Below are 288,358 nucleotides of genomic sequence, written 5' to 3'. Positions count from 1 at the left end.
GGAGGAAGTTGTCTTTCAGACCATGTTGGACTTTAATTTTGGGACTGTGTCCTTTGTATCAGAACTTGCCATTTGCCATTCTAGATGGATTGCTATTTGGTTTTTGGTGCCATTCCTCTTTCTCCCTACATCCAAACTTCCTAGATGTGTTCCTGAAATCATTAAAGTTTATCTTCATTTTTTATGCTTAAATAATCAGTCACTCGATCATTAAGTAGCCACTTGGCACCTGGAGTTTACCTCACCCTTTTGCTGTAAATTCTCTTATGACATCAAGAATAATTTAATAAACAGATTCAGTAGCTTTTCTTCGTGTTGTAATTCAAACCTTCTCTGAGGTGTTCTGTCTTCCTTTTTTGAACATAGATTCTCCTGGTTTTCATTCTCCATCTCTGAACACTCACTTATTTTCTCTTTTTTTCTTGCTCCTATTGCATCTCCCATCAGTGTCTCCTTTACACTGAATAGTTCTATCTCTCTCTCTCTCTCTCTCATATATGCAAAAGCAATGGAGTGCAGTTAGTTACAAATGTTAAACATAAGCCAGTTATTTAATCTCCTAATTCTACCTGGTATGCTTGTTATTAAATCCAACTCGTTCCATATACCTTTTATTTGTTACATGAACCATCAGAGACATAAGAGCAATGAAGGCAATCTAAAAACCACAGAACCTGAGTTTCTCTTACCAAGACATACAGGTGGCCCTGGGTTTGGGGCATCAGTTTCCTAGTCTCTAGAGTTTAAGCTCTGGGGCACCAATAGCACAAGTCCCCTGGGGAGAGCCTGCATTTCTGTTCCCTACATTGTGTTGAAAAATACACATTGCACCTTTGCCTTTGGTTTGCTGGAGTGCATTAAATGTCAACCAGCAATAAGGCACAGGAATTCTGCAGGAGAGGCTGCGCTCTCTCTTACACTGCTTTCAAATAAAATGGCACTGATTAAAATCCATATGGCCAACTTGCCAGAGCTAGAATTTGACCAGAAGCCTAGGGTTAATAGCTTTGCTCTTTGAGAGAGCTGGGAGCTATGTTCATTCCAGGCCACTCATACATTTGCATAGTACCTATCACTGAAGCCCTCTGGTACTTTGAGGACAAGAAGCAGATATTTACTTACTAAAGTTAATGTATCTCCCCATTGCTTTCCAGCCTTTGGGCACATTTTCAGGTGAGGAGAAAAAATTTATATATATACATATATGTATATATATAAATTTTTTCTCCTCACCTGAAAATGTATATGTGTGTATATATATATATATATATATATATATATATATATAGCCATTTTAGTTTCTAAAATAGAAAGAAAGAGAATATATAAACCAAAGTCTAAAATACTTTATAAAATTAATTACGGTGGTGGTTTCACTTAAAATTTCATGATAATCCTTCCACATTTATTATTCCACTATTTTAATCTACTCTTATTCGACTTAGAAAAAAAAAACACATTAAGATCAGGAGAAATCAGCTAGTGGACAAGAGTAAATGTGTGCTAGGTTCAGCAACCCACTTAGGGACCACATGCACGTGGTAAATTATGTGAGGCCAACACAGCTGAGCACCTAACATGTTAAGTACAAGTTGTGATCAATAGCAATTATGGAGTGTATCCATGACCAGGAGTCAGTTAGGATGCTTTTTCTTACAAGTAAGAGAGAAAACTCAATTCAACCTTGCTTACGCAAAATACTTTATTGACTTGTATGACTAACAGTTCAGGAGTCGATTTTTAAGTGGGGCTAATTCAAGGGCACAGAGGTCATCACTGTATACAGTTGCTCTCATTCTGCATTTATTTGTCAAGTTTCACCTGCATGAGCGATATTTTTAGACCCCAGCACCTGTCTTTGGAAGGAGAGGAGCACTTCCTTGTATCCCTAACTAAAATCCCAGAATGGAGTCTTAGAGGCTCCCATCAACCTAATTTGTATATGTGTCCAGCTCGGAACCAGTCATGAAACAGTCATGGGAAGTGCTGATTCCCAGCCCAGAGCATATCTCCAAGTCTATGGGAACAACGTCCTCTGCAGCGCTGCACATTGTAGCCTTCTTCCATCCCCTGGGGCGGGGGTATGTTCTGCTTGACCTGAGCAGAGTTGTTGGTAACCCCAAACCATATGCAGGTTTTCTGTTGCCATCGGAAGGTTACTGATGGGGCCAGCCAAACATTAAAGTCCATTATTGACAATAATTAATGAAATTATTAACATTTTTAGCTCTTTGGGTCTCAACTGGTTGTCATTGCTGCCTCATAAAAACTGAAAAAGCCACATGTTGTTTTGAGCACTTATTGTAAACTGAATCTTACGTTAAGTAATTTAGTGATATTTTCTAATTTTTTTCTCAGAGCAATCCATTGATGTTATTATTATTCCTTTTTAGAGCTGAGGAAACAGAAACACACAAAAAAAACTTGAGTAATGTGCACAAGGTCACATAGATAATGAGAGGAAAAATGAGTTTGGACAGGAGTCTGACTCCAGAAACTGGATCCATGCTTATGAAGAGAAAATAAAGGATGTTGAAAATATAGGTTCAAATCTAGTTTCCACTGCATAATAGATACACTTCTTTAAATCGTCCACCTGGGTTTTGGATGTTTCCTCCCATACCTAATGTCTAAATACTTAAAATCATTGTTCCTGGCATGGCAGGCACCTTCAGAGCTTTGTGATTCAACTTCCTTTGTAGTGCTTCTATTTTCTTCCCTGGCTTTGCAGGGAGGATGTGTCGGTGACTCCAGGGAGTTTTGGTTAAACCAGTCAACTTCTGCTTCCAGTGCCCTTTCCTGGAATCCTTTATCATCTTTCTCCGGTTCAGCCAGCCTCAGGGTCCATGCAATGTCTAATGAGGGGGCTTTTTTGATGCTGAATCTTCAGTAGATTATATATCACCTATTATTCAACAAAAATTTGTGCTGACCCTCTATTTCACCTCTTCCCTTGGTCAGGCCCAGCTGTCCCAGCTATAGTTGTGGGGCCAAAGGAGAGAGACCCCAACACATTGTTTCTCTAGACCCAGTCCCCTTGAAGGCAACATGAGAATGAGAGTCTGCCTTTTCCTAATACCTGGTTCTCTCCAGGGAGTGATTTCAATATGTGGAACATGAGAGACAATCTAAATATGTAGTCACATGATTAAATATTGCCTACACGGACTCGATTCGATTCGGAGGGAGAACAGAAGCCTAGCACTATCCAAATGCATTGGCTCATGCCATTGTCCACGGCACCAGCTTCTCCCCAATTTCTTTGCTGACCCTGCCTGAAGGTGGAAAGAGCTATCTCCTCTAGATCTGTCCCAAATGTCTACTCACTTTATTTGCATGTACTTATGATAGCATTAAGATGGCAAAAGGCCCAAATTTACATCAGCTGAATAATCTTACCAGGTCAAGATTTAACTGGATTCTTGGTTCACCTAACTTTTTGTGGCTTAAGATGTTCTGTTTGTACTAATTACCTTTAATGATGTATACTCTTCTGAGCTGCCTGGTTGGCTCAGTCAGTTGAGCACCTAACTCTTGATTTCAGCTCAGGTCTTGATCTCAGGGTCATGAGCTCAAGCCCTGTGTTGGGCTCCACTGAGCATGAAGCCTACATTAAAACATAATACTGATCATGTACACTCCTCCATTATAATAAATATCCTGTCTGATGAATGATGGCCACTCAACATTATATGTTTGTTGACAGAATACCAAGGTAAAAGATGGATAGGTATATGCAAAATGCAACATAAAAATAAATAGTATCAGCATAAGGAGTTGGGATTGCATTTACAAATCAAGTGATGATGAAGCATTTTGCACGTGACATTTGCTACTTATAGACCCTCAAAATGTGCCAGTGGACAAGACAGAAATTGCTCTTTCATCTATGTTCTTGGTTCAAGCATATGATATTGCCGATCTTTTGTAGTTTTTGACATTTTCATTTGTTTCGACTAATGGCAGGAGAAGTTGATTATCTAAATAGCAGAGTGAAAAATGCAGTGACACTGGAAGAGTAAAGCACTTAGAGTACACTGTGAAGAATATTCTAGGGTTTCCCAGTGGCTTCTTAACTTCAAGTGATTTAATTAAATTGGGCTCCGTTTCATAAGGAACTAGGGACTAAGGCAAGATCCATAGCAGGAAGTGCTATGCGTTTTTGAGTATATTGTTAAACTCAAGAATTTGAAGTGGAACTTAGTGAAAATGTAACCCCCCTCCATGTCAGGTTTAAGAAAATAAAGAACTCATTTGTTAAATTTAAGGCAAGGGGTTCCTAAGCTATTTAGCACATAAATAATTGAAAATAAATGTATTACCTATTAGTATTTCCCACATTTGACTTTTTGTTCAATCTAAATTTGCCAATGCAATGCTGATACGTATCACAATAAAGCAGAGTTGCTTTTTTCATTTTGTTTTAATTTGTTTTCACAGACAAGTTTCTGCTTGGGCCCAAATCTTTATATTGTGAAGGCTATTCTGTAGCAGGTAGGAAAAATGTTTGAACTGAATCAAAACAAGTTTTCAAAATATACCTTTTGGATAATCTCCTAACTGTTTGGTAAAACAACTTTGCCTAGTGGAGCTTTATTTTCTCTTCTAGAAGTTGAGGATATTATTTTGGAATTCCTTCAGAGGAATAAGTTGGAGAAATGCAAATAAGGAAGTTATCCATCTAGACTAAAAAGGGAAGACAATATGTTACCAACTTTGGGTTTTCTTCTAAATAAAAAATATATTTCCTGTTTCATTTGCTAATTATAACTGGTCCTCTAATAAGTCAATCCTCCATCTTTTCTTGCCATCCTTTCAAATGATGGTAATTCCAGAACGATTGCCACTTCGTTGTTCAGTGAAAGCAAATTCATGACGACAACAATTATTCGGAGATAAGTTTTCTTCGTAACTCTCACATTTATTCATAGCCTTTGTTCCTAATTTGTATTTGCATCTGAAAATTGATAAAGTTACCATTTTGGAAATAATTAACTGTGACTTTTTGTTTTAGGAAGCACAAATGAGGAGGCACTTCTCCACAGAGCCTTTTCTACATTCTTTTAACAACCAAATAATTCCCAATTTTCTGGTGTGTAAATTCAGTGTGATCAGTACAAATAAACAAACTGACAAGATTTGGGCAGTTGAAACCCATTGTTTTACAATGTCTTTGTTTAAAATCTTTTCTAATTCATTCTCAGAAATGGCCTTCCTAGTAATTAGTTACCTTTAATGTCTTCATTTTCATTTAAATGTTCAATGATCAGGATAATTAGAATTAATTTGGCATTGTCATTTTATGGAAATGGAGCTTCTGCCACTTACCATGAGCATCCTGCAGGCAGTGTTACTAGAGAAATCCATGACTCTGCCTCACACACTGGGTTATCCTCTTTGGTTAAAGTGGTACCAGTAGGACCTGGCCTGAGTCCAATTTAAATGTATGCCATTTTTCGATAAAGGATTGCAGGCAATTAAGGGGGAGACTTGCCTGTTGTGGATGGCATTCTGTGTGTGTAACTTAGTTCTCCATAAACAACACAAGAAATTTCTGTCTCCATTTGTCTGGGAGTTTTATAGGCTAAGATTGATCCTACAGTTAGAAGGAAAGGAAATCTCTCTTTGAATTAAAATGAAAAAAAAAAAAAGGCTAACCTTGACCTTTTAAAAGACCTTCCACAGAATACAGGAAAACCACGTTCAAAAAGCTTTGTACCCCAAAACCTGTGAAGAGTGTGCCAGTGAATTTTAGAACTTGGAGAGACCGTTGGCATTACCTGTGTGGCAATGTCTTCTCCCACCACAAAAACAAAACAAAACAAAACATTTTTGTCATCCACATTCATTGGCTGCTATACCTCTGCCTCAACAACGGCATTAGAGTTTCCGTGAGCCCTTCATCCTCTTCCTCACTCCTGGAAATTATAAGGTAATTGACTTACTGATAACAAATCTGGGGTGATAAATAATGAGCACATTTAAATGTTCAAATGCTTTATTATTTAAGGCTGGAAGGAGTGGCCAGGGGAATTCAAGGCAGAGACTAATGGCCTATTTTTTTTTAACTAGTTTCGAGAGTTACAATTATTTTTGCTGCATTCTTTGAGCTCTAAGAGTAATGAAGGTTGGTCCACTTCTACGGGGAGTGGATATAAACCTCATGGCGTGTGCATTGAAGGATTTATGGACGTGTTTTAAAACTGATAAAGTGTGGAAAAGCTTTGAGGCTCTGTATTCAGAGAAAGAGTAGACTTTCAAATTCCCAAGGGATGTGTCTGGTAGTGAAGCCTCAGTACAGTCCAAGTGAAGTGAGAGAGGTTGGACCTGCGTTGGAGAAGCCCGTTGAGAAAAACCTTTGGTAATGATCTGTGCTGTGCAGGGGCTGCCGGTAATGGCTTATGAGAGACAATTATGCACAGGTTTTCTCAGTTCTGACTCACTGGATGTCACATTGATAGCTTGAAGATGGCCATAGTGGGGTATTTACATGACAGAAAGTGATAGACACTACAAATAAGGGTTTTCCCCCAACCAGAGACCCTGTTGCTGGGCATTGACCAGACACCAGTATCAGTGGGCCAACTTGGAAGCTACTTTTGGGAGAACAGCACTGTTTCAAAAACGGTTCTGTGTTGTGAGATGTATGGCACAACACGCCTTCTCTTCTGAAAAATTTTTAGTAAAGCTTACAGGATTCACTATTGATTTTGGACGAGTGCCTTTATAGGGGGTGACCCAAAGGAATCCTGAATCTGAGTTAACACTGCCTACTGTGGGATTAGCACACATTGAAGAGGAACCCAATGAAGAAGAAATCATAAGAGAGGAAATCTTCATAATTAGAAATTATAGGGAGACTCTGGACATAAAATAGAGTTTGAGGAAGTTTATTTAAGTCTTCAGAGGAGGGAGGTCCTACTTGACATCTTGGTTACACAACCACGTGTTAATTTATTGTTCACTATAATTTACATACATTATCATATGTTAAGTGGGTTATTAATAGATGAAAATATTGAAGTATTTTGTACAGAATGGGAAAAGGCACTTAAGTTTTCTGATTTTTAGATTCTTCCTCTCTGGAAATTAGCTTAAAGTATTTTACCATGATGTTGATTAAAGATTAAAGATTAAGATTGAAAAAGAGAAAAAAGGGAACAGCATTAGCCATGACTTTGTGAATGTTGTTCAGTGGTGGAGGGTTAATTCCGGGTTTACAAAAGCTGGTGTTGCCACATGCAGATGCTGTGGGGGATGAGAGAGGACCTGTGCTCCAAGAAGTCTAGGCTCAGTATGTGGGGAAAAAAGGCAAAAAGGCAAAAGCCATAGTCTTTGGGTTTCAGAGGGAGGAATGGGACTGGCTTTCCTTAAAGCCCTGTGTCTGCCTCAGGTATGTTCTTGCCTGCAAGGTGACCTATGAGATGGGGTAAGAAACTATTTTTGCACTTGTACGATAATATTAAGATTTTCACCTGAGTGAGGATATGAGTAGAAAGGGGAAATTTTGATATGTCACAGCGTAGTCCATTTTGGAACTTTTAAGAATATGAAGGAAATTCTTTTGGAACTACATGGGTTACATTTTATGTCATGTGTGGACTGGAATAAAAGTGTGAATGGGTTTAAAATTGACATTTTAAGTGAAGAATGTGTTAATTCCTAGTCTTTTTGAGTGTAGGTCTTCCTTAAGTGAGGGTCAGGTTTTGTTGGAGTTTGTTGATATTTTTCATTGGTATTTATTTTTAATATTTGTGTAAGTATTCCAGTGTTTGACATACTTTTTTTGAAACAAGGACAACCTGTGTGTTTTCGTCAACATTCTTTAAGTCAGAAGCAAAGAAGCTTTATAATTATTTTAGCTTGTTTATCATTGGCAGAAGTTTGTCAGTTTATTTTTTTTACTCATAAAATAGTGCATACAGTTTTTGAAAACACAGACATATGTGAAGAAGAAAGAAAAAATCACACACCTGCCGCCATCACACAATGGCAGCTGATATTTTGGCATATTGCTTGTATTTCTCATCCATCTTTAGTGTAGGCAGACAGGTGAGTGAATGAATGGATGGCAAAAGGGTAGAGTGATAGACAGCACCTGATTTATAATGGTCCCACTTTGAATTTTTCAACTTTACTACAGTGCAAAAGAGATAGGCATTCCATAGAAACTCTGCTTCAGAGTATGAATTTGGATCTTCTCCTGGGCTAGTGATATGTGGTCCGATCCTCTCTGGTGATGTGGACCAGGGACAGTGGCAATGCAGTCAGGAGTGTCAGAAGGTCAAGAACACTTCTGTCCCCATACAGCCATTCTGTCTGTTACTTTCAGTGCAACATTCAGTGCACTACATGAGATAGTCAACACTTTATTATTATATAGGTTCTGTGCAAGATGACTTTGCCCAACCGCAGGGTAATGTAAGTGTTCTGAGCACATAGGCTAAGCTATGATGTTCGGTGGGTTAGGTGTATTAAGTACATTTTCAATTTATATTTTCAACTTACAACAGATTTATTAGGATGTAACCCCATCATAAGTCGAGGGAGATCTGTATATAGAACATATGTATATACATAGAGACGATGGACTAAGACTGCTGATAACTCTGTATATTTGTTTTTTTTTTTTTAAGATTTTATTTATTTATTTGACAGAGAGAAATCACAAGTAAGCAGAGAGGCAGGCAGAGAGAGAGGAGGAAGCAGGCTTCCTGCTGAGCAGAAAGCCCGATGCGGGGCTCGAACCCAGGACCTGGGATCATGACCTGAGCCGAAGGCAGTGGCTTAACCCACTAAGCCACCCAGGCGCCCCAGTATATTTGATTTTTTATCCTACTCAACTCAAAATTAGACCGGTCTTCCCTTATTTACATTTAATTTGATTTCAATCATTTATCTGACATAATCATGTCACAATAAAAATTTAGGAGCTTTTAGGATTATTTTATAAGATTGGTTACCAATTGCAGAATTTCTCAGTGAAAAGATACTTACAAACTTTAAAGGAATTTAATATAGTACTGTTCTACTCTTAAATATGCATTCATGGGGCGCCTGGGTGGCTCAGTGGGTTAAGCCTCTGCCTTCAGCTCGGGTCATGATCCCAGGGTCCTGGGATTGAGCCCCACATCGGGCTCTCTGCTCAGCAGGGAACCTGCTTCCCTTCCTCTCTCTGCCTGTCTCTCTGCCTACTTGTGTTCTCTATCTGTCAAATAAATAATAAAATCTTTAAAATAAATAAATAAATAAATATGCATTCATCGGTTCATTATTTTATTATTAGAAACGAACTTATCATGTCAAGTCTTTTTTAAAGATTTCTTTCTTTATTTATTTGAGAGAGAAAGAGAGTGCATGTGAGTGGGGAGAGGGGCAAAGGGAGAGGGAGAGAATCTTGAGCAGACACCCCAGTGAGCATGGAGCCCAATGTGGGCTCTCAGGAAACTGAGATCCTGACCTGAGCTGAAATCAAGAGTCAGATGCTAAACTGACTGAGCTAACCAGGCATCCCTTCACAATAAAGTTTAAAAGAATCATAGTGGGGTGCCTGGGTGGCTCAGTTTGGTTAAGCATCTGCCTTTGGCTCAGGTCATGATCCTAGGGTCCTAGGGTCAAGTCCCATGTTAGGCTCTGCACTCAGGGGGTAGTCTGTTTCTTCTCTTTCTCTTTCCCTCTGCCTTTCACTCTGCTCATGTGCACTCTCTCCCTTCTCTCTCTCTCAAATAAATAAATAAAATATTAAAAAAAATAAAAATAATCATAGTGTCTGCCTTGACTATTGATTGAAATAATATATCAATTAATATAATCAATATAACAATACAAAATAATTGAGTACAGTTATTGTCTTTATTAATATTACCATATTAATATTACCATTATTATCATGGATCTCAAAACATCACTGAAGTGTTTGAAAAATAGTTGTATAAAATTATATTCATGGTAGTAATGTATGAAGATGCCTTCTCAAGCACTGCCAGGACACTGCTTTTTTTTTTTAATTTTATTTATTTATTTGACAGAGATCACAAGTAGGCAGAGAGGCAGGCAGAGAGAGAGAGGAGGAAGCAGGCTCCCTGCTGAGCAGAGAGCCCGATGTGGGGCTTGATCTCAGGACTCTGGGATCATGACCTGAGCCGAAGGCAGAGGCTTTAACCCACTGAGCCACCCAGGCGCCCCAGAGGACACTGCCTTTTATTTTTTTATTTATTTTTTTTAAAGATTTTATTTATTTGAGGGAGAGAGAATGAGAGAGGGAGAGAGAGCATGGGGGGTGGGGCAGTCAGAGGGAGAAGCAGACTCCCTGCTGTGGAGGAAGCCTGATTTGGACTCCATTCTGGGACTCCAGGATCATGAACTGAGCCAAGGGCAATCACTTAACTGAGCCACTGAGGCACCCTGCTTTTTTTTTTTTTTTTAATCGTTTAAATTTTTTTTCATTATAAGCAATGTTCTCTTTATTCCCCATTCCCTACTTCCTTCATCCTCCCACCCACCTCCCCTGAGATTGCTTTCCAGATCACAACTGGAAAGCACTAGGTATATTTCCTTTTCAGGAATCTCGCTCTTAGTTTTACTTTATGGTAGAGTTACTGATGAGATTTTAATTTTTAAGTATTCCTGAAATTTATGACTATCAAAAATCAAGAAGACAGTTAGCATGTACCTTGCTGTCAGTAGCAAAAATGTAGAGCCAAACTACTTTATTTATTTTATTTTTTTTTATTTTATTTTAATTAATTAGTTAATAAATTAGTTTTTTGAGACAGAGAGAGCACATGTGCATGAGTGTGGGAAGGGCCTGAAGGATAGGGAGGATCTGAAGTAGACTCCATGGTCAGCTCAGACCCCCATGCAGGGCTCAATCTGACAACCTTGAGATCATGACTCAGCCAAAATCAAGAGTTGGACCCTTAACCAACTGAGCCACACAGTTGCCCCAGAAACAAAGTACTTTAAGATCTGAGAACTAATTTTCACATACCTGGCCATCATAGGTGAGTTGATTTGCCAGTTTAATACTATTTACAAGAGCCTGCCATTTTAGTCTTCCTTCTCAGTGTTGACTGCACCTTCAGGCGGGTAGGACGATGAGTGAGGCAATGTAGAACGTCACATCTAGTAATGGTACCCACAGGACGCAGCCCACGTGACAGATGAGACATGACGGCAAATTGAGACTCCGGACAGGGATGTGGGTGGCTCAGCTGGTTGGGCAGTTGACTCTTGATTTCAGCTCAGGTCATGATCTCAGGGTGGGTCAGGAAATCGAGACCTGAGTCTGGCTCTGTGCTCGACAGGGAATCAGCTTGAGATTCTCTCTCTCTCCCTCTCTCTCTCAAATAAATAAATAAAACTTAAACAAACAAAAAAATAAACAAAACCCAAGACTCTCCAGATCATCTCATATGGTCTTCCGTTACTCCACCAACACATACTTTACAACAGACGACTTTCCTGTTAGGAATCACTGATTTGGGCATATTTTTTTTTCCTTACCTAATAAATTGAATGCATAAGTGAAGAAATACAAAAATGATTCAATGAATTGTATGAATTCAATTATATTTTCTATGGACAGTGATCTATTATTAATAGTGGTCTTACAGCATATTAACACATAAAAAAATAAAAGCCTATTCATTAGTACCAACAGCAAGCACAAAGTCATTGTGTTTGCATACTCAATGAATGTGTATGAATTTGTTTTTTAAAAAAAGTTTTTTTTCTTTATTTTGAAAATATGAAAGCCCCAGTTTGTTCTTAAAAGGAATGAATAAATAACCTTTGTTCTACTCTTGACAGTAGTAGGGGAGGAGTATTAAAAGTAGTAAGTTGTTTTTAGGCTGGTATTAGAGAAGAACCTACTGGACATAATATCTTTCAGGTATCTATAGATACCATGTACTGTGAGATAGGCATATTAGGTCTAAGATGAATTACCTCAAGTTCTGTTTCAGAAACCGCCATTGTGTAAAGTATGCAAAACCAGATGTTTTCCACAAATAAAATATTTGAATGATTCTTCTGCTGGGGAAATGATTACCTTATAGTAACGGATTAAAATAAGTTATTTTACATCCATAAAATATTTTCACATTTCTAAAATTTCCACAGTATAAAATGAAAGTTGGGCTAAATAAGCACTAAGGTTATTTTCAAATTATAAATGTCTATGAATTTCAGAATGTTTATCAAGTACTTATTCACAATGGTGAAAGCATCTGTCTTTCAGTATAATGTGCTGTTTATGACTTCTGGCATTCCGATCAAAATTCCTGAGATATTTGCACTGTTGTTAACAAAGATGTTAATGAAACTTATCATATACAGTATCACCCAATATTTTCACATTAGCTAGGGTTTCTTAATATCAGTTATGCAGCCTTTACCAGATATAAGTTTGTCACTTTATAACAGAGTTCTATTTTAAAATTATGATTGAAGTATATCTATCAGCTTTTAAAAATTATGTTAAATATTCTATGCATACTATGTTTAACACATAAAGTTGCTCAGTAGATGTTGATATCAGATGAATAATGAGTGGATGTAATATGAAAATATATATAAATACACATACATATACAACCATATTTTTTTCCTTCTTACCTAGCCAAGCTTAATTGGCTTGTGAATTTGTGAATTTTTGTTTTTGAGTACCAGCTTTTGCTCTTTTTAGTACCAAGTTTACTTACCTGACCAATATAAATTTTGTATATATTCGTAGAAAATTTTATTAAGAGAATGCTTCATCTTAAAAATCATCTATGTAGACTGCAGAAAATACAAATCTTTATGACTATCTTTCTAACAAAAGAGTCAAGAATAAATAGGACAGATTCTTTCTCTGATCACAAAGTACAGACAAACTGATTTCCATGAAGGGCAGAAGAGATTCAAAGGCAGCAAGGACATCTGGCCCATCCTGTTTCAGGTATCAGTGAGATAGTTGACAGAGATGTGGAGCCTAAGGTCTGGTAAAAATAGAAACATTTAAAGCCATACTTTAGTCATTTCCTCTCCCTGATTTATGTTTTCTTGGTTGTTTGAAGGCACAGCCAACAGGCAAAGTGGAAGAGATAGCACGTGTGTGGCTGAGGCTGATTGTATACAATCAGAGTGATTATGTGGAAATCAATCAGAATTTTCTTCTTAGAATATGCTTGTTCTGACATAATGAGTGACATTCAAGCTAATTTTTATTCATTGCCTTCTCCTTTCACAGAAATTTTTATTTCCCTTGGTATCATTCTGTGTCCTTCTTGTTTTCTGGCATTTCCTGAGAAAGGGAAACAGTTCCGTACATTTTAGTTTTAATCTTAAAGTTATTTATGAATGTATTCAGAAACAATGCAGCTTCCTATATTAATTTTTTTCATCAACTGGGTACCACCAATTCTATAGACAGGTATGAAGTTGGTAAAATGTGGGGATATAAGAGAGGCAAGGCTAGCATCCACATGTGAAAGATGGTGAATCAACTCTAGTTATCTTAAACTTATATTATGGTTTGCGAGACATTTTATTTAGTTTCAAATGTTATGACTTGAAGTGGGAAGAATTCAGAGGTGATACCAGTGACCCAGACCTCATCATTCATACCTTCCTCCTAAGTGAGGGTGGGACTTGTAGTTTACTTCTAGTAAGTAGAATATGCCAAAAGTGATGGACTATGTCGATGTTATATTCTATCAACATTCTATGTCGATGTTATATTATAAGGTCAAGAAATTCTGCAGAAGTAATTAAACTCCCTAATCAGTTGACGTTAATTTGAACAAGAGGGAGACTTTCCTGGGTGAATCTAATCTAATCAGGAGTACCTTTAAAAGAAGTCAGAGGCCAATTAAGTGTAACAGATAGGAAGCAACAGGGACTGTCTCTTCTGCTAGCCCTGGAGAGTCAGGCCATTGTGCATTCTAAAGCTGAAAGGAATGGATTGTGCCATGAACAGGGTGAGTCCATCATTATCCCAGCCTTGGTCAGTGACTTGATTTTGGTCCATGAAGTGAGATCTGAGTTGAAGATCCATTCAACTTGTACATGGACTTGTGACTCATATATCTTGTTTGAAACTTCTAAGATTGTAACAATTGGTTAAGGAAATAGAGAATTAATATATACTTTAAAAATTTTCTTATTCCTGGGCATGGATTACTTCACTCATTCATTCATTCATTGACATATTCATATAGAAATTGACGTTACTGACTGGATATTAGACAAAGCATAACCCCTCCTTAAGGAGCTCTGTGTATGCATGCAAGAAGGAGAGAGAGAGAGAGAAAGAGAGCACGTATAGGAGAGAAAGGAGGAGAGTAGAGAGAGGAGAAGAGGACAGAAAGAGAATTACAGTACAAAGAAATACTCATCAGTGCAAGATTACCATAAATGAGATAGATGACTGTATTTGACTATTTATTTCTTTATTGAAAGGTATTTGTATTTCAAGTTCTATTTAATAATTGCCAACACCATGCAAGGTCTATTTCTAGGAATGAATATGTGGGAAGGATTGGGAAGAGTGAAGATTTGAAAAGGAGAAGTCAAGATTGATGGTGGCTTGCTTTAGCCAAAGGTTGCTGCCATAATGTCTTCTGTACCACATGCTCTCTTGGAACTTTGTTTCCCATCAAGAGGTAGAGCTCAATTGCCATCATCTTAAGTATGGGCAAGTTTGTGGCTTTCTTGCAAACAGTTGACTATGAGTTTAGATCATGAAAGGTGATGGATTGTCTGCTGTGGTCACTAGAATACTTGCTCTTGGAGGCCTTTGCTCATCATATAAGCACTCTGACTATCTTGAGGCTATTGTTTCGAAGAAGTACAAACTAGTACAGGTGGACAGGCCCTGAGATTATATCATGACATAGAGGTTCTTCATCAGCCCTTTCCTGCTCCCTTCTGCCTACCCTACCTGATTCCAGCCACCACTGAAATGTGTCACATAAAAGACTTTGAGCTGTAACCACCAAGCCAAGATCCTTTCTAGTTAGGGACCCACAAAGGCCCCTGAGATATAATAAAATTATTTTTTGTTTTAAATCATTAAGTTTTAGGGTTATTTGGTTATGTAACAATAGATAACCCAAAAAGGGCTGTTCCTGTTCACACTAAAAATTATGAAGGATAATGAATTATATAAGCATATAACTTGCTCTTCCTATAGTGAGGTCTGACTGTGTCACAGTTGCTGTGATTATATAAAAGAGCCATTGCTGATTGCAGTCTATTGCTTTTTTTAATACCTAGCTGAACTAACGTCCTAGTTTTGATATAGTGCTATGGACAAGGAAGATAGCTGATAAATATGAGTTCCTTTCTGTCCTTAGCTTTTCTTTTCTTTCTTTTATTTTTTTTTAAGATTTTATTTATTTATTTGACAAACAGAGGTCACAAACAGGCAGGGAAGGTAGGCAGAGAGGAGGAAGAGAAGGAGGAAGCAGGCTCCCTGCTGAGCAGAGAGCCCAATGCGGGGCTCAATCCCAGGACCCTGGGACCATGACCCGAGTGAAAGGCAGAGGTCCAACCTACTGAGTCACCCAGGTGCCCCTGTCCTTAGCTTTTCTTAAAGCACAAACCATTTTATTCTCTTCATGATTAACTTTGTACATAAACAGAGAAAAGCAAAAAATCAGAGTGTATTTGAAGGCATGAAAATCCTTAGACGCAGAGGTCAAGTGACTATTCTGGATGTTATCTCCTCCACATGACACTAATTGCATTTTATTATCTCAGAAATGTAAGCTTTTAACAAAGAGGGACTTTTCATTGGAATATGTCAATTTATAGGAAGAGGAAATTATCATTTGTTGTTTTTGAAGGCTATAATATCTTCAGATATCATTTTATATTCATTGGTCCATAATAAAAGTAATAGAAAATATAGTGCTTCATATTTATTGTTTATATAATTTTAACTTCCACAATCAAAGAGAGTGGGCAATATTACAAATGTCAATATATTATCTAACTTTATATTTATCTTCTATTTTTAAGATTTTATATATTTATTTGACAGAGAGAGACACAACAAGAGAGGGAACACAAGCAGGGGGAGTGGAAGGGGGAGAAGCAGGCTTCCCACTGAGCAGGGAGCCTGATGTGGGGCTGGATCCCAGGACCCTGGGATCATGATCTGAGCTGAAGGCAGAGGTTTAATGAGTGAGCCACCCAGGCATCCCTAACTTTATATTTAGAAGGAATTTATATTTTATATACTCTTAATTCATTGTTTTATCTGCCAATAAGGAAATTGAAGTTCAAGATAAAAACCAGATAGAAGTCTCAAGTAACCTAAAATTTCCATGGCACATTTCTCTTTCCACATTATGGTTATTTGTCTATTTTGATTTTCTTTTCTTTCTTTTTTTTTCCCTTTAAACATTTATTTATTGATTGATTGATTGCTTGAGAGAGAGTGTGTGTGAGTGGGAGGGATAGCCAGAGGGAGAGAGAAAATCTCAAGCAGACTTCCCACTGAATGTGCAGGGACAACTTGGGGTTCAGTCTCACTACCCAGAGGTCATGACCTGTGCTGGACAGAGAGTTGGACACTCAACTGACTGAGACACCCAGGGAACCCTCTAGTTTGATTTTCTGTTTAGATATCTTGACATTACCCCTGACCCTTTTCACTAATGTGTTTTTGAATTCTTTCTACCAAACTGCTCTTGATTTTTGTTGCATAATTTGTAACCTGAGTGTATGAGTCCTAAATTCACATCTTTTTAAGACCCAGGTAACTTATTTTATATTTGTCTTACAGATTTCTCAGAGGCAATAACTAGAAGTTAAGAAAGAGAAGGAAGAAGTTTATCTTTAATCAGTTAGAATTCCACTGACCATAGGAAATCCTTACAGTCAAAACCCACTGGCTAAGAGACAAGTCAGCTTAGGCAGTTGATTATATCTAAGATGTTGTCACAAGAAGTATAAAGGAAAAATAATAGAAGGAGGGTACATGGAAAGTATAACTTACAGTAAATATTTGAAGACATAGTAAATATTTGAAGACATAATATAAGGAAATTCAAGTTTGAAAACATGTTATACAATTCTAATGTTACGCATATGAATATTTCACCACTATTCAAATATATTTGATTATACACACATACACACACACACACACACACACGCACATACATTCAATTCTCTTTATCTATCTTTCCCACCCCTCCACCCATCTCCCGTTTTCTCTGTTTTTAAGATTCTGGTTTTTTTGTTTTTTGTTTTTTTTTTTAGATTCCACATATAAGAGAAATCATATGGTATTTACCCTTTTCTGATTTATTTCGCTTAGCATAATACCCTCTAGGTCCATTCATGTTGTTGAAAATGCAAGATCTCATTCTTTTTTTTAGGGCTGAGTACTATTCCAGTGTCTATCTATTCCACCACTGTTCACCTGTTGTTGGACACATGGATTTCTTCCATATCTTGGCTATTGTAAATAATGCTGCAATAAACAGAGTTGCATATATATCCTTTCAAATTAATGTTTTTTATTTTCCTCAGGTAAATACCCAGTAGTAGAATTACCAGGTCATATGTTTTTTCTTTTTTCTTTTCTTTTCTTTTTTTTTTTCGAGGAACTGCCATAGTTTTTACAGAAGCTACCCTGTTTACGTTTCCACCAACAGTGATGAGAGTTCCCTCTTTCCACATTCTTGCCTATACTTATCATCTTCAACATTAGGCGTTCTGACTGGTATGAGGTGATATCTCATTGTGGTATTGATCTGCATTTCCCTAATAGTAGTGATGTTGACCATCTTTTCATGCGTCTTGTGGATATCTGTATGACTTCTTTGGAAAAATATCTATTTGGGTTATTTGCCCATTTCTTAAATCAGATTGGTTTTTTGGTGTTGAGTTTTATGAGTTCTTTATACATTTTGGATATTAACCCCTTATTGGATATATCATTTGCAAATGTCTTCTTCCATTCACTGGGTTTTGTTTTTGTTTTTGTTTTTGGTTGATGGTTTCCTTTGCTGTGCAAAAGCTTTATTTTGATGTATTATTTTCATAAAAATGGACCAATAGTTTATTTTTGCTTTTGTTTCCTTTGTCTGAGGAGACATATCCATAAATATGTTGCTAAGGGCAAAGTCTAAGAGATTACTGCCTGTGTTTTCTTTTAGGAGTTTTATGATTTCAGGTCTCACACTTAAGTCTTTAATTAATATGGTAATCTTACATTTAAATTCAGCAAGTTGCCCATTTTTGCCTAGCATTCTGACTGTGTAATATAGTCAAACACTGTGAGGAATACTGGAGATGGGAATGCAGAGAATACATGTTTAGCCTGAAAGAGGAATTCTGTTTAACCTCAAAATACAGAAGCATCTCGTTTCCAGATTACTGTCTTCTCAAATATCCATACTCCACTTTCCACCAATATCCCCTAACATCCTTGTCCTAGATCTGGTGCATTATTTCTGATTCTTTCTTCAGATACTTACCAAGACTATTTTAGATAGTCAGAATTGTCTGAAATGTAATCTAAGAAAAAGAGTATTGGAGACATAACCTCTACCCCCAACTCTGTTTGATATTAGTTTTGACCATCTTTGAAATTCTTGGAGATTTTGAGTATTATAAACATTAAAAGACACTAATTGTGAAAATTATTTTGTAAACTGGTAAGTGCTACTGTGATATTTGTTATTTTTTTATGAATTCGTTCTTTCCTCTAAATTTACTTTGAATGTTACAAAGAGAATTTTAAGCTAAATTTTTTGAACTAATATAAAAACAAAATTATGCTTCAAAATTTTTTTAAAAACCTCAAAATAATTTAGTTTTTCTGTCTTTCATTAGAGTCACGTGATAGACATTTAATGATCCTTATGCAGAGTACATTTTAGAAATTAAATTTTGCTTTCCCCTTCAATATGGTGGGGTGAATTCTCTAAGTAAAAATGAATAGTGAAATGTTTTCATCAAGCTTTAAAGTAAATAGACACCATTCTAGAATCTGCAGTGGCATAGTGACCATTAGGTAGAGATTTTGGTAACCACCCAATAATATTTTTAAATCAATAGTTAATGTAAGTATGTGTAACTTTTTGTTTCCTCCAAAAGAAAAACTTTACACTTCTTCATCTATTTTTAAAAATAATTTTTGCAAACTAAACTATACTAAAATGCAAAACACTTCACAACCCATTTGTGTACCCTTAGGGTTGTTACCATGTGGATTCCTCTTCTAGCATGACGGGGTCTTTTGGTCTTGTTACTTTCCATTTCGATCCCACTGAGGTTAGCCAAAGTTCACTCGCCTTGTCAGTTAAGTTTCTAAACCAGATGAATTATATTTTCTATAATTGAGCTAACCACAGTTAATTGCCTAATAGACTATGCCTACACTAACTGAAAAAAGAATTAATTGCTTGGAAAAGAATGCATTACATATTTTAGTCACATCTACGCAGTCATGGTAGAACACGGTGACAAATAAAGGCATTTCAATGATGACCAAAGCCAATGGTGACAGTAGAGGCAATTCTCACGTTAGGTGTGTGCTAAAATCTTTTACCTTTCTGTGGGAGTTTTCTGGATATAGATGTAAGGTAAAAGGTTACAAATTGAACTTGCTGAAAGTGAATGTATTATGTACTATTGTTTTTTCCTTCCATTACATAAGAAAATAATTTTAGGTGACATTTGGCAAAGGTTTAGGTACAATTTAAGAAAATATCATTTGTAAAAGGTTAGATATTTTTTAATTGGAAGTTTTTGCTATTAAGAATTTAGTTTGATTTTCAAAAATATATGTCCTTGTAAAGGTATAAAACTGGGTCTCATATTTTTCTAAATTTTCTTTGAAAGCTTACATGTAGCATAAAAATAATTTGGCTTTTACTAAATTTTTACTAGATGTCTATGTACATGAAGGGATGCCAATACCACATTATATTATGCCCATATAATACCAATGAATCCCAAATTTCATTACCTGAGTATAAGTTGGATATTTAAAGAGAAGGACCTGTGGCACTGAGTGTATCATCCCTCCCTGTTACACTTTAACAAATTTGCAACAATAAATGGAAAGTTAAAAATATAGTAAGAATTTAGGTAACGTATTAAAGTTTAATTGATAATCAGGTCACTCTCGGAAAATCTCGAGTTGACTGCACTCTAGAATAAATATGAGCTTTCTGATGCCCAGAAGCTGTTTCAACCATTAAATCATTTGGTCAAATGTTTTTTAAAGTCTACAACCTTAAATGAAGAATTCAAAGTCCAATGCTTTAGGAAAGGCCAGAGAAAATCAAATCTGTTTGCTATTCTAAAGAATTTTGGAGATATTTGATAAACAAGGGAAGCACAATAAGCATGTTTATGAATAGGTTTCTATTTATAATTTGAATGTGAAAGAGTCTGCTTATCAGGCACAACACTGCTAAGAAAGAAAACTCAAGAAGACAAACCTCATTGGTCACCTCCAGGGTTTCTTCTTTTTCTCACTTTCTTACTCATCGACCTTCCTCTTCCTCACCAATCATAAATCAACTTGCATTGATAATGACTATGTAAATATATCTTATGTGTATTAAAACTAATCAAGATGGCACCTGGGTGGCTCAGTGGGTTAAGCATCATTCGGCTCAGGTCATGATCTCAGGGTGCTAGGGTCGAGGCCCGCATCGGGCTCTCTGCTCAGCGGGGAGGCTGCTTCCTCCTCCCTCTCTCTCTGCCTACTTGTGATCTCTCTGTCAAATAAATAAATAAAATCTTTAAAATAAAAAAAAACTAAACAAGAAAAAAATTGATATTGTTGGTTAAAAGGAGCAAAAGGGGACTTAAAATTTATGTACACACTCTAATTATCCATAGTCCTCACTCTGTTCCTTTTGGAACTTGGAAGTTGGAATGCTTCTGAAATGTTGTTTTCTCTGAACTCACCAAGCCTGTAGACACGGTTACGGCCAAGTGAGTGCAACGACTAAATCTCTGAAGGGATAGTCAAGAGAGAAGCTAGAAAGACAGACTTGCCTTCGTTCCTGTCCACTCTGATCACTTTCCCCTCCACAGCCCTTTGTCTTGTCCATAACCCTCTAGCTGTGCCTTGAGAGCTGGGGCCTTGGCACTGTGCTCATCCCATGCTGCTGTCTACAGATCCTCATGAGTTTCTCTCGTCTTCTTTAGGTCTTTATTCAAATGTTGTCTTCTCAGTAAAACCTGCCCTGCCACCTATTTTGTTGTTGTTGTTGTTGTTGTTGTTGTTGTTGTTAAAGTAATCTCAATGCCCAGTGTGTGCCTCAGACTCACTACCCAGAGATGAGGAGTCACTCACTCTACTGACTGAGCCAGTCAGGTGCCCCTTGCCACCTATCTTCAATTGCACTTCCACAAACACACATTCTGTCTACTGTCCCTGATCTGTTTATCTCTCAGCATGTATCCCAATCTCACTTACACGTTTTGCTCGATTATTTTGCTTCTTGCCTGTGCTCCCACGTACAGTGGCTACTCCATGACAATAGGGATGTCTGCTTATTTTGTCCACTGCTCTACTGGCAGAGCCTAAAAAGGGACCTGACATACAGTAGATGTTCCATAAATACTGGTTAGATGCACGACTTCATGCAGGGAATCAGCCAAGCTGTTTACTTTACTCTGGTCTCTGAGAAGATTCGCAGGTGCAAGGAAATACTCCATTCTGGAAAATGTAATGAGACAAAGCACTAAGATCTATCATAGTAGAGATGAACAGTTGTGTATCATAAGTTGGGTCATGATAAAGGCTTAATCATACGGAACATGAAAACAAAATCCCTAGTACCAGATCTCTGGTGAAAGAACTCATAATTTTCCTACCTTGGTTGTCCCCAACTCCTGCTGAGCCTGCCCAGTAGGGGTACGCTTCCATGGCAGAGCTTAGAGGGATGGATGTAAGAGAGGGCAGCATCTCTCTGGTCCTCTCTCCTACTGAGACTTCTTCCCCATCCTTCATTCTCTTGCCGTAGTGCCCTCTGGTGTGGCCCACCGCTCACCAGATCATGGGCAACCACACAGAGTGGTTAGGATCTGCTTCCAGCTCATGGTGTCTGTCCTCATGCTCTCCAAAATCCCTGGTGAGTCTGAGCTGCTGCAGTGCTCCAAGCCAAGTGTGCTTGTCCCAACCCCACAACTAAATGCTGCTGTCTTTTTTTTTTCTGCCCAGAAAAGCCTTCTCCTGCCTCATTTCCTTCTGAATTCTGATTTTACATATAAAGTTCAAGTATTTTTTCTTTTGTGAAATCCCCAATATATCCCGCACTCTCTCAAGATGCATTGCTCTCTCATTGGTTCCCTATTGATTTTTTAAATGATTTTATTTATTTATTTGAGAGAGAGTGTGAGTGAGGGGAGAAGCAGAGTGGAGAGGTGAGGGACAAACACACTCAACACTGAGCAGTGAGCCCAGTGCAGGGCTCGGTCTCAGGACCCTGAGATCATGACCTGAGCCCAAACCAAGAGTCAGTTGCCCAACTAACTGTGCCCCTCCCTATTGATTCTTACATTTTTAAGATATTTTCATTTCAATTACTGGTTCACAGGTCTGGTTCTCACTTTAGGCTGTGATGAACATGAAGGCAGGAAGCATGTTTTGTTTTCTTTGTTTAGCTGAACCTAGTAACAGCCCATATATTTAATAAATGATTAGTACTAGTAAGTCCAAATGGTCAGAACTGATAAAGCTTCTCTTGAAGAATTGGAATTAAGACATCAGGCATCAAATGGTAAAATTTCTGGAAAACTTCTGTTGCTTAAAATCACATAAAGAGTCATCTCTTTTTCTACTTGTGTTTGCCAGGAGAAAGGCTAACTAGGGAGATTTTCCAGAGGAAAGAAGAGAGCCGGTGTTTTGGAGAAGGGGGAATAAAAAGTATTTTAGTAGAACAAGTAGAAGTAGCATACAGGTACAAAAAGAAAAAAATGTGGTGCCTGTGACAAAATGGGTAGAATGTTGCTGAAAGATCTGAGAGAGTGATATGCTTCAAGAGCCTGGCATGGACTGGAGGGAGAGACCAGTTGTTGAAGTCTTTAAAACTCACAATCAAACCTCTCTAGTGTGATGCAATGCCCGTGATTGCTAATTGAGGCTACATTTGCTCAAGGTGATTGTATAATTACACCCAAGTTCAGGTTCCTGATTCAGTGTAGTCGTCACGCACTCACTGACAGCCTGGAAGGGTAGAGGAGGCGGATGGTTCCAGAGAACATCTCACAGATGAAAGTTGCTGCGAGCGTAGCTTTTCACTTGATTCAGGCTTTAAGCGTTCGCCTGAATACTCAAAACACCATCCCTTTTTGGAAAGGGATTAATGAAGACATTTATTTCAAAAAATATTTTTTTTTGTTCCCTCTCATCTGAGACCGAGTTTTCCATGTCCCCTGACAGCTTGTCAATGGGGAGGCGTTCATCCCTGCTTTATCTATCGCCTATCTGTCTGCTTAATATGAATGCAGTGTGGAGAAGGAGGAAACACATTTAGGGCTGATTAGTGTAAAAATACCCTTTGATGAGCAGTTTAATGCAAGATAACTCTGAATTTTCAAATTCAATATATTGGATTTTCCGAATACCACGTTTTTCTTATTTGTGGAAGGACTTTTCTCCTACAGGTCTGCTTTGGAACATCCAGCTCCGTTGGAAGATATGTGTTTATCTGAATAAGCTGGCTCTAATCCCAAACGAATATTTGTACAAATCTGCTCTCAGCATTGATATTAATTTATTAGATAATTAGAATATGGCAAGTGTAGTGAAGGTTGTAACTTGCCTCACATATTTTTTTAATTGTTTCCATTCACACCTCTTCTCTTCATATACAAAATTCCTAAAGTCTATAGGGATATCTTAGTACATATTTATGCAGATCACTTTTTTATTTATGGAAAGGGATCGTTCGTTCCCCCAGGTGGTTGTAAAACTGCAATTTCACTTTGACATGATACAAATTGGTTTAGAGAAAACAAATTATTCTAAAGTCTTTAGAAACTGAAATGATGCTGTTGGAGCATAGTAACAAGATAAATAAATCTAGAAGATGGTGATTTTTATCTTTCCAGCACTCGATGGGCTTGTCCTGGATCATGCCTCTGAATTTAGGTCACTGATTTTTGTTTAGAGATGATTTTTGACTTGTATAAAGAAATGGAAACAGAGAGCTACCATAAAACAAGAATCAGTTTACAATCTTATCAAATGTGTATTTACACAGACCATGAAATAAAAGAAATACTTTGTTCAAGAAAAGTTGTCTTTTTGATGCTTCTTTGAATGGCAGACCAAAAATAAAATTTTTAGGAGTGAATAAATATTTTTTGTGACTTAGCCTTCTTCCTAGCCTGTTGTATAAACAGGGAATATAGGAGCATAGGAAAACACCCTGAGCTTAGGAACTTTCTTCATTTTTTAAAGTAAAACTTTATTGAAAGCTAACATATACACAGAAAACAGCATTATTCATAAACCATCAAATATCTATGGACTGTAAGTGAACATAGCCATGTAACTAGGATGCCAATAAAAGTAAGATATTAAAAGAATATTACCATATCCCTCTCATGCCCCATCCCAAAGATGATTATTATTCTGCCTTCTAATACAATGGATTAGTTTAACCTCTTCTTTGGAAGTCAACTCTTTCATGCAAATATTAGCATTTCCATTTTGCAAGGTCTTATATGTGCATTTTATTCTCCTAGTTCTCAGTCATTGGCCAAGATGTTTAGCATGGAATCAAAGAAAATCGAATGTTTCCAATTGTTTGTTTTTTTTTTTAAAGATTTTATTTATTTATTTGACAGAGAGAGATCACAAGTAGACGGAGAGGAAGGCAGAGAGAGAGAGAGAGAGGGAAGCAGGCTTTTCGCTGAGCAGAGAGCCCGATGTGGGACTCGATCCCAGGACCCTGAGATCATGACCTGAGCCGAAGGCAGCGGCTTAACCCACTGAGCCACCCAGGCGCCCCTCCAATTGGTTTTAACATGACAGTGTTCTTCACCATTATCAAAAGTGCCCTGGAAATGGACAATGTCACCCAGGTTGTGCTTGGATGGCAGCCAAATCATTGACTCCACATTTTTTTTTTCCTCACACTATTTTGGTCCAACATTAAATTTAGTGAAGAAGAAGCTTACAACATGGCCCCCTAACTTGTAACAAAGAAAATAGAATATAGAGATGGGTAACAGGTTTTGGAGATCAGAAGAAGAGGAAAACTATTTAAATTTACATGTGGTTAGAGAATGTTATGTAACAATGTATGATAAATTCAGTGAGTTGAGACATGACATTTATCTTTAACAATGAGTATCCTATTCTTTTTTTTTTAATTTTATTTATTTATTTGACAGACTGAGATGACAAGTAGGCAGAGAGGCAGGCAGAGAGAGAGGAAGGGAAGCAGGCTCCCTGCTGAGCAGAAAGCCCGATGTGGGGCTCAATCCCAGGACCCTGAGATCATGACCTGAGCTGAAGGCAGAGGCTTAACCCACTGAGCCACCCAGGCACCCTGAGTATCCTATTTTTATAAGCATGTCCCATAGTTTAAAGTGCTTACTGAGTTCCTATTGGTAGGCAACTATTTCAGGAGAATATAATGGTCCTTTATCACTTCACAAAAGCTCTTAGTAAAACAAAACAAAACAAAACAAAAACAAAACAAAAAACTAGGCAGGAAATTTTTTATTTTTGTTACAAAATCAATTTAATTTCCAATTGAATCAAACAAGAGGTTTGTCAATGTGTGTGTGTGTGTGAATATATATATATATATATATATATATATATTCCAATCCTCCAATCCCTCTTCTTGATGCTGTTTCTCCTTGTTCTTCATAGTGTATTATTGATGAATTTAAATAATTTCTGATTTTTTATTGAGTTAGAATAACCAGAGAAGGGAAATGGCTTCTAACTTACAACTACCAAGTTCTTATGGTAGATGCTGTACACATATTTTCTCAGTCCACGTAGAAACTCAGCAAGGCCAATGTTATATCTCTGTTACAGTTGGGGAAATTGGAGTTTAATGAAGATACATATTTGTTCACTGCTATAGTACCATGACTGTCAAAGAATTGAAATGCAAAGCCATTTGACTCTAATCTCTATTGAAAGATGCTTTCACATAAGGCTAAATATTAGTATTACATATGAAATGTTGGTTGATGAAGCTTTATCTCTTCTTAAACAAAATATAGTTTTAGTATTTGTGGGTTCGTGTCTTGGTATCTTTGGTTATCCTCCTAAGAGAGTCTGCATCAAGTAGTTCATAGGTCTCAGAGTGTGGTGCTGGGTCAGTAGCATCGGTATCAGCTATGAACTTGTTGGAAACACAAATTTTTGAGTCCCACCTTGAACCTCTGAATTTCTGAGGATGGGACTCAGAGAAGATATTCTAAGTTTTAAAAAGTGCTTGAGATGATTCTTGTGGTTTGAGAACCACAAACCAATTTCTTAAAAACATGAAGTATAGAGAAAAACTGTGTACATTTCTATCCTGGGTCTGTAAAAAATACTAGTGATTACATTGAGCAACTTAGCTCCACTTTCTGGGTCTCAGTTTCTTCATTTATGAAATGCAAATAATAATAGTCCCTGTATCATAGGGTTTCTTTGAGCTACTGTAAAATACATGAAAAAATGCTGGGCTCATAGCAAGGACAATGTAAATTGTTAGAAAGAAATATATACTTTTTTTTATAATGTAAGCTAAACAATTAGTATCAAGAACATCCACTAAATAGCTCAATATTTTTAATAATTTATTTTAATAATGAAGTCCAATAAATGTTGAGTTATTGGATAGAAATAAACATTCTTTTTATAATTTGTTTAACCATTTTAAAAATATATGAAACAGAAAAGGAAATGCAATGGAAATCTCATATAAATATGATACAGTAAATTGCACAATGTTTTATGAAGATGATTTCATACAGAATTCAAAGTAGATGCAATTAGTACTACAAATTAGAAATAGCAAATGATGATTTAACAAACACATGATTTAACAAACAAATCAAAGAAGAGAAAGAATTTCAGATGAATTTAAATCTCTCCATACAGATTTAATCTGGTGAGAAGGAATTCTCAAGAGAAATCACGGAGTGTTAGTCTTCGTTCCAGAAAGTAGGGCAGCATAGACGTTGAGAACATTTACCCGAGAAGCTGGAATTATCAGGGAAGACAATAGAACCCACACGCATGCGTTTCAATGTATGAGGCACGCGTTTAATGTTGTTTCTCTTTCATATACAATGCCGGTTTCAATGAGAGTCGTGCTGTATGGCTGCACCTGTGGGTGGGTAATCATAATATCTGTGATGGCAAGTTGGCAGGGAGGCCAAGGACAGGATCTGAGTGAAGAGCAGCCAATGGTGTATAAATGCCAAAGCCATCACCATACACTTTTTTGGGGTGTATTTAAGTATTTTCATGTTCACAGCATGAAGTGAGGGCATCAGCTGAAAAAATCTTTCCATTCTTCTCGTCCATATGCACCAATTAAACACACATCATTAGATGGAAGTGTGTATGTCAAAGCATGGTATGTGGAGAAAGGAAGGGAAAAACCCCACAGACACAAATTTGTATTTTCTTCATCAGTCCCAAAGGAAATATCAAAATAAAATGGCAGTCCAATTTTGAACGGTGTTCCATAGGAGGAAAAGTGCTTTCCCATGCACTCTCTGAAACAGTTCTCAACATATTGATGTTTTCCCCCAATTCCCGCTACGGAAGCAAAGTCTTAGAGAATTTCAGTGACATGATGGGGTCACGCAGGTAATAAATGACCTCAGTGGGGATGAGACACCTCCTCCGGTTTTGTTCCAGTATCTTTGTTCTTCTGCTGTGCCCCAGCCCTTTTAAGCACTTCATTTACTTCCCATTGGCATTTATATCCTAATAAAGAAAACCCAAAGGGTGATTGCAGTTCAGAAATACCTATTTTGTGATTATATCACTAAACAAAGAGGGTAAAAATCCACACCATAGATAGAAGTGATCTTATCCTCATACTTTCTTTCTGGTCAGGAACCCACATACCTATGTCCAGGCAGGTTCATGTTTGAAAAGATCTAAGGGTCCTCTGCTGGACAGAAAGAGCTCACTCACGGGCTCAGCAGGGGCGGTTGCCCCTCAGGGCTTGTTGCACAACATGTCTCCAGGTGAAGCCAACCACACAGGACCTCAACTCTCAGCCCATATGAGGTGGGTGAAACCTGATGTTAGAAAACCCTTACCTAGATCTTTTATGAACACGAAAGCTGACGCCCCTCCTCTTGCTCTCTGTCCTTTGTATGGCCATATGGCTTGATGCTGCTTGAGACCTCTGGCAGTTTGGTGCTTAGTTACATTCCCTTGGAGAGACTACGCGTGATGGCCAGTGCTATGGACCAAATGTTTGTGTCTCTTCACAGTTCATATGCTCAAGTCCTAATCTTCAGCACAACAGTAATAGGAGGAGGGACCTTGGGGAGATGATGAGGTTTAGAGTAGGTTATGAAGCTGGAGCCCCCTTGACGGGACTTGTACTCTCATAAGAAGGAACATGAGAGAGATTCTCTCTCTCTTTCAGCCTTGTGAGGACACAGCAGAAAGGCTTCCATCTGCATGCAGGAGGGGGGCTCCCCTCATGAATGCAGAAAACCATCACCTTGATCTTGGACTTCCCAGCTTACAGGGATATGAAAAATAATGCTTTGTTGTTTAAACTATGCCATCTGTGACCTTTTTGGACAGGGGGCCCAGCTGACTAAGACAGGGAGATAAGACATTCCCACGTCCAGGACATTCTTCAGGGACTCCAATGCCAGCTCAGCTTCTTTCATAGCATTAGAAGGGTCTGTAAATGCAGTTGAATGTACGGAGAGAGGCTGTTGCAGATAATGAGAAAAAGGGAGCACAGATAAGGTGTGAAAAAAACTACATCTTTTAATTAAAAAAGGTAATATCCATTCATATAGTGTACTATTGTTCCACTCTACTCAAGCTGAATTATTTTGTTTCTGTAAATAACTGCATCCTTATAGAATCCTTATGCCTTCAAGACAAACCCCTGCATGGGGATAGGAGGAGGGCTGTTCCTAATTGAAGCGCATGGGGGTTCTGGGGAGGAGGACTGCCACCACTCACTCACTGTGCTGTCATACCTGACATGTCAGTAGTCCTAGCTGTCCCATAACATTTCCAATCAGAGAACTCAGACATTTTATTCTAGCAGTTTCTTTCTAGCCATGTTTTGCTTTTGAAATTTATAGAAATTTTCTTCGTTAACTTTAGCTACATGTGGTCTCCATTTTTATAGTAACAGCTTTGCACTAAAACCGTTATCGCCAAAGCACAAAGTCACCTGGTTTGATCAGAAAGTTTAGTCTTCATTCTGATGCTAATGGAACCCAGTTCTTTTCTCTTATTAGTAATCACTTAATCCTTCTGATGGTGAGGGGTTGGTCTAGAAGAACGTTAAAGAAAGTCCAATCAGATTTTGCTTTACCTGAAACAGGTTTGGCAGCATAATAGGTGTACACTAAATTCCAGGTGCATCCTGGAGTTTTACAATATTCACAGCACAATATTAAAGAACAGCAGATGACCTCCAAAAACTTTCATTGTCCGGTATGTACAGATCAAGATGTTACAATCACAGTAACCCAGGTATCTCTTTTTTAGTGCACTAGTAGGAATTTTTAGTTTGATACAGATTTCATATAGATTCCGTCAAATAAATATTATAGAACTAAATACAATACTATGCCTAATGTATTAGCCGTTACGAACAGCTGATCTTGATTTAGCTCTGTGCTAAGAAATTTGCAGGCATGATCTCATTTGTCACACAGATAAATGAGGTCAGCATTTTTATTTTCCTTAGTTTGCATAAGGCTCAGATAAGTTTAGTGATTTTACTGGAATTACACAGCCAAGGCATGCCAGAGTTTAACGTTAGACTCAGATTCTGTGCAACTTACCTAAAACCCACGTTCTTAGCTACTGCCTTCCTCACTTACTTGCTAATCTGAACTTTGGGGATCCTATAAAGAGTTACAGTTTGTTAAATCAGTTTGAAGCATTCACATTATGAGTTTCTGGGATTGTGTGTTCTTGGGTATGACAGATAGATTGAATCATGGAGCTTAAAATCAAATTTACAGGTGACCCTTGAATGATAGAGGTTTGAACTGTGTAGGTCCACTTATATGTGGATTTTTTTTCAATAAATACAGCAGAATACCATAAACGTATTTCCCTTATGGTTTTCTTTTTCTTTTTTTTTTTTTTTTTAAGATTTCATTTATTTATTTGACAGACAGAGATCACAAGTAGGCAGAGAAGCAGGCAGAGAGAGAGGAGGAAGCAGGCTCCCTGCTGAGCAGAGAGCCCGATGCAGGGCTCAATCCCAGGACCTTGGGATCATGACCTGAGCCAAAGGCAGAGGCTTTAACCCACTGAGCCACCCAGGTGCCCCCTTTTATGGTTTCCTTAATGGTATTTTCTTTTCTCTAGCTTCCTTTATTGTGAGAATATAGTATAAAATACATATAACAAACAAAGTGTGTGTTAATTGAAAATTTGTATTATCAGTAAGGTTTCAGGTCAACCACAGGCTGTGAGTAGCTCAATTTTGGGGGAATCAAAAGTTACTTGTGAATTTTCAAATATGCAGGGGGCTCGTGCTCCCTAACCCCTGAGTCGTTCCACAACGTGGGTGAACCTGGAGTATGTAATTCCGCAATCCCAACTCTTCACGGTGAGTAAACAATCTGTTTGCGTAGAGATGTTAGAAATTAAATGACGGGAAGTACCTACAAGTATTAGTCCAATGCCTGCACAAAGCCTTGACAAAAAACTGTGATTTTCATTGTTTTCTTTTATGCTTATATCTTACAGGGAAATGTAAAGACTGGCTACTAGTCATTTCAGCTGAAAACTAAACAAAAGATAAACAGTGCACACATGTGGCTCTTGCTTACTTTCATCCAATTCAAGTCATAGTGATGTGATCCATTTGTGTGTAACCACAAACATAACTGGTCTAAACGGAGTTCCCAATGTTCCCTGGACTCCAGACTCCCTTCTCCACTGTCTGATCTCCTTAGTAATTCTTCCAGTGGGCTGCGATGGGAACTTTGAAATGATATTTCCCTGTTTTTTTTTTTTTTCTTTTCTTCTGCATCATTGTTTTTCATTTTGTTGCCAAATCTTTATTTTCTCCAGAACGTCTCATCATCCCACCCATCCAGAATCTGCTCACTGACCTCCCTGCCTCTTCGTCTTCCGTAGGCAGCTCGAAGGATGCTACCTCCACTGTGCTTTCATTTCAGGGTGAATTTCTTACCATCAGCGCGTGGTCAGTCTCTGCTGGCGGCCGCAGTCCGCAGACCCCCGCCGGATCCCCCCCACCTCATGCACCTCTTCTTCCCTCCTCACCCCAGACCTCGCCTGTTCTCCCAGCTCCTCCCTGTCGGTAACCCGCACTCTGGGCCATCAGCCACCCACGCTCCGGGGCACACCTAGGACCTCGTTAACACCCGGAAATTCTGCAGCACAACTAGGAAAGATCAGTACCTGCAACCAGTGAACCTCATCCTCTCTCTCGTCCTTCTAGTCCCCAGTGCCTTCCGTGCAGCTTCAAACTTTGTTTTTGTTTTTTAATTCCTGCTGCTGCTTCCTTCCTTGGGAGCCAGGCCCTTAATTTGTTCCATTTCTTCTCCGTGTTCTTCCGAACGTTTCTCCCACACCCCCTATGCCGCCCCTTTCTTTTTCAGCCACTCTGTCAATCGCTTGATAATTGCACAACCCAGCATCAGCGCTCCTGGGTTCAGGGTGTTAGAGCAAGCCGCGTGATGGAAGGGGCTGAGCCCATGTGGGGGGCACCAGGCGCTTGGTGTCCCGCGTCAGCTGGCCTCCTCGTGGTTCTGCCTTAGCTGTGGGATCAAACCCAGCATCCTCGGCTTGTTCTAATTGATGCGCATTTCTCTAGTCTCTTCTGCTGCAGTTTTTGTGCACACATCTTGTTTTCTAGCCACATGAAAAGGCTTTCATTTCCCAGACAAACCATTTCGTCTCCGCATTCTCGCCTGCAACTCCCTTCTTCACTTTGTTCACCTGCCAGGACTTCTCTCGCCCTTCAGCACTCCATCCAGCATCCTCCTCAGTGCCGTCTTAACCACTCCTGGACGGACAGAGAGTCTGTCTCAGAGCACTGGTAATTTCAGATGCATATTAACTTGTAGATTGTGGCTACCTCGCGTGAGAATATCTAAATTTCAGAGGACTAAGCATTATGCGGATGGTGCACAGAAGGCAGACAGTAGAGCACTTAGGGCGTCGTGCGTATTCAGTAAATGAACAGATATTTGGGGGACGTTGTAATAGAGACTGAGTATCTGCGGTGTTTTGAAATGCACTAAGTCTTATGGAAATGACGCAAACTTGCTAAATGCAAATTTGAATTCATGATGGCGGACTGACATTACATATTTGTTGACTTACCTTCTCAAATCTTTTTTCATTGTACATAAATACATAAAAAAACAACAAGCATATGGAAGTTAGGGTGTAAGTAGCAAGACACATCCAAAGTACGGGTGGGAGCTGGAGGCAGAGGGACTTCATAGTGACTTTCCTGTGGGGACTCAGAGAGATTTGGGGCTCCTAGACACAGAGGGGCGTAGAGACCATGAGGACTGTGTGTGTAGCTGAAGGTGAATGGTTGGACAGTGTGCTGGTCAGGCTGGCTCCATGTGTCCCTGCCCAAAGCAGAGAGCAAGCTGGTCAATGCCAACAGCAGAGTGTTTTCTGGTAGTAACTGAATGAACAGTCTGAATAGAGCCCAGGCTGCTGGTGCTATATATGGGGGCCCCCCAAGTAATATTCTCACAGCCTCCTGGAAGGAAAAGGCAGAGGAAAGGGGCAGCTTGTCAGCCTACTCTGTATGTGACCTGACTTAAGTTCATTATATTCTTTGTAATGATTAGGTCATTTTCATGATCCCGTTAGCCTTCTGTATGTAGTGGTAGATGGGAATTAGAGGCCCCGTTCCTTACAGCCTCAGTGCACGCAAACATGTACGACCAAGCAGGGACATGACTGCACATAGCATAAAATGTTTATTCAAGCTAGAAGACAAAGCATTCGAAAGACAGAATTCAGTCACACTTACGGTCAGATAACTGTACAAGAACCATTGAATTAGGATTTAGAAATGAAGCCATTTCGAACTAAGTCTTGAGGCACTGTCACCAGGTCTAGGCTTCAGAACTTGCTAGAAGCTTAAAACTGTTCTCAGAATGGGAGGATATACGTGCATTACCTCCAGGGATTCCACAGTTTTGAAAATCAGTATTTTGTTTGATCTATTGTTATTTAACCTCATCTGATGTAAAAGTAGGTGGCATGTTTTTGCCACTTCTGGTTAGAATTCCCACTAATTAACCACCCCTGGGCTATTGCTCCTCATCGAATCAGCTGTTATCCCAGAATATCTCAAAATTCATATTTGGTTAAAACTTATGAAATTTATATTTTTAGGTTAAAGAATGTCACATAGTGGCAGGTCACACAGCTCATAACTCATAGATATCATTCTGTGTCATGTGATTTTTTTAAAAAATTTATTTATTTATTTGACAGAGAGCTCAAGTGGGCAGAGATGCAGGCAGAGAGAGAAAGAGAGAGGGGGAAGCAGGCTCCCCACTGAGCAAAGAGCCCAATGCGGGGCTAAATCCCAGGACCCTGAGATCATGACCTGAGCCAAAGGCAGAGGCTTAACCCCCTGAGCCACCCAGCCACCCCTGTGTCATGTGATTTTTGAAGAAAATTTGAAACAACATGGGAGACTCCCAGTCAGCCTTACTATCCCCTTATGTAATGCTCCACAACAAGCTTTCAACTTGCCACTGTCATCGTTTAACCATAGCTCACGATTTTGTGGTTCAGCATTTTGGGACATCCTCCACTGGATTTCCTCTCTTTCTGTGATAACTGAGGTCACAGTGTGGTCATCAGCTGTCACATGGAGTCTTGTGAAGTTCCACTTGGCTGCTTGCCCACACCTGGCCCCTGATAAAGATGGCTGAACGGCTGTGCTTCGTGGTGTGTGGACAGCGTTACATGTGGCTTGTCCTGTGCGGAGATCTGAGGGGAAGTCAGATTTGACCACTGGTATGACAGCCTGGGATTCTGAGAAGAAGTAGAAGTTGCCAGTTTCTTGAGGCCTAGGAACAAAAACCGGCACAGTTTTACTTCAAACGTTTTCTCTCTGTGGAGCCCTGTCACAGAACATTCTCATATTCATTGGAAGGGGTCAATGATGGTCTTGTCTTGCTGCCATCCCCTACTGCAAATGAGGTAACCTTCATGTTCAGCTCTCATCTGAGGGCCTGTCCTCCCTTGGGTTTTAGGCTGCTTGGTTTCCCTGAATTCTTAGTTCTCAGTTGGATCCAAGAATAAATGTGATTTTTTTTAGCTTGTTTAATTTTTTCCTTATTATTGGGATAAAGCAAAATGCTTTTAAAAAAATTGTGAACGAAAATCCTAGGATTTCTTTATTTAGCCAAATTATCATTTTAATGTGTAAGAACAAGAAATGATAATGGAGACTTAAAAACACTAAGTAAATTGACTATATAATTTTTGAGAAAATAATTTGAGAATGTATTTCAGCAGAATGAAGGGGAAAACAAAGCGTGAATATATAAAGAACAAAGACGTGGTGGCTTTAATCTGGGAGATAAGTGATAGGAAGTATCAGAATAATTTCCAGCAGAACTAGAAGTCAGTTGGTTCAGATTAAAACAGTAAGTTGACTATTAAGAAGAAAGTGTGAAATACAGAAAATAAAATATAGCATGATTTCCAGGGTGATCAGTGTCATTTTGATTTTTGATTTGAGTTTGTAATTATTTATTTGTTTATTTATTTATTTGATCTGTGTCTTTAATGATAAGAATAATTTGGCTAAATAATGGCATATTACTTGCACCTCTTTTACTATATCACTTATTATTCTGCCCTGTTCTATATGTACCTGTTTTATCTTCCCGACCAGACAATAAGCCACGTTTAATCTCCTTATTGTTGATAACTTAGTAGAAAGCGTCTTTTGATAGTAAAAAAAATATACAGGCAGTCTTTTGATAAGTGTGTAATTTAATTCACATGGCCTTTCAGGACATAAGATACACATATTAAACTGACACAGGTTGTAGGCAGAAGATCCAAATGTTCAACTTACCTGCCTGAAAACCATAGGATTTCAAGAATACATTTTAATTTTATAACCATTAAAAGTGTTGGAAATGTTTAGCTCGATGGGAATTAAAGCTTTGGTATTAGGATGGTGTGGGTTTGCCAATAGAAGTGTAAAGCCGTGGAAATATATCCAGTTTGATCAACATGGGAGATCTGTAGCATGACTCATCTGAATATGTAATCTGTTGTTTAAAGTAATTCTGATCATTAGCTAAAATAAATCAAGCTTTAAAATGATCTCATAGATCTAAACAGTGAATACACTAGACAAAATTAATGTAATCACAATTTGCATTATTGATGAGGACATGTGCATTCCATGAGAGACAAAAAAAGGCTGAGGACACATTCCACTTTAAAGGAGACTCCAGGAGACATTACAACCAAATGCAATATCTGGTATAAAAGACATCATTGGCTCAATTTGCAAAACTGGACCAGGGATAGTAGATCAAAGTATTCTACCAATGTGTGTTTCCCGAAATGGTAACTGTACTGCCACTAAAAAAGAATGTCCTTATTCTTGAGGCATGTACACCCAAGCATTAAGAGGTGTAGAGGCATTATATCAGCAACTTACTCTCAAATGCTGGGTGAGAGCATGTCCACATGTGTGCACACCTACGCAGCTCATGAAGGTGATATAATAATAAGTGCATCTAGTTGAAGGGTGTATGACAACTCTTTGTACTATTCTTGAAATTCTTCCATAAGCTTGAAATTATCTCTAAATAAAAGCTTAAAAATATTATCTCAGGAAAGACTGGCATAAAATTATTTTAGGTTAATGCTTACTTCCAAACTTCTTTTTAGTCATTGAAACCTGCCCAGAACACTCTGGTTTCACTCTTGGTGCTTAACCCCCCTGCCATAATTATATGTTCAGTAGGGCTTGGGTGTGGGCTCCCAGTTGAAGTGATCTTGAAAAATGCAAAACTCTAGGTACTACACAGATACCTTATAAAATGTTACATTTCATCTAGTCACACCCATGTGTGACAGCTTTGTACCATTTGTAATCTATTAGAAAACTTAAAATTGTCTTTTGAGTTCATACCTAGTAAAACTAAGGAAACTATGAAGATTTATTTCTTACACAGAAGCCATTAGATTTGAGAAAATAATGGTAAGATTAACAGAAATTATCATGATAAATTACATATTTATGGTGAGTTTTTAGACACAATGTCTATACAAAGGATTGAAAACAATAAAATAGTATTGGCTTGGACTTTGTGTAAAATTTTCCCCAAAATGCAGATTGTCTCCCAAATACCTGAACAGAAGGCATTCAGATGAACAAAATGGTGCTTTCTTGGCTAGCCTAGAAATTTTTCTCTCTTGCTTCCCCCTCCTCCTTTTCCCCATACTCCCGAGGCCCTAATGCCAACAGAAGACAAAAATTCATCTGCACTCCACTTAATATGTGTAACCAGCTGTGATTTTATTTTTTGATGGTGCCACATGAAGAAACTTCTTTTTCTTTCCTGAGCTATAGGTGTTAATTGGTATCTTTGTATCTTGCTAATTAAGTTCTAGCAACACCTTTTCCCTCTTCCTCGTTTGCATTTAATGAGCTCCCTTGTTGTATTAATTTATTAGATAATTAGATAAAACAAAAAAAGTTCTTTTTTTTTTTAAGGAATGGTTTTGGAAGTACACCTTAAATAGTCAAAGACAGATAAAAATGTGTACATTTCAAGAAAAAAAATCCACTCAGGAGGAGATATACTTAATGTTAGTCTGTATACTCATTGACATTTTTTAATGTGATCATCAGGGCATATATAAAAAAAGGAGAAGATTGATTCTAAAGCTCAGACAACAACAATTACTTTGTTGTGAGCAAAACAAAATCACATGTGGTACAACAGGATGTGCATACCAGAAACCTTTGCAATATTTAAGCACAACAAACAAATTATCAGTTAAGAAATGTGCCCTCTGGACTCTAATTATCATTTTTATTTGCATGTTCATTTTCTTTCTAAAATCTTTTAAGCCATTGGCCAGGTTTTATTAATTTTTTTGCTTTTTATTATGATGCCAGAGTTTATTTGACAAATGAGGAATGGAAAAATTATTAGTGTACATTGAAACTAGTCACTGTTTAATAATATCATACTTTTAGTTTGTCAGCAGTTAGAAGATTTTAGAAATCATTTTGAGTGAGAACATCCAGATGTCAGTGATTCCATTTCCCTCCTCCTACTCAAACTGGTTCAGTCTGATAGCTTTCTAGCTTGTTCAGTTTCTTTGGAAAAGTCAATGAAGCCTCTCATTGCTCACTTTGATCTTTAGTTGAGCCACAGATTCCATTGGGCTGGCATATTCTAGCTGATCTTTTGGAAATCTAGACATTCAGTATTAAAAATTCACACCTCTTCAATATCTGTCGATTTTTAAGGTGAAGCAAACTTCTAAAAAATCAACATGTCAAGCTATAAGTATTAGTACTAAATAGATAGCATAAATCCAATGAATGGTAAAATTGCATTTACTGAATGACAAAGGTACTTTAAAGCTGAAAGTCGTAATAAGATGCAGTCCTTCAGGTATTCTTTGATAGATACAATGACAGAAACAACTACCTTTTCTGCCTAGTTTTGGTAACATTGAGCTTCCCAGCTGGGATTAGCACATTTTAATAAGAAGTCTTAAAAACTGTAATAGCTAATTCCCCCAGGATATGATGCTGTCATTGCCTACTAAAGGAATAATACTAATATTTTCAGGCTTGTCCACATTACATCGATACTTTGCTTGAGGGTAGAAACAAGTTTGTAGAGAGGTTGTGAGCTTGGAAGCAAGATCAGTTTGTCTCTACTTGATCTCTCCGTGAAAAACACTGGAGTAAAAACTGTTCAGTGTCATTTGGAGCTCAAGAATTAGGAAAGAAAGTTTTTCTCCCTCCCCTGTACTAAGGAAGAATCAAAATCAAGTAATGGACATAACGATCTAAACCTGCCGTTACTAATGGTCTTGCTCTGGCCCCAATGTTAACTTAAATCCCCCATGACTGTCACAAGCATGAAAGGGACCAGAAGACCCAGAGAGGCAATTGAAGACGTAGATAGCAGAGTTGTGAGAAGACTGCAGAAAATATTCTTCCCATGTGTGGAGTTGGCCTTTGAAGCAAAGAATTACAACAGGAAATTAGGAATAGGCTGGCGTAGCCTCATAAACAAGTACAAAATTGTGTCAGCACACCAGAATATTTCACTAGACTGCCCTTCCCCCAGGAGGTTCACAGGTGGTATAATAAATGAAATCAGCAATCCTTCCTACATGTCTAGCATAGATGATTATTTTGGCTCAGCCGACCATTAGTTATTTGTAAGTTGGGGCATAAATACAGACACTAGTTGAATATTTATGTACAGCTCCAGAATATACCTTCATTAATTTGTCTACATATGGGGAATATGGCTGTAGGGAGAACGGAAAATATTTACTCTGGGAGCCCTTAATGTAGTACGTTAAATATGAATGTGCTCCTGGTGCGGGGGGTCTTGGAACCCTTGGTAGGTGTTGGGTCCCTATTGACTCTTTATCATTTTCTCTCTTCCTGCAACTGAATATAAACTGAAAAGCTGCCTTTCGCATTTCACAAATTATGATACTGCCAGCCTCATCCTATAAGAATTCTCTAAGTTTTTATCCAGACATAATATTTTTTATTGGCTAACTTGAAGCAAGTCTCCCCTTAGAGCTCAACTAAACATGACACTAAATGTTCTTCTGACTCCATAGCAGGATAACAGTCTGAGACGGCTTTCTTTTTCACTGAACAATAAAATTATTGAATTTATTTTGTCATTTGAGAGTCTTTGTTACTGTTGTTTTAACAAAAGAAAATATTCGATGAATAAATAAATATAAATATGAACACAGAAAATTATTTCTCTTAATGTGCAGGTTTTCTGGATATTAGATTTGGAATGCCTCATGAAAAGTTGTCTCAATGTCAAAGATTCAATGCTGTAAGAAAAGCTATTCCCCGAAGAACTCTAATTTTAAACTCTCTTCTCATTTATTAGATTAATTCTACAGACCTCATTCTCCTTTTGTATAAAGAATAATTATAGTGATCTGCCAGAGGATAGTACTTGAGTGTATTTTCTAAAATCTGGTAGAGAATCTTCTTAAAATTTTATTCCACTCTGAATTTTTCTGGGTATCTGTCAGTCCTGAGGTGTTTTTCCCAAGCTTAGATTAGTTTTCTAAATTACTCAGCTTTCTTTGATCCAAAGTAATGAAGCCACTCAACTGTGTAAAGACTTTTGCCTTGACTCTCTTGTGTCCCTTAGAAAGGGACACTAAAATTTTGTAATAATTAAGGGTGGAGAAATGAAGTAGCATGTCAAACTGTCCGCCTTATTCATAGGTAAGCTTGGAATCATAAACTAATGTATCTGACCAAGACCTCAGAAGTGACTAAATCCAACAGATTTGCCAACAGAAGTGTATTTTAGAATTATCTGGGGAGTTATGTAGAAGGTTTCTGGGCTCCACCTTTGACCTAGGTAGGAAAATACCAGTGATTTTGAAAGTAATTCCCTGTAATTTTACTGAATCTCTACCAATCTTGTATGAGTCCTTAATTTAAAAAAGAAAACCGTTTTTTTGTTTTTATTTTATTTTGGTTTTTCTTTTTTTTTTATGTCATTTATCCAAAGGTAAATGTATGTTAGTGGCAAAGAAGAATATGTTTTGTGAACTCCTAATTCAGTGCTATACAAAATGTGTTAAGAACTGATAGGAAGTACGGGACACTTGAGTGGCTCAGTGGGTTAAGCCTCTGTCTTCAGCTCAGGTTGTGATCTCAGGGTCCTGGGATCGAGTCCCGCATCGGGCTCTCTGCTCAGCGGGGAGCCTGCTTCCTCCTCTCTCTCTGCCTGCCTCTCTGCCTACTTGTGATCTCTGTCAAATACATAAATACAATATTAGAAAAAAAAAAAAAAGAACTAGTAGGAAGTATGTTACTTATTGTTTCCCTGCTTGAGTTTAGTCAAATAGGATATTTTGGGTATTTGGTCAATAAGATGTTTTCGAAACTTAGGGATATGTTGTAGACTATCATCTAAATACCTCTATGATGTTCACAAAATTGTTTACTGCATTTCTATCTTGTTTAGACATATTGTTAACATAATATGAGGTCATAGGTCAGGCATTTGCTATAATGACCTATGAATTCTGGGCTTTTAGGATTTCCATCTCGTATTCATTAGAAGAAGTAATAATATTTAGTACATCTAATTTTCATCTATGAGATCAAAGTTGGCTCAACTAATCTCATTAGGCTAAGATGAACAGTTTGAAAACATTTATTTGGAATATATTAATGAACCCTTAAAAAAACAAAACAAAGCAAAACTTTAAGCTCTGTGTGTGTGAGACAGAAAGACAGACTGTTGAAATGCAAAATGGTCTTGGAAAGTTTAATGGAATAGAAACAAAGTGGCAGTGTGTCATTTTTCCAGATGGGGTAGCATTGCCTTGGCTCAGATCATGAGAGTCCACAGTGAACTCTTCTGAAGAAGAAAGATATTGACACTCTAGTCCCAATTTCACTCCAGAATGGAGGATCAGCATTATGTATTGTGGTTAATATCTTGTAAGAAAGAGATATTGGGGATTATAGTAAGAATCCATTTTGCTTGCATTATTCCGGGTATGAGGCTGCTCTGAAAACAGTATGAAGGTTATAAGGGCTGTGGCGACCATGTGGCGTGCTAGAGGCCCATTTCGGTTAGGAATATTCTTGGCTACATGTAGCACATATATCAACAGGTATATGGCTTAAAGAAGTTATGTGTTTCTTCTTATGGAAAAAAGCATCTGAAGTGAAACAATCCAGGCCTGGATTTCTCAATCCCCTTTCTTATACTTTTTGATGTTCCTCCATTATAGGACCTTGATGTTAAAACAATTAAACGCACTATCCCTAACCCCCAGAACTAAGGGCATCATCACATAATTATAGCTCTAGGATGATAGGATGCATAATAATATGTAATAGGGCTTGTAGGAAAAAGAAAAGTATGTGGAGGAAGGGAGATGGCCTTCATAAATGCTGAAATTGTAGTTTAAGGTATTAAGAGACAAAACCAGATGATGGCAGACAGAATGAGGAAGGCCCCTTAAGCCAGACAATTTGAAAAATCTAAATACTTCTCTTGTTTGAAAAAAAAAAAAATATATATATATATATATATATATATTTTTTTTTTAGTTAGTTGATTCAGGTAATAAAAAGTCAGTTTAAGAATGTAACTGAGAGGGCGCCTGGGTGGCTCAGTGGGTTAAGCCACTGCCTTCGGCTCAGGTCATGATCCCAGGGTCCTGGGATTGAGTCCCGCATCGGGCTCTCTGCTCAGCAGGGAGCCTGCTTCCCTTCCTCTCTCTCTGCCTGCCTCTCTGCCTACTTGTGATCTCTCTCTGTCAAGTAAATAAATAAAATCTTAAAAAAAAAAAAAAGAATGTAACTGAGAGCTTATAGCTTTACATCTTTCTTTATCAAATATTGCCATGAACATGCTGCATAATCGTCTGTCCAAAGACTTCATGACTTAAAACAACAAATATTTACTCTTAAGCTCTCCATTCTGTGGTTGGCTGAGCTCTGGCTACTGTTGACTTGGCTCTGCTCGGTGGGTGGATATGCTTCAGGCTGCAAGTTGGCTGAGTTTGGCGCATCGTGTTTGAGACAGTCTGAAATCATGTGAGCAGCCCAGCCAGTATGTTCTTATGCAGTGACAGAAGCTTGGGACAAATGGACTCTGTGAGCCCAGTTGACTAAGTCAAGAGAAGCCAGGACAAGGCTGTCTATGTATACTTCTATGACAGTGGAAGGGAATATTGAAAACTTCATGTCATTTATATAAAATCATAAATATAAAGGTCTACTTAATACTTAAGCTGTCTATCTCAAATGTATTTTTTTGAACCATGAGGGTTGTCACTGTAGAATGTATGCAGTAGTTGAAAGAAAATTGCTTTGGTGATGAGGGAGTGTCTTCCAGGTAGAGGAGAAAACCAGAACAGGCATTCCAAGCTGGACCCAGGTCTCCCTGGAGAGGCTGTGAGAGAGGATAGCAGAAATTCTGCTAGAGATACTAGCAGAAATTAAAGAACACTGGGAATTGAGATGGGGACACTGGCCTAGATCCTCCTGGGTGAGAACTTTTCCAATCTCCAGTGGAAATATAATCATTAGTCATCACAAAGGCCACAGACTCTGAATTAATTATGATTTGTTATATAATTCACTCTTAACTCTTCTGTGTTTATCTAGCACTTTGCTTAGATCTTAGCACTTAACTACATGTATCCTAGTAGGCCTTTTCAAGTGATGATTTTACTTACTGAGAGAGAGTAAGATTTGTTGCTGTTTTCATGCAGAGTCAATACTTAGTATTTATTTGGTGATGAAATCATGTTTAGTTTACGGTTAGTACCTTTGGAGGTACTAAGCTAAAAGATTCCCTTTATGTTTTGCCATGAGGTCTGAACTGACATAATTGTATCTAGTGTCTTTTTCTTGTCCTCTAAGCGGCTGACAAAGGGCTCCACTCACTGATGTCGCAGGGCTGCAAGTAATTTAGAAAATCATTTGCTTTTAGAAAGATGAGACAAAACTTATAAGAAATTTAGATAACTATTCACTTTGATACAGATGGCATGAATCATTAGCTATATTTTCCTATATTGTAAACTATAGTATTTAAATTGTATTAAATTGTATTTTTCTCAATATTATTATTTTTTTGCAACATTAAGATATCTTCCCCATTTTTTAGACTCTTGAGTTCCACTGTGAGTATCTTTATTTTCAACTCATGAAATACCTTTTATAAATATTAGATTTTTATATCCATTTCCTTGTCTGGGAAACTGAGCCTTTATTTATGCAATGTGGGTGTTCCAATAGCTGGTTCAAAAGAATGATTCAGTAATAATAATCACATCTGTTACATGATTAACATGTGAGCCTGAATCACTGAAGAGTTAGGTCACTTAATTTGTCCACTCCAGTTTATAAAGTTATTATCAAAGTGTGCTAGCTTTAGAAGGGACATCAAAGGGAATCTGCTGTAACCTAGCATTAAAATCAGGACCATCATCACCAGCATTATAAAGCCCTGGTCACATTCTCATTAGGTATGTAGACTAAAAAGAAGTTTTTTTTTTTTTTTTTTTTTATTTATTTGAGAGAGAGACAGAGAGAGCATGAGCGAGGAGAAGGTCAGAGAGAGAAGCAGACTCCCCATGGAGCTGGGAGCCCGATGCGGGACTCGATCCCGGGACTCCCAGGATCATGACCTGAGTGGAAGGCAGTCGTCCAACCAACTGAGCCACCCAGGCGTCCCTAAAAAGAAGTTTTTGAGTGACATTTGTAAGGAACAATGTTAAATGTGAAAAAAGATGTGACCTAAGACAAGGAGAAAAAAAAAAAAAGTTATGTAAATGGAAGACATAAAAAGTTCATAGGAGGAATTCACCAGAGCAAAACTCGCAAGTAACATGAAGAGTAAAGGAAATATAGCTGCCTAAAATACGTCACAAAACAGAACACGTGAAAGTGAGGGTGATGCTAACAGTGGCAGGAGAAATAAGCCCAGACAGTTTTATTACTTCCTAAATGTGATAATGATCACTTATTATCTGAGTAGTATGATCAGTTAAATAGTTCTAGCTTAAAAAATTCAGTGACTTACACAGAAAAGGGTATAGGGCATATAAGAAAAGCATGTGCAACTGCTATTATCAAGGTGACATTATTATGAGCCATTAAATAAAATGCCAGGAAGGACTGATTCAGTTGCTCATGCAAAGTGTAGATGTATCCCGGTCAGTCGACTTCTCAACTTCTAGATCCTTTTTGTTTTTGTGATATCTTAAATTGGGGGAAAAATGATTTATTATTCACTATCTTTTTCTGAGATGTCAATATAAAACTGCGATCTTATCAAACAATAGGCGAAGTTTGCTTCGATTCATACAACTACAACGCTTGGTAGAGAGAATGTGACCTTAACAATGGGATTAGGCTTTTGTTGACCTGGTAGGGTTATCTTACTAAGGTATCTGGCTTTGTCTGTATTCATACTAACCACTGTTATTCTGGTTATTTTCATATTGCCTTATTCCTACTGGTGGAACACTTAAATAATGAGAAACAGGATTCAGGGGAAATGTAATATTCTGTAGTTTTCTTGTGCAGATTTCCTCTTCAGTCAGTGCATGCTCAGCTGGAAGAAATAATTTGTCAAGGATTCTTCCCCACCAAACGGCGGTGATTTTCCTTCAAATAATTTTCACACTAAAAACATCCATTAGTTTTGTGTTGACAGCACAAGCCAATCCCAATGTCATTGGACCCTGAATTACTCCAAGGAGTACAGTCAGAAGGAACAAGACAAACTTAGTTTTGCAATGTCATCCATCAATCTAATGGCAAAGCAGGTGTATCGGTTTTAATGCATAGTTTCTGTCCAGTTATCTGCTCTCTTCTTTTTGATATTGGTTTTGTAGTAAGTCTGGCTCTCCTCCTGCATCTGAAATGGTTGCTAGGATCCTCTAAGGTACTGTGCCTCCTTATTAGCATCTACTTTGAGAGAGTGAATATGTTTTTCTCAATATCTTTGATTCTAAAAATTTCTGATTGGACAGTTTGGGTCAGATGCACACCCTTGAACCAATCACTGTGGCCACAGGAAAACAGTATGATAATTAACTCACCTGGAATCCCATGACTGGAGGTAGTTTCACCCAAGATGCAGAGATTTCAAATGAGGGAGGATCAGTTCCCTGAGTAAAATTAACCTAAGGCTGTTACAGAATTGGGGGATGTATGCTGAGAGGCAAACAATAAAAACATCATGATGATAAGCCAGATTAGCTGGCTCTAGATAGTCTACTTTTAAATTTCATTATATCAGAAGAATCTGATATGATTCAGAGTTCACCCAATAAATAAAATTCCCTTCCATGAAAGCCATTGGCCACATAACCACATAGTAGCTATGGCCAAGTTTTTCCTCCTTTGAGCCTTTAGCCGTATTCATTTGTAAAGCTAAAGAGTTAACATTGTTTAAATATTTCTTTGCCCCTCTCCATGCCATCACAGTCAAATATGTCCTGAGAGCCTGCCATGTGTGAGAAAATATGGACATGAACAGATTTATAGAATGTGATTTCCATAGAGCATTAATATCTTCACTAACTCTTAAATGATGAATGGAAACCATCCATGCAGACAATGGGAGAAAGCTTCGAATCAGGGTGAGAAGCAATGCCAACAAGAATAAAAAAAAAAAAAAAAAAAAAAACAAGAAGAATAAAATAGCATGGTATTTTCAAAGTGCAAGTCATTCTCTTGCTTAAGCCAAGAGTGTGGGAGTGTAAGAGGTAATCGTTGGTAGGAATGAAATCTTGAAGGGTCTTGCATAACCTGAGCAAAAGCTGGAGGTAAGTTTTATCATGAGTGGAACACCACTAGAAGAATTCTCGTAGGTGACCAGCATTATTGTTTTTTCTTTGTTTGTTTGTTTGTTTAGCATAACTGTTTCCCCCCATATGGGAATTCATTTTGGCAGTGTGGAGCACCACTTGGCAATAGAAAGAACACCAGTGAGGCAGTGTGGAGACTGTTTGCAAATTCCGAATGACAAAGTCTAAAGCAAGAAGGCAAAATTAGGTTTGGTGAGGTGTAAAAAGATGCAGGTGTTCTTTAATCGAGTCTGGGGGTGGAAACTAAATATAGTGGACAAGGAGGAGAGAAGCAGGAGAGCTTCTCTTATTTACTTGGTTGCTTGGGTAGTGTAGTGCGCTAATAGAAACAGCATATACTTGAAGGAAAAGGCTTGGCAAAGGAATGAGTTTCATTTTAAATACACTGAGTTTGAGGTATGTGAGACATTTATGTTGGGAAGTCTAATAGGCAGCTCAATACATTTGTCTAGAGCCCTGTAGAAAAATAAAAATCTAAGATGTAACTGTCTCTCCGAGAGTCATCGGTATGTCTGTGCCAGTCAAAGCCGTGAGAATGAGTGAGATCATCAATGGAGGACATTTTGGACAAGTAAGGATCAGAGATGATGAGTCAGTCAAGGGCTGGAGAGTAAGAAAGACATCAGGTAAATAGGAGAGGAGTATGTGGCAGAAGCTAAAAGAAGAGAATATTTGAGGAGAAGGAAGTGTTTATCAGTAGGATAACTAAACAGATGTGGAGGAAGAAAAGCAATCATGTGTTTGTTAGATCCCTCCATGCCCATCTCCAGTCATTACGTAGAAAAACTTCACGTTGCAAGTTACAACTTCTTGTGAAAGTAGATCTCTTAACAACATTTTCTCTTTTTAAAAAGGTGATTTATTGATTTTTAGAATCACATGATGTTGCCACTAAGACTTCTTCAGAGATCTCCAAGCCTTATCCTGTGTTTTCGTGCATGAAATTTCTGAGGTGAGGAGTGTCAGGACCTATTCAAGATTATCCAATTAGTTGACAACTGGGTCAAGACTAGAATTCCATTACCTTGATTTCAGTTCATTTCTAGAATATTTAATAACTTACCCTCCAAACATAAACCATATATTTTTTTTAAGCAGATAACCTCTTTTATATCACTTTCTCCATTGTTTGGATCCCTTCATTGTTACGAGCTATCAGTTCTTCCAGATAGCCTTTCCTTTTGTTCCCAGCCTGTATATCAAGAATGCCAATCACTTCTCTCTTGTCAATATAATCGATCCCACCACCTTTTGTCCTTCACCTCTACCTGACCCTGAAGCCTACACATGAAGAATGACCCTAGGCTCTCTCCAATTGATCTCCATGCCTCCAACAGATTGTTGCTAGGCACAATGCTGGAATTAATGCAAATTGGCTCTGATTCTAATTCTTACAAACTAAACCCTTCTGGAGTCCACAGTCCTGTGCAGAAAATATTTTCTTATGCTTGGTCAGTATTTGCCATGGTTTTCCTATGTGGCCATATGTTCCCTAATTTTTAAATTCTATCCCCAAGCTCACCTTCCTTGAGATTTAGAATAAACGTCACTGGCTACATCACAGAGATTGTAAACACATGCAGGTAGGAACACTTCCAGCTGGGTTCTGTCACCTACAAACTTGCCTAGAATCACACTAATTTATATACTTCCTCCTACCATCCTTTTTATTGCCCTTTGCATTGTCAGTATCAATCCATTTAAACTTTCCCCACTGCTTTAAGAATCTGCTTTATAAAAAAAAAAAAAAAAGTTGGGGGTAGGGCAGCTGGGTGTTTTAGTTGGTTAAGCCTCTGCTTCTTGGTTTAGTCTCATGGCATGATCTCAGGGTCTTGAAATAGAGCCGCACCTAGGGTTCCACACTTGGCATAGAGCCTGCTTAAAATTCTTTTGCTTCCTCTCCCTCTACCCCTCCCCCCACCTCTCTTAAAACAAACAAACAAACAAACAAAAAAGTGTTGCCGGGATCTAGGGGAGTCAGGCCCTACAAGACCAATTAAGTGATCACCTTTTTTGGGTGAAGTCCAAGCATTAGTATTTTTTAGAAATCTCTCCATGTCATTTTGATGTATAGTAAAGGTGGAGATCCTACAATCTACACTGATAGAAGAGAAAATGAGGAGAAAAACTATAACCATTCTTAAGAAAAGGATTTTATGAGGTTCAATAAATGACACCAATAAGGAAAGGGGAGGCAACTCAAAGAGAAAGGACTGTGCATAAGAATGCACTAAGACAGAGTATAGAAGTGAGAAAGGGGAGAAAAGACCATGTTATCCTTTTGGCTCAAAAATAACGGGACTCTACAGAAACTGAAATGTCCTTGAAGAAGAACCACATTTCAGTCAGTCAGGTAGGGATCTTTCCATAAAATTTGAAGACACAAAACATTTCCTTTACAGTGGAACAGATTCTCAAAGTCAAAAATAAAAATAGTGGTTAGGAGATAACCTGTAATGGAGAGATGATCACAAAAGAGAAAACACAAGCAAATAGAGTGCTCAGAGTAGCAGAGCAGATGGGCGATGTGTAGGGACTACATGGATTTGACCTTCCCATTTCTGTGCAGTGGGGCCCACTATTGCTGAGATGCTAACCCAGAGAGCCCTCTATCATAGACGTTTAAAGACACTTAGGGGTGCCTGGGTGGCTCAGTGGGTTAAGCCGCTGCCTTCGGCTCAGGTCATGATCTCAGGGTCCTGGGATCGAGCCCCACATCGGGCTCTCTGCTCGGCAGGGAGCCTGCTTCCTCCTCTCTCTCTGCCTGCCTCTCTGCCTACTTGTGATCTCTCTGTCAAATAAATAAATAAAATCTTTAAAAAAAAATAAAGACACTTAAATTTCCTCTTCCATCATGAAAAAGGATGGGAAGGTGGGGACTGTATGGGGAATTTCAGTGAAGGTGGTAGAGAAAGTGATGAAGGTAATGGATAATTGGCTGCAGAAATCATTTACTTGTTCATCGGGAGGGAACCTCCATAAAGATGATTTTGACAAACACCTGCTATAAAAAATAGAATTTAGGCAACTATGTAAGTATGAACTAAGAATTTTCAACATAACATCACTGGTAAATTTCAATGTGTGTGTGTGTGTGTGTGTGTGCCAGTTTGACAAGAATAGGAGATTCAAAAGTAAAGTATCAGCAGAACGTGGAAACTGAATTCAGAATGCATCTGAATAGGACTTTTCTTTCCCATACCTGCAAAGCATTTCTCCACAGTACTTGGTAAGATGTCCCTGAAGGTCATAGCCATAACTCTACTGCGTAGAGTTCGCCATGAGTGTACATGATTGGGCCAAAATAAAAACAGTAGCTAGGATTTGTAGTCTTTACTGCAGGTTCTGCGCTAAGGGCTTCAGGAGGAATTGTTCTGTTAGTATTATAATAATATGCTTAAAACTTTCAATTCATAGTAAGATAATTCACTCTTATTTAATGTCTTTATTCTTTTTGTTAATTCTGAATTAAAGAATCATTTGAGATGTCATTAATGATACTTATTTTTTTCTGAGTATCATTCCTCTCAGTCCAAAGGCTTATGCTCAAAATTGGCTAAAACCTGTTAGTAACATGGTTTTCTGACTGTTATTTTAACAGCATTTATTTTTAGGACAAGATGTGCTATGTATTAGAGTTGTGTTGTGGGAAGTGACTGAGGGTGACAGGAATTAATTGACATCAAGTCTCCAAATGGAATTTATATGTTGGAGATGAAGAAATAAAAATTCCTGAAACGCAAATGTATGTCATGGCACAGTATCACTTCATAATGAAATTTTCTAGAAGGCTTCACGATAGAGTTAGGTTTTAGTATCTTAATAGATCAGTGATTTTCTATGGGGGAGTGATAAAAGGAAAGAAATCTTGGGTGGAGTAAGAATTAAGACACATGTAGGATAGCCCCATAACCTAGATTTCTTGGTGTGCAGCTTTCACAGAGGCAGGGGTGAAAGTTAAGGTCAGAATGAATGAACTGCAGTGTCTCTAAAATAAAATCAAGGACTCTGAGCTTCATGGGTGCTGGGCAACCTCTGAAAAGCGTCTAGGTCTTATGTTCTAGTGTAGAGTGTTGGCGTTAGGGAAAGGAGGGAGGTCAAGAAGCCTGAATGAATGGTTCTTAGCAATTCCATGAGCAAGGAAGAGAAAGTCCAAGGTGACTCCAAGATTTTCATTCTGAGTAAGTGATGGAGACCTGATGCCAAATAAGTGGATAAGAAGGGGCATGGGGACACTTAATGTAACTGAGTTCTCCTAGGAAGTGGGAAAAACCGTTTTAGTCATCTCCAGTTTTCTGGAGTCTCATGTTCCTACACTTATTGATTTTGCCATTTGGGAAGATGACACAGATCAATACAGAGCATCACTGGATTATATTTGTGATGGGTCTTATTTTACAAAGGGCTGGTGAAGAACTCATGATCGTTTTCAAATTGAGAGGATTTGACATCTATCTTTTAATATTTAAGGGCTTGCACGAGTATAGCTTCTCAGCTCATTTGAATATTTTGTGACATTTTCTCATGTTCTATATCACATCTGTATTTCTGCTGTTTCATATAACTCAACCTTACTTTTGAATATCATAATTTAATTACTCATAAAACATCACTAAAGAAACCCTGAAGCTCCAAGTAATACAATGAATGGTCACTGTCCTCCAACTCAAGACAATGTATGGATAGTTTTCTACCCTCTTAATGTCACTTAGAATCTTAAAGCTCAGACCATGTTTAAAAATGAAGTAAAATACTGCTGCTTCTTGATCTAGACTGGTTACTAGTATTTGTATTGGAAATGCTGATAAATGCACCTATGAAATATATTTCATTATGATTTTATGTGGTTTGAGAATCTTACTCTTACTCTGGGTCATGTGCTTATGTAGTTTTGGAGGCCTTCATGATTGCCTTTACCTTCACTTCTGCTTTCAAGATGAGTCCCTGTAACAGTTAATTTTTTTTTTTTCCATTTTCATTATCAGGATAAAGTTGACAGGAGACTGGTTAATTTTTAGAGTTCTTACTCTGACTTGTGATATTTATCAACATAAATTAGTTTTCAACAACTTTGTATCTTGAGGATATTTAGTGTATGTTCTAACCTAAGAAAGTCTGAAATGTAATACATTTTCATCAGCCTGAATCTGAAGGAATAAACTGTAATTCATACACACACACACACCCCAAGAGGAAAATGACCAAATATGAACGATTTGGGCCATCTTATTTTACTAAGCTTCTAACAGGATACAAATGTTCACTTTCTTCCTTGGAAGTGAGTATTAATTAAGGAGACAGTAACTCTTTTAACAAAATAAATGTTGTATTTTCAGTAAACTAAAATAATAACATTTATTTCTTGCTCATGTCAAATGGTGAGGTGTCCTTCAGGAGATCAGAATTCTGTGAGACCTCTGTTCCTTTATATCAGCTCTGTAGGACTCCATTGCACTACTTGTGTATGTACCTGTGTCTCTTGAATGTTAAAATTACAGTAGAGGGAATGTTTAAGTGCTATAGAGGTATACTGGAGTAATCTTCAAATAACATATGTATCTGTCAGTTTACACAGACTATCCTCAGTGGTTTATAAAAATAGATTCTTATTCCCCATTAATGGGAAATGTTCACAACTGATCCACTAAGACTGTGGTTTGAGTGTCTTCTTTCCTCTTAGGTTCAGATTGAAGGAGCAGCCCTCTCCTTGGGCCACTGGAATCCTTCTGGAAAAAATATAGGAGAAACAGAGGAAACACATGATGACTGTTGAGGGACTATCTGTCCTTTCTGTTCACGTTGCGTTGGCCAAAGCACTTCACATGGTCAAGCCTGATGGTTGTCATCAGGGTAAGTTTTGATTTTCCAGCAGGACAAGGTGGGTGAATACAGTGGGTCCATCCTATAACCTACTGCGATGGATTAAGCTAAACACGATATTTATTAAATCTGTGTTACTAAACCACACATAACTACACAATGGTTTATTTTTATATTATCTGCACATGTTAATATACAAAATAATTAAGAAGAGTTTGTCATATTCCTGTAATAAAATTTTACTTTGTCTTTCATCTATGGTGGGAATCCCATAATCTTCTAATGATCTCCTTTCTTTTTTGTAATTCTTGAATAATGACAGTGGAATCTGTTTCAGATCTACAACTTTTGTATAAAAACAAAGAAATCTGAGACAAATGTGCACATATTGTAGTTAGTGTTTTGGGGACAACAACAACAACAAAAACCCTTAAAATTAAAGGGAAAGTGACATGTATGTTTGTTTCCTAATTAAAGGATCATATTTGTCGGTCTTCCCCAGGCTTCTTCCTCAGTGATGGTCATCTGAGGGCCTGGTGTCATGCTAACCATGTTAACCACTTTAAAAAAAATTATTTTTAAAATTTTATTAACATATATTACATTATTTGCTTCAGGGGTACAGGTCTGTGAATCATCAGTCTTATACAATTCACAGCACTCACCATAACACATGCCCTCCCCAGTGTCCATCACCCAGTCACTTATCCGTCCCCCTACTCCCCCAGCAACCCTCAGTTTGTTTTGTAAGATTAAGAGTCTCTTATGGTTTGTCTCCCTCCCAATCCCATCTTGTTTCATTTTTTTTCTCCCTTCACCACACAACACCCCACCCTGACTCTCAAATTCCTCCTATCAGAGAGATCATATGATAATTGTCTTTCTGATTGACTTATTTCGCTCAGCGTAATACCTTCTAGTTCCAACCACATCGTTGCAAATGGCAAGATTTTGGTTTTCGGATGGCTGCATAGTATTCCAACTGTATATATAGACCACATCTTCTCTACCCATTCATCTCTTGATGGACATGTAGGTTCTTTCCATAGTTTGGCTCTTGTGGACATTGCTGCTAACCACTTTTAAGATGGTATCTCAACCCTTCCTTCACAGAGAAAACAAGAAGTTCTCAAGTTCCCATCTGCCCCTCACAAATCATCCTTTCTCTATACTTTTAATATTGAGTTCTATAGTAATGTTACCATTTACCCTTGTCCTCCAGGGTAGTTGTATCACTGGTGTAAAGATCTTTCTCATTTATCTGCAACTTTTCCCTTTTCCTGTGTTTATGGTGATGCCACTCTTGCCCTGAAGGAAGGAACAAAACCTCCTTTGAAGCTCTGTATCAGTAAATATTTTTGGCTCTGTCGTTTCTATCACCCTACTCAGCTGTGTCCTAGAAAAAACAGCCAGTCATGATACATAAATGAATGGACACGGCTATTTCCAATAAACCTCCATAGAAATAGGTGGCCCAATTGGGCTGTTGTTCGGTGACTCCTCACATTTTTCATTTCTCCAGTAAATCCCCCCCCCTTTTTTCCTCAGTCAGTCTTTTCAGAGAAGATTGTAATTCTCGCAGTTTCCAGATTCTGCCCTGTTTCATGCTTCAGAACTCTGCTGTCAGACTCCCATACCCCATTTCCTGAAAATTTCCTGGCAAGAGTGACTTTTTCATTGAGTCATCATGGGGGTCCTCTTCATTTTGGGTCTTGCCATTTTTTGACTTCTCTTTGGAATCTGGGAAAGTACAAAGCCTTGGTTTTCTTCCACTCACCATTGTTTCTTCTTAGTATCTTTGTTGTAAAGAATGGCTTTAACACCTGGTGACTTAAAACAAAACAAAACCAAACACACACACACACACAACACAGCACAACAGAACAACAGTGACTAAAACAAACAGGATTGTTCCCTCACCCATCTCAAATCCAGAATGAAGGAGCTTAGAGCTGGTGCAGCATTTCGTGGTTCTCAGAGGTCTCGGCACTTTCCGTCTCTCGCTTCATCTTATCAGTTTGGATTTTGTTTGCATGTTTGCTACATTGTGGCAATTTCACAGCACGTGCAATGGAGAGTCCTAATGTCTCTAGGCAAGACAGAGAAGAAGAGACCAAAGCTAGCAACAGCTGCCTGTGTTCTCTTTTATCGGGAAAGACATTCCTAAGAACCCCCACAGTACCTTCTTTTTGGATGTCATTAATTCCCCTGAATTAGGACCATCCTGATACGATGGGCTGGAGCCTGGACACTCCTAGGTGACAGAGAAGCTGGGGAGGTTGATATTTTTAGCCAGGTCTATTAATTCCTCTTTCAAAATTAATTTTTCATGAAGGAAGAGTCGAATGAATTTTGGTTAAACAATTAACACTGTACTACAGTGAACTTGGCAGGATCTTTTCCCTCCTATAACTGCCTATGTGTCGGGGTTCCAGATATTTGCACTGTGAGTTCTCATGCTGTGAATTTATGTGCTTCCCTGGGCAGTCTCAGGTACTGCTGTGACCTTAAGCACAGCAGACATGCTGCTGTTGCTCAGATATTTCTGGCTAAAATCTTAGTATCTTAGGTCTGTCTTCTGTGGGGTTTCCCTTTCTGCTCTTCCCACGTGGTTTTAAAACAGAAGATATCCTAAATCTAATGTCTTCCCTTTAAGGTGCTATTCTCATATTATGCCCGCCTTGGTTGTAACACTATCAATAAAACCAATCAGCCAAGAAACTTAGCTTTCAGCTCCTTCAAGCTCTACACTGCCAAGTTCCATTTAGAAAGTCTCTTAACCTTCCTTGAGGTGATTAACTCCATTTTGTACCACTGTCATTCTTGTGAACACTTTCTTGGTTAAGACTTATTTCATTTCTCAATCTGTCAGTTGAGGAATAAGTTCTTACCTGCTTTTTTTTTTTTTTCCTTCTATTTTTACTGCCATTGGAATAATCCTTCTAAAGTACAAATCTCCTCAATTAAAACCCTGCAATGGCTACTCATAGTTCACCAGAGGGCCACCACAGACCATCTCTTAATTATCTCTGGCACTGTATTGCTGATGACTTCCACATTCTTCTCTCCCACCAGACCCTTTCTGAAAACTCCATTGGGTCTAATTGGACATGTTTACATGATGTCTTCCAGACCTTCCAAAGTTCAAAATTGAACCCATTCCCTTTAAACCCCCTCCAAGTCCCCTGCTTTGCCCTGACTGCTCTGCTCTAATAGGGGCTTCACCAGCCACTCCGTTTCTCAGTTCCATGGCACTCACTCTCCATCCCCCTCTGCTTCACCCACATCCACCCCCACTGTCATTTCTGGTCACATGATGCTGCTGACCCAGTGCTCTCCCTACCCCGAGTGTACACTGTACCCTGACTGCCACAACCTCAGTCAGCCCACTGGCATTACTTGCCAGGAATGCAATCATAACGGTTCCATCTTTTCCATCTTTTATTTTGTTACTGATTCTAGGAATTTTCTTTTTCTACAGTGCAACTAAGATCAAATCTTTCAGTCTAAAGAATTTAGTGTTTGGCCACTGCCTCCAAACAAGGCATAAGCTCCTCACCCGAATGGACAGAATTCTTCCTGACCTGACCCTTCCTGACCTGACATCCACCTTCCAGACCGTTCCTGACCTGACATCCACCTTCACAAACCATGTTTCCAACACTCCCCGTCTGTACTCTGCCCCCATCGGCAGGGTCCCCTCAGCAGATTCACCGCATAGCTTCCCCTGTCACTCCACAGCCACAGTTTTCACTCCATGCTGTCACTGCTGGAGTAGTGTCTGAATCACCCACCTCCCCACGTGATTGTGGGCCTGTGACCTCTATCATGTCTGCCAGCGTGTCTCCTGCACTGAGCTCTGTGTTGAGCAACGACGCTCTAGCGGGGGATGTCCCAATGTGACACCACCAGTCTCACCCCTGGATTCTCTTCCTGGGAAAGGATATTCTCTTTGTGCTTTCAGGTCTTTGCAAAGCTGTGTTCTCTTTGCCTATAAGCCCCTGCTTTTCTGGATTGCTTGGAAAATTGTCACTTCACCAAACAGGAGAAGACATTTGCCATGGGGGAGTAAGAACTTTAACGACCACTGCATGGCTATTCAACTGTACTTTTTCCTTGTGGTATGTGATCCATGGCTTTCAAACAGAGACTCCTTTCTGAGTCTGGTTTCTAGAGCAGGAAGGCATGAGGAGCAAACGCACGGCCAGCCTGTTGCAGAAAGGAGAAACGAATGAGGCATGGATGAGTGTTGTAAACTCTGAGATTCGGGGGCTACTGAGTAGTGAACCATTACTTATGGAAAACTGACACAAACAGACAATATCATTATTTAAATTCAACCCCCATCTAGTGTATTAGCCTTCTATTGATGGGTGCGAGCAGGAAACATGGGCATATTTCAAGGTGCGTGGGGGATCTTTACCCTCTCCTTAGATGTGAAGTAAATTACGAGTCTTGATTTCCTATGTCTGATTCCTATGAATGTCAATTGTGCAGAAGCTCTTCACTTAAAAGAAAAATAAAGCCTGAAAGGCACCCAGAGTACTCTGAACTCTGTTCGCAGTGTGACTGTGGCTGACAAACTGCTTCTAGCACGTTGTACAAGAAGAGTTTTCTCCCCAGTTCCAGGTCCTCAGCTCCAGTGGACGGCCCCGCCTCCTGGGCTGTGAGTCCAGCCCCTGGGCAGGGACCCCGCGTTTCAGGTACTGAGTGACACACACGCCTCTCCAGCGGCACTTTCTCCTTTCTCAGTTCGCGAGAGGACCCCAAACCATTCAGCTTTGGAATCACTCCAGCCGTCCTCAAGTATGAACATCTTTGGCTCCAGTGGCCGCAATTTCACACTTTTTCCTGCTTCTGTTCCAGATCAGCCTCTGTCCTTAAATGTATTCCTTCCCAAGTGAATAATGAGGCAGATTTTAACATTTTTAGCTGGAGGCCTCAAGATACATCTCAAACTTCATATCTCTAAGACAGATCTCATGGTGTTTCACCCGTGAATGGAAATCTATTGCGATCAATTAGGTCGGGAGCGTCTGAGTTTCACGTAATCACACAGGAGGTGCTCTGTGCTGTCTGGCTGCTTCCGCTCAGCACAGTGGTTGTGAGGTCTGTTCATGTCGGGTCAGTGGTTTGCCCTTGTTCCTGGTTGCGTAATTCACCATATACCCATTTGGGATTATGCTTAATAAAGTTCTTTGAAAATTAATGCACAATTCTTTTTGTGCACACATTCTCATTTCTTTCAGAGAAACACTTAGGAGGGATTAGCAGTGGAATTTCTAGGTCATGTAGTATTATAGAAAATGGCAAACTTTGTCCAGGTGGTGGTTGTCAGAGTCTGGGATTTTACTGTACTTACAAACGAACAAGTTAGCCCACTCATATTTATGGAAGCAGGCAAGAGACAGGAGACACTTGGGTCAGAGAAAAAGGAATTTATTATTCACAGCACAGCAAGCAGCATGAACACCATGTTTGGTTGGTTTCTTTTATTCCCAAGTCCCACAGGGTGACACAGAGGGACTAAATGGGTACCTAGACATACAGTGATTTGGGGAACACTTCCTTTTAGGGGAAGCAGTATAAAAGTTTGCATTTTGTTCTGACTAAAACCCTTTTTTCATCCCACAAAATTCCTCTTTGTGAATATAACCCTGAAAAGTGACTCAGGTATGAGGCCTTGCATTCTTGTATACCCAAAAACTATGTAGCCGTGGGAGAGACCCATGGAGGACTATCTCCTAACAGCTGCATAATTTTACACCCCCATGAGCAATGTAAGAAAACTAATTTGAGTCATTCTGGTAGGTGAGGATTAATCTCAATTTCCTTGATGACTAATGATGTTGAAATTTTTTTGTGCATATCTTCTTTCATAGTGTGTCTGTTCAAGTGATTACTTCCTATTTTCTAAATTGAGGTTTTGTCTTCATATTATTGAGTTTTAAGTTTTTTTTTTTTTTTTTTTACATATAATGGGTATGAGTGCATATCAGATATATGCATTGCCAATAGTTTTCTTCTAGTCAGTGGCTTGTCTTTTTATAACCATAGTGTTCTCTTTTGAAAAGCAGGATTTTCATCTTGACAAAGTGTGATTTTTTTTTTTTTTTTCAGGTTAGTGCATTTGCGTGCTAGGAACTGTTTTCCTAGATGAAGGATCTGCATATTTCCTCCTACCTTTTCTATAGCAAGCCTTATGATGAAGTTTTTACATTGATTTCTGTGTGTAGTTTGGAATAATTTTTGTATGGTATGAAGTAGAATGGGGTTCATACTTTCAATATGGATATCGAGTTTTTCTGTCTTTCACTAAAAATATCATTTTTCCCCTGCTCTTGTCCTATTGAATTATAGAGAAATTTTGTGTGTTCTTTACCTGATTAATTTCTGATATTGTCAAATATCAAATACTAGTGTTTGTCTCTTTCTATCTTTGGTCTCTCTATACTACTGCATTGATGGATAAGTCTATCTTTATGCTACTATCACACTCTCTTATTGTTGTAGTTTTAAAATGAAGATTTTAGGCAGGTGATATGTGATGGTTTACAATTCATTGCATCTGGTACTATTATTATGATTATCATCACTATGATAATCATAATAATAGTTATTAATTGTTGTTTATAGCAGGGAGGCTAGTCCTGGAACAGTTACTTTGCCATAAAGAAGACTGCAATTTTCTGTTTACTGACGGTTTGAGAACATTTTTCCTCCCCTGGGAAATTGAAGATTACCTCAAATTGTTCACTGTTCTCTCCACCGGAATGTGGAGGCTAATTCTTGGGGCATTCAGTTAAGCATCCGATTCTTGATTTTGGCTTAGGTCCTGATATCAGGGTCCTGAGATGGAGCCCTGCGCAGGCTCTGTGTTCACAGTGGGGGATCTGCTTGAGATTCTCCCTCTCCCTTGGCCCCTCCCCACTTAAATAAATAAATAACACCTAAAAAAATAGACATGTGAAGGCTAATTCTCTCATCTTGATTGTGAGCTCATTTTAGTGACTTCTTGTCCAGCAGAATGTGGGATAAAATGATGTTCTGGGGTTTCTGAGACCAGATGCTAAGAAACCTTGCAGGTTTTTTCTAGCTCCCTTGAACATTCTCTCCAAAGACCTGAGATGCTATGTAAGGCTACTATTCTGTGGAGGACACACAGAGGTGCTCTCTCCTATCATTCCAGCCAAGCCCAGAATCCCAGCTGTCCTGCCACCATACTCGTTATGTGAGAGTAGCCATGTAGACTTTTTAGACCAGTCTGTCTGGCCCTGAGGTTCAGACTGAGTTCCAGCAAGGCCATGTGGTGCTGAAGATTTTATACATAAATGCATCTCTGCTAACAACTGGAACCGAAGAATTATTGGGACAGGCTGTATAGTAGGATTTCTCTTGTGTCAGATGCTAGCGAACATTTTGAGTGTCTCTTGTTAGAAACATGATATGGCACTCCTCTGTTCCCAACAAGGGTTCCCCAACATCCTCTAGATAACTGATTTTGACATAATGCAGAACAGGGTTCAAATCCAGGAATTTCCACTTAAATCAATAAAATGCTGGATCTTTCTGTCAAGTTTTCTGACACTCTGTACAGGTGATCTTGTTGTCTCTGAATGTTTAGGAAAAACCTACCAAGGGTCATTTCCTCTCTGCTACATAAAGGCTACATTCATGCAACTTAGCTCCCACATGTCACATGTCATGTGTCATCTGTGAAATAATGAAAGTATCGCCTGCCGCGTGGAGGACGACATGGCTTCAGTGAGACCATCCATATGAAGCATTTGTGTTAGGCGTTCCCTTAATAAACGTTCTGTGTTGTTAGATGGAGGAGTAAACGAGAGAATGCGAAGCGTCCAGTAAATGACACATTCCTTCTTTCTTTTCCTTCTAGGACACTTGGAATATGAGGGAAACACACCTCTGTGCAGCCTCGAGGAGCACCCTGTTCACTGGTTACTTACACACATTAAAGACTAATCATGACTGGGTTGTAGTTGTTTTACAAAATGTAAAAATGATTGAGATAACAATGTTATTTACTGAACAATTTTGCTTATAGAGATTTTAAATTCTGTCATAAAAAGGCCTATAAGCCTCTCAACTATGAAGAATTTAGCGTCACCTTGTTTTTTCCATATTAAAGAAAAAAGGTTATAATTTGACTACAGAATAAACCATCAACTGTGTAGTACAAAAAATGCTATTACATTGTAAGGAGCTACTCAGTCCATTATGCCACAGAGATACACTAAAGACACAATTTTATCACAGATTCTAAAGGGCAAAAATGAGGTGGAGGACTGTAGTAAAGGCAAACACCAAGCACGAGTTTCCTCACAAAGCTTCCTGGTCTAAGCGGTCTCACTTGGAAATGCACATTCATTTGCCTGTATTTGCAAATCATGATTTTTTTTTTCTCCCTAAGAATATGTGGAGTGTGGAAATGCTTTCCTCTGCAGGAAGGTTTTTGATTCATTTTGCTGAGCTTTAGGAAATGTGGCTTAGCATCTACCTTGCATAGACGCTCCCAGCTACAGCATGCACACATTCCACAAAGTTTGCCATGCACAGCAGTTCTATTTCTGCCACGTAAAATTGACATTTACCGCCTTCAGCCAATTACACCCCTATCATCCATGTGCAGTGCTTGGAGCGGGCTGGCAATTCCCAGAAGTGAAAGGGACATCACATCGTCTGCTTGTCAGTGAGTCTGCTTTCTGATAGGTTATTTCACACTGAGCTGTAACGCCAAGGGGCAGGGAAGAGGAAGCTCGTCCCTTGACTTTGCTTACCATTTCCTCTTCTCCACCCTCCCCCACCCCCCGCAATTCTTGGTGACCATCTACTGCCAGCTGCTCCGACACACACCTCATCCTTAACTTCAGCAGGTAGTAAAAGTACTCTTTGTTGGAGAACTGAAGCCCCAAACACTTCAGAAAAAAATCTAGTTGAAATCCCTTTTCTGCCAAAGCCATCCTAGAGTGGGACAGCTCCATCTCACGTCCCATGTTGATGGCTGATGCTCTCCTAGTGCCGGCTTCTCTGTCTTCATCCCAGTTAGCGATGCATCGAGATGGTTGGCTCTAACTTACATCTAATTCACCTGACTGGAGGCTCTCCTTTAGGATTTTCTTGCCAAATACACTCAGTAGAGCCACACTGAGTTTCTGTTCTGCGTTTCTTTCACACGTCTTCTTTTCAGATGGAATCACTGGAAGGACCAGACACTCATTGAGTCTTTCAGAATGTGGCAACATTGAGCTAGATAAGATACAGCACGTGGGCTTGACGAAGGAAAGCCTAGGAACGGAAGAGAGGAATAAAAACAGAATGGTTTTAGTTGCTATGGGAGTGATATGGAAAATACAGGGATGAGAAAAAGGAAGGAGTAAGGTATTATCAGGAGTGGGTGTAAATGTGGCTTCACAGAAGAAGAGTCTGAGTTTATGAAATAAAAAACTTCCTGACAGACAAGTAAGAGAAGGGCATTCTGAGCCGTGGAAAAAACAGAAACTCTTAAGAAAGTCTAGAAATTATGGAAAGGCCATTGGTTTCTGGAAACCAGTAAGTAGGAACAACGGGATATAGGTAAGTGACTCTGTTAGCCCACTAGGGCTGCCCTAACGAAAGGCCATAGACTGGGAGCTTAAATACGGAAATTTATTCTCTCAGTCTTAGAGGCTGGAAGGCCAGATCAAAGTTCAGTAGGATTTGATGTCTGGTAAGGATTGTCTTCCTGGCTTACCGATGTCCACCTTTTCTCTGTGTCCTCACATGGCTCTCCTCAGTGTGTGCACACACACACAGAGAGGGAGAGGTAGTTCTCTGCTGTCTCCTCTTGGAAGGACACTCACACTATTGAATGAGGACCCATCCTTATGACTTCATTTAGAGGGAGTCCCTGACTCCCTTGGAGGGAGTCGGGCTTCCACCTAGGAATTTTGGAGTGACACGGTTAGTCTACAACAATGTCCATTTAATTTATTGTCCAACTGAGACCCTTTGGAATATTAAAAGGATGCCATTCACTCTTATCCTAAAATAATAAGTAAAATTGTCCCAGAGAAACTGAGATATTTAGTTTTCTTAGATATTGGGTGAGCAGTAAAGCTGGAAGATTAATAAGGTAGGAAGTGAATCAAAATGGCTGTTCTTACATGCCATGCTAAGTGGTTTGAACCTTACCCAGCAGGCATAATTTTATTTCCCAAAACCTTCACTTTCTGGTGTCACACTCACAGTTATGGCATATGCATGGCAAATGGGATTTTACAAGTATAATTAATGTTGCTAATCAACTGACCTTAAAATAGATGATCCTGGATACCACAGGCAGGCCTTAAAAGCAGGTGAAGAATGGAAAAAGATAAAGGACAGGAGCCTTTAAAAGCAGAAGAGGAATGGGAGAGAGATAGGGACAGGAGGAACACAGAGATATCTTAACATGCCATGATAATTGGGAAATGCAGGGGGCCAAAGGACAAGGAATGCCGGTGACCTCAAAAAGCTGATAATGACCCCTGGTCAGCTGCCAGGAAGGGCAAATGAACTTCAGTGCTACAATCATAGTTCCACATTCTGCCAACAACCTTGATCTTGAATGCAGTTATTTCCCAGTTTCCCACTGAGAGTCCAGCAGGTGATTTTGGCCTTGTAAGACCCCGAGCAGAGGACCCAGTCAACCTATTCCCCTCCCTCAAGACTTCTGATCTACAGAATAGTGAGATAATAAAATCATGCTATCTTAAGCCATTTACTGTGTTACTAGTTTGCCATGCAACAGTAGAAAACAAGTGCACCCAGTAGAATGAGAGTTACTGAAAATTCTAGACCAGACAGTGATCTAATCAGCCTTACATTTTCAGAGATTGCCTTTGTTGTCAATACAGAGGACAGATAGAAAAGGGGAAGCCCCCCAGTACAGTCAAAACACGATGGTCTGAATGTAGGTGGGAGATGCAGGTACCAGGGCTCTCAAGAAGGTAACGCTAACACAACCACACCCAGAATAACCCTGCACAATGATGAGGAAGAAAGTGGATTAAGTTCTCCATCACGGGTGAGGGGGATGGGTGGCATTCTGAGAGGAGTAGACACCTTCTCGTTGGTAAGGGTGATGACCTCGGGGGAGTCATGTTGAGTCTGAAGCATCTGTGAGACAACAGGTGGGTTGTGTTTGATGGTAGCGCAACACATGGGGCTGGAACTTGGGGAATGAGGAAGCATAGGGATGATGTGTTTGGCTGTATCCCTGAGAAGAGTCATTGTTGAAGTCATTAGGTGATGACAAAGTCATGGCAAGAGTGGTAGTGTGCAGAGAGAAGAGGGCTGGAGGAAATGCCTCGGGAGAGACTGTAAAACTGGCCAGAATAAGTAAGACAGCAAATTGGGGATTCCAGTGTCATGGAAACAAGGGAGGGAGTTTGTCAGCAGTGTGTGATTCTGGAGAGTTGTAAAGCAAAGCATAAAATAAGAACTTGTGAAATTTGACAACAAGATCATTGCAAGTTATTCCTTAGGTACCATCAGCAGGGACTGGGATACAGGATTCATAGTGGTGTTTAAAAGAAGCCCTGGAGGAAACTGGTCGATAGGGTGAGTGTATGTGATGGCAATGATGATGACCAACCATGGGCACTGTCATTGCTGTGCTTTAGAGGAGACACAATGAAAGAAAGGGAAGAAAACAATTTCTTCAGAAGGATGAGATATGATGTTGTTTGTATGTTGAGGAGAAGCCCAGTGAGAAGAAGTGACTATAGACAAAGCAGAAAGAAAGCCAGCAAAGCTTTGAGGCTGAGAAAGGCTTTGAGGCTGAAGTCAGAGACGGGGGTAGCACAGGCAGGGACAGCAGTGTGGCAGAGTGGTTATTAAATCCAGCCTCTTTCTCTTTGGACTATCCCTCACCCAGCGACACTTTTTCCTCGGACGTCCTTTCAGTGAGCTGTGGAGTGTGCCTGAGTTCTTGCAGTGAAGGTGATGCCTGGAGTTTCGGGGCAACAGCTTTTATAGAGTGGGGTGCCCCACCGTCCGTCTGCTCTGACCATGGGTGCAGAAGCTTCAGGAAGGTGAGCTACGCCAAGGAAGGAAACAGGGTCTTTTCACATCATTGGATGTTGTTTGAGTGGAAACACACTGCAATGACCTTGAAGCCTTGACTCATGTTTTAGTCTGTTGCTTTCTGCCCTCAAGGCCACCATCACCATTATAGGCATGAAAAGGAGGGGTGTCCAAATGAAGGGGGAGGGTGGGAAGCTGCCAAGATTTGCAAACTTGTTGGTGGGAGCCAGGAAGGCAAGATGGATTTCAACTTCCTCAGTGAAGGAAATGGAAAGAGCATTTTCTGACCTCCTTGGGGTGGAGGACTGGAGGTGGAATGTGGGGTACACTGAAGTCAGAGGGGCTTCTGGGAAACAGAAATCAGGAGGCGGGAGAGAAGCAGATTAGGGATAAGATTGCACAGCTGAGCTCAATTTTCCACGCTGTTGCTGAATACTTAGCAGGACTTGGACACTAGGAATTGGTAGGGACTTCATGTCTCAGTAGTGTTTGTGTGGATGATGCCCACTACGAATGTGGGAAGCTGGAATAAATGTGTTTTCTTGAGGATTTTTGGTTAAGGCATGAGTAAATAGCTTCAGCTGCCACTCCCATGTTTTTCTTTCTAAAGCAAAGATACCCAGAAGGTTGCTATTCCAAGGAAGCTTATCCTGAGTTAGTTTCTTAACAGTCACCATGAATATACGTAGGTCCATCCATAGTGTCGTAGTGATGGCTGTCGTCTGCAAAGGCGCACTGATATGAGGTAAGCATTCGCTTGAAATAAAGAACCTGAACCAGATAGGAATCTTCCTTTCTCCAACTGCATTCATGGACCAGAAATTAAGGTTACTTACACAGATTACTCAGTCTGTAAACATTTATCAACCATTGATGATATGAATGACCATGTTGCAGGAACTAGCTAAGTTGAACATCACAATACTTCCACTCCCTGAGTGCGGAGAGGCAGCATTTCTCAAGCTATAAACACCGACACCCATGAAGGATGGGTTCTATATAGTGGAACGGGACATAGAGAATGTGTTCAGAATGCCCATAATGAAAGCAAATAGAATACTCTAATTTATAGACAACCACATAAACTCATAAAAAATAAAAATTAAAAAACCAAGCATTCCACCATTAAAAAAATCTGTTAAATTGATAAAATGGAAATCTGGTACTTATTTGTTAAGAATTATGCCGTGCACTTCATTATTATACACCAGCTTCTCCTCACTGGAGCACTATTGCTGTTACAACCTGCATATGTCAATTATCCACTATACTTACAGAACATTTTCAAAGCAGTACATAAATACATAAATTATTTCCAAATCTGTGTCAAATTGCAAATTCACAATTTGGTTAAATAGATCTGGGAATAGCAACAATCTATTGCTTTCTTTTAATAATAAACTGAAAGTAGGTGAGGAGTTTTGGGCAAAGACTACATTTTGTGAAGCATTTGTCCATCTGCAAGTTTTCACTAAATTTCTCTGCATTTAAATCTTCTCCGGACAATTTTCCACATCTGGCAATATGGAAGACAAGGAATTTCACTGATCATTCCACCAAGAAAAAGCCTGAATGTCATGGAAAATATATGTTTCATACATGAATCAAGGGACAGGAAAGAAAGAATTCTCACTTGACAACTAAGTAGAGAAAGAAACCTAGAAAGGGAAGTAAAATTCTAAAGTAGGTTTGACCTTGAGGAAATTTGCCAAAAATGTTGTTTTGCATTGGTTTGCATGGCCTCTTAGAATGCAAAACATAAGACAGAACACCCAGGGCCTGAAAACAGTGGGGGCCTATCTAGAAAAGGGTCTCAGTAGGGCTAGAACCATCAGGAATCTACATCCTTGGCATAATGGTGAACTGAAAGTAAAGTCGATCCTTTCCTGCAAGTGACACAGAGTACACACCCATACTTAAACTTGATCCCATACAGAAGGTAAACACACGTACACACACAGACCTACATATGCATAGGTATGTGCTCACATCCCCTACCCCCCACCCAACAATCCTGGAGAAAAAAATGGACAGCAAAGAAAAAAGCTGGACCTCCCATTCACATCCTCTGCATGATAAAAACAAATCAAAATAAAACACACAAACTCCAAGTATATTTTAAAGTAAATTTAGTATACAGTAGCAATACAAATCCTCTTTGAAGTATTTTATTCCAGAACTCAAAGAATTCCTGTAGGGAAAATGTACACTCACTGTCAAATTTCACTAAAGAAATAAGAAAGAAAGAATGAGTGAGAATCTGCAAAACCAAGAAGCGTTAAAAATGAAGCTATTAAAGAACCAGATATTTCTGCAGTCACCAATGAACTATAAATAAAAATACATAGCTATATGTGATAGGCTTAAAAAAAGAAGGCTAGTTTGAAAACACAGTTAACCCTTGAACAACATGGGTTTGAAGGGTGCAGACCCAGTTATATGTGGATTATTTTTATAAAGACAGTACATATTATAAATGTGTTCAGTCTTCCTTCTTGATTATACTTTCTTTTCTCCAGCTTACTTTATTGTAAGAACACATTATATAATATATGTAACATACCAAATACGTGTGAATCGACTGTGTATGTTCTCTCGAAGGCTTTAGGTCAACAGTGGGGTATTAGCAGTTTTGTGGGAGTCAGAAGTTACACACAGACTGTGGGGGAAGCTGGTGCCCCTCATTCCACATTGTTCAAGGGCCAACTGTTTAATCATGGAAAAAGAAAATCTGCAGAATAAACAGGATAATTTTGAAAAGCACCAAATTGGGGCATGTGGGTGGGTCAGTTGGTTAAGTGTCTGACTCTTGGTTTCAGCTCAGGGTATGATCTCAGGGTCATGAGATGAAGGCCCACATCAAGCTCTGGGTTCAGCAGGGAGTCTGCTTGAGGATTCTCTCTCTCCCTCTGCCCCTCCCCCCTCATGCACATAGTTTCTCTCTAAAATAAATACATAGATCTTAAAAAAAAATGCACTCTGGCTGTAAAGGAATATATGGAGTTAAATGTGGCAGCTGGAAAGTCACCTCTGAGAATTCCTGCACAGAAAGAGGTGGAATCTTCTAGAATGCGGCACCGACAATCTGGGAAATGAGGACTAGGAAGGAGAACCTGACATGCACAGAAGAAAGCGTGTAAAGGATTAACCTATTGCTCACCAGAGTTCCAAAGGCAGTGGAGAATGAACTAGACCATACCTGAGAAGTATCCAGAACTGATGAATGATAGTAACCAGTATATTCAAGAAAACCTGTGAATCTTACACAGTTACAGTAAAGTTTCAGAACACGAATTGAGAGAGAGAATAGAAATCATCTGTGAGAAGAGACAGGTGGATTTCAGGAGAGCCGCAGTAACACTGAGTGCTAACTTGCAACAAGGCATCCAACCCAGGCTTTGGACCTATTCCCCTATTGCAGCTTGTGTGCAGGATATAAAGGAAGACGCAGTCTCTCCTTGGAGAGATGGTAGATGTGCTGTGAGTCCCCCTGCATCCCCTCCTGGTCAGAGAGCACAATGTATGTCCTTGGACCTACGGGGCCACAGAAGTGTTGATTTTCTCTAGAAACCATTAAAGGGTAAGAGACCTATAATGAGACCCACAGCCAGAGGAGGAAGCTGCAGCTTGGAAGGCGTGGCGCTCCCACTGACAGCAGGCCACATCAGATGGCACTTTTCTTACGTGACATATGTGAGCTTTGTGAGATGGTTCAGCCTGGTATTGTTGAAGTCAGTCTTCAACAGAAAAAGGCCCTGGCCGAGGAGGGGAACTCTGCAGAAAGGAGCTGGAAAGACATAACCGAACGTCCAGGATTTCAGGAAGGGATCTCAGGAGGACAGCCTCCTGGTGGACACCTTCAGCCTGGCCGGGAACTGCATGTGAGAATCACCTGCCTGGGAAGGACTCTTGGCAGAGCCCCAGGTACGCCCTGGAGAGTTCAGGAGGGAACGTCCCATTACTTTTGGAGGAACCCAATAGCAGGTTATGCAGGGGCAGGTTAACAAGGTCATGAGTGCCCAGACGCCCTCTCCCTGGGGCCCTGTGGAAGCCACAACTGGGGTGTCGGGGGGTGGGGGGCTCAGTCTGAAACGAAGGGAAGACTCCGGCTTGCACACTGGATGGGCAAACCCTGTGAAGGTAATTGTAAACAAATGCTGATGTTCGATTCCTGTGGGGTACAAGGAACTGGAATTACCAAAATGAGAAGATTCTTGGGAATGAAAGTGACTAGAGGACCCTTTTTTACCTGGGACTAGCCCCTCCATTGTGGCATCGACTCTGTATTCATGTAGCCTCAGGGGTTTGTCCCCCAAAGTGGGCTGGGCGCTAAGGAAGCCATGCGGGGAGGTGAGTAACTGATTTTCCATCACATCTTTGCTCATCGTCCAGGTTAAATAAATATTAAGAAAATGGTTAATGTAATATTGAGTAGTTAAGCCAATGTTTAAGGACTTTACTAGATGATAATGTTGGAACTATCACTTTAAATATCCATTTATTATAACGAATGCCTTCTAGCTTTATTGTAAAAAGAATGCTTTGAAAATAATGAAAACTAAGTAAAAATAGTGCAGTTCCAACCACGTCACTGACGACACACTCTCTGCAACTTTGCGGGAGGAGGGCAGGAAAGGAGGTTCCAGGCCAGAGAGCCTCGGCGAGGTGTAGCAAATCCTGTCAGTCCAGGTGGTCTCCTGGCAGGGAGGGGACAGGGCTCCTCTCCTCTGGTGCGCTCCAGCCACCGTCATCGTTTTTATCCTGCACGTCTGCTTCTTCTGCACACATGTTGGTTCCTGTTTTGACATTGGCCACTTGGGGTCATTTTCGTCGTATGACAAGGTTAATATGATGTTTGTCGCAAAACACTTAACGTTCTTAGAATCATGATTTACCCTTTACTCTTTCTGCCTTCGGTACTAGCTCTCGTTATCGTTGACAGTATTTCGCTAAGCTCTCAAGGATGCATTCCTCCACTCTACAGCAGTGTGGGCCTTTGAAATGTGATTTGCCTGCAAAGCTTGACGTGAGGTTTATTTTCCTTGGGAAATAAACCATTTGATCTGGGGTGCATATGGATCCAGCTGAAACTTGAAGGCAAGAAGTCGTCTCCGGCTTCCGTTTCACCATCACACGTTTCCATTCCAATGCGGGTAGGTGAGTGTAAGATTCAAGTGTTCACCATTTACTGTTAGTGATACTCTGTACACGCTTAGGGTTTACAAGAGAAAGTCGGGACAGTCGTCCCGTGGATGTACCGTAATTACAGCGGGCGGTGGCCTGGTACGTACCAGCTGAGCAGCGTCCGAGTTGGAAAGAGAGGTACTTGTTGGTTAAGGGATTGGGCCCAGATCATTCAGTCTCTGACCACACCAACCCTACAATATTATACTTAAAAATACTCAAAAGGGGCATGGTGCAGGGAGAGGTCCTTTAGATCAGCCTCCCAAGGGATGCAGGACTCTCCCTGACCCCATTGGCGCCAAATGGTTGGGGGCTCCCTTTCTTCCCCTCCTCTTGGCCCAGGGCTGGGATTCTCGAAGAAATACCAGCGTCCAACACCTAATCCACAGCTTTTCCGACCACACCATATAGTGTCTGGTATTTGTGTCCGTTTCCTTGCTTTTTGCTTCTGTTTTTTAAACATAGCTCAGGTCACACTATAACCATTTAAATTTTTGGTTATTTTTTATAACTTTAAAGCTCCCACGCAATGCAGAGTAACATGGTTGGTGGGCGAATCCTGCTCCCAAAAACCAGAAAGAAAGCTTAATAACTGAGAAAGTGAGGTGCACAGAACAGACAGGCGGTCATGTGTGGCTGGAAGTTGGAGACGACTACAACAGCAACACACAACGGTGTGTATCCTGAACTGATCAGAAATATGAAGACCCTGAAGCTAGAGCCCTTGAAAGAATTAAAAGGAAAAGGAAAAATACTTAGTAATTTGGAAGCATCAAGTTCAGGGGAAGCTGGGTGGCTCACGTCATGATCCTGGGGTCCTGGGATGGAGCCCCACGTCAGGATCCCTGCTCAGCGGGGAGCCTGCTTCTCCCTATCCTGCCCCCCGCCGCCCAGGTTGTGCTTTCTCTCACTCTCTCTCTCTCTCTCCAATAAATACATAAAATCTTTAAAAAAAAAAAAAAAAAGAAATTTCAAGTTCAGTTACACACTTACCAGCCTGGGCAAGCAGTAAGGTATTAGTACAGAAGCTTCCAGGCGTGATTGTTGTACATGGTTTGCATCTATCAAGTCACATACTTGGCCAAGAACTTTGCCTCATCACAAACGTGGCCCAGCCCGTTGGATGAGGTCAGAGAGGCCCCTGCCTTATAATGGGAAAGTCTAAGACAGATGATTATAGATCAAGGGAGCGATCAAGGCTCTATTAATTAAACCACTAATTGGATATTGAAGGAACTGTTCCTCTCTTCAAAACGTGTATCACTCTCAGGTTCCTTTTGTGTTTCTGGAAGTTTCTGGAAGCAGCATCTTAATCCGTGAGTGAGTAGCAAGAGCTCAGCCATGGGATATGGGATGGGATAATAGATGCTCTAATTTGTTTCAGTCATAAAATTCTATGAGTTTGAAAGGAATTTTGTTTTAGAAAGAATTGTTGAAATCCTATTTTTTTTTTTAAGATTTTATTTATTTGAGAGAGAGAGAGAGAGCATGAAAGGGGCGAGGGGCAGAGGGAGAAGCCAGCTCCCTGATGAGCAGGGGGCCCGATGTGGGACTTGATCCTGGGACTCCAGGATCATGACCTGAGCTGAAGGCAGTTGCCTAACCAACTGAGCCACCCAGATGCCGGTTGAAATCCTATTTTAAGGCACTTTTTTTTTTTCTTTCTCAAATTAAAGGATAATGTGCTATACTTAAAATTTTTAAGTTCATTATTGGGAAAGCAAAAGATATAAGAATTTATCATTAATTCTTTTCCTCTCATTTCCAAGATGCATAATCTTGAATTTAAGCTTATACTCACTATATATATATATATATATATATATATATATATATAATCTTTATTGTTTTATTTTCTTTGAAGAAAACAACCAAAGATTCTGTAATAGAGCTGCTTTTTAATCCTGAAAACCTGTGAATTATTGGAAAAGGAGCACTTTTAATTTTACATAGGATGATAATAAATGATAATTCTAAAATCTCAGATAACATATTGTTAACAGTACTAAGGAAAAGGATGATGGTAGGAAACAACAACAACAACAACAACAAACTTTGCATGCTTTTACCAAAACAATGATAGGAAATGCTTGTCCTGCTACATTATTCTTCTGTGATGAAAAGTTCTCTCAGAGGGCGCCTGGGTGGCTCAGTGGGTTAAGCCGCTGCCTTCGGCTCAGGTCATGATCTCAGGGTCCTGGGATCGAGTCCCGCATCGGGCTCTCTGCTCAGCAGGGAGCCTGCTTCCCCTTCTCTCTCTGCCTGCCTCTCTGCCTACTTGTGATCTCTGTCTGTCAAATAAATAAATAAAATCTTTAAAAAAAAAAAAAGTTCTCTCAGAGACGTAACGACCACAACCATTTCATTTTCTAACTTATTAAGCAGTCTGAGGGTGAATTGAGAGTTTCAATTCCAGGTTATGGTTATAATTACTAACTGCAAAAATCCCTGTTGCCTTTCATTAAGTAGTTATAATATTTAATTGAGACTACAGGGTGTCTACACACAGCATAGTACCATGCATAATTATCCATACACATAAAGGAACGCTGAGGGTACTTTTAGCAATGAAACATTATCAAAAAATTACATTTTTAATTTAAGTTTTGACTTTAATCTTCTCGGTGATTAAATACACATCTCTGTATTTTTCTGCAGATGAAGACATTAAGCTAAATAAATGAACCACAAAGTGGGAAAGGCAAAAAGAAAACTTTGCCCTGTAACATAAATGGATAAATCGAGTATGCATTAGCAAATTACACCATGCCTTTCTCTTCTAGTAGCTGCATGAGAAAGGAGGCCAGTCAAACACTGCCAGCCCAGCCGGTCAGCATCCTCTCCTTGGTGAACTCGAACCATGGGAGGATCATGGGATAAGGTATCTGAGTGGCCTTTGCCCCTGCCTTTACTCCCACAGCTTTGCTTCTGGCAGAGTACTTATCTCTTTGACCACTGGGAAACTTCTAAAAAGAGAGGAACTTGAAAGGAACTGGAACTTTCTATGTGAATGTCTTTGAAAGTTGCCACCTTCCAGGTTTGCTTTTAAGGGAAGTTTAAGGTATCAGGAATGTGCAAATAAAGCAAAGCTTGCACATGGAAACATCACTCGCCAACCGTTCCCTCATGGGACATAGAAATCTGGAATTAGAGAAAAAAATCACATTATGTTGTTCGGAATTAATCATAGGATTCCTATCAATGTTGGTGTGCATCAAGGGAGAGAAGCTGCAGGAAACTCCTGAAATTATTGAAACAGAAATAAAATGATCCCCTATGGAATCTAAGGCAACTGAAACTATTGTTAGAATTTAAAATTTTTCTTCCATTTTATATTTGCAAAGTGCTTTATATTGTTTATAGTATATATTATTATACTTCTTATATTACCCATCCCCAGCCTACCTGAGAGATAAGAAGGCACACTTATTACTGTTTCAGTTATTTGTCATTATGAACAGCATTCTTGCTTTGTTTTAATTACATTTTTCCCACAGGGACGGGAAGATTATACCCTGTCAGCCCTCGGCTCCTCAACTCAGGTACCAGTTGTCAGTCAAAAAGAGAGCCCTGCTAAAGCCACTTGAGACAACATGTTCGGTCTTAAGAAAAAAGAAAAAAACAAAACAAAACAGATATTGGAGATGTAAATCTGGATATTTGTCAAAGGATCCAGAATTATAATTGCAGGAACTTAGTTTGGGAAGCACGAGAAAGGCATAAAACTGAAGCTTCAGGGTTTACACACCTCCACGGAAGCTTTGCAGGTACAAATATGCAAAGTTTAGATTATTTGCAGATACTCGTAGCTAACATTTAATGACCTATTACTATGTGTCAGGGGCTGTGCCTGACATCGGGTGCGAAGAGGAACCACAGGGATCGCTCCATGTCTGTGGGAGCTCACCGAAAACGCAAACATATTCTTGCTTGGATCCACGAAAATAGAAACATTCCATTTGACTTGTGCACCTGCTCTAGGACCCCAAGATCTACTGAAAGGCACCCCCACCTCCACCTCCTATGGTTTCTTGAGGAACAATTTTAGTTCTAACATTAGGCTGTTAACAAACATCAAAACCACAAATGGTTTTAGAAACTGTCTCTGGGCAGTTTTAGTGGGAATATATTTTCATTCAGAGGGTATTAGGGAATTTCTCAGACAGACAGATTCTTCACAGGACAGACCTGAAGACCAAGGGAAAGAACCAACCAAAACACAAACTTCAGGGCGGTGAGGATACCTGTTGAGCCCCTGATGGGCCACGGCTGCTGCTCCCGCCTGGCATCTGCCGCCTCCAGGGAAACTTGGTTGTCTGGTCTCCCCTCATTGCAAGCTTGTGGGCAGCTGATTGGTAGAGCCTGGGATGCACGCACAGCCTAGTGGGGTGTCACTCATGGGAGGGAGGGGTTCCAATGCTGGGAGGTACAGTAGAGATTTTTCTTCCCATCAGCGGAGATGGTGGGGGGAGGGTGGGGGTGGTTCTTAGCTTATATGCCAAAGACCTTCGGTGGCTCAGATGAAAGACAAGAGTGTCACAGCGGAGAGCTGAAGCCCTGGGGTCACCCTCGTCAAAGGAAATGCTTTCTCAAGAAAAGAAATGAGTTTGGTCTATCAGATATATCCTCCTGTCTTTTCCATACTCCTGGACATTCCAGCTGCTACTTTATTTCTAGTGTGTCTTGCTTCAGGGGGCAGTTCCTCAGCCTGCATTTTACGATGTCTGTCTGACCATCATTCAGACCTTTCTCAGTGATGTTTACTGAGCCTCCAGAGTCAGGACTCCTGAGAATTCTCAGCTGAGTTGACTCAACTCAGCTGAGTCAACTTCCAAAGACTTTCATTATGGAAATGAAAAAGTCCCAAGAGAATTTTGATGTTATTTGTAGTAAGAACATTTAATATGAGAGCTCCCCTTTTAACACATTTTTAAAAAGATTTTATTTATTTATCTGAGGGACAGTGTGCATGAGCAGGGGAGGGGCAGAGGAACAGTGAGAAGCAGAGTCCCTGCTAAGTTGGGAACCTGATGTGGGACTTGATTCCAAGACCCCAGGATCATGACCTGAGGAAAGGCAGAGATTTTACCAACTGAGTCACCCAGGCACCCAACACTTTTTTTTTTTTTTAAAGAAGGGGACAGAGAGAGTGCATGTAATTTGGGGAGAGGGGCTGAGGGAGAGGGAGGGAGACTCTTAAGTAGGCTCCACACCCATCATAGACCCTGATGTAGAACTCGATCTCATCACTCCGAGATCATGATCTGAGCCAAAATCGAAGGTCAAATGCTTAACTGACTGAACCACCCAGTAGCCCAACACATTTTTAAGTGAACCATGTCCTATTATTAAACATAGAGATACATTTGTCCAGCAGGTCTCTAGACCTTACTCATCTTGTGTAACAGAAACTTATACCCATTGAACAGCATCTCCCGAATTCCTCCCCAACCTCGGTATAGACGAACCTGGAGGACACTTTACTAACTTAAATAAGACTATCATGGAAGGACAAATACTTCATGATCTCACTTATGTGAAGTATCTAGATCCATGAAGCTCAAAGAAAAGTAGAATTTTTATTTGTAAAGAATCTCCCCTCTTTTTTTTTTTAATTTGATGATCAAAATTTTATTGATCAAAATTATAAGCCACTGCAAACTTCCCGGTATAGCATATGATTAGAGTCACGGTGTGAGCACAGACATATAGGCAACAAAATGTATACCAAAAAAGACAACATGTGATGATGAAGCCATTGCAACATTTACAAAAAAATGCATCTATTTCAACTTGGAAAGATGTATTAATATGTAAAAAATACTTAACAGAAGAGAAATAAAGACATTGTATCCCTGTTACTCCCCAAAAGTTTAAGAAATTAGTTAATCTAGTTAATTATAATAAAATTAATTCTTACCATCCTCATCTAAATTTAAAATCAGTGTAGGAATTTTCTGGAAATGTGACTCATATGTATCTTTTAAATTTATTAGTTCATATAGGTTTGTCTAATTTGAACAGACATGATTGTCTATAACTTGGCTGCATTAACATGAGGCATTCAAGTGTTCTGGAACTACAGTGGAGAACTTTATGCTACCATCCTCGTGATCTGCTTATTCTCTCAAATAATGTTAGCATTTATAATGAGCAAAGTTAATTAAAAAAACCCTTAATTTTAAAGATATTTCTTCACGATTATGAGTGAGAAGTAACCTAAAGTGCAACCTTTATTTATTTTGGAACAGTAATTCTGATGCAGAATAATTCTAGGAATATATTTAGCAGCCCGAAGAAACCAATATAAATAGCATGCTGCTTCCATTCTGTTTGAGTATAAATAATATAAATGATCACAGTGGTGATGTGTTATTATGCAGCTCTCTAATTTTCAGACTTACTATATCTGTTTTTCCCTCTATATTCTTCCTGTGAATTATTCAGGGAAGATATTACTTTCACTTTACAAATGGGGTAATTGAGAACTCAACAAATTATGTAATTTATCTCAGGACACAGTGTTGATTAGTGGTAGAGCTGCAAACCTCATGATTACTTGGGATATTCCTCCTGAGATCCCCCTGGGGAAGTCTCAGGATCCACCCCCCACCACACACACACACACACACACACACACACTGGAAGCCGCCATTGCAGATGTAACTGTCAGAATTGATTTGGGAGTTTGTCCTGATAATAGAGATCTTATATTAAGCGGTTCTAATAAAGAACATAATTTTATGGTATTTCCAGAGAACCCCTACATCCTCAGGGGTTGCAGAGTCACATAGGGTATGAAGACACCAAAAAAAAGGAGGGTACTGCCCTCCTCCTCCCCTGTGCCACCATTCTTTAAGGACAACCTAATTACTCATCAAGTGTGGAATCCATTGTGGTGGGGGGCAGGCCAACTGCGTTTTCTTCAGTCTCATTCAAAGAATGAGGCAATTACTATAGTTCCCTTTTGAAGGCAGACAGTTTTCAATTTATTTGGATGAATATTTATTGAACAGCTACTATGTGCTAGTAACAGTTGAAATATGGTTGTATACTTAAACACCTAAATTAGATGTTTCCAGACTTCTCTATAGTATGGTACAGATAGAAGGTAGCAGTGCTGGCCCAGCACACACAGTGGAGTGTGTGGATGGAGGTGGCTGGTGGAGGACGAGGGATCGGTATGTCTGCCCTTCTGTAGGTAGGTTCCCGTCTTCACCCTTGATGCTCTGAAGTGTCTGCTTCGAACCAGCAGCAGCAGCACATGAGAGACTGTTAGCAACACACAGTCTCAGGCCCCCCACAGACCTGATACATCAAAATCTGTATCTTAACAAAATCCTCCATGATTCTAAAGCACCCTGAAGTTTGAGAAATACTGTTCTCATCAGAGGTCTTCACACTGTGCTCCCACAGCAAAGGCTTTAAGTAAATTATGAGAGATTCCAGGGTGCATCCAAGTTTGAGAAGTGAAGAGGAAAAAAAATACAGATATAGATATAGATGATATAGATATAGATATAGATATAGATATAGATATAGATATAGATAAACACACACTAATACCTGGATCCCATCCTCAGAGGTTCTGTTTTGCTGTTTTTAAATCACCCGAGAGCTGTCTTAGGAGTGACAAAGTGTGGGACCAAGGGCTCTAAGCAGAGTTGTGGGCTGGATTGTTACTCTTGTTTTATCTATGTAGAAGCAAGGCAGAGACACTAACAGGACAAAGGAAACTACATTTGTGAACAGTTGAGCTGGACTCACTTAGACCCCGAACTCACTTATTCTATCTAAAAAAGTGGTCCATTATGTTACACGGCTTTCCTGAGAATCTTAATAAAATTAGTGTTAATTAAATATATTTTTCTCCAAAGAGATGTCTCAATTAAAAGAAAGAAAGAAAGAAAAAAAGGAGATCTATCCTCAACTAGTATAATAGCTCCATAGCTACTCAAGAAGAATGTAAAAAGAAAACAAAACCAAAAACTTTTTACAGAGCAATTCTCTGTGGTGCTTATTCTAAAGACATCAAAATTATTTTATTCCTTGCTTATATCATATTTAATTTTAAGACTGCATTAAAAAATGTATTCTATGCACCTAAGCACACACGTTTAATGTTTTTTATCTCTTGCCTTTCTCACAAATGATATGTATCAATTATGAACATATGAATCCTAAAGATTTGAACCCACACTTTGAAAGGCCATTTGCATATTTTAAACACATTTGAAAAAAACTAGTGTCTAGAAGTCTAAACGCACATGTGAATCCAATTAGTGAGGTGAATTAGGAGAGGGTCTGAGTTGTCTTCGCCATCAGAACTTGAACATTATTTCCCCTGCATCCCTCTGTCTCCTCTGAGCAGCAGAACCAGAATCATGGGTCAGACGAGACAGCTGGCCGCTCAGGAATGGGTGTGGATGAGATGCCCAAGAAGGTTCCAAAAGATGGATCTATCTCTTGGAGGCAGAGAAAAAGAATCTTGGGAATTAGAAAGTCATGGTTTTAAATCCCATTCCAGTGGGAAATCAGGGAAATTGCCTAATCTTGCTATTTGGTCCTCATTTAATAACCAAGGAAAACAGTATGTACTGAATTAGGTAGTTATCAGGATATAGAACATTGCATCTAAAGACATTGGGATATTGTTCCTGGTCCTCAGTGTTAGGACCAATAATATGACAGCATGAAGACCTGGTGTCAAGAGTTGAGCTTGGCTACGGTGCTCCTGACAGTCTTCCTGATGTTTATTTAACCCAACCTATCTCACTTTTCTGAGGCCAGGGTGAATTCTGGATTCAAATCCAGGTATTTGCCCAGTGTCAGAAAGTGCTTCTTTCAGATCACCACCATGTATGAGCTACAGCAACTCACAGAAAAAATCAACATCTGATGGTTGGGATTCTAGGGGCTGTGCTGGGCAGTAAGACTCAAAACTGACTAAATCAGAACCAGTCATCATCCAAAAGTGGTTTTCAGCTTGAAGAGTATACCAGTTAGGTCTCTCCAGAGGAATAGAATCAGAGAGAGGGAGGAAGAGGGAGGGAAAGAGGGAGAGATACATTCGAAGGACTGGCTCACGTGATGAGTGAGTACTAGTAAGTTCAAAATCCACAGGACAGGCCAGCAAAATGGAAACTCAGGCAGGATTTTGAGGGCACTATCTTGAGGTAGAATTCCTTCTTCTCTGGGAGACCTCAGATTTGCTCTTAAGTCTGCAGCTGATTAGATGTGGCCCACAACATGATGGAGGGGAGTGTCCTTTATGTAAAGACAACTGACTGTAGTTATTTATCGCATCTACAAAATAACCTTCACAGCAACATCTGCTCTAGTTTCCACCCAACAACTGGGCACATAGCTTAGTCATACTGGCATGAAAATAACCATTATGGATAGGAGGTATGTAAATCATCACATAATTTTATTTGGTAAAGTCATAAATCAAGGTTTTTGTGTCTCTGTCTTTTCTTCTGAAAAGTCACCTTGCCTCCTAATTCCTAAAATACTTGGTCAGTTGGGCAGATCTATACCTGATAAACACTGGGGTTATTTTTCAGCTGCTTTCCATGTATAATATTTTGTTAGGAAAGCTATATCAATGGATTTTTTTTTTTAAATTGCTAGTTGGCAAGTATCCTGAAGTATGTGATTAATCCAGAATGACAAAAACTTAGAAAATACAATGCATTTTCAACATGTATTTTTGATGTCTGTTATTTATTATCCATGCTCTCTGAAGGACTACCTTCTTTTCTAATGCACCATGTCCCTACAAAGCAATTATGATCACCACTAATTCATTGGGATAAAAATCATCTTAACTGACAAATAAGCCCAGTCCCTGTGGTATGTCATTTCATGAAAAGCCATTTCTGTTGGTTGAGTGAACACTTACAAAATCTCCGGTTTGCTTACACTGTATTTGGTGGCGATGAAATTGAGGGCGGTTATCAAATTACACAGCACCTCAGGATCACTTGGAAGGTTTCTAGGCTCCCCTTCCAGTATTTCTAATCAGATATGTGGGGAGGTCCCAGAATTTCCATTTCTAACAAGTTCTCAGATGCTGCTGATGTGGCTGATCCAGGGACCACACTTTGAAAATGGCTATTTTAATGCTTAGATGTGGTAGCAGGAGTCAGATTACCTGGAAGCTTGACATCCAGGTGCTACCACCTCATCGTCATTTTACATCGGACAAGTGGTGAGATGACCATGTGGTTCAGCGTCTTTGTACAGTAGGGGAAACAATAGTACCCCATATTATAATTGTGGAGAATGAACAAATCACTTCTCATCCTGCCTGGCACATGCCTCAGGACTCATGAAACAATGGCCACGGTTAGTTCAAGTGACTCCGTAATGTCACACTTGAGAGAAACACTGTGGTGTTTTCATGGCCCTTGCTCTCTACTCCTCATTCACTGTCTTTGGCCTGACACCATTTATCCTGTGCCATTCTGTCCTGAGCTCACCCAGCCATGGCAATGGCCTGAAGCAAGCCTTTGGTTCTCCTCTTGTAGGTGTGAAGGGGAAAAATGGAGAATTTATGAAAGACTGCAAAACTTAAACCTCCTCCTTAAATTTTTTTAATTGGAGCATTTGTTTATATCCCAGAGGCACATAAGGATGAATATGGTGTTTTGGGTTTTTTTTTCCACTCAGTTAATGTTATTTATTTTAGTCTTTGCTTTTTTGCTAGAGCCTTGCTGTTTTTCTTTCAAATATCCCTTGGAGTGCTTCTCCAGAATTGTGCAAATACTGAATGGCTCATAATATTTGCGCTTGGATTGAATTTTTTCCCTTTAAAGCATAAAATGTAAAAATACTGTTAGTTATATTTACTACCTAGAGTTATCTTCATATACACTTCATTTAAAATTATTCTTAGGTCATAAATTAGAACTGAGGGAAAAAAAAATTATGCTTCTTCTGTCCTCCATTGGTCTTAAACTACCTTAAACAAAACAAATCCCAAGGCAAAATTTCTGCTTGGAAAGCTTGAGAAGTCTGATTCATTGCACCAAACCCATGCAATTGAATTTAGGTTCCTTATCTGAGATAGTCTAGAATATAAACTTGCCTTTAAAGGGATCACTTTGGAAAATCCACCCAAACAAGTCCAAATCAATGGCTTCCTTATAGAAAGAGCCCTGGGGTAGGAATTAGCAGGAATTACTCCATGAGTATGTCTGCTACTAGTATTTTATGCTCGATTGCTTGTCAGTTGGCAGAAGTCAATGGTTCTCTTTACCACAGAGGCACGGAGGAACGGGGCAAAGTACAAATTATCAGTACTCAGAATGTAGATTAAACATTTCACTGCTGTCTCTCCAACATGTGCCCTGAAAGTACCACTTGGCGCAGAATTACAAAGGACTGCATTTAGCAGAGCTTTAATTTGAAATAGACACAGGTGACAGCTCTATTATTTCCGCACGTTCAGATGCGTTCACAGCTGTTTTATTTATCTCAGCTGTATATGCTTGTATTTGTTGTAATTATTAGTCTTGGATGTAGTTAAAGATAAATATCTCAAATGCCTATCAAGGCTAAATTAAATTAAGGAAATCACACTCTTCACCCTCACCCCCCTTGGCCCCGCTTTGCTGTGGGAAATTTGCAGCAACTTCAGAAGTTTAAGCCTCATGTCAACTCCTCTCGTGAGAAGAGCTTTCCAGAGTCTTCCTGGGTTCCCCATCTGCTCCAGCTCGAAACCCTGCTCACTGGCTTGGCATTGTTTCCTCTACATTTCACACAGGGGGAAAAAACAATGTTTCAAAGTTTCTTATAAACATGTAAGAATAGGTTTAAACTAATTCTGATTGCTCATAATGTCAGAAAGTGTTATGTGCAAATGCACTGTGGCATGAGCCATTTTCACCCCCTTCCTTGTTTCCTTCTGGCAGTTTTGGATTGCAGGCCTATCTGCCTCTTCTGTTTGTTTGTATTTCGCCAGTGGTTCATTCACTACATCTAACACATTGCAGGACCCTGGGGCCATGGTTTCACCCTTGGGAACCGAGGAGTTATCATGGAGGAATTAAGTGAGGGTCCAGGAAATTTAGAAGAAAGGAAAAGAGAATACAATGGGGAGAGAGAAAAGGAGTTGGAATCACAGGATTCTTTAAAGGGAATTTGATTCCGAGATACCCAGAACTCTGCACAGGAAAATGAGACAGAGAGATCTGTCTCCCAAATTCATATGAATTATACCTTTTGAAACAACAACAACAACAACAACAACAACAAATCTGTTCACTGTGGTGGCCTCGGGTTGGTTTGTTTTCAGCTGAGAAGACAGCATTTTTATTTTGTTTTTTAAAATCTGAAACAGGATCTGTCTGATATACAACTTTGTAGAGAAGTTGTGTACTTATTAGAATAGTGGCCTTTGCAACCATGGTGACAACACTAGCTTTTTCTCCTCTTGAGGTCTGAGGGAGTTCATTAATGGCAAGACAGCCTGGAAAGAAAAAAAAAAAAATGCATGGCAACTAATCCAACTGTATTTGAGAGAATCAGACAACCTCTTAAGAAGGAAGGAGAGAAAATGCCACTCAAGATACTTATAAAATGAGGAAATATTGTATGAATAAGCAGGTAATAGGTGGTGGAAATTTACATATTTCTGCCTGATTAAAGACCATGGACAAGAGACTATGCAAGTTTTGGCAAAAATGACTATGTAATACTAGATTTCTATTTTTATTGATTATCCTGTTTAATTATTTGTTTTTATTTATTTCTTAAGATCTGATTTTTTAAATTTGTATTTATTTATTTATTTGTTTGTTTGTTTTTATTGTGTTACGTAAGATTTATTTATTTGACAGAGAGAGAGCACAAACAGGGGGAGCAGGAGAGAGAGAAGCAGACTCCCCACTGAACAGGGAACCCAACCCGGGGCTGGATCCCAGGATCCTGGGATCATGACCTGAGCTGAAGGCAGCTGCTTAACCCACTGAGCCACCCAGGCGCCCCCATCCTGTTTATTTAAAGAGTATTTTGGATTACTTTGATTTATCACGTTGAACATGGATAGTCTCCAGATACATTTCGGAAGTGAGTATCTATGGATGACCATTGAAGATTTCTGGGTAAATGGACGTGCTAATGGCAAAATCCTTTTTGAGGGAGATAATTAGACTGAATTTTGTCTGGCTTACAGTCTTGGTTACTACTGCCCGACTTGCTTGTTTTTAAACGAAGTCTTTCTGGCTGTTCTTCTGCATTCTTTTTAAGGAGCTCTCTTCAGAGGGATGAGATGTTTTCCTCGATGCAACAGACTTTGCCTGCCCTTCTTTCTAATACACGATGTTAAACCCTAATCCTGATACGTGCTCTTACCTGAGGAAATCAGCTTCAGTTATAAACCCTTGGAATTAAGGTATAATTTTGGGTTTGGATCTTATGGGAGTGAGAGATCTCTCAGGCACTAATTTATGGCCACTACCTCATTAGTTAAAGTGTTTCAGTTCCTTCATTTGGCATTTTTGGGTGTGGGACCCATGACAGGTGATAAGAGAGGTTCTTAGCTGCAAAGCTTATAGAAATATTTGAAGATATACTTTAACACATTTTAATAATTATTAATGGTACTACTTGATGACACTAAATCTTTCCAGTGAAAGCTTTCAAAATTATGTGAAAGTCAAAACAAGACATTATTTTTCATCCATCTTACTAGAGAAGCTGCCCAGCATTTTCAAACATGAACCAAATTTCGATTTTGATTCAAGATAAATCAACTTAATGAATTGAGTAAACCACTGTCCTGAGTTCTGACCCTTTATGAATGATAAGTGGAATGAGCTAAAGTTTTTTCTCTCTGATAAAACTTGACCTTTCATTCTCTCCACCCCTACCCACACCCTAACCCAGTCTAGAAATGCACTAACTCCCAATAGGGAAGAGAAACCTGTATTTTGTTGTTTTTGCCTCTACTCCCACTCCCCCACAAAAGATAGGTCTCAGCATAAATTACTAAACCCAGCTATTGCTTAATCTTCTGGCTCCTGCAAATCTTCCAGATCCTACAGTAACCTACGGTGTCGCAATGATAATCTTTCAAATGACGTCTTGGTAAATTAGTCTCTTTTAGTATCTCCCTGAAGTGGATGTTATTTGTAAAAAGTTAGTTTTCAGTCTGATGTGTGAGGCATTATTGGTAATAAGCCTACCTTATACATTCTACAGACCTTTCTTCTGCCAAAATGAAGTCTTTATTAAACAAACAAACAAACAAACAAAACTTATGGACCAAATCCTTTATGGTAAAGATCACAATCTGACAGAGAAGTATCTGCTTTGAAAGGATTAGAGCCTCCAGATAGATACAAATAAGATAAGAAAAAGTAGACACATGTTAAATCATGGAACAGCAAAGGGAATACTTTATGGAAATGAACTCACAAGATAATAATTTGAATTTGACAAGGTGATAATTAAAGTCCCCAGATAGATTTCTTCCACATCTGTATGCCTTTCAGTAAAGTTGGTTAGCATATTAACTACTGCTGGAGAATACTAAAAAATATTCATGGGATGTAAAACTGCAAATTATTATTCATTTCAATTTGTATAATAAGTGTAACAAAATGCAATGCATACAATATTACACAAGAGGTACTAAACTCTATTATAGACATTTTTAGAGCACAGGCAGGACCCTTAGATGACAATTTTTAAAGTGTTGAAGACATCTAAGTATGAATTACCACTTCTCGCAGTTTGAACGAAATTGTGTATATCTTCAGTGTTCTTTAGGGCTAGTAACTTCTTGTTTTGAATGACTAGACTAATTTTTTAATATTATATATTTGGATATATGTAAATAAACATACACACATATATACATATGAATAGATGATTATTATCACCTATATATTTGGTTTTGTTATATTTTTCCTCTAGAGGAAAAAAAGGGATTTAGTGACCAGAAGAGGTCACAGATATATGATTGAAAAAAATCAATATCTACCATAAGTTCTAATTTCAAATAGCAATCCAACATATTAATTCTCTTCTTCATAATTGAGTTTGATGGTATACACCTTTTAATTTAGACATTTATTTGAGAAACCATTTTTAATATGATATTAAGATACTCTATTCAATTCAGGAGAACAACTGTGAGGTGTGGCCACACACTGTGGGTAGTGGACATCACACTTGAGAATTTCTTTGGACCCAGGTGATCTATTCAAAGAATATTTTCTGTCCTATGGAATTTAAATATAAAACATGAATCATGATGCAACGAAATGTGTTGTCACTTCCCACCTGTGAAAAAGCATACAAAGGAGTATGAAGAAAGACTTTCTGGAATGCATATTCACTTACACTGATGACATTTTAATAAAAATAGTACACTGTTCTTATGGCTCTGAATAAAATTACTGGTTTCAACCATTCCAGGGAGTATCACGGTGGACAACGCGGCGACCCTTTGGTCCATAGTCAATGGGCAATCAACTGTGCAACCTGACATTGTCCATCGGGAATGCTAGCTAGAACAGGAAAGAAACGAAACGTGATTGCAAAGAAGATCATTTGAGAAACGAACTTAAATGTGAAATTATGTTAGAATGGGGAAAAAGTGATTTTGGACATTCTTGACAAGTCCACTCAAGGAAATAGAAGTTCCACTTGAAGAAACTAAACAAAAGGAAGAAAACAATCAGAAGCAAGTGAATGGGAAAGGAATGAAGATGACTGAAGGACGCATTTGCCAATATGGATATTTTGGCAAATAAGGAAGAATAGGATTTGAAAGTACAGCGTTACAGGGGTAACACTGGGGAAAGCATCTGACTCTTGAATTCAGCTCAGGTCATGATATCAGGGTTGTGAGATCGAGACCCACATAAGATTCTCTCCCTCCCTCTTCCTCTGCCCCCTCCATTCCCTGAATCTCTCTTGAAAAGAAGAAAAGCAAAGGAAAAGCAAAGAAAAGCAAGGGAAAGGAAAGGAAAGGAAAGGAAAGGAAAGGAAAGGAAAGGAAAGGAAAGGAAAGGAAAGGAAAGGAAAGGAAAGGAGAGAAAAAAGAGAAAAGAAAAGAGGAAAGGAGAGGGAAAAGGAGAGACGAGAAGAGAGGAGAGGAGAGGAAAAGAAAGGAAAGAAGGAGAAAGGAAAGGGAAGAGAAAAGGAAAACACTGTTAACACTTTGGAAGAGACTGCTCTTGCACATTCAGTGAAATCTCTAGACGCTCTAAAAGCACAAATTAGATGTGCCTTTATGTAGACGCGCCAGATCACACGAAGTCAGCCCTGCCTCCGACAGGGAGAGGAATTCAGCGTGTTCTCTGCAGGTGACTGGAAAATCCCGTCAGCCTCCTAGACTCTAGGATGTGTTTAGGATTCTGGCATATGGAAATGCACTTTGCTTATCCCCTTGGTGAATTAATGGGAAAGCAGCCTCTTTGCTTCTGTGCTTTGCAGTTCATACTTTGTCTTTTCATTTTTCTATGCAGTTTCATTTTTTCACCATGCCAGGCATGACTAATTGTTGATTTCCACTGAATTACCACCATCCTCCACTGGCCAGCTTCCCTTAGCAGCAAGCCCACTAAGGCTTCCCCAGCAGAAGGGAAGGAAAAATCAAACTTTAGCCATTCTTCTTATCCTTGTCATGGCCGTCCACCCCCTTTGAGCCCTGAGTGTCCTATTGGTACGGCTAAATGAGGGCATACAGTCTATTCCACGAATGAATATTAGTTCTGAAGAAGGTATGTTTTTAGAGAAAAATAAAACATAACAAAACGGATTTTTTTCTTTCCTTACCTAATTAACTCTTCATTTTTCTTCACTTTCACTTTTTTTTTTTCTTCCTCTTGGAGACATCATTTTCCCTCAACCACCTTTGAGGGGAAACTCTAATATCTTCTGCATTTGTAAAATACAATCTGAGGTTCTTCGCCCGTGGGTCTCTCTTCAGTACCCCTACAAAACTCTTTTCAGAGACCAGCCTTGCTTTCCGTTCGGCCTCTTTCTGCCCTCCCCACCCCTGCCTGGTTCCTACAGAGCGCGTCTTAGGCAGATCTGGACCGCATGCAGGGGAGACTTTTAGGAATAGGTTTTGTAAAGTTTCCTGGGTTTTAGAGCCCAGAGCAATTTGCGAATTTCCAAGAGGTGTTTCAGACTCTAGGGAAACCAATGAGGAGTTTACTAAGACTGAATGATCTCGGGATCCACGTTTTTTGCTTTTGTTGTTTTGCTGAGAGCCTGAAACGACAACGTAAATACAACTGCGCAGAAATGTAAATATATTTTCCCAAAATTATTTATTTATTTATTTTTTAAAGATTTTATTTATTTATTTGACAGAGAGATCACAAGCAGGCAGAGAGGCAGGCAGAGAGAGAGGGGGAAGCTGGCTCCCCGCCAAGCAGAGAGCCAAATGCGGGGCTCGATCCCAAGACCCTGGGATCGTGACCTGAGCCGAAGGCAGCGGCTTAACCCACTGAACCACCCAGGTGCCCCCATTGCATGGAATATTTGACTTTTATGTTTCCTACTATTTTTTTTTGTCAGTGGATATTTTTTAAATTTTTAATATTGTTATCATTGACTCCTGACTTTGTCACCAATACATATTTGTATAAACACAAAACTTCTCAGCTTTGTCTATTTAACAAGATGAAAATAAAATTCTCTCATTTTAAGGGAACATCTGGGTGGCTCAGTGGGTTAAGCATATGGCTTCAGCTCAGGTCCTGATCTCAGGTCCTGATCGGGCTCTCTGCTCCGTGGGGAACCTGCTTCTCTTGTTGCCTCTACTGTTTCCCTGCTTGTACTCTCTGGCTCTCTCTCTTTCTCTCTGTCAAATAGATAAATAAAATCCTTTAAAAATTAAAATAATTAACTTCTCTTATTTTATTCCAAATTTGGGGTATTTGGTATTCTATTTTTTTTTTAATTTGACTTGTTGAGTATCTTTCAGTCTATGATACAAACTATTGTGCTTTCCTGTAAACGTGGCTGTGATTCGATGTGGTGCTGCTAAAGGCTCCCCAGTGATCACCCGAGGGGTTTGGGTGGCACTGAGAGCACGAGGAAGGACAAACACATCAGCAGCATGAACTGGCTCATCTGAGAACCCATCAGCTGCCACGATCACAACTTGGCCCTTTTTTTTTTTTATAAGATTTTTTTTTTTTTGACAGAGAGAAATCACAAGTAAGCAGAGAGGCAGGCAGAGAGAGAGGAGGAAGCAGGCTCCCCGCCGAGCAGAAAGCCCGATGTGGGGCTCAAACCCAGGACCTGGGATCATGACCTGAGCCGAAGGCAGCAGCTTAACCCACTGAGCCACCCAGGCGCCCCACAACTTGGCCCTTTTGAACATGTTCTTGGGAAATGAGCTTCCCTTTGGCTCCCTGCATTTCCTTTAGAGTACCTACCCACCTCCTCTCCAAGCAATCTCTTCTAATCTTTGCAGAATTGCCGGTTCTGAGGCAAGCCATCTTCATTCTCTGTTTACATGTTTTTGTGCAGACAAGCTGTCCATCGCAGTAACTTTGCTGGGGACAGGCTCGTTTCCTAAAGAGCCCAGAAAAGCCGAGATCCTCCCAGCCACAGAGGACAGCCGCAGTTACCACCCGTAGCCTAGGTACATTGTTGTGACCCACCTTTGCTGCTCTTATCAACCTGTGTGCCTCGAGTTGCTTGAAGTAGCCAAACCTGTTTTCAGATGTATCACCTGGAACATTTTGCAATGGAGCATCCTGGCAGAGGCTAGATCTCTCAGTATTTCTCAGACATAAATGACTGGAAGTAAAGAAAAGCTGCCACTTTGGGAAGCCAACAAGGTACCTCTTCCCATAGAATCATCTTGAGTTCACTATTGTGTGTTCACTGAATCTTTGTTTGGGGCAGGGGGAAAAATGAAAAACGAGCTATTGGGTCCTCCAAAACAAAGCTAACATTTTCTTTTTTCAGAAACACGTCAGTTATTTAAAAAAAAAAAAAAAGGAATGAAATGTGTGCCATGGTCTGTTAACATTATAAAATTTTTTTTTAATTTTTTTATTTTTTTCAGCATAACAGTATTCATTATTTTTGCACCACACCCAGTGCTCCATGCAATCCGTGCCCTCTACAATACCCACCACCTGGTGCCCCCAACCTCCCACCCCCCGCCCCTTCAAAATTCTCAGATCGTTTTTCAGAGTCCATAGTCTCTCATGGTTCACCTCCCCTTCCAATTTCCCTCAACTCCCTTCTCCTCTCCATCTCCCCTTGTCCTCCATGCTATTTGTTATGCTCCACAAATAAGTGAAACCATATGATAATCGACTCTCTCTGCTTGACTTATTTCACTCAGCATAATCTCTTCCAGTCCCGTCCATGTTGCTACAAAACTTGGGTATTCATCCTTTCTTTTTTTTTTTTTTTTTTTTTTTTTTTACAGCTTTATAAACATATATTTTTATCCCCAGGGGTACAGGTCTGCGAATCGCCAGGTTTACACACTTCACAACACTCACCATAGCACATACCCTCCCCTATATCCATAACCCCACCCCCTCCCCCAACCCCCTCCCCCCATCAACCCTCAGTTTGTTTTGTGAGATTAAGAGTCACATATGGTTTGTCTCCCTCCCAATCCCATCTTGTTTCATTTACTCTTCTCCTACCCCCTCAACTCCCCATGTTGCATCTCCTCTCCCTCATATCAGGGAGATCATATGATAGTTGTCTTTCTCCGATTGACTTATTTCACTAAGGATGATACCCTCTAGTTCCATCCACGTCGTTGCAAATGGCAAGATTTCATTTCTTTTGATGGCTGCATAGTATTCCATTGTGTATATATACCACATCTTCTTTATCCATTCGTCTGTAGATGGACATCTAGGTTCTTTCCATAGTTTGGCTATTGTAGACATTGCTGCTATAAACATTCGGGTGCATGTGCCCCTTTGGATCACTACGTTTGTATCTTTAGGGTAAATACCCAGCAGTGCAATTGCTGGGTCATAGGGTAGTTCTATTTTCAACATTTTGAGGAACCTCCATGCTGTTTTCCAGAGTGGTTGCACCAGCTTGCATTCCCACCAACAGTGTAGGAGGGTTCCCCTTTCTCCGCATCCTTGCCAGCATCTGTCATTTCCTGACTTGTTAATTTTAGCCATTCTGACTGGTGTGAGGTGATATCTCATTGTAGGTTTGATTTGTATTTCCCTGATGCCGAGTGATATGGAGCACTTTTTCATGTGTCTGTTGGCCATCTGGATGTCTTCTTTGCAGAAATGTCTGTTCATGTCCTCTGCCCATTTCTTGATTGGATTATTTGTTCTTTGGGTGTTGAGTTTGCTAAGTTCTTTATAGATTTTGGACACTAGCCCTTTATCTGATATGTCATTTGCAAATATCTTCTCCCATTCTGTCAGTTGTCTTTTGGTTTTGTTCACTGTTTCCTTTGCTGTGCAAAAGCTTTTGATCTTGATAAAATCCCAAAAGTTCATTTTTGCCCTTGCTTCCCTTGCCTTTGGTGATGTTCCTAGGAAGATGTTGCTGCGGCTGACGTCGAAGAGGTTGCTGCCTGTGTTCTCCTCGAGGATTTTGATGGATTCCTTTCTCACATTGAGATCCTTCATCCATTTTGAGTCTATTTTCGTGTGTGGTGTAAGGAAATGATCCAATTTCATTTTTCTGCATGTGGCTGTCCAATTTTCCCAACACCATTTATTGAAGAGGCTGTCTTTGTTCCATTGGACATTCTTTCCTGCTTTGTCAAAGATGAGTTGACCATAGAGTTGAGGGTCCATTTCTGGGCTCTCTATTCTGTTCCATTGATCTATGTGTCTGTTTTTGTGCCAGTACCATGCTGTCTTGATGATGACAGCTTTGTAATAGAGCTTGAAGTCCGGAATTGTGATGCCACCAACTTTGGCTTTCTTTTTCAATATTCCTTTGGCTATTCGAGGTCTTTTCTGGTTCCATATAAATTTTAGGATTATTTGTTCCATTTCTTTGAAAAAAATGGATGGTACTTTGATAGGAATTGCATTAAATGTGTAGATTGCTTTAGGTAGCATAGACATTTTCACAATATTTATTCTTCCAATCCAGGAGCATGGAACATTTTTCCATTTCTTTGTGTCTTCCTCAATTTCTTTCATGAGTACTTTATAGTTTTCTGAGTATAGATTCTTAGTCTCTTTGGTTAGGTTTATTCCTAGGTATCTGATAGTTTTGGGTGCAACTGTAAATGGGATGGACTCCTTAATTTCTCTTTCTTCTGTCTTGTTGTTGGTGTAGAGAAATGCAACTGATTTCTGTGCATTGATTTTATATCCTGACACTTTACTGAATTCCTGTACAAGTTCTAGCAGTTTTGGAGTGGAGTCTTTTGGGTTTTCCACATATAGTATCATATCATCTGCAAAGAGTGATAGTTTGACTTCTTCTTTGCCGATTTGGATGCCTTTAATTTCCTTTTGTTGTCTGATTGCTGAGGCTAGGACTTCTAGTACTATGTTGAATAGCAGTGGAGATAACGGACATCCCTGCCGTGTTCCTGACCTTAGCGGAAAAGCTTTCAGTTTTTCTCCATTGAGAATGATATTTGCGGTGGGTTTTTCATAGATGGCTTTGATAATATTGAGGTATGTGCCGTCTATCCCTACACTTTGAAGAGTTTTGATCAGGAAGGGATGCTGTACTTTGTCAAATGCTTTTTCAGCATCTATGGAGAGTATCATATGGTTCTTGTTCTTTCTTTTATTAATGTGTTGTATCACATTGATGATTTGCGGATGTTGAACCAACCTTGCAGCCCTGGAATAAATCCCACTTGGTCGTGGTGAATAATCCTTTTAATGTACTGTTGAATCCTATTGGCTAGTATTTTGGCAAGAATTTTTGCATCTGTGTTCATCAAGGATATTGGTCTGTAGTTCTCTTTTTTGTTGGGATCCTTGTCTGGTTTTGGGATCAAGGTGATGCTGGCCTCATAAAATGAGTTTGGAAGTTTTCTTTCTATTTCTATTTTTTGGAACAGTTTCAGGAGAATAGGAATTAGTTCTTCTTTAAATGTTTGGTAGAATTCCCCCGGGAAGCCATCTGGCCCTGGGCTTTTGTTTGTTTGGAGATTTTTGATGACTGTTTCAATCTCCTTACTGGTTATGGGTCTGTTCAGGCTTTCTATTTCTTCCTGGTTCAGTTGTGGTAGTTTATATGTCTCTAGGAATGCATCCATTTCTTCCAGATTGTCAAATTTGTTGGCGTAGAGTTGCTCATAGTATGTTCTTATAATTGTCTGTATTTCTTTGGTGTTCGTTGTGATCTTTCCTCTTTCATTCATGATTTTATTTATTTGGGTCCTTTCTCTTTTCTTTTTGATAAGTCTGGCCAGGGGTTTATCAATCTTATTAATTCTTTCAAAGAACCAGCTCCTAGTTTCGTTGATTTGTTCTATTGTTTTTTTGGTTTCTATTTCATTGATTTCTGCTCTGATCTTTATGATTTCTCTTCTCCTGCTGGGTTTAGGGTTTCTTTCTTGTTCTTTCTCCAGCTCCTTTAGGTGTAGGGTTAGGTTGTGTACCTGAGACCTTTCTTGTTTCTTGAGAAAGGCTTGTACCGCTATATATTTTCCTCTCAGGACTGCCTTTGTTGTGTCCCACAGATTCTGAACCGTTGTGTTTTCATTATCATTTGTTTCCATAAATTTTTTCAATTCTTCTTTAATTTCCTGGTTGACCCATTCATTCTTTAGAAGGATGCTGTTTAGTCTCCATGTATTTGGGTTCTTTCCAAATTTCATCTTGTGATTGAGTTCTAGCTTCAGAGCATTGTGGTCTGAAAATATGCAGGGAATGATCCCAATCTTTTGATACCGGTTGAGACTTGATTTAGGACCAAGAATGTGATCTATTCTGGAGAATGTTCCATGTGCACTAGAGAAGAATGTGTATTCTGTTGCTTTGGGATGAAATGTTCTGAATATATCTGTGATGTCCATCTGGTCCAGTGTGTCATTTAAGGCCTTGATTTCCTTGTTGATCTTTTGCTTGGATGATCTGTCCATTTCAGTGAGGGGAGTGTTAAAATCCCCTACTATTATTGTATCCTTGTCGATGTGTTTCTTTGATTTTGTTATTAATTGGTTTATATAGTTGGCTGCTCCCACGTTAGGGGCATAGATATTTAAAATTGTTAGATCTTCTTGTTGGACAGTTCCTTTGAGTATGATCTAGTGTCCTTCCTCATCTCTTATTATAGTCTTTGGCTTAAAATCTAATTGATCTGATCTAAGGATTGCCACTCCTGCTTTCTTCTGATGTCCATTAGCATGGTAAATTCTTTTCCACCCCCTCACTTTAAACCTGGAGGTGTCTTCGGGTTTAAGATGAGTTTCTTGTAGGCAACATATAGATGGGTTTTGTTTTTTTATCCATTCTGATACTCGGTGTCTTTTGATTGGGGCATTTAGCCCATTAACATTCAGGGTAAGTATTGAGAGATATGAATTTAGTGCCATTGTATTGCCTATAAGGTGACTGTTATTGTATATTGTCTCTGTTTCTTTCTGATCTATTACTTTTAGGGTCTCTCTTTGCTTAGAGGACCCCTTTCAATATTTCCTGTAGAGCTGGTTTGGTATTTGCAAATTCTTTCAGTTTTTGTTTGTCCTGGAAGCTTTTAATCTCTCCTTCTATTTTCAATGATAGCCTAGCTGGATATAGTATTCTTGGCTGCATGTTTTTCTCATTTAGTACTCTGAATATATCATGCCAGCTCTTTCTGGCCTGCCACGTCTCTGTGGATAAGTCTGCTGCCAATCTGATATTTTTACCATTGTACGTTACAGACTTCTTTTCCCGGGCTGCTTTCAGGATCTTTTCTTTGTCACTAAGACTTGTCAATTTTACTATTAGGTGACGGGGTGTGGACCTATTCTTATTGATTTTGAGGGGGGTTCTCTGAACCTCCTGGATTTTGATGCTTGTTCCCTTTGCCATATTGGGGAAATTCTCTCCAATAATTCTCTCCAATATACCTTCTGCTCCCCTCTCTGTTTCCTCTTCTTCTGGAATCCCTATTATTCTAATGTTGTTTCGTCTTATGGTGTCACTTATCTCTCGAATTCTCCCCTCGTGGTCCAGTAGCTGTTTGTCCCTCTTTTGCTCAGCTTCTTTATTCTCTGTCATTTGGTCTTCTATATCGCTAATTCTTTCTTCTGCCTCATTTATCCTAGCAGTGAGAGCCTCCATTTTTGATTGCACCTCATTAATAGCTTTTTTGATTTCAACTTGGTTAGATTTTAGTTCTTTTATTTCTCCAGAAAGGGCTTTTATATCTCCCGAGAGGGTTGCTTTAATATCTTCTATGCCTTTTTCAAGCCCGGCTAGAACCTTGAGAATCATCATTCTGAACTCTATATCTGACATGTTACCAATGTCTGTATTGATTAGGTCCCTAGCCTTTGGTACTGCCTCTTGTTCTTTTTTTTGTTGTGAATTTTTCTGCCTTGTCATTTTGTCCAGATAAGAGTTTATGAAGGAGCAAGTAAAATACTAAAAGGGTGGCAACAACCCCAGGAAAATATGCTTTAGCCAAATCAGAAGAGATCCCGAATTGTGAGGGGGGAGAAAGGGGATAAAAAGGGGTTCAGAAAGAAAGAAAGAAAAAAAAAAAGAAACTATTAAAAAAAAGAAAGCCGATAAAGAAAAAATATAAAAAGAGGAAAATATATATATATATTAGATAAACTATTTAAAAAACGTTAAAAAAAGAAAACGGTAAAAGTTAAAAAAAAATTTAGCAGAAGAATAGAAGAAGAAAAAAAAAATTGAAAAAGAAAAAAAAATTAAATTAACTGTAAGGCTAAAAAATCATGGGGAGAAAGCCATGAGTTCTGTGCTTTGCTTTCTTCTCCTCTGGAATTCCGCCGCTCTCCTTGGTAGGTGAACTTGGTCCTGGCTGGGTTTCCCGTTGATCTTCTGGGGGAGGGGCCCGTTGTAGTGATTCTCAAGCGTCTTTGCTCCAGGCGGAGTTGCACCGCCCTTACCCAGGGCCGCGCTGAGTAATCCGCTCGGGTTTGCTTTCGGGAGCTTTTGTTCCCTGAGCACTTTCCGTAGAGTTCCGGAGGACGGGAATGAAGATGGCGGCCTCCCGGTCTCCGGCCCGGAGGAGCCGAGAGCCCAGGGCCCCACTCCTCAGTGCGCCCTCAGAGAACAGCGCCCAGTGACTCCCGCCACCCTGGCCTCCGGCCGTGCTCCGAGCTGACCGAGCCTGCGACCGGTTCAAGGCAACCCCGAGCTGAGAGTCACTCCTCGGCTCTGTCTCTGCAGCCGGCTTCCCCGCTCCAATACCGGTAAGCTCTGTGACACTCAGACACCCCCGATCCTTCTGCGACCCTGCGGGACCTGAGGCCGCGCTGACCCCGCCTGGGCTTCACCCCAGTTAAGCCTCTGGAGCGATGTCCCTCAGCGGAACAGACTTTTAAAAGTCCTGATTTTGCTCCGTTGCTCCGCCGCTCGCCGGGAGCCGGCCCCTCCCCCCGCGGTCTATCTTCCCGTCGCTTTGGATTCACTTCTCCGCCAGTCCTACCTTGCAGAAAGTGGTTGATTTTCTGTTTCTGGAATTGCTGTTCTTCTTCTCTTCAATCTCCCATTGGATTTGTAGGTGTTTGCAATCTTTAGATAAGCTCTTTAGCTGATCTCCCGCTATCCGAAGTAGTCTCAGCCTGCTACTTCTCCGCCATCTTGACTCCTCATAAAATTTTTTTTTATTGTGAGTACAAGGCCACTTTGATACACTATTTCTAATGGGAAACTATGTATATATCCATAAACCCATATACTCTTCTCTGGATGCTAGAAAGAGCTTTCTGTTAAGAAATCTGTCAAAGGCACTTCCACTGATAATTGGCCCTTATAATATGCCAAAAATGTGAGGGTGGGAATGATCATTATTAAAACCCCTGTGGATAGGGCCTAGTCTAAGAGATCTTAGAGCAGTCATAGGTGATGTCCAGTTTGCTATTTTCAAGTCCGCATTCCTTCATTAATAGGATGCCACTTCTACCCCTTTGCCATGTGACTTTGCAAAACCTCCAGGAAGGTATGTTGATTGTCTAACCCTTGGCCATTGCCTCGAGTCTTAATGAGTGACTTGCTTTGGCCACTGGAAATTTAGCAGACATGATGAGCAGGGACTTTAAGTGAACTCCTGCAGTATGTCTCAGGCTCCCGCATCTTGCCCTTTGTCAGAAGAACATGACCCATATCCCCATGGGTCCTGGAAGGAGGAGATGCATGTGGCTGAGCTAGACCTAATTCATTTCCTTGAGCCACATTTAGCCAATCCCAGCAGCCTTTGGCTGAGCCACAGCTGACCAGCAGGGCCAGGAGCAAGGACTGACAATTGTTTTAAGCCTGTGAGCTTTGTGGTGGTTTATTTTTCTTGTAATTATTATTATTTTTTTTTGTGGTAGTTTATAAAGCAACATTGTGCAGTAGAAACTCCGCTAATGCAGCGCCTTCTGTATGGACATCTATGCTGTGTCCTATAAGCTTACATTAAAGTCATGCCCGTGAAAGTTTGCTTTCAGCTATGTTGTGGGGGACTAACGGACAGGGTCCATTCTTGACATGATGCTGTGTAGTGGGAGGGAGCTGTATCTGCCCAAGGAAGCCGGACAAAGAAAACAAAGCGTGAGTGTGGAAGACTGCTCCAGGCTTCTGGAATCAGACAGTTAGCTGAGGGGTGAGCAGCAAATATGACATAGAAAGTTGTGGGATCATGTAAGCATTCTCCAGGGGGTTCTCAGAAATACTCGGGGAGAGAAACCCCATAAAAGACTAGATTTTCCTCCCATAATACACAAAGGGACATGGGCTATTGCTATTTAGGCATTAAAGACAAGCATGACCCACCCCTGAAGGCTGAATAAGTGTGAGACACCTGGTTTCCATTTATATAAATCTTTACACAAGACAATTCAACCTTCCAAGCACAATGCAAAGTAGCATATCCAATCTATTAAGCATAGTGCCTCTCAACTCATAATATATAGCATATAGAAATCCCCCCACAGCCACTAACATTTATGAAGCTTTCTATGGTACCAGGCGGGACCCAGAGATTTTTCAGGTTTTAACTCATTTATAGATTTGTGAGATAAATCATTTTATTTTCTCTTTACAACTGTGTAAACTGTGGCTTAGAACAGTTTAGTGACTGGACCAAAATCTAGCAGCAAAAAAATGACTGCATTGTTTATTTTGTGTATAAAATGCCTTTGCTCTTTTCTCTTTTATCCTTGCTCATTACATCTGTGACTCCTTATACATTGCACTGTCTTGAAATAAGAGAGTACCTAGTATCTGTAAAATCTTTGTAACATGATCAAGTATAGTGTTCAGGCTTGTTACATATATAAAAATGATATATATTATAAAAACATAAAAATATAGATGCACATATATGAATTCCTATAAAAACTGGTACATTGTTAGAAATGACAGACAATAAAGCATCCCATCTTTGGAATGAGTTCTACATTTGATAGGTTTTGTCTGAGGACCAAGCACACTATCCACCAGGTATGATCCCATGAGGACAGAAGACTTCCTTTATAGCTATCTACTAGACACATCATTTTTTTTTCTTTTTCTTTTTTTTTTTTTCCCCTCTAGGAGAAGTATTTACCAAAGATCAGCCAGAGCTGAGGCAGCTTTGCTGAGGTGACATATACAAATTGTCTGTTTTGCTAGACATGGGCAGATTAATCATATCTTTAACAAAAGTCAGTTGAACCTTGAGGGCATGGTTTAAAAAAAAAAAAGAAGAAGAAGAAGAAGCTCCACAGGGCAGGTAGGTGCATAGAAATGACATTTTATCACTTACTGACCAGATAGTTGCAACATAATCCAATCACCTTTTAAAAAAGTGTTATTTAAAAAAAAATTATAATAAGTCAGTTTGAATCTGAATGGGAATTTACAAATTAATTCTACTTTTTTGGTTTACTTAATCAGATGCTGAGTTACTATTCTTTTGTAGGAAGGTGAATCATAATTCAGAAGTAATTTTTGTCATTTTACTAACAGTCTTATAAAGGACATAGAAACAACTATTTCCAGGGTAATTCATAAAATTAATAAGTAACATTTTAATCATTGGCCATCTCCCTACAACAATAGCTTGAATTTGTGAAAGTAGGGAAGGGTACATCAGTAATATAAATTGAACACGTAATGTTCAATGTACCACATTGAAGATGCATAAGAGTGGTGAAGGAAGGTGTGTATTATTATTTGAGGTGAATTTTTTTTTTCTCTAGGTAAGTTTGCTAACAATTCAAACACTTCACAAGAGTCTTGCATTTCTATTCTTTCTTTGTTTTGCTGATGAAAATAGCTCACAAACAGTATGTGTGTGACCCTGTAACTTTGAATAATAATTTAAAGATGGGATGTTATTGAGCAAAGGGAAACATTTTGATTACCTCTTGTATTAATTTCTGTTGCTGTGTAGCAAATCACCCTGACACTTATAATGACTTAAAACAACATGCATTTGTTAGCTCATAACATCCTTGGGTCAGGAGTCTTGAGAATGGCTTAGCAGGATCCCATTCTCCAAGGTCTCATATAAGATGCCGTGTTCCATTGGCTGCAATTAAGATGCTGGCTGGGCTGTGTTCTCATCTGGAAGTTTGACTGGGGAAGAATCTGTTTCCAAAACTCTTTTGGCTTTGGCAGAATTCATTTCTTTGTGGCTATAAGTTGGATCCCATCACTAGTTGGAGGTTTTCAGTAGGTTCAGAGTCTGCCTGCAATCACTAGAGGACACCCAGAGTTCTTTGCCAGGAAGACTTTTCCAACATGGACATTTGCTTCATCAATCCTGCAAGCCAGTCTTGCCTTAGTTGCCCAGGACAGAGTCCTCATGACAAGGAGACTCTAGATAAACTTGTTCTGGATAAGTCTTAGTGAGATCTGATAGATAGGGACAAAGGTTTATAAGAATTATGGGATTACTTAAGAATTTTGGATACTTAATTACAATGACTATGAAAATTCTATTGGACAAGTCTAGCTTACTCAAAAGTTAAAAAAAAAAAAAAGCTGATGTGTTTATATGGCTTTACCTAGTAGAAAAACATATCTGACTTGTTTTTAGGAGGAAAACAAAACATTTTTTTTCAAAACATTACAGATACTTAAGATTCTCTCTCCAAAATTGTTGTTGGAATATTATTCAATAGAAAAAGCCCAGAAGACTTGAGTCAAACCTAATGTAAACACAAGGTGTTTTGAAAGAATTAAAACAATCAATTATAATTCTTGTTTTTCAGATGAGAAAACTGAGGTATTGGGGTTAAGTATCTTCCCCAGAGTCACATAGTTAGAAAATGTTGGAGCAGAGATTCAAATTCAGGCGGCTGACATCCAAGCTTATGCTATTGAACTTGACTTTAAACTTTATTTGTTTATATGCAAATCCATTTTTTTTTTAACAACTAGCTCTGTATTCCCTTCCACCAAAAAAGTCCTAGACACATCAAGTAGATAGTTCACTGCAAGGTCCTGTACATTCTGCCCACAATACCCAGGTCTAGTCGCATTTTAATGCAAGTGCATTCACACTGTTAGGCTTTCCTGGTGAACAGTAATTCACTAGAGCGTGACCGTGTCTGTGTCTTAAGTGTTGTGTTATCCCTTGCAAACGATGCTGTGCATTGGTGCATAGGAGAAAATTAATCCTGATGCCTTTTAAGTGCTACCAAAAGAGGTCGAGCTATGTTAATGGAAAAGTGGCCTCTCAGTTTGAGAGAGGGCCATCGTAGTATTTGAAACAGGCTTGTAGCCTTGGGGGTTCCTTCTGAAGCCATTTTCTTCATGCTATTCTAAGGCCTGATGACTTGGCTGGATCCTAATCCTTTAGAGAGTAAAATTAAATGTTTTTCAGTTTTCCAGTGGAGTAAGCAGGGTTTTATTGTGTTTCCTCAATCATTGTCACACTAGTGATCCCTTCTAAAATGAATTTGTTCTGGAAAAGAATGGGTCAGATGCCTCTGTAGAGGAATACAATAGTAGAATATTTTGAAATAATTGTAAAGCAAAACAGATAATCATGTTTTCAAGCTCTTTGAAATATATATGTAAAATGTTATGTGCCTGAGGTTGAATAAAAAGATGGTTATAGTCATTACCCAGTAATGTACCAATTACAGATAGAATTGTATGTCTAAGTTCTTTATTATATAATCAGAAAGGGAAGAAAATGGATTATAATCATTTTAATAATTTGATTTGCTTCGTTCATCTTTTGAGTTACCTTTTCATAAAATTAGATGCTGTGTTATTCCTTTCTGGAAAGTGGAACGGTGCAAGTGAAGAGAATGTTTTCATGTTAATCAATGCTGACAAGAATATTATACGGAATAAAAAAAGAAGGTGGGCAGGTTGTGGGGTGGGAGAGAGACAAATGAAGAAGACCTGATTGAAATTATTAGTTGCCAGAAAAATACCTATTGACTTTTTACGTTTTTAGAAGTACCTCTATTAGCTTCCAAAAATACAGCTGTTTATAGTGATTGATAAGTTCTCTTGCTTTTAAGCTTATTCACATCCATTAGTTCTGCCTTTTTCCCCTGTTAAAAATCTGAAGCTGTCAGATTGAAGTAGCAAGATCAGCTAATGCTCTTGCCAGATTCAAAGCTTGTCCCCAGGGGTGGCAAAAGTATTCTAAATCACAAAGAAATGGCTTTTTAAATGCTGCCTGTTGACACTGGTCATTCCATTTACTTTATTGGAAATGTTGAAACAGATATCAGGCAATTACAGAAACTGTGTTTAACAGGGCTTCGATGATCAATTCCCTCTAAATATTTCATTTTTAGACCCATATCAGATCTTTGAAGTTCACTGTCTTTTACATAGAGTTTTATTTAAAATAGTACATAGTTTTATTTTCAAAATTGGTTAAATCATTTTCTAGTTTTCACTTCAAATCTATAGATGATTATGTACTTCATCCCCTCTAGTATTTGATTATTATCTTGTAAACTTTATACCTGTCATAGTTTCACAGCCTCTGTTTATCACAAAGGCAAAGGTTTGAGGGGAAGTACATACTTCTAAAATGCAAAATGTCAGGGGCCCCTGGGTGGCTCAGTCCATTAAGCATCTGCCTTCAACTCAGGTCACAATCTCAGGGTCCTGGGATTGAACCTTCAAGTTGAGCTCTGCACTCAGCAGGGGGGTCTGCTTGTCCTCCCTCTTCCTCTGCCTGCCCCCCTGCACATGCTCTCTATCTCTCTCAAATAAAAAAACAAAACCTTTAAAGTAACAAATTGTAAGTTTCAAAAATAGTGAATGTTAAAAGCGTTTGCCTCTATGGAGTGATTGCCACTACGGGGTGCAGAACTCAGAGGCTCTTATAAAAACAATAGAACAAATCATATAATCCCCTTTCTCCATTAGAATATTATTATATAAATTAGATCAGGTTAAAAAAACAAACGATATAAGCTCAGTAAAGAACAACAACAACAAAAATCCAAGGAGAGAAGAGTGGGCACCCAGTGAAGAACATGGATATAAAAATACTGAGATTGTTGAAACTGAGAGGAGAGTCATACACAAGGACACTGTCTCCAAAGGAGACTTTGTACTACATCTTATTCATTATACGAATTAAATAAATAAGCACATTGAAAATGGAAGAGAAATAAACAGTTTTGTTATCTGTTACCTTGGAGAGGTTTCTCTGAGGAAATGGCATCTCAGTAGATCCCTAAAGAGTATGTACAAGCTCAGCAGGGCAAACGATTACTGTAAGCAGAGGGAATGGCATTTGTGAAACTCAGAGGCAAGAAGAACATGACTCTTTTGAGGGAAAGAAAAAGGTTGAAATAGAGAGGAGAGCATTTCAGAAATAAGGCTGGAGAGGTGACTTTGAGATACATTTAGACCATATTAAAAATCCTCAACTGCATCCTTAAAGCAATATAAAGCTACAGAAAGTTTTAAGAAGAGCAATGATGCGATCAGATTTGCCTTTTTAAAGGACTCTGGGAACAAACTGAGGGTTCCAGCAGGGAGGGCACGTGTGCTGATGAGCACCGAGTGCCATACACAACTAATGAATCATTGAACACTACCTCAAAAACTAGTGGTATACTATATGCTGGCTGATTGAACATAATAATAAAAAAATAAAATAAAATAAAATTCCACCTTCTTTGTGGATAATAGCATATGATGAGGTGAAAATGATTCCAGGTGACATGTAGGGAGACTGTTTAAGTGGCCTTTGTTGAAATGATGTGATGGAGAGTTGATTCCTTTCTCTGGTCTGCCTTAACAAGGTAATGCAAACTGGGAGGTTTAAACAACATGATGTTGTTCAGGAGACTAGACATCTGAAATCAAGTTGTCAACAGGGTGGTGCTCCCTCTGAAGGTTTTAGAGATTTTAGAGAGGAAAATCTCTTCTCTGCGTTTCTCTTACTTATAGGATTGCTGGCAATCCATGGCCTTCCTTGGCTTGTATGTAATCACTCATATCAGTCTCCATCATCTCATAGTGTTTTACTTGTGTGTCTTCACATGATCTTCCTCAGTGGGTCTGTCTCTGCATCTCTCTCTTCTTCTAAGAACACCAGTCATATTGGATTGGAGCCCATCCCAATGACCTCATCTTAACTAGTTAGATCTGCAAAAGTTCTATTTCAAAAAAGGTCACATTCACAGGTATCAGGGGTGAGGACTTAAACATATCTTTTTCCAGGGTGGGGGCATCATTTAACCCATAACAGAGGGCTTTGCAAGGAAATGAGATGATAGGTAGTTGAAAGGACCCATGGACAGATTTTAGTGTGTATTTATGGTGGTAGACTCAACAGCACCTGGTGATTGAGTGGGATTTGAAAGATGGGGTAGAGTTACGGTTGACTTCCAAGTTTCTGACATGCCTAATAGATGATGATACCATTTGTTAAGGCAGGAAATTCAATAGATCAAATGAATAGTGGGGTGAACATGGGTTTACTTTTGACATGCCATGTTTGACCCATCTGTGAAATATTCTCATGGAACTGTATGTAGACATGGTGACTGAAAAATGCCTTTGGAATTTAAAATGGGAGATCTGGGCTGGAGATTTAAATGTGAGAGTCATTTGTATGTAAATGCTAATTAAAGCTTTGAAAGTAGATAACATTCTCCATCAAGACAATATTTAGTCAGAAGAAAAGAAATCCTAATATCAACATTAAACATTTAAAAGGCCAAAAACAAACTAGCATTTCTGGCCAAGATGGACAAATAGGGACTAGATTTATCCTGACATACGAAATAACCAACAAACAAAAAATAGACAGCGTATTTGAAACAATGGTTTGCAAGACATGGGACACCACACAACCAAGGACAGTTATCTTTGAAAGTCAACAACAACAACAACAAAAAAACAAACTTAGCCATACAACTGCTTATCTAAGATCAGGAACAAGGTATAGATGTTTGCTCTTAACAAGTTCCATTTAACATGATATTGAAGATTCCAGCCAGAGCAGTAAGGTAAGAAAAATTATGAAAAGCCATACAGATTATAGAAGGAAAATTAAATTGATTTTAGCTCTAGACAATATAATGATCCACATCAACAACTTAATGGAATGGAATCTTAAAAAGCTACTAGGACCAATATGTGATTTTAGCAAGGTTGCAAGCTACAAACTCAATATACAAAAATCAGTGATATTTTTAATCAAAAGGGAGTTGGGGGAAATTGGAAGGGGAGGTGAACCATGAGAGACTATGGACTCTGAAAAACAATCTGAAGGGTTTGAAGAGCTCGGGGGGTGGGAGGTTGGGAGAACCAGGTGGTGGGTATTAGAGAAGGCACAGATTGCATGGAGCACTGGGTGTGGTACAAAAACAATGAATACTGTTATGCTGAAAATAAATTAAAAAAATGATTAAAAAAATAAATAAACATAGGGGTACATGTAAAAAAAAATTGACCCATACACTATATCTTTCCAAACATACTTTTCTCTTATTCAGGCCTCTCCCTTTACATTCTTAGCATAACTGGACATTTATGAGTATTACATACAGTGATCCTGTCCTAGTACACACAGCAATAACAGTAGAGAATCTTCACATGGAGAACTTTTTATTTTCAGCTAGGCATGCCCATTAAATAAATGGACATGAAGGTCTGAGTCCGTCCCACCTTCAAATTAGCAGGTATGTTAACTAAATTTAGATGGTAAGCCATTGAATAATTCATAAGAAAATAAATATGACATAAAAGATCATTGCAAAAAAATTATGAAAAGTCTGAGATTTTGAAAAAATAATGTGAATTATAATAACATAAACTATGAAATACTTAGGAATAAATCTAAAAAAAATGTGAAACACTTTTTAGTTAAAATTACAAAACACTGCAGAGAAAAGTTAAAGATTACTTTAAAAATTTCAGAGACCCATTTTTAGGGTCAGAAGACAGGATTTTTAAGATAAAACTGTCCCCAAATGGATCTATAGACTTCATGTAATACCAGTAAGCCATATGCAGAGATTGTCAAGCTGAATTTAAAATTCTGTGGAAATACGAAGCACATATCATAGTCATAATAAATTTTAAAAGAAGCAGAAAGAATAATTTTAAGATAGTTATTAGCATTAAGATAGAAAAATAGAACAATGGACCAAAATAAGGAATCCAAAGTAGACCCATATGTATATGCACTACTGGTTTAGACAAAGAGGTAAAGACAATTTGGTAGGAAATTGTCATCCCTTTCAACAAATGGTACTGGAACAGTTTGAGTATTTGTTGTAAAATAATTGAGTATTGATCCATATCTCTAGCTATATATAAGTAAAACTATATATATATATATATGATCATAAACCTAGATATAAGACCTCAGACTATAAAACATTTAGAAGAAATAATAGGAAATGATACTAAAAATCCTCAGCTTTATCCATAAAATAATAATGAGCCCCTAAGTGTTTCAGGAAGAGTAACGATGTGATCAGGTTTGCCTGCTTGGCTGGCATGCCAGGGAAAGATACTTAACCCCACTACCTCAATTTCCTCATCTGAAAAATAAAGATTAATAATTGATTTTAATTCTTTCAAAACACCCAGTGTTCATATGAGGCTTGAATTGGGTCTACTTGTCATTTTTTATTGGGTAATTTTTCAACAATTGTGTTGGAGACAGAATCATTAACATCTGTAATGCTTTGAAAAATGTTTGTTTACAGTAATAACACAGGATCCAATACTCAGGGTCCACTGATTATCAAACATATACAAAACTAAAGTCTCCATACAGGGGGTGAAACTACAAATAATGACCCTGTAGAAATTCTGTAATGAAAGTAACCCACAGTGATCTCCTACTGAATCTGAAGAAAAGATCTATTTGAAAATGCATTTTTTAAAAAGATTTTATTTATTTATCTGAGAGAGAGAGAACAAGTGGGGTGAGGGGCAGAGGAAGAGGGAGAAGCAGACTCCCGGTTGGGCCGAGAGCCTGATCCCAGGACCCTGAAGTCATGACCTGAGCTGAAGATGCTTAACTAACTGAAACACCCAGGCACCCCTTGAAAGATGCATTTGTATAAGATACATTTGTGCCAAAAAGTTATAGCACTTTCAAATAGAAGTGCAACTGTATCATTAGATGTAGTTCTAAGATAGTTCACCTTAGAGTCCAGTTTCTAATCAGCTTTTGGCTTAATTCAAGAAGTAACCTTGAAACCAAATATGTCTCATGGTATAAACAACCATTGCAGATTATTTTTTTTTTAAGATTTTATTTATTTATTTGACAGAGAGAAATCACAAGCAGGCAGAGAGGCAGGCAGAGAGAGAGGAGGAAGCAGGCTCCCTGCTGAGCAGAAAGCCCGATGCGGGGCTCGAACCCAGGACCTGGGATCATGACCTGAGCCGAAGGCAGCGGCCTAACCCACTGAGCCACCCAGGCGCCCCCCATTGCAGATTATTAAATAATACTGAACAGTATAGATCTTATGAAAATTATTTTGAATTATAGATTCTATTTCAGTTTGGGGCAAAGCCTGAAATATGAGCAGTTAAATTGATTTTTAATGAAGTTTGACAGGTGTAGGAATTAATGTCCAGAATTAAGGCATAGAATTATTAATTCTGGGAATGATTCTTATGGCCCTCTATTATATTAAGATCCATGTGCCTATTTTAGAAATTAAACCTGTTCTGACATTGCCATGTATGTATCTCAAAAATTGGTTTTCTGTCATATTTAATTTGTTATTAAATATTTAATGGTATTTTCTTTAAAAAGTCTATTTTCCTTTAAAATTCTCCATGAGTAATTTTTTAAATGTTTTTGGATTATGATTTTTATATTTATATCAGTTCACTTTTATGTGAACCTTTTTAAAAATATTTATTTTTATCTTCATTTGAGTAGCTTCATTTGTATGACCAAATATTTTAAGTATATAACCCAGATGTATATTGCTAATCTATCTGGATGAGAGGAAATAAAATTTGATGGGAGGAATATAGTAGGAATTATATCTGATGAGCTGAACCCCACCTGGTATCTCAGTGTTCATGGACCACGATGCTGTTGAAGGAATAAGAAGCCAAAATGAACACTTGCCAGGTCCTGGGTCTGGGAGGAGGATGGTTTTCAGTCCCCTCAGTTGGAGGTCTGGCTTCTGATGTACAAAATGTTCCTGATGGCTGGAACAGTGGGGGTGGGATTAGAAGGGAGAGTTGGGGCAGGTAGAAATCACTTAGGAATGTTGGTGGAGGTCTTGGACTAACTTGCAGGTGCTAACATATTTCATCAGAATATTGTTGGTGGCTTCTCAGAAGAATCTGTAGAGAAAATCATAAACCGTAAAGGGAGAGTAAGACATTCAGAGGCGCTTGCCGGGCAGTTCGGAATATGGGAGCCCTGTCACGTCAGGGCATTGGGCATCATACTAGCCGGCCTGCCAGATAGTTTAACTGAAGTAAAGGACTTGAGAGCAAGAAAATTGGAAGTAATTGAGACTGTAGCTGGTGGGGAAGTTCACTCCCCTTCTATACCCATTCACCAGATTCCAAAGGAGGCTCAAGATGTCTTAGTTTTATACACTCACTTCCCTTCCTTCGTCCACATCATCAATTCCCCAAGGGAGAATCGGACCTGATAACCTCCCTGTTTTTGTACCTCATATATAACTTAAAAAGCATAAAAAAAAAAAAAGAAAAAAAAAAAGACCCGTGTTTTTAGGACAAGTGGATTTTTGGTGTGAGGGCAAGTCATCATTTTTACATTTGTTCAAAGACCACTGATGAAAATTATTATGAATACAGAGAAGATAGCTAGATAGCATTGGAATCATTAGGCAGGGTCATTATTGTACTCTCACAAAGATTTAAACGTGGTCTATTTGAAAATTCAGAACAGGCACATTTGCAACTGTCTTTATCATTTCAGTATTTAAGGTTGGGAAGCGGGTAAGAAGAAATTCCAGTCCCTGGATATTCCCAGACTAATTTCTAGACAAGTGAGTTGTGATAAATTCAAGTTTCAGATAAGAACATTTTTTTTTTCTTCTCTTGTTGGCTTCTCTAATGGTGAGTAAAAATGTCCCTGGAAAGGCCTGAAGAAATTAATAGTGGTTTGTATCAATGTGGGAAATAATTGAGATAAGATTTTGGTGAATTGGCATAAGAATGAGGACGTCCAATCGTTATTACTTAGAAAAAAAAACATTATTACTTTAAAAAAAGTAAGCATATGTGTGTCTGTTTCTAAAAGATTAGAGTTCTTAGCTTTTCTTTATAGCAAATACATAAAATAAATGTGAATAATTGAAGCCATTATATAGACACCTTTCCACTCACAATTTGTAAGTAGATATTCCAATAAAAACAAACCAACATCCTATCTTCTGCCTTAAACATAGTAGATAGTATCTACATATTTAACTTTTTTAAAATGAAAGATATTTGGATTTCATCTTTTAAAGGTACATGAAGTAATATTTTTCAGCTTAAATAACCCAAATAATTTCTAAACCAATTCTTCCCTTTACTTTGCTTATATAAGTGCGGCTTTTGATTAATCTAATTTAGTTCTTGGTCAGTCTGTGGCACTTTAACCTTCCCGCATGAGAGTGTGCCATAGAATGAAAATTTACTTTTTCGTTCTCAAATGTACCCAACACAGTTTCTGTGGTCAATTTCCTGTCTTTTTTTTCCTAAATTTGTTTGGAGGACCTCATAGGACATAAGTTCTTTGACAAGGGGACCATTTTAGCACCACCATTACAAAAGCTCTTCTGTTCATAAGGGAAATATCTCCCCCTGAGTTAAATCTAACCTCTTTAGTACTCCCATTTAGCCACCTGATAAATCCACTTGAGATCTCTTTTGGGGAGAGAGAGGTACATGGGAACAATAACACTTCCTTTTTGAACAGTTTAATAAAGCTTTGTGAGATTTCAAGATGAAAGATAGTGTGTAATGCTGATAGCACCCTCCAAAGCTCCACATTCATGGATCCAATTACTTTTTTGTCTGTGGTAAAAGCCACAATGGATATATTAAATGGAAGTGTGGCTTAAGAAGGAAGGCCCAGGAGCCTGGGTATCTGGTTTCTGAGGTTGACTCGACTTGTGCTTTCTTATCTAGCTGTAGGCACGCAGCTTAACTTCTTTGCCTCAGTGTCTCCTTCCATAAAATGCCTAGCACATGGCTGAGAAATGCTCTTAAAATGACAGTGCAAATCGCCATTTAGAATCAGACTGGAATTGTCCAGGAAAAAAAAAAAAAAAAGAGGTGAGTGTTCAGCAAAGGGAAGTACGATCTTCTGCTTAATTTATAGATCGTATCCGGAGTTGTACTTTTTAAAAGTCGTGAGATTTCAGGGAGAGGAATGACATTTCCAAAGCCTTGAAGATGTCTGTGAAAGGATGCTCTTTCAACTGTTGTCTGTTGCTTAGGGAGGTTGTGATGCTAGCACTTCTCCAACTTCCTTTCCTCCCTCCTCCCAATTCCAAGTTCAAAACAACAATTGCAATGTTAACTTTTCAGATTCTGGAATATTGTCTTGGAGCTGATTTGCCTCATATAAATTTTATAAATTCATGCACAACAGATTTCGTCACATCAGATTTGCTCGTGTGGTTACTGACTTTAGATTCCGTACCCAAACCCTCAAAATGATTAAATGATGGATTATAAATTTGTGGAAAAGTCTAATTTTATGTTGCAAAATTCAAGTGGATAGAATGTTGTCATTTATTTACATGTTGATTTCCCATTGTCCTGAGACAAAGTGAGACAGTGTTGATGGCTGAGATGCGACCTGTAAGACAACACCTATAAAATGTTAAAAGATAAACTGAGGCATAGGTCCATATTTTAAGAGTCTACATGAGCAAAAAATGATTCAGATCAAGCTGAACTAAATTGCAAGTGGTTAGGAGCTCTCTACCAATAAGATCTGGGAGAGACTTTCATTTCACTTAACATAATCTCCTCCAGTTCCATCCATGTTGATGCAAAAGCTGCGTATTTGTCCTTTCTGGTGGCTGAGTAATATTCCACTGTATACATGAACCACATCTTCTTTATCCATTCATTTGCTGAAGGGCATCTCAGCTCTTTCCACAGTTTGGCTATTGTGGACATTGCTACTATGAACATTGGGATGCATATGGCCCTTCTTTTTAGTACATCTGTATCTTTGGGGGTGGAACATAAGGAATCGCATGGAGGACATTAGGAGAAGAAAGGAGAAAGTGAAGAGGGAGGGATCAGAGTGGGAGATGAACCAGGAAAGACTATGGACTCCAGGAATCAAATTGAGGGTTGGGGGGGTTGTGATGGGTGAGCCTGGTGGTGGGTATTAAGGAGGCATGGATTTCATGGAGCACTGGATGTTTTATGCAAACAATGAATCATGGAACACTACATCAAAAACTAATGATGTGCTGTAGGGTGACAAACATACCATAATAAAAATAATAATAATAATAATAATAAAGTTTTGATCCCAAAAGGGGGGAAAAATAAAAAAAGATGGTGAGAGACTTTTAGAAAGAAGATACAGAGCAAAGTAACTGAATTATTTGATTGGTTCTAGCTTAAGAAGTTGCCTTAATTGAGAAAGCCTAGTTGGCTATTAGTGACTGGCTGTCCTTGGATTTTGATTTCTTGAGGCATTTTAGGCTTAGGTTTTGGTTTGCTTACATAGATACATTAAAGCCACCTCAGGGGGCACCTGGGTGGCTCAATGGGTTAAGCCTCTGCCTTCGGCTCAGGTCATGATCTCAGGGTCCTGGGATTGAGCCCTGCATTGGGCTCTCTGCTTAGCGGGGAGCCTCCTCCCCCCTCTCTCTCTCCATCTGCCTTTCTGCCTGCTTGTGATCTCTCTGTCAAATAAATAAAATCTTTAAAAAAAAAAAACAAACAAAGCCATCTCAGTCTCATGGGCTCCTTGTTTAATTAATTTAAGAGTAGCAAATGGTCACACTCTTAAAATATGCATACTTGTATATGTATTTTTCTAGTAATGAGCAGTATTCTGAGGATACATTTTTGGAAAGATGTCTGGCAAGTTGAAACAAGTATTTCCTATAGGAGCCTGTGACTGTGTATTTTGGAAAGGGCTTTGTGAAACATCATAACCCTGCTGACATTTATAGAAACAAATCAAAAACATAGGCATCAAGTGTTTGGCTACAACAGAGATATTCAGTATCAAAGATCTTTTCATTACTTATAATAAATTAAATAAGTTATGGAACTACTGAATATAAGTAAAATAAATATAAATATTTTAAAGTTATGTTATCTGTTCCAGAATTGAGAATCCTCACCTGAACTCTCTCAACAAGTAAATTTCTAGCATATCCATGATTCTCACAGGATTGTACCTGCAGCATGCTCTTGCGTAAGTCCATATTCCCAAGGAGATTTTGGTAAGAATATTGAAGAATTTAGCTTCATTTTGGAGATATGAGAACTTATTTAAGTAACTTTCCTGTAGTCCAAAGATTAGGTAGCTCTGATTAGAGCCCAAGATTGAAAATTAGTGGAAATAACCTTTTACAGAGCTTGTCTAAATTTAACTTGGCTTCAAACCAGTAAACTATAGCTTCTACAACTTTGTAGACAGATTATAGCTCATCAGTATGACTAAAAAATCACTGTGGAATTGCTCTGTAATAGTCTGTTGCTATGCCTATAAATATAATTTTACTGAGAGACTTTTCCATTTTCTAGCTGCTTAGCTATACTTTTCTGTATCAAATTGAAGGACCTCAGGAATATTGTAAATGACAAATTAAAACAGTCTCAGATAAAACACCATAAGTCAACACTAAATTATCAGTGCTTAATAAAAGAAAAAAATGAATTATTCAGTTTCAGAAGTATTTTTTTAAAATCACGTTTTGCGATTGATTTAACTTACTCTCTTATACAAGTTGAAAAGGGTAAAATGAAATTATTTGAATTTCAATTACATTCCACTATACCTAACCTACAGAAAATTTAAAAAGAAAATATTATCAAGGCAAAATAGACCCTGTTAGCTAAATAAATAATTAAAAGGTTGTTATAAGGGATAAGAGAAGGATGGAATCAGATATTGTAGCTGGATAGAGTTTGAGTATTATTAGGGAAAGGAAAAGAAAAAAATCTGGAAGGGGCACCTGGGTGGTTCAGTTGGTTAAGTGTCTGCCTTTGGCTCAGGACATGATCTCTGTGTCTAGGATTGAGCCCCATGTCAGGCTCCCTGCTCAGTGGGGAGCCTACATCTCTCCCTCTGCTCCCCCTTCTCCCTGCTCCTTCTCTCTCTCTTTTAAATAAATAAACAAAACCTTTAAAAGAAGAGTCTGGAAAACTGTTTTAAATAGCTTATATTGAAACAAGTGAAAAAGGACTAAAACAGGCAGTCTGAGTTTTGTATTTTCCCTTTTTCGTATTATCATTGTGTATATAGAACTCATTTTCTGTTGATTTCCATATTTCTCTGTAGCTTTGTTGTTCTCAAGTGGGACCCAGCATTGGAATCACTCGGGGAGCTTGATAAAGATAGACATTTTACAGATGACACAGATTTCCTGCAGGTGTAATGCCTGGCAACCTGCAAATTTCACAAAGTTGCCAAGTGCTTCTTGGAAAAAATAAAATTTAAGAACAACTACTAGAAAGGGTGTGATGAGAAAACATGAAGAAATCAATGACTGCCATCTTTTTGTTTTTATTAAGACTTTATTTTTTAGAATAGTTTTAAGTTCACAGCAAAATCGAGGGGAGGGTCCTGAGAGTTCCCATGCATTTCTGCTGGTACGCAAGCATGGCCTCCCCCTTATCAGCATCACTCACCAAAATAGTGCATTTTTTTTTATGGAGGATGAACCTGTATTGACACGTTGAAATCACTGCATAACTCCATAGTTTACATCACATTTCACTCACGGTGATGCATGTTCAGTGGGTTTGAACAAAGGTATAATGACATGTATCCATAATTACAGTATCAGGCAGAGCATTTTCAGTCTCCTAAAAATTGTCTGTATTCTACCTATTCATACTTCCTTGTTCCCAGCCCCGACAACCACATTTTTTTTTTAACTTCTTCCATAGTTTTGCCTTTTCCAGAGTGTCATAGAGTTGAAAATATGCAGTATGTAGCATTTTCAGATTACTTTTATTTAGTAAATGCATTTAGGATTCCCCTATTTCTTTTCACGACTTGGTAGTTTATTTCTTTTTAGTGCTGAATAATATTCCATTGTCTGGATGTATTTTATTTCTCCATTCACCTACTGAAGGACACCTTGGTTTCTTCTAAGTTTTGACAGTTATGAATAATGCTGCTGTAAACATCCATGTGCAGGTTTTCGTGTGGACATATGTTTTCACACTTTTTAGGTAGATACTGAGATGTAAGGTTGCTGAATCATATGGTAAGATGATGTTCAGCTTTGTAGGAAACTGCCATACGGTCTTCCAAAGTGCACCATTTTATACTCTACTGACAGTGAATGAGAGTTTCAGTCGTTACACAGCCTCACCAGCATCTGGTGTTGTCACTGTTTTGTATTTCTAGTGTGTGTATAGTGGTACCTCCTTGCTTTAATTTGCATTCCCTTGATGACAAATGATGTGGAGCATCTTTTTATATGCTTATTGCCATTTACATATCTTCTTTGGTGAGGTGTCTCTTGGGTCTTTGTTCCCCTTTTAAAATTAGGTGTTTTTTTTTACTAATTGTTGTGTTTCTAGATTTTTTTTTTAATTCTTTGGTTAGTAGTCCTTTATCAAATATATAGGGCTTTTGGAAAACTTCTCTTTCAATCTGTGCCTTATCCTCTCATTCTCTTGACATTGTGTTTCACAGAGCAGAAGTTTTTAATTTTAATGGAATCTGGATTACCAGTTACTTATTTCATGGATCCTGTCTCTGATGTTCTATATAAAAAAAAAAAAAAAAAAAAAAAAAAAAAAAACCATCAGCATCCTCCAGGTCATCTGGGTTTTCACCTATATTATCTTCTAGGAGTTTTATAATTTTGTGTTTCATATTTAGTTGTGTCTGTTTTGTTTTGTTTTGTTTTGTTTTTGAGTTAATTTTTGTGGAGGGTGTAATTATGTCTCTATTTGATGGTGATGATAATGAAGATGATTGTTATTTTGCATATGGATGTCCTGTTGTTCCAACACCATTTGTTAAGAGACTGACTCTTCTCCATTGTATGGCCTTTGTTCCTTTATCAGTGATCAGGTGACTATATATACATGCTCTATTTCTGGGCTCTATTCTGTTCCATTGGTTTGTCTATTCCTTCATCAATGCCATGCTGTCTCAATTACTATAGTTTTACAATAAGTCTCAATGTAGGGTAGTGTCAGCCTTCCAACTTCGTTCTTTTTCTTCAACATAGTGTTGGATATTCTGGGTCTTTTGCCTCTCAAAATAAACTTTAGAATCAGTTTTTCAATATCCATAGCATAACTTACTGGGATTTTGATGGGGATTGCTCTGAATCTATAAATCAAGTTAGGAGAAGTGACATCTTTATAAGATTTAATCTTCTTATCCATGATTATGGGACATCTCTCTACTTCTTCAGTCCTTTGATGTTATTCATCATAGCTTTATAAATACTTATGTTTAAAGAGTTTTAAAAATAAGTACTGTATTTTAGGGAAATAAAGATATTTTGAACTAGAAGAATATTAAAAATAGAATTTTATCTGATATTAAAATCCTGAAAGGTTGCTTTCCTGAAGTTCAGCCTAAGCACTTGGTTTTCTTATGCTTCACTGCTTAGAATGAAGTAAATTTATTTTCTGCTTAAATAAATGAGTTTGAAGAGTAAGTGATTCAAATACATAATTATCTCTATAAGTGTCCGTTGGCAGTTGAAAATAAACATCTCAATGTCCTTCCTTCCACTCTCTGCTCCCTCCCTCCTTCCTTCCTTCCTTCTTCCCTTCTGCTTTCCTGTCTATGTTGTCCCTGTCTTCTTTCCAATAGCAGTACTTAAATTGACAAATATGGATATTAACTATATCACATCTTTTAATACACATGCTATTTTAATAGTTGTGTAGAGATTATAGGGATTCTTCAGTTTATCCAATTTTGTAGAAGTTGTTGGTCAGAATTTAATTTCTATTTGAAATGACTGTAATAAATGTAGTATGTTGCCTAAAATTCACACATATGCTTTGGGGGCTACCCAAAATTAAGAGTCACTCCTCTGTCTGGATAAGACTACACTTTTAATCATTTAATTATAGTAAAACAAAATACCAAGATGCCAAGAAATAAAAACTAAACGTGTTACCTCCCCCTCCGTTTTACATGAAATGCAGAGCCCAAACAACACTTCAGTAACATGCATAGCCTTTGTAAAGTTTGATATCTTATGAATTAGTGACCTGCCATTTCTTGCCTGGGTGAGTTCTGTGAGGTTTATTTTTCCATGTGACGTGGTCTTTCCTCATTTGCTGACCATAGGCAGGTTTTGGAGGAGATCTTAGGCTATCTAGGAATAAATTGTTCCTTTAACTTTGATGTATAAAGGAAATGGACTGTGAAGGTAAATGTAGGGAAAAATATGAAAGAATTGAAATGGACTAAAAAGATGAGTAAATGAACTGTCCAGCACAATCTTCCAAGATGCCTCTGCCTTTCATTGTTTTTGACCTATTTCACAACTTTGTAAATTGTAAGACAATGATGTTAATGCGAATGAGTTTCTTGAAAAAATTGCAGCTGTGTCCAGTGAAATGCAGTTGATTGTTGCCTGCAAACAGACCTATTTTACCTGTATGTAACTTTAAATTCCACTCTGAAATGGTTGTAACATCTTGTCATTTTTCCCATTAATTAATGATTTAGGTAAAATGTTTGATATGTGTTCATTTTGTGTCTATATGAATTTAGGATTAAGTGGTTTTTTAAAGATTTGTTTATTTATTTGTTGGATAGAATGCACAGGAGCAGGGAGTGAGGGCAGAGGAAGAGAGAGAGAGAATCCCAGCAGAACCCGGACAGGGAATCCAATCTCACCACCCTGAGAACACAACCCCGCCGAAACCAAGAGTTTGCTGATCACCCAACTGCACCACCCAGGCACTCTCGTTAAACAGTTCTAAAATATTATTATTTAACACCATTTAACTTACTTTCTAGTTAATAAACACTCTCGTCTTTACTTTCTAGTAAATCACAAAAACTTACTTGAAATTCTCAGCCCATTGGCTTACGTTAAGTAGTAAAGCATGAACACTTCCTAAAAGTCCCTTGAAAACATCATATTCTAAGTAATTTTTATCATTTCAAATCTAGGATAGTATTCTCTTTGTCCTAGAACTGGCACCTACTCCAGATTCTATGCCATTTCCCTATGCCTTCACCTCGGTATATATGGAGTACATTTGTTGTATAGTCGGTAGGACCACTATTGTTTTGATATAATTACTCTAATTCAGGTATCACACAGTATTCTTACAGCAGAAGGCATTCTGGCTTACTTTACATGTATGTGCTGCTTTATTGTATACATGTAGATAGGATTTCTTAATGAATTTTGCTGTAACAAACCGAGCCTCTATAATCCATAAATATCTAATATGTCATAGATAGTCAATATTAATCAGTGTCTCAGTTCTTATTTTGCCAAATCCTTTAAAAATGAGAAAAATGAAACAGGCATAAAATACAAAGCATTATTTACTTATTAGTTGTGGTGATAAAAGAAAAGGAAAAAAAAAAAAGGGAAGGAAACAGAAATGATCCCAGAATTGCTATGCGTAGAAATTTAAATCCCTAAAAACTAGACAGTAAAAGCATTATAGTTTCTTATTATGTAACAAAGATACCTGCATTGTATTAAAAAAATTTTTTTGGTAATCCTTAAGAGATTGTTTTTCCTCTAGATAGTTTGTTCTGATTAAAGATGAACCCAGGCTCTCTCCTCCAACAAAAAGTTCTAAATGAGCAGGAGGATTAACTCAGCGAAGAAAGATGTCGAGACAGACAAGAAAATGGATGGATTGAATTATGGCAAGGCTGATGAAACCAAGTAAAGATCCAGCAGTTGGAATTTATTGTAAAAGCAAATAATAAGAGATCATTCAAGAACAGAAAACTTAAAAATGTCTCTCAGTACACGATCAAAGGATGTGGAGAGGTTCTCTTTGCATGCAACAGGATTTGGGAAAACACAGCTTCCAGAACATTAAACATTACTTGTGAGTGTTTGGAAATGTGATGAAAATAAATTAGGTAATTATAGTAAATGTTCTTCAGTTGGTTCCCTTGTATGCCCCCAAAATCAGTTTGATACTCCTTTTCTTTTTTCCTTTACACATTTTAGGGCCTTCTTTTATCAGAGCTATGATGGAAAAAGAAGGAATGCTACCTAAAAAGTCAATTTGAATCCAATTAAATTATTCTTGAGTAGTGAAACCACAATTGGAAAGCAATTTGTAATCTTGAGTTTGTAAAACCTGTTACTTTTCACTCATTGTCATCATTAGACCATAAGGCCCTCATAAACATAGGACACCAGAGAAGTCATTTTAAAGCAGAGAAGGTTTGTAAGATGAAAGAGAGAAATACAGTCAGGGCCCAACAGGACGCATCTAGGAGGTTAAGACTGAAGGAATCATAAGGAAATTTCAGAGAAAATTCTGCCCTTCAGCTGTTTTGGCTTTAGAATCCTGTCTAGCACTACTATTACTGAACCATTTGGCATAACCCTTCGGTTCCTAAACAGGATGATAGATCGCTTCTCCCTATAGAAAAAGTTAGACACCTTACCAACTTCTTTCTCTATATGCTGAAGCATATTGGCTTTTGGTGCTTTTCTAATTTTATACTTGTTTTTAAATTGAGGCTTGATCTGTGGGAAACATACATTTGCAAAAATTTTCTCTGCTATCCTAATGTTCCTTATTCGTATATTTGCACAGCTATCAAGATTAGCATGAAAGAGATATTTATTCCAAGATCCCTCTCCTTTTGATGCTGTTTCACTTTGTTTATCTACAATTATTTTCATAACAATGTATTGTGATGCCACAAATGAGGGACAAGTCTCTGGAGGAAACAGTGTTCCAAGGCATGGCCATCATTAGGAGACAATAAGCTTGTTTTCATTCCAACATTCTTAGCTTTGTTAAAGGCTAAGTGGAAGAAATTAACATACTGCACGCCTTACAAAGAAAATTGTTTCTAATTATTTTCCTTCTCAAATTATTCCATGAGGCATTGATTGGACTTTCAATCTGTTTCATATCAGTTACCCTCAGCTAACATAATTTTTCAGTGTAGTTAAAGATAGTCTATTAATTGAAATAAGATTATTCTACTAAATAAAAGTAAATAAAATGACTTGGGTAGCCAGAATATTCAAGCAACCATTAATTCTGGTCCGAAATTACAATTAGGATGAACCAAAATTTGAATATCTAAAACTTGGCATTCAAATACTGATTGTCTATACATTTCAGGCAAGATGAAATTGAATTTAGAAAAATGTTAAGAAAAATAAGTGTTTATTATGCTATCAAGGGCTGAGGTAGGCAAAGAGAGGACTGCAAAGATGTCTAGGTCTTCATACCTGTGGATGTATTACCTGACATAGCAAAAGGGATTTTGTAGGTGCGATTAATCCTGAGGTGAGGAGAGTATCCTGGCTTATCCTGGTGGGGCCAATCTAATCAGATGAGTTCTTAAAAAAGCAGAGAATTTTCCCAGCTCCTCAAATGATGGAAGCTCATTTAGAGAGAGAAAGCTCTGCTGGCTTTCAAGATGGAAGAAGGAGCTCAAAAAGCCCAGGAAAGCAAGAAGCCTCTAGAAACCAGTCTGTCCCCTGGAGCCTCCAGCAGGAATGCTGCCTTGGTGACACCTTTATTTTAATTAGTGAGGACTGTGTTGAACTCGTAATGTACAGAATTGTAAGATAATGAAAATGTGTGCTTTTTAGCCAGTAAATTTGTGGTAGTTTGCTATGACAGTGATAGTAAATTACCATAAGGCCATATCTTGGCATGTGATATTTTAAGTTAATTATGATAGTTTAGAAAAGCTCTACAAACTAGCTATAATTAACTTTTTCTTTTAAAAAAATCATAACTCTCTAGAGATTTAACAAAATTAACATTGGCAGATAATTAAGTGAGGAACGATAGACCCAGGAGTGGGATGTGCATGTAGATATTTACGAGGTACTGTTTTCCAGATTTTCATGTGAAAGCAAAACCACCACCTTAAATTCCTACTTTACACAAATAGAGCATGAAATTAAGGGAAAGGATTTAATATTTGGCTTTTCATGGAAAGCTATCTCTGTTTATAAACTTTAAAAAATCTATATGTTTCACATGGTTGCATTTTCTGAACTGTAAGTGTGAATGGTTATTAACACTCCAGCAACCAAAAGTTATATTTTAATTGGAAAAATTGAAGTCCTATATCTTGTAAATTAATTGAAGTCTCTCTACTCTTGAAAATATGTCAAAGGCATTATGCAGTCTTACCATAGTTTAATCTAGCTTCTGGAAGAATCTAAATTAATATAAAGATTAAAAGTAACATAGCGATAGCGATTAAAGAGTTTTTAGATTTTCTCAGAGGATTATAGCATTGAAAACCTATGAAGTATTTAACCCAATTTACATTTGAGTTAAAAATGAAAGTGATTATTGGTAATATTCAGATTACTAGACAGCCAGCCCACATAAGGAAGTAAAAATAACTAACATTAATGGAGCACATAATATGTATCATGCATGTCACATGTCCTGTTTCTGATGTTCTCAACAACCCAGCCAGATTAAGCATTAAATTTTCCTTATATTGAGAAAATCGAGGCTGCCATTTTGTTATCACCGGTGCAAGCATACAGGTGGTAAGTGGCTGACAAGACAGTTCCCTCCAAATTTCACTAACTACCAAACTTTTGCTGTTTTAAATCTCCAACCCAGTGCCTCTCCTTTTAACTGAAAGTTAACACAAAGAAAATTCCATGTCCACACAATGCTAAACAAATCCCCGGGAACAAACTCTTAGTACCAGCAGGTAGAATCAGAGTTTGGAACGGTACAACCCTGTCTGCCTGTTCCAGATGGTCACACAATCTGTATCCTCCACCCAGGGAGACATAAGGTGTCTCCTCTCCTTCTCCAGGGGAGGTCCTGGGCAGGTTCTTTTTTGACCAATAGAAAATGGCAGAATCAAGGCTATGTCAGATACTAGGCTCAGGCTTCCCATTCTGATGGTTTCTGCACCTTGTTTCTTGGAGCACTCACTCTGGGACCCCTGCGCCACTATGGAAGATGTCTGCATACACATAGGTCAGCATGCTGTGAGGAATCTCAAGCTAACCCTGTAAAGATGTGAAAGGCAGGAGAGGAGTAGGAAGGGGAGGGAGAAGCCCAGCAGCCATCTCCCCTTTCCTAGCTTCTGGTCCTACCAGCTAACTCATAGACCGTGTGAACAGTGACAAGCCTTTTCTGCTCTGCCCTGCCCATGTTCCTGACCCAAAGAATCAAAATGTGTAATAATAAATTTTGGCCTAAACTCACTAAATGGGGGTGGAGTTTGTTAGGCAGCAAAAGACCATCAGAACTAGGTAGTGAATAATTTTGCTCCCTGTTGCATCGATATGTAGTGATTTCCCACATCCTCATTCCTTAATTTGTTTACTTTCTGGTTTTCCAGTGGATTTTAAGAAAAGAAATTGGTGTCCAAGCCTTCACCTTCTACTCTTCTTTCAAACTGACATTCATTCAAATGTCTGTGGTCTTAATACTTGGAATCTATTGAGCCCAACATGGGTCACTTAGCAATCACCCAGAATTAATTGTTTTGATTTTCATCCCGGTGACTTGCGGTCTGTGACACACATTTTAGGATGAATTCAGGCATACCAACTGTCATTTTGCTAGACATAATGCTGTGTTTAATATATCCCAGATCCTTCATAAATTGGGAAATTGACTCAAGATCAATACGGCTGCAGTTAATCTCTTTGTACATGCTAATATATTAAATAAGCATTCATTATTCTCATCTAAAGCAGTTTGGTTATTTACTAAGACCCTGCGTCAAGATTATAGTGATCTGTCTTGCTCAAGATTCTGTACTGTTAAAAAAGATAGTTTGCCACACCTGATGCCAATTTTTAGGATGTAACTGTGACAAATAAGGGAAATTTGGGAATGAATAAGCTATAGACTTTGGCAGGAGAGATTGTTTGCATAGTGCAGTGTTTATATTGTTCACACGTGAGAGTTTGCATTTTCCAAGTGAATAATTGCAGGCAGAGCCGGAGGATATCTGTGTGGAGTTCCATTTCTGGTGTGGGCTGATGGCAATCCGCTTACTTTGTGTCTTGTTAGACTCAACAGGGAAGCTGTGGGTAACATAAGTTAGCAACTAGCTCTGGGCCAGAAATAAGAGCACTGGTGTATTCTTCTAGCAGACCCAATGACCAGACGCTCGTGAGGTATTAGGGTGATTTGTGATCCCTAGGGCTTGGAGTACAGTCCATTAGTTGAAATGGTGGGAGCTCATTCCATCTCCAGAGACTTCCCACAGTTGACTTCATACACAAGGTTCTGTGCGATAACACAGCACTGGCAAGAAAAAGAAGTCAGAGGATAGCTTTGTGGTCAGACAGACTCTCAACTAAGGAAAACAAATGTGGGAAAACCCCAGGTATCTTCATGGACTGGGACCTTATTCAATGAAACTAGGATTTTGCTCTAAGTATCACAAAATGTGGAAGTGGTTAATAGAACATCTTTTATAGGATATAAATCTCATATCTGTAGTAGAAACCATGGCCAATCTCTTAGTTTTGGCCACATCAAAAGATTTCACTAGCAGGGAGAAAGATAATTCTAGAAATACACTATCTAATATGGTAGCCCCTAGCACTATATGGCTATTTAAATTTATATTAAAAATTCAGTTCATTCCCTCTCTCTCTCTCTCTCTCTCTGCCTGCCTCTCCATCTACTTGTGATCTCTCTCTGTCAAATAAATAAATAAAATCTTAAAAAAAAAATTCAGTTCATGAGTGACAGTAGCCATATTTTAAGTGCTCAGTAGCGATATACGCCTGCTGCCATATTGGACAGAGGAGATAGAGACCACTCCCATAGCTGCAGAAAGTTGTTTTACAATACTACCCTGAACCAAGCCAGGTTCTTTTGAGACCTAGAGGATCGAAATGCTGACACTTTGCTTACTGCTCTTTGCTAAATGGCTTGCCAACCTGTGTGGTTGAGCTGGAGAATTCCACAAGCAACTGGTTCCTAGAGCAGCGGCTGGACCTTCAGACTGGAGAGCAAAACGTTTGAGAGAATTCTTGTGATAATTGCTCTTGCATCCACTTTATTCACACTTGTCTTAGGACTCAATAAACCATTTAGCAAATATTTCCTGAGACCCTACTCTTTACAGGGTGCTACTGCAGACACCAAGACTCCACGGTGAAAAAAACCAAAAACCAACCAACCAACCAAAAACCAAACAAACAAGGGCTCGGTTTTTATGCAGTTTACGTTCTATGCTGTCGACATGACAGTTAGGAAAAGAAAAGTGAAACATGGAAGATAATTGCACACCGTATTAAGTCCTGTGAAGAATTTTTTAAGAGTTGGGGGAAATTGATGTTCAGGAGATCCAAAAAGGCTTCCTTGAGAAGAAGATAGTCATACAAAGACTCAGTATTCCCTTTGTTCTACAAAAATATATTTAATACCTGTTATTAGCTAGTTACTGGTTTATGTGACCAGTGTGGTATTATAATCAGGAAAATACCATAAATTGTGAGAACAATTCAAGACCCCTGGTCATTCCCAGTATTCCGAATTTGAATCTCATGCATGCGGTCCTGAGATTAGTATCGTTATAAATAGCTAAAAGTAGTTTTTACACATCGCCATATTAGTTGTAAGGACACCGGAATGCTCCCTTGAACTCGATTCACTAGAAAATGGAAAAACAATTAAAAAGAAGCAAATATTTTGACCCAGATTGCGCTGTCATCAAAATGAATGATAGATTAGAAAGATAAAAGGAATTATGAAAAACAAATAGAAACTTCTCATTTAGGTGAACAGCTCAGAAGGAAAACATTGAGTTGTATCCTTGAGAGTATAAATAATAAAAAGAAGCAGGATTCCTTGAAGAGACAGGCATAAGAAAGAAAGCAGTAACCTTGAGGTTTTAAATCTCATGTCTGAGATAAAGGTGATGGTATTTTGAGATAAAACCAAGCCAAAAATTTTAGGAAAAGTAGTTTGGGTTTATTTTTTACATATTAGAAATTTGTTATTACTTGTTCTTTAGTTGTGGATGCATACTTTTCCCTCTCTGTAAAGTTCTAAAACAAGGAAAAATAATAAAGGGAAACATGTTTTAATGCCAGAAACTAAGCTAGAAAAAATTTCTCATGCCCAACATAATTTTAAGCCTCTCACATTATCCAAAATATATATGCTACAAATTAGAATTTCCAAATTAGATCCACCTTCTTATTACAGTTAACTATGGAAAAAAACAAAAAAAACAAAAACAAAACAGCAAGGCTTTGTCTTCTTTAGAATCATTTTTAGAAGTTAAACATGAATAATATTTTTCCAAAATAAATCAGTTAGCATCAAAGTCCAATAAAAACTGTAAACTGGACTACATGTATTCACATATTAGCTTGACCTAAGTCTGGGATCTGGGCCAAAATTTTCAAATTATACTATCATTATTTACAGAAAGTAGGAAATGTTAACTAACATTATTAAATAAAAGCACGTATACACATGCATAACAGCAACCAAAATAAATGCTCACGCTAATGAATGTTAAAGATGTATATTTATACACACAGCGAAGATAAAATATCCTCTTGAGTAGTGTTGGAAATAGAAGCTATGCCAGGGGAAAATTTGTACCATCTCCTTGGCTGTAGGGTATACATTTGTCGTGTTACAGAAATATACAAAAAAGGCACTTCCCCAGTTGCCCAAAACAAATTTGAAATAGAACATTTTGCATTTGAAGTTCTTTCTACCTCCTTGTGTCTTGATGAGTGGCAAATAATGAAACGTAGGTGTCTGCAGGAGTAAAAGGTAGTATACGAGCTACATCCATCTTTGACGAGGTACATGTTTTATGGATTTAAAGAAAAAAAATTGCCTCTGTCCAGAAAGTAGCTCTTTTGTATTCATGATGGACCCTGTTTTCGGTCCTGTTTCTTTTTTTTCTTTTTTAATTTTATTTTATTTTATTTTTTTAAGATTTTATTTATTTGACAGAGAGAGAGATCACAAGTAGGCAGAGAGGCAGGCAGAGAGAGAGGGGAGGAAGCAGGCTCCCTGCGGAGCAGAGAGCCCGATGCGGGGCTCGATCCCAGGACCCTGAGATCATGACCTGAGCCGAAGGCAGAGGCTTTAACCCACTGAGCCACCCAGGCGCCCCTTCAGTCCTGTTTCTTTTGCCTCATTCTCCTTGGTTCCGTGTAGATGCTTTCATATTTTGCTAGGATTCCATATTAAGGCGATTTGTATTTTGCGCTTTAAAGAGTTTTCCTAATCAGCCTACCCAGTGAGGCCACTGATTGACACAAACACCCCACTCTTCTATCCAAAATATTTGATCTCTCTTGCCCCATTGTCATTTTGTATGTTTGGGAGATGATCATCTTGGTGTGGGGTCCTGATTTTCCCAGTGACTTTGCAGCACAGGAACTTGGCTGAAATGTTGATGAGCCCAGACAGAAGAGGTGATGATGGCAGGAAAGGATAATTGGGAAATAGCGCCCTGGGGAAGACATAGTTTGGCAGGGAAAGAAGTCCTTGACCACTTTTTCTCAAAGGACATTTAGTTTTGAAAGACAGAATTAAGAGTGTGCATTGCAGAGGCCACTTGGTTTTGCAGAAATATATACCCTAGCATGCTTAAACTTGCTTGCTTTAAAGGTTAAAAATTAAAAAAAAAAAAAAAAGGAAGAAAAATGTGCATCTCTTGAAGAGATTTCCAAACTGTCATTGTGAATAGTAATCCAGTATTTCAATTTAGGAATTGAGAAGGTTTTAAGTACGAAGCAATTATTCCGGGCAGAAAGCAAATATAAATGCTGCACTCAAAAAAGCCTGTGGAAAGATGTGATTGAAACTGAGATTTTAAATATTTATCTGTAATTCTTGACTTCTAAAGTCCACAGACACATTCCCTTGAGAGAAGAATACATAAGTATGAAAATGTTAAAGACAAGCATAAGAAATACTCTAAAGAGAAACAAATTAAGACAAAACAAAACAAATATTAGTATTGTTACAAACCCTAAAACCAAGCAGAAAATACTTCTCAATAAGATTGGATGTTAGTTCGAGGGAGAAGAAAACTACCATGAAAATAATTTTTTATTAGTATCAGTTATTTTTTATTTATTTTGGCCTTGTTACTTGCCAGTCAATTAATATATGGTAGTAGAGTTTGTCTTTTATTATTATATAAGAAAGGTTTTATTCTCTCATTTTAGGGAAAAGTTTTAACTAAATGGTCTAATTAAATGTTGTAAATACTTCGGGACCCATTCAGGCCAGGCTTTGTTGGAAACATCTCTCTATTATTCTAGACTTTTTGCTTCCTGTCTGCGATGCTGGCTCCTCAGAGGCCCTGTCTTCCTGGCTGTCTTTTTCCTCATAGTTGAGAAATATTTTAAAAAACAAATTCACATGTTGCTGATTCGAACATCTTACTATCTGACAACGGTGACCTATATTTTGTTAAACGTGTTTTATTCTTATGGGTGTGTCCCTCTCCATGGCTCTGTGTGTTTATTCTATATCAATGTACATAGATATGCTCATTCCTTTCAGTGGCCACGTATTATCTCCATATGTCAGTCAGTCAGGGTCAGTGGTTATCTGATTTGTGTACATTTCCTCCCAAGAGGAGCAACACCTCTGTGAGCATCTAGCCATTTTTTTCTCTTTGTTGGTCCATGAGTTTATCTACCATACTTTCCACCTATGATATGCTGCACATTCCTGAAGACTATAGTATTTAAATTCACTACTGAGTCACACTTCACATAAAAAAAAATAGGATTGCCAAAAGGCCGTGCAAAGGTTTGTATCAATTTAAATTCTTGCTATTTCTTCATTCCAACTGTTGCCACTCAAACTCAACAGCACTGGATGTTATAATTATTTATTTTTTTGACCCAGTGTATTGCCAAAAATAACATCTTTATTTTATTTATTTTTTTAATTTTGGCCTCTGTGGTAGGTTTTGTGTTATATATTTAGGACTTTAATATTTTTTTAATGAAAAAATAAACATTATTTTGTTTTTCAGCAAGAAAAAAACACATTGTTAGTCAAAACATTTGAATATTTGTGCAGGATAAACAGACATTTTAATGGGATTTTTCTCGGTAAATGTGATATTTTTAATTTTAATGATCATTGCTTAAAAGGACTCTATTGAAATGGACAAAGTGATTCCTCTCAATTATACTGTTCAAATTTTTCTCAGTGTAATTATAGATGTTCTTTATAATAAAGGGATTTAGACTGACTGAAAAGTTCTAAGGAGATTAAATAGTTATCATCACATTAATATATAAAATGTATCACATCTCAAATTAATATAATACATAGTTTAAGATTATATCAGCCAGCAGTTCATTAAATTTGCTCCATTTACTGCCAAGTTTTTTTTTTAAATAATGAAGTCTCCCTAAATATCCTTGGCCCTTTGCCATACGCTAATTTGTATACTTCTAACTAATATTTAATCATTTGATCTTAAAATTTCAAATACTCTTTAATTTTAAATAAACCTAAATTTCTTTTTAGGTTATCTATGTGTGAACAGCCAGGCTAATAGGGGAATGGTGTCTAGAGTTACAAGTCAATATGGTTGGTTAATAACATTCTCTTCACGAGTGTCTATAGGAAAATTTTATAAATAGCCTTTTTAATGCAAGATGTCTCTTAAACTCACACCCATAATAGTTCTGTGCAGAAATAAGACAGCCAAATGTGTGGAAATAAATTCCATTTGTGTATTAAATATCTAGGATAGGAAAAAGTATGCATATAAAATTTAAAGCTAGCTAAGGATTCATTGAAAAATTTCTGTATACCATCTCTCCAAATCTGGTTTTAAAGAGACTGTAACATAATTCCAGGAATAAAGACTTTCTGGAATTGGGATTTATGGAAAAGAGATTATAGCTCCATTTGGTTCTAGAAATGCAAAGGGTTTGAACGATCATCTAGGCAGAAGGTACTTTCTTTCCATGCTAAAGAGTAAATGTGGGTTCTGAAAATACTGCTTTAAACAAGGACACATTTCTTCCACCGGCATGGCATTAAATTTTGTATTGATTAATAGTTACCATTTCTTCCCCCTTTGGAAAGAACACCTGTAGGGGGAAAAAAATCACTATTCTGCTTGCATTAAAAATCCCTACTGACAATGTGAGGTAAGTATTGATTTTTGATAAGAGAGTGCAGCTTCGTGAAGAAATGACTTGAACCCTGGATGAGATAATGCTCCAATGATATAGTTACCTAAACAGAATGTATCTGAAGTCCGTCAAAATGCCTATATTGTTAATTTCAGAGCATATTGAGACAGAACATTTCTTTCAATTTTGAAAAGTAACTCTTACAAAACATGACTCTTTACAATAATTCTTTTGAAAAATTATTAAAATCTAAAAAAAAAAAAAAAAAAAGGGGGTGCCTGGGTGGCTCAGTGGGTTAAGCCGCTGCCTTCGGCTCGGGTCATGATCTCAGGGTCCTGGGATCGAGCCCCGCATCGGGCTCTCTGCTCGTCAGGGAGCCTGCTTCCACCCTCTCTCTCTGCCTGCCTCTCTGCCTGCTTGTGATCTCTCTCTGTCAAATAAATTAAAAAAATCTAAAAAAAAAAAAAAAATGAGAGAGAGAAAAGAAAAATTATCCACGTACAGGAGGAGTAACGGAATAGCAAAGCGTGGTGACCAGAGGGGTTTGGGCCACTTCAGGATATCAAACAGTGTCTCTGAATTGATCAGGCTCTGGAAAATCGATCGAGGTTGTAGAAAGTAATCAAGTAATGACTGAGGACGCACCCTGAATCCTGTTATGTGGTGTGCCGTGTCTCCTGTAGAGGGGAAGTCATAGTGGAAGGTGACAGGGATGAGACGGGGCAGCCTCTTAATGCTCCCGATGTTTTCCAGCTCATGTCAGGCCATAACTGTGATAAGAAAGCTCACGGCAGCTGCCTTCACTCTATTTGGTTCTAACTCAGATGAGAACGTTCCTCATTTCTCTGCCTTTCAAGAATGCACATGCATGTGCATTTTCAAATAAAAAGTCAAAAGGTACTTCAAGGTTTGGAAAAAATCCTCATACTTAAAAGTAACTGAGAAAAGCGTAGCTTTGAAACTGCAGCAGGTATTAAACAGGTAGCAAGATCTTGTCCATTTCCATGTGTGTGTCTTCAAATCTGTCAGATCTTCCCAAATTGTATTTTTGATATGAAAATAACAGGTTAAATTTAACCTACACAAGGCCCTACAGACCTGGCTGATCTGTTTTACTTAACTGTCCTAAAATCTAAAGTGAAAAGAATTTTGAAATCATACTGACAGTATTGGAATAACAAAAAAAAAGAAAACAAAAACAAAAACAAAAAACAAAAAACAATTTTTCTTGATATTTTTCTATAGACTTTTATATATAGTCAGTATCTAATTTAATATTTATAACAAAATTGTTAATTAAGTTATTTTTAGAACTTCAAGTGGTTTATTCAGGAATTCATTAAGGATTTAGAGGGAGGAAAATCCTATTTTTTCATCATGTCATTATACCGTGCTCTTCTAGTATCATCAAATAGATGGTTGACATTCTCTACGTTTACACTTGTGGTAGGGTGGGGCTCCTGGGTGGCTTAGTGGGTTAAGCCTTTGACTTTGGCTTGGGTCATGATCTCAGGGTCCTGGGATCAAGTCCCACATCGGGCTCTCTGCTCAGCGAAGAGCCTGCTTCCCTGCTTCCCTTCCTCTCTCTCTGCCTGCCTCTCTGCCTACTTGTGATCTCTGTCTGTCAAATAAATAAACAAAATCTTTAAAAAAAATAAAAAGATAAAAAAAATAAACTTGAGGTAGGGAGGCTTAGAAAATATTACATATATTTGGATTTCCATTTGGTACTTTAGAATAATCATTATCATAATTTAAAACCAGATTTGAAAAAACTCTTAGAAAACTACTGTCTTTTTTTTTTTCCTTTCTTTTTGGTGAGAGTGATATTCTTTTGGTATATGCTGGTAATCTTTATGACTCACTTGTTATTTATCAATCCATTTAGTATTTTCCTAAATTCAAATAAACTTCAGATTTTATCTATAAAATCTGATTTTTTTAAAAGATTTTATTTATTTATTTGAGAGGGAGAGAGAGAAAGAACATGTATGAGTGGGGGTGGTGGGAGCAGAGGGACAGAGGAAGAGAGCAAAGCAGACTCTCCACTGAGCAGGGAGCCTGGCATGGGGCTCGATCCCAGGACCTGGAGATCATGACCTGAGCCAAAGACAGATGCTTAACCGACTGAGCCACCCAAGCACCCCAGATTTAATATATTTAAACCAAACAAATGAGCCAATGGTGTCACAACTTAAAATTGGTTTGTCAAGGCTGTTCCTATGTGGAAAAATGTAATTAATAAAGGTACTACAAAATTCTGCTTGCCCATAAGGGCAAATATCTGTTCTTTGATACACCATATAGTTATGGATTATTCATTCCATGCAGTCACTTTTCTAGGCTCTGAGTCTACGGTGATGATCAAAACTGAGCTCCCTACTCAGCTTACAGTCCTAGCCGGGAAAACAGTATCAATGTGATATAAACATTGATCATTGGATACTTGATTCAAATTTAGACAACGATGATTCCAAAAGAGAGGGATTAGGCAACACAACGGGCTCCGACTGGGAGACTGGGGAAACCTTCCTGAGGAATCCCTGACTGAGCTGCAAAAAATCTGTAGGCTGAGACTTGACACAGGAGCCTGGCCTGGGGGCAGCTGAGGGGCAGCAGCAGGCTGTGGGGAAGCCTGGCCCAGAGGGATCCTGAACTATCCAAGGAAGGGATTTGGTGTGGACTGGATCAGATTTGCATTTGAAGCTCTCCCACAGCTTGCAGTACCTAAGAAGCGGGTAGAGGGATGGGGATGGGATGAGTGCAAAGTGGATGGGGGAAGGAGACACACATTTCAGAGCATTTTCTGTCTGATAGAGGGATAAACCTCCCCCTACCCCCTGCCCCAAACCCTGCACCCCCCCTGCCCCAGACAGCATGAGAGACTGCCCCACTCAAAACATTCTCCCGTGTGTGCATGCTTAACATCAACCAGGTCTGCATGGTCATGTGATCTTAAAACACTCTCTCAGGGATGCCTTGGTGGCTCCCTTGGTTAAGCATCTGCCATCAGCTCAGGTCCTGATCCCAGAGTCCTGGGATCAAGTCCAGAATTGGGCTCCTTGCTTGGCAGGGAGCCTGCTTCTTCCTCTGCCTGCTGTTCTCCCTTCCTGCTGCTCCCCCTTCCTGCTATTTCCCCTAGTTTTGTGCTTTCTCTCTCTCTGACAAGTAAAACCTTAAGAAAATAAAAAAAAAAATAAATAAAGCACTGTCCCCAATCTATATAAATAAGGTAAAAATGTTGAAAGATCATTGTATGCTTTTGGCTGTCAGAAGTTTAGACTTTGAGTAACCTACATTCACTGCAGGTCGATGAGATCTGCTTCTAAGTGCAGCTCCCCACCCATAAAAAAATGATACACAATACTTGTCTTTGTTAATAAGCAAGACTGGGTTAGGATTACCACAGAGTCAATATTTATGCCAAAGAGAATACTACAACCAAACCCAGAAAATATTGTATGTTTTGCTAAGTGGAAAGCACCTCACTGAATATCTGGAAATCTCATTGTCTTCCCATTCTGGCTCTTTTATGAGTTACCATAACTCAGCTCTAGCTGTAATATAACTGACCAGCGCTGATGATGAAATCAATAGCCACTAAAACAGAAATAAATGGTGTTTGGGATGCAAGAAACACTTAGCCGTTTTTATCTTAGGGGAAATACCCCTGACTTAAATATATCACACCTCCTGATATTTCATATATATTAGTAAACTACAATTCTACTAAAATTTCTACAATATCTAATCAATACACATAATGGTGTCCTCTCTCTCTTTATGCTCATGTAGAATCCGTGAGTATTTTAGGTGGAAACACGATGTCACTCAATTTCATTAAAAACCACTTACTGGTGGGGTTTTGTTTTAAGCTCTTCCTGCTCTTCAGTCAAAAGCCTTCAAACAAGTCACCTGGGGAGAGTACAGCCTGAGAGCTGAGTTGGAAGTCCCAGCTCTGGGAGAGAGAGAGGCACCCCTCAACACAGATGTGATTCTGCACATACAATTCGTTTTCTAGATGTAACTATTTAATGCGACATTTAAATCGAGAAACTGAGATCTCACGACTTTTCGAGCATTGATGTTGTCAATTCATTTTTTTGAAGGTTGCTGATTCTGAAAAATGTCTCTGTCTTCACTGACTCCCCTGGTATCATGATTACGTTAGCCGTGGCAGTATGATTTGTGCACGCTGCCCCCTTTGGGAGGGGCACAGTCACCCCTCCTATTTCTATTTTTCTTCTATTTCTTGAACACAGCTGACTAAACTGCAGTGAAGTCTGTGTCTGAGCTTGACTGGTGTCAGAATAGGCTGGACTGTAAGGAGGAGGAACGACAGAATCCCCGGTCACAGACGACACAGTGTTCGGAGGAAGCTTCAGAGGAGAAGCCTCTTGACCTCGACAGAGGTCTTACTGAGTTTCTGGTAATGGATGAGAAGGAAAATAAAGCAGCATAGGCACTAGGTGTGGGTGTCTATAATCCATATTACCCATATGTGTATGTATGGATTGTTCGAACAGTGTCTGTTGATAGTGACCTATCTATATTATTTGCTTAATATATATAGAGTTGACAGTCAGTAGGCTGCACCTCCCATCATCTGTTCTGGCTAAAATGTGGAATATGAAGAGGTTGTGATTATAGCCATTTATGATTCAATCAAGTAGTAAGTACCGTCAAGATGATATATCCAATCAGATATTAGGGGACCGTCTGATTGTAGTAGATTATTCTAAAGAGAGAGGCTGTGGATACTTAGATTGTGATTTTTGAGTTTACAAGGGCAAAGCAAATTGCCTGCTGAACCCCTCGTCATACGTAGAAGACAGTAACAGGCAAAGGTAGAAATGCTTTCTCATTTACAACCGACTTGATTGTATCTGATGGAGTCATAGCAGGAAAAGGAGCTGACACTCAGACCAGGCACAGGGTCTGCTGACTCACTGGGCACACGAGCGTTCAGGGACATATGTTGTGAATTTGGAATGTAAATGAATATGTAAAGTCATATGAATATTTATAACTATCTAGTGCTTTTCAGAGCCTATTTATTAACACAAAACAATTTTAGATAGGCTGTCAACAGAAGTACTTTAAAACAAATCGCAGTCTATTTGCTTAACAAACATTGATTACGATGCACAAGGTATGGTGCTCCAATAATATAAGCTACACGTTCATCAAAGAATCCATATTTTAATAGCTTTTACTGCACTGATTACTAACAAAATTGCTTGAAATGGTATATCAACAGTTTTAAATACAAATGCACACTGACCAAACTCTAATATAAATGAATGAATTGGACCTGCTGTTAGACCATAGACATACCCTGGGATGCTGAGCAGACCACAATGAACGGAGGAGTCTTTGCTCCCCTATAAATGGTTGCCATGACTTTGTTTTCCTTAACTGATGCCAACTGAGAATACTACCCCTATTTACAGATTTTTTAGAAACAAAGTTCTACATATAATTTCCAACATTATAGGGGCACCTGGGTGGGTCAGTGGATTAAGCCTCTGCCTTCGGCTCGGGTCATGGTCTCAGAGTCCTGGGATCGAGCCCCGCATCTGGCTCTCTGCTCAGCAGGGAGCCTGCTTCCTCCTCTCTCTCTGACTGTCTTTCTGCCTGCTTGTGATCTCTCTCTCTGTCAAATAAATAAAATCTTAAAAAAAAAACAACAATTCCCAACGTTATAAAATCTGCATCTAATTCGGATATTCAATATGCAACTGCCAGCCCAAATAAATACACAGGGGGAAATGGCCAAGGGGCTCCCCAGGATGTGACCTTGCCTGTCCTGGCATTGAGAAAGTTACTCCAGTGTAAAAAGTCCACGTAAATTGTCGGGGCACCTGGGTGGCTCCGTCAGTTAAACATCCGACTCTTGATTTTGGCTCAGATCATGATTTCAGGGTCCTGAGATCGAGTCCCCTGCCAGGCTCCATGCTCTGGGCAGAGTCCGTTCGTCCCTCTCCATTTGTTCCTTTGCCCACTCGCTTGCTTGCGCTGTCTCTCTTTCAGAAAATACATAAATAAGTAAAGTTTTTTTAAAAAAATAAAATAAGTCCCATGTAAATTGCACTAACTTTACATATTAAAGGGAATCTGACCAGAGGAGTGTTTCAGAATGTCTTTTTACAGAATGACCCAAAGCAAAAAAATCTCAGAATTTTTATTTTTCTGAGTGTGAATTTTGAATGTAAACACACACGGTCTATGCTCTATGTCCTGATGAAAAGTCCTTGTCAAATGACAGCTTGGCCAGATTGCTCATTGAAAGTTTATACCTCCCTTTGTAAGTAAAAGAATCATTTCAATTGTTTCCTCTCCCTCACCCTTTTTTTCTCTTATTTGAGTGTAAACAACTCCACTGTGGGCCACTGGGGCCTGCCTGCTCTCAGCCTTAGTGAAGGAGGGAAGGAGAGAATGGGGATGGGTGGTTTACAGTGTGATGGGCTGGGCAAGGCCACTAAGCAGAGTCAGTCAAAATAATAGGACGGCCAGAACCATTTCCTGGGTTAAATATTCTCTTCCTTAAGAACATTATTAAAATTGATTCAGTCACCTTGATTTCAGCTTCTTGCTCTCTGACTCGTTCTGATTTACAGAGGCATTAAGTTGTTGCACAGGATATGTGTAAATAGGGTCCCTTTCTCTCTACTCACCCTCCTAATACAAAGTAAGTCTGTCAATCATAAAGAGATGGAAGAAGTGAAGGGGACTTATTCTTTTTTTTTTCTTTTCTTTAAACCAAAAGATCTCCATAATCTTGGTTGCTTGCTTGCCTGCTTCCTTACATTGGAGATGCTATTCAAAGGGTGCAGTTTACAATCCAAAGGACTGAGCCCATTCTGTATGATTTTTCTTCTTTCATTTAAGGGCACATGTCTTCTTTATTGTATTCTTTGTCGTTTCTCAAACTTGCCAAATTTTCCAGTAGAAGTATCAAAGTAAGATCTTTAGCAGCTTACTTTGGAGGTTACTTTTCTTTTGAAGGACAGTTATTAAACTCCTAAGAATGCTCATTTTCTTCCTTTTTTTTCTTTTTTTATACAATGTCATTGTTTTTTCCCCAGTCTTCTATTTCTCCTCAATAATTGATACATTACATTGAAGGAACACAAAATGTTCTTAATTCTGCAATAATGATCCAGGCAGAGAGTGTTTCCCGGGAACTAATGCTTGCCTGACAGGACGAAATGGCTTGAGGTCCAGCTGGTTAATAAGCCACAGGAAATGCCACAGGCCAAGATTTGTATTATTTTCCTGAGATGAAAATGAACCCAAAAAAAAAAGGCAAAATGGATTTTTTTTTCCCCACTAATGGGTAAAATGGCCTCATTTTGGATGCAGAAGACATTTGAGGAGAAGGGATGTGTTCCATAAGAGCTAAATCAAAATTTTCAGTGATCTCTGCTCTTGTTTTTAATACAGTCCAGAGCAAACTATCATTAAGGGAAGGCCTGAGCTTGCCTTTTGAACTTTCCCACTCTTAAACATTTTTTCTTCCTTATTTAAAGAAGCAGAAGGGGACGAGAAATATCCAAATACAATTTTGCTGCAAGTCAGTGACCTTATCAGCCTTTTCTTAAAGAGAAGTACCTTCCGACTTCATTCATTTTGGTAATTTCTTTTTCTGTCATCCATCTAGATTTAACCAGAGGTAGACTGTTAACAACTCATACTGTATGTGCCTTTTCCTAAAATATTGAAGCTGCTATTAACAGAGCGGTATAGCAGTCAAAGCAATTAGAAGGATCGCATCCTTGTGTTAATTAGCACATATTTGTGATTGTCCGTGTGAACAAGGGCAAAGAGGGTAGAGAGGTGTTAAGATGTGTTAGTTGGATTTCAAGCCTTCAAAGACCTTTCATTCCAGCATAGGATAAGGGCAAGCGTATGTAATTATAATACAAGACAGTACACAAAAATGTGAAAGGTGTCCTTCCATATTTCAGAGTTAAGAGTGACCAGCTGTGGCTCAGCCCATCTGTGGGACCTTTGGGAGAGCGTTCGACAGGGGAACGACTTGCTAACAGGTAGTCCTGCTCTCAGGAGCTGAACTGGCCGTTCTTGTGGTCAGAATTGGTAGGTGCAGACATGCAGATTTTCTTAACAGTGGTTTTAAGAACTTCATATCTCTCAAAAGAATGAAATCTGATTTGAATAAATAGAACAAGCAGAGAGCAGACATTTGTACCTGTTTTCACCATGTGCTGAATGGATCAGGGAGGAGCTTCAAGGCCACATTCAACAGAGGCCATGGTGCTCCCTGGCACGGGACAGAGTGAAGAAATCCAGAGGGGTCCATCACAGCAGAGTAGCTCTATCTCCCTGAAGAAATTCTTGCAAGTAGGAATGTATTTGGGTCTACAGGTGTTTTCTTCAAAATACAACCAGCCCTGTGGTATATTTTAAGCTTTACAGAAAAGTCACCTTCGTTTTAGTATGGGATGGCTTAAAAATCAGATTACTTTTTTCCAAATACCTGATATAATTTCCATTAAAGAGATAGAAATTTTGATAGCTGGTGGTGGGGAGAAGTTACTTTGAGGTGCAGTATTCGTGGGTGGAACACAGAGCCGAGGGCGGTGAGGAGTCTGAAGAGCCTTGGGGAAGCAGAGGATGGGGGTTCTCAAAAGCCAGAAGGATGATACCACTCACTCACTGGCCCTAAAGAGTTACTCCAAGAAGATGATCTTAATAATAGCTTTTGACCTACTTTGAGTCTTCAGTATGTCTTAGCTTGTTTTTTCCCCCCCTCAATCACTTAGCTACAGAGATTAAATGCACTGTCTGTCAAATCAAGCGTTCCTATTCAAGCAGGCTTTAAAAATGTCACTAAAGAATGTTTGAGTCTACGTCTGCATAGAGATACTGCCCTCAGTGTGCTTAAGGTGGGGTTTGAGAGCTTGTAGTGTCTATGGAAGACTAAGAATGTTGGAGGATAAGAGATGGCTGTGTTTCCTTTGATACTAAACATTTCAGATGCTCATTGTGAGCCCTACTCATGGAGTCCATGCTGTGTCCGAAACTCACTGCACTGTGGGTCAGTGATCCACTATCCACTCCTGGATGGATTGCAGTGTTTTTGAGACAAATGCCTCCATTCTTTACTATCTTTCTAAAATGGTGACTAACATTATAAATAAAGAATGAATAAATTAATGAGTTCTTAATATAGTATGACTATTCTGTATGTTCTTATAGCACTATCTTTAGATATCATTTTTTTTTGTAAGAGTTGCAGGTTATAAAAGCAATTTCTCTGGTTTTGTTGTGTTTTGCTTTTTCTCTATATGAAAGGAGGACTTGCACAGGGATGTTACAGTCATCTCTTCTATATCTAAACATTCTTTAAAATGTGTGGACAGAGAAAGGTAGAGTGTGACCTAAAAGTAGGGGTAGATTGGGATTTAAACAAACTGGGAACTAAATAGAATACCAAACACTTCCTAACATTTTCCATAGTTTCTGTAGACTCTACCTATTCTTCATTCCTTAAGAGCTGCTCTTTCAGAGTTAAATGAAAAATATGATCTTGTTCTGTATCTGCTTAAAACTAACTTGGGTCTTAGCATAGAATTAAGTAAAGCCTACCACATGCCAATCATTCTTTTGTGGTGACATATAAGTAGCATTTAGTAATAACTAAAAATTATTTATGATCAGCTCTTGGTTAGGAGTTCAGGATATTCAGCATGACTCAGGTTTTTTGTTGTTTTTTTTCCCCTTAAACCTGTGTAACCAAATTATATACTATGGAAACTTGTGATTTTTGTTTCTACCCAACACATGCATATACATAAAGATATCATCAGGAAAAGTGATAATTAGCAAAACTTTCTGGAGTGAATATAGATAGAGTGTGCTCTGCTGTCACAGATTTTTTTCTTCACAGAATTCATTTTCAGTGTATCTACCATGTGTCAGATACTCCATAGTTTCTGTGGTAGATACAAAAGGCTTACATGACATTTTCCACAAAGAAGTTTGATCAATAGTGAAAGGATAAGCCAACACATGTGAAAGATTTCTAGAGAAATGTGAACAAATACTAAAGTGCTGAATTGAGGGAAACAAGTGCTTTCTGGCTTTTAAGACGTAAGAGACAGTGATTGTGGAAAGCACAATGGTGGGACTGTGGAAGTTAAAACAGGAAGTCCATGAATCGATACAGTTTGTGTACACAATGAGGAGAGAGCCCAATTTCTGCATACCAGGTATTTTTGTTTTATTTGATATTCTTTCTTTGCCTGGCTCCAGTCAAGATGACCTCAAGCTTTCTACCCCAGAACAAGCCAGACAAGTTCCACTTCTTATAGTTGTTAAACTCCTTCTCTTATTAATTTTGTTCATCAGAGTCATTAGTTGGTAGATCTTAATTCAGGTATTTGTCCTCCTTAATTTCATGCTACGGTTCCATGGACTAATGATGCCGTATTCCTCAAATGAATCTCTAAGTTTCATTTATGCAAGGATTTCTATCATAAAAGCATTGTTGAGAGTGTTGATGGAAAATTAAGATGATATAAATATGTAAGAGCTGGGAAATATATAATCTTAAACATTCCACATTATTTTTATTATCTCTTTCCCACAGCCTTATGAGGCCTTTGATACTAATATAAAAACCAAAATTAGAAACCTCTCTCCGTGGATGTTTATTGTTCAGTCTACAGTGCATGCAGTTTTGATTTTAAAGCTCTAACACAAAAAATGATACTCTTTTGCCCTCTGACAGGCAAAACCAGAACCTAATTGTTGCAGTGGTTGTGAATTTTAAGCAAACATACTTTCAAAGAAGTATTTTTCTTTTAATTTTCATTCCCAACTTCACAGCATATGTGTATGTAGAGGTTGTGATTTTAATGGGCTCCCAACCTCACATGCACACAGATGTACACGTGCTTTCAAACATAAACACACAAATGTGTAAACATATATACAAAGATTGGTTACAACCCAATTCACTCCCAAATCTCGCTCCTCTTATGCTTACTGTTCAAGAGCTGTGTAACTTGCCAAGGTTGGTTTCCGCTCCTCCACCCCCACCAAGATTCAGCTGAGCTAAAGAACATTATGGGGTTACTAAAATAAGAGGCTTCTCAAAAGGTTTCAGGATTTGATGTCCTATACTAAAAACATCCCTTATTGAAATATGAAGAAACCACTAATTACATAAAAGTAGAAATATTTCTAATTTTCAAAACTACTTCTTACTGAATACATATATGGAGTCAGGTTATCTACAAGATCTATGCAGAAAACATATCATAGATGATGAAACCATTACACAGAGAAAGCAGTTTGCTACAGATTGCTGTGGATAGTGAGTGGGAGAGCAGGGGTCAGTTCTCAATCATTTTTATTTCAAAGCTAAATCATCTTCCATAAAACCAGAAATACCTCCACGTTTCACGTGCTAACTCCTGCCGCTATACTCATTTAACATTACATGTGTCTTATACAGATTCATGCTTGACATCAAAATCACAGAATTTTAGAACGAGGGTAGACCTTATCATGATATTTTAGTAATTGGCTGCTGAGCTGTACTCATCTATTTTTGAATTCTCTTCTCTCTGAAAAATCTATAAAAATCAATAGAACCATCCGTTGACTTTCAGGTGGTTTTAGCTTTCACAAGCCTTTAACTTTCCAGACTTCTCCCATGTACTTTCCAACTTTGGCTTAAGGAGCAGCTACATCTAAACGACATGAGTGAGTTAAAATGCAGGGGCAAGAGAGTTTTGTTACTCTCAAGGTGAACTCTCCCTCTGATATGCAGAGTGATGGGGCTTCCCAAATTGTCTCTGATGAAAAAGCAAGTTTTGATTTGTATGTATTTCCACTCTGTTATGGGCCAACATAACAATGTTTGGTCTAGTGCACATGGCACATTCGCAGCTTGTGACACACGCACTTTTCTGAGTCCAACCAAGCCATGAGTCATCTCTGTCCAGCTCCATGAGATGAATCCAGTAAGGGATGGGTGTCCTGGCAGTGCCAAATTTCTGTGAAAGGTTCCAAGATGTTAACTACAAATTCTAAATGCCTATCATCACTGTCCATTATGTTTTGGACTTGTGTTGGTTCACAGACCACAGTTTGAGAAAAACTCAGAGGAACTACTCGATAATTTATAACAGCTCAGCTTCCAACCCATAAGAAAAAAAAAAAAATAAGTGGGTGAGGAATTTATATTGTGATTTGTATGCACTGTGCTTATACATGTTAAACACTCAGAGAATAGAACTGCATGGTATTTGGGAAAACATTTTACTTCCCCTGCCTTTAAAAGCACTTACAGGCACTAGAACACAGAAGAGCAGTGAACATCGCCAGCTACCTGGGCCATTGAGATGTGTCAGGGTCTGTCCATCAACTCCAACACTCAAATAAACAGAGAAGTGAAAGGATTCATCAGCAGTAGTCAGAGAAGGGGACGTGCATACACCCAATCAGTCAAGATGACTGGCAGCCTGTGAAAATATTACAATGAAACAAGATGTTTTGCTATGGAGGTCACTAAAGTGACCCAGCCTAAAAGTTAATGGGTCAGGTTTCACAGCTCTATGGCATTGGTCTTAAAATCTCGTTCATGCATATGCTTCAAGTAAACCAAATGCAGTCAGAGGGAAGCCAGACAGTTTCTGAGATACTCAGAGAATCTAGAAGTGGAATGCTTCCTGAACCCAGCAGTCCATCAGCACTTTGGATAGAATTTAGTAGAGTTGACTCCAGGCGCTAAATATGTGTGGGTCTAACTGCTTTGTCAATTCCATTGAACACATGTCCCCGTGGATTACTTTCCATTTCTGCTGTGACACAGGCCGAGAATGGCCCTGTTCCCTGTGGCCAAAATCCAGGCAAAGAAGACCAGTTTAGAAGAAAACTTGACAGCCCTCTGGTGACCTTGCTGCTTGTGAATGAATGTGACTACTCATTTGTAAAGATTCTGGATGGAGGCAGGGGATCACTCTCTTATTTCCGATAATTAAATAATGTGCTAGATTTATATAAACATGGGTATATATTTAGTTTTCTTTCAGACAAACCTATAATGCCATATACACAATTGCTTTTTTAAAGAATTTATTTATTTATTTGATAGAGAACACAAGCAGTGGGAGAAGCAGGCTCCCTGCTGAGCAGGAGCCCAATGGGGGACTTGATCCCAGGACCCTGAGACCATGACCTGAGTGGAAGGCACAAGCCTAACTGACTGAGCCACCCAGGTGCCCCATTATCATTATTATTAACTGCTAGAAGGTTAATAGCATTTAACTAAGAGGGTAGAGTATCTTCAGTTTGGTAGATGCACTCCATGATGTAAGCAAGGATAATTTATACAAACACATGCCTTTGCGGTCCAAATGAAGAGGAGTTAAGTCTATATTTGAGCTTGTGGACGGATTTTTAATTATTCTGTTTTGTGTGTTGCCCTCTGGCTAAACATCTCCTAGTGCAGTGAGCGTAAGAATCACTGGGCGGTCCTAGTGAAAGACTAGGGACTGCGCACCCCATAGCTGAGGTTGAAGATCTATGTTCTAGTGACTTCTGGAGTGATGCTTGCTTGATTCTCAGGTTGATCTTCTGATTAAAAATGAGTATAATGCTCCACTATTAACAGATCCAAGCCAAAAACTCCAGTGTAGAGGATAGCAGGAGCATGAAAATCTGGCCCAACCCCCTTTTCCTTCCGCAGGTCCTCACATGACGTGCGCTAGACAGCACACTGGCCATTCTCTAGCACAGTATCGGACTTCCCCTGAACATACCGTTTTCTTTGAGGCTTTCAGTTTCCATCTTTCTATCCCTTCTGCTCAGAGTGTCCCTCCACCTATAGAGCCTGAAAAATAATCACCTGTCATTCAAGGACAAGTTCCAAATTTCTTCTAAGGAAAATCCTGCCCATGACTAAATTTAAGTGAGTAAAAATGAGGACCTCTCGAAATTTGATTACAGTGGGTTGTTTCGTCATGTAATCTAGGGAAGTCTTGATGATGCTGCCATGTGCTTCAGTCCTGTCCCATTAGGTGGTATAAGACTCATTGTGAGTTTTGGATCATAAACTGTTTTCATCACTCACTTGATACCATTTTATTTTATACCATTATTTTTAATAAAATGTTTCTGTCTCTGAGAATGTTTGACGTGGATTTTAATAATGTGCCAAACCACAAAAATTGTTTACCATAATATTTCTGAACATTGCTCATTATACATACTTAAAGTGCAAATAGCCTAGATATGAAGCAAAGTCATTATAAATGATGTATTTATTTATTTTTAAAAAAATATTTTATTTATTTGAGAGAGAGAGAGAGAGTGAGAGAGAGCATGAGTAGGGGAGCGGGGTTCAGGGTTGACCAGGGAACCCAATGGGGGTTCAATCCCAGGACCCTGGGATCAGGACCTGAGCCAAAGACAGATGCTTAACTGACTGAGCCACCCAGGTGCCCTGAAGGTATACTTATTTTTAAAGTGTAACTGTTTTTGGAGATTTCACTTATGCATCGAGATATAAGTCTTTCTTATAAAGACACATTAATTTAAGCTAACATAATTGCATCAGATCCTGATTTTGTGAAATATAAACTTATGTGTATACCTAAGTTTGCAAGATTTCAAATCTTTGCACATATAAATAAGTAGTTCTGCAGAGTCTGACATTATTGTTAGCTTTTACTAAAGCTTGAAACCTAAGTTTCTGCCAAAAAGGTTCCTGGTTAATCTGCTTCAAATAGTGGTGAATGCTTTATCATTAGCCAAATGGGGAAGGCATGGCTGCCTGCAGTCTTCTTTAAAGGTTAAAGAGTGATATATGGGTGCTAAGTAAAGGCTTATCAGGTTACTGTACATCAGAACACTGATAAAGCTTCCTCAGGAAAGCACCAAATGGAACAAGGACCTTTTCAGAAAATGCTGGTTTGTAGATATGACATTACAATGGAACTCATCTAAATGACAGCATGGCTTAAGGATGGAATTTTTACTCCCAGGCCAGGAAATTCTACAGCAGAAACCAAAGTCTGGCTTAGCTCTTGAGCTGTGGCCAGAATCCAGTTTGTTTTTCTGTTGTATGCTGGTTTTCAGAGACATGTGAGTTTCATAAGATAAGAGCAGAAGAGTCTATTAACTGCCACATGTGGCACTTGCCAGATTAACAAAAGGAGTGGAGGCCCTGTTCAAGTCTTAATTCTCCCTAAAATCCTTACAAGTTGAGCGTGGTGCCCATACTTGAAATCCCGATGTGAAAATGGAAGAAGTAGAAGGTGTGTGAGCCATAGAAACAGTCTCAGGGCCCCCTTCAAGATCATCAGACTTTGACTTTACATTTTGTTTCATTTTCTATTGCATCTTATGCCTTTAAAAAATCTACTTTGTGCCAGTCACTTAATGGCAGGTCTTCTTTAAAATATGGCTGGGTCCATTTGGAGAAGTAGAACTACTAAGCCACACAATTTTGTGAGAATAAGCATGGAGAAGGGAGCTTCTTAAGTTAATTTTGTGTTTCTCACTAATTCCCACCAAGGGCATGAAAGCCACCACTTAAGTGATCTTCTGTTGATTAGGGTAAGCGTCCAGGAAGTCCTTTTTGTTATCTAATCTTAGTTGCTCTGGCTAAAATTCTCCCTGTTTTGTTTTTGATAGAGAAAGCAAGCCTATTTCCCCATTATACACAGGGGTCCTGGAGTTATACTATATTTTGTGAACACCGAGAGGAAACAGCAGCAGGCATGTTTTTAACCCTCATTTGGTGCCAGTGTTGGGTACTATATATGTGTACATGTAATGAGGAAATAATTTATGGTAATGTACTTGGCAAATTGTAATTTATAGGGACAGGTAAATTGTGGATTTGCAATTCAAACTCAGGCCTGACTAGTTCTAAAGTTCGTATTCATTTTTTCCATATTATATCATTCTCCAAAAGGCATGAAGAAAGAACAAACATGGTTTATACAACCCAAAAAGGTATTAGGATATTTATGTAATACTCAAGGAGAGAAAATTTAAAACAGGCTTCATGAATTCACTAATGAACATTATACTGAGAAACAGTGCTTGGAAGGCTCAGGAACTAGTGGTTCACCAAACTGACAAGTTCAATATATTGTATCATTATGGTCTCGTTTGATGTTCATAAGCATACTAAATAAGTTTGTCACCATTTTATACATACTGCACTTATCACGAAAGCTGTATTAGAACACTCTGTGAACAGTATGATCTGGATTCACAAATCCACATTTCACCATGAGGAGGGTTAGTTTTCCAGATGAAGTAGCCACTATAGCTATGTAAAGTGGTAGCAGGTAGATCAATCCAAGTTCAGCCACTCCAGTGAAGTCATCACAGCAGCCTAGGGCGACTTGGATATCACCATCGGCGGTCCCATATTCCAATATGGCATGGAATCCATATTTATGGACTTCATCCAAGGAAAGGTGGTGCCTAGGTTCAGCTGTGCGTGGGGTGGGAGGCATACAAAGGCGTCCCAGACCAAATGGAGGTGGCGGGTGGTGGCTCACAGATCACGGATATTTGACTTCTCTATAGAACACAGGTTCATTCTTTGTCTCTGACCAAATGTTCAGTGCTTCAGCTCTGGGCAAAGTCATAATAATTCTTCAGCTTTTTATTTTTTTTTTTAATTTATTTATTTGAGAGACAGAGAGAGAGCATGAGAGGGGAAGTCAGAGGGAGAAGCAGACTCCCCATGGAGCTGGGAGCCCGATGTGGGACTCGATCCCAGGACTCCGGGATCATGACCTGAGCCGAAGGCAGTTGCTTAACCAACTGAGCCACCCAGGTGCCCCAATTCTTCAGCTTTTTAAAGTTTAAAAGAAATTTCATAGCTATTTGCATTTGATATTGTCATAAAGTGGTTATATGAACGATGTCCAAAATATGGTTTCTGTCTTTGCAGAGTTTTGAATATTGTTGACAAGACAAGATGAATAGAAGAAGCGATTACAAGCAGGATTTGAGTTTTTCTCTACCTTTAACTTGTATCAGGTAAGTCAGTTCTCATGTCTGGACTACTCTGCTTGAAAGGGCTGGACCACATGGTGTCCAAGTTCCAACTGAATTTACTACTTCTGTCATTCTATTCAATGTCAAGCGAATATGGTACAGAAAATAAAGCCAAAGGGATTAGAAGGAGGGAAAGAGGAAGAGAGAATCACATGTGGTCAGAGAAATCCTGAATCAGACAAGCTTTGGCTGATATTAAAAAATCAAGGGTAAGAATGAGCTCAATGGGGAGGTCAGAGGGCAGAGGATTATTATGGAGAAAATGGAAAGAATAAGGAAACCAGAAGTGAAAAAGGTAGTCATCTGGCATTGAGAAGTTTGGCTCAACTGCTGGAAATGGAAGATGGTTTTGTATCAGAGTATCAGGGTTGCTTGTGGAAATCCATGCACCCCAGACCAGCAGGGCTGGGTTTGAGCTCAAAGATGAAGAGGAAGTATCAGTCAGAGACCCTTTCCTATCAGACCCAGAGGAAACGGGAATGTTCATCTCAAACAGCTTGAGCAAGATTAAACTGGTAACCAGTTATGACCTGGCCCATAAAATATTTGGGGGAAAATAAAGAATCAAATGCCAAGACTTACTTAAAAGTACCTGGAGATTCACAACAAACAAGTTTGCAAACACTCTGGTAGAACACATCTGCCGTCCCACATGGTAATGATTAGCAGGAGCTGGGTATCTGCTATACTTTTACTAGGGCCTTGGAGTTGCAGATTGTCCCAAGGGAGGTGGGGCCTGTTTCTCAGCCTCTCCAGGGGACAGGAGGGTGTTTGAGCCTGAGACTGCTGGTGTAGGGCCTAGGTGGGTCTTCAGAAAGGAGATGGCCCTCATTTAGAGAGAGCATGGAAGAAAAGGTCATATAGGAATTTTGTTTTGAAAGCACAGTCAACGTTGTGAACTCTCATGGGAAAGGGAGGGCTGTTCACACAATGAGGAAGATTAAAAATGTTTAGTGAGTATGTTAATTTCTAATACTTTTGGAAGTCCTTAATTATATAATTTCAGCTTTATGTTATATGGCAAATTGAAAACATTACATTTATCCACGTGTTCACTTATAACCGCTTCAAAATTTTGGCATACAGGAATAGGTATGAATGTTAAAGAAAAAGATATTGTCCTACTTCGTGCTTAAATTATTTTTGAGTACACAGATTTCTTGTCTAGCACCTTGGGAGGAATTTTTAAAATATGATCCATGTTCTTAATAACCTGTATTGAACATCTTGATGCTAAAGACAAGTAAGTTATTATAATCAATTCAATGTGGGCTGGTCAAGTGTTTCCTTTTTCACAAAGTAGGTTGCAATTCTCACGCCAGCTTTGCCAAATTGAGAATAAATATGCCCGGCTGGAAGAGAATCCAAGTGAGATTTTATAAATGAAATAATATGCTTTAAGGCCAGGTACCAAAGATGGATCAGGAACACCATATTGGGTCCTGAAGAGCTGCTGAATGTGATTGCACTTAGGCTAGGAAAGCAGTGAGCTACCAGTTCCAACTGGGCCCTGATTTATGTATATTGTCTATGGCTCAGCTCTTTACTAGGGAGAGGGAAGGGATGCTAGGAATCCTATGTGAAAGATAAATCCAATGCTATTTACTGTAGTTATACTTCGTGTTCCTTTTGACTCTTAAGTGGATTCTGTTTTATTAATTTTTATTTGTACCACTCTACTTAATCTACAACTAACTGCATAGTGAGCACATTTTGAAATCAATCCAGTTAATACATGACTGGTAGTTTTTTTGTTTTGTTTTGGTTTGGTTTGGTTTATTTTTTTAATCTTTTTGCATTTTTGTCTTATGTAGTTTTTTAAATGTAATCCCCAAATCTGAAGATAGCTTGGAAAACTAGAACAGATTTGCAAAACTGCGTAATTTTGTATCAGTCGGCTATCAAAAGTCTTGAAGCAGAATAAAACTAAATTGAAATAGGTAAAGTGGGGCTCCGAATCACAGTGCTTCTCAGTTGCTGGTAAATTTTGCATTTGCGTTAAATTGCCATAGACAAAGCAAGCACACAATAGTTTCACCAGACATTCAAAGCATGGGATTCCAAAACCATAGCAGGGTTCGGTTTGAGTTTATTTTCTAAGTTGTCTTGGATGCTCTCCTTCCGGGTATGTCTTCTCTTCGGTCTCATGTGTCATTTCTTATTTCAACCCTTCTGACAGCACAGCAGACATTAGAGCAGAATAATCTGTATGCACAGTGGGAGAAAGAGGCAGACCAAATACACACTGAATAGGGAACAAGAAGTTTCCAGCAGTTGATACATTATTCTCCCTGGTAAAGAAGTAGATAGGCTGAGCATATGGAGACAGGCTCATGGATCACTAAGTAGAACTTCTAAATATATGGCTATCCTGTGAAAATTTATATCTTGACTGAGGATATGTTTTGATAGCATAAGTAATATTCTCATAAAATTTTTGGAGTGACACATGAGGAATGAGGGAAACCATAATATAAAAAGCACATGTTAGATCTTTGCCAACGATTGCGCCATCCTTCTGCCTTATAAAGACGTTGATTTTCATCCTACCCTGCTCTTTTAGAGTAGCTCAGTTCTATATATCTTGAGAATTCCTTTGGGGATAAAACACATCTGAAATTAGTGTAATGAGCTTAAGTTAGGGGAAAGCAAGATTCACGGGATCTTGGATAAATACACTTAGTTTAAAAAATTTGTCAAAATGTATCCACTGAGGATATCATTTTCCTTAAAAAATATGATGTATACCTTTATTTATTTGATTATTTTTTTCTTAACCTCAGAGCCTTTAGGATAAACTTGGAAAGGAAACTCTGCTAGACTTATGGTTTTAATATGGTGCCTTAAATTCTAACATTTCTTTCAGATATTCACCCCCAAGACTCATTTTAGATCTATTTGCTATGGGAGAAAAGTCAGAAAGAGACTTCATGATGAAGTGTCTTCTTCTTTTCCTGATCTTCTTAAAAATAGAAGAAATGGATTCTGAATTATCAAATATTCCACTAGGAACTCAGCAGGTGGTTCCAAATTAAATTCACAAAATTCCAGGATGACATTTTCCTTAGATAATCCCAGGGTATAACTTTACCAACTGCATGGGATTCAAACCAAGCCTTCTTGCTAAGAGGTAAAACACACATCATTGAGCTCTAAAATCATGAATAAGACTGTCAATTACAATTTCATGGTTATGAATGAGTAAATGAAGTACTATTATGGGGGTGCCTCGGTGGCTCAGTCTGTTAAGTGTCTGACTTTGCCTCAGATTATGATCCCAAGACCCTGGGATGAAGCCCCAAATTAGGCTTCCTGTTCAGCAGGGAGCCTGATTCTCCCTCTCCCTCTGTGGGTCCCCCTGCTTGTACTCTCTCTCTCTGCCCTTCTTTCTCAAAATAAATAAATAAAATCTTTAGGGAAGAAAAGTACGAATATACACTGGAGTAGAGAGAGATTAAAAGTCATAAACGCCTGAAAAAATTCCTTACAGGTCCAAGTTCTGCAGTATCAGAAGTTCAATCTTATTATACCTTTTGATAAATCTCAGTTAAGAGAAGAGCTTGTTATTACGTTTGATTCTTTGTACTTTCAAATTGATCTTTGGAGTCCTCCTGTGCATTTGTAGCTATCTTTAGAATCAGTGAAACTGGTTAAAACATCCACAATATAGAATAGACAATAAAATTTCCTACTTAGCATATTGTGTTGATTTAAAACTCAATATTTGTCCCATTAATTTTAGTTTTGATCAATTCATAAAAACCACTTGTAGAAAAAGAAATGATTAAATTTTCAGCAAACATTATTTAATGAATACTCAGCTCTCTGTTATAGAATGAAAGAATATGTGGACAATGGTAAACCAAGGGGTGGGCTGTGTTTCAATTAAAAAAAAAGTATGGGTACATAATTATTTATAGACATCATATGAAGTTAGAAGTTCACTTAGTGTTTACCTGTCATGAACGTTCATTCTTTTATTTGTTAGTTTTACTCGTTTGTTTTCTCAACTGTGGAAAAATGTAAAACCATTCTTGGCTCATAGGCCTTAGAAAAACAAGTGGCATCTGAGGGCCATGGTTGGCCAGCCTCTTTATTAGAGTAGGATTCTTTCAAACCTAAACGTCTCCTGCCCCATAGATGTTCTCTAATAACTAAGAAGTAAAGAGAGACCACCCCAACCAAGATGATCTTGTGATGCTGATAACACAGTGTTTACCCGACGCCCCCCAAAATGCTTTATGCATGTTATTTAAGCAAGGATGACCCCAGTCCAATGGAGTAGATATGATTTACTTAAAATAGTAATGAATAGGGGCTTTGACCACCATCATGACATCTCTGCCCACACACATGAATGTCACAGAATCTGAATATTTATCTTTAAACTTTGAAAAACATGATTCATATCCTTAAAGACCAAGGAGAACTTGTCCCATTTCAGGAGGAAGAGCTAACTTTGACAAACCTACACAATCCTGATATTTGGGAGCGTTGGTGTTCTAGGGATTTTTGGAGGTCCCTCTGATATCTTAGGAATGAGTACAGAGCCCTTGTGCCCACGACAACACACTATCCGTGTTCTAATTACATGATCCCGCGCTCTACCTTTGGAGTTTTGATTTAATGGTTCTATATATCAAACACAAACAATAGCATGGTAGCAAAATGTATGGGCACTGAGTTTTGATTATTACAGTCATTTTTTCCCTAAGTATAATGCATGTCTTAAACCCAGCCTGACAGCTATTTAGCTAACTTTGGGAGGAGAATGAAGACAGACGGCAAGATGAGCCTCATATACACATGCAATGTATTTAACTGCATTGTACTGAACAGATACTCTTTCGGGTGAAAATTGACCTTTCTTGATAGAACAGTTAGGTTTTATGAGAAAATGAGATACATTTCTTGTTTTCACAGCCTTCCCTTTAGGACAAAATGGTGAAATTATAGCTATCTGCCACTGACTTGACAAAACTCCAGCTGTGTTTATTGCTTTACTTTTGTTTTATTTAACACTTGACCTCAGAAACCTTTATAAAGTGTCTTTAGTTACTACAGAATTCAGAAACATTGAACAAATATATTGTTTTTTGTCCAAACTTCAGGGGGAAGGCCATTTTTCCCTGTCAAAATTTTCAAGCTTTGGGGCTTCAAATAATTAAAGTGAAGGGGTATTTGTATTTTTAATATTTCTCTCATCAGTTCTCTAAAAAAATCAATTTAATAAATGCTTACATCTGCTTCATTAAACCACAAAGCATGCACACACACACACACACACACACATGTTGTTATAGATTTAATAACAGAGGGAAAGAGTAATGAAAAATATTATAAATAGACTTAATTTACAACTCTTTGAACATTTTGAATATCTCTTAAAAGAGATATGTGTATACATAAACACACACACACACACACACACACACACCCTCACCACCAATTGATGATGTGATGAAAATATATAATTTGCTTTGCTAAGTAACTAACTCATAAAGTCAATACATTTCTTAAAGTGCCAAAACTTTGTAAGAACCCACATGACAAATGGACTAAAAATACGTGTAGATTACATTCCAGGTATTATTAATTATATTGTATATCATCTGTATTCTAAGTATTATATCGTATGAAGACTGGAAAAAGCAGAAATATCTTACTGAGAAAATGAGCTCTGATATCTCCATGAAGGAAGAAATGATTGTGATATAGTGTGGCACAAAAGAGGTTGAATTAGTTTAGCCAAAGAAGACAAATATACTGAAATAAACAATTAACACTTGGTATAATCTTTCTCCTAACCAGTTGTCACATTGTATTGAAATAATCTCTATCCAAGCCTTTTACCATGAAAATCTATGCTCCCATAAGGGATTCAGTCCATCTGTATGTTTAAACCCTAACGCAAGTGCTGATAAATGATTGGTACTCCCCATGTATAAAACAAACATAGTAAATATTTGTTTCAACTAACTGAAGCAAGAAGTCTTTTCAATGAATAATAGGGGTTTCAATGTTATTAGGACCACACAAAGCACACACACACACACACACACACACACACACGAAGAGAGAGATCTCCCAAGAACATCAAACTTTCAGATAAAGTGAGGACTATAAAACATGAATTCACTAACTTTTTCTAATTCGCCTAGTTCTGCTAATTCTCACGTAAGAAGGAAATAAAGACCCAGCATTTATTTATTTAGTGTCTCTTCGGTAGAACATGATGTGCTAGGAAATCATTCTTTATTCTTTTCAGTGCCATTAGGTTTGGGATAGCCCCTCATAGTAAGCTACATGTAATAATGGTTTATCTATTTTGTACTAATACTTATCACAACCGTTTGGAATATGTTACTATATGGCAATGGTAATCATTGCATTTTGGAGTATTTTACCAATGTTTTATGTTTATACAAAGATATGAAATAACTTTACCGTATTAGGGTAAAATTCGTTCCTATTTATCAACTTTCTATAATTTATTTTTTCAGATCCATTGTCTCCTATGAATTATATGTCATTAAATTTTTGTGACAAAGTACACTACTGAATTTAATTGATAATTGATGAATATGAAAGTGCAATCTGGTCCTTACAGACTTTCAGTAAACTAGCATGAGCATTTTTTTGGAGGAATTCTAATCTGATCTGACTGTCAAGGATGAAAAATTCTGTCCTGTCTTAATTGTCAAGTCACATTTTTGTAAGTAGTAGAAACATTGCTGGGGGTGGGGAGGAGGAAAGGGGCCAAAGAAAATGAGCAATTGTTGACTGGTACCCTAGATTGTTTTATGCCTGTTTTCAGTTCTTCTGTTTCTTTACAGTCACTCTTCAAAATTTCAGAAGAGCCTTCAAACTTACTTTTCATAATGGTTATCAAATTCTCTTTTGCCAAGTGGTCCAATATGGCACTTTCTTATGTGCTCTTTCTAGTTACAGAGACATACTGCTTTCACTCCCCAAATAGACTACCAATACATATCGTTTTGCCATGTGACCATGTTTTTCAAGACTCATTTGATACATTTGTTATGCTCACATGGAATTTCAACATTTCTATGTTTCCTTATTTCTCATCTTTATCTTACATGACAATAGTGTTTAAATAAAACAGTATAATACACTTCCGGGGTCCAGCCTCCACCGTATATCCAACCGGCCTAAAAACAAGTTACTCTTCCTATGATTACATAGTCACAAAAATATTAATTAAAATTCAAAACATTAAAGATAGAAATATGATTTTGCTGTCTAAACTGATGGCTATTCTCTTCTCAGTTTTTTTTTTAAACTCCTGAGGGTGGGGTGTAATTTACAATCACAATCTTTATAAGTTCATAATTAAGGAGAGGTTGTGATTCAACAATGCCTGACAAGTTGTGAGGCTCATTTTCCTGAGAGAAATATTGCTTATTTGTGCAGTGTGTGCCACGCCTGAACTAGATGTGTATGCCAATGGTTTTATTTTCAAGCACTCATATTCATAGATTCCTGCCATATGATTGCATTTTACAGTAAAATATGAGTATATTCATAATGATTTCATTTAAATCTATTCATAGTTTATAAAAATGCTCAATGAGAATGCTATGATCTGAATATCAATTATGTGAAAAATCTCAAATCATCGTTGATTATTCTGTTCAATTCTTGAGAGATGAGATGTTCCTCACTTTCAATATCAATTTCCACATTCTATCTATAATAGCAACAATAGATATTTACATAACAACCCACTGTATTAATACACATGTTATCTTATTTAAGCCATGTAACAAACCCATGGCATAATTATTTCTATCCATACTTTATAAGTGAGAGATGTGAGATTCAGAAATGTTAAATCACTTATTTGAGATTTCTTAACTATTAATAAGTGACCAAGATAGGAATTAAATTTTGTATATAAAACCCAATATAATTTTCACATATTTTTAAAAATACTCTCAGCCAAGATGAATTTAAGTTTTATTTTACAGACTAGTATATGGGTAAGATGCCAACTTTAAGGAATCTGATCTATTTTTATTTATTTAATTCCAGAGTTATTTAGTTAATTAACTCCAGAATTATTTAATTCCAAAGATGAAATAAATGATCATTTGTCTCCTGTTACTTCACAAATGATATGTCTTTGTACTTAGGAATATTAGAACAAGAAGATATGGGTTTTGGCTAAAGCGGAAGGACTTTGGACTATGTGTAAAAATGTGTTCTGTCAGTATGGAGCCCAGGAAATCCCTTCCTTTGAAGTCTTTATAGGTTGACCTCCTCAATGATTATGGAATATTTATCTTCTATATATGATGATGGAAAATTAACTAAATGATATTCAGTATTGGGGCCATCAGTGTCTCTAAGGAACTGAAGAATGAGTGTGCAAACACATAATTTGATGACAAAGAATAATCTTTGATCAATTTGAATATAGAAGCATATGCATAAACATCATTTGCATCTTATGATGCAGGACAAGCAGAGGCAAATGGAGGCAAAAAAAAAAAAGGCACTGTTCAACTGTGCCTTGGATCCCCATCATTTTATCCACTCACAGGAATCAGCTGAAAGGTACACTTGGATATCTTGTACACTGATTCAGATAGTCTTTTGATTAAAATCATATAGTTATTAGTTTTTATTTTCCAGATGGAAAAAGGAAGACAAAGAATGTTTATGTGGAAACAAGTTTCCCTAATCCCATACAGTATTTTTTTTCTACTTCTGAAATCTTAGATATACTACTATTACAGACTAACACATTCCTTATTCATCCACTTAATCTAAGTATATTCTATATTTTATTCAAAAGCATACCAGAAAGAACAGAAGCATTAAGTAAAAAAAAAAAAAAAAAAAAAAAAAAAAAAGAATGTTTCATAGGTAGCTTCTTTTCACGATCCATTAGTGAATGGCTCTTGGTCAGTAAGGGGATTTCTAATCACTGCTCCCACTGTCTCTGCACAAACTAAATTGGCATGTGGAAAGCAAGGCTTAAAGTTTGGGGCCATATTTCACACTAGCACATCCCAAGAACACTGTCTAAGCCATTACAATCTTTCCTCCAGTGAAGGACATAATTAGCCTCATGCTAATGATATATAAAAAGTCATATAACTATTACTCAGGTGAAGAGTGCTAACTTTTATCAAACTAAATTTTGGAAAGGCTTAGTGAATTGTCTAGCATTCCATAACAAAATTGTGCAGAAACTCCCTGGAACTCGATTATGTACGAGTTGGTTACTGGGAAACTGTGTATGAGTATGTTTCCCCGCTGCTACCCTCCTGTTCAGTCAGCTCTGACATAGTCCATGAAATACATAATTTATGTAAATACAACAAACCAAACCAAAGCTCTTAGCTATTAACTAACTAGTGTGCCAGTTTGTGTCCTTTAGCTACTAACAAAAGAAATCAACTCTACCTGCCTGATAGAAGCAAAAAATTTAATGTGTTAAGGATGAGGGGTAGCTCGGAGAATTAAATAGCTACAGATTCTGCACTGGGAAGGACAGGAGAAAGATGAGGCCAGGCTTCCTTGGGCATGTTCTCAGCTCCCATCTTGTTTAGGTGGTTCCCCAGGGAGAACCAGCCAGGGGGTGTTTTCCTTCTTTGTATCCTTCCATTTAAGGTATCTGACCTTCAGAGGACCTACTGACTGACCCTGCTTGTCCAGGACAGGGTGAGTGTCTTGCTTGACAGACTGGGATAGAAGAGTAGTTTTCCAAGGAAAGTGAAGGTCCTTGCCAGAAAAGTGGTTCCTAGTCATCAAACAAGACCTCATGTTTTGTCTAACTCAATTTAAATGTCGCCTTCTTTGAGTACCATTTTCTCATTCCCCTAAACCTTCTGGGTAAAGTGACTTTCACTAGACAAGCATGTGACAGGTATTCAAGAAAATGAGATGTACTGGAGGGTGAGAGAGACCAGCCCTTGCCCTTAGGGAACATACATTCTAGCAGAAAAAGTTATTTCCAAGCCACCAGTTATGTCCTTCCCTCGGGATTCTTTTTTTTTTTTTCCCCCCCTCGGGATTCTAATGTCCAGAGATTTAGTTACAAGTTTTCCCCATACAGAGATTTTTAAGCTCCTTAGTGATGATTTTTAATTGATATTTGTATCTTCTATAACATTTAGCATATTGTGCGTCACAGAATGCACACTAATGACCACTCCAGCATTGACCTCAGGTGCATAATTTCCTAACTCAGTTTCTCAATTATCGTGTCTCTGATGGCTCTGCTATAAGTATAATAAAATCCAGATTCTCAAAATGATTATTTTAAGATTTACTTATTTCAGAGAGAGAGAGAGAGCATGTGGGAGAAGGGGCAGAGAGCAAGAATCTTCAAACAGCTTCTCACTGATGGGGGTGGGTGGCTTGATCCCAGGACACTGAGATCATGACCTGAGCCAAAATCAAGAGTCAGGTGCCCAACCAACTGTGCCACCCAGGCACCCCTCAAAATGATTCTTAAAACATTTCATAACATTTCCTTCCTCCATTTTTTAAAGTCACTATATCATTTAAATGGTTTACATTTAAATGTAATGTTTAAATTTTAAATTTAAATTACATTTAAATGGTAATCCTACCCTGTTGCCAGACTTAAATACATCTCCCACTTTGGTCTTACATCTAGTCATTGTTTGTACCTCTGTTTTTGAGACAAATTCTGTGCTTTGTATTGGAGTTGTTTCTATATGTTTTTCTGGTCCCTTATAGATTGTAAGCTCCTGGGGAGGAAGGATTATTCAGCTAAAACCTCTTCAACTTCTAATCAGGTGATATGCACAAAGTAAGAATTCAGTTATTGTTAACTAAATTAAACAAGATGTAGTTTTGATCATTTATTAAAGGTATTTGTATGTATTATATGACAACCTTATTATTTGCCCTGTAGAAATAGTTATATGCAATGTACTTATCACCCTTTAGGATATCAGAGCGTAAAATAATTGGAATAAATGATTAGGACAGAAACATAGAGGTATAATAGAAGTGCTAAGAAGGGAATGGCTAGTTCTTTGTGGGTGAACTTGCAGACACAAAGTTAGGTGTCTTCTAAGACAAAGAGGCAGTAGCAGGAAGAACAAATGCACAAAGCAGGAAGGATGTGAGGCATCCAATTCACTGAGCAAAATTAAGTGATCAGGAAGGAAGATTACATATCTATATAACTGTATTTAACTAAAAGAATTTTTAAAAATCTTTCTTACTGTTGTCGGTAGTGGAGACCCATTGGAGGGTTTTGAGATGAACTATGTGTTTGGTTATACAATTTCAGAAGCTCCTTTTGACATCCTATGGGGAATGGCTCACTGAGGAAGCTAGCAAGGCAAAGAGCCTGAACTAAATTTGGCAGCAGCAGTGAATTTTTAACAACGGAATGAGCACAAGACATGGTGATGTGACTGTTCAAACTGAATCCAAAGCATGTGGTAACTGATGACAGGAGGGAATGTGAGGGGGGGGGTGGTCATCCAGCTGACTTGAAAGTTTCACAGGAGAAAGAAAGATTGAGGAAGGGGGAAAGGAGGAGTGGGGGAGAATCTGAAGGGAAAGCCAGGAGAAAGGAAGGCACTAGAGCACACTGCAAGTTAAGGGCAAGAATCATGGAGAGAAGAGGACCTTTGGGATTTTCAAAATTTAAGTGTGGAGAGAGGATCATACTCCATAACAAAAAGACTTGGTCAGAAGGAACGAGGAAGGTAGAGAATTTTGGAAATCTATGGTGATGTTTTGAAGGAAAAGTGTTTGACAGAGGATATCGAATATTACTGAGATCGAGTCTGCTGAGCAGGGCTGGAAACATTGGCAAACAGTCAACTGAAGCTTAAGAACAGGAGTAAATGTGTAATGGCGGCAGGGCCGTGGGCATGGTTATTGAGTAATGACCAGGAAGGAGCAAAAGGAAGCCTGGGGTGCTGGACATTTTCCATTTTTCAGTCCATATGCTGATTCCATTACTGCAATTGAGTGCTTTGCTCTAAGTTTATAATGCCAAACTGAGGGTTGCTTGTGGGGTATGGGATTACTGTGTGATGGACATTGGGGAAGGTATGTGTTGCACTGAGCACTGGGTATTATATAAGACTGATGAATCACAGACCTGTACCACTGGGATACATTATATGTTAATTAATTGAACTTAAATTAAAAAAATAAAGACAGTGAAAGATAACACCTATAACATAAAGAAAATGTGAAATGACTTTTGCAAGGTACTTTGGTATTTCGAAGTCAGACACAAGATTCGAAACTGGATTTGTTTGACTTCCATGGAACTGCCATTAACCACTGTGCTAACTTCCCCTAGACCCGACTCTTCCCCTTCACGGTCCATTGGCATGACAAAATGGGCCTCTTAATACTATCTTAAGTGTACCTGCTATTCTAAACAATAGATCGAATTATTCTCACTTGCAATTTTTGCTTCATTAATCCTTTAAGTTTGGTTAACATATTTTTTCGAGCCATCCATCAAGGGATTATACAGATACTACATGTAGATTTGCTTAAATCCAAAGCTATTCATAGATCTGAAAATAAAATTTAATCTAGTGTCAGTATGATATATGATAATGGAAATGAAACTATTTCATCTTAATATCCTGAAATGAAAAACTTAAAAAAAAATACTTGAATATTGTGGAATAGAGGGAAATACTCAAAGAAAGGAGATATCTTTTCTTAGAGGGACAGTCTAGTCTCTTTCTCTTTATAAAATTTCTTTTTTCCTCACAATGCAGAGTCCTTTACTTTTTCTTTTTAGCTTAATCACTTTTTGAAACATTATGCATATTTTAATATGATTAATCTTATTTTACCTTTGTGGAAGTATTTTGAGTTAGGCAGGACAGATATTTTGACATCTGTTTAACATATGAATGAATTGTGGACTGACAAATAATAAATGATGTTTTCCTAGACCATAGATCTAGTGGCTCAAATAGGTATTTAAATGCAGAGCAGCTGAAATGACCAGCTGATGAAGGCACTTTGTCTTCTTGGCAGATTGATTTCTCAGAATAACCAAACATATTTGCAGTACGGTGTAAATACCATTCTCCCATGAGCTTTGTTTGTGGCTGTCCACCAAGGAACCCCTATCTGGGTTTCCACAAGTAGAGTTTTCAACCAGAAAAGCCAGAAATCACAGTCTGAAGAAAAGCCATACTAAGATGTCTCCCAGGAGTTGTCCTGTCCCAGTTGATGACCTGAGATATAATGCTCCTCTGGCTGCTTTGTGTTAGTAAGCACATTGCTTCTCCCAGAGATCATAGCTTGAAGTTCTACTGTCAATTCAAGGTTAGTCCACAGTTCATGTTTTTAAAGACGCACATTTCAAATGCTGTGATAAAAATTAACTGATTTTCAGTCCACATGCAATATATAAAAATGCAACTCTTGGGCACCTGGGTGGCTCAGTTGGTTAAGCGACTGCCTTCTGCTCAGGTCATGATCCTGGAGTCCCAGAATTGAGTCCTGCATCGGGTTCCCAGCTCCACGGGGGGTCTGCTTCTCTCTCTGACCTTCTCCTCGCTCATACTCTCTCTCACTGTCTCTCTCTCAAATAAATAAATAAAATATTTAAAAAATGCAACTCTCTCAAAATGTGTTGAGATTTGCATAATTTCATAGCTTGTGGACCAAGTGAATTACAGAATGGGTGCACTCTTGACACTCTATGACCTCATTTCAGCACCTAGATGGGTGGGTTGGCCATCCTTTGTCAGAACTAGTATTGGCTTATTAATTTAGAATAATTCTGGGCATGAGGACTTCATGTGACATGTGACCATTCTATATACTATCCTAGTATTAATTTTAGTAAGATACCATGCATACCTGAAAATGTGATTCAGTTTCACTCTAAGCTCTAAGATCTAAGCTTGTTGTTTCCTTAAGCAAAATTCGGTAAACTATTTTAAAAAACATATTGATTGAGCTATTCGTTAATAATAGAAAGTAATGTCATGAGTAAAAAAGGATGTCTAGTTTGTTGTGCATGATCTATAAAGTTATTTTAATAGTTTTTTTAATTAACCATAGGCTAATGATCCCAAAAATCTATTCAATGTACGCATCATATATCTTATACTCATGACAATCACATTTTTGCGTGGCTTTACCAAACTGAATTCCTGTTTCAGTAACTATAAAATATTGTAAAAGTATGAATATGCTCAGTTATTAAGCTTCTCATAAATATTTTTTTAATGAAAACGTGTTTTCTGCTTTTGTAAAGGTGAAGGACTTTGGAATATAGTGATTTGATTCCATTCCCTTTAATTTTTCAAAATATTACATGATACAAAAATCGTATGCATAATTTAGACTCATAGCCATTTTTAGAAACTATAATTTTTGATTCAAGAGAAATCCGCAATCTTGCAAAAATGAGACTCAGTTTAACAGTGTGTTTCCAAAGAAATCGTAGCTGCTTTTCTTGCCTTTCTTCTTAGACAAGAGACTTGTGATAAGGAGAAAAAAATCTGAAAATTCCACAAGGCCCATAAATATAGGCAAGAAGTCTGATAGTTGAAAGCATATCATTGGGAAGTGAGAACAAAACAAGCTCTTATGCTAGTTCTCCGTCTTACCATCTTACTATTATTGGCATGGCAATGTCACTCACTAGTGATGTGCTCCTGGACAATTCACAGGGTTCCTCTGGGTTTTACTTTCTTCATCTGTACTTAGATAAGCTCAAATATTGTATCAGCTTAGAATTGACCTGCTCTTTCCAGATTAAAATTTAAACAGAGGCAGTATCAGATCTAATTTCTTTTCAAGTAAAAAAGTTGAAAAAGCTTATTATCAACTAGATTTTTTCTGTTTTTCTTGTATAACGTTTCTAATGCAACACTGAATTTTTGTGTATGCCTCTAGTGTAAAGCAAAAAGCAAGACAATAGTTCAGTAGGACACATCTGTTGCTTTACTATGACACTCTTAGTTAGGAAAAAAAAACTTTAATACAAACCATTTTTAAGAGGTCTGGCTCTTCAAATTTTTATAAGTTTCATGAATACCCTACTATTCCTTTGGACATGGTTACTGGTCTGGTTGGCTGTAGGCACTGAGCAGCAGAATTGGTACAGCTGAAGCCTAGGCCAGATGGATAGCCTTCTTCTGATTGCCTAAAAGCTGGAAGATGTTCAGGTTACCCTATACATGGTTCACAGACAGATAGTATATAATGTCATGTTATTCCTCTAAAATCCAATGTCTTAACAAACGCTATACCTCATTTTTAATGATGGAAAATAGGAGTTTTAATAACCTATCATTTCTTTTATATAGGTTCTCCTCTTAGAATCCCAACCATAGGAGCCCAACAGAGTCTCCTGGGTGACAGATTGGGAAAGAGGGACAGAGTCTATCAGAGAGAAAAGAAAAAAGGGAAATGCGCCTAGCAGACAAAATAGCTACCACAGAAGAATTTTCTGAAGCCATTCATCCCATAACAAGAGACTATAGTGATTAAACATTAAAATTATAACACTTGCTAGGGAAACTGGATCTATACCTATAAAATAATAAATCTGGACCCCTATCTCACTTCATACTATATGCAGAAACTAACTCAAATTGGATCAAAGACCTGAAGGGAAGAAAGAAAAATATAAAACCCTTGGAAGAAAACATAGGTGAAAATCTGTGTCTTTGGATTAGGCAGTGGTTTCTTAGAGATGACACCAAAAGCACAAGCAACAAAAGAAAACTAGGTAAATGAAGTTTTTAAAAAGATTATTGTTTGAGATAAAGTGAATAGGGTGGGAGGGCAGAGGGAGAGGAGAAGCAGACTCCCTACTGAATGCAGAGCCGGGTGCAGGACTGGATCTCATGACCTGGAGATCATTACCTGAGCCAAAAGCAAGAGTCAGATGCTCAACTGACTGAGCTGCCCAAGCACACCTAGATAAATGAGTTTTTATCAGAATTAAAAAACAAACAAACACTTTTATGCATCAAACAACACTAAGAAAGTGGAAGGCAACAAATGGGAGAAAATATTTGAAAAAATGTATTTGATAAGGATTTAGTATCCAGAATATACAAAGAACCCTCAGAACTCAGCAAGAAAGAGATAACCCAATTAAAACCTGGGCAAAGTATTTGGATAGACTTTTCTCCAAAGATGATACAGGGGCACCTAGGTGTTTCATTTGCTTGTGTCTAGCTGCTGATGTCGGCTCAGATCATGATCTCAGATTTATGAGACCAAGCCCTATGTCTCCCTCTGCACTCAGCAAGGAATCTGCTTGAGGTTCTTTCCATCTGCCCTTCCCTTTGCTCATCCAACCTCCTTCCTTCTCTCTCTCTCTCTCAGATAAATAAACAAATCTCCAAGGAAGAAATACAAATGGTCACAAGTATATGAAAAGGTACTCAACATCATTAGTCATTGCAAATTAGTTAAAGAATGCAAATTAAAATGACAGTGACAAACCACCTCAGATCTACTGGGATGGTTATAATCTAAGAAACATAGCAATGATTGGTGAAGGTGTGGAGTAACTGGAACCCTCCCACATTGTGAGTGAGAATGCCACATGGTACAATAACTATGGCAAACAGCTTGAGACTTCCTCAAAAGTTAAACACAGTTTGAACATGCAAACCAGCAATTCCAGTCCTACACGCATGTCTGAGAGAACTGAGAACAGGTTCAAATACAGACATGTGCATGAGTTTTCATAGCAGTATACCCATAATAATGTCAAAAGGTAGAAAAAATAAACGATCTACCAGTTGATGAATATCTACCTGTTGATGAATGCTCTTATGATGGACTATTATTCGGTAATAAAAAGATGCAAAACACTGTTAAATGTCACAATATGAATGTTGAAAACATGCTAAATAAAAGGAATCAGGCACAAAAGGCAACATAGTATATTATCCCATTGATGTGAAATGTCTACATAGACTGATGATAGTTGCCAGGTGCTAGAGGAAGGGAGGCATTTGGCCTAACTGCTATGGTTTTCAGGGAGTGTGATGAAAATGTTCTAGATTTCGTTAGTAGTAATGATTGCACAACACAATGACTGTACTAAAATAACATTCAAGAGTACATTTGAGAATGGTGGATTTTATCTTGTGTGACATATGTCTCAACAAGAAGTGTTAAAAAGACTCACTGAATTAAATGAGCAACCAACCATAAATATTTACAGGTGTAGACAAGTGTGCAAATAGCTATCAACAATCTAGTCTCCTAAAGAGATTACTAACAGTTGTCTAATAGGTTGAAACTGAACATGTGTGTAATTCCTTAGTTTATTAAATATTTATCTGAGTGCCTACTCTGCTAGGCACTGTCCTGTGTTCAAATAAAGATAGCTTCTAGAAAACATCAATTGTTCACATTTTTATTTCAGGTTCTTTTTATTTTTATTTTATTCTTATTTTATTTTTTTAAAGATTTTATTTATTTATTTGGCAGCCAGAGATCACAAGTAGGCAGAGACACAGGCAGAGAGAGGGGGAGTGCAGGCTTCCTGCTGAGCTGAGCGCCCAATGCGGGGCTCGATCCCAGGATCCTGAGATCATGACCTGAGCCGAAGGCAGAGGCTTTAACCCACTGAGCCACTCAGGAACCTCTTATTTCCGGTTCTTCATGCTAAAAAATTGTTGAAGATCTTAAAGAGATTTGGCTTATATAGGACATAATCTATCAATATTTTCTACATTAGAAATTAAAACCAAGGGGCACCAAGATGGCTCAGTCAGTTCAGCATCTGACTCTTGACTTTGACTGAGGTCATTATTATCACAGGGTTGTGAGGTCGAGCCCACATCAGGCTCTGTACTCAGCACTGAGCTTGCTCATCCCATTATTTTATTATAAGCTCTAAAATAAAAATGAATGTGAGATTGGCGTTATTTCACATTTTTGCAACTAGAGTAGACCCTTGAATAACTTGAGAGTTTGGGGAGGCCCCCTGCCATGCAGTTGGAAATCTATGTATAACTTTTGACTCCCCCCTCCAAGTTTACTAATAGCCTCCTGTGGGCTAGAAGCCTTACCGATAACACATACTCAAGGGTTGAAATCTAATACAATTAACCTTTTTCACTGCTTTACCGAGGATCTTCATGGAAGCTTTGTGTTCTGTGTTTGTTTCCAGTAGATGCATGGTGTGTGTGAAAGATGTCAGTGACACCTAGGCTAGCAGTCCTTGCATCTTGATCTGATCTATGCTTTTGTGAGATTCTATCTATCCATTCTCCTTCAGTCATAAGAATGTCAGTGCAGTGAAAACCACAAATTAACATCTTCATATTGTTACAATGAAAATGGATCTGACCTCGCAGTCCCCCTAAGTGGTCTCAGGGACACCCACAGATCCGTGCACCGTACTTTCACAACCGCTGCTCTCGGTTCCCAGGTTTCCCCTGAATTGCTTTGTCTGATGTCCTTTTTCATTTTTCTCTACACGGCAGAGTGTTTCTCATCGTCTCTTGGATTCTTAACATTGTAGTTTCTATTAGGGCTTCAATGGATAGGCACATCCCTAGATGCCTCTTTGTTTTCTGGAATCTCCGTATCATCCATATGTCCTCAATACATCAGGCCAGTCTTCTCCACCCATGTTCCTCCTAGCTTTTGCTTTGTTTGCTTTGGGGAATCTTCTCTTCTTGCAGTACAGAAAACCTTGTGAGCCTGGACGTTCATGCAGGGCTGTTTGAGCAACCCACCTTCAGGCTCACATCAGCATTCATTTTCTTGCACAGTCATTTCCTCTAAAAGCTATTCCCTGCTATGTGGGGGAGGTTCAGTGGCCTCTTAGGTTGTCTTCTTAAGTATGTGAATGGTGGGAGGTATAATTTATTTGCTCATAAGAATATACTACCTCTTAAGTAGGAAGGAGTTGGCTTCCTGACAAAGTGCCATTAGAAGAGTTCTCCCTGACCTCCAGCTAGTTTAGAATGCTTATCAGTTTCTCACCTTTCCAGTCCTCATTGCTTCCTGCCAACATTAGGACCCAGTCCCGGGAGCAGTTGCCCTTCCCAGAAATTTCAAAAGAAATTATGCGTGAAAGTAAGAGATGGCAAATGCTGCCAGTTGGGATTATGGGCTTATGTGCTCTGCTTTGGTGTCAGTTAATAGAAAAAAAATGGAGAAATAAATAGACCTTATATATTATCTAAACTTGGATGAATTGAAATGGAACTCTAACCATATTGTGTCTTTCATGATGACGGTTGCTATTCTTAACCTGCTGCTTCTGCTGGCCTCAAAGATACACTCCCTGACAGGTGCAAGATTCTGTGGAAGTTTGGTTGCCAACTATCTGTAACTTTCTGGACAAAAATTTCATAACATTTTCAAGCCAATAGTGATGCAAAAGGTGGGAAGAATCACTTAGTATTGATTTTAAGTTTCCAAATAATAAGTAGATGGGTAGTGAGATAAGACAGAAATTGTATCATAATAATTTAATGTATCCCACATTACTTTGGTACAATGCAGAATTTGTGATTAATCTGCCCCACTATCTTCCTTTTTTTTCTTTTAAAGGTACACAAAAACTATGACAAAGATAGTAGTTCCTCAATAGATGCCCATCAGTTGAGTTATTTGAAGCACAAAAATGAATTTAATTGGTTAATATGTATTTTGTGGGTCAAAACTGACCCTAGGAATTACTTTTTAGAGATATTCTTCTGTATTATTTACTTTATAAACTTACTATTGGTAACTTTTTTTTTTAATTTAAAAATTAGGATTAGAAGCATTTTAAGATTTAAAGATAAAAATAAATAAAATATAAATATACTTGGTTTGCATTGTGAGCATATGCTTTCATGCCATATGGAATCCCAAAATACCACAGGTATTAGGGAACAGTAAGTTCTTGTTCCCTTAAAAGATATCCCTTTGTTGAGTTCATACTACTAACCTTTTAGGGTATTGACAACCTATTATTTTTTACATGTGCCATCTTTATCCAGGAAACTGAAAGAACAAATAATTATATCCTTCTGCAAATGAATGCAGCAGAATGGCTTTTATTCAACACAATTTTAAGTCTGTTGAACAGGAATGCTGAATGTCTCAAGGATTTACCGGGGAGCGTGTGTGCCTGTGTGCGCGCATGCGTGCCTGTGCGCACACGTGTGCACTAACGCAGGGTCCCTTTGGTGGCATGGGAATGTGACTGCACACTAAGCCCTCTTAGCAATGAGCCCGTTTCTTTGGACCAGGTCTCTCAGTTAGCTTATCTTTCTGGTATGACGGACACGGTAAATACTGTTCCTAAAGTTTGTGCTGAGAAAGGGCAAAAGGGGTGAAAAATTAAAGTGACGCTCATGAAAATAAACCTATTAAAAGCATAATGATTTCTTGAATAATCCCATCATCACTGCCCTCTGTCACGGTACCTTCTCATAAATCATTGTGCAAGCAACTCCAGACATAGTGCGGTTTTGGGGAATCGTTCTGCAGCATGCGTTGGGCTGCATTCAGTACCTGCAGGAGTCTTGAGCTCCAAAACCTCCTCCAAGAGAAATTCCCAGGTGCTTTTAGAGGAGAGGCAAGCTGCTGGGAAGGTTAACAATTAGCAGATTGAAGGAAACCCGTGCAACAAGGTGGTGATGATGGGGATGGACGAGGTGTCAGTTACAGAGTTTGAAGGTGGACCATCTAGATACTAGAGGCAAGCTATCTTTTTGGGTAATCATGCTCTTTTCACCTCTTCAGTCCTCTTTTTTAGCCCCAAATCACTGAATCATGTGTGTACAGATTTTAGGAAGATGTTCAAACCTCATATAAGCAAGCTTAGTCTTCCTTCTCCGTCTTTGTAATCATCGAGGTCTTCTGAAATTAATACCATCATCCACAAAAGCTTCCTGATGCAGCTCATGGTGCCCAGCCGGTCTGCTGGGGAGGGAAGACTTCATAGACTCTGCCCTAGCCAAAAGTGGGGGCCTTCACAGGGCAACAGATGAGACGGCTGCATACTCAGTGTCTGTCCTTTGACGTTACTCAAGGTGTAAAATGATTTCAACTCATTGCAATATTGTGCTGAAGAAATAGGTTTGATGGTTCAGTTAATATTTGTATTCTTTACCTTATGGGTATTTTATTGCTTTTGACACCATTAAACTTAGGTGTTTTCCCATGGCCAAGGTGTGCATCAATATTTTTTTTTAAAGATTTTATTTATTTATTTGACAAAGAGAGATCACAAGTAGACGGAGAGGAAGGCAGAGAGAGAGAGAGAGAGAGAGAGAGAGAGAAGCAGGCTTCTCGCTGAGCAGAGAGCCCGATGTGGGACTCGATCCCAGGACCCTGAGATCATGACCTGAGCCGAAGGCAGCGGCTTAACCCACTGAGCCACCCAGGTGCCCCTGCATCAATATTTTAATAACAATACTGTTTAGGCTATTTTACAGTTTTACAGTTCATTCGAATGCTAGTAGTTTAGTTCTCCCGCTTACGTTATCGTATTTACACTAATACTATTTAGATATGTTTCAATCATGAGCCAGGAATATTATGTTGAATTAGGAATACCCTTCCAGCTGTGAGATAGATAAAGGGATTGGTTTGGTGCTGATGTCATTTTCACCGCTCAGATAGCATTTCGGTGGTTATATTGATCCAGGAACAGCATTTGCTGAATTACCCCTTTCCACCTCAAACCCCTTGAAGGCACAGCCTAGGCTGTGGTTGTTTTTTTTTTTTAATACATTTGTATCTTAGTCCCAACTAACTTTTTTATCTGTGTTATAGCAGTTGATCAAAAACTATTTGTTGAATGGATGCATAATGTATGATGCTTAGGCATTTTTGACATCAGATATTTGAATGTTCATTTTTTAGTGAAAAAAAAAAATGCATTCCAGCATCCTAAAATTCTCAAACTATGATCCTGTGTAAAATGACAGTTAAGATTTTTCTAGAATGTAATGTTAAGTTTGTTTTTTCAATTTTCCATGTCTAATAGCTACTGTAGAATGTTTTTTAATCAAATAAATAGATAATTTTAGAAAGAATATAGTATATACTATATAAAACTTAGTATATATTTAAATATATTTAATTATATATAAATTTATATATTTATATATACTTACATAGAATATGTATTTTATATATGGATATAAATTCATATCTAAATTTATAAAATTTAGAACAAACATTTATATAGGTAAGTGGAATTATACAAAGTATTAATGATGAAGGTATTATTTTAAAAATATCCTTAAAATTAACATTTATTTATTGACCCTTGCCTTGTGCCAATCATTATATAATTGTGGAAAGTAGGTAGCAATGAATAACCCATTCATGTAGAACACTGAAGCGTCAAGACAGAAAGTAACAAATGCTTCAAGGTCATACAACTAGTAAGTGGAAAAGTGGGGATTTTAGCAAGAGCAATCTTAAGTCAGAACGGTTTTACTTCTTTTTGGATAGGCAGAATACTTGCACATAACAAAAACCCAAACAGCATAGAATTATAAAAACCACAGAATAAAAAGCCCCCTCCTCCATTCCTCCATTTCCTTCTCCCAAGTCGTCCAATATTGATAGCTTTTTAATTTTTCTATTAAAAATCATAGTATAGGGGCGTCTGGGTGGCTCAGTTGGTTAAGCCTCTGCCTTCGGCTCAGGTCATAATCTCAGGGTCCTGGGATCGAGCCCTGCATCGGGCTCTCTGCTCAGCGGGGAACCTGCTTCCTCTTCTCTCTCTGCCTGCCTCTCTGGCTACTTGTGATCTCTATCTATCAAATAAATTTTTTTAAAAAATAATAGTATATGGTATATCCATTATAATAAACATATAGCTGGTATGAATAGTAACTATAATTATCATTATATGCATATATAGATGATGAGTATATTTCATATATATAACATAGATAGTAGGTATGTTACCTACATATAATAGGTATATACCACTTTCTTTAGTAATAGGGCTGCATGCACAAATCTGTCATGTTTAAGTAATAGCTATATGAAGTCCTGATCTGTGGATAGACATAAATTACCTTGTTCTTTTCTTATTAATTAATCTCTACTTTGTTTCTATTGCTATTTTTACATTTTGCTCTTTCTAAAAGTGGTGGAGTATTGTTCCTATCTAAAACGTCAATTTCATATATGATTCCCCCAAAATGTGTCATTGTTAACTGAAGTACAACAGTCAAGATGACAAAAAAGGTAGATGAAGGTTGTATGCAAAATCCAGGTAACTAACTTACCTGGGTAATGAGTATACGATTTGCTGTGATCGCTTTTCCTGTGTTTGTGAGTGTTTAACATTTTTACAATGATTTAATATAAGTTCCTTTATTAGGCAACTGAATTTTAAGGAAGGACCAAAGCCCCCCACAAATTCCCTTTTTCTCTATAATAACATAGGAGCTTCAAATCTTGACATGTTAATGTATTTCTAGAGGAATACATAAATGATGTGAATGCATCAGGAGCCTTAAAACCCATGGCAGTGAAGTTTGAGAAAGGGTTTTGTAACAAAGGATGATAGCAGTCAACAGATTTTTGGAATGAGGGAATATTATTCGGTAAGAAGGATTATTTGATGTGGGATATTTTGAAACAGCTGGGGACAGTGAGGTCAGTGATGAGAAATTAACAGTGCAAATGTCTCAAAGGAAGGAAATCTGTGATTACTTTGAAGATTCTCTTTCCCTCTCTCTATTCTCTCCATATATTTCCCGATATATATTCTCTCTGTATGACTACATTTGTATTTATCCATCTGAATCTGTACTTATATCCACATCCATAACATAAGCATGCACGCGCACACACACACACACACACACACACACACACACACCCATGCCTCTACCTATACCAAATCTATATGCTGGTCTAAATCAACTTGTGATAATGTATGGCTTATTTATGTAAAGCTGCTATGAGTTCACAAAGCTTAGCACATCTTTCTGCTCTGTCACAAGATTAGGGGAGTAACATGCTCTCCTGACTTTGAGAATTTGGCCCAGTAGGGACAGCTATTTTTCTGAGTCTATGGATTGTGATAACAATGGCATCTTCATGACTTCCAAACTCCCATGGCGGTCTCACATCTGTGGTTTAGAAGGTTATGAGCTCTCCAGTGGGAAAGTCACACCCAGTGGCCAAGAGAAACTTGCCGATGGGAACAGAGAATATGAGCTGTTCTGATTGCGGTTTTTCAAACCTTTTAGCTTGAAATGTAATTGCAATGTATTTGCCATACTCTACTGACCTCTGTGTGTGTTTGTATGCGTGTGTATAATTACACAAAAAATGGTAATGTACAGAATGTTTCCAACTAAAAATCTGTGGATAACAGATGATAATACCATGTGGGGAAACATCGTGAATGTCATTCATGTACAACGAAGCCCCCATTGGTTTCAATTCAATTTGGATTCTCTTCCTTCTTCAATGAGACATTATATTACCCTCATCTTTTCAGAGTCCCTTCCCACAGATGTCAGGATGGAAGTTTGCTCTGCATGGCTTATACCTGATCTTTATGTTCTAAATCAGGTCTTAAGCAAGTGTTCCCTTTTGGTGTCTAGTCAATGAGCTGAGATGCCTGACTTTAGTCACTGAGCTGTGAAGGACAGTAGAGTGTATTAATTTCATAATAGGATTAATTATACATCATGGCCCAGGTTGCTGTACTTTAATTATTTCTTCCCACTAGAAAAAGGAGCTAGTAGTATAAAAAATCCTCCACAACCTTAGGCCACTTGTAGCTCAGCAGCTCAAGTGGGCTTCAAGTGCCTAAGGATTATCTCTATTCATTCGAATGTTTCCTGGCTAGAATGTTAGCAAGCTGAGTGTATTTTGAGAAAAATACTAAAGGAAATGGCTGATAAAAATATCAATGTCAAATATCTGCTTAACGGAGATACATATCTGTTCTTTCTCAAAGCACTGTTAAGCTGCCCTCCATATGCTTATCATAGAAACAATGATCTCACAGTGGTTTTATCTCCAGACATTTTCCTGACCAGACAGAAAGAATCTGTGGAAGTAGTCAGGCCCCTCATTTGTTTTAATGGGGACTGGGTTGGTTCTCATATGAGGAATCCACTCACACATGACGTTACGATCGCAGTCGCTGAATGCCTTGTAGACTTCAGCCTCTGCACACAGTGATCCAGAGTTCCAAATCACTGAAGACAAATAAACGAAATGGCAGGGAACTGGTGATAAACTTCCCTGGAATATTGGCTCTTTTTCTTGTTTATGGAACTGTCCACTGATAAAATATTTTATATATATATATATATCTATATCTTCTGATTACTCAGAGTTTCCCTTAAGGAACTTACTAGCCAAGTGGTGGGAAGGGCATGTTGGGTGGGGATGAGGGAAGAATGTGTTTTAAGTGAGCAGAGTGTTGAAAAAGACTGGCCTGAACAGGGTGTAGAAAAGCAATTGCAAGATAAGGGAGCAAATGTGGTATAAATAGGGGAGAAAAGGAGTTGCAGTATCAAGTTAAAAGAAAAAAAAAAAAACAGCTAATTTGTGGATTGTGTTATGTGAACTACAGATTTTGAGCTTACCAGGCTTGGTGAATAATGTCAATCTTTTCTTTTTTGCATATCATCTGGCCACAAAATTTTAGACATTTTATGGAAATCAAATGAATATTTAAACTCACAGAGAGCTTAGGAATTTTTAACATCCTGCTGACTTTTCCTGTTACATTATGACTTAAATCACTATTCAATTAATTTTCCTTCTCATTAACAGAAAAAAAAAAGAATTTAGAAGAAATATAATTACAAATAAAGTAAGGTACTTCTATAAAGAGTCTATAGGATATCTTAGATACTTAGGAAATGTATATGTACTTTATAAATCACCAAATTTGTGAATTACATTACTGAATTTACTTCTTCATGAAATACAATGTAATGAAAGATTCAAAGTAATCCCTTTATACACTTGGCTTTCCATAAACACAATTGTATTCCTTAAATATAAGGTAAGGTGCTACTTTATGGAATCTAAATGTCTATTCTCTGACCCAGAAGCAATGCTTTCATAGTACATTTTATCTTTATTTAACTTCTGTCACCAAAACAAGCAATTTAGAATAGTTTCACACAGAAAAATATTATTGATATGTCTGTATAATTATCAAGAAAACCCATTTATGTTCCATGTATTGGAGAGTCTCCTCAGTTAATGAGGTAATGGAATTCTGCACACCATCTAATAAGATACTCATGTCCATGTACAAGAAAGAAAGAAGAAAGAAAGAAAGGAAGAAAGGAAGGAAGGAAGGGAAGGAAGGAAGGAAAGAAAAAGGACATATCCTAATGTATACTGTACTGTTAAAGTGGGTACTAGGCAGATGAAACATTGAATGCTAAATCTGATAGTGGCAGCTTTCTAGTCTACCTGTGCTTAAAACAGGTTAAGGTACTCTTGCTTTTTAGTGTAACAGTGAGTTTCCCACTTTTCCTATCTCTCCCAACTAGAATCCCCATATGTGTGTGTGTGTATCTTACCCAGCGATGCCCAAGGAAAGATGTGTTAACCAGTTTGAGATTCTGCTTATGGAGACCAGGATTTATCTTGCCTCCAGAAACAGAAGGCATAGAGGAGCCAGCCCTGAATTCCTGCATAGCTGTTAACAAGAATTTGATGGTTATTCCATTCACTCACTGTTGTGACAGCTCTTTCCAGAATCAAGAACTTATTGATTCTTTTCCAGACCTCAGAGCAATTCTCCCCAAAACTTTGTTGAGGGGTGGTGCCCTGACCACATGAAAAGGAGTTAATTTCCAAACCAGCCCACACTACCATGATTTGCATAATGCAAGTCTCATTGGTTCCTACTTTTCTACTGTCCTCCATATCTTCCAGATAAGACTTCTAAAGACATTATTCCCTGGAGATCTTGTGCTGAGTGAGGCACAATTCTTTATTTAAGTGGTACACAAAGTATGGCAAGTTAACTGCTTGCATCATTATTATTTAAAAACTGGAAAAAAAAAAAAAAGTCCAAAGAATGAAGTTATATAGGAGGATGCCTCTACTAGTTTGGAATTCCTGGCACTATATTGTCTACATCAGCTTTATTTTCACCATTGTCACCCCGGAACTGAACACAGTGCATGGCAATAATTTTCTACATTTTTAAAAAAATATTTTATTTATGTATTTATTTATTTATTTATTTATTTATTTATTTATTTATTTATTTAAGTTAGAGAGAAAGAACATGAGCAGTGGGCAGAAGGAGAAGAAGCAGGCTTCCCTGCTGAGCAGGGAGCCGGATGAGGGGCTCGATCGCAGGACCCTGGGATCATGACCTGAGCCCAATGCAGGCACTTAACTGAGTCACCTAGGTGCCCCTGGCAATAAATATCTCTTGAATAAATGAACTGTTGTACCACCTCCCACCACATCACACCCTATGTACCTTTGGAGCCCAAAGGAAAAAAAAATTTAAAAGCTTTTTCAAAGAAAGACTCAAGAAGAGAAGAGTAAGTAAGAACAGTATCAATGTATCTCAATTCTTTTTCAGAGGAAAAGTGGCCTGATCCTATTTTTATTCATTGAGAATATACTAAATTTGCTTAGATTCTTCTGAGAGTTCTAGAAATTCTATTGAAGAATTATATATAAAATAGTTTAAAAAATCTTTATGACAGGGTTGAATCTGATAATAGTATATAACAGCAATATTATGCTAACTATCTTAATGTTCTAGATGTACTTGATAAGAACCTTGTTCTGAATATGGAAAATTGAGGTTAACAAAGTATGTAATAGATACAAAGATGCATTTTTGATATGTTATCTTAATTGAATGAGGATACAGATTTTGAAAAACCTCTTAATCTGCTAAAATTATGAAAAGTCATTATGTTTAGAAATACCTATTAATTTCAGGATTTAAAATAGATAATAAAGCATGGTTACAGTGTAATGCTATTATCCATTCATAAAGTTTATTACAAAATGTTAGTGCCAGCAGCTTCACATAACACTTCTTTTCCCCTCTATGAAAAAAGATTAGTTTTTTTTTTGTGTGGAACTAAAGTAACATACAGATTAAGTGAATATTTTGGAATGAGCTTACAGATTTTGTATTATCATTTGTTCTTTGCTAATTGTGTCCAAGAAGCAAAGTTCATTTCAGTTGAGATTGCCTGACTGCAACCTTGACATTTCACGGAGTTTTTGCTGTAGGGAGCTCAAGAGAACATGCAAGACTATTCAATTTGATTTGGCTTTAAAATCTCATTGTATCTGGCAATTTAAGACATAAAAGAGTAACTTTTCCTCAGTTAAAACTTTTGGTGTTTGGTTAGCAGGATAGTGAATTCCCAGACAGGCAGTGTGTTATCATAGATAGTGCAGGAGCTTTGGAATTAATAGACCTTGGCTTAGATTTAAGATCTTCCAATTATTAGCTATGTCAGGCAGGGCAAATTACCTTAATTCCCTCAACTCAACTTATTGATCTGGAAAAAGGGGGCAATAAATCCTTTGTTCACGGTTGTAATGAGTAGTAAAATATGTAATATGTGTGAAAATGACTGGGCTAGTACTTGACTATGGGATGTACCATTTACTTCCATGTGCACTTTGTGCTAGGGAGTATGACAGTCATGGTGTAGGTTACCACATTACTAACAGGAATGTGAACACAAATATACATATTTACCACTTAGAGTCCATATCAATGCATACACACACACACACAGACACACACACAGCTCTGTAAATTATGGTCATGGGATTAACATTTAATAAGATGGAATTATAACAGTGGGAGACAATATATCATGATAATTAAGAACAAAGACTTTTCAGACAGACACACATGAGAGACTCTTGGTTCTGCTTACTTCCTGCATGATTTTGGGCAAGTTATCCAACCTATTCAGTCTCATTTTCTTCCTAGGAGAGTCCATACCTATGTCATAGATCTCTTGTAAGGAATAAAGGAGGTTGTATATAGGAAAGCAAGGTCACAATGACCAATACAGAGGAAGTAGTCAATAGACAGACATAATTACTTTACAGATCTCTTGAAAAAGATACTTAAACTTAGAAAACCAGATCAGAGGGGCATCTGGGTGGCTCAGTCGGTTAAGCATCCAACCCTTGATTTCAGCTCAAGTCATGGTCTCATGGTTGTGGGGCCAAGCTCCATGGGCTCCTGCACTTAGCAGGGAGTCAACCTGAAATTCTATCTCTCCCTCCCTCTGCACATGCTCTCTCTCTCTCTGTCTCTCACTCACTCTCTCTCTATCAAAGTAAATAAATAAATAATTCTTTAAAAAAGAGAGAGAGAAGAAGAAGAAGAAGAAGAAGAAGAAGAGGAGGAAGAGGAGGAGGAGGAGGAGGAGGAGGAGGAGGAGGAAGAGGAGGAGGAGGGGGAGAAGAAAGAAAATCAGATCAGAGCCCCTTATTGGATGCAATGATAGTAACTGGCCACAGCGGAAAGATCAGGATGGACTATAAAGTTCAGCTCCTTGACTCTGAGGTTGGGATTTAAGCTTCCTCCCTAGGTTTTTTCAAAAGAGGATAATACTCTGAGTAGCAGGATTCCTCTGTCCTAACCCAACCTCTTTCAAAATTTATCTGTCTGACCTTTAGAAAGAACAAACTCTAAATGAAATTTAAAGTCTCTGAATAAATAGAAGGTATTACTATTCAATTTTATTAAAATAAAAGTTACCTTAATGGTTTATATTTTAGTTTTTAATATGAAAACTTTTTAACTTTTTAAATAGAGTAATGTTGACTAATAATGAAGTCACCAAAAGTGACTTCAGCAGATGAGGGTTTTAATTATTAAGTGGATAGGATGACCCGTTCTGTGACTACCAGTCAGTATCATTTGCCAGCCCCCTTTGTCATAGCCCAGTGTGCTCATGAACGGAATGGCCATGACAGCAAAGAGGGCGGTTATGCCTGGGCTTAATGACATGGACTTCCACCTACCAAGGTTGACGTGGCTCTGACCACTGTTGTGTGTCCAATCTGCCAGTGGCAGAGATCAGCCCTGAGTCCTCGACATGACACAGTCCCCTAGAATGACCTGCCAGCTGCCTAGTGGCAAGGTGAATTACATTGGATTTCCATCACAGACATGGCAACATTTTGATCTTACTGGAATAGACCCTTAATCTGGATATGGATTTGCTTTCCCTGCAAATAATATTTCTCCCAAAACAGTGACCAGAAGCTTACAGAACTTCTGTGGGCTGTGACGGTATCTCACACAGCATGACATCCAACCAAGGAACTTACTCCATAGTAAGAAGTGTGATAATGGGCCCTTGCTCGGGGAGTTCACTGGTGTTACCATAACACTTCTCCACTGAGGCAGGTAGAATGGTAGAATTACTTTTTGAAGAATCTGCATAGGTTCTGTGGAAATACCTTGCAGGGCTGGGACAAGGTTCTCCAGAACTCAGTGTATGCTCTGAATCAGTATCCAACAGACGTTGCGAATTATTTTGTCAAAATCGATCTTCTTCATGTATGTATTGTCAATAGAAACTAGTAAACTTGTCAATTTGTCCTCACTCATAATTGAATGACAAACTTTTTTTTTTAAGGGAGATAATCAGTTACTAATATATACATATATATATATATATATTTATATGTGTGTATACATATATATATAATAGAAACAATCAACATAGTGTACATTAGGTACAGGTGTACAATATAATGATTTAACAAGTTTATACATTGTCAGTGTTCATTATAATAAGAGTACTATGAATCCCCTTATCTATTTCACTCATTGCCCTCACCCACCTCCCCTCTAGCAACCACCAGTTCTCTGTATTTAACCATCTATTTTTTGTTTCTTTTTTCTTTGTTTTGTTCTTAAATGCCACAATATGTGAAATCACATATTTGTGAAATCACAATATGTGAAATCACATATTTGTGAAATCACAATATGTGAAATCACAAATGATGGCATTTGTCTTTTTCTTTTGACTTACTTCATATAACATTATATTTTCGAAGTTGATCTATGTTACTGCAAGTGGCAAGATCTTATTCTTTTTTGGCTGAGTAGTATTCCATTGTATATTTATACCACATATTCCTTATCTGTTCATCTATGGATAGACATTTCAGTTGCTTCCACATCTTGGCTATTGTAAATAATGTTGCAGTAAACATAGGGGTGCATACATTTTTTTGAATTAGTGTTTTTGTTTTCTTTGCAAAAATACACAAGAATGAAATTACTGGGTCATATGGCAATTCAATTCTTAATTTTTTGGTGCAAACTCCATATTGTTTTCTACAGTGGCTGAACAAATTTGCCTCCCCACCAACAGTTGATGAAGGTTCCATTTTCTCCACATCTTCTCCAGCATTTGTTATTTACTGTCTTTTTGATGCTAGTCATTCTGAAAGTGTACTGATATCTCATTATGGTTTTGATTTGCATTGCTCTGATGTTGAGTGATACTGAACATCTTTTCATGTGCCTGTTGGCCATTTCTCTGTCTTCTTTGGGAAAAAAAAATCTATTCAGGTCCTTTGCTTATTTTTTAATTAGATTATTATTTTTTAAATTTGTTTTTGATGTAAGTTTGGAAGGGTTTTTTGTTTTATTGAGTTTTTTTATGTTTTGGGGGGGTTGTTTATTTTAGAAGTTTTTTGTTTTCATTTTTGTTTTTCTGGTTTTTTTTAGAAGTTCTTTATATTATTTTGATATTAACTGCTTATTGGATATATCCTTTGCAAATCCTTTGCAAATATGCTTTCCCATTCTATAGGTTGCTTGTCATTTTATTGATAGTTTATTAAACTGTTTTATTAATTTTAGTTTCAAAAATGTATTATATATTTGAGCACCTAGGTGACTCAGTCAGTTAAACATCTGACTCTTGATTTTGGGTCAGGTCATGATATCAGGGTCATGAGATCAACCCTTGTATTTGGCTCCATGCTCAGCAGAAGTATAATGATTTAATATAATGATTTAACAAGTTTATACATTGTCAGTCTCTCCTTCTGTTCCCCATCCCAGTGTATCCTCTTGCTCTAAAATAATAAATAAATAAAACTGCATATATATAAATATAATACACATATATAATAAATACAGATATATACACTATATATATATATACACATACATATACATATATATATATGCATTATATATATTAGGGAAAATCTTAGATAGTTGTTTGGCAGAGAGTCAAAAAATTGCATTGTACAATAAATTCCAGAAACTGCAGTACTGTCAATATTTTTCTTTCTTTGAGGTTGATTCTACTAATTTTCAAATGTCTCTGCAGTTAAAAATTTTAACAGAAAAAGTTTAAGTTAGGGGCACCTGGGTGGCTCAGTGGGTTAAACTTCTGCCTTCAGCTCAGGTCATGATCTTAGGGTCCTGGGATCAAGTCCCACATCAGGCTCTCTGCTCAGTGGGGAGCTTGCTTCCCCTTCTCTTTCTCTGTCTGCCTCTCTGCCTACTAGTGAACTCTCTGTGTGTCAAATAAGTAAATAAAATCTTAAAAAAAAAAAGAAAAAAATTAAGTTATCATATAGAATGACCAAGTTAATATTATTCAAATTTTGTGTTCCTCATCTTTATAATTATTGTGTTATAATTGTTTATTTCAAATCAGCTCTTCAAACACATGAAGATAAGGACTGTGCTGGAAGCAAATCTAAATGATCCCCATCCTTTATGAACTTTTTCTTGAAATGAATGACCAGCTGAGTCAGGATTTTCAGGGTCACTTTTAAAACTGAAAGTTCTCTAATTTAACTTCCATGTAGAATACAGTATTTATTGGGGCATCTGAGTGGCTCAGTCTGTTAAGCATCTGGCTTCAGCTCCAGTCATGATCTTGGGGTCCATCCCCACATCCGGCTTCCTGCTCAGTAGGAGTCTGCTTCCCCCACTCTCTCTGCTGTTTCCCCCTGCTTATGCTCTCTCTCTTCTCTGTCAAATAAATAAATAAATATATTTTAAAAAGAATGCAGTATTAAATAATAAGTATGCTAATTTGATATTTAAACATATATCATTAAATTCAAGAGAAACAATGTAATTCTTTAGAACTCAGACCAATAAAATATTTTGGGGAGGAACACTTTTTAATCATGAACTGGGGATATATCCATGGCATACTGTGAGGCACAACTGGGACCACTTCACTGTCCTTTGAACTCAGTGCAATTTCCTCTTTGAATATAGATTGGCAGAAAACTGTGGGTTTCTCAAAATCAAAGCAAAACTCTTATCTAATATATTTCCATTTTGCAAGTGCACAGTTACTCTTGTATATGGAAACAGGCACCTTTGCTGAAAGCTAGAAAAAAGTTTATATAACTAACTTCTGTTGTTCTCATGATCATTTTACTCAGAAATATCTAGCTTCCCTTTATTTGAAGGGCTTTGAATCTATAATTCGACTCAAATTTGGGAATGGAGGAATGCCTGGGTGGCTCAGTTGGTTAAGCCGCTGCCTTCAGCTCAGGTCATGATCCCAGCGTCCTGAGATGGAGTCCCTAATGGGGCTCCTTGCCGGCAAGGAGTCTGCTTCTCTCTCCGCCTCTGCATGCTTATGCACTCTCTCTTTATCTCTCTCTCTGACAAATAAATAAATAAATTTTTAAAAATCAGGGAATGGAGTGAGGATTGAAACTCTGTTTTGACGGTTTCAGTCAGACCTCTATGATTTAGACCTAGAATAGTTATCAAAAATAGAAATATAATAGTGCCTTAAAGAGCAGACATTAATTATGATCCTTTGTAATCCAGGGTCAACTCACAGCTACAGTAATCCATGGGCATATAATTCTGGTGACTCCAATGGCCCTAACATTCATTAGGTCCACAATAGCCCTTTGCTGCCTGTGAATAAATCCTGTGTCTTTGGTTTCTGACAAAACAGGTATTTCCAATTCCAGTGTTTGTGGAGAGACCTATGTTCCCTTTGCATCAATCACCTATAATCTCTTTTGATAAAGAGTTATCTAATCTCTTGATAGAAGGAATCACCTGGGAGAATCATAGTCAATAGTTAAACAGATCACAATCTTAACAGACATTCTAACATTCCATATTCCAAATACCTCACATCCTTCCTACTTTAAATGCAATGGATTTCTGGCATCATATCCTCCATGGGTTTCCACTGAGACCAATTGTTAGCCAACATGCTTATTAAACAACTAGAAATAAGTCCAAATGCTCAAGATAAACTAATCTATCCAGAGTCTTTGGGTAAGGGTCCAAATTGAAATATTTTTATTTTTCCTGATTCAACACCCTCAGAATCCATTCCTTTGAAAATTCTCACAAATATTACTGATATAAATAACTCTAGCAAGTCTGTTGCTATGTCTTTTTTTTTTTTTTTCTGTCTCTGAAGTAATTCCCTCATTTGCCATTGCTGCTAAAACAGTCTGGAAAATAATAAGCTTCCTATTATTATCCTAATAAATTGCTTCTTCTCCTTATGCTAGTCAAAACTCATTAATTGTGCTTTCATTCAAGGACCCTAAGAGATAAAGAAAGATGAGGCATTGAACAGGAAAGAATTGGAAACTGATTAGTGAAATGGGGATATACGGGAAGATTCAGAGAATTCAGCCACTGGATTCAGCTTTCCTAGTATATCACTTGCTGGACCTTTATTTATTTATTTATTTTTTAAATTTTTTTTTTTTTTTTTTTTTTAAAGATTTATTTATTTGACAGACAGATCACAAGTAGGTAGAGAGGCAGGCAGAGAGAGAGGAAGGGAAGCAGGCTCCCCTCCGAGCAGAGAGCCCGACGCGGGGCTCGATCCCAGGACCCTGAGACCATGACCTGAGCCGAAGGCAGCGGCTTAACCCACTGAGCCACTCAGGCGCCCCTTAAATTTTTATTTTTTAGAAACATATAATATATTTTTATCCCCAGGGGTACAGGTCTGTGAATCGCCAGGTTTACACACTTCACAGCATTCACCTTAGCACATACCCTCCCCAATGTCCATAACCCTACCTTTCTCTCCCAAGCCCCCTCCCCCAGCAACCCTCAGTTTGTTTTGTGAGATTAGGAGTCACTTATGGTTTGTCTCCCTCCCAATCCCATCTTGTTGCATTTATTCTTCTCCTACTCCCTTAACCCCCCATGTTGCATCTCCACTTCCTCATATCAGGGAGATCATATGATAGTTGTCTTTCTCTGATTGACTTATTTTGCTAAGCATGATACCCTCTAGTTTCATCCACGTCGTCGCAAATGGCAAGCTTTCATTTCTTTTGATGGCTGCATAGTATTCCATTGTGTATATATACCACATCTTCTTTATCCATTCGTCTGTTGATGGACATCTAGGTTCTTTCCATAGTTTAGCTATTATAGACATTGCTGCTATAAACATTTAGGTGCACATGCCCCTTCGGATCACTATGTTTGTATTTTTAGGGTAAATACCCCGTAGTGCAATTGCTGGGTCATAGGGTAGCTCTATTTTCAAGATTTTGAGGAAACTCCATGCTGTTTTCCAGAGTGGTTGCACCAGCTTGCATTCCCACCAACAGTGTAGGAGGATTCCCCTTTCTCCGCATCCTCGCCAGCATCTGTAATTTCCCGACTTGTTAATTTTAGCCATTCTGACTAGTGTGAGGTGATATCTCATTGTGGTTTTGACTTGTATTTCCCTGATGCCGAGTGATATGGAGCACTTTTTCATGTGTCTGTTGGCCATCTGGATGTCTTCTTTGCAGAAATGTCTGTTCATGTCCTCTGCCCATTTCTTGATTGGATTATTTGTTCTTTGGGTGTTGAGTTTGCTAAGTTCTTTATGGATTTTGGACACTAGCCCTTTATCTGATATGTCGTTTGCAAATATCTTCTCCCATTCTTTCAGTTGTCTTTTGGTTTTGTTAACTGTTTCCTTTGCTGTGCAAAAGCTTTTGATCTTGATGAAATCCCAATAGTTCATTTTTGCCCTTGCTTCCCTTGCCTTTGGCGATGTTCCTAGGAAGATGTTGCTGCAGCCGAGGTCGAAGAAGTTGCTGCCTGTGTTCTTCTCAAGGATTTTGATGGATTCCTTTCTCACATTGAGGTCCTTCATCCATTTTGAGTCTATTTTCATGTGTGGTGTAAGGAAATGGTCCAATTTCATTTTTCTGCATGTGGCCATCCAATTTTCCCAACACCATTTATTGAAGAGGCTCTGTTTTTTCCATTGGACATTCTTTCCTGCTTTGTCGAAGATGAGTTGACCATAGAGTTGAGGGTCTATTTCTGGGCTCTTTATTCTGTTCCATTGATCTATGTGTCTGTTTTTGTGCCAGTACCATGCTGTCTTGATGATGACAGCTTTGTAATAGAGCTGGAAGTCCGGAATTGTGATGCCACCAACTTTGGCTTTCTTGCTGGACCTTTAAATCTCAGATGTAAACCTTAAACTTTTATTTTTATGACATCCATTCAAGTTTCAAAATACTTGGAGATAAGACCCATTCAGCTGTCTTTGGCATCTTCTGATTTCATTTTGACTACAAAGGGAATAGGAAGAAAGAGACTGCACACTGTTTTTGTTTCTTTGTTTGAGAGATGGAACTCCATGTAGCACAAAGTCTTGCAGAAAGTAGGAAGCAGTCTGGGAGCATTGACATACAAAAAAAGAAAAAGAAAAGGAAAAGAAAGAAGGAAAAAGTGAGAAATGTCTAGATATAGCCAGAGAATTCTAAGTCAATACTGTAAGTCAATACTAAGGTAATTTGGACATTAATAACTGTACTATTTAATTACCTTTCTTCTAAAAAGATAGATGAATTGGTGTGATGGGATGGCTCAGTTGGTTAAGCGATTGTCTTCAGCTCTGGTCATGATCCCAGAATCCCAGGATCTACTTCCACATTGGACTCCCTGCTCAGTGTATAGTCTGCTTCTCCCTCTGACCCTACCCGCCATGCTCTCTCTTTCTCCCTCTCTCATTCTCCCTCTCAAATAAATAAATAAATATGTCTGTGTGTGTGTATAACATATATATATATATAATAATATATATAATTATTACTTGGTTTGAATATTAAGTTCATTTATCCATTTCTCCTTAAACTTTTTCATTATTTTAAGCTTTTGAAATATTTCTACATTCATAGCATTTTCTTTCATAGGTAAATGAAAAAAATCACTCAACATTAAACATTTTACTCTTTGTAAATCTAAATATAATGTGTGCCTTATTGTTGATATTTTGAATACAACAATAATAATTATACCATCCTGATACCGTGTTGTAATTTTATAGATTTTTCCACTCTACTTATTTGAAGAATAAACTATTGTTTTATAGATAGAATAGTTTCTAGAATCTTGTTGAGAGAGATCTTAAAAGCAATTTTGAAATGTTCTCCTGTTTCTTGCAGGAGATACATTTTGGTGAGAGCTATTTTCTCTGATTCTTTAAGGTGATATTCTTTTGTCTATCATTTCATACATCTGGTAATTTTTCTGTGCTATCTGCTGGCCTAGAAAATGTGCTAGGAATTGTTCTAGGAATATACACCAATACTTATCAACTCGGGCTGCAGTTTGGTTCACTTGAGAGTCTTTCATAGCACACTGATGACCTAATTCTATTCCTCCCAAATTGAACCAGATTCTCCAATGTCATGGCCCTGGCATTAGTATTTAAAACAAGATCTTCCCAAGTCATTTTAATGCACATCCAGGATTGATATTCACTGGTATAGATAATACTGACTTCAAGAAGGCATAGACTGTGACTCTTCTCTTCCTGTGAAAGACTACATACACAAATTAAAAGAAAAAACAAGAAAATCAAATCATACTGTCAGCTCAGAGGGATCAGACTAAGCAGGGAGCACGAATATATTCTCTGCATAATGGGGCTCCCTCCCAGTATAAATATATAAAAACAAACAAAATAGTGTACTCAGTGGACTTGTCCTCAAATGCATAGCCAGCAGAATTTTAAGACCTCCACCCAGAGGTGGTTTTCTTCCAGATAATAATGGTTTCAATCAGGACAGATGATACAAACTATTTTAAGAATAGCATGTGTGAAGTTTACTCTACAGCTGACTTTTAGGACTAATTTCTTTAAAAAATTTTTCTATATCAATTTTTATTAATTTAAGGTTCTGAATAACTGTAAGGTCAATAGATTTACCATTCTGCTTTGAGCTTAGATGGACCAAATAATTTGGAGGAAAATAAAATCTATCTTTGTGAAAATATATCTATCTTTGTCATGATGTTCTTGCTATAAATGACTCATTATTTCCTGCTATAGTAAGATATTCAATGGCAAAACAAAATATTCATATCTAAGTTATAATACATTGATTAAATTTTTCTGATTGTTTTCCCAGTTTTCTCATGTCATAAATACTGCCCTAGAAATATTAATACATATTTATATAAGACTTATTCAGTTTTGTGGTACTTTTGGATGACCTTAAAATAATTAATATATTTCCATTAATATGGGTATGATCAGTGGTGAATTAGAATATTTGTTTTAATATTTCCAGACTTATATTCAATAGAATAGCTATATGTACTAATTGTATTTACAGATATTATAATATCAGATAGAATAAGTATTCATTCTTTCTTCTCATCTTTTTTGGTTATAGTTTCATAGATATGGTCTTAGTCCTAAAATACACAAGAGTTTTCCTTTACACTAGTAGGTTCCTAAGTCAGTGTAAAATTTTGCAATATGGTGTCACAAAAAAAATCTGTCTTGAAAATAAACATTTTTATGTTTCTTTTCTCAAACCAGTGTTTAAAGTAATCAATTTCATATTTTATTTTAGTCATTTACCTTGAAATTGCTACACTGGTCTGTGAGTTTCAAAAAATTATAGAATGAATATTTTAACATAATTATAACTTAAATGAATACTCTTAGAATATAAATCAACTGCATGCTTGCTTGAAGAAATTTCAAATATTCTTTAACCATACCATAAACTGAATATTTTTTTTACCAATTTCCTAATGTTACTTTCTCTGTCTTATTTTACAAGTACTCTTCAGTATTTAATCTTCAACAGCCTTTTGGAAATGAACTGTGTTAGGGAAATAAAATCTTTGGAAAAGTAACTAATGATGAATTTTGTATAGTTATTTAAAACATTTCTAGCTAAATTAGAGAAATATGATATGGAAGGACAATTATTTTAAAATTTTCCAAGGTTAACACAAAACAAAAAATATCATTTGATTCTTAACAATGTCTTGTTAAATGTCTACTCTTACATTTTAATCACTTGAGTAAGCATTGCCAGATTTAAATTAGATATTGAATCATAGGGTAACTTTACATTATGTACATGTTGCATTCTTTATTTCCATGTATCCATTTTAAGAAATTATGAAATCCTGCTTACTTCAACCAAGTGTTAGTAACTTTAACACTTCCATTTTATTAATGCATTTCAGTAGTTTGCTTAGTGATGTAATTCAATATGTATTTAACATCTGTTCATAATACTTCTGAATTGAACCTAAAGATTATTTTAAAGGAAAATAATACATAAGGAATACTGCTCTTACTAATAATGCAAAACACTTCAGGAAAAGAGAAAACTAAAAAAAGAGAACTTGTCGAGGAGGAGTCAAGATGGCGGAGAAGTAGCAGCTGAGACTACTTCAGGTAGCGGGAGATCAGCTAAATAGCTTATCTAAAGATTGCAAACACCTACAAATCCAACGGGAGATTGAAGAGAAGAAGAACAGCAATTCCAGAAACAGAAAATCAACCACTATCTGAAAGGTAGGACTGGCGGAGAAGTGAATCCAAAGCGACGGGAAGAGAGACCGCGGGGGGAGGGGCCGGCTCCCGGCGAGTGGCGGAGCAACGGAGCACAAAATCGGGACTTTTAAAAGTCTGTTCCGCTGAGGGACATCGCTCCAGAGGCTTAACTGGAAGCCCAGGCGGGGTCAGCGCGGCCTCAGGTCCTGCAGGGTCACAGAAGGATCGGGGAGTCTGAGTGTCGCAGAGCTTACCGGTATTAGAACGGGGAAGCCGGCTACAGAGACAGAGCCAAGGAGTGACTCTCAGCTCAGGGTTGCCTTGAACCGGTCTCAGGCTCGGTCAGCTCGGAGCACGGCCGGAGGCCAGGGTGACGGGAGTCATTGGGCGTGTTCTCTGAGGGCGCACTGAGGAGTGGGGCCCCGGGCTCTCGGCTCCTCCGGGCCGGAGACCAGGAGGCCGCCATCTTCATTCCCGTCTTCCAGAACTCTACGGAAAGCGCTCAGGGAACAAAAGCTCCCGAAAGCAAACCCAGCAAACCCGAGGGGTATACTCAGCCCGGCCCCGGGTAAGGCCGGTGCAACTCCGCCTGGGGCAAAGACGCTTGAGAATCACTACAACACGGCCCTCCCCCAGAAGATCAACTAGAAACCCAGCCAGGACCAAGTTCACCTACCAAGGAGTGCGGTTTCTATACCAAGGAGAGCGGTGGAATTCCAGAGGAGAAGAAAGCAAAGCATGGAACTCATGGCTTTCTCCCCATGATTCTTTAGCCTTGCAGTTAATTTAATTTTTTTTTCTTTTTCAATTTTTTTTTCTCTTCTTCTGCTAAATTTTTTTAACTTTTACCATTTTCTTTTTTAACGTTTTTTAAATAGTTTATCTAATATATATATATATATTTCCTTTTTATATTTTTTCTTTATCGGCTTTCTTTTTTTAATAGTTTTTTTTTTTTTTCTCTCTTTTTGAACCTCTTTTTATCCCCTTTCTCCCCGCTCACGATTTGGGATCTCTTCTGATTTGGCTAAAGCATATTTTCCTGGGGTTGTTGCCACCCTTTTAGTATTTTACTTGCTCCTTCATATACTCTTATCTGGACAAAATGACAAGGCGGAAAAATTCACAACAAAAAAAAGAACAAGAAGCAGTACCAAAGGCTAGGGACCTAATCAATACAGACATTGGTAACATGTCTGATATAGAGTTCAGAATGACGATTCTCAAGGTTCTAGCCAGGCTTGAAAAAGGCATGGAAGATATTAAAGCAACCCTCTTGGGAGATATAAAAGCCCTTTCTGGAGAAATAAAAGAACTAAAATCTAACCAAGTTGAAATAAAAAAAGCTATTAATGAGGTGCAATCAAAAATGGATGCTCTCGGGGAGGAGACAAGATGGCGGAGAAGTAGCAGGCTAAGACTACTTCGGGTAGCGGGAGATCAGCTAAATAGCTTATCTAAAGATTGCAAACACCTACAAATCCAACGGGAGATTGAAGAGAAGAAGAACAGCAATTCCAGAAACAGAAAATCAACCACTTTCTGCAAGGTAGGACTGGCGGAGAAGTGAATCCAAAGCGACGGGAAGATAGACCGCGGGGGGAGGGGCCGGCTCCCGGCGAGCGGCGGAGCAACGGAGCAAAATCAGGACTTTTAAAAGTCTGTTCCGCTGAGGGACATCGCTCCAGAGGCTTAACTGGAAGCCCAGGCGGGGTCAGCGCGGCCTCAGGTCCCGCAGGGTCGCAGAAGGATCGGGGGTGTCTGAGTGTCGCAGAGCTTACCAGTATTAGAGCGGGGAAGCCGGCTGCAGAGACAGAGCCGAGGAGTGACTCTCAGCTCAGGGTTGCCTTGAACCGGTCGCAGGCTCGGTCAGCTCGGAGCGCGGCCGGAGGCCAGGGTGACGGGAGTCATTTGGCGCTGTTCTCTGAGGGCGCACTGAGGAGTGGGGCCCCGGGCACTCGGCTCCTCCGGGCCGGAGACCGGGAGGCCGCCATCTTTATTCCCGTCCTCCGGACTCTACGGAAAGCACTCAGGGAACAAAAGCTCCCGAAAGCGAACCCGAGCGGATGACTCAGCCCGGCCCTGGGTAAGGGCGGTGCAACTCCGCCTGGGGCAAAGACGCTTGAGAATCACTACAACGGGCCCCTCCCCCAGAAGATCTATGGGAAACCCAGCCAGGACCAAATTCACCTACCAAGGAGAACGGCAGAATTCCAGAGGAGAAGAAAGCAAAGCACGGAACTCATGGCTTTCTCCCCATGATTTTTTAGCCTTGCAGTTAATTTTTTTTTCTTTTTCAATTTTTTTTTTCTTTTTCTCTTCTTCTGCTAATTTTTTTTTAACTTTTACCGTTTTCTTTTTTTAACGTTTTTTAAATAGTTTATCTAATATATATATATTTTTTCCTCTTTTTATATTTTTTCTTTATTGGCTTTCTTTTTTTTAATAGTGTTTTTTTTTCTTTCTTTCTGAACCCCTTTTTATCCCCTTTCTCCCCCCTCACATTCAGGATCTCTTCTGATTTGGCTAAAGCATATTTTCCTGGGGTTGTTGCCACCCTTTTAGTATTTTACTTGCTCCTTCATAAACTCTTATCTGGACAAAATGACAAGGCGGAAAAATTCACAACAAAAAAAAGAACAAGAGGCAGTACCAAAGGCTAGGGACCTAATCAATACAGACATTGGTAATATGTCAGATATAGAGTTCAGAATGATGATTCTCAAGGTTCTAGCCGGGCTTGAAAAAGGCATGGAAGATATTAAAGCAACCCTCTCGGGAGATATAAAAGCCCTTTCTGGAGAAATAAAAGAACTAAAATCTAACCAAGTTGAAATCAAAAAAGCTATTAATGAGGTGCAATCAAAAATGGAGGCTCTCACTGCTAGGATAAATGAGGCAGAAGAAAGAATTAGCGATATAGAAGACCAAATGACAGAGAATAAAGAAGCTGAGCAAAAGAGGGACAAACAGCTACTGGACCACGAGGGGAGAATTCGAGAGATAAGTGACACCATAAGACGAAACAACATTAGAATAATTGGGATTCCAGAAGAAGAGGAAACAGAGAGGGGAGCAGAAGGTATATTGGAGAGAATTATTGGAGAGAATTTCCCCAATATGGCAAAGGGAACAAGCATCAAAATTCAGGAGGTTCAGAGAACCCCCCTCAAAATCAATAAGAATAGGTCCACACCCCGTCACCTAATAGTAAAATTGACAAGTCTTAGTGACAAAGAAAAGATCCTGAAAGCAGCCCGGGAAAAGAAGTCTGTAACGTACAATGGTAAAAATATTAGATTGGTAGCAGACTTATCCACAGAGACGTGGCAGGCCAGAAAGAGCTGGCATGATATATTCAGAGTACTAAATGAGAAAAACATGCAGCCAAGAATACTATATCCAGCTAGGCTATCATTGAAAATAGAAGGAGAGATTAAAAGCTTCCAGGACAAACAAAAACTGAAAGAATTTGCAAATACCAAACCAGCTCTACAGGAAATATTGAAAGGGGTCCTCTAAGCAAAGAGAGACCCTCAAAGTAGTAGATCAGAAAGAAACAGAGACAATATACAATAACAGTCACCTTACAGGCAATACAATGGCACTAAATTCATATCTCTCAATACTTACCCTGAATGTTAATGGGCTAAATGCCCCAATCAAAAGACACCGGGTATCAGAATGGATAAAAAAACAAAAACCATCTATATGTTGCCTACAAGAAACTCATCTTACACCCGAAGACACCTCCAGGTTTAAAGTGAGGGGGTGGAAAAGAATTTACCATGCTAATGGACATCAGAAGAAAGCAGGAGTGGCAATCCTTATATCAGATCAATTAGATTTTAAGCCAAAGATTATAATAAGAGATGAGGAAGGACACTATATCATACTCAAAGGAACTGTCCAACAAGAAGATCTAACAATTTTAAATATCTATGCCCCTAACGTGGGAGCAGCCAACTATATAAACCAATTAATAACAAAATCAAAGAAACACATCGACAATCGTACAATCATAGTAGGGGATTTTAACACTCCCCTCACTGAAATGGACAGATCATCCAAGCAAAAGATCAACAAGGAAATCAATGCCTTAAATGACACACTGGACCAGATGGACATCACAGATATATTCAGAACATTTCATCCCAAAGCAACAGAATACACATTCTTCTCTAGTGCACATGGAACATTCTCCAGAATAGATCACATTCTTGGTCCTAAATCAAGTCTCAACTGGTATCAAAAGATTGGGATCATTCCCTGCATATTTTCAGACCACAATGCTCTAAAGCTAGAACTCAATCACAAGAGGAAATTAGGAAAGAACCCAAATACATGGAGACTAAACAGCATCCTTCTAAAGAATGAATGGGTCAACCAGGAAATCAAAGAAGAATTGAAAAAATTTATGGAAACAAATGATAATGAAAACACAACGGTTCAGAATCTGTGGGACACAACAAAGGCAGTCCTGAGAGGAAAATATATAGTGGTACAAGCCTTTCTCAAGAAACAAGAAAGGTCTCAGGTACACAACCTAACCCTACACCTAAAGGAGCTGGAGAAAGAACAAGAAAGAAACCCTAAACCCAGCAGGAGAAGAGAAATCATAAAGATCAGAGCAGAAATCAATGAAATAGAAACCAAAAAAACAATAGAACAAATCAACGAAACTAGGAGCTGGTTCTTTGAAAGAATTAATAAGATTGATAAACCCCTGGCCAGACTTATCAAAAAGAAAAGAGAAAGGACCCAAATAAATAAAATCATGAATGAAAGAGGAGAGATCACAACGAACACCAAAGAAATACAGACAATTATAAGAACATACTATGAGCAACTCTACGCCAACAAATTTGACAATCTGGAAGAAATGGATGCATTCCTAGAGACATATAAACTACCACAACTGAACCAGGAAGAAATAGAAAGCCTGAACAGACCCATAACCAGTAAGGAGATTGAAACAGTCATCAAAAATCTCCAAACAAACAAAAGCCCAGGGCCAGACGGCTTCCCGGGGGAATTCTACCAAACATTTAAAGAAGAACTAATTCCTATTCTCCTGAAACTGTTCCAAAAAATAGCAATAGAAGGAAAACTTCCAAACTCATTTTATGAGGCCAGCATCACCTTGATCCCAAAACCAGACAAGGATCCCAACAAAAAAGAGAACTACAGACCAATATCCTTGATGAACACAGATGCAAAAATTCTCGCCAAAATACTAGCCAATAGGATTCAACAGTACGTTAAAAGGATTATTCACCACGACCACGTGGGATTTATTCCAGGGCTGCAAGGCTGGTTCAACATCTGCAAATCAATCAATGTGATACAACACATTAATAAAAGAAAGAACAAGAACCATATGATACTCTCCATAGATGCTGAAAAAGCATTTGACAAAGTACAGCATCCCTTCCTGATCAAAACTCTTCAAAGTGTAGGGATAGACGGCACATACCTCAATATTATCAAAGCCATCTATGAAAAACCCACCGCAAATATCATTCTCAATGGAGAAAAACTGAGAGCTTTTCCGCTAAGGTCAGGAACACGGCAGGGATGTCCGTTATCACCACTGCTATTCAACATAGTACTAGAAGTCCTAGCCTCAGCAATCAGACAACAAAAGGAAATTAAAGGCATCCAAATCGGCAAAGAAGAAGTCAAACTATCACTCTTCGCAGATGATATGATACTCTATGTGGAAAACCCAAAAGACTCCACTCCAAAACTGCTAGAACTTGTACAGGAATTCAGTAAAGTGTCAGGATATAAAATCAATGCACAGAAATCAGTTGCATTTCTCTACACCAACAACAAGACAGAAGAAAGAGAAATTAAGGAGTCCATCCCATTTACAATTGCACCCAAAACTATAAGATACCTAGGAATAAACCTAACCAAAGAGACTAAGAATCTATACTCAGAAAACTATAAAGTACTCATGAAAGAAATTGAGGAAGACACAAAGAAATGGAAAAATGTTCCATGCTCCTGGATTGGAAGAATAAATATTGTGAAAATGTCTATGCTACCTAAAGCAATCTACACATTTAATGCAATTCCTATCAAAGTACCATCCATTTTTTTCAAAGAAATGGAACAAATAATCCTAAAATTTATATGGAACCAGAAAAGACCTCGAATAGCCAAAGGAATATTGAAAAAGAAAGCCAAAGTTGGTGGCATCACAATTCCGGACTTCAAGCTCTATTACAAAGCTGTCATCATCAAGACAGCATGGTACTGGCACAAAAACAGACACATAGATCAATGGAACAGAATAGAGAGCCCAGAAATGGACCCTCAACTCTATGGTCAACTCATCTTCGACAAAGCAGGAAAGAATGTCCAATGGAACAAAGACAGCCTCTTCAATAAATGGTGTTGGGAAAATTGGACAGCCACATGCAGAAAAATGAAATTGGATCATTTCCTTACACCACACACGAAAATAGACTCAAAATGGATGAAGGACCTCAATGTGAGAAAGGAATCCATCAAAATCCTCGAGGAGAACACAGGCAGCAACCTCTTCGACGTCAGCCGCAGCAACATCTTCCTAGGAACATCACCAAAGGCAAGGGAAGCAAGGGCAAAAATGAACTTTTGGGATTTCATCAAGATCAAAAGCTTTTGCACAGCAAAGGAAACAGTGAACAAAACCAAAAGACAACTGACAGAATGGGAGAAGATATTTGCAAATGACATATCAGATAAAGGGCTAGTGTCCAAAATCTATAAAGAACTTAGCAAACTCAACACCCAAAGAACAAATAATCCAATAAAGAAATGGGCAGAGGACATGAACAGACATTTCTGCAAAGAGGACATCCAGATGGCCAACAGACACATGAAAAAGTGCTCCATATCACTCGGCATCAGGGAAATACAAATCAAAACCACAATGAGATATCACCTCACACCAGTCAGAATGGCTAAAATTAACAAGTCAGGAAATGACAGATGCTGGCGAGGATGCGGAGAAAGGGGAACCCTCCTACACTGCTGGTGGGAATGCAAGCTGGTGCAACCACTCTGGAAAACAGCATGGAGGTTCCTCAAAATGTTGAAAATAGAACTACCCTATGACCCTGAAATTGCACTGCTGTGTATTTACCCTAAAGATACAAACGTAGTGATCCGAAGGGGCACGTGCACCCGAATGTTTATAGCAGCAATGTCTACAATAGCCAAACTATGGATAGAACCTAGATGTCCATCAACAGACGAATGGATAAAGAAGATGTGGTATATATACACAATGGAATACTGTGCAGCCATCAAAAGAAATGAAATCTTGCCATTTGCGATGACGTGGATGGAACTAGAGGGTATCATGCTTAGCGAAATAAGTCAATCGGAGAAAGACAACTATCATATGATCTCCTTGATATGAGGGAGAGGAGATGCAACATGGGGGGTTAAGGGGGTAGGAGAAGAGTAAATGAAACAAGATGGGATTGGGAGGGAGACAAACCATAAGTGACTCCTAATCTCACAAAACAAACTGAGGGTTGATGGGGGGAGGGTGGTTGGGAGAGGGGTGGTGGGGATATGGATATTGGGGAGGGTATATGCTATGGTGAGTGCTGTGAAGTGTGTAAACCTGGCGATTCGCAGACCTGTACCCCTGGGGATAAAAATATATGTTTATAAAAAATAAAATTTAATTAAAAAAAAAAGTTACTGGGAATTAAATGTAGAAAAGGAAGTTTGATATAGTTAATACATGGTAAACTACCCCCATTGAAAACCTACTTTCCAGAATAAACATAAAAGGCCCATAAAAAAAAAAAAAAAAGAACTTGTCTCTGAAGAGATGGAAATTATAGTTACATTAAACCATTAAAGTCTTTCAGTTGTCACAGTCTTACTCGTTTTGTTGACCTATTGTCATCTATTTTTAATGCATCATTAATGCTGCTGCAAAGAATGTCAGCAGTATGCATATCTATGTTATCATGTTATTTTAGACAATGTAATTAAATAGGAAGAATTTCAGATCATATATAATCTCACTGCTTTCCCTTTCTCCCATTCATTTATGTTGATTCTTCATATGTTGCAAACCTTCGAATATCCCTTTCTTATTTTTCATTATTTCATTCACGTTACCTCAGGTCTATTAATAAGCAAATATCTTGATGTCTTGTCCTGATTTTCTAAAATTCTCAAGGGAGCATACAGATTAACCTCTATTAGAATTTTTCCCATATTACTAGTTTGGTACAAGTGTATTGAATATGTAAACACAAATATTGAAGTTCATGTATTTATAATCTCTGCACATTATTACACAAGCAATATAAGAAAGTGATTAAACTGAGAGATGCCAGAATACAAAGGGAAAATATAAAAATTTTATGTTAGGTAAATCTGGATATAAACTTTACTAACATTTTCATACAATTTTGAAATAGCCAAATGGAAATTAATGGTCATCATTGGTACTTCCTATTTTCCCAGATGATGGAAGTTGTTCCAGTAGGGATGCATGGGTTGATCTGGCTTAATACCAATGAAAAGATGGCCAGTATGTACCATGCAATGTCATGATTCAAATTAAGTTCAAAGAAGGAGTCATGTATTCAATGGTACAGGTTGATTTGCTTCTACTTCCTAAAACCCAGAAAACACATAGCCATGTTACCCTTTGTGACTGCATTCTCCTTTACTTACCTTTCTTCATGTTATTTTGCCCCTAGTACATTGGTTCATTAGTATGACTTTTTCTCTTTTTTTCCCCTTATTTCAAAGAATGATTTTAGAAGAGAACTCAACCATTGTTAAAATAACTTACAAAATAGATAAGCATCCCTTTACCTTTTTCATAAACATTGATTTCTGATGGATGTGGTGGAGGACCATAAGACCATAGGACCATAAAATGAAAGCAGCACTGATTTAACTTAACACAACTAATAATCATAAAGCACCTACATTGTATAAACTGATATTGAGATTCAAAATGAGTATGACACACACATAATTTTCGAGAATCTTATAGGTTGGGAGTTGAGGTAAGATGAAAGGAGAAAAAGTCTAAAAAACAACTATACAATAAGTCAGTATAAAACACTTGTATAAAGGAAGTAAAATGTCAATAATTTGAGATGTGATAAACACTGTATTTTTTATTGAAGTATAATTACCATACAGTGTTGTATTAGTTTTAGGTGTACAGTATAATGATTAAACAATTCCTTACACTGCTTGGTGCTCCTTATGATACATGTTTTCTTAAAACCCTTTATCTATTTCACCCACCCACCACTGCCCTCCCCTCTGGCAGACACTGGTTTGCTCTCTGTATTTAAGAGTTTGTTTGGTTATTTTTTTATAACTCTTTTTTATTTTGTTCATTTGTTGTGTTTTTAAATTTCACATATAAGTGAAATCATACAGTATTTGTCTTTCATTGTCTGACTTATTTCACGAAGCATTATACTCTCTAGATCCATCCATGATTTTGCAAATGTCAAGATTTCATTCTTTTTTATGGCTGAGTAGTATTCCTGTGTGTGTGTGTGTGTGTGTGTGTGTGTGTGTGTGTAGCACAACTTCTTTATACATTCACCTATAGATGGACAGTTGTGTTGCTTCCATGTCTTGGTTATTGTAAGTAATGCTGCAGTAAACATAGGAGTTCCTATATGCTTTCAAATTAGTGTTTTTATTTTCTTTAGGTAGATATCTAGTAGAATTACTGTATCATATGGTAATTCCACTTTTAATTTTTTGAGGAAAATCTATACTGTTTTCCAGTGGCTGTACCAATGCACCTTCCCACCAACAGTGCACTAGAACTCTGTTTTCTCCACATTTATGGCTACATTTGTTATTTCTTGTCTTGGTTCTAGCCATTCTGTCAGGTGTGAGGTGATGTCTCATTGTGGTTTTGACTTGCATTTTCCTGATGATTAGTGATGTTGAGCAATTTTTTTATGCGTCTATTGGCCATTTGTCTGTCTTCTTTAGGAAAAAAAAAATGTCTACTCAGGACCTCTGCCCGTTTTTTTATCAGATTTTTTGGATTTTTTAGTGTTGAATTTGTAAGTTCCTTATATATTTTGGGTATTAACCCCTTATTATATATGCCATTTGCAAATATCTTGCCATCTATTCTGCTCAATAAATTCATTAGGTTCCTTCTCACTTTGCTGATGGTCTCCTTTGCTGTACAAACCTTTTATTTTGGTGTAGTCCCTATAGCTTAATTTTGCTCTTGTTTCCCTTGCCTGAAGCAACATATCTGGAGAAATTTTTTTTTACGGCTGATGTCAAAGAAATGATTGCCTATGTTTTCTTATAGGATTTTTATGGTGTGAGGTCTCATATTTAGGTCTTCAATCCATTTTGAGTTTGTTTTTTTGTGTATGGTGTAAGAAAGTGGTCTAGCTTCATTCTTTTGCAGGTAGCCGTCTAGCTCTCCCAGCACCATTTTTTGAAGACTATCTTTTCTCTACTGCATATTCTTTCCTCCTTTGTTGTAGGTTAATTGAGCATATAAGTATGGGTTTACTTCTGAGATCTGATAAACACTTTAAATATAGTGATAATTAATAGTGTATGTCCTAAAATATAAAGGCTGAGAAACATCTTAAAGGAAGCGGATCACTTTCCTAGAAAGTTAACTTATAATTGTTTAAACCTTAATTTTTTTCAATAAAGTTCTGCAAATACTACCTCCCTTGACTCTCACACCAATTCTGAAGCTTTCCTAGTAGGTAACATGGTCTCTGGTTCACTATAAAAAAAAAAAAAATGTTACCTTGATTGATTGATTGATTGATTGACTTTTTATGCCTCATGGGAGGGTGGCAGGGGCTGACATCTCAGACGATAGAAGTGCAATTCAGAATTGCAACTTCTTATCTGGAATTGAACCTGGAAAAATTCAGGTAAGGGAATTAAATCCTAACCTAGACTATCTCCCCTAATCAGATATAGTCTTAGGTATTTTTGAGATTTTTTTTTAGCATTCATGAAATTTTCAGACTCTGGGCACCTGAGTGGCTCAGTGGGTTAAGCCTCTGCCTTCAGCTCAGGTCATGATCTCAGGGTCCTGGGATTGAGTCCTGCATTGTGTTCTCTGCTCAGCAGGGAGCCTGCTCCCCGCCCCCCTCCCACTCTGCCTGCCTCTCTGCCTACTTGTGATCTCTCTCTGTCAAATAAATAAAATCTTTTAAAAAAAGAAAAGAAATTATCAGACTCACATCAAAACATTTCAGAAACTGAAAAAATCTTGAAAAGGTGGAGATTAGAATCAACCTTAGGAAATACAATATACTATATATAATTATAACACTCTACACTAAGTCCAGAAGATAAAATCCAGTTATAGACAGGTTAAATATGTATCAATATCAGGCTTTCTAAGAAAGATCTAAGTCTTTTCTTTTAAAGATTTTATTTATTTAATTGACAGAGAGAGAGAGAGAGAGAGAGAGCTCACGCTAGCACAAGCAGGGGGGAGCACGAGAGGGAGAAGCAGACTCCCCAGTGAGCAGAGAGCCCAGTGGTTGATGGGCTCAATCTCAGGACCTTGGGATCATGACCTGAGCCAAAGGCAGATGCTTAACCTACTTAGCCACCCAGCTGCGCCTAGAAAAATCTAAGTGTTAATTGAAGTTGCAATCTGAGACAACAGAGAGTGGTGAAGGCCAAAAATGCTCTTATGAGTAAAACTCACCTGTTGAGGAAAAGGAAGTTGGTGAGGGAAACAGTAATGTTCTCGCTCTTCCAAGAAGTTGACACATCCCACCCACAAGCTGCATCTGCTCTTCAAGCGTGTCATTGACAGACTAATTCAAACGCATCCAGAGAAGAAGTATAAAGTTAGGCTAGGAGAGCATCCCCTATGGGGATCATTTGAAAGAACGGAGGAGGTGTTTCTTGAAAAGGAGGTAAATTGGTTGAGACTGGGGTGGGGAAGGATTGACAGTGTGGAAGGAGCTACTTTCAAAATCTTTCAGGACATTACATGAAAAAACATTTAGACTTTTCTGGGGCTCTTGAAGGCAGAACAGGGAATAAACAGATAGCTAGCTTCACCTGAGTTTCAGAAAACAGGTATATGATGACATTTAGAGGAACAAAAGGTGTTTGAATGAACAATAAGAACAGCAAAACATGATGGTAGCATCAGAAGCATGGTAAGGAGCCTAGTATATCATTTTAATCCTAACATTTTAATTACATTATCTCAATAGATATTGGCTCAGTGAATGAATGTATAAATGAATTACAAAGCAGGCAGCTTATTTTCAACATTACAGTGAAATTTCTATGTGGACAGCTCAGTGTAAGGTACGAAACTGTCTAATGATATGGGAAAACATGGCCCTAGGTCTCAATTTCTTCCTGACATGGTCACAAATCACTTTTTTAAATGGTTTTACCTGGGTTCTGTGCCACTGTGAAATGTCACTGAACCCATGTAGAGGGAGTCGGGATTTTTGATCTTGTGCTAAATCAGGCTCACTATGGGTGGCAGCTGGCCTATAATTGAGAAGAAAAGTCTGGCTGTTTTGGGTGTGGGCATTGCTTCTATAATGGCAGCAATGTGCTGGCTTGGCATATCATCAAATATTCTTTTTGAACCTGTCTGATCACTTCCAGAGAGAGGAGGTTCTATTTTGTTATGGTTCATTGAACCATCATTTGGAAAAATGCTGCATTTTAATGGAATATCTTCTAGTGCTGGGTGTTTTAGTCATGTCTACAAGGGTCTACTAAATACTGACAATGCCAAAAGCTAGTTTTAATACTCTAGTAAGGTAAGCAAAAAGAAATGGAGATTTTTGGAACAGAGGTTACATTTGAAATGACCCGGGGTTAGAATTACATATAGAGGCAGATTAAGTTTTGAGAAAGATCAAAGGCATGAATCCTATTTGCTGGAGTCCTGCAGATTTTCCAGGGATGAATCTTGTTCAGTGGTCAAAATTCCCTTTTCGCTTGACAGTATTTTTATTCATGACCCTACTTTTAAATCTGAAAATTCTATTTGGTAATATATAATGTTACTGTTAAAGTCACTTGACATAAGATGTCTTACTAAATGAAAACTTCTATTTTTAATCCTTGGAACAGAAATAAAGTATATGCAATTGCATAATGTTTGACAGTCAGCTCATAAGGAAAACCCAAGTTTGAGGTTGACGTTGAATAGAACACTAGTGCATGTTCTTCAACTATTTTTGATACCCAAAGTATTAAAATATGGTGAAGATAGTGAGAGAAATTCCCCACTCTGGAGATCTCCTGGAATCCTTTCATCCCATTTAACTCCTTGATTCAAATGTCTACTGAAGTTAGAAGTTTTCTACCATCATCATTTACAACTCAGTTTTAAAGAGTATTAATTTTAATGCAATTAAAATTTTCTTCTCTTGCTTTGTGTCAGTTAAGATTACTTTTGGTTACATACAAAACAAATTGGTCTAGAGTATTTTACAAGGTAGAGAGCTATTTTTTTTTTTTTCTTATATAAAAAGAAACACAAAAGTAGGTAGTACAGAGCTTGTGCAATGGCTTGATGAAATTATCAAGGACACAAATTTTTTCTTATTTCTTGCCTATGTTAGGGCTTGCTATTTGCATGTTAATAACATGGCTACTATGTCCCTAGCCAACATGCTTGTATTCCTGATAGGAAGAAGGTTAAGGAGAGCAAAGGACAAAATGCAAAAGCTGAAAAGCTATATGTAGTCAGTAACTTATATTAACATACCACTTTTCACACATTCTGGCAAAACCTTATCTACAAGAGATTCTGAGCAGATGAATATTTTAAATTGGGTACATTGCAACTTTATACAAAAAAGTAAGGATCTCTTAGTAAGTTGTGAATGAAGAGGTATTAGACAGAGAACTAAAGTGGTTTCCACGAAGTTATTAACTTTAAAGGGGAAAATATATATCTAAATATACAAAAAAAATTGTCAGTACTGAGTACTAAGAAAGCCCAGAAAAGTGAGAGAAAATCAAATAATTTTAAAAAGTTAATTGAAACTACTTGCTGGAAGAAAGATGTTAATAATAGATGTTTTTTCTTCTCTTGATCTCTCCTTCTCTGTATATGATTGTGCTTCATGTTGGTTTTGAAAAATAACGCTAAAGAATGCATTACATCACAGTTCAATTCTTTTATACCTATCTAAGTATTTCCAGTAGTAATAGCTACTATTTTACAACAATTTTTAAGAGCTATCACATTCTATCATATGCATGTACTTCTACATGATTTAAGTTAAGCGCATAATGGAGATTATTTTGATTTTTCCTATTGACAATTTTTAAATCCCTTAAATATATATTAATATTATGTAATACTCTCTATATATACACATACATGCATGCTTCATACTTAGCTCAAATTATTTCTGTAGGATGCATTTTGAAAGTAGAAATTAATTAGAGCATATGCACATTTTAAGGCTTTTGATATGTAATTAAGTAGCATGACAAGTATATGTTGTCTCTCTGATCTCCCACTCTCTTTAGAATCTTTGCTGTTTGATTGGTAGAGGAAATTATACCTTAATATTATCTTAATCATAGTTCATTTATATACCATGAGGGGATGTAACTTTGGGATGTATGAGGCAGTTGATTGTTGATCCTTGAAAATCACCTCTTCATGTGCTTTGCCTTTTGTCCTATGCTCTGCTCATTCTTCATTTCACCCACTTCTTTCCATCTTCATCCACTTTCCAAGGCCCCAAACTCTCCCTGCTTAGTGTTCAAAACAGTCTTACAAGGCCTCCCACCTCACTGTGGCTTTTATTTCTGGGAAGGATTGGCAAAGACAGGGATGGAACATGTTCCTGTGCCCAAATCACCATTTTCCCTGAGCTCCCCTTCATATTTACACTTGAATTTCACTCCTAATTACAGAATAACAGCAAGCGTTCCCTAAATGTTCTTTTACGTGGAATCACACAACCTGGGTTGGGTCTCAGCTCTATTATTGGAGTCTGTGAAAGGTTCGGGAAGGTGGCCAGTCATTCGTATTCTTCTTTGCTCCCAAGATTATAGCCAATCCAGAGACTGACATAGGAGATCAGAGATCTGGGATTAAAACAGCTGAGCTATCGCTAATAAAACTTATATGAGAATAAAGGTTTGGCTCTGCTGGCCTCCTAACATGTGTGCCTTCAAACCCTCAGACTACCTCAGTCCATTCCTGACAGTTCTGGACAACAGCCGACCCACCGAATTTATCACATCGTAAAAAACAAACTTGACTGTTACTTCATGGAGACATGGTGGAGAGCCCAGCAGAGGCTGAGCCTGTGTGTCTGGTCCCCTCTCCCAAGCTCTACAGCCAGGGAGAGAGGTGAGCCTTTATGTAGTGGGAGGCCCTGTGCTTGAATATGGACACAGGAACTCAGGACACCTGTGCTCCCCCTGACGTCTTCCACCATCCTGCTGTGAGAGCTTGGCCAAGCTTTTCAACTTCTTTTAGATTTTGTTTTCTCAGGTTAAGCTGAAAATAATATCATTTCTAAGGATTTAATAATGCAGTATTCAAAAGGAACCCTAAAATTCAGGTCTATGTTTCTGAACTGTAGGTTTGATTCGTAACACCAATTCTTCCTCTTCCTTTTTTTTTTTTTTTTAATGTGTCATATAGAAGTGAGGATTAAGGCGCCCAACAACAACACAAACAACATTTGAGTATTTTTTCCTATATAAACAATTAAAAATAAGTATTATTAGTAGTATAAATAACAATTTAAGATGATAAAATTTGATATATAGACAATTCGATAAACTTGAAGTTTTATATCTTCTTTGCAGTTTAACAAGTTCCTCCATGTGATTTTCAAAATTGCATTAAAAAAAAAAAACATTGTTTTAAGAAAGATATACAATTTCGACATTTCTCCTATTCTTGTTGACATTGCCATCGTCATGCTCTCCTTTTGCAGAAAGAAAGTAGATACATAATGTCATTGTGTCAACCACGTTGGACGGGAGCGAGGGAGTATTTTGTCCTTAATACTCAGGTCAAAATTATATAAAATTGTTATTATCGTCCTTTTGCCTTAATACTTGGTTTTGCTATCTTTAATTTAGGTGACATTGACTAAATTATTTCCTTTGCCATTCTGTGGGATTTCTCAGAGGAAAGTATACATAGAAAGTTGGGGGATTCCACAGAGTCTTTGCAACCTCTAGAGATCACGTGAGCCCAAAGGCCCGACAATGGCACGGATGTGCAGCAGGTGTCCGGGATGTGCAGCAGGCGTCCCGGATGTGCAACAAGCGTCCCGGATGTGCAGCAGGCAACCCGGATGTGCAGCAGGCGTTCCAGATGTGAAGTAGGCATCCCAGATGTGCAGCAGGTGCCCCGGATGTGCGGCCAGGACCCAGAGCTCCTGGGGCAGAAGTGCATGCCCCAATCTCACCAAAGACCTGCAGACCTTGAACAGTAGAGCTGGGTGCAGCAGGAGACAGTGACATAGTGACATGCAACATGCTGGTGTGTGTGGTCATATCATAAATGGAAAGACTTAACTGTGGAGAGTCGACGTCAGGAAGAGTACAGCAAGGGCTTTGCGCGCAGAGCGCCACTGATGGAAGTCGGTGTGTGAGCTAAGCTGCCCTCATGGCTGAGCACCAAGGCTGGGAGTCTGAGGCTCTTAGATGCAGGCACTAAAAAGCCCCTAAGGCCCCAAAACGCTCATCCGAATGGTGAAAAAATAAATTGGGAGGGGGCACTACGAAATTGCATTATTGCAATTTTGAATTGCTTTCGAACTGACTTACTAAGTACGATTTGTCCAGGTGGATGATATGCTACATACCTAGCTTGTAGGATGCAAAATTAAGGTGCACATTAAAAATCAGGATCTTAATCCATCAGCATTGTGAACAAATTTGATAAAATTCCTTTTTCCTTTTTACCCCCTTACACTTTTTGGAAGTTAAATTCATCACTGACATGGCAAATAGGCTATCTTTATGCCAAGGGAATAGAAGTAGTAACATTCCATTCATCTTACCTTTTGTGTAATCCCCACAAGGGAGGCAGGCTGGAAAAAAAAAAATTGAATGAGCTGCTATGGTTTTTATTTATTATTAAAATCTATTATGCTTTTTCCAAATGCAAATGGGTTTTAAATTTGATGCTTCTTATCTTAAATCTGTTATGGCCATTCCAATTTCTGTTGTGTTAAATTACCTCTTTCTTTACTTTCTTATCCATAAAGTCCTTGTCTAGACCCTGGCTAACTAATATATTTAGATTAATGAAATGTCTTTCTCACAGTGCTCCGGCTTTCTGGCTCCGAGCCTTTCTGACTTTGAGCTAATCCTACTCTTATGCATGATCCAACCCAGAAGGATAAATGATCATAAAAGCCTCCGTTTTATTCCCCACTACTTAACATTACTTGACTCCAAGTATATCCATGACCTTGCCTTATTTCTGGCCGAGATGTCTCATTTCTCAAACTATCGTTTTTTCATTACTCACACTTTCTTCTCCATCCTGCTTAATAGGATCCCCACACTTAGAATCATTCTCCGCAGCCTGGCCTGTGTTTGTGTCCTTCCTCGTCGCAGCCACTTACTCCCACACAGATAACTGCAGAATGATGTTCTCACTGCAGAGACTCAATGAGTTACGGGGCATCATCTCCAGCCACTTTGCTGCCTGGGCTGCTGCTTGCAGATTCTGTCTGTAGAGCCTCACACTTGCTACGAACTAATTTTTAAATGATGTGTGAAATGTACATGGTCGTTCTGTTCCCTCTTTGGATATCTGACTTGCCACTTCACTAGGATCCTTGACCATATGAACCCAGAAGATAAACCTCATAGCGCCAAATGCTCAGGTCAACAAACTACAGCATCCTCGTGTCACCCTCCCTTCAAGAATTCAATAACAAGTTTTCCATGAAGGTCCATGAGAAACACATTTAAAACAATTTCACATAATTCTCCAAGATTGCAACTGAGTGATCAGAATCTGGGGTCAGAGACATAGGGGTTTTTATTTCTACTGGGACATTTATAAGTTAGTAATTTTGAGAAATTTTTTAATCTGTAAGAGGCCACAATTAAAGCTCATATCTCACATTGTTGTGTTCAATATTAATTAAAATAATGTGCAAAAACAGCACAGCACTGCCTGCCATACTGTGAAATCTCTAGTTTGTTTTTAAGAGTCATTTCAAAGGTACTGTCACTCGTAGCTTAAAATAATGGTCCACAGAGGAGTGTGATAGGCTGGAATTTGTGACCTGAAGCTCTGGGTCTGCCTCTTGTCTCTGGTAATTTATAGAAGCAGGAGTTTGGGTAAGCCACTTAACCTCAGTTGTAAAACGAAGGTATTAATGAATACATTACAGGGTTCTGGTGATGATGAAGGGATTTCTTGAGTAGGGGAATGCTTCATAAACTAGTAGGTGTTATGTAAATGTTACTGAAGTATGGGGTTATTACTGACCTTATAAGAAAGAACAAGAATATGCATTTTTATGTGCAATTTTTATTCAAGTGTATTTTGTGTTTAAGCATAGGAGTAGAAATTGCCTCATAATAAAAGTAGAGAAAGGAAAACAAGCAGCGTTAGAAGGAAGATTGATTTTAGAAGGAAGGCCTGTGATGTGTGTGTTTGGTTTTTGATATTTTGCCGCCTTGCACTGTTGATACGGGTAAGATTTTTAATCAGTATATTTCAGTGTAGTTGTCTACCTTGGTTCATGATCCTATGAGTCATTATAAAATAACTTATTTGGAACTTATTGTAAAATAGTCTTAGAAGGTATTTCTCTTCTGTTTCTATCCTGGGAACACCAAAAAAGAAAAAGAAAAAAAAATCTACATAGTGCATTTACCATATTGTGATATGCATAGAAAAATAATGAAAATCAACTAAGTTCCCTCGACATCACCAAATTACATTTTTCTTAATTTCTATGCTGTTCTTTTCAGTTTGACAACAGATGCGAAGTCGCTAAAAGGCATCTAAGGGCGTGTTGCCTGCAGCTTCTCTTTGTAGATAAAACAACGCAGGAAGTGTCTGGTCATTAAAATACTGAAAGCTTACTTTAACTAATCTTTCCAATGGATATCTCATGGTCCTGGATTCGAGAACGTGCAACTGTACAGCGTTGGAGAGAGTGAAAATGGTTTGCTAGAGTAAATGGTATAAGCTGTTTGATGGGTTTGGAGGCCAACCCCGCTGCACTACACGCACTCCAAGGGCGTGCTGGTTTGGGTCACGTCGGGTCCATACGGGATCACTTGAGACTTGCCATTCACATACATGAGTTAGTGGTGAACGTCTGTTTCAGTAAGTTTGAAAAGGGATTCTAGATGTGTGTTCTTGTACCAAAACATTTTACCCAGATCGTAAGAATGAATATTTATCTAAATTTCAGAATTGTTGTTCATTTAAAAGTGGGGAGATCATCCTCTAGGATTGTCAGCACTGCATTGGGGCTCAGAATGGACATTGTCAGAGCTCTCTTAGTCATCTCTGATAATCAGAATAATGACAGTAGCATTGATGTAACCCGTATTTTTGGAGGACATTTTTATTCAGAACTCTTTAAAGTGGTATGTATGCACAGTCTTGTTTAAGTTTCACGATTAGCCAAATGGGTAGACTCGGTTATTTTTCCTATTCTGCGGAAGAGGCACTTGAGGCATGAGGAGGTAAAAATGAATAGTATATAGGGGTTTGCTCTGAACAAAGTATCACCATTGTCCAGGGGCCAATGCCTCAAATTCCACGGTCAGTTTGATTGTTCACCTTGCTTTTGTGAGTATTCTTTTAAATAAAAACAATTTTGGAAGGGCTGGTTCATTAAGCCATTGAGTTGGTGCTTATTAATTAATCCGTTATGAAAGACGGTCCCTCGAGAATCTCAGGACACCGGGTGCCCAAAGAGGTGGATGGAATTGAAAGAGAAGAAATGGGTCAGAATGAGCAAATAAGCTCAAATTCTGTGTTTATTTCTTCCATACATGTGGTATGTTTATAATCTTTCTATAATGTTACAGGTCATTTGATCTCAATTAAAAAAAACTGGTATAGATTATGTCATAAAGGAGAAATGAAAAACTCAAATTAGTACAGATTTAAAAATCATCCCTATAACAGTAACCTGCACCAGTCGCTCACCCACATCTGCATGACATGGAGAGAGACTGGCTGCTAAGCGGTGCACGTGACCAACGCTGTCTGGGGACCTTAAGATGCTATTAGAAAGTACACCCAGTACACCCATGCTAGGGCACCTGGGTGGCTCGGTTGGTTGAGCGACTGCCTTCAGCTCAGGCCATGATCCCAGAGTCCCGGAATCAAGTCCCACAAAGGGCTCTCAGCTCCGTGGGGAGTCTGCTTCTCCCTCTGACCTTCTCCCCTCTCATACCTTCTCTCACCCACTCTCTCTCTCTCTCTCTCTCAAATGGATAAATTAAAAAGGTAACAAAGAAAGAAAAGAAAGAAAGAGGAAAGAAAGAAAAAAAAGGAAACCCATGTTACAAACACTGTACCCCCCCCCCATGCAGAAGATGTACAGCTCGCCGTGAACTTCTCAGCATTTAGTTGAGAGTTCAGTAATAACGCTTTCAAGACAGTAAGTGGAAAAGGATGCACATATAGGGATATGTCCACAAGAAATGAAAAAGTGGAGCTGTGTTTATGAGTGTTTTTGCTTTAATGGAATAAGCGTACATATAGGATAATTTTGGTTTGAAATTGGAATCTTTCATTCCAGCTTTTAAGTTTGTTTCTCAAAGGACTAATCACATTCGAGACTTAAATTCTAGAAGTCAGCTCCTCATGGGTTACTTTCTGGGGTAATAATTCTTGTGGACATATGGAAAATGATTTTTGAGTCACACAAGTCAATATCTGATAAAATGGATTTAGCAGAAACTTTCCAAATATTCACCTTTTGGCTGAGGCTAAGCCTGGAGCGTTTAAAGCCCAAAAGGAGAACTTTTTGAGAAAGTTATGAATGAATGGATACTAGTTTATTATGGAAATACAATTGTAACCAAGCACTATAATGTGTCTAGACATACGGGGCTCAGTTGCCAAAAATGAAGTGTTCTAGCTTTAAGAGAAATCCTCATGGAAAGTGCACAAGATGTTACATGGTGAGAATTCTACCGAAGACCCATATGTGCTCCTGGCACCGTTTGGAACTCGTTCCTTTTCTTAAAGGGATTCTTATGGATAGGCAGGAAGCTATGAACACTATTCCTCGGACATAAGCATAGATTTGGGAGAGAAACATACTGTGTAAAGAAGAACGGCTTTAAAAAGTTTGAAGATTATTGTAATTTTCTGTGTTTGTTATTTTGTTTAAGGGTATTTGATGAAGCTATTGATGTGTGGTGATATTAGGAGGACCCAGTCAATGGCAAATTTAGCAGTTCATTTTCCTTCCCTGACTTTTTTTTTTTTTTTTGAAGGATTTTATTGCAAACTTCCAGATTTTTAGAGGTTTTAGGGTAAAATCCAGGGTGAAATGCTCTCTCCACAAATATGACAAGGGTCATAAAGGAATTCCTTAAAGTTTAGAAAAGGAGTAGGATATTTTTAAGGATACTATCTTTGATGGCAAGAGAAACTCACAAAAACAAAGAGAAAGAGAAAACAAAACTCACGGGCGCCTTAAAAATTCTCATGCCAGTAATCAACCTCACATGGATTTATGGATTTTGAGATCACCAACAAGACTCTCTTTTGGAGAGTTTGATTTCCTGGCAGTCTGTTCTCTGACGCTGCACTTTTTCAGTGTGTGTATATGTGTGTGTGCGCGTGAGCGCGTGTAGATATCCAGCAATCTAATTCACTTCCAAGTACTTATTTTTACAAATGACTTTATAAGGCCTGAAAGAAGAATTATTCTCTCGCGTTTTTAGAACCACTTCCAGCAGTGTGTCTCCAGAGTCAAATAGAGCTGTCTTCATCATTTTTACATATAGACTTCCTCAAACACTAAAAAGAATGATAATCGCCTAATTATAAATTCCCTGTTAATATAGCCTCAGAACTGAGAACATTTCACTCCAGTAGTTAATTTAGTCTGTGGTAAATTCTCACTGTTATTTAATGTCATTTATCACCTGCTGTTTTGTCTTACTGAGAACATCCTGCCTGCCCCACACTGTCTCCAGTACATGGACCTTCTGTGACTTTAATGTGCTCAGAACAAAGGCTCCAAAGTGCTGCTATCGGGAGAGTGTTGGCAACTTGCCTTCGATATATTCAAGCCATTTTGCTGCCTGTCACTCAGTGCTGTACAAATTGAACTCCGAGGAGAGGTAAAAAGGGTCTATGAGGCATTTTTTTTTCTGAGAAGAATATGCTAATAAAGCGTCATCAGCAGGAAGCAGGCTGTGTCTGGAAGAGTTTTGTCAACTCTGAATTAATTTTGTGTGTTAAGAAACACGGGGGTGCTTCTAGAGCCGGTCTGTGGTAATTAATCCTTCCTGTTTCTGGAAGAACAGAACTGTAATAAATGCAGCCCAGATTTAACAGATGTGTGCACACAATGTCTGCTTTATGAGGAGTAAAACAAAATGATGGGTACAGAACAAAAAAATATTGATTTAAAAAACTAAAACAGTATGGAAAGCACGAAGCTTGGAATTCCCAGAGTTTATGCAAATATACTATTCCTTTAAATGTTCACAGACAAAGTGTTTGGAAAACATCTGTCCATGGGATTGGTGCTGGGAAGAGGCTCAAAAAGACAGATGTTTCTTGTTCCTTAGAAAACTGAGTAAAAAAAAAAAAAAAAAATGCACACAGGCATAAGGTAACGGTTGGAGTTCACCGTACCGAGGTGTGGTTGGCGTTGGATCCAAGTCATCAAATGGTGACCTCACCCTGCCTGGGATGAATTTCTCTTTATGCTCTTCCTTGTATTTTTTGTTGTTGTTGTTTTGTGGGTTTTTTTTTTGTTTTGTTTTGTTTTGTTTTTGTTTTTTCTGTTTTTCTTTCCAAAATGCAATACGGAGGGAAAAATTCAAGTTATATTGTCTGTTACTCTGAACACAATGCTTGTGTGGCAGTTTGAATGATGTCACGAACAGAGTTTGCCTTTCAAAATTGGACAGGCAAATTGTCTCGCCAATGCTGATACCTGATACATTCAAACACAAAAGTCACAGAAAGGTGAATAAGGGCAGGTTGACATGGTATTCATTAAAACAAATCTATACAGAAAAAAGCATTTTCAGGTCAGAGCTACCAAAGCCATCTAGCTCATTAGCCTGTTCCCTTCTTTTTTCTTTCTTTCTTTTCTTCTTTTTTTTCTTTCTTTTTTTTTTCTTTTTCTTTTTATCTCATTAAGCTACCCCTGCCAATATGGCTAGGAGGCATGAGTCTGACATGGTTAAGTTAAAATGGAATAATGGGGAAAATGCCCAGCCAGCAGCACTCATTTTGATAAGGCATGCTTTAAACAGATTTTAATATGCCTTTCTCTTCTATCATAAAGATATCTTAAGTGTGTATTTAAAGATTCAGAATCAAAATTGTAAGGCCTAATATGAAAAACATAATAAAACCTAGCTCCCTCCACGTTGCCTATAGCTTGTCTTGTAGAGTAAATAACGAAAATGCTTTAACTCACTTTCAATGAAATGCTTTACTTCCTTCATGCAAAATAGCAGTTCCTCTCACTTTTGGCAGTGTTACCCATGGAGAAGTGGTTTTAAAGTCAGTCCTGGTTAACCCTTTACATTTTGCATCAATTTCAGTAGGGGCTTTCTACTTCAAAGAATTTTAGCTTTCACTATCATGGTTTTGCCAGATTATTTGGTATGTTAGGTAAAAGCTCTTTGATTAGCTGTCTTCACATTACTTAGGATGCACATCAAAGGCAATCATTTAATTGTTGTTCAAAGTTGTTGGTATATTTCCGTGAAATGAAAGACTAGAAATTATCTTCTCACAGAAAAAGCAACACCACTGAGTAAACCTGCTCATTCCATAGGCTCTTTTCAAGTCCAGCTGTTAAGGCATTCATGGAGAATCCATCTTTCCCACCCTGTATTATATGTAGCTTACCATGGTCTGAGTGTGGGCAGAAGCCACTGCCCGAGTTAACGCATTAACTATTTATTTATTTATTTATTTATTTTTAAAGATTTTATTTATTTATTTGACAGACAGAGATCACAAGCAGGCAGAGAGGCAGGCAGAGACAGAGAGGGGGAAGCAGGCTCCCCGCTGAGCAGAGAGCCCGATGCGGGGCTCGATCCCAGGACCCTGAGATCATGACGTGAGCCGAAGGCAGAGGTTTAACCCACTGAGCCACCCGCGCACCCCATCCTTAACTATATTTTTAATTGCATATCTTATTCTTCTACTATAATGAAACTCCATATGCTATATTTAAGTGATAAAAAAATTCATAAAATCATCGCCTTCCCTTGAGGAAGTCATACTCTAATCTGGCTCCCCTGGTTAGTTAACATTTCATTTGTAACATGGAATAAGAGGATTCAAGACCCGGGAACCGTGATTTAGATTTCACCAGCTCGCTGGTACCACTGGTGAAAAACCATTCCAAGTGGAAAGACCAGAATATGTGAAGGTCTATAAGATCATGGTTCCTTAAAATTATTTTAAGAAGTACTTTGCCAGGAACTTAGAGTCTACAGATCATCATCCAAATCTTCCTCCTTACTCAGTGCAGAGAACTCCACAAGTGACAGCGAACACCCTGGAATCTTCGAGCGTAACAAGCATGCTAACCACAAGGCTGGATGTGGACTTGGGCCACTGTATCTAATTACCAAAGAACTTGGGAATACAGCATAATGGCAGAGAAGTGTGGGAGTCCAGAGTCACAGCAGGAAATAAATAAATAAATAAATAAATAAGGCCTTCCAAAAAAATTTGGAATCTCCTTGGTGACTTACTGAAAAGATCTTGTGGGTTTTAGTGGGGTGGGCTAGGTTTTCCTCGAGGCATCTTAAACCCTCTGTTCACCAGTAAATACTCATCCCCAGGGTCTGGGAACTCAGTTGGAGAGTAATGTCCCGTTTTCACAGTTGTTTTCAAAGCTCGATATAAATGAAAATCATCTGGGTGGTGCCAGTTCCCCACCTCTGGTGATTCTAATTTTCTAAAATGTTTGTGTACTTGGAGGAGGGTGTCCTTCAGGAGTGGTTAGTGGAGTACTTACTGGGTGCTCCATAAAAGCAAGTTATGATTATTGTAATTACTGTGGTTATTAGGGTTAACAACTCCTGAAGATGATTTGGATGCCACTCATGTTCAAGAGTCACTGTCTCAGAATACAAAAAATCAGCACTGCCATCCTGCCGATCGCCGGAGTTCGTATGCAGGGGTGTGGAGGAATGGAGACCACAGGTCACGGCTGGATGTGGTGTGTCCCAGTTTGGTTGTGTGATTGTTAAATATATGTATATGAGAATCTCAGAAGGCTATTTCTGGAACTCTAAGGCAAACCCGGTGATGTTGCATGTTGCCATTTTCCCCAAGATTACTTACATTCTCAGATTTCAGGATCTTCTAAGGATAGCAGTGATGTCCATTTCAACCCTGCTTCACCTATGATGTGCTATTTGGGAGTTGAGAATAAGGTAGGAGGGCGAAAAAAACCTAGAACTCAACCAGTCAAAACTGGACTAGACATTTACAGTCTGACACTAAAGGCACCATATTTTAACCCTTGCCTAACTTAACCTGGACTTAGCTCCCACCCCTTCAGAGGTCATGCACAGCTCATAGCATCTCCCTCTCTCTGTGCATTCCTGGACTTGGTGGAGTCTGCAGCATTTGGGCTGACATTGCCTAGAACATGACATTAAGTTGCTGTGTGTTTTTCCAAAATGGTTGGTAGAAATCGATTTCTAGAACCTTGCTAATTTTCTCACGTTTTCATCCTGCAATGATAAACCATGCCACGTGAAACCTTCAAGATGTTTAAGGATGGAGACGGAAGATGGCCCTTCCAAATTGCTATCAATGAAAGCAATAATAATATTGTTATTAAAAGCTCACAGTGCATCAGGGAGTAAGAGTAAGGAGTTAGTAAATCTGTCAAATGTTCATTATTCTGGACTCCTCCTTAGGAATGTTCTCAGATCCCACCGTGGCACTGTTGTGTGTGATATCCCCGGGCGAGTGCACAAAATAACAGTGGTAATGAGGTGTGTAGAAACGTGCTTATCTCTTTTCACCCATCATCCTGGAGCTGGGATAACATGGACTAAATGAAAAAGCAATTTTTAGGAGGTTAACATATCCCAGATACAAAGCTACTGAACACTTTGCGAGGGTTTGTTTGAAGAAGTGGCCAAAATTTGGTTCCATGCAGGAAAGAAGTTGCCATTCTCCCATCTGCCTCCCCGGTCCCCAGACACCACCTCCAGCCCCCACTCTCCAGGGTAAATCAATTTGTCAGAGCCATTGAGCACCTACGTAGGGGGATGTTCCCGGTAATTAAGGTTTATATCTGCAGCTGTTTTTGTATCTTGGCTTCTAACCTTTTGTTGGTGGGGGAAGCCATCCTTAAAACATCTGGGTGCCTTGCTGAAACAATGGCATAGCTTCTGCAGTAATCTTGTATAATTTCTGGTGAATAGTAGGGTACATTTAAACAGTTCTAATGGAGTGAACAATACTGTTTTAAAGGGCTTTGATCATTACTTATCTTTCAGCTGATTATAGGAATCTTGTTGGAAGCGTTCAAAGGATTTTTAATTTTGAATCTCTTTATGTCTTCAACCTAGTGATGACACTAATTTCCCCCATTGCCTGTGAAAGGAAGCCTAGTTTTGTCCTCCGACGTTTTTGTTCCCTATGTCATGTCTTTTGTGTATGCAGATGGGGCTGATTAATTCCAAGGCCTTTGCCACATTAAAAAATAATTTAAATAACTAGACATGGTAAAGACAACTGAAGTATTTCTGTTTAAGGAGGAAACTACCGACAATACAAATACGTATATTCAATTTTATTTCTTCTAAACAGAAACAATGCCACTGTTTGCCATTCATGTACAAATGGAATCTCCGTGTCATGGAGATAATAGGATTTTTCTGAATTAACCACCTTTCCCTTGTTCTTTTCTTTAATATTCACTAGAAAGGGAAAAAAAAAAAACAATGCTCATTTAACAGATTTGAAATGAGTAGAATTTGCTATAAAAGGAGGTAGATATACTCAGCATCCACATCTCACCCAACAGAATAATTGTGAGGGAGGAAAAGTCTCAGAAGAAAATGGAGCATTTATATGTTTTATAATTTTAACAAAATAAAAAAATAAAAAACAAATTAGAGATCTTACATTAGGTTGTTTTCTTTAGCCATGAAAATCTGCTTTCTGTAATATTTAGGCAGGTGTCTACCACTGACTTTTTTTTTTTTTTTAACATTGTATGTTTTCTGAGATATTTCATGACAATTGTGTGACAACATTGCATACTTTAATACAATATCTGATTACCTGTGTACAGCAACATTTGTTACTTTTTTGCACTGGTGAATAGCCACAGTCACTCCCTTCATCTGACAGGCCTCCCCTTTTGTGGGGGTTTCGCCTGTTTTGTGTGGTCTCAGCAGGGAATCAGCCTCCTGGATCTGCTGCCCACACTGGGGCCACATTTCCTCTGATCTTGGCCAGGGAGGGAGATAGGCTCTTGAGTTAAACCCTGCTGATCAGAAGCTTAGTACTGGGACTGTGTCTGGAGGTAGTGCCTCAAAGATTGAAAAATACTATAGAGCTTAGAGGGACCCTGCAGAGGAAGAAGCAGCCACTTGGGTCAGCCCAAGACCTCACCTGCACGTCCTGCGATCTGGTCCCAAATCACACCAATTCTTTCCTTTCCCAGCATCTTTCCAGTAAACTAATTCACTTAGTTGAGATAGCGAGGTTCAATCTTTGATTTTTTTTAAATTTTTTTAAAGATTTTATTAATTTATTTGACAGACAGAGATCACAAGTAGGCAGAGAGGCAGGCAGAGAGAGAGGGGGAAGCAGGCTCCCCATTGAGCAGAGAGCCTGATGTGGGGCTCCATCCCAGGACCCTGAGACCGTGACCTGAGCTGAAGGCAGAGGCTTTAACCCACTGAGCCACCCAGGCGCCCCAATCTTTGATTTTTATTATGTCAAAACAACAACTCCACAAGTGATATACTTTGGTAGGAGTAGAAAACTGAGCTGTTTTAGTAGGATTTCTCTTCATTAGCTAGTTGTTTTATGATTGTGTTTTGGAAGTATTATTTATGATACAAATTAATAAAGTGGAGCATAATGAAATATAGAAAAGCAGTTAAAGATAACCCCCTCAAGTGTCTTCTAGGCGAATTTGGACAACAGCATTACCATTAAACTCCTTCGTGTGATGTAGCAAATAGAATGGAACTCAGAGAAGAGAGGGGCCAAACCAGAGCTCCCAAGGGGAACTCAGCTCAGGTCTAAGAGTCAAAAGCAAACAGATATGGGTCTGGTGTGGGAACCAATGTGGGTCTTTCCCTCTAGAAGTGTGATCTGTGGGTCCCACAGCATCAGCCAGCCTCACCTGGGACTTGTTAGAAATGCAGACTCTTGGGTCCTATTCCAGACCCACTGAACCCATAGCTGTACTTTAACAAGATGCCTAGTTGGGTGGTCGTTAAAGTCTGAAAGGAGGGCATGAATCACATAGTGCACGTCTGACGTAGCCTCTACCATGTGACAGTGACAATGCCCAGGTGAAACTGTAGCCCAAACCCAGCAGTGCAAACATCTTGTAATGGGTTCTGAAAACACCTCTAAAATGAAAAGTTGCCTTTCTAGTTTATCAAGTATGCGTATGTGCGGGTGTGTTTCTGGCTACCTAAGAGTACTTTAAATTCCTTAATATTCAAATTCTGCATCATTGGCTAATTAAGAATTGTAGACCTAGAAAAGATAAGAAACGGAAGTATTATGCGGTTTCCAATGCAGAAGACACTTCCTCCGCAGTCGATCAGACATTTCTTCTGAAGCATCAGCATTAGTCTCTGTACACTGACGAGAGCCTCACACAGAGCAACCCTTAGTGAAATCTGGAGGACAACATAAAGATCCCTTCCAATTCTTGTGGTGCTCTCAGATATCGGACGTTTATTGATCATGATGGACTCCAGGAACCTGGTGGGTTTTTATCTTGTGGCAGGGACACACACACACAAAAAATTATTTTCAGGTTTCCAAAATGCAAATGCTCTTCTTGTGTGTGTGTGTGTGTGTGTGTGTGTGTGTGCGCGCGCGCACGCGCGCGCTTGAATAGGTTGGCAGGGTGGGGGAGTAATTTTTGAGGAGTTTGCTGGGATCTGGTTGAATAAAAGATAATGCTCTCCTGGGTTTAAATTAAAATTAAAATGTCAGTAACCACGAACCTATAATATACAGTGATGAACTCTTAAGAAATAATATGCTAGAGGTTTCAGAACATCCCTAGATAAAAAGGTGGGAAAAAAATCTGTCTTAAGATGGTTTTCCTTGGGGCACCTGGGTGGTTCAGTGGGTTAAGCCTCTGCCTTTGGCTCAGGTCATGATCCCAGGCTCCTGGGATCAAGCCCCGCATCGGGCTCTCTGCTCAGCGGGGAGCCTGCTTCTCCCTCTCTCTTTGTCTACCTCTCTACCTACTTGTGATCTCTCTCTGTCAGATAAATAAATAAAATCTTAAAAAAAAAAAAAAAAGATGGTTCTCCTTTGTAGTTCTCTATTCCTAGAGAATAGTGACTCTAACTTGAGAGGAGTGATACAAATTTATTACATCCCCATCTCTCCAGTACTTGTGTTTCTGCAGTGGCTCATAGTTCACAAAATGCCTTCTCATATAATAACATCTTCTTCGGTCCTAATACAGCCCGGTGAACTGAGCCAGCCACGCATGATTAAATTCTATTTTCCATCACAGAGAAAGGTGGGGTAGTTGTTTCGCTGGGTTTGAATACTGGCTCTGGAATTTACTGCCAATTAGGAAATGGTGTAAAGAGCTTGTCCAGTGAACCGTTGAAAAATTTTCCTAAGCACTTACCATGCGGCTAGCCCTTTGCTGAGCACTGGGCCATGTCCGAGATTCAGACATGGTCCCTGAGCTCCTGGAACCTAGACACACATGTGTATGGAGACCAGTTTGCCTTTGAAACCAAAGTCTACCAGACTCAAAGTGTATGTTCTTTATCTTTGATGATGCTACCTGTGGCTCCTAGAATATTGTTACTATGGAACATTTCAAAAAAGTATGTTTTAGATGTTTATATTGTATTTCATGTTTTATTTTGTTTATATTCATGTTTTAGTTATGTTTATATTCTATTTCATGTTTTAATTTTCATGTTTGGTTTCTTTTTAAAGTATTTGACTTTAGAACAAATTATTATTTTTTAATTGAAATAATGCTGCTAACAACCCATTGCCTATCCTTAGTGTCCTGTAGTATCCATTACCTGTCAAGAGAGGCATTGAGGTTTGTTAATTATTAATTTTGAAGAGACTGTGCTAGGAAGATTTCCTCAGAAATAAAGACAAGACCTTGAGCCTGTGGGTTTGGTGCCTGACCTTGCTAACTTCTTTATTCTGTGGACTCCTGATCGTCCCTCCTGTTTTGTGCTCCGTGCATTCTCCCCTCCCCTGCTCCTTGTTGGCTTCGGGGAACTGCTATCTCATGTCCTATGTCTCTCCTTTTCATCAGGTTTCACCCGCTATGTCAAGGCTGCCTGTCACCGTTGTTCCGAAAGCCTCATGGATTTCTCCATGGCATCACTGAACACGGCTGTATTTCAGATTTCCTGGGTAAATTGCAGGGTTTATTCTTCATGAGAACAGGAAAAAACAAACAAACAAACAAACAAAATCCACAAAGCAAAATAAAAACAAAAACAAACAAACAAAAACAAACCACTTTATTTCTGCATGGATTTCATGGGTATAGCACATCTCATTTGCTACATACCTGGTGATGGAATTGAAGAGTGATTCATGGCACATCCACGATTTTCTCTCTGTCCTGTTTGGAGAGAAAGCTATAGGATCTCTGTGTGACATAATTCATTGCAAGCACGTCAGAGCACACCTTGTTTTAGAGATGGCATTAGGAAATGCCCAGCTGATTTCCCGTAAGCTGGTACTTTGATGTGGGGTTTAAGTTTTGCTTGTTCATCTGCTTTGAGACTAGAAGTGCATGGAGGAGGGAGCCACTGGCTTCCTAAATATACTTAATTACATATATAGGAGAAAATTGACCAAGGTTTAGGTTTTTGCAAAGCCTTTAAGCATGTATATTGGAGTGGACTGATTAGAGTTCAATAATAGTTGGCGAAGGTGTTATGAAAAGGGGAAGATAACAAATATTTTAGGTTTTGTGGGCTGTACTGTGTCTGTGGCAGCTACTCAACTTTGTGTTATTTGTTTCCAAATTTTAATCTGTAAAATCAATCTATCGATCAATAAAAAAGACTTAAAAATTCACATGTTTTAAGATTCTATCACGATGCTGTATGCATTTTCATCACTGCCACAAAATATTTTGAGGTTATATGCTTCTAATAAAGCATTTGCAGACACAGGCTGTGAGAAGGTTGGCCCATGGCTTCCAGCTTTCCGACCTCTGGTTTAATATATTACAGATGTACTCAGATCACTTATTAGGTTATCTGAAAGCTTCAGGGGGTGGGGAAGGCATGGGTGAGCTGCCTCAATGGGCATTTTGTGCAGCTACTTATATGCTCCCAATTACTGTGGGTTGTCCACTCAAGACTTGGCTATGAGCCTTACCTAACCTATGATTTTTTTATGGTGATTCTTGACAATTTTTCTGCCTCCAGAGCAGGAATATGTGCATCTCAGTCACATTACTGTCTTCTCTCGGTGGTGGGGCTTCAAAGAGGGTCAGACAATTAAACTAAACTGATCTTACCCAAATGGTCATTTCTCCATTTTTAATAATCCCAGGGCCTACATGTTTTTATCCCTCTGGAAGCTTATTTTTCATTATGTTTATGTGTATCTAACAACTAAAAATAGCTTGCACTCTTATTTTTTCCCAATACTTTTCATATGCTTAACATTTAATAGGATTTTTTTTTTCATCGCCATCCACTTAGGGCCAATGCTCGCTACCGTTAGCAAAGGAAGAGCCTTGAGTAAGTTACTAACAGGCATTCTATGTTGATATGTATTGGATCTGGGTCCTAAGTCCCTGGTGTTTTATAGATAATTTTCTTCCCCCATCAAAGGCTAGGACCTCTGGGCGGGGGCGGAGGAGGTATGCTCAACTTGTTTTATCTACCTCCTGGAGGGGTGGACTAGCTACTCATCCTCTTGTGCTGATGGGTGGGAGCACAAGAGAGCATAAATCCCCAGTGAAGGGGAAAATATGACAGAGAGAAGAACAATTGTGAAAAAATTGAGGAGCGGAAGCCAGAATGGTGCACATGTCTCGCGTGTTCTCAGACCAACTCACGCTGAGAAGAGCAATATGGTAGTTAAGAGTAGGAGATAGGTCTGCTAGCTCCACCATGCTTGTGTGACCCTAGATCTTTGCTTATCTCCCTGCCAGGGTTTCTGAAAACTGACCTAAACAGTTAGGGGTTGCAAAATTAATCTTAGTAATTGATAATAACTTCAAACTTAAAATCTTAAAATAACCTCAAAGTATTTTGTGGTAGTGATAAAAATATATACAGCATGGTGATAGAATCTGAAAACATGTGAATGTTTAAGTCTTTTTGTATTGATTGATAGATTGATTTTACAGATTAAAATCTCTTTGCTTACTTCTAATGGAATATGCCAGAAGCACAAGCTCATTCACTAAAAATCAGAAAAAAATATTTATCGAAGCCACACATCAGATGCATTTTTATATACTGATAGAAATGTTATATTCATGTACCATGTTCATTAAAATTTTGCATCCAGCATCAAAGTGTATTTTCTAAGGAGGTAACATTGAATGTACCATGTAATGTAACATGATGACATCAGTGACCGTTAGTCAAGCTAATTTAATTCTGTTTCCAGAATTTCTTTATGGTCATCTTGTATAACTTGAGTGTTGTACATGAGCAATGAATCTTGGAACACTGCATCAAAAATCTAATGATAAAAAAAAAATCTAATGATGTATTTTATGGTGACTAACATAACCCAATTAAAAAAAAAGAAGACAAAAAATAATAAATAAAAAATAGGAATTTTTGTCAATATAACCATATTAATATTTTTTAAAGTTAGAGAATTCCTCATGGATAAGAATGAGCAAACAAAAAGAAATATTAAATAGAACAAGAAATATTGATCTATAGTTCCTCATATTTCCAGATATCATATTGTGAAGGACAGGTGATATTTTGACTAGATGTGCTCAGTGGCAGATATACTTACTACGTCACCGGGGCAGAGTGAATTGAGTATGTATTCACTGTGGCTCACACAATATTATGTATCCACAAAACTTTTCCAGATTCTTCCTTTGTGCCCAGGAACACTGCTTTTCCCAGGTCCTGTCTATCTCCGGGGGCTATGGTGACAGTCACAGCCATCGAATGTGGTGGAAGTCATGGGCATCTCTATAAGGCCTGCCCCCTGCATTCTCCCTCTTTGTAGGTGGACAGTGCAGAGGGTCCACCGGAGGCCTCCAGGGATGCCCTCGGAGTCAGCAAAAATCCTGTCCAGCTGATCTCCTAAGATGGTGCTGGAGCCTTAACAGGCAATGACCTTCACTGGGTAAAGCCACTGGGAATTCAGATGGGCAAGTTCCTGCACCACAGTTTGTCTGACCTGATGGATACATCTCACCTCCAAACAAACACACGAGCGTGGGGAGTACAGGGAAGTACAAGCAGTGCATGTGGACTTAGGAAAAGCTTTATGATGAAATGAGGTTTGCCACGAACTTGAGGATGGAGTTGTAATCAACCTGCTCTTGAGTGTTCTTAACACCCGTCTCACGCTTCCATACGCAAAGCACCGCTCAGGGCTTTGCTGAAGCCAGCTATATTTTTCCCTATATTTAAATATCAGTGTCCCAAAATAAAATGCCAGGTCTTAGAAAGCCTTCCCTGAACTCCCAGCACTTCCCCAGCCCAGAGTAGCCTCGTGTGTCATCTTTATGATTATGGAACCTATTACATGCATTATTAATAGTTGTTTATGGTATTATTTTACTGTCTAGCTTGTGATTTCCTTAAGGTTAAAGATCATATCATTTATATTGTTCTATGCCCTACAGCACTTAAGAAAACATTTGTACATGGCCATGTCATCATTTATTTACAAACACAAATGTGCACTATCTATGAGTCACACACCGTAATGGGTCTAGGGATCAATACATGTGTGCCCAATTGAACCGAATGGTTAGTGAGATACAAAAAGACATCAGAGGCTGATGGACGCATTATGAGTATAGGTCCGGCATTGTACAGAGACAAGGGTTGTGTGTCCTTCAAGTTCAAGCACATTTGGAGTTGGAGTGGGAGGCAAGAACAGAGCAGAGCAGTTTGGAGGAAAGTCTTGAATGCCAAGCCTAGCGTAATCTAGTCTAGTTAGTATGGAGAAGTCAACAAAATTCAGTAGCGTAACATTTAGCCATTGGAAAACCCCAGAAATAGAATATGCAAAATAAGTTTTAACTCCATGATGGGATACAGGAAAAAATGTATGGCATCAAGTCTCTAATTATTACTTTCTGCCAAGGTAGTATGTATAATTCCAAAAGCCAACAGTCAGCTGCTAATTTGCTAATTGTTTTTTTTTTTTCTCTAAGATTTCCTAGATTTCCAAATTAGGCAAAATGATATCTAAAGAGGTTAAAGAATATTGGAATTAAAAAGACACCAACTTTCAACGCGTGAGGGAGATGTGTGTGCCATAGGTAGACTACGAGCACGTTCCTAGCTTGCTGCCTGACGAACTTGTGTTGCTGGACACTCCACTTACCACCCTGCCAGCCCCTCTGCAGGGATGGGAGGCTGCTCTGTCTGGGCGTGTCACATGCTACCAGGCGCTGTCAGTCCCTAGGGCTCCCTAAGGAGACAGAATACTCTCATCGTGGAGAGCCACGTGATTTACGCTCCCAGTGATCGGCTTCAGACCCAAACCTGACTGCTGTTTTTACAGCAGACAACTGTGATTTTAATTGGACATGTCAGTATCACGATCATTATGAGACAGTGGTCAAAGGCAAGCCTTTTGAAAGAAAGTGTTCCTTAAGGTAACAGGCATAATTTCGGTTAAATTGATTGTGTATAATTTTTAGGCAAACAAGTGAGGGATTTTTAATGCATCGTGTACCTACACAACAGAGTTAAGAGGACCATTCAATCCTGTAGTACCTCTGTTACCTGCCTATTCCTTAAGCAACATTCAGTCCACATCCCCCAACAAGCCGGGGAAGCAAAAGAGCTCTGCCCACCGGCCATACCAGGACACAGGGGGCATGTGCTTCAGGAACACGATACGTTATCTTGATATAATAAAGCCTCTCGGAGCCTTCTCTGCAATGGGCAGTGGCTGTTTCGAGGGGCGCGTGACGCAGGAACAGAGCTGACACAACTCTATGTGGTATCGTTAACCCAGATTCTTCTCACTTAAGCACAGGAATCCACAGCCTCTTACTTGTCTCTTAGAGGCAAACAAAAACAAAACCTTTGGTTTTGTTCAGTTAGGTTCTCTTGTTGCTATTTGGGGATGCGAATGGAATGATGAAACCTGATTTTACGTGGGTCCAGCATCTTCTAGGGAAGATGTTACCCTTTGCTAACTGGGGGTGGCAAAGCTCACTTTTCCTGTGCTCAGATCATTTAGTCATAAATAAGCATGAGGTGGGTAGTATCCCAAGCTGGCTGGGTTCCTGAGCTCAAGAGCAGGGATACTATGCCCACCCGGACAGGCCGGCCTTCTCGGTGAAGATGCAACACGTGCGTCCTAAGATCGTGTCCCCGGAATTCCTCAGCTCCAAATCTCAGTCTGCTGAGATGCAACTGCATTGTGCTTTCCTACTAACCTTGACCCTTGTCCTGCTTTTCGTGGTAGCTCCCATGTCTTCTTACTTCTCTTCTTTGGGGAGCTGGCCACTCACCATGCGTCTCCCAGGGAGTTCCCAGTTTGGTTCTCGTAGTCCACTCTCCGCGACCCACCTTCACTGCTGACTGGCCACTTTAGATCTGTTTTTCTTGACAATGGCTCCAGAGAGAGAAAAGAAAGCAAAGAAAGAGGGGCCTTCCCCATTAAGTAAAAGAGATCTCAAAAAGCACTTTAGCAGTTTGTGTGGGGAACTTTATGTTATTATATACGATTTGGTTGTGATGAGAGTCGAGAGAAAACACCTAGAAAGTTTTACCTGAAGCATCGTGTATTTCAGTCTTTGGGGAACTAAAAATCGGGTTTAGGATTTCCAGTTCCGGAGCCTTACCTATTAATCAGCAATGCACGTACCGATATATACCCACTTCTTCCCTGTTAAAGATGCATACTGAGCCCTTATTATAGGCAAGGCCCTGGGGGTAAAAATTCAAACGTATTGATCTCATTCTTGGGTTGGATTTTGTACTGTGTAGAGAGTATCATGCTTCATGAAAGACCTTGTAAGGAGAAGACCATTTTTTTTTTTTAATTTTTATTTATTTGACAGACAGAGATCACAGTAGGCAGAGAGGCAGGCAGAGAGGAAGAAGCAGGCTCCCTGGTGAGCAGAGAGCCCGATGCGGGGCTCGATCCCAGGACCCTGAAATCATGACTTGAGCCGAAGGCAGAGGCTTTAACCCACTGAGCCACCCAGGCACCCCAGAAGACCATTTTTTTTTTTTAGATTTTTTATTTATTTATTTGACAGAGAGAGAGATCATAAGTAGACAGAGAGGCAGGCAGAGAGAGAGGGAGGGAAGCAGGCTCCCTGCTGAGCAGAGAGCCCGACACGGTATTCGATCCCAGGGCCCTAAGGTCATGACCTGAGCCGAAGGCAGCAGCTTAACCCACTGAGCCACTCAGGCGCCCCCAGAAGACCATTTTTTATCATAGAACCTTAAGTCCTTATCTGGGAGCCCTCCATAAATGTAGAACTCATGACTCTGTGTAGGTCCAGAGAGTCCAAGAGCCCAGGACCAACAACGCAAGGCAGCATCCCACTGGGTCTCATCCGTCCGTGAGGAAAGTTGAATGGTCCCCAGCCCACTCCAGGGATAGCTCTAGCTGAGTGGAGAGGCACAATGATGACTCAGAGCATCCTCAAAATGCCTCCCGAGAAAATCAAATATACCTGAACCTCTTTTCATGTGGGTTTGTTGGTGTCAAGCCAATGGGTTGCCCATGGGGAAAATTTCTCGATTTAAAGCATGACAACACGGTGAATAATCTAAATGATTTGTGTTAAAGACATCATGAACATGGATGGCCCACAGAGAAATCCCTAGTATGATGTGACACGGCTGATAGGGAACCATATAGAAACAAAGGACAGTTACATGTGTGTTTCCCAAACTGGCCTGGCCTGTGGGGCAAACATAAGTTATCAAATAGCATTTTTCCAGCTCTGTGATCTCTGCTGCTGAAATTCTGGGTTCCTTCAAAATCCTTTCCGATAGTTTTGGAAGCCTCCTCCCTAGAAAATGTGTGTTTGGGAGGTCTCTTCAGGGCTCTGCTAGCTCGTTTTCCCTTGTTTTCTGTTTTGCATTTCCTATTTTTCCTCGCTTCCTCTGAATCACTGTCATAATGTCTGCTCTTCATTCTGAAGCCTGAATTGGAAACTGTGCCACTAATATCTATCAATTATCCTTTTGCCACTGTGCGGTCCGATAAAAGAGGAGCCATCGCCAATGCCCAGCCTAATTATGGCTGCCACTGTCCACATGAGACTTGTTAATGCCAGCTCATGGCTGTTCTGAGGCTTCTTGTGTTTGATGTGCAGATCTGAAATCCCTCCTGCCAATGCCAAAACGGTGGCTGCCAGCATCACAGGCATTGTCTCCTGCGTTACAAACACATCTGGTAATAATACAGCCAATGCGTTCAGTGTCCCAAGGAGGTGTTTGAAAATCGCCTGTTTAGTTTCTACTCTCTTTCTTCACACCCCTGTAATAAGCTGAATAGCATTCCCCGAAGAGATCAAATCCTCATCCTTTGAACCTGCAAATGGCATCTTACCCGGAAAAGGATCCTCGCAGATGTGATCAGGCGTCTTGAGATGGGGAGACGATCCTCGATTACCCACGGAGGTCCTCCATGCTTTCACCTAGGAGAGGTAGAGGGGAAGCTGATGTGGACACAGAGGTACAGACGGTCAGCAGCCCCCAGAAGCGGGAAGAGGCAAGGTGCAGATTCTCCCTAGAGCCTCTGGAAGGACTGTTGGCTTTGTGAAATCATGATTTCGGCCCAGAGGTGCTGATTTTGGACTTCTGACCTCCAGACTCTGGAAGAGTAAATTTCTGTTGTTTTAAGGCCCTGGGTTTGCGGGGATTGTCACAGCAGCCACAGGAAGCTAACAGAAGCCCCTTCGGCTAGGGCACAGATGGATGGGGGTGGGAACTGGGGAGAATACGTACTGGGGCAAGGCGGGACCTCTGAGAAACTTAGGTACCAAGTGGGAAAGGAGAAAATACATTTATCATTTCCGTTGTGAACTGAAAGTTATCCTAGAACTAAATTTGAGCCTAATAAGGGGAACACTCAGAAAATTTCCAAAATATCACCAAATATAAATGAGGGGCATTGAATTTGAGGACATACGATCTATCTGTAGTGCCTCCCAAAAATATTTTCTAGAAATTCAGATGAAAACAACAAGAAAAATACACAAGGAACACACATGCACGAATGTTGTATGGGAATCAGCCAGGGAAATTATGATTATCTCTGTTGACCTGAGAATGTTTATTTTGATACTTAAAAATGATCTGTTTTGTTGTTGTTGTTTGGCTGTTTGGTTGGTTGGTTGGTTGTTTTTTTGTTTTGTTTTGTTTTGTTTTTGTTTTTGTTTTTGGAACAAAACAATGCTGTTAGGAAACTAACCCTGAAAACCATCTCGATTTCACATGAACAGGCGCCATTGGCATCAGTCAGGATCCTCATTACCTGTGGACGGCTGGATGCCACACCCGCCACGTGAAAGGTGAGGCCTCTCTCTTCAACAACTTCGTCAAAATTCGTGTAACACAGCGATAGATAAAAACTTTGTAAAAAGGAAGGGACATTTGAAAAAATAAGAAGAGATAAAGAGTGAAAAAAAACAAGATTAGAGTTATTCCCCTACAAGATAATGTTCTTTGCAAGGTGGGGACTGGCAAATGCTCCGAGCTCAGTGTGTGTGGCTCGGCCAGAGTGGGGAGCAGGACCAGGGGCCTCGTCCTCACTGTGCTTCTGTTCTTAAGGGATTCCTGGGTAGGAGTCATCTGGGGAACTTTCTCTGCTGGTTAGCGGTGGCCACAAGGCATTGACGTTTTAAGAACACCTTCTCCAATGTCTGCAGGACAGACAGGAGGTACTAAACTCCACTGAAGGATGGCTGACCTAGATCTTGCCAGTCGGCCCCCATCGCCCAGTCCAGAGGTTGAACTCTGAAGCAGCAGGGGGCAGGAGGTGAACAGAAATGGGCCCAGACCCAGCTCTCCTCGGAGTGTGTGGCGGCGGGAGAGAAGGGAAGGAGAGTCCTCAGCTCTGCTGGTTTTGCTCCAGGGCCCGCCCCCCCAACTCCACCTCCCCACCCCCCATCCCATTTCAGGATCAGATCCGCTGATTGTTTCAGGGGGAGTTTTGATTTTGAGATTTCTCAGTGAACATACAAATAATGGGAAGTACAGACACCATGAATAATAGGATAAGAGTGACTGGGGAAAACATTGCAAGAGAATGGTGATGGCCTATTTTATGCCAAGTGCACAGAACGACCAGGGAGGCGCAGCAGGCTCTGTGACTCGGGAGAGAAGGACCAGTCCGAAGGAAATATCATGACTTCTGCGCTCTCAGCGGCAGTAGGAGAGAGTCACAGACCGGGGATCTGTGGAACTTGAAGTTGCTAAATATTCGCCGATTCGAGTTTACTAGAAGTGTCGTGTTTTAGGTATAGTGGTGAATGCTAGAGCTCGTCACCATTTTGCAGGCGTCTCTTCTGATTGTACTTGCACAGAGGAAGTTGGGGACCCCCTGGGCCGTCCAAAGGAAAAAGTCAGTCTCGAGTTGAGAAGGGTGGTAGCCTGACCCTGACAGTGAGGAGACTCATTCAGATGGCTTAAGACCCACAGGGAAACAGGTAAAAAGACCCCAAAAATAGATGAAATACCTTATTTTCTGTGATTATTCTCTGCTGACTGCAGTGAAGGGAAGTGTCCCTGGGGAGCCCATGGAGAAACTGCAATTTCCCCCTCTTGTCTCCAGGGGACCCTTTACTCTTCAACAGTTGGGAATGTAATTCATTTAAGAATATGAGCAACTTGTGGCACCAAACTGTGGCTCTAAGAAACTCAAAGGTGGTGAATGTCTGGTTTAATTTCCTACTATGCCCATGAAAAGCCAATCTTCGTACAGACACACAACATCAAAAAATCTAACATCTTGTGATGAAAAGCAAGCCAAGCTCCTCTTTAAAAATTTCATTAAGTCCATGAAATCTGTGTGTAACTGCTTGAAGGAGGGACCGGGGAATGGCACAGGGTTCACAGCGGGACAAGACTCCAAGTCATTTATTGTCACAGTTGTGTTGAGCTATGTGGAAGACAAATGTTTGGTGTCTTCTGTACTAAAAGACTGAATTACCCTTAAGTTCTGCTCATTGAATATGTACAGAGTGCTCACTGATTTAAAACAAAAAAATGATGGCATTTATGTAAGTCTCAATACCTAAAAGATGTTATTCAAGCAAAAGTTCCAATTTAGTCAGCCTAAGACTAGATCTTAGAAACAAGAATGATACTTGAGGGTCGCCCGGGGGGTTCACTTGGTTCAGTGCCCAACTCTTGATTTCAGCTTGGGTCATGATCTCAGGGTCATGAGATGGAACCTCAAGTCTGCTTGAGAGTCTCTGTCCCTTTCCCTCTGCCCCTCCCCTGCTCATGCTCGCTCTCTAAGTAGGTAAGTAAATAAATAAATAATAAACTCTTTAAAAAATAAAATAATTTAATAATACTTGAGTGCCTGCATTTACTTGCTGCTTAATGACTTAGAGCAGAAGGAAAAACCGAAAGTCATTTTTACATTTGAGAATGACTAAGAGTGAGCTTCCTAGAGCACGGATGAAATAGTTCACGTTTGAAAGGTAAATTTTCTCTTCGAAGATAATTAGGTATAGATTTTCTTCTAATTCATCCTTCCTTAGTTTGGAAATGTTTTAGCTCATGCCCTGATCATTCGCTATTGTAATAAACATTTACTGAACGTCTACTACATTCCAGATCCTGAACAGAGGCTATATTTGGCATCAGGGCTATTAAGGTGAGGGAGAAGCAGCACCTGCCTTCATGGGAATCACTCTTTCACTCAGGGACAAGACAATAGTGACATGAAATTAATCACAGGGCAGATGGGTGTGGAAACAGTGAAAAAGCTTGAGCATCCAGAGGAGACCATGGCTTCAAAGAGGAAAACCTGCTGATGAGCCTTGAACCTCACTTCCGGGAGCAGGTCTAGGGGCTGCTAGGGGCATTCAGTGGGCAAGACACATATGAAGGTGCCAAGGAAGAGGAGCATGTTTGTGACGACCGGTAGTTAGGTGTGTCTCAGTGAGGAAATGGGAACAGCACATGTTGTTATTTATAGACACATGAAGAAGGCAGATGAGGCATATAGTATGAGAATCCAACATTGTATAAGTAAAAATTCCCTAAAAACTAAAACAGAAAATAAAAATGCTTTACACAGGGTGTATTATTGTATAAGTTCATATGTTCTTGTTTGATACTTGATACCTGAAATCTCCTTTCATCTATACATTTATTTTTATTTTTATTTTTTTTTCTATTTTCCTTCCACAAAAGAGAGCCCAGGACCAAAGTAGGGCCTAGAAACCTTTATGTGAGCTGTGTATCCACAGCCCTCAATCGTAGAGCAACTGTATTATGATATGGGTAAAATGTGAAATTTATTCTTAACAGCAAACGTTTATTTCACTTGGTTTAGTGCAATTTCCGTATAACTTTTTCTAAAGTGCAATATGTACATGTTAAGATGATGTAAATGGTAAATTTAATTATTTCAAGTTGATCTTCATTTGATCAAAATATTACATGTTTTTAATAGAAACAGACGAGTGTTCTAAAACTCCGTGTTGTTTTTGGAGCAACCATCTTGCATTTTGGGGGAATTAAAAGTCACACTTTGGCAAAAATAAAAACAGCCCCTAAACTCTTTAAATGTTTGCCTCCACATTTTTGAAAGAATTCCAAACATGGCAAAGGACATTCTCCCAAACAGAAGGAATGTGCTGGTATGTTTTCCATTAACATTATTGGGCTCTCATAACTAACAGCCTGCTTAATACCTTAGATGTGTTTTCTAAGATGTGTTTATTTATGACCCACACAATTATTTACCTCTTATAGTTTTTCCCATTTGGCAAAAGGTTTTATAAGGCTAGTAGCATGATCTGATCATAACCAGCTTTGATAGCAAATAACAAATTCCTTTTTAAACTCATTAGGTGAGGGAAAAATATTTCCAAGCGCTCAGTTTAACAGAAGCTATACCCACCACAAATACCAATGGCCTACATTATCCGAGGGTTTAATTGTTGGCATCCAGAGTTTGAGATGCAAATGCTCCATCTAGCCCAATACCAGGCACCCCACCAATCCTGGTTCTATCACATGGTGGCTTTTCCACCCAATCTGAACTCTGGGGCTCAGGCAGAACAGGAGAGTCTGGGAAGGCTTCTCACAAATTCAACAAGGCACCATTTTTATTTGAGGGAAGGTGATGGAAAAACCACCAGGGCTCCAACTGCACACACTTTTACAACCAACAAGTTCAAAGGAAGAGAAAGGAAAGAAAGAAGACTGAAAATCAGCTGTCCAGGTGCCGCTGAAGCATGTCTCACCTTCTTAGGTCAAGAATGTGCATCTCCTCCTCTTCCCCATCTTCAAGGAGAAGGTAGAGCCTTACACACAATTCATGAATGTTTCCATTCTCAGGGTAAAGGGGAAGATGTTTGAGTAGGGAAGGATTTCTGGTCCCACAACTTAGGTATATTAGACTGTCATTTCCCATTAACTCCCTCCTCCAAATAGTAAATTCCAAAATGGTGAACTGCAGATTGTATTTCTTTTCAGTGGGAGCTCAACATTTGGGCTGGGGGATAAACAGCCACGGTTACACACATGTGTAGAGAATTCTCAGCTCATGCAATTCTAGCCACAGAACAATGGCACCAGGCTTCCTTTAAAGGGCTTCATTGCTGCTCCAGCTACCTTCTCGGGCTGAGGATGGTTTCCAGTGAGTGATATCTCCTTTATTATTTTTACAAAGGCTCTGTAATCTCCATTGTTTTTCTGCAGACTATAAGCTGGTTCGGCTAATAGCCAGCTTTTGTATAGAACTTACTGTTCTTAAGCACAGTCCTTATATTAGCGAATTTAACCTTACCCACTATAAATAGTAGTAGCCCTTCTATAGATCAGAAAACTGATGCATAAAATAACATCATAGTAAGTGACCTAACCAGGATTGGAGATAGTTTTAACAAATATAAATTTATACATTGATTCTGATAGAGTTTTCATTAGTCTAATACATACTTTAAGACGTTCTAAGTCGGGATGTCTGGGTGGCTCAGTTGGTTAAGCAACTGCCTTCAGCTCAGGTCATGATCCCGGGGTCCTGGGATAGAGTCCCACATCGGGCTCCCTGCTTGGTGGGGAGCCTGCTTCCTCCCTCCCTCTGCCTGCTTGTGCCTTCTCTCTGTCTCTGTCAAATAAATAAATAAAATCTTAAAAAAAAAAGTTCTAAGTCATTTGAGTTCTTCATTTACATCTATATAGTAAGTAAATGTGTCATTATTTTAGTAAGATGTTGCTATTGGCCTATTGCCCATTGTTGTATAGAATATACTTTTAATTATTTTTCTGACAATGATGATTTTTCTTTCACTAACCCATTCATATCTTACCGGGTGGCCTTGTGATCCAATTTGGGATCCATCCATTGATTGATTTGGGGACAAACTTCCTCTTTTAAAAAAAAAAAAGTATTTTCTTTTAAATTTATTTGACAGAGAGAGAGAGAGAGAGAGATCACAAGTAGGCAGAGAGGCAGGCAAAGAGAGGGGAGGAAGAAGGCTCCCCACCAAGCAGAGAGCCCGATGCTGGGCTTGATCCCAGGACCTTGAGACCATGACCTGAGCTGAAGGCAGAGGCTTAACCCACTGAGCCATACAAACTTCCTCTTATTAGGAAATTAGTGCTTGATCTTGGGTCAAATTACATTATACTACAAACATTATATTAGACATTAGTCATAAAGATTACTATGTTTTAGTTAACAGGGCAGAGTTGGAGCACATTTTTGCTTTGCTGTTTTCCCCTCTGTTTCTGGAACTAATCTTCGCCACACTTTATGTTCTAGTAATTGAAATACACTAATCTGGTTGCATGTGAAACTCAGAGCCCTGACCAGCACGACTGAAGGGAGCAGTTAGACCAGATAGGTAAATGTCCAATTTCCATTTGAATTGTGGCTGAATGGTGCTTCAGGCATTAACTGCTTCATTTAGCATTTCTGTCTGATCTTTCATCATATGGACTGAAATTGCCCACATTTTTTCCTTGTCTTATTTCTGAAACCTCAGCCTATAGGTTCACTTTGAAAAGCTACAACAGAAAGAAAGCAGTTTGCTGGGAAAAACAGGTTGACTTGGAATCAGCAGATTCGAGTGAGAGGTATTCCTCAGGCAAGGGGAAAAGAAAGAGCCCTGAGAAGTGGAGATCCTCATGCGGCTTATTGTTGGCGCCAAGGAGGACTGTGACTAGGTACTCAGAGCAGAGGACCTCACAAAAAGCTTTTGTGATATTATTTTGAACAGGACACCTATGACCACAGTCCTCCCCTATCTGTGCGCTAACACACACACACACACACACACACACACGTACACACACTTTTGCACTATATAAGACTGAAATTAAGAACAGTACTTGATGGACCTCAACATTAAATTGATTCAGTAGAAAACAGAAAAATGGAATATTCTTATATGTCTATGATTTGGACTGAGATTCACAGCCTCCACATGCTATTTTAATATACTAGGTCTTTAGAGGTGATGAATGAGAGCAATTTAGCTATCATTTACCAGCGTTTGAATTATCTGAAGCAAGCCTTTAATTTTAGAGTAGTTGCATAACCTACCACTGATTCTGATCTCCCTAAAAGGTCTTAGGCAGTTTAGCATTAAAATAAATGTTATTTAGCAGTTAGGAGCACTATAATATAATTCCATGATATATTCAAATATAAGTGTCAATGCATGTGAATTAATTGCTTCCCTTCTCATTAATAGTGTGTTGGTTATAGATTCTTGACTTTGATGACTTGAGTCCTATTGAGAAAATGTTTTTTTCATTCTTTCAGGAGGGTATCTCTGAGATGATAGCAGTGCTAATATGAGAAACAAACCGGTAGAGAAATGCTTTTCATCTGGGCTCTATTATAGCCACTTCAGAATCAGTATTAAAATATAAAGTAACTCCAAAATAAAACAGATTAAGCAAAAAGTAAGAAGTCGTAAAACTCCCAAAATAAAAGACAAAGGAAACAACAATGTCATTGAATGATCATCTCTTCAATCTTAAAAATCCCAACTCTCAAGGACCTGCAGAAAAGGGAAAAAGGGTCTGAATCTTTCCTAAAGAAGAAGAAACCATCGCTGGAATCCACACAGGGGTCCTGGCAGCCAAATCTGTCTTAGCTCATTCCGCAAATATTTCCTGATCATCCTCTAGGTGCTTTACTCTATGCCTCATCCTGGAGATTTCAACATTGGAAGGCTGGATATCAAGCCAGAGGTCTTCAAACAATGATTAGCATCCTATAGGCAATTGATACATAAATAATGTCAGTATATTTAGCAACATCACGTGTTTGAGTAGAATAAGTATATACAACATATTCAACTAGTGTAAGTGTAGCCTGTGATAGTGTTTGTAGCAAAACTGATATTGAACGTGAAATGAGAGAAGAAAGGGAGCCTAACTGTAACTGACTTAGACTGGGCTTAGAGTAGTTTGCTTAGTTTCGAGAAGAGAAGATCTAAAAATAAGAAATTCCCAAGTGAATATTCAAAGAGGAAGAACCGAAAGGGAGAGAGAAAGTGTAGTGGTTACTGGGACCACAGAGAACGGAGTTATGCTGGATGACGAAGGAGCAGACACCGTGGGGTTTCCTGAGGATGCCTGGTTTCCGGGCCCAGTTCTGCTTGCTGAGAGAACCTCTGAGGATGCACAGGTGTTCTTAACGGGAATTGGGAAGTTCTGATGCCGTAGCATCAATAATGGCAAACAGCAGAACCCAGCCTCCCTTGTACCTACTGAGAAAAGAGGGAAGTGACAGCCGTAACAAGGACATGGGATATGCAGAAGGAAGTTGGTTAGAAAGCAAGAACATTGGGGCTTCGCTTGTGCCCTTTCTCCATCTAACAAGACAGACAGTTCTTTATAGAAGATGATGCCTAAGGCTCAGATGCCCTTGATGGGAACTCAGGCAGCCTCTAATGGGCTCCAGGGGAGGAAAGAGGGTGACCAGAAGTCCCTCTCCTTCCTTTGCTTTCTGTTGGTTTTAGTATGACTAGCGTAATGTAAGCCGTCAAAATGTAAAAGAAACAGACCTTTAGACCTCACACCGTTATGTGGCTACATTTACAGGAAATAGCAATATCCCAAGCTTTAAAAGGTATTTTCTGGGCCTACCTAGGCATGCAGGGAAGAAGCACTTAACAACAAGCTGAAAATAGCAAAATTATTCTGTTGGTAAATTCCCCAAGTAATCAACTACAACACAACAACAGAAGCTTCCTTTTAGTCTTAAATTTTTAGTTGTTGTCTTTAAAAGTAAAGTCAAATGAATGCGTTACCTATAGCCTAATAGTTTTTGCCTCCAACAGCTATGGAATTAATTAGACTGTGTTGTCTAATCTCCCTTTGAGAGGTATGGCTCCAGCAACTATGATTCATGGAAAAAGTGAATATTCTTTATGTACACATTATAAAAATAATAATTTTAAGGTTAAGGCTATTTGTTAACTGCTTAGGCTGCCCTTGTATTTTTTTTTATTTTTCAAGTTTCCCCTTTAGCTTGATTTTATCATTTGAATTTGTAACCTGGTTAGCACTTAGCACAAATTTTGGGAAAATAAAGTAAAACTATTCTTGCTAACACTCTACAGCTGTTCAAGGGGAAGAAAAAAAAAAAAAAAAGATACTCCTCTCGTTACTATTTAAAGGAAATTCCTCTATGCAAGAGTTTCCAATTAGGTTATAGGCCACCTTTTAGATGCTGGGGGAGAGGCGTGATTACATCTGCTTCCAAAACAGTGTGGAAATTCCCACAATGCCTTTATTTAAAAAAATCTGGCAATCAGATAGGAAACAGCTATGAATTAGGAAAGCGAAGTAATACCCTTTAAGATCTAGACTATTTTGATGCATCAGAGTAGAGAGATCCAGGGCAGGTGAGTAATTGAACTCATTAAAATCGGTGTCTAATAACCCATTTTTCTATCATCTGTTAGAAAATACTGTCTGCTTTATTATTTTCCTCCATATAGGAAAGCTTGTTTGCATATGTACCGTCGAGGTTATTTACAAAGCTATAAATTCAGTTCAGGCTTTCTTAAGTACTGTGGTTTCTTAAAAGTCCCAATTATAAAATTTAAAGTACCACTCATAAAGATTAAACAAAATCTTACTGAATTCAGACAAAATACCTCTGCAAGCTATATGCTGCAATACTTCGTGGGATTCCTGGTAAACAGCCCGAAAACATAGTTAGGGGTGTTCCGGTGTTCAATTTCTTTCTCCTCTTTTTATTTCTCTTCCATTTTTCTCTTTCCTCTGATTTTCCTAATGAGAAAATATAGGAAAAAATAAATCAGGATGGGGATGAATAAGTTGGATTTTAAAACAGTGAGGTAGAGAAAAAATTAAAGCCATTGGTATTTGAAATAATAAGGCAAAAGACACTATTAAAACTCAAGAACGTGTATGTCTATATATTTCATGTAAATCGGAGCATGGTAATATGGATGTATACATTTCTACTTGGCACATAGCATATGAATATGTATGTATCTATATATATTTTTCTGCTTGATGTAGACCCCAAGAACATAAAGTTCTCTGCTGTGGACCCCTAGAAATTCTAAGAATCACGTAACCCACATTATAATTTAAATTTTTCAGTCAAGTAGAATACCTGGTGTGATTAAGAACACATTGTTAGGGGCGCCTGGGTGACTCAGTAGGTTGAGCGCCTGCCTTAGACTCAGGGCATGTTCCCAGGGTCCTAGGATCCAGTCCTGCATCGGGCTCCCTGTTCCGGGGGGAGTTCCTTTCTTCTTCTGTTTCTTCCCATCATTCCTGCTCTCTTTCTCTCTCAAATAAATATATAAAATCTTTTTTTTTTTTAAGAATTCATTATTAACGTAGATGTACAGTCAGTGTTGACACAGTGACGGGAAAAATTAACAGCAATGAGCAAAGCTTATTTTCTTCTTATGCCTCATAGTAACGTCTTTTAACTTTCCTTTTCTCCAGCAGCTACACTTTACAACTTTCTCTCAGGTAACTGTCCCCTGTACTTACCGGCTGCCACTTTAAATGATTTCAGTGTTTGGTATTCATTCCCGTAACGTGGAACCTAAGAACATGACCGTGGTTGAGCTGACTGTGGACAAGGCTCTGAAGGGAGAGGGCCTGCTCTGCGCCCCTCCCACCCACCTGAAGTCCCCTTCTTTCTGCCCATAACCTCTGCCTCCAGTGTTACACACGTGTGTTTTGGGGAAAACAACACGTGTGACATCACGATGTGGTATTCTTTTTATGGGAATGTTTCTTCCCTGTTCTTTCTTTTGCCCTCTTGATTTTAGCTTGCCGCTACACGATGCGACTAACGACACAGAAGCGCCCTCTTTATTTAAAAAGGATCACGTGGTTTTGTACAGGATCCGTGATAGGGAACGAAGGGGCTCTTTCTAGAATTGATCTGAGCGGCCCGCTGAGAGAAATCAGCCAGCACTCCAGAATGAGCTGCCATAAATACCCTTGTTTATACTGCCCACGCCAGCCCATTTAAGTGTTTTATTAATAGTTTATGTGACTCTTTTACTCTTGGTCTTAGGGTTTTCGTACAATGAAAACTGATAACACCGTTTTAATTGTACACTTGGTTTGCTAATTGTAAAATTGTACTGCGTTTCCTTCAGGTTCAATTCCTTTATGATAATATTGTTATGGCCATCTTTCAGCGAGGTCAGATTACTTTCCCACTGTGTTATCCTTCCCCCTGTCTTTTCTCTCTCTCTCTCTCTCTCTTTTTTTTTTTTTTTTGATAAAGCTTTTATTTATTTATTTGACAGAGACCACAAGTAGGCAGAGAGGCAGGCAGAGAGAGAGGAAGAAGCAGGCTCCCCGCCAAGCAGAGACTGTGATGCGGGGCTCGGGTATCACGACCGGAGCAGAGCTTTAACCCACTGAGCCACCAGGCGCCCCCCGCCTCTCTCTCTCTCTCTCTTTTTTTTTTTAAAGATGTTACTTATTTGTCAGAAAGGATGGGGGTGAGGAACACATAAGCAGGGAGAGAGGCAGAGGGCAGAGGGAGAAGCAGGCTCCCTGCTGATCAGGGAGCCAGACTCAGGACTCCATTCCAGGACCCTATGATCATGACCTGAGCCTAAAGCAGACACTTCACCAACTGAGACACTCAGGCACTCTTCTCTCTTCTCTTTTTTAAAGGTGGTGCATTCCTGTTCTTTGATCATGGGTCCTTTAGTATACATAGTTTTCCATGACACTTATTCCTTCTTTCTGAAGACTCTACCTTTTAAGAGCAATTTTAAGTTTCCAACAAAATTGTGGACTCCTCCAAAAATGTGGGCTCCTCCATTATCAGCATTATTCACCAGGGTGGAACATCTTTTACTCAGATGAACCTACACTGACACTTCACAACTACGCAAAGCTGAGAGCTTACCTTGGGAAGCACGCTCAGTATTGTACCTTCTGTGGGTTTGGATATCCCTCATGGTAATATGTATCGATCAGAGCACCGCCACTGCCCTAAAACTCCTCTGGGTTCTGCCTAGCCATTGCTCCCTACTCTCCTGAAACCACTGATCTTTTAATTGTCTTCCTCGTTTTGCCTTTTCCAGAGTCTCCTGTCATCATATAATGCACAAAGTGACAGAAAGAGTCTCCATTTTTCATTTTGAGGAATTAATGAGATTTTTAAGTTTAATTCCTAGGTAAGTACGTTCTATTCCATTTATACAATTTCCTAAGAAGTTTATCAAGATATTGATTTGGTATAGATTTTATGCTAAATGTTTTGATATTTATTTAGTATAAGCAGGAACTCAGACATTCTTTTTCTTTTTTAAGATTTTATTTATTTATTTAGTAGACGGAGATCACAAGTAGGCAGAGAGAGAGAAAGAGAGAGAGAGAGGAGGAAGCAGGCTCCCTGCCGAGCAGAAAGCCCGATGCGGGACTTGATTCCAGGACTCTGGGATCATGACGTGAGCCGGAGGCAGAGGCTTAGCCCACTGAGCCACCCAGGCGCCCCAGGAACTCAAACATTCTTAACCCCGCTTTTTGTTGCTGACGTTGTTAAGTCAAAAGACCAGCCACAGCTGAATAGCTTCGGTCTAAACTGATAAGCCCCGTCAGGTGATATTGAAGGCTCTGTCCTTAGAATGTTGAAGTTTTAAAATCCTGAAGAGCAGGAATTAAACAGTGGAGGTCTTGTGTTCTTAAAGGGTGGGGGCTGGGCGAGGGCAGGAAGAAGTGCTCTGGGGAAAGGGAAAAGTAAGGTGTGTAGCCAGGACATGTAGCAGACCTGCAAACTTCTGCATTTCCCTGATGCTATGGAGGCACTGGGGAAACTCTTCACAGCCTTCCTCACCGACCAAGACCGGAGGACTGCTTCCTACAGGATTTTCATTTTCGAAAAGTACTTGGTCTGTTAATTTTTAAACTGCAGCTTCTTACGTTTTGGTAACCTCTAAAACTGGATTGTTAAATCCAGTCTTGGATAAAGTAACTCCTGTAATAACAAGCACTCATTTTTACATGGATGCAGCTTTGGAAGGTTCCTACCTACTAAGACTCTTCCCCATCACCTTATTCAGGTAACAATTACTCCTGTTTTGAAGCTCAGCTTCTGAGCTGATTGTACTTCAGAACTGCTAGTTCTGTTTAACTTAAACAAGCAGGCATATATTTCAATGAATTTGGAATTAAAAATATGATTCTGATTTTTCTCTATTTTCCAAGCTTTTCAAATGTGAAATTTCCAGCTTTTACTAATTTTTGTCTAACGAAATACAGGGTGCAAAACTAAAACAAAATATCATTTTCTACAAAGTTAAAATCTTGACACATTCTTTCTTTTACCTAACTTTCAGGAGCATGATAAATGCTCCCCAAATGTGAGAGACAACATTTAAGAAAATGCCATTGCCTTAACCACAGCTGATATTTTGAAATAATTCTTGACATTATCTGTCCGTTGTACCTTTTCCGCCCTTCAGAACCTCCCCAGACTCTCCCCCTGTGATAATTCTCACACTGTTTCCCTTAGCAGTGTCTGTCTCTGTTTTAAATATTTTTGGCAAGCCTTTAAATCTTTCCTTCTTTGGTTTTGGTTGTATGAGATGGAAAAGATCTTGATTTCCACACGTCTGTAGTCACTAATGATAACTGTTTGCTATTGACTGGCTTCACATTCTCAGAGGCATCTCAAATGTAAATAATCAAAAGAGTAAAAGAGGAGTAATAGAATATTTTGTGTCAAAATGTTATGGCTAAGCGATCTAAAAACTGCTCCAAGTATTTGTCATAAATGTAAAAGGGAGAAAAGAATCACTCCAAACTGAAAGCAGAAGCTGTCTTCCATACTTGGCCATCACGGCGAGACCCATTTGGTGCTCCCTCCGACATGTGTGCTCGGGAAGATCATATACCAGGCAGATGGACGTCATCCTCGCTTGATGTTTAATGGACCATGGCCCACATGTAATGTATTAGTGTACTCACCTGTACCAATTTTACATGCATAAACATGTGTAGAGCTAAACTGTAAAGAAAGACCACTACAGAGTTACAACTTTGTTAATAAATGACACATTTGCTGGCAGTTCAGAGATTTGCATAGAGATGACAGGAGGAACTATGTTCGAGATGCACATAAAAACTGATTAACCTGGAAGCATCAAGTATGGCCATGTTGGTGGTCTTAAACATTTAAGTATAGGTGCTATCTTGTAATTTTAGTTTTAAAACAGATAAAATCTGATCAAAGTATCATTTTTAAGTACAGTATTTGGAAAGCCTGTAAAACATTCTTATAATCACTACCTAAACTATGGTCTTTCCAGTAATTTAAAAATGCTTACTGATGCCAATTTAGTTTTATTTACGTGAAAAAGGGAAACTGTATAGAAAAAAATGCATACCGTGAGGCGGGAGGAAACACTATTAAGGGCATAGCTAGGTTGGATATGCCAAATCAAATTGTGTCTTTTTTTTTTCTTTTTACAAACCATCATACCAAAAATGTCTTTTTTCCCTTAAAATCAGCAAGATTCTGCTACCATGAGACAGCTCCCAGAGGTTCATTGCTATTTTTAATAAATGAAGGAATATTGTGGACGCAGTGTGTGTGCTCGTTGCGAACCATTTTTGCTGGACTCAGTCTGAACATATAGAAGAATGACATGCAGCAGACCGGGAGACATCTGAAGTGTGTATCAGCCAGGCAGTGATTGCTGGTACTTGCCAAGTATTTAAATTAAATTCGGATATCTATCTCCACATGTGCTTAGCACATACATAGTTTCCTTAGGCCACAAACGTCTCCTTGCTGATAAGTAAAAACAGTCTTCTTTGTTTCCAGATAAGATACAATGTGTTTTCTTTAGTTATTTCCACTTTATTATTAGGCTCTAAAATGTAAAGGGGTTGGATAGTAATCTAAAACAAAAAGTGGGACCAAGAGATCAGTCTTTAGTGCACAGGGTGATTCTATAGTTGCATAATTATACTAAAGTTCTAAGTCTGCTTATTTTCCATCAATGTATAGACAACATTTCAAGTTTAATTCCCACTGGTGTTTTGCACCTTTTTAAATACTTTTTTTTCTTTTTCTTTTCTTCTTTCTTTCTTTCTTTCTTTCTTTCTTTTTTTTTTTTTTTTTTTAAATACAAGGAGAGTCAGTATGCTTGCTACTTCTTGGTCTAAAGCAACTTAATTTTCACAAGGGCCCAGAGAGGCATTTGGAGCTCTTGAAGCAAACTAGGGAGTGAAGAAATGGAAATGTGGTTGTTAGAGCTAGCAGCCACAGCCTCTTCTAAAGCTGACGTGGAAGAAAGAGAGGTGTTTCAGAGGTAGCTGCTCCAAACTGCTTTATGATTATTGAAACCACTAAGTGTTGCATCATCCATGAGAAAGAAGTGGAAAGGGGTGTACAGCTGTATAACTGCTGACACTTACACTCAAATGATCTTTATTTTTAAAAAATAATCTATTTATTTATTTAACAGAGAGAGAGAGGAAGAGAGCACAAGCAGGGGGAGCAGCAGAGTGATAGAGAGAAGCAGATTCCCCTGCTGAGAGGGAACCCAGTGCAGGGAACCCAGTGCAGAACTGGATCCCAAGACACTAAGATCATGACCTGGGCTGAAGGCAGATGCTTAAACTATTGAGCTACCCAGAAACACTTCAAATGATCTTAAAAAAAAAAAAAAAAAAAATAGGGACCTAATAATGATGTCCATAATGGGATGTTTAATGACTATTTTATTTACATTTTAGGTAAGTTTCCTTTTTGCAAGCAATTCAGATAAGGTCCATTTTGGCCACATGATACTGAATATATTAGAGTGCAAGTGGAAAAGTACTGATTCAAGTAGAAAACCATGAATTTAAAAAATGATGAGACAGTCCCTATCTTACACATCTTGTATTCAACTGTATATGCTAGTATATGATTTCCTATCCTCTCTCTTTCTTTTCTTTTCTTTTCTTTCCCCCCCTTCATTTTATTATTATTTTCCAAAGCAAATAATTTCCACTTAACAATGTGAATGACCAGTGCAACTGTTCCTTAAAACAGACACATTTGGAGGTAATATTCCTTCCAAAGCACCTCATGGGAGGAGGAGTCAAGATGGCGGAGAAGTAGCAGCTGAGACGACTTCAGGTAGCGGGAGATCAGCTAGATAGCTTATCTAAAGATTGCAAACACCTACAAATCCAACGGGAGATTGAAGAGAAGAAGAACAGCAATTCTAGAAACAGAAAATCAACCACTTTCTGAAAGGTAGGACTGGCGGAGAAGTGAATCCAAAGCGACGGGAAGATAGACCTCGGAGGGAGGGACCGGCTCCCGGCAAGCAGCGGAGCAACGGAGCACAAAATCAGGACTTTTAAAAGTCTGTTCCGCTGAGGGACATCGCTCCAGAAGCTTAACTGGGGTGAAGCCCACGCGGGGCCAGCGTGCCCTGAGGTCCCGCAGGGTCACAGAAGGATCGGGGGTGGCTGAGTGTCGCAGAGCTTACAGGTATTAGAATGGGGAAGCCGGCTACAGAGACAGAGCCGAGGAGTGACTCTCACCTCGGGGTTACCTTGAACCGGTCGCAGGCTCAGTCAGCTCGGAGTGCGGCCGGAGGCCAGGGTGACGGGAGTCATTGGGCGCTGTTCTCTGAGGGCGCACTGAGGAGTGGGGCCCCGGGCTCTCGGCTCCTCCAGGCCAGAAACCGGGAGGCCACCATCTTCATTCCCGTCTTCCAGAACTCTACAGAAAGCGCTCAGGGAACAAAAGCTCCCGAAAGCAAACCCGAGCGGATGACTCAGCCCGGCCCCGGGTAAGGGCGGTGCAACTCCGCCTGGGGCAAAGACGCTTGAGAATCACTACTACAGGCCCCTCCCCCAGAAGATCAACAAGAAACCCAGCCAGGACCAAGTTCACCTACCAAGGAGTGCAAGTTCAATACCAAGGAGAGCAGTGGAATTCCAGAGGAGGAGAAAGTAAAGCACGGAACTCATGGCTTTCTCCCTATGATTCTTTAGTCTTGCAGTTATTATTTTTTTTCTTTTTAATTTTTTTTTCTCTCTTCTTCAGCTAATTTTTTTTAACTTTTACCCTTTTCTTTTTTTAACACTTTTTAACTAGTTTAATATATATATATTATTTTTCTTTTTTATATTTTTTCTTTATTTGTTTTCTTTTTTTAATTGTTTCTTTCTTTCTTTTTTTTTTTTTTTTTTCTTTCTGAACCTCTTTTTATCCCCTTTCTCCCCCCTCACGATTTGGGATCTCTTCTGATTTGGTTAAAGCATATTTTCATGGGGTCTTTGCCACCCTTTTAGTATTTTACTTGCTCCTTCACATACTTTTATCTGAACAAAATGACAAGGCAGAAAAACTCACCACAAAAAAAAAAAAAGAACAAGAGGCAGTACCGAAGGCTAGGGACATAACCAATACAGACATTGGTAATATGTCATATCTAGAGTTCAGAATGACGATTCTCAAGGTTCTAGCCGGGCTCGAAAAAGGCATGGAAGATATTAGAGAAACCCTCTCGGGAGATATAAAAGCCCTTTCTGAAGAAATAAAAGAACTAAAATCTAACCAAATTGAAATCAAAAAAGCTATTAATGGGGTGCAATCAAAAATGGAGGCTCTCACTGCTAGGATAAATGAGGCAGAAGAAAGAATTAGCGATATAGAAGACCAAATGACAGAGAATAAAGAAGCTGAGCAAAAGAGGGACAAACAGCTACTGGACCACGAGGGGAGAATTCGAGAGATAAGTGACACCATAAGACGAAACAACATTAGAATAATTGGGATTCCAGAAGAAGAGGAAACAGAGAGGGGAGCAGAAGGTATATTGGAGAGAATTATTGGAGAGAATTTCCCCAATATGGCAAAGGGGACAAGCATCAAAATCCAGGAGGTGCAGAGAACCCCCTCAAAATCAATAAGAATAGGTCCACATCCGACATCTAATAGTAAAATTTACAAGTCTTAGTGACAAAGAGAAAATCCTGAAAGCAGCCCGGGAAAAGAAATCTGTGACATACAATGGTAAAAATATTAGATTGGCAGCAGACTTATCCACAGAGACCTAGCAGGCCAGAAGGAGCTGGCATGATATATTCAGAGCACTAAACGAGAAAAACATGCAGCCAAGAACACTATATCCAGCTAGGCTATCATTGAAAATAGAAGGAGAGATTAAAAGCTTCCAGGACAAACAAAAACTGAAAGAATTTGCAAACACCAAACCAGCTCTACGGAAATATTGAAAGGTGTCCTCTAAGCAAAGAGAGACCCTAAAAGTAGGAGATCAGAAAGGAACAGAGACAATATACAGTAACAGTCAACTTACAGTCAATACAATGGCACTAAATTCATATCTCCCAATAGTTACCCTGAATGTTAATGCCCCAATCAAAAGACACAGAGTATCAGAATGGATAAAAAAACAAAACCCATCTATATGTTGCCTACAAGAAACTCATTTTAAACATGAAGACACCTCCAGATTTAAAATGAGGGGGTGGAAAACAATTTACCATGCTAATGGAAATCAGAAGAAAGCAGGAGTGGCAAGCCTTATATCAGATCAATTAGATTTTAAGCCAAAGACTATAATAAGAGATGAGGAAGGACACTATATCATACTCAAAGGATCTGTCCAACAAGAAGATCTAAGAATTTTAAATATCTATGCCCCTAACATGGGAGCAGTCAACTATATAAACCAATTAATAACAAAATCAAAGAAACACATCAACAATAATACAATAATAGTAGGGGACTTTAACACTCCCCTCACTGAAATGGACAGATCATCCAAGCAAAAGATCAACAAGGAAATCAAGGCCTTAAATGACACACTGGACCAGATGGACATCACAGATATATTCAGAACATTTCATCCCAAAGCAACAGAATACACATTCTTCTCTAGTGCACATGGAACATTCTCCAGAATAGATCACATTCTAGGTCCTAAATCAGGTCTCAACCGTTATCAAAAGATTGGGATCATTCCCTGCATATTTTCAGACCACAATGCTCTAAAGCTAGAACTCAATCACAAGAGGAAATTTGGAAAGAACCCAAATACATGGAGACTAAACAGCATCCTTCTAAAGAATGAATGGGTCAACCAGGAAATTAAAGAAGAATTGAAAAAATTCATGGAAACAAATGATAATGAAAACACAACGGTTCAGAATCTGTGGGACACAACAAAGGCAGTCCTGAGAGGAAAATATATAGCGGTACAAGCCTTTCTCAAGAAACAAGAAAGGTCTCAGGTACACAACCTAACCCTACACCTAAAGGAGGTGGAGAAAGAACAAGAAAGAAACCCTAAACCCAGCAGGAGAAGAGAAATCATAAAGATCAGAGCAGAAATCAATGAAATAGAAACCAAAAAAAAACACTAGAACAAATCAAGGAAACTAGGAGCTGGTTCTTTGAAAGAATTAATAAGACTGATAAACCCCTGGCCAGACTTACCAAAAAGAAAAGAGAAAGGACCCAAATAAATAAAATCATGAATGAAAGAGGAGAGATCACAACGAACACCAAAGAAATACAGACAATTATAAGAGCATACTATGAGCAACTCTATGCCAACAAATTTGACTGGAAGAATCTGGAAGAAATGGATGCATTCCTAGAGACATATAAACTACCACAACTGAACCAGAAAGAAATAGAAAACCTGAACAGACCCATAACCAGTAAGGAGATTGAAACAGTCATCACAAATCTCCAAACAAACAAAAGCCCAGGGCCAGACGGCTTCCCGGGGGAATTCTACCAAACATTTAAAGAAGAACTAATTCCTATTCTCCTGAAACTGTTCCAAAAAATAGAAATGGAAGGAAAACTTCCAAACTCATTTTATGAAGCCAACATCACCTTGATCCCAAAACCAGTCAAGGATCCCATCAAAAAAGAGAACTACAGACCAATATCCTTGATGAACACAGATGCAAAAATTCTCACCAAAATACTAGCCAATAGGATTCAACAGTACATTAAAAGGATTATTCACAACGACCAAGTGGGATTTATTCCAGGGCGACAAGGTTGGTTCAACATCTGCAAATCAATGTGATACAACATATTAATAAAAGAAAGAACAAGAACCATATGATACTCTCCATAGATGCTGAAAAAGCATTTGACAAAGTACAGCATCCCTTCCTGATCCAAAACTCTTCAAAGTGTAGGGATAGAGGGCACATACCTCAATATTATCAAAGCCATCTATGAAAAACCCACCGCAAATATCATTCTCAATGGAGAAAAACTGAAAGCTTTTCCGCTAAGGTCAGGAACACAGCAGGGATGTCCGTTATCACCACTGCTATTCAACATAGTACTAGAAGTCCTAGCCTCAGCAATCAGACAACAAAAGGAAATTAAAGGCATCCAAATCGGCAAAGAAGAATTCAAACTATCACTCTTCGCAGATGATATGATACTCTATGTGGAAAACCCAAAAGACTCCACTCCAAAACTCGTAGAACTTGTACAGAAATTCAGTAAAGTGTCAGGATATAAAATCAATGCACAGAAATCAGTTGCATTTTTCTACACCAACAACAAGACAGAAGAAAGAGAAATTAAGGAGTCAATCCCATTTACAGTTGCACCCAAAACTATCAGATACCTAGGAATAAACCTAACCAAAGAGACTAAGAATCTATACTCAGAAAACTATAAAGTACTCATGAAAGAAATTCAGGAAGACACAAAGAAATGGAAAAATGTTCCATGCTCCTGGATTGGAAGAATAAATATTGTGAAAATGTCTATGCTACCTAAAGCAATCTACACATTTAATGCAATTCCTATCAAAATACCATCCATTTTTTTCAAAGAAATGGAACAAATAATCCTAAAATTTATATGGAACCAGAAAAGACCTCGAATAGTCAAAGGAATATTGAAAAAGAAAGCCAAAGTTGGTGGCATCACAATTCTAGACTTCAAGCTCTATTACATAGCTGTCATCATCAAGACAGCACGGTACTGGCACAAAAACAGACACATAGATCAATGGAACAGAATAGAGAGCCCAGAAATAGACCCTCAACTCTATGGTCAACTCATCTTTGACAAAGCAGGAAAGAATGTCCAATGGAAAAAACATAGCCTCTTCAATAAATGGTGTTGGGAAAATTGGATGGCCACATGAAGACAAATGAAATTGGACCACTTCCTTCCATCACACACGAAAATAGACTCAAAATGGTTGAAGGACCTCAATGTGAGAAAGGAATCCATCAAAATCCTTGAGAAGAACACAGGCAGCAACTTCTTCAACCTCGGCTGCAGCAACATCTTCCTAGGAACATCGCCAAAGGCAAGGGAAGCAAGGGCAAAAATGAACTATTGGGATTTCATCAAGATCAAAAGCTTTTGCACAGCAAAGGAAACAGTTAACAAAACCAAAAGACAACTGAAAGAATGGGAGAAGATATTTGCAAACGACATATCAGATAAAGGGCTAGTGTCCAAAATCCATGAAGAACTTAGCAAACTCCACACCCAAAGAACAAATAATCCAAACAAGAAATGGGCAGAGGACATGAACAGACATTTCTGCAAAGAAGACATCCAGATGGCCAACAGACACATGAAAAAGTGCTCCATATCACTCGGCATCAGGGAAATACAAATCAAAACCACAATGAGATATCACCTCACACCAGTCAGAATGGCTAAAATTAACAAGTTAGGAAATGACAGATGCTGACGAGGATGCACAGAAAGGGGAACCCTCCTACACTATTGGTGGGAATGCAAGCTGGTGCAACCACTCTGGAAAACAGCATGGAAGTTCCTCAAAATGTTGAAAATAGAACTACCTTATGACCCAGCAATTGTACTAGTGGGTATTTACCCTAAAGATACAAACGTAATGATCTGAAGGGGCACGTGCACCCGAATGGTTATAGCAGCAATGTCCACAATAGCCAAACTATGGAAAGAACCTAATGTCCATCATCTGATGAATGGATAAAGAAGATGTGGTATATATACACAATGGAATACTATGCAGTCATCAAAAGAAATGAAATCTTGCCATTTGCGACGACGTGGATGGAACTAGAGGGTATCATGCTTAGCGAAATAAGTCAATTGGAGAAAGACAACTATCATATGATCTCCCTGATATGAGGAAGTGAAGATGCAACATGGGGGGTTAAGGGGGTAGGAGAAGAATAAATGAAAGTAGATGGGATCAGGAGGGAGACAAACCATAAGTGACAATTAATCTCACAAAACAAACTGAGGGTTGCTGGGGGGAGGGGGGTTGGGAGAAGGGGGGTGGGGTTATGGACATTGGGGAGGGTATGTGCTATGGTGAGTGCTGTGAAGTGTGTAAACCTGATAATTCACAGACCTGTACCCCTGGGGATAAAAATATATTATATGTTTATAAAAAATTTTTTTAAAAAAGCACCCCATGACTTTATTGGCATCTTGATTTTCATCCATTGCTTAAAATTGATATCCTATTTCTAAAGTGTTCTCTATCATATTATCTCATATCAATAATATGCAATTAATTTTACCACCAGGAATAAAAAATATACATATTAAACATCTGCTTTGTGCCAATCTCAGGGTAAAGCCCAGGGAGATTAAAAAAAAAAAAAAAAAAAGATAAATGAAATACGGTCTTAGCCTATGATTTCTGACTCTCTAAAAGGTTAACTGATTTTGACCAGCAGTCAAAGAGAAGCAAATTTTTGAGTCACCACAACTTCATGGCAATGCTGGATATATTGTCAGTGTGACACAATCCCAAGAAAACCCAGTCCTAACTTGGAAACAGAGAGATTGAGTTCGAACTATTCTAGGTTCTGGAGTCTCCATTTGCATCACAGGATCGACAGGCATGCCACCCAGGGGTTTCCAGTGGGAGGCAATTGGGGAACATATACCACCTTGTTGGTAGAGACTAGGGATGCTAGTCAGTGTTCTTCCATGCACAAGACAGTCCCCCACAGCAAAAAATTACCTGGTCCCAAATGTGAACAATGCAGCTTACTTCACATGTGATTCCATAGGCAGTCTATGATGTAATTTTTATTAATCAATACTCAATACACGTACTGAATGACAAAAAACTCTTCAGATTTGCTCCAAAAACTCAATTAACCAGAATGGCTGAATGGGGTTGTGGGTGTCAATAAAGAAATTGTATTAAACCTTTTGTCCACTTACCTAGAGATCATTCAGCAATTCACCATAAAAATAACTGAGGGTTTTGGAGGGGAGGGGGATGGGGGAGTTGGGTGAGCCTGGTGGTGGGTATCAAGGAGGGCATGTATTGCATGGACCACTGGGTGTGTGCAGAAATACTGAATCTTGGATCACTGAAAAAAAAATTGAATTAAAAACAAAAACAAAAACAAAAACAGACTTTTGTAACTAATAAATGAATCCAGAATGTTAAATTCCTAAGAAATAAAAAAAATTAATTTCCCTCAGGTAAAATAAATAAATAATAAATAATGGGGGAAAATGTTGTGAAATGCTGAACCAGTTTAATCGGTGATGCTGTAAAATCATTTTTTTGACTAGTTACTTCATAATGGTTGAAACATGAGCTTTAGATTCAAGGTAACACTGGGAATGTGGCCCGTTGGCTTTGCCTTTCTGAGCCTCTACTTCTCTATAAAATAGGACAGTCTTGCAGAGCAGCTGTGACTGTTGGAAATGAGATGATGCACATCAGGACAGATGCTAAGGGGCTAAGAAGAGAGAGCATCATTTTGCTGATGCAACAAATGTCAGACTTTTTATCCATATTACATTACCACTCCCTTGCCATCCCGTATATGGGATTTGATATGAATAGCAGGGAAAGGAAGGGTCTAGATTAGACCTCCCTGAGTCCAATTTCATTGTTTTTTAGCTTTTAGAAGTTAGGAAGTTTTCTTAATCTCTCTTGAAATCTCAAGTTTCTCATCTAAAACTAAACTTAATACATTTTAATTCATGCACCCAATGTTCAGAGTGTGTTGGCATTCTGTGTATAGAAGGAAGAAAAGCCATTCATATTTTGCACTCTTACCCAAGCATACAATGCTGGAAAAAAATAAAATATACATGGGGATGGGTCAGGTGATGATGGGAAAGAATACTGGGAAATTACAACAGAATCTTCTCTGTTCCTAGCCTGCTCCGGTCTAGGAAAAATATGTCTAATGAAAAATCAATCCATTCTTCTTTGGTTGAGATAGTTAATTATCATTGGCCCATACTGATGATATTTTATTACCATGGTCTCATTACCAAAGGGTGGCTCTAATTAGGGACTTACTTATATTACATCCCTACATAAATTGACTAGGACATTGCTTACCAACATGTGTTTCTAAGTTCATTAAACCAAAAGAAAAAATATTGCCAGAGTGATAGTCAAGTCAGCAGCATAAATTCTAAGTTCCCTACAATGATTTCCAGCATGTTCATTGTCACCCGTGTCCAAGAAATGCATAGTTTTGAGGTTTCTCCTTTTCCAGTTTAGATCCTCCTTTAGAATTTGTTTCTGAATTATGCTCTTTCCCTACTACATTTGATTTATCTGCCATTAGGGAAAGTTAAACTACATTTTTTTTTTCTGCTTGGGATACCTAGGTGGCTCAGTCTGGTAAGCATCTGACTCTTGGTTTCAATTCAAGTCATGATCTCAGGAACTTGAGATCGAGCCCCACTTGGGGCTTGGTACTCAGAGGGGACTCTGCTTCTCTCTCTCTCTCTCTCCCTCTCCTTCTACCCCCATTTGCTCTCTCTCTCTAAAATAAATAAATAAAATCTTTAATTATTTTTTTTACTGTTTTAATTTTATCAAAACAGATGCAACTGTTGTCACCTGTTTATGTTAACTAAAATGAAGATTTTGTATTTTTATAAACAAGTGCATCACTATGAGAATCATGGTAATACTTAGACATCAGTTCAAAACAATGGCTGTAAATAGCTATTTATCTCAAATTATCAAAGTTTTTGATAAATGCTGCTGATTGAATTTCATATATTATCAAAACCGAGTCATGGGAATTTCCCCTCCAAAGACAATGCTTCTTATGACATTGAATCTCCCCCGTCCTGTGCTCCCTAGTGAGTACTCCCAGCACTTGTTTTGGCTACCATTTATGGCATATATCAGAGCTGCTCAGACTTGATAAATGAAGCTGGTACCATATGAAGAATGTAACTCGCTCTACTCCAGGACTGTTTGGTGAGTTGCTTCATGTTATTTTTAATGGACTTAAAAAAAAAAAAAAGAAAAAAGTGTTGCTTCATTTTTAAGACCATACTGCCTTTTTAACAAGCACTGTATAATTTTGTAAAATAGTTCAGTTGAGCTGACGAGTCATATACAGTGAGTGTAGTTTCCATGTGTGACTTAAAATAATCATAAAGACAAGTCAACCCTGGGAAATGGGGTCGATAACAAAAGAACCCATATAAAGCCCACAGTCGCAGTGTTTGCTGGTACCAGCAGAAGTAATGTAGTCTTGTTGGTATTAAGATGGAACAATGCTTTAAAGTGAGTGTCTGTCTTCTTCCTAGGTAGAATAATCCATAACTCAGCTCTCCAGGGGCAGCTTCTGTATTACAGCATATTTCTGTATTCAGCAGTAATAAAAGATGTCATTCGGATGACCTGAGGTCTACAATTTCATGCTATGGAAAGAAAAAGTTATCTCCTTCTCTCCACAAGGACCTTCTTCATGGCTAATTAGGGAGCCCTGTCTTTCCATCACAGTTAGCTGCCTGGTCGGACCTCACAGTAACATTGTCAGAACTTGAATAACATGGATCATTAGGCTAAAAGAAAACTTTGAAGATGATCCTTTTATTCTGTTCTCCCCGCTCCCCGCAAAAAAATCTTGGAAATGATTTGTGTAAATGTTCATTTGTAAGTCCTGGTCCCTAGAGCCTATCCTGATTTTACTTGTATGCTCTGTGTTTATTTACTGTAAAGTAGGAAGCTCAATTTGCTGATATTTTCAATATAAATCCCATTATTCATGGATCTGTTTAGATTTTTTAAATTCATGCACAGTAAATCCTATTTTTTTGTCTTTTAAATTAATCAAGATTGTAGTTTTAAATTATTTTCCTTTCAGTTCAAAATATACCTTAGTTTTTCCCCAAATGCATTTCTTAAAATTCAGAATATATATATATATATATATATAGAGAGAGAGAGAGAGAGAGAGATTTATTTATTTGTCACAGAGAGAGAGAGAGAGAAAAAAAACAGGAAGAGTGGCAGGTTGAAGGAAAAGCAAGCTCCCCACTGAACAAGGAGCCTGATGTAGGACTTGATTCCAGGACCTTGGGATCTTGACCTGACCTGAAGGTAGATGCTTAACAGACTGAGCCACCCAGGCATCGCAAATTCTGAATATATTTAAAGGATAGTTTGTTTGTTTTTCCTCCGTCCTGGTGATACACAGCTTATCATTCTAAATGCATGTGAAGTAACATGGTTTTTAGAAAAGTGAATATTTTTAATATGGCCATCAAAAAAGTTTTTAAAAACTGAATGAGGGGCACCTGGGTGGCTCAGTCAGTTAAGCATCTGCCCTCAGTTCAGGTCGTAATCTCAGGGTCCTAGGGTGAAGTCCTAGGGTGAAGTCCCAGGTGGGCCTCCATGTTTAGCAGTTAATCTGCTTTTCTGTTTCCCTCTGCCTCTCCTCCAACTCATGCTCTCTTTGTCTCCCTCTCTCTCAAATAATAAAAAATTTTAAAAGGATAACATAAAGTAAAACAAATGAATGACAAACCAGGTGGAAATACTAATTTAACCAATCCAGTGGTTCAGGGAACATTCTGAAGAGATTTCCATCACAGTAAAACTTTTGAGTTTACAATTTTTAGGAACAGCTCTGAGTGGTATGAACTGGCCAAAACTCTTCTTGAGCTTAGTTTATAAAGTTGCATCTTCTTCAACTTCTCATAATAACAGTTTACTGCCTGCTGTGAAAGTCAGCTTTTACTTACCTTAATTCTGGGTCATCAAACGATAGTCTTAACATTTTTATTATTATAATTCATATTCTAATACTTGGTAAATAAATTTAAATTTGAACCTCCTAGGCACAGACAAATTTACAGGATTCCCTTGAACAATGGCTGGCGAGACCCAAGACTGAAGAACATGCTGTATATTTTTCTACCAAATCCATCCAATCATAGTTGTCTCATCAATGTGAGCATTAAGAATAATATTTATATTATCCAGGTTTTTCTTTAGAGGAGATATAGTAAAGCATGCCAATTCCTTTGTTTATTGGCAATATTCTTAAAATAAGTATTCTAAGATATTTGAGACCTGGAATCCTGAAGCATTGCATCATATTCTATTCGTCTAATATGAATTATGAGTTTAGTACGTCTATTCATTCAATATATATTGTCCCACTAATTCTGCAAATGTTCATTGACTATTGACAGTCAGACATTGATCTAATTTACGGGGTTGCAGCTATGAATTAGAAAAAGCTCCCTGGCCTCATACAGCTTACATACAAGTCGATGAAAAAGAAACACATCAATAAAGTAGTAGCTTCTTGTGACAAGCTATAAAGCAAAATGCCCAAAAGTGAAGAACAGAGATTCACTGTCCTAGATATGCTCGATGCTTATTTATTTATTCCACAGCCAGAGTACAGGGGATGGGTAATTTCTGAGGAGTAGGCAAACGCAATAATATTGTCTTGGAAAAAAACATTGTCAAGATGAGATTAGGGCAGGATTATCTGCTTACCAGTCTGGTTTAAAGCATGAAGTATGGACTGAGGGTTTCTTTCTTTCTTTCTTTCTTTCAAGATTTTATTTATTTATTTGAGGGGATGTGGGGGGGCACGCACAAGCAGAAGGGAGGGACGGAGGGAGAGGGAGAACCAGATTTCCTGCTGAGCAGGAAGCCCAACGCATGGCCAGAGCCAAGGCAGAGGCTTCACCCCGTAAGCTACCCAGGTGTTCAAGAGTATTTCTTTCATTTATTCATAAAAAATGGCAAAGGAAAAAAAAAAAGACCAGATTTGGGTATCTTTTACACTAAAGTTGCTTGAAATTTCAAAGAAGAATGCCAACAGAGAGAAGTGATATTCACCAAGCCCTTGTGAAAGGAAAGGGCTGTCAGACAGCAGTGTCACTGTCACACACAGATGGACAGAGTCCGGTTGGAAGGATCATCCCTGAATGGGAATAATAAGGGCCGCCAGCCCTCCTCCTACACGGCCCCCTTCCTTTGCATTTCCATCATAAAGGGGCAGTTGAAAGCTATTTGCATAGTTTCTAGTCCTTGAAAAGACATATTGTTTCCTTTTCTTCCCTTATTTTGATAAAATAATCTTATACGCAGAAGGGACTGTGATTGGCAAGCTCAGCTCATCTTGGTTTTGGTCTAGAGAGCAGGATAAAGTGCAATCCAATTTTGAGACCTATCTACAATTTTGCTTAATATTCCCGTTGCGAGAAGTCAGGAGATTTAGGAGAGAACTATAATTGCCCCATATTTAAGATATTATTGAGAATGCAATGGACTGATTTTAAACTGCACTTTGAGATTCAGCCTACTCATTCTGGAGAAAAATAATACTTTTTTCAAGTTCATTTGCAAAGTTCCAATGAATTCTTTTTCTAGGTTTTATTTAAGTTTAAAAAAAGTTAATAAAAAGGGGGTTTGCGGTATAAGAGGTTATCAGCGCGGTTTGCCATTATTTCTTTTAGCTTTAAATGCACTTTCCAGCATATTTATTAGTACAGTTTATAATGAACCTGGTAAAAAGAGAATTAAAGAACCCTGACTATTATTGCCATGGTAAGATTTGGCAACATTTAATGGAGCAGGCTAAGAATTAACTATCCACCTCTTCTGAGGGTCCGTTTTTGTCTCTGACCTAACCTGGAGTCATCTTGTATCATTCACATGAAATCCATTTTGCATTTTCAGAGTCAAATGATGCCAAAACAGCCCAAGCTGACTAAAGGGTAACAGATTCTGAGTAAGTACCACCTTTTCTCTTCCTAAGTCAGAAAAATGTCTATAACAGATATTTTTGTTCTCGTTCTATCTTTTTTAACTAATAAGGGTTTGTTTTTTTTTCCTAAAACATTTATTGGCTGGTATATTTTGTCAGCATGTTTGATAGAAAGGCTGCAGTTCCTATTTCTTGAGTTTTTGCTTAATGGTGAACAAAATCATGACTTTTCATGTCTTCTGTGATTCCATCCAGCTCCATTAGGTTCTTTGAGTCTTATCAATGTGTGTGTGTGTGTGTGTGTGTGTGTGCATTGCTGCTATTATTTTATTATTTATGATTATCATTGGCTTTTTGAATGCATATTTTAATTAATGACATTTTAATTGTTCGGCCCATTATTTCTTTCAGTTAACAACTTCCCTTGCAACATATATTAGAAAGGAGGCCTGGGTTGTGTTCAAAGGGTTGACACAGTTGAGACTCAGCATATCAGTGAGCATTAACTCCAAGTTTCTGATAGCTTTTTCCAGCTGATAACAATTAAGAGCCTCCTGAAGAACTAGGTATATTTTGATTATAACAAAAAGGAGGAGAAAATGTTGCCAGAGTCGTAGTAACATCATACTGGGGGTGAAAAGGAAAGAAAAAGGAAAAAGAAAAAAAAGAAAAAAAAGCTTGCATCTCTGATAAACCCCAAGGGAAGTGAAATGAGATAAAAAACACTAAGATATGTGTGTGACATGCCATATAGCAAGTCGCTAATTGTATTCTTTGTCACTTGATGGGATAAAAATGTAGACTCTTAATAGAAATTAAAAAGCCATTTTTCTTAAGTTTGCTCTGTGCCAGGCCTGGTGGATAAAACCACACTGCCAAAGACCTTGGCCTGGAGCCATTATTTGTGTAGCTACTTCTTGTTCAGAAATCAGAAAGTCATTTAAGCCTGGGGTAGACAGCTGTGTGAAGTGTTATCAAGTGAGTGATGTCTGCAGATTAGTAAGGCAGAAAAGTATGCAGCTGGCAGTACGATCTAAAATGCAACAATTTTTGGAAATGCTTGGGAGCTGAAAGAATGAATGAAGAGAAAGGGGGAAACAAAGGAACAAAATTTGACACTCAGAATAAGAACATGATATCTATGTGAAATAATGTTATATTATGTGTGTATATATACATGTGTAGATATACATATATATGTATATCTTTTAGAGTAGATCGTACTACTTATACTTTGGGTTTCTACCATTTATTTTTAAATATACGTTTTGACATTAATTCCCTCAGGGAAATGTGATGTGAAACTAACCTCGCAAAGTCTTCTAGGCTAGATTTTGTATGGAAGTAAAGATTATACTTGGCAAAGGAAGGCCTTACCTCTAGCATAAGCATTTCCAAATGACACTCATCATATGACTGAGTAATAAGGCCCATAGGACAAATCTGAGTTGACAGTCTCTGCTTGAAGATCATGTTGTGCATGTGTGTGTTTTTGGAGTCTGTCTTGATAAAATGAGGTATTGAGTGAGATAAGGTGGAATGAACCAATGAGCTCATGCATGCCTCCCCACAACATGCCTTTTTTTTTTTTTTTCCCTACTTCAATTACTTGCTTTTGTTTTGAAGCTGGCAGTCCTGCTACCAGAGATTGTGAAACAATGGTTTATTTAATCAAAATATATGGGATAATAATATCAATATGAATTCAAGAGTTTCAGGTCTTGATGAGAGGATGCAAGGAAGCCCCTTTGTTAAAAGCAGCAGTGGATTTATATTAGCTGATGTGTCCTGTTCTAGCTGTGTAGTGCAGCAGGAACAGGACCCCAGAGCTCAAGAGTGTGAAAGCAGTAGTGATTAGTTTGCCTGCAGTTCTGCAGTGTGGTCAGAGCTCCATGTAGACAGCTCAGCATCAGTCGGGCCAGCCCAAGGGCTGGAGTTATTTGACAGCTGGGACTAGAATCAGCATATGGATCACTTGGCCTGACAGTGGGGGCTGGATATCAGCTGGGATTTCAGCTGGGGCTATCTGCTGGGACACGTGCACATGTTCTTATCATGTGACTACTTGGCTTCCTGACAGCACATTTACCAGCTTTCCAAGTGAGTATCCCAAAGAGATAAAGGGAAGAAGTATGACTGGCCTATGACCCAGCCTTGGTAGTCACTAGTATTCCTTTTGCTCTATTCACAGCATTCCACCCAGGTTCAAGGAAAAGGGACAGAGAACCCACCACTTGATGGGAGGAATGCTAATGAACGTGTTAAGAAAAGCATGTCAGGTGATATACCTTGTAGAGTACCTCTTGAAAAATACAATTTGTCACAGCCTGTCCACAACTATGCATTTCCTTCCCATGTGCAAAATACATTTGAACCCTCCCCCAGAAACCCACAGGCTCATGTCTTCCTGGTACCCCTGAGAACTGTCCTATTGCCCCATCTAGGTCCTGTCCGTGTGTGGAGGATGCTTCTTGAGTATTGTTCCTCTGTACTGCTATTTGAGGATGTCCTTCCAGTCTGAAGACCTGTGAAGTGAAGAGAGAAGTTACCACACACCCAATAGTTAATCGTGACCCAGAAACAGAATAAGGACTTTCAGTGCTGTTCCAGAAGGGGGAGAATGGGAGGAACCCAGTGGCCTCTAGTCCATAGCAATTCTGAAATCCTATAAGACACGTATTGCCACTTTCTTTCTTTCTTTCTTTCTTTCTTTCTTTCTTTCTTTCTTTCTTTCTTTCTTTCTTTCCTTTTCAAAATAAATTAAGGCTCTCCAATAAGGAGATGGTATTTTTATATTTATAGGAGAGAATTTTTCCTTATAGATTCTTGGGCTGTGTTGGGATTCATCATTTCTCACTGTAGGTAAAGAGGACCTTGCCCACTGTGGTGATTGTACTTCCCAAAGTGGGCGCCACAGTAGCCCCATTCCACATGCCCTTCTTACCATGTGGTGTAGCTCTGCTGTCTTTGAGTGAGTGAATTTCATCCCTCTGAACTTGAGTGGGATCTAGGGTACCCCAAAGGAGAGAGCTTGGTGAAAGTGATGCATAGGCAGTCAGAGCAGAGGTAGGTCATGCCCTTTTGCTGCATTTCCTCAAGATGTTCATTTTTAGAATCTTGTCATCATGCTGGGAGAAAACCCAACAGCAGCTTGGAGGGACGCTAAATGAGAGTGTTCTGGCTGAAAGTCTGTTGTGGACTGAATGATTGTGTCTTCCCAAATCCATATGTTGAAGCCCTAATCTTCAATATGATGATATTTGGAGGTGGGACTTTGGATGTTAATTAGATTTTGCTGAGGTCCTGAAGGGAGACCCCCATGGTGAGATTAGTGCCCTTGTACGAAGAGAAAGAGACACCAGAGCTTCTCCTCTCCACCATGAGAGGCTCAGTGAGATGGCAGCGATCTGTAAGGTAGGAAGACGACTCACACCAGGAGCCAAATCTGCTGGGCACGTTGATCTTGAACTTCCCAGCACGCAGAACTGTGAGAAATAAGTGTGCATTGTTTACGTTAAACGACCTGTGGTATTTTGTTATAGCAGCCTCTTTTGATGAACACATAGCCCCGTCTGAAGTCCCAGCCCATAGCCAGTGTCAATTGTCAGGCATGCATGAGAACTTTGATGGTTTCAGTCCCTCAGGTCAAGCCATCTCCGTCTTCCAGCTGCTCTTGCCATTTCTTCATGGGACAGAGACAAGATGCCCTCCCGAAGTCTGGCCCACATAGCAGATTAGTCAGCAGTAAAATGATTGTTGATGTGCAAAGCCACTGGTTTAAGGTGAATTGAAACATACTTTGGGACCAAGAAGGAAGCAGCTGCTGTAAGAAGCCGAGCTTGCAGCATTAGCTCGGGGACACAGTGGTGGAGAGAAGCAAGGAGGGTATTAGGGACACTGTTCATGAGGGAGGCTTGGACAGAGCCTAGTGGGTCTCAAGGAGGCTTTTGGGACCCCGTTGAAGGAAAATCAGAAAAATAATATTAAAAGCCAGCAAAAAGGAAACCCTTGTTATATAGTAGCAGAAAGTTTTATAATACCACTGGCTAGAGTAACAGAAAAAATTTTAAAAAGGGGGCACCTGGGTGGTTCAGCGGATTAAGCCTATGCCTTCGGCTCAGGTCATGATCTCAGGGTCCTGGGATTGAGCCCCGCATCAGGCTCTCTGCTCAGCAGGGAGTCTGCTTCCTCCTCTCTCTCTCTGCCTCCTTCTCTGCCTACTTGTGATCTCTGTCTGTCAAATAAATAAATAAAATCCTTTAAAAAGTTACTAGCGGGATGCCGGGGTGGCTCAGTGGGTTAAAGCCTCTTCTTTCTGCTCAGGTCAAGATCTCAGTGTCTTGGGATTGAGCCCCACATTGGGCGCTCTGCTCAGCAGGGAGCTTGCTTCCCTTGCTTCCCACCGCCCCCCTGCCTGCTGCTCTGCCTACTTGTGATCTCTATCTCTGTCAAATAAATAAATAAAATCTTAAAAAATAATTATTAGTGAAGCTTAAATGTAGAGAAGAGATTTTCAGGCAGGACAGTAATATGAGAGCCACTTGGCTTCATCTCATGGCCTTTGATAAATGTTGGAGGAGAGAGGTAATCTGGAAAAAGAACTAGTACATGTGGAGTTGCCAGAGTTTGCTGGGTTTGGAAATAAAGCAGTTCCTCATTCCTAGCCTCTCCAGATGGCAAATTATGCTGAAATTAAGAAATGACTTTTGGGCAGAGGATGAATCCACTAGCAGCCACACATAGTGCAGAGAAGAAGCCAAAGTCGGGAATGTAAGACCTTTGTGAAGACCTCAGAGTGATTTACGTGATGCCTCATACATACTCCCTTTCAAGCTCAAGTTATCGGTATGATCGTTAATATTACTTCATTTATATATATATATAGTACTTATTTAGGAGGAAAAATTCAACTTAAGCCTCTGAGCCTAAGTGTCCTTTTATTGTAAAATAGTATTATTGTGTATAATAATATTGTGTATAGAAGAGCAGACCAGTTTCTATTCTTAAGCTTCACAAGATACAATAATTATTTAATCATTATTTTAATCAAATGTATGGTGTGAGCGGGATACAGCTCATGATTCATTTTCCCAGTAGCATTTGAAGTCCACTTCAAGTCTATGGCCGATCTTATCTGATCTCAGAAGCTGAGCAGGGTTGGGCCTGGGTAGTACTTGGTGGGAGAAGTCGGCTTCAAGATCTATGCATCTCAGGCGCCTGGGTGGCTCAGTGGGTTAAAGCCTCTGCCTTGGGCTCAGGTCATGATCCCAGGGTTCTGGGATTGAGCCTCGCATCGGGCTCTCTGCTCAGCAGGGAGTCTGCTTCCTCCTCTCTCTCTGCCTGCCTCTCTGCCTACTTGTGATCTCTGTCAAATAAATAGATAAAATCTTAAAAAAAAAAAAAATCTATGTATCTCATTACCCTTCAGCCCAGTACTCATTCTTTAATTTTGGGAGTGTCTCCTACACCAGGCACTGATGACATGACCTGTGGCGTCCCCTCCCATATCATAACAAACCCCTTCAGGCAGCGTTTTGATACTTGTCACATGAGGCAACAGAAAAGTAAAAATGGTTACATTGGATTTCTGGTACCACATTACTGTTCTATTGGAGAATCAGAGGTCTAATCTCGTTTTTATGACTTAAAAATTAGCACATTATCTTTCTATTACACCTGGCCATTTGCATATGACAGAGCAATAACACAAAGAAAAGGAAAGTAAGAAAAGAGAAAAGAAAGGTACGCCATTTCTAATATTTTTGGTCTAAAATACTGAGACTTTGTATTTTTAGTATCTCCCAATAAGTTCTGCTAAGACATGTTTTTATATCAATTAAACAAAGAAATTTTGCTCTAATTTTTTTCAATTTATGATTCACATGGAAAGGGTCACTCCTATAACTTGTGTTGAATAGTTTTAGAGAACTGTGGACATCAGGTTGTCCTGGTTTGTTATACTTCCCTGTTTCCATTAAAAAAGTATGATCTGAAATTGAATTTGCATACTAACTCCATCATAGGATACATATAAATAAAACACATATTCCATATTTAGATGGCCAGCACTTTGTTTTCACATTCCATGAGAGCACGTGTGCACACATTGTAGCAAATACTTAAATCAGATGGCAATCCCATGTGATTTAAATCACATTTAAGCAAACAATTAAATCAGTGGCAATCCCATGTTCTCCTTTAACCACACTGTCCTTAGGGCTCATTGGTTTTGGCGTGCAGCCTTCCCAAGGTAAAATAAGTAAAAGTTCCTAAATTCTTTTTTTTTTTTTAAAGATTTTACTTATTTATTTGACGGACAGAGATCACAAGGAGGCAGAGAGGCAGGCAGAGAGAGAGGGAGAGGGGGAGAAGCAGGCTCCCTGCTGAGCAGAGAGCGGGACTCGGGACCTGATCCTAAGACTCTGGGATCATGACCCGAGCTAAAGGCAGCGGCCCAACCCACTGAGCCACCCAGGCGCTCCAAGTTCTTTCATTCTTTAAGTCTTCATTCATTCTTCTTCCAACAAAATGCATTGAACTAAGTGTCAGATGGTAGGTTAATCCTTGATTTGTATCTAGGCCATCAGAAGGAAAAATAAACTTAAAACACCGGGTGGTGAGTATTAGCATACAGCTACATATAAGCTACGTGTAAGTTTCACAGACTAGAACTGGGGGTCCCGGAGGGTTCAGTGAGGAAGGGATTTTAGTGCACAGACCCAAGGACTCAAGCCAAATTGAGCAACTAATCAATCGATGAGCCTCGAAAGGACACGCCCCCATTAAGAGAGCAGGTAGAAAGAGGCTGACTGACTGAGAGTGACAGACACCCTCACGGATCCTAGGGCTGAGGAGTTAGGAGGTGACAGCAGGATGGCCTGTCCCTGCTTCACACCTGGGGCTCAGGGGGAACACCGTGTGGCTGGGAATTTGGGGCTCCCAGAAGCTCGTTCGCTCACATGTCCTTCATCACTGTTGGACAAACTGAAGACTGGGATGATTGAACAAAACTCCCTCAGGTCGTATCTTCAGGCAGTTTGGCTCCCTGGCCGCAGGGCGGCCTCAGGGAATCCAGATTTCTTGTTTGGAGCTCTAAGAACCAGCGGTCCAGGGAACGAGGCGAAAACTGCCTCGCGTTGTGTAACCCAGCCCTGTGCATCACACAGAGCCACTTCTGTTGTGTTGTGTTGTCTACAAGCAGTTGGCAGCCCCTCCTGGATTCAAGGGAAGTGGGCGGGCCATTGAGGGTCAAAGTCACACTGTACAAGAGCACCAGGAATGGGAGATAATCCTTGACAGTCAATCTCAGCGTGCAATCTCTCACCAGTCATCACGCTAACACTAGCAAAATCTAACTGGCCTTCTTCTAAGTCTTATTTGTCTGTATTTTTGACTGGCTCTACCCTAGATTCTCAATTAAAAGGATCTTTTCCATCTTTGTAGATGAACTTCTGAATATGGAATCAAAGCATTTGGATGGAAAAATTTGTATGGTCGCCGAAGAGGGAACATATCCAAGAATGAAGCATTGCATTTTTGGCATTCACTGGCTTGTGAAATTATAAAGTATTCTAAAAGGACAGAGTATTAGTGAAACGATGGAAGAAGGCATTTTAGTTTTCATTATATTTTTAGCAAAAATAGAAAGTTGGTAGTGAAATACTCTCAAACTTTGCTAAGAAAATCTATTTTTCCCTGATATCATTTGAGTCTTTACAGTCCTTGACTTTCCTTACATAAAATTCTGTTTTCCAAGCATCCCTGTCAAAACATTTGCTTATTTGATTTCTATGTAGGACAGGATTTCTAAATTCTCCTTTTGACTTCCTATGTCCAACAATTACATGTCAATATACAATTCTACACAGTTTTCTTAAGCAATTTCATCATCTTGCACGGTCTTATTATCACCAATGTTCCATATTGCTATCACTGAAAATTCTGAATTCTGGAAGGATGTTTCCAGTGGCCCCTGGGCATCTCCATGGGATTATCTTGGAAGCTACCAGAAACCATCATCTTTTCTTCCAAATCAGTTTTTCTTTTTAAACTTCCTTCTCCTCATACCAGTGCCATCATGCTTATGTTAGCCCAAAGCAGGACCCCTACAATGGATGTCAGCATCCACAACTATCGTAACCTCATACACAGACTTCTTTACTAGGTGCTTCTACAGCACTGTGCTCTGCCTGTCCACTTTACCGTGCTCACCGTGGGCCTGGTTGACACTTTCGTCTTTTCTCATCATTCACCCAGCTCCTCAGTCTTAACAACTACCAATTCATTTCCTAAAGAGCTGCTGTAGAAATATTCTACAAGGTGAATGTGATTGTATCTCAGCCTTGCTTAGAGTTTTTTGAAATGGCTCTCACAGAGTTCAAACAACATTGTGTGATTAGGATGGCTCTGTTTCGCCAGTAGCAAATGCAGGATGACGTATCTCTGCCATACTTGATTTCTTTTTTTTTTTTTTTTTTCATGCTTGATTTCTTAAACCATTATACTGTGAGGCGTTTCACAGGGTCTGTGCCGGAGCTGTGGGTGGAGTCTCCAATGCCTCTGATGTCCTTGTTTCTGTGTCCTGTATTGACTTTGGTCTTCCCTAACATCCTCCTGGTCTTAGAGCGTCAGTGTCTCACACTGCTTTTAACTGCAAATACACTCCTTGTGTGGTGGTAAAGTGTGCACAGGGAATTGTTCTATAAACTCATTACTGAAACTTGATCTGTTCGTGGGCTCGTGTTCCTGACATGTGACCTTCAAAGTGTTGTGCTTAGCTTTCCCACCCCTCCTGCAGGTGAGACAGAAGGCTGGAGGGCCTGCAGTGACATCAGTGACTCCCCCACCTCCACCCCCCCGCTCAGGTGAAGTCTTTCTCTGCACTTGGACAGTAGTTTTGGAAAATTCCATGAGCATATTTTATAAGCCCTACTTCCCACTCCGCCGTCAGAGCCAAAAGGGGATTTTTCTCCATTCCTCACTCAAAGAGCCTGGTAAGATTCTGGAGGCAAACCCATGAGGCCTATAGACCCGGCCTAGCACTCGGGCACTGGGAAGTCTTACTCTCGCGCTGGCCCTCACTCGGTTTCCATAGTTATTACCGCTGCTATTCAAGTCTTTCATTCAGGCTGTGTTTCTAGCAGCTTCTACTCAGGTAAGCTGACCTCACCTGTCAGATTTGAGGGTGTGGCTTGTCCCGGAACTTCAGGTCTCTCAAGGATTCAAGAAAAAAATGTTTATTGTCACTGTGTTCAGCTGCTTCTTATTCTGTGTGTCAGACTGTTGGATGTCAATATTGTTTTAAAAGTTGGTGAAAACTTACTGGCCCATGACTGAACACCTACTATTGTATTGGGTACATAACTTAGGTATTTATTTATTTCTACCTATTGGGTTTCTAAAATGCTTTGAATTGCAACTGACCACCAGTCCCCATTTCCTTCAGATCATCACAGCTAAACAGACACGGAGCACTGTCACGACTGTGCATGTTTCACACGTCCTCTCACCGAGCACACTCATCACCACCTGGCGATGCACATACCAGCTCCTGTCTAGAGGAGCAGACTGAAGCTGCAAGAAATGGATCATCCAACCTCAAAGGTTGGAAAAAGGCAAAAGCTTTACTTTCATTTAGATTTCTGACTTCAGCTCCACCAAGATCTGAAAATTGTGGAAGCAATATTTCATCTCTTGAAATAGTGATGGAGATAGTATACATTTAAGTGCAAGATTCTGCTGTCATATCACCTGGATGGCTTTCCCTTCCTTGAGGTCACGCCGTTACGAAGGCAGGGGTCTCTTCGACTTCCCCACTGCCTTCGATGCTCTATGAACATTCCCTTCTCTACGTTTGAAGCTTCTTGGAATATGGTGGGCGTTTTAAGTAGTTTCCCCCATTGACAAAGGATGCCTCCAGCAAGGGTTGACAACAGTTTCATGGCACTGACAAATGAATCACAATCAATTACTGTAAATCATGGTTTTATTTAGAAGAATTTTATTTTTAAAGCAGCCAAAGTTTATATGCCTTCTGTCTAGAAGCAGGATTGAAAGAGAATTTTGCTTTTGGTATATTTAACAACACAAGACCTATCATGGCCTAAAGAGGTAGCTATATTATGACAAGTATGGAGGATTTTTTTTTAACCTTTATGGATTAATCCCCTTAGATTCACAGTGTAATAATAATAATAATAATAATCAGAAGAAGAAGAAGGAAGAGGAGGAGGAGGAAGAGGAGGAGGAGAGGAAGTTGTTATTTTTTTTAAGTGAAAATTATTTTTCTTCATGAACATAAGTTGCCTTTTAAGTATTTAGGAGTATTTAGTTGTTTTCATAGTCCCATGGCATGTCTGTTTTCAGCATTATGAAACGTTCCAACACTCACTTGCCCTGGGTGAGTCAACCTGCCAGTTTCATTGGCTCTGGAGACCTGTCTTCATAGTATTTGGTTATATTATTATTTGTCGAATCCTTCAACTTTATGGTTAAGAAATAGAAACTTAAAAGGTAAGAGTATATAGAAGTGGATTTACATTTCTCCGTCTGTCAGATCCTTGCTGTCATTCACTGTCGGCAAGTGGGCTTTGAGTAGGTATTTCAGAGTTCTTATGTAATTTCATATATAAGTTAATATTCTGAGTTTGTATGTAAGTAGCAGACTTTAGATGCTGTATCCCAGGGGTATTATAGGCATTAATTGACTCCCATAACAATCCTGGGAAGTATGGGATCTTATGTCTACTTTGTGGATGAAGAACTTGCAACTTGTAATCAAGCAACACTGAGCCAGATACTGAAGATTTTCCCATCAACAATGAGCCAAAGTCACAGGAGGTTTGGACAAAAAAAAAAAAAAAAAAAAGCCATGTTTGACAATCATTTTCATTTGTAGTTTTTTTTTAAATATTTAGCAAATATTAATTTATTTTTTGCCATATGGCAGGCATTAAGCCTGCCCACATTCTTCCCCATTTTGCATGAAAGTTATTCTAAGTACATTCTTCTTACTTGCATTCACGGTTACTTGCCACTACAGATTGATCTGTATTCTTGCTCCTGTCTTTTTATTACAAATTTAAGAACAGCTGGTGTTTGGTTTACCAATTTCCCACCACCTTTTCCTTTTATGTAACTTATTTCCACACCTTTTTACATACTTCTGCAAGAGTTCTGAAGAAGAGATGTCTCTTCTCATTTTTCAAGTAACCCCATCCCTTTTTGCTTCCTGAAGTGTATGATTCCCATACGTAATGTATTCTTTGTATTTTCTTGCCAATCTTCCCATGCATTCTTCCTTCTAACTCTTCCATTTAAAAATGCATTGATACGCTCCCTTTCAAATGCCTATTCTATTTTGCTATGTCTTTAATAGTCAAGCCCTTTAGCATGTGTTTTTACATTCATTGTGACCATTCCCTTAGCTCATGTTTTTTTTTTGTTTTTTTTTTTTTTTGCATTAGCTTGCAAAATCTTTCCAGTTTAGCATACTACAAACTCAGATATCTCAGTGCTATAGACTTTAAGTTTGTATCCCTCCAAAGTCCATTTGGTAGAATCCTTGCCCCCACAGTGATGAGATTAGGAGGCATAGCTTTTGGGGTGATTAGGTCATGAGGGTAGAGCTTTCATGAGTGGGATTAGTGCTTTTATGAAAGAGACCCCCACAGGGTTCCCTTACCTTCCCACCTGTGAGGGCACCAGAAGAAAAACCCAGGGCAGAGCTCTCATCCAGGAAGGCTGTCCTGCTCTAGGATTTCCAGCCTTCAGAACTGTGAGGAATAGGGTTGTTTTTCATAAGCCACTCAGGCTGTGGTATTTTCTTATAGCAGCCTGAAGGGACTGAAACTCTGAATAACCAGATAGCTTAGACTCCTTTTCATATCTTACCACTTTTTAGTATTTTTAATCAACCTTTTTTTTTTTTTTTAAAGATTTTATTTATTTGACAGAGAGAAATCACAAGTAAGCAGAGAGGCAGGCAGAGAGAGAGGAGGAAGCAGGCTCCCTGCTGAGCAGAAAGCCCGATGCGGGGCTCGAACCCAGGACCTGGGATCATGACCTGAGCCAAAGGCAGCGGCTTAACCCACTGAGCCACCCAGGTGCCCCTCAACCTTTTAAACATTGTCCCTTCTTAAACCATTTAAAACTTTCCTTTATCTAACATTATTGGATATTTCCCTTTCTTCAAATTCCAGTCTTTCTAAGCTTTTGACTTTTGTTGGTCTTCCTGACACCATATATTGCTGAGATGATAGATAGACAGACAGAGAGATAAGTTTTTTTTTTTTTTTTTTCTCTCTCTGATAGTTTCTCTTCTAATCACTAAATGTCTCCTGAGGAAAATAATCCAGCCCTCTGTTCTTACAGGCTAACCTTATACCATCTGTTCAGCTACTCACTGCCTCGTAGAGTGGAGAACATAATTGTATACTGGTTACAGCAGATTAGAAACAACATGATGTCTACAGCTAAACCATTAAGGAAATAGAGAAATAACACTTCTTTATTTCTATTTAAATAACTTCTGTTTGCATGTTGAGTTTCCATTCAAACAGATTCATGAGGTGGGTCTGCCATTTGGTCTTGAGTGTTTGCCTAAGAAGACACATGCTGAAGAATTCCTCATGTTAACCACTTCCTCACGAAACACTCCATGCTCGGCTCTGCTGACCTGTTGGTGCTCAGTTTGCTTATAATCAGCAGATGCTTTTATATCATATGTAGGGTTTATTCTCCAGTTTTGTAATTACAACAGGCTATGTTGCCCTCTGAGGAGGTCTGAGACACATTTTACACGGATTTTTTATGAACTCTTTTCCATTTTTGAGACTTTCTTCCACATCCCCAGCTCCTCACCCGAAGCTCCAGCTGGTACCAGAGAATGGGTAATCAATTTGAAGCAATGAGCTTCTATGTTTTCTTCATCTCCATCCATTTCCTTCCTGTTTAACCCAGAGGAGCTGTCAGGCCTCCGTGGGAGGCTCATAATACAGTTCTCAGTCCCAGAGATGTCTTTCCTGTATTGAAGCTTCTCCAACAAAGGGTTTAGCTTTCCGGAGACCAAAGGCAGGTACTCCTTAATGTATATTTCCTTATTGTCATGTTTGGACCCAAGATAGAACATCCGAACTCCTAGAACACTGATAGTATCGATGGCAAAGTTCATCAGGAGAAAAACAACAAACTTTTAGATACAAACCAAATAGATGAGACCTGGGAGCATTTCAGATTATTCTGCACTTTCACATGATCACAAGGTCGATAGAGCTAGAGAAGAACCCCACCTCTCTGCCCAGCCAGCCTCTCATCATTCAAGGAGAGATGACAGAGTCCTATGATGGCCTCCCTATACTAACTCCTGGTCAATTGAAGTAACTTCCAGAGATACCAGTGAGGTCGGAATAAGCCTTTTCATGCCCAGGTCAACATGCTGTGCCAGTGGCAAGTTAAAGGACTTCAATGCCTGTGCTTCTGCAATGATTCATAGCCTAGATGTCCCCTACACCCAAGGACAGGGCATGGTGGGAAGTGTTCCCATACAGGGGTGAAGATCGCAGACTCTGCCATGCTCCACTACTCTGTCAATCCAGGTGTGTCTTAGGGTGAGTTCCTTCCCATTTCTGCTTCTGTTTTTACTAAGGGATATTTATCATCCTTGAAATGTGAAGTTGTAAGAATTCACTAAGTAAAACACTTTATGCAGAGGCTGGCACACAGTAAATACTCAAAAACTGTCAATCATTCACATTATGGTGATGCTGGGTCTTAATAGCAGATTTGGCACATTGTGTGTTAGAAAGTAATTGAAGTGTCACCCATTCAGTAGTTTGAATGGCACAACTAAGGCTCAATTAGAGTCCTTTTTAGTAATAAATTAAGTTCTGTGCTTTTTTTAAAAGTTTCTTGTTGTGACAGGGATAAAATTAATATTTATTTCATCTTTTAACAGCTATAGAAGAATTCACCTCAGTTTGGTAATCAATTCAATTGCCTCTTATTTCACAACAAACAATGACATAGTGGCTTGGAAAAGGACTTTTTCTTTTGATTCTGTGGGCTCTCTGGGTGGGTCTTCTCTCAGTCCTGCCTGGACTCACACATGTGGTTATTGTTTCCATTGGGTGAGTTTTCTCAGAGCTGAGCTCAGCTGGGACCCTGTGATGGCTGGACCTCTCTTTCTCTGTGGAATCAAGGCCTTTCTTACCACGTGGTTCTTGACCTTCAAGGACAGAATCCTGGGCTCCTTACCTGGCAGCTGGATTCCAAGAATGCATTTCCAGGGAGTGAACACTCATCAAGCCTCTGCTGGCATCATCCTTGCTAATGGGCCATTGTCTGGAGATAATCACATGAGCATGCTGAAGTCACTATGGGTATGGAGGTAAAGAGGAGCCAGAACTAGAAGGTGTGATTCATCAGCAGATACTCCTTAGAGGTTGCAGTAATCAGATATAGTGATGGGGAGCACAGAGACACCTGATGGGTTCCCGTAGGTTCTTGGTCTTCTCTGGTCTAGGTATTGCTCTTCCTCCTGTCTACTGACCCTGTTGTGCAACACGGGTCCCACCTCCATGATCATATACTTGGTTCTAGACCCAGAGTCTTGATCACACAGAGGCCTTAGCTTCCCAGATGTAGCACTTGAGTTTTCGTTCTTGGTTCCAGTTTGAGGCATAAATGGATTCTCTTATGACTGCAGAGGACTCCTGCTCTGATCTTACCTACGTTCCAGGTCCTGACTGTTCCATGTCTCCCAGCTACTGTGTAGGGTCTAATCCCTGTTATACTTTTCCCCCAACACTTCTCAGGGCTCTGATGCCTTTAAGGACCTATGACTGATTCAGTGATGAACTCAGTACTCATTCTGTTGGGTTCTCACATTTCTTGCATAAACCATAAGGAAGGAGAAACAATTGGATTATAGATGTGGATGTTCAATATATTAAGTTAACTTTGTGTCATAAACTAAAAAGGAAAATATCAATACAAGCTTGCTATTATAATTAGTCAAATACTTCATATTTACAATATTTTAATTCTCAGTAGAATAATATATCTTCAAGTCTTACTGTTATAATTTCTAAATATGGTGAAGTTATATGTCACACAATGCCTTTCATGTTGTAATATAAAATGACTATGGGATTTCTTTGTATTTATACAAACAAAAATGAAATTCCTGCAAGTCTTTATACAATTCTTTTGATTTTATTTTTCTTCTAATCTTAATTTTGTAATATACTGCTCATTACTTCTTTACTGTGGTGATTTTCTTCTTTGTTCTGTTGAATGTTATTGACCCAACAACAGCAACCAAAGTTATCCACACTTAACAAACCATGTAGCGCTCTGAAGAAATGGATTTGGGGGTGCTTGGGTGGTTCAGTGGGTTGAGCATCTGACCCTTGGTTTCAGCTCAGGTCATGGTCTCAGGGTCATAAAATGGAGCACTGCATTGGGCTCCATGCTCGGCAGGCAGTCTGCTTGAGATTCTCTCCCTCTCCCTCTTCCTCTGCTGCTCTACCCCTCTCTCCCTCTCTCCCTCTGTCCCCTGCCTGCTCACACATGTCCTATCTTTCTCTGTCTCTCTAAAATAAATAGATAAATCTTTAAAAAGGAAAAAGAAATGGATTTGGGAAAACATCGCAATTTTAGTTAATCTCGAATGTTAATTTTTCCGGCCATACTTGCCTGTATTGGCTCCCATACAAAATGATCAGGTTTATTTCTGTGCTTCACAGTGTGTATATGTAATTATTTATTATATCGTTATTTTTGCTATTAGAAAAATAATGTGTTCTCCATCATAAAATGGTCAAATATTGTAAAAATTACCAAAGTATACGATATAAACTTAATCAATGGAAATAATGGCTATTAGTCAGTCTTCCGGATACTATTTTTACACATATCTGTGAATATTCACACACACACACGCACACACACACGCACACACACATGCACACACACAGTGGAATTGTACTATTTGATAAGTTGTTTTTCCCATTTAACAAGCTTATGAATTTCTTGTGTTTATACATATTAAAAAATTAACAAATACATGTTTTATTTTTGTTTTTGTTTTGTGAGAACATTATTCATCTTGACAACCAATAGGATTGAAAGGAATCTTCTGGGCTTTGTTTTATTTTGGTTTGGTTTTTGGTTTTAGATTTTTTTCCCCAACTGATACCAAGTGATAGTGATAGGGCTCAACATAAAAATCTAACTCTTAAGAATCTTCCTCTCATGATTCACACTTTTTTTGCCCATAATAGAAACACTAAATTCATTTAGTGTGCCAATATGCCAATGACTTATTCTATATATAAATACATATATCTATCTATCTATATAGATAGATATATAGATAGATATATATTCTTATTTTGGAATGGAACTCCTCTAAAAACCTATTACTACTAAAGGAGTATAGAGGTGTATATAAAGATATAGTAAGTAATGCTTTTCTGATAGTCAAAATAATTATGCAGTAATTATGATATATGCGTGGTTGCCCAAAGCTGCAAGCACTAGCTGTAATTAATATGGTGTTACAGGGAAAAAACTACCAAATTCAGCCAAGCTCTGCTCTGATTCTATTACAAGTAGTATATTATTTAACCTGTCTTAGTCTCTCATTTTATTGTTAAAAAGGAGAAAATGATATGGAATTTAGCAGTTACATATTATTATATCACAATGAGACAGTACCAAACAAACAAACAAACAAAAATCGGCATTGGATAAGGATTAAAGCATGAACTTTGTTGCTATACTGCATAGGTTCCAGCACAGCTCTACTGCTCATTAGCTGGGTGACCATAGACAAAGTAGTAAGCCTTCCTGTGCCTTGGTCTTCTCATCTATGAAATGGGCATGATTATGATTATCACAATAGTATTCATTTTAGGAGTAGAATGAACATGAATTGAGTTGCTAATTGGAAATTGACTGATAACACTGATGAACAAATTGAATGCAATATTAAGTAGCAAGGATTTCTTACAGGAAATATAAGCACAAAAGTGTTTTTCTCATTTTGAGAACAAACACAAACTAATTATTATTCCCCGTTGATTCTTCCCAAAAATTACACAGGAAGAAAAAGAAAAAGAAAGGCAATGTTGCATCTAATGGAAGGAAGCTATGCTCCTGGCCCTACTTTAGTAATTGAAATTTGTCTTTGGGATAGCAGAATAAAATGGTAAAACATCCAGAAACATTCATTACTGACAGTCAATACTGACATCCCTTAATACTTCTCCCTAAAAAGCTTCTGGAGCATTTGTTCCCTCTTTTATATCTAGTAAGTGTTAATATAAATATGCATGAATAAATTCTTGCAATTTGAAGACAGTTATAAATTAAGTGGTATAAAAAGTACCTAATAATTCTTTCAAGAGCTACTGGAAAATACATGGGAAACTTTTTTGTTGATCCCGATTCCAGGAAAGGAAGGAATATGAAGCACATGAAATTAAAACCCACTTATTTGCCATCATCACTCACTCCACACTAAAGTTATCTAAATGGACCTTATTTTCTAATTAAAACTTTCTTTTATGGCCCTTAAATTACTTCCAAGATTTGCCATATAGTTCCCCTGGATGCCTCCCGGCCCACAGTCTCCAATGTAAGAGGGGAAAGTTTTTGTTTTTTGTTTTTTTTTTTCTATATTCCTAAAATGAATGTTTTCTGTCCAGAATTGCTTTTGATTAGTATGAGGCTGAATTACTGACACGGCCTTTTTCTGGGAAAGAACCCCGAGTATGTTTCACCAAAATGCAGTAATTGTACGGGAAATAAGACAGTGGCGGCATTCGTTAGCTTGGACTCTAATGGCAGTAAAAGCCACGGAAAGGAGGACTTCGTGCTACCTTACACGACAAAACGAGGGCCGCGGGCGAGCCAGCTTTCACCGACTTCATTTGTGTAGGGCCGGACGCTGGGCGCGGACCCCGGGCTCTTCCTCGGAAGAAGCATATTCAGAGGGCGGGACCCAGGCCCTAAGTCAATGACAAGTGGCTGGAAGAGGGAGGCCGAGGAAACCGCTGGCCCAGATGTGCAGCAAGACCTGGGAGCGCACGGGGCTTCGGGCTCCCAGCGCACCCTCCACCGAGAGCCTGCGACCTCCGCTTCTCCCCCAAACCACCCAAAGTCATCGGCTCCCTCTATGCAGTGCGGTCACTATTACCTGAATTCTGCATTACCCATGATTTTTTCAAGTCTCGACTGGTGAAAACAAAACCATCTTTGTCTAAATTATCCAGAATTGTTTTTTTTTAAGATTTTATTTATTTATTTGACAGACAGAGATCACAAGTAGGCAGAGAGGCAGGCAGAGAGAGAGGAGGAAGCAGGCTCCCGGCTGAGCAGAGAGCCCGATGCGGGGCTCGATCCCAGGACCCTGGGATCATGACCTGAGCTGAAGGCAGAGGCTTTAACCCACTGAGCCACCCAGGTGCCCCTCCAGAATTGTTTTTGAGAAATCCACAGACAGCTGTGAATTACTTCACTTTATCCCCTATGTAGTCAGAAAATGTAACGCTGGTGGGGGGCGCTGCCAGTGAAGCCCTGGGCTCTTGGCTCGGCCTGGGTCCTGACACCCGACCCTCTCAGGGCTCCGTGCTCAGGAGGGAGTTGGCTAGAGATTCTCTTGCTCCACCCCTCCTTAAAATAAATAAACAAATCTTTAAAAAAAAAAATTGTAAGTATAATGCTATTTGTAAATACTGCAGAAGGGGTTGGTAGATGGGGAAAAATGCACGATGGCATTAGCGAAGGTGGAGAGAACGAACAGGGCCTGGAATTTGATTGGCTGAAATGCCTCCCAACCCCCATCTGCACCCCCAGCTTCCAGGGGAGGTGCTGTGCAGAGCCGCTAGCCCACAGGCCTGTAGGGAGAGAACAATGGGAAGGGAGATTTATGGGCAGATGCCACGGAAGACCTCACGCCTGGTCTCAGGGGGGTCGCAGTCTTCCGAGTGTGGTTTTCCACTTCACACTGACTGACGGCTCAGTTACATATTTCAGTATTTGGACTGTGAATCAAGATCATAAAAAGAATCATTTCACTGAAGAATCTTAACACTCTCAAGTAGTAAAGCAATATAAACTTAAATCCTATGCCGTCATGTGATTTTAGACAATTTCAGCTACCAAACGCCCCCAGTCTTTCCCAAGGTTTCCTTTATTCATGACCAGGGTCATGTCCGAGTCTAAAGTTATTCTGCACTTAATTTCTCAGATGTCAGTGGATTTGCAAAAGTCTTCCTGATGGCATCAGTGTCACGAAAAGGAAGCCTTCAGTGACGTATTTTTGTTTCATCAGAATTTGCCATCTGATGATTATTTTGTAGCAGACCCTTAAAGCGAGATGAAGGCTACTGACAAGAACTATATGGTCATCCAGAATGTCTTTCTTTGGAAGGGAGAAAAAGAAATAAATGGAGAAATGGATGTGGTCAGTACCTGCACACACTAGTAGGATGCTCACCTACCCTTCCTTTAAATTTGACATGCCAAATTCAGGATTAATCAAATTCTTGGGGCACCTGAGTGGCTCAGTCGGTTAAGCATCAGCCTTCAGCTCAGGTCATGATCCCAGAATCCTGTGATCAAGCCCCACAGCATGCGCCCTGTTCCACGGGAAGCCTGCTTCTCCCTCTACAGCTCCCTCTGCTTGTTCTCTTACTCTCTGTAAAATAAATAAATAAATAGATAGATAGAAAAATCCTTAAATTAAACCAAATTCTTTATATTGTCCAAAACAGTTTTTATTCCCCTGTAAACGCTGGGGTCTGGCTTGGAACCACCAGGTTTTTTTTTTTTCCTCTTCTTCTCCTCCTCTCCTCCTCCTTCTTCTTTTTCTTAAGATTTTGTTTATTTATTTGACACAGATTGAGAGAGAAAGATAGAGAGAGAGAGTGCACAAGCAGGAGGAGCAACAGAGGGAGAAACAGAAATTGAGTCCCTGATGCTGGACTGAATCCCAGGACCCCAGGATCATCACCTGAGCTGAAGGCAGATGCTTAACCAACTGAGCCACCCAGGTACCCCTACACCACCCAGATCTTTGCCTGGGACATCCCACTATTTGAAGGCTGTAAGGTGAACAGAGCAAACTTAACAGCCCTCAAAGACAGTGACAAATTGGAAAACCCTAACAGAAGAATTCAGTTCCTCTGTCCAGAGATATCAGGCTTCCAGATCATATGCTCCTGAAAATATCATAGTTAAATGAGTCTAGGATACGCTTTAAGTGACCACTTGTTGTTTTGCTCTTTCCTGAGTTGAGTAACCGTTAAGTTTAGATATTATCTCAAACGTTCCAAAAGATGGCCACATTATTTGTATAGCCTGGTGTCTTTTTTTATAATTTCAGAGCTCAATGAGAGAAACTGTTTTCTATCTAAAATGTTAATAGAAACTACCATTTATTCAGTGCTGACTTCAAATTGCAGGTGTTGCATTCACTGTCTTTAGGTGTGGACTTTTTGAGGTAGACAGTCTTTCTCTATTATAGATGAGAACACAGAGGCTAGAGACCCTAAGTTACTAGGCAAGAGGTAGAAAAGGATAAAGAACAGGGTGCCTGGGTGGCTCCATTGGCTGAGTGTTGGACATTTGACTTGGTTTCAGCTCAGATCATGATCTCAGGGTCATGGGATCAAACCCTGCAGCAGGCTCTGCCCTCAGCTCAGAGTTGGTTTGAGCTTCTGTCTCTCCCTCTGTCCCTCCCCTAGCATGTGCTTCCTTTTTCTCTCTCTCTTCCTGAAATAAATATATAAATAAACGAATAAAATGGAAAGAAAGAAGGAAAGAAAGGAAGGAAGGAAGGAAGGGAGGAAGGAAGGAAGGAAGGAAGGAAGGAAGGAAGGAAGGAAGGAAAAGAAAATGAAAATGGTAAAGAAGTGTGTGACCTTAGACCTTTGGAGCTGAATGACCCTAACAAAGCACCATACCTCCTTTCTTAGTTTTAGTCAATGACACAATGTTAGGTGAGGTAGCCTTTCTCAAAGATCAATCGTACATATATTAAATATTAACAGGAAGAATCCTACCTTTAGATATGACTGTTAAGAAGATGTTGGTGTTTTCTTCCATCCTGTCTGCAGTTTTAAACCTCCCTGATACATACTCACGAACTCCATAATGATCACCAGGGATAAGAGGAATCACAATATATTGTGTCCTACTATGTGCGAGACTCATAACTAAGCTGTCTTCATGAGCTCACTTGTTTAATTAATCTAAAAATGTGATTATGTAGGCCATTATTTTATGTCTACCACCATTATCTTACCAATGAGGAAATTTGATAACAGAGAGGTTAAATCAATTGTTTAAATTTATATTAGGGTCTCCTAGATGGCTCACTTGGTTAAGCCTCTGACTGTTGGTGTCAGCTCTGGTCCTGATCTCAGGATGGTGAGGGGGAGCCTGCGAGGGCTCTGCTTTTCTCTCCCTCTTCCTGTGCCCCACTCCCCACTCATGTGTGCACATGCTCTATTTTTCTCAAAACTCTCTCACAAATAAATAAAAGCTTTAAAAAATAAATAAAATAAAGTTATATAGCAAAGTGGCAAACTTGGGATTCAGACTGGTCATTCCAGTTCAGTCTAAAATCTTAGCTACGATGCAAACCTGCCTCTTTAAACAATATCTCCCTTAGGGTGGTTAACCTGTAATTAAAGATAATTTAATAGGATGTTTTCACATAAAGCTATATGACTGGAATTCTCAAAGATAGAAGTATTTATTAAAACCACTTAGTGCTAAGGTATAGTTAGAAAACTCATTCACTTACAGTTAATTTTATTTCATACTTAGTTCAATTGGCAGTTGTGAATCATTTATTGGGTGATGGGAAGCTACCATTATTTCGCCATCATTATTTTTGTTCATGTTTTTAAAAGTGGGTAAGTGGCCATTTTTATAGCGAGGCTCACTCAGTTAGCAATTTGAAGTAAACATTACTGGGAGCAAAGCAGGAAAAGATAGGACATTTAGAATTTTATTGCAGCAATCCTGGAGACAGATAATCAGATACAGAGAGTTAACTTTAAGAGAAAGATGGACATAAGAGAGATTGGGAGCTCTCTGGGATGGAGAGAGTGGGTCTATGGAGGGCTCAGTCTTTAGTGCCTGGTTGCATGAAGAGGTCCTTAATACAGGTAAAGAATACAGGAAGGTGACCAGGTTTTGTATTTGGAAATAATGCAGTCTAATTCAGTTTTAAATGCCATAGGTCCAGCAGGTTGGTGAAATTGCATCTTTTGACCACAGAATCCAATGTGCATAATATCTTACTCACCTTCCAGTTCCTCAGGAATACAACCATGTGTGACAAGTAGCAAAAACTCAATAAATATTAATTAGTCTGACTGGGACTCAAGGGAACGATCTGCAACCTAGGTATTTGAAAACCCTGGTGTCAGGAGAAGGAGACAAGAGGAAGATAAAGAATGTCGGCCTTGGCATGAGTAACATCATGTAGAAAAAAGATTAGGTAGCTGGAAGAAATCCTGGAGATCCACCAACATTAAGGACCAAACAAAAAGAGGAAAAGAAAAGACTATTATTCAGGGATTCAAGGGAAGGATCTCATGTGCTATGATGATGGGAGTAATCAGAAAATTCAAGTCAAGGACTGAATGTGTCCTGCTGAGCATAAAGGACTTGCCAGTTCCTCGGGAGTAGCAACAACTTCAGACATGAGTTGAAGAATGAATGACAGTGTAGAAATGCAAGCAAAGCACGTCTTCCAGAAGACTAGTTGTGATGGAGAAAATCTTTCACAACACACCAAAACATTGGCAAAAATGTGTAGGATATGATAAAGTGAAAGACCAGGATGTAAAAATTGGACACACAGGATACCAACCAGGAAACACGTACGTGTTATATTATATACGTAAATCATTATCAGGCCATATGCTATCATGTGAACAGAGGAAGATAGCCTCTGGATGATGAGATTGTGATTACTGATTAAAACAAGAATTTCTTTAATTTACTGGTATTCTATGAGCTGGTACAGATTCCACAGTCATAAGAAAAAGAAGCATTTGACTCTGTCCTCCTTACCTACCAAATCCCAAGGACCTCTCACTTCTTAAATGATCGTGTTGTCACTCATTATGGTTTAATGTAAGAAAATGCAGCCCTGGGAGGAGCTGTGATTTCTGAGCAGTAGGAACACAGACCTAGCCTGAAGCAATTTTGGTATGAGACTGCACTTTTGTTCAAAGTTCTAGTAAGCCAGTGAGGTGAAGCACCTGACCTGCGGTGTCAAAGTGGCATCGTGGCCACAGTTCCAAATGAAAGGGCCATCTACACATGTGCTTAAGGTAGAAAGCATAATGTGACATGCTTCATTTATTAAAGGTCACATGTTGAAACAGGCAATATTATAGCTGTTGGTATCATCTTTCATCTGTGACTAGAAAGACAAAAGCAGAATTATTAGCCTGGAAGAGACCTTGTACGATTATTGAGTCCTTTGCTTGATCTTTAGGAGAACCATAGAAGTATTGTATACACTAGTCAACCAGTCAACCAAGATTTATTGCATATTCGCAGGTGCATAGCCTTGTATAGTATCTGGCTCTCAGTACCATTAGAGTCGTCATGTTTTCCCAAGGACTTGAATCATTTTAAAGGGGAACCAACAAAAGTTCAGAAGAAATACTCTGTTTATTTAGTACAAAATAGGGCATCCCTGCCACTCCCCATTCATTGTATACAGTGGCAGGAATAAATAATGAATAAATCACAGGCTGGTCTTCAAGAAGTTCATGACCACTAGCAACTCACTCCCCTCCCCCCACTTCATATGTACACTTGTCATCACTCTCAGGTGGTTCCAGCCACAACTGCTCCCAGTCTCCACCACGGGGCTCCAACGCATCTGAAACTTATATGTGCCTTGAAGAGTTAGCAGGTTTTGTGGCCACTGATATGTACTCAGGCATACATGTTACATATGGTAACAGCTTACTGAGTTTGATATGAGATTAGATATGTTGTTTTCATTCCAAAGTATGCAAAAATGTCTCTGTGGGAAAGCAAAATGCAAAATGACTAATGCAGTTAATTCAAACTACAGCCTGCAACCAAAGGGACGTCGCAAGTGTTATTATTCTCAAACTTGTTCTTGTAACTGCCAGATCTCATCTCAACCTCAAAACCTCATATGCCAGACAGTCTCAGTACCAGCGCACTTGCGGCTAGGATCTAGCCAACTGCTGTGCTTAAAATGGTCTGTGTTCCCAGGTTTCTGCTCCAGAGATCATCTGGAATGCACGTCCTTTCTCTTTAAACCAAGAGAAAAGCTAAAGAATTCAGCCTGGAAAGTAGGTTTCTACATGATGTCTATATTGCCTGGTTAACAGAGCATAGACTAAAGGTGCTGGTCACACCAGAGTTGAGCACAAGGCAAATGTTTGAGTGGTTTAGGGAGGAATGTCACCTGAACTCCAAACTTCAGTATAGGAAGCATAACCTTGTGATATGTTCTGCAGGAGACACATTATGTACTAGTATATATAAAGATGCACCACTGACAGTTTACTAATGAGCCAGAATATAGAATCCCAGGTCAAGAAGATGGTTTACATTAGCCATAGAGGCTTGATCTGCTTATGAAAAGAGGGAGTGAGTGTCAGCATTTACCAGGTAGTGAACACCTTTATGAGGGTCCTCCATGCCATCCTGTGTTAAATTTCACACTCTGCCTTGCAACCATTTGTGTTCTGAGTGGATTTAATGGATTATGGGAAAGGGGGTGAAGTCTCACTCTACACCTCTCACCTTTCCAAGATAGTTTATATGGATAGGAAGCACACACTGTGAGACTCTGCCCACATACCACATTCAGGACCAACATATCTGTCTCCCACATGCTGTAGATAATGGCTTCAGAGAGAATGAAGATGCATCTTCCCTGGGAATTCCCTTCAGCCACAGGGAGGGCCTTTCCCAAGGTTACACTCCTTCCAAGAAGGTAGCCCATGGCCCCCAACTGACAGAGGGATTTAAGACTCCAGCTCCTTTAAGAAATTGTGGGACAATTCTTTAGGTCTACCTAAGTCCCACAGCTTCTTGGAGGCTCCGCTGCAACCATATCACACATTCGAACTTTGCCCTCTATCCATTTCTGCCTTCAATTTCTTCTGGATTCTTCTCCTGCATAGAATCCCGATGTTCTGTATCCATGGAAATAATTACCAAGCTGCAAAGTTTCCCTATCTCATGAAAAAATTGTAGTCAATCACATTCTAACCTTTATTCTTCTTACTTTTCTAGCAGAATGCTTGGTAAGGTGATTTTAAAGCATTGAGCTCCTGTGAACTCAAATTCAAGCCATTTCTTTCTTCAAATTCAAACTGTCTGTGCAATCCTTATGTTGGTGTTCAGCTGCCACTGATATCGAAGCTATATTATTATTTGGCAATGGATTTTAATCAGGACCTGTTAAATATCTGTTTGTCCATCATGTTATATTGAATAAATTGTACCTTATCGTGTTGGCTCCCAGCAAAAATAGAACAATTAAGCAGCCCAGTGGCAGGTGGATATTTATCAGACTATTTTCACTGTGAGTTTAAATGACAGCTATGGCATAATCCAATTTGTGTTTTTAGCAGCTTTGGGAAGCATCAAGGTGCCTGCAGTGTTTGGGAATGGGCTGCCAGTGTGGTGCACTGATTCTAAAATATGTTATGCCCAGATATCAACTTAGTACATTTCTTCCCAGAACAAACTATGAGGGAATGCATTTTTCCTGGAATGGGCTACTGGAGTCTTTTCTGTATAGCCTGCCTCTGTTGTCATTACAGAGAAAGGAGTTCATGAGATGGTCACTATTTAGAGAGTGTTGCCAGGCTCAGAACGTCTGTGTCCTCTATATTACAGAACCCCCTGCATATCCTGTTGGAAGAACCAAGATGTAGAGAAGGTGAAGGTGAAAACACAGAAAACAACCTGTCTTAAGAGACCCATCCTATAGAGTGGAAGTACACAAAGGAATTCTCCACCTCACCTTTATCCTTCTGCAGTCCCATTTGGGCAGAAACCCCCAAGCCCCCAAATATGCCTTCAAACTCTGTACTTCAAAACTGATATGGATGCTGTATATGAAATGCATGCAGCAAAACCCCTGCCCCAGTCTCACTCCCCCCAGGTTATAAATAATAATGAACTAGAATGTCTGGTGTGGGTTCTTTTTATGATTCTAATATTAACCCGGTAATTGAGCTGTTAAAAGTGGTTTCTAGATGCACTACTAATTGTCAGAGCAAGAATAGGCAAGTCGTTCTACTTTGTACAAAGGCTAATTTGTCCCACTTTTAAAGTTGGGATATTATTCAAGATATAAATATTGTATCTCCTCTACCTAACACAGAACTTCTGGAAATAGATGCTAGAGTAAGTGCACGCTAAATTTAAGATTACTGGTTAGAAACCCAAGCTGTGATTCCTAGAACAACATGAGGTTTTCATAACAATGCCCTGTTTAACCTTATAAAGAACTAGTCTAATTTAATGTAATAGAAATACATAGTCCTGGCCTAATAAAATTCCTTAGATTGCAATGGCCAGGTAGAGAGGGATACATGACTAATGATTTAAAATAAAGTTTTTGGAGTGTCAGGTTGTCTAAAGAATTTTTTCTTTCTGTTGGCCCATTTAACACTTTACTTTTATGAGGAACTTTGAAGAAAAAAAACCATGAAGTCTCTACTAATTTCAAGGACATGCCAGCTCTCCAAGGATAGACCAGGGACCTTACATTTGTATGACCAGTGTCCTAGTCAAACCTTTGTTGTAATTATTTAACAATGGGAACTATCTTAAAATTACTCATCTGAAGTTTTTCAACTATTTAAGGACAGTATTGACACCTTCTAGATATAACATTCTTTGATTCAGTATTCTGCCAAACTGGAAATTTTAAGCTAGTAAAATCTGTTGCTCTCACACTGACTGTTGTGCAGCTACATTTCTCAACCTTTGAGTCAATATAAATTTCAAAAACATGTTGAAGTTTGGAGAATGTTCATTTATATTGTTCCTATTTCAATTTTTTAAAAAAATCATGAATGTAGTGATCAACGTAGGCATCTTGGTAAATTAAAAAATAAATAAACAGGGGCGCCTGGGTGGCTCAGTGGGTTAAGCCGCTGCCTTCCGCTCAGGTCATGATCTCGGAGTCCTGGGATCGAGCCCCGCATCGGGCTCTCTGCTCAGCGGGGAGCCTGCTTCCTCCTCTCTCTCTGCCTGCCTCTCTGCCTGCTTGTGATCTCTATGTCAAATAAATAAATAAAATCTTTAAAAAATAAATGAATAAATAAATAAATAAATAAATAAATAAATAAACTCCCTGATTTTATTTGTTGATTCCTCGAGCACATTTTTCAGTATTTATGCTGAAGCCAGCACAGCTTTAAGCAGTGAAAGAAATGTAGAACTTGATAACTAATGAGACAGACAAATAGATAGGTAGGTGGATAGCCATTCTGTGAATAACTACCCACAGATGGCAAAATACTCAATCTTGCAATTCCAGGTAAAATCCAGTCTCAGATGCTCCATCTCATCTGACATCCCCTGACCCATTTCCTTCTGTAGGGATGAGGATGGGAGGTGGGAGCTGTCACACATCATTTCACGTCTTCCTCCTATCTGGGCTACTTGGACAAGTTCTGTCCCCTAATTATGCCTTAACTTCTATATCTATAGCAGCATTATAATAAGAGGATCTCTTGCATAGTGTTGATAATCATATTAAATTATTTAATACATTTTAAGTGCTTGAAACTCTGGTTTGTACTCTATAAGGAACATGCAAACCCGAGGCATTATTCCTGACTTCTATGATGAAATTCTCCTAAGATCCTGAGTCGGCATTTCTTCCCAATGATATCTGATGTCTGAGGTCCCACTTTGGTCTCCAGTCACTAGCTTTGTAGTGAATTCTTCCAACCCTGACAGGGCCACTTCATGGTGTGACCCTGACCCTAGGGCAGGGTGCCTTAGAGGATGTGCTCAGGCCCACCCCCTTAAACAAGGTTTTAACCCGTTGATGTCCATTGGGCCAGCTCCATGTGGAATCCGGCTGTCTACAACACTGTGGTTTCCAGAGAATCAAGGTATAGGTCCTTTATCTTCAGAGATTTCCCCAAAATTTAACTGAAGTTTTCACTTTTTTATTATTTGTCCCCCAGGATGGGGGAGGAGGAGAGGTCAGGGAAAAATGCCTCTTTTTCTTTGCTTTGCATCTATTACTGACCTCCTCGCTCATTCCATAATTCTGACTCCTTTTCTCACCAACTGATGATGCCTGTCTCATTCTTAGTGGGTTTGGGATGGAAGGCGGTAGGGAGAGGATGGGGGCTGGTGGTGAGACTTGATGGGCTTCTCATATATGTTCTTTCCAATCTCTTGTTTACAGATACACCCTATGCCCCATTTCATCATGTTTTCAGTGCTGATATTTGAAACATGTATCTTCTGAATGTCAAAGATATTTTATCTTAAGTGCCTGACTCTAGCATTTGAAATGTTTGGCTCAAATAAAAAAGAAATCTATTCTGTAACTCTTTATTCTAGGCTATATATGTACTCCTCCTAAAGCAAAGAACAGATTGGTGTGTGGGGGCAGGGGGGTGGAATATGGGTAACAAGAAAAATGTGGTTTAAAAAAACTTTGTCATCATCTAAAATATTGCCCTACCAGATCCATTTAATTTACCTCAGTTCCGATTAAAAAATTATATCCATTTCTAAGTATAGACACCCCCAAATTTGAAATCAGGTTCTCCAACAAATATATGCAGACAAATGTTCAGCAGCACTATTCACCATAGCCAGCAGCTGAAAATAACCCAAATGTCACCTACAGATAAACAGATAAACTGGTGGTCCATCCATGTGATGGAATATTATTCAGCCCTAAAAAGAATGTAGTCTTGATACAGGCTACAACATGGATGAATTTTGACAACATTCTGCTAAGTGAGAGAAGCCAGAGACAAGAGGCCATACATTATAGGATTCCGTTTGCATGAAATGCCCAGAACAGGCAAACCCACAGAGACAGGAAGCAGAGGGGTAGTTTTCAGGAGCTGGGGTACGAGGATGCAGGGTGACTGCTCAGTGGAGATGAGGTTTCCATTTGGATCGATGAAAAAAATCTAAAACTAGAAGAGGTGATAGTTGCAAAATATTGTGAAGGTGTTTGAACCATTTGAACCATGAACATGGTTCAAATGGTATACTTTATGCATATTGGTAAACTATCTGTATTCTACCACAATAAAATGTTGAACTGTCTTTATTTTAGCACAATGAAAATAATCACTACAAAAGTAAAATATATCCTTTTGTCAACAATGTTAAGCAAGTCTTACATAAGTTGTCATCTGACATTTGTTGTATGAAAAGCAATGGTACTACTTTTCTCCCGTAATCTTACCTGGCAGAGGGGGAAAGTCCCCATAACTTTACAGGGAAAACTCCTAATTCCCTGTGTAACCTGTCAGCCAGTCTATATTCACAACATGTGATTTTCTCCAGTACTGTGTCTCTTTCCTTCAAAAATACTGCAACTTTCTGAAAGCCAAGAAAGATTATCTCACCTTTGGAGGGATTCCATAGTGTGGTGGGTTGTATTGTTGTATTATTTGTTTCCATCTCTTTCCTTCTCCCTCTCCTTGCTACATGGTCTTATTGAAGGAATATGTTCACTTTTCTATGGTGTTGGCCATGCCTCTAGCTTAGCCACTGGAATGGGAGTGGATATTTGTCACATCTTAGAAGGACCTTTTAGAGACAGGGCAAGTACCCTCTCCCTCACCCTGCTCCTGGAATGTCCTCCTTCACCTAAAGTCTCAGAGTAAAAAGATATGGGGCAATGAGATGAACGAGTCCAGTAAAACCCAGCAGAACCCAATAGAACCTTCCCCAAAGTCCCTGAGGGACCCTGACCAAGAAAAACAGGATTATTTTAAGACCTTAAGACTTAAGGATTATTTGTTGCTACAGCAAAAGCTGCAGATACACATGTGCCCTGGTGTAAAGAAATACTGAGGTGTCTACAAGGTGAAGTTCAGATGGGACCAAAAATCAGTCTTGGGACAGCCTTTCTACTGTTCCAGGCTATGGGCTTAGAGTCATGAACAGTACCGAAAGTGAAGCAGAAGGAAAGATGTTTCTTTGTATGAGAGTGCTATGAGGCAACAGTAATAAGTAAGGGGTACCTGGGTGGTTCAGTCAGTTAAGCCCCTGCCTTCAGCTCAGGTGATGATCAGGACGTCGTGGACTGAGCTCCACATTGGGTTCCCTGCTCAGCAGAGAGTCCGCATCTCCCTCTGCCCTCACCCTGCTAGTGTTCTCTCTCTCTCTCAAATAAATAAGTAAAATCTTAAAAATAATTGATAAGTAAAATGTTTTGTATTTGGTAAGGCAATAAATGCTATGAACAACAACAACAACAACAAAAAATGTAACAAGGAAGGAAGATAGAATGAACATAGATGGGGAAGATGAAATCTAAAATAGGAGGTTTGAGAAAACCCTACCTGGGAGGGTTTACTTTTAAGTCAATCCATTTAGGAGGCAAGGTGTGAAGGTGAGCGTCGAAGTGGGTGGATGGTTTGTGTAGTGGAGCAAACATGAAGTCCACATGCCCCGAGGTGGAAACATGACAGGGCTGCCTGATAACAATGAAGGAGAGCTTTGAGTTTAGAACAGAATAAAGGATGAGAAATGTGTCAGAATCACCTGGAGGGCTTATTAAAGAACAGCTTTCTCAACCCCTAGAAATTATGATTCCATGTCTGAGGTGCAGCCTGAGAATAGGCATTTCTAGCAAGTTCCCAGAGAATTGGATGCCACTCCTCCAGGAAACCCATCTTGGGAACCGTGGCTATAGGCCTCTGCAGGTCATGAGAAGGCCTTCTGTGTTTACTCTGAATGCAGTGGAGTTTCTCAGCAGATAGGGGATGTTCTCTGACTACCAAGATGAACGTGGCTGTGTTGAGAATAAGCAGGGTGGAAACATGGAGACCACAGAGTATGAAACACATTATTAGATTGGCCTTAGGTAGGGGGTGGGGGAGGAGGAGGAAGGGGATGGGGAGAGGGAGGAGAGGAGGAGGAGGAGAAGAAGAAGAGGAGGAGAAGCAGGAGGAGGACGAGGAGGAGGAAGGAGAAGGAAGAAGGAGAGGAAGAGGGAGAGGGAGAGGGAGAATGGGGAAGAAGAAGAAGAAGAATGAGGAGGAGGAGGAGGAGGACGGGGAGGAGGAGGAGGAATGTCTTTAGTTAAATGAGAGGGAAGGAGATTGCTGATGCAGGTCAAAACACTTTGAGAGCCCGCCCAGCCCATAGCTTCTATTTACTCTGGCAAGATCACCTAACTGGCGAATGGAAAAATGAGGAAGGGTGTTAGTTCTTTTTATGAGGAAAACACAGTGATCACTGCAGAGAGCTGGAGAGCTCATTGACTGGAGGGCTATTTTATTGTTCCGAAAAAGCACCTTATATAAAAATAGGAGGCTCCGAGTAGGCATTTTTGAGTTGGGATATGCTAAGTGATACATCAGTTTCACCCGTGCTGAGCTAAAACTAGAACCATTTCTGGCACCTCCATATGCAAACTTCAATCCAGTGAAGTTTCGTTGGTTCAAAAGGAGCGTATCCTAGAGTTTGAGTATCTCGATGGCTGCTTCAGTATTTTACACAGAAAACCCATCTCTTCTCATTTCTGCCAAATATTTTAAATAAAAACTCAGCAAAAGATTGAAACAGAACCAAGAGTTGTTGGTGGGGTGTGTATATGCTGTAGAATCAAAAAGTTTGCTAAAAGCAACATATGATGATGATGGTGAAGATGATGGTGACGATGATGGTGGTGGCTAAAAGTTCTGGTTTATTCTACGGCAGGAACTGTTCTAAACCTTTTTCCCCTGTTTGAAATCATCTCATCCTCTTCAAGGTGTGACCAGACTGCTCCGTTGGTGTCCATGTTTACAGATAATGACCCCGCAGCCCAGGTCTTTCCCAGGTCTTAAACGGCGGAAGCAGCCGTGAGGCGGGAACTCACAGTGCTGGCCGGAGGGTCCGACCTTTCTAAGACCTGTGCCCTGGCTGCCCACGAACTGAGGCCCCTTCTTTCCACCTTTACTAGTGTGGAATATGGGGAGTGACCTGCATCACTGCCCAGTGATTATAGTGGGAGGCTGGACGGAAACTGACACCGACTGTCCTAGGATATCCGGGCCAGAGAAGCAGGTGGGAGAAGCCAGAGAAGGGCGCATGGGTGTGAAGGAGAGGGAGGGGAAGCTTCTGCTGGAGCTTCTGGCACATTCTTCGAAGGAAGCTGTACGCACTGAGATGAGTCCTTGTGTGTTTCCAGATGCCCACACTCCCCGTATTTGCTGGGGATAGCCACTTCGCTCTTTTCCCTTGAAACGGGAAATTCAGACCAAGAAGAATAACACGATGGAGATATTTTCTCCCATTAACAACTTGTAGCAGTCGTATAAAAATGTTTCTTATCATCTTCATTTTTCTAATAGCAATATTTTTCCATATTTTTTAAAATTTTTCATATGAAAATGTGAAGTTTAATTTTTGGAGGATTTCAAGTCCTTAATAATAATTTCTCAAACTTTTTGAGTGCTTAGTAGATAGGAGATATGGGGGTGCCTCCCATTAAAAGGGCCCTTGTACCACTTTTCTCTCCCAGTGAGTAAGCTATAATCATGCTAAACATTAAGCAGGCCATGGAAGTTAAAGAGCTACTCTTTCCTACTGAATTTAAGTAGGAGGCTCTTGGCCACATTTACCACTAGTACAAAGAATTTTACTGACCAGGAATACATTTACAAAGTGTCTAGGTAACTCAGAGCAGTATTTTTCATTTACATGACAATGGTCTTTTCCACTCTTCTTACAACTGTCCCTTCAACTCTGTGATGTTTGTTAGTTCATTATTTGTAAAATAGTAAAACCGCATCTGAAAAAAAAAAAAAAAAAAAAAAAAAGAAAAAAAAAAAGAAAGTGTGTTGTGTCTTTAATTTAAAAACCGCCTCAGGGCCCTATGGGGTATATTAAATCTGTCTCTCTGCCGTATATCTTGATGTACATTTTACTTGAAACCAGGTGTTTTGTATATTGAACTTTTTAACACTGCAGGGAGGTAAGTATTCACAGCTGGAGTTTTATGCTTCACACATTTTCATGTTTGAGAACAAGAAGCAACCCCTAGGAAAACCTCCTCCCGCATGAAGAGAGTCCGAACAAAGCCCTTCTGTATCTGGTGGCGGGACATGGATATGATGAAGTCACAGATATGGGGCCTGAATGCAAAATAGATGCCAGGGACACCCAGACAAAAAGTTTCAAGGAATCCAACTGCACAGGTTCTCAGATCAATCACCAGCGATGAGGTTGTCACGGCACAGAAGGGCTGAAAAGCAGCATCAAAGCCCCGAAAAGAGAGGGGAGAAGCTTTTGTCTGGCTGGCTTTTGTCTTCACGACCAACATTGGAAGCCAGCTCACATCCACTGAAAGGCCGAGTTAATCTATTTCTAGTGAACATTGTCCGCTGTGTGTAGTTAGCCCAAAATCGTTAAAGAAAAATAACTAGGTTGGCATGACCGAAAAAGCATTGATTTTCCTGTGGGGTACATTGGTAGGAGGGGAATTTCGTGCGTATGGTATTGTCTGCAAGAGAGAGAAAGGTGACTGACCTCACAAAACAAAAGGCACCAGCGGCTGTGCTTCCTAGCCTCAGAAATGAACTCTGTGTTTGTAGATCCAGACGCAAGAAGCTTTATTAAAATTAAAAGCATCACATTTCTAATTCATTCTCCTCCTCTAGGTTCAGTTTACCCTCCCAAGTCTCCTTAACCATCCAACAAGAAAAAAGCACTTTCCTGTGATTTGGTTAGCCTGCCCAGTGAAATTTGTCATGGCTTTGAGGTAAGATTTCCATTTTTCTGGCAGGTGGGAAGAGATGGGATTGGGGGAGGGGGAGTCACTGAAGAAGGGCACAATTTGGGAGACAGAGATGTTGAATGTCTTTGTCACTTCTTAGTCTGTGGTTTGGGTGCCCCCCACCCCAGCACCAGGAAAGAATTCCACTGTAGCCCAGATGATTAGAGACCAACCTCTCCCCTATGCGCTCACAACAGTCCTCCTAGGTTTACTAAAAACTGACTGCTTAAAGATTGTCATCATCCAAGGGCAGGCACCTCTAGCGGGCATATCTTAAACTCGCTGTCTTTGTCTCCAGCTAAATGGTGCGCCCTATTTCTTTGCGTGTTGGGAAGGTGCTCCAGGACCTCAAAAACCCACTCTCTTATTATAAAGTCAGCACTTTGATGTACATGGTGGGCCAGCATTCGATTCTCTGCAGCCCCAGCTGTAAGCACCAGGAATTTTCATGCCAAGGAAAGGATAAATAAGAGCCCTTATTAAAAAAAAAAAAAAAAAATCAGAAAATGACACCAAGCTTGCCAAGGGTGGTGCTTTTTCTGGACACAAAGATGGGAAAAGCTTCCCTTCCTTGGATTTTGAGAACACGGAATTGTTCTCTGTGATACAATGTTTCTTTTTACTCATGGGGAAGCAGCTTGAGAAGTCAGTGATGGAAGAAAAAGGAGCCAGAGACTCCGTGGAAGATTCCTGATGGGAAAAGATGAGCTCCAGGACGGTTAAGACACAATGATGTCAATCACTACATTTTCCTGCAGGCGGCTGGAAAGTACTCCTCCCAATTTTTTTTTTTTTTTTTTCCCTCTCTGGTGCATGGTAATAAGTACATTTTCACTTAAGTTTGTAAGGATTACTTAGGAATCGGCTACTATTTCCACCTGCAGGGAGACCAAGCTACTTAAATAAAATACAAAGGCCGTTAATTTTTTCCTGACAATCGTAGACCTTTCTAGCTTAATCCAGAACTTCCGCTGGTTCCAGATGAACCCATATTGACATTCGTGTGATTTTTCAAAATCTTAGAAAATTCAAGAATCTTTCTCAATTTCTGACATTCTACTCTAATTTGAGATACTTAATCTCGACACAGAAATGGAAATCTCATTGCATAGGCCTAAAAGAGAACACAGAATCATTCCTTCAGTTCTTCATTAATAAAATATTTAAATATATTACTAAATACTCCAAGCAAATTAATGGGGGTAGCTGCTACGGGACCCAGGACTAGGGCCCAAAGGTACAGAAATAAATTAGACGCGGCCCCTATCTTTAAGAAGTATTTACATACTTTTTAAAGCATGGCTATTCTAAATACCCATTTAGAATATAACTCTTATGGCTCCTTTATTTTCTCTTCCATTTTCTCCTTATTTTTCTACATTACTGAAGTTAAATATTTTGGTTATAGGATATTATTTACTTTTAGACCATTTAAAAAAAAAAAAAAAAGAGCTTCTACTAACTCTAAGCTGAGACCAGTGACTCTGTAGGAACCGAGAAACAAAATTAAAGTAAGGCAATATCTGGGGGGCCTGGGTGGCTCACTGGGTTAAAGCCTCTGCCTTCGGCTCAGGTCATGATCTCAGAGTCCTGGGATCGAGCCCCACATCGGGCTCTCTGCTCAGCAGGAAGCCTGCTTCCTCCTCTCTCTCTGCCTGCCTCTCTGCCTACTTATAATCTCTGTCTGTCAAATAAATAAATAAAATCTTTAAAAATAAATAAAATAAAATAAGGCAATATCTCTGCTTGCAGAGACCTCACAAACCAGCAAGTAACTTGAAGGTAACTATACCCATCCGTGGGCATGTGCTTTGCATTGTTACCAAGAGATCCAGCAACAAAACTCATTAAGCAAAGGTTTTATAGAAGGTGTTCTCTTCCATGTAATTGTATGAAAAGAGGCATTTTTAGCAATAGTGTCTTAGAAAACAAAAAACCAAAGCAAACCAAAACAAAACCCTTAAAATTATGTTTCTAGTCTGTGCATTAAGAGGTAGTCTACGTTACCTGACTGGCCATTCTTAGAGGGGCTTACATTTGATTAGAATGTTTTCAAGCCTCCCTCACTTGATTCATTGATTCGCTCATTCATACCAAACCATCTTTTGAACCACCATATGCTGGTCCTTTGCCAGGGATTCTAGTGAAAAAGAGACTTTAGATTATTGTCTAAAAGACAGAAATGTTTTCCACTTGCTTTTAGACCACACTGCCTCTTAAAAGGCAGGCACGACAGCAGAGACAGCCATGGTGTTGAGTATTTTGGAATAAGTAACTGCTTGCAATTTTCTTTTCTTTTCTTTTCTTTTTTTTTTTTTAGAAACATAAGTGAGAGTTATAAGGACACTTAGTGAAAGTTGTGAAATGTTATCCAACCAATGGGACTCTTCAGGCAATAGCTTTTCCTGTGCCCTGAGCTGCTTCCATACTCCCTCGCCTGCTGCCTTTTTTTTTTCCCCCAAGGATACAGTCAAGCGAATTGAACCTTTATCAGGGACACATTTCAAACAATTCTTGCAGATATTCCAAGGGAATTCTACGTTTCAGTAGATGGTCTGAGTGACAGAGAAGGTAAGGAAATGAGTCTGTTATAATGTTACGGACAAATAGCTAGACAGTACGTACCAGGCGAGGGAAAATCTGAGTTGTCAGGAACAGTAGCAGAAGTCAGAGGCCCCCTTTCATAAAGTGCACAGCAATTTATGTCAGTGCACAGAGAGCCAGGAGAGCCAGACCAGAACCCAGGAGAGAGATCCTGCTCTTGTCCCAGGACGCCTTGCAGCTACACACTATAGGGAAGCCCTGGTCCTCTCCCTGGTGAAGCCAGGAGACAGGACACAGCAATAAGGTGACATGGAAGAACCTTGTCTTCAGACTCATACTGTCAATGCTGTGTTCATGTCAGGGGGAACTCCGGGCCCCTCCACTGGTATGACCCCGTGCAGGTGTCTGCTTCGTAGCCAGCTATATGACATGGCAAGTGACTAGAAAAACTAACCAGGGCAACACTGAAGGTTCAGAAAACAGAAGCTGCTTCTGTGGACTGTGGGACACAGGTGAAGTTGAGGTCATAAGTCTGTAGTTAACCAAGACTGATGACTGTCATTTGCACAAGGCCATAGCTAGTTTCCAAGGAGGTTTAGAGGAGGCTGATGCTGGGAGGCCAGCCTGCAGGGAATCAGTCTTGGACAGTTAACTTTTACTTCTTGTTCTGCAAGCTGGTGTTAAAGTGCTGAGATGTGTGAGGAGTATTCTGCACCCATCCCCATCCCCATCTATGTCTCCATCCCCAGCGACACTTTCATCTATAATGCATGTGTGTGAATGTGTGTATGTGCATAAGTTGTCGTGGCTGTGTACGTCTGTGTGGATGCATATGTGGACGTGGATGTCGGTATACATACACACATTATACACATTCGCTTCCCTGGGCTCCGCTCTGCTGTTCTCTGCATCACCCTTTCCCTATCACAAGAAACTCCTTAGAACTCCCACACTCCCCAGGCCGAACACCTAGCAGACTTCATATGTGATTGTTTTTACCTGGGAGAAGTTTCTGAGATGGGATATTTTAGAGAGGCAGAGTTGGTATTGTGATTTTCCTCAAAACTTATATCCACATTATGGTTGAGTTTCTCTTCTTGGAGAAAGATATGGGTTCATTTGGTGACTAGATATGTCATAAAAACTGGTGTTTGGAAATGTTGGACAAACTTACAATATCATAGAAAGTTTCAGTTATCTTTATTGTTTTGAAAATATTTGGCTAATACTCAGAATTTCAATAATGGGGTTAGGAATTTAAAGAAGATTAATTAGCCCTTACCCTGATTAACTGGGCTACAAGTAAATATAGACTACTAATAATCATTATAACCTTGTTTTGTTGCAGACATTTGGATCACAAAACTACATCTTCTTATCATCATTTAAATTTAACTATACTAATTTCAACTATAACTATACTAATTTAAAATCAACTATACTAACATAATCAAATTAATGTATTTCTGTAACACCCTTAGCCCTGCTTAATTTACAAGCAAGTGAGAAATAAGAAATTTGGACAACAATAATATATGATATCTGGACCCTTTTTGAATAAACTAGAACAAAGATCACAAATATCAAAATCCATAATAAGAAAACGCTTTGCCATTTTATAAAGAGAACTCAGTATCCATTTCAGTATGATATAAGCTGTTTTATTAACAACAACAAGTGTCTGGATCAGTGCAACTATATAGGCAGAACCAGATGAGACACGAGAACATCTCTACAGCTTCTGACCCAGAGACCTCTGCCTGTGACTTTGGAGCAAGGACCCGGACAAAGTCCCCGGAAACATTTATCATTGCTAGAATGTCCTCTCTTCAAAACGTCCAACAGAA

The sequence above is a fragment of the Lutra lutra genome, chromosome 3 (assembly GCF_902655055.1).
Source record: "Lutra lutra chromosome 3, mLutLut1.2, whole genome shotgun sequence".
NCBI lineage: Eukaryota > Metazoa > Chordata > Mammalia > Carnivora > Mustelidae > Lutra > Lutra lutra.
The sequence above is the reverse complement of the archived record's forward strand: the minus strand, read 5'-3'. Positions refer to the sequence as shown.